The following is a 249,669-nucleotide window of genomic DNA, read 5'->3' as shown; positions in this document are numbered from 1 at the left end:
AGGAGGCCGAGGCAGGAGGATCTCAAGTTCAAGGCCAGCCTCAGCAACAGTGAGGCACTAAGCAACTCAGTGAGACCCTGTCTCTAAAAAAAATAAAATAGGGCTGGGGATGTGGCTCTGAGTTGAGTACCCCTGACTTCAATCCCCGGTACCCCCCACCCCTCAAAAAAAACCCCAAACCCTGGGACCATGTCTCCTATATCATCCAGGAATCTGTTTCCCCCACTGATGCTGAATTTCAGTATCAAGAGAATGAACTTCCATTGTTGTCTCTCCAGAGTGAGCACCGCTGTCCCTTTGAGTCCTGGGGCCATCTGTTCCAGGATGCACCGCAGATCCCCAGATCCACAGACGTTCAAGTCCCTTATATAAAATGTTGCCGTATTGCGCGGAACCCCTACGCATCCCTCTGTGTACCTAATACAGGGCCTACACGTCACTGCCTTTCCATGGGCTCAGCCTGGTCCTTGGAGCATGACAAACTCAAGTTTTGCTTTTTGGAACTTTATGGGTTTTTTTTTTTCTTTCTTTCTTTCTTTTTTTTTTTTTTTTTTTGGTGACTTGGTCTTGTCAGGGCCCAGGCTGGTCTTGAACTCCTGGACTGAAGCAATCCTCCTGCCTCAGCCTCCAAAGTAGCTGGGATCACAGGTCGACGCCACACTTGGCTTGGAATTCTTTTTTCCCAGTACTGGGGACTGAACCCAGGGGTGCTCTAGAACTCTACTACTGAACTATATCCTCAGTCCTTTTTACTCTTTATTATGAGATAGGATCTAACTACACTGCCCAGGCTGGCCTTGAATTGCCATTCTCCTCTTCAGCCTCCAGAGTCACTGGGATTACAGGTGTGAACCACCACACCTGCTTGGCTTAGAATTCTTTTAAAAGGTATTTTCTATCCACAGTTGGTTGAATCCATGAAGGCAGGTATGGAGGGTCAAATGTACTTTGGCTGGCACATGTAGGTACTTTAAAACATTTTGTTGGGTAGCTGGGGTTGTGGCTCAGTGGTAGAGCGCTTGCCTAGCATGTGTGAGGCACTGGGTTCAATTCTGTGCACCACATGTCAATAAATAAATAAAAGGTAAATTGACAACTAAAAAAAATATTTAAAAATTTGGTTGGATGAAGGAAAATGTCTTAAGTGTTTGTCAAGTTTGGTAGTAATATTCTAATTTTAAGAGATCACATATAAGTTATAGACAAATGAAAAGTTTTTAATGGGAGGTAAAGCATCCTGGGCTTAAGTTTTTTAAGAATCCCTGATCTACAGAAAACTGTAAGCTAATATAACTTCCATTTACAATCAAATGCTTGTCATTTACTCTCTGGTAGTCTAAAATCCTCCATCTCCACAAAATAGTTTTTTGTCTAATGTAGGTAAATATCTGTGGCCTGAGGATAGGAGGTGTTTTGTTTGTTTGTTTATTAGGGAGGGGTCTTGCCTTGATGCCCAGGCGAGCCTAAACTCTCACTCAACCCCCCGGGAGAGACTGCAGTGGGGGCCTGTGGCCTCGGGGCCCAGCATAGAAGGCATTTGTAAAGTGGGGAGCGTTTTTCATGTTTTCTTTGAAAGATGGCTGTTCTTTTAGTGAGAATGGGAGAAGTAGCAAAACCACACTGTCCCCTCCCAGGAACACAAGCCATTCGACAGGAAGACACTCTCCTTCCTCGAGAGGCATCTTCTCCTGGTCAGAGGAAGCCAAGAGGTAGCGGGGGTCTCTGGCTCCAAGGTGCCCAGTGACAACCTCAGAAGCTAAGATGGTGCCAGTCTGATACTGATGTGAGAGGCGCGTGAATCAAGGGGTGCGGAAGTGAGCTTGCCCAGCATGGTCAAGGCCCTGGTTTCCATCCACAGCACAGACAGGAAGGAGACCAAGGAAGGGGAAGAAAGCAGGGGAGGGGTGGATGTGTGTGGGGGACACCCACAGGGGACAAGAGGGCCGGGTAGCGTGGGGCTTCTTCTGAATAGTGGAGAAGAGAACAGAATGTTTCCCTGTTCCAGGTGGAGCAGGCAGTGATGGAGCTGGTGGGTTTGGAGCCTGATGGCATCTGACGGCGGTTGTGAGGGTGGGCAGGACCACCACCCTCAGCCTGTTCTCTGGTCCATAATTCCCAGGTGGGCGCTGGTCTGCCTACTGGGACATTTACACCACGTGAATGGTGCAAATGACTCATGAGGTTTTCATTTGGCTGAGCTTATTTCACGTACAAAATTGGTCTTAGAACAAGGTTCTTTCTACATTTTGGCATTAAAATACATTTTTTTAATAAATTGACTGTGATGAGAAATGACAGTTTTGTTTTGTTTTTCTTCCTCTCACTTAGATGTACAAATGGTTGATACACCTATGCAGGCAGACATCTAAACAGAAACAAAAAATTTAAAAAAATATCCCTTTTTGAGACCCTGTTGGTGTGTGGAAGCTGGAAGTCTGGGAAGCAGTGTGTTGGTCAGCTTTCCATTCCTATGACAAAATACCTGAGGTAATCCACCAACAAGAGGAAAGATTCACTTCAGCTCACAGTTTGGAGGTTTCAGTCCAGGTCCATTGTCCCTATTTCTTTGGGGGGTTGTGACAAGACAGTGCGGCATGGCAGGAGCAAGTGGCAGATGAAGCTCCTCACTTTGTGGAAGCTCCTCACTTCAGTGAAGACTGAAAGGAAGGGGTCCCAAGGTCCCCTTCAAGGCACAACCCCAATGACCTCACTTCCTCCATGAAGCCCCACTTCCTAAGGTCTCCACCACCTCCAGACAGTGCCACAGGCTGGGGACCGAGCCTTTAGCTGGCCTTCATGCACAGTGATGAAGTCCCTGGGGGCTCCTCCCACAAGACATGGTGAGCCAAGGAGAGGAGAGCTGGGGGACAGGACATCAACAGAGAACAGCACTCCATCTTTTCCCAGTTAAGAGTTAACAACAGGGGCTGGGGATGTGGCTCAAGCGGTAGCGGGATCGCTTGGCATGCGTGCAGCTCAGGTCCGATCCTCAGCACCACATACCAACAAAGATGTTGTGTCCGCCGAGAACTAAAAAATAAATATTAAAAATTAAAAAAAAAAGAGTTAACAACAAAGTCATTGGTGAGAATCCCCAGGACTTCTGAGATCACCCAGCTCTTCTAAGTAGCGATCAGAGAACTTTCTCTCGGATTATGCCCTTTTAGAAGGAAAAAACAAAGGGCTGCTTTGTACATTCCCCAAATTGCATTAATCAGGAAAAAAGAAATCACGTGGTCCTTAGGCGAACCGAGCCCTGACCTTTGCACGGATTGAGCAACCGGGTTTTATGCACTTCTCTGAACCTGTGGCTCAAGAGTGGTTGGTCGTGTGTGCACCGGGGAGAGGGCACTTTGCTTCGAAGAGGACCTGAGAGCTGGTGTTTTCAATTTCATTTGTGTTTTTGTTTTTGTTCTGTGAGGTGGAGTCTCACTGAAGCCCAGGCTGGCCTTGAACTTGTGGATCCAATGTGAGCTTCCCTCTTCACCACAGGCACATACCACTTGAAATTACCATAACGAGCTAAAATTATAAATTCAAAGACCTAACATTCTCTCTTTCTTGGTTTCTAATTTTTTGAGGTGCTCGTTATTGAACCCAGGGCCTTATGCATGCTACGCAACTGTCCTGCCACCTGACCTACATTCCCAGCCCTCAAACCTGATATATTTTTTAAAATTATTTATTTATTTCTGAGGGTGCTGGGGATGGAATCTGGGGGCACGACTGATTCAGACATCTCTTTCTTTGGCAGTGCTGGGGATGCAGCGGGGCTTCATTCATGCCAGGGAAGTGCTCAACCACCAAGCCACATCCCAGCCTCCCAAACCTGCTGTTCTTAAACCCTTGTGTTCACTTCATAAATCTTATTAATCTATTCAACAACCCAATTCTGTTAGTAAGTCAAAAGATTTAGCTTCCCCTTATTCTTTAATCAATGCTCAATTCGTGCATAAATTGCACAGGTTAAATTCTCTCCCAAGCATACTATTTCTAAACTTGATTGAATTGCCTTGGACATTTCAGGCTATAATGATGAGTGTGATGCCTGATTTCTTTCAAGCAGTCCAAATACACAACTAGGTGCTTTCATAACTTGCAAAGACAAAATCTCCCTGAGTACTTAAGTGGCTCGTGTGCTTAAGAAAGTTGACTTAGAACCCTAGAGAACCCGGTTCTCCTTGCCAATCCAACATCACAAATCAACCGAAGCCCACAAACCACGGTATTCTAAATGTCACGACAATGACAGAGGTCAAAAGCATTCTCAGCAACCGAGAGATGGATCTCTTATTCCAGGTCCTCGGTCTGGGCTGGAGGCTGGAAAGCTGTGCCTGAGTGAGAGGCTTGGCTTAGTCTGGCATCTCAGGATTGGAGACAAGGCTCCCTGCTACCTCATTTCTTTGCCTTGGTTGATTTCTTTGCTGTCAATATTTTTTGGGGGGGCGTGGGGTACCAGGGATTGAACTCAGGGGCACTCAACCACTGAGCCACATCCCAGCCCTATTTTGTATTTTATTTAGAGACAGGGTCTCACTGAGTGCTTAGCACCTGGCCGTTGCTGAGGCTGGCTTTGAACTCAGATCCTCCTGCCTCAGCCTCCGAGCCACTGGGATTGCAGGCTCACCACCTCACCTGCCAGATTTAGACTCAGTTTCAGAGGTTTTAATTTGGTAAACTTGGTTCCTTTATTCTGGGCCTGTGGTGAGGTGGCACATCCAGGCTCGAGTTCGCAAGGAGCGGGTCTCGTGACAGTTGAGAGGGAGAGGTGGAGAGGGCCCAGGGACTGGACACTCCTCCAGCGCCTACACACCCAAGGTCGCCCTTGCGGTAACTGGGCCACCGCCTGCAGTTCCCACCACCTCCCTGGAGTACTCTCAGTCATGAGCTTATCACCGGACCAATCCCTGGGAGATCAGAGCCCTCAGACCGATGCCCTGTACGGGAGATCCAGCCTCCAACACCGGAGTCTGGGAGTCTGGGGCACTCCAGATCCCAGCCCCTCACTTCAGTTGTCCGGCTGGATGTGACTGGTACACAGCGGGCTTAGCACAGCGCATCGTGTTCTCAAGCTGATCTTGGAAAGGTATGCATGGCTTTGCTTCACCCTCCTTAGTCTGCTTGTCCCTAGGAGGTCACAAGTGACTCATGCCTTTTTTGCAGAATGGTTAATTTCTTTCTTGAATTATTGTCATGCAGCCACGGGAGCTGGCTTCTGGGGAGTCTTGGAATGCCCTCTGCTTTTCATGACAAGTAAGTGTGTCAGGATGGCTGTGACTCCTCTCAAGACACAGGATCAGATGCTGAAGGGCCAGCAGCCCAGGGACCCTGGGGAGGTGACACTGATTAGAAGACTTTAGGTAGCATCATGTGCTGTGATGTGTCCACAGAGGTTCCTGTGTTGGAGGCGTGGTCCCCAAGGTAGTGGGTGTGGATGGGCAGTCAGCCCTCAGGACCTGTCCAGAGGCAGTGGTACCTTGAAGGGGTGGGGCCTGTGGGAGGAGTGTCCTCCTGGTCCTTAGGAGGCAGAGACCCATCTCAGGGAGTGGGTTTGGTCACCTAGAGAGAGGGTTAGGTTGTAAGCAAAGTGAGTTTAACCAGGTGCAGGGGCAAGTGCCTGAAACCCTACTACCCAGGAGGCTGAGGCAGGAGGATCTCAAGTTCAAGGCCAGCCTGGGAAACATAGTGAGTCCCTTCTCAAATGTTCTGCCTTCTCCACTGGTTCTCCTGCTCCTTCTTACCAGGTGAGCTTTCTCACCACATGGTGCTATCAGCCATCACCAGAAGCTGCTATCAGGGCCATGCTTTTGGACCTTCAGGACTGTGCCTAAATGAAACCTTTTGCTTTATAAAGTACTCTCAGGTATTTTGTTACAGCCATACAAAATGGAGTAAGACATGAGTTTGCATTTATGGATCTGTTAAGCCTCCATCTTAACTCAATACTCTTTTGGTTGAAAACAATCCTATTCTACAATAAAATCTTCACTTGTTTCCCTCTTTCTGATCTACCACTTCCTTCTTCTCTGACATAGCCATGCCCTCTTGCCATGTTTGAAGTGCCATCCTGTGTTATTTTCCCTAACTATTTGATTGAATCACACTGTTTGTCTAGCATTTTTCTGACTTTCTGTCACGAAAAATGCACCTATTTAGATCTTAGAGTCTAAGCAGCACAATCTCACCTGGTTATAATTACAGCTCCATTTTCTCCTAAAATCCTTTTTTTTTTTTTTTTTTTTAACAGTAGTTTTCTGGATCCACTTGAGCATTTGAGGTCAGCACACCCTGTCAGGAGCTGCAGTTTATAGTGTTCAATCTGCAAGACTGACAAAGAAAATATCCTTCAGTACTTCGCATGACATTCGAAGCTATAAGGTGCTTCGTGAACAGAAGCAGTGAACCTAATGGTAATCAATACTACTTTACCACCAAACTACGCTTTGATGTTGTCTTCTAGGGTTTGAGATTGTAATAATCAGTGCTCAGGAGGACAGAAGAGGGAAAGGTAGCCCAGGGCCTTCAGTCACTCAGGACATTAGTTCACAAGCATGTGCCTCTTACTGTGCCACGCCGGCGCCTCCCCCCCACCCCGCCCTGAATCGTGCTCCAGTGCCAGGACACAGGGTGTGTGGGTGGGCAGTCAGCCCTCAGGACCTGCGGGACCCTGACCTGCTGTGTGCTCTCCACTGTTGCACTACACAGCAGAGCCATTCAAGCGGAGAACAAAATATCTGCCTGGAAAGGCACAGTAGGCAGAGTGCTGAATTGCTGTGGATAATTTTCTATTAAAACAGCTGTTGCAGAAGCATGCTCCTGGAATCCCACCTGCTAGGGAGGTTGAGACAGGAGGATCACAAGTTCAAGGCTAACCTGGGCAACTTAGTGAGACCCCATCTCAAAAATAAAATTAAAGGGCTGGAGGTATAGGTCAATGGCAGAGTTGCCAGCCTAGCTCGTGCAAGGCCCTGAGTTCAATGCCCAGAAATAGAAAAAGGGAAGGAAAAAAAAACCTAAATGTCACCCTTCTGGCCTTCGCTGGCCTCTTAGGCAGAATGCGCTGAATGCCCCTATCCAAGATGCCAGGGGTGGAGGGCAGGTTGCTGGGAGGGGAGCTGTTGTCTGTTGGTCCAAGCACAGGCCTGACCCCACCTGTGCCTTCAGGACAGGACAAACTGCGCTGCTCCTCCCCCATAGCTTCAGTCTTGAAAACTTTTTTATTGAAGCACATGTGCGTTCAGAAGAGCACATATAACCTTAACATAAAACTCATCGAATTGCCACAAATTGAATGTATCTATGCAATCAGCGCCATATTAAAATGCAAGGTTTCATTTTAATAATATGAATAATAATTTTGCGCAGGACATAAATGCAGAAGACAAAAAGAGCGTTGTACAAATTAGTCTCCCTCCCACTCCTTTCTCCAGCCACCCAGTTCTTGCTAGAGATCAAAGCATCGTTAGTGGTTCCTTAATCGGTGGGTTTTTAGACACCTGCAAGATCCTGGCTGCGGTGTGCGCCTGGATGACGCTGGCGCGGTCTTTGTGAGCCAGGGCTGCTCAGCTCTGGGCAGGACCCGGCACCGCGGTCCACGCCGGCAGCTGGCGCGGCCTGGGTGGTACAACAGCCTCTCCTGGCTGTGGGAGAAGCCCGCACAGACCCAGGAGTTCAGAAGCGAACCCTCGGGGCGCTCGGCCGCCACCAAGGAAGGTCCCGGCGGATGCCGGCCCGCTGGCTGGCGCCTGGCCAGGTCAGTCCTGGGAAAGGGGACAGAGGAGCCTCGAGGGGCAGCCTGTCCCCGCAACGCCGGCAGGAGGCAGCGCGTCAGGCTGGGCGTGGAGCCCAGGGCCCCGGCGGGCTCTCGCGGGTCCCTGTGCGCTGTAGGTCCCGCCAGCCCGCGCCCAGGCGCGCAGCCTTGGTGGCCAGGCCCTGCGCCTGTGCAGTGTGGGAATTTCCAGGAGAGATTCCAAAAATAGCCCAGCGTGGGTGTGAAGGGCCGCAGCAGTTGTTGAGCTGCAGCACCTGCTCAGTCCAAGCCCCAGCACCGAGCCTGGGCGGGAGGCCTGCCGGGCCTCTAAACCCGCAAATACGGCCTCCTGGAAGTGGGGCAAAGGTCTCCGCGGAAACCTGTGGCGGGGTGTTCAATGGGTAATTTCTTTCCTATGAAGAGGGTACACTTGTAACCGATTCATTTTTTTTTTTTTGTAGTTGTAGATGGAGAGAATGCCATTTTTTTTATTTGTTTATTGGTGAAGGCGGTCCTGCACCCACTATCTGACAGGGTCACAGTGTAGGGGATGCTGGGGCAAGGCTGCACCATCTGGAAACTGGAACTATTAGGAATGTTAAGTGTTTTGTTTATGATACTTATGATATGGATAACAGGGCATATGTCAATCAAGAATAAAAGTAAGTATTGCCTGAGATTGCAGGAAAATTCCCAGAATGAGGCTAAGGATTCAATGGAGACATGCCATGAGGTGCGTTTCAGTATCTCTCAGGATACAAACAATAGTGTTATTCCTCAAGCCTGAGCAACAAGAAATATTGATCCCATGGTTAACAATTTACACTAGCCACCCCCCCAACCCCATCCTAAAGCCAGAACCTGTATAATAGCCTAGCTACAGAAAAACAATTGCTGTGCCAACAGTACAAGGATCACTCTATGTAGCTTATGGTATCCCCTTGAGGACAAGAGGCTAACGAAAATACATTCCTCAACCAATAGACCCTCCTTTGCTTTATGTAGAAACTTATGATGAAAATGGAAAACACATAGTTAATATAAATGACAAATGAGTTGAGGTGTAAAGCCTGCCCTTCAGTTAAAGATTACAAAGACATAAGAATTGATGTGCTTTGACCAAGGATCAAGGAAGTTCTTTAAGAAAGCAATTGAATGAAAAAAGGAAATTACCTTGGAAATTAAAAATAGAATAATTGTAAAATTAACATAGATATATTTTAGAGGCACTTCAGAATAGTAGGCTTTTAAATAATAGACTTTCACTACTTTCAGTATGTTTTACTGGGATTTTAGTTTAGAAGTAAGAAAGCTTACCAATAATCATAAATATGCTTTAAAGTTAAAGGTTAATGAAATAATTATAGGTATGCTTTAAAGTTAGAAGTGAATAACAGGTCAGGAGTCATGTAGTCTAGTTGCATCGCCTAGTACCTAGTGATTGAGGTAAAAATGTAAAAGCTTAATCATGATTGTCTAAGGTTGCAGAAAAATCTTTTGAACAATGTACTCAATATCTTAGGTAATCAATGTACGTCAGAAAAGATTGTAATTCTTGAAAGTTATGTAAATCAAAAAAGTTTTGGGCTTTGAAGCTATCCATTAACTACCTGAAAAAAACACCTGTAAAAAAGGTATAAAAATAAAAGTCCCTCCAGGGTCAATGAGATGTCTTCTTGAGGTTGCTCATAACTTGCAACCTGTCATCCTGACTCTTCTTCTTTCACTGATGCCACTCCTCCTTCAGGAACACCTTGGACCCTCACCTCTCCCCCTGCTGGGGCTGGACCTCGGCAGTTTATTTTATTTGTTTTTAAAATTAATTCATTATTTTAATCAGATATATATGACAGCAGAATGCATATTGATTCGTTGTACACAATTGCAGCTTTTCATTTCTCTGGTTGTACATGATGTAGTGTTGCACCATATGTGTAGTCACTTGTAACTATGGTAATGATGTCCATCTCATTCTATCATCTTTCCTGCCCCCATACCCCCTCCCCTTCCCTCCCTCCCCTTTGCCCAAGCACAGTTCCTCTGTTTTTCCCCTGCACCCCACCCCATATAGATCAGCATCCACTTATCAGAGAGAACATTCGGCCTTTGTTTTTTTGGGATTGGCTTACTTCACTTAGCATGATATTCTCCAATTCAATCTATTTACCTGCAAATGCCATAATTTTATTCTCTTTTAATGGTAATATGTGGTGCTAAGGATAGAACCAGTCATACATGCTAGGCAAGCACTCTGCCACTGAGCTACAGCCCCACCTTCCTTCTGTGAGTAACCCCCAAAGATTGTGCTAGTTCTCAATTCACCTGCTATCAAGGTCAAGTGATGAGCCATTCATATATATATATATATATATATATATATATATATATATATATATCCTTTATTTTTATTTATGCATGGTAGTGAGACTTGAACCCAATGCCTCACTCATGCTAGGCAAGCATTCTACCACTGAGCCCCAGCCCCAGCTCTGATGAGCTATTTTAATTCCTTGACATTGCAGTAAATTTTGAAGCTGACCATCAGATAACATGTTGATGGGCACCTAAGTTCAGCCCTGGGCTATGCCTCCCAGAGTCTAAAAGAGTAAAACTGAGCTCAGTGGATGTATCCGGGGCACATGCCTTATAATGCATGGTAGTGCAGGATTCTCCATAATAGGTGTTAATTCAGATGACTGACTTTCTAAGAGTTGGGTGGGGAAGACATGAGTGAGAACAAAGAATCAGAGAAGAACGATTCATCTCCAGTTGGGTAAGATTTCCATGAGTCCTTCCTGGGTGACACTGCCCTAGACCTTTGTCCTCACGCATCCGGAAGTCTGTGTTAACTGAAGGCTGTGTCCACATGTCCATGTGCTGTCACAGGGGTAGCGTACACTATTACTAGTGCCCCAGAAGTGTGCCCCCACCCCCTGAAACGGCTTTCCCTCCCTCCTGCACCTCCTGCAGGTACACACTGTTGTTCCCACAGTAACCACAGGCATTCACTGTTTGCATCTAAAAGTTACCTGAACGTCCACTGTGCTAGCTATAGCTGTTGGCTACTGTCTCTGAACCTGTCCTTCTGTTCTGCCTCCCCCAGCCCAGACCTCGCACCGGGCATTCCCTGGATGGGTCTGCCCACCGCTGAGTCCCTCTTCCTCCAAGACCAGTTTTGCTTTATGCTCTCAGGGCTGAAGACGAGAAGACACCAGCCCAGCCCCGTGGCTTTCTATGGTCTCTCCACCAAGCTTCCAAGTTCCCAAATATTTTTATTTGCTCTCCAGCTGTCTGTCCCAGGTTGCCAGGAGGAGTCTGCGGTAGAGTATTCTGTTCCTGCCTCTCTAGAGCCGGGGCCCAGCACTGCAGATGCTTTCAGGTCTATTCACTTTCTCATAAAAATCACAGAGCCAGGCTCCCAAGTGTGAGCAAGAAAACTCTGTGGATAACAAGCAAAGTGGCATACACCCTGGCTGAACTCCATCATCTATTTCATCAGCATCCCCTCCCGAAGCCTCCTTCAGAATTGGCTTGATTTTTAATTTGTTATGGTAAGCTCACAGTTTCTCCATTATGAGAGCTTCACTAATTATGCTACCAGATAATCAAAATATTTCCAGACAGGCGGGTATGGTGGTGCACACCTGTCATCTCAGCGACTTGAGAGGCTGAGGCAGGAGGATTGCAAGTTTGAGGCCAGCTTGGGCAACTTAGTAGGAGACCCTGTTTCAAAATAAAAATAAAAAGCCACTGACATTTCAGTCTGTGCTGGCGGGAAACATCTTGACCACAGATTCCAGGGCAGGCAGGATGTGGTGTCTCAGCAGAGGGCAGCTGGTGCCACCTGCTGGGCGCTGGGTGGATCTCATTCTGTGGAGTACCACTCTCCACCTGATTGAGGGCCTACAGCCTCACCATCTGGTGTTCCTGGCCAGCGGTGGTGCAGACTGTTTCAGAGGAACGCGAAGTACAATTCACCTTATGTAAAAATAAATTTAAACTAAAAGATGTAGTCATCTGCTTACCCCAAAGGACAGCTCAAGGAGGAGCTAAGCGAATAGCCTGATACCTTTAGGGTGGTCTCAAGGTGTGTGCTTTGCCCTGGGGAAGGGCATCTGGCCTGGGAGTTCAGTGCTAGGCTGGAATCCTCTGTCACCAGCCAGTCTGCTGGAGCCCCTTCCCCACAGACACAGAAAAGTGAAATCAGCCTTGGCTTGAGTTTCAAACTCGGCCCTCAGGCCTGTTGCTCAGGGAGTGGATTCTTTGCCCTGCAGACTGCTTCCTGCCCAGCCCTGTGCTGTCGCTGACATCCTGCCCCCCATATGTGTGCTCAGGTGAGCACCCCACCCCCTGGTCTGGGCTGCTGGTCTTCTAGGACTGGGGCCCCAGGTTCTGCTGGTGACCCTGCCCCTGGATGAGGCTCTCAGCTCTGTCCTCTCCAGGGAGGATTTACGTGTATTGAATCACTCCTGGTGTCTGCTGTGTTCTTCTCTTGGCTGCAGCTGACTCCTGACTCCTCCATGGGTTGTTGCGGTGGAGTTTCGAGGTTGCCGCCCAATGAGTTTTACTTGCAGGGTGTGAGGAAATTATTTCCTCCAGGGTTAACTGGAAACTCCATGACTTACTTGTCAGATCAGGCGAGGCAGGCAACCACCAAAGGAGGCAGATTTAAAAGGGCCGCTGAATGAGGCTTTATTGAGATATCACTCCTGGGCGGAACTCGATCAGACCCACAGAGTGGACAGGAGAAGGGTCTGAGGAGAAACCATGTGGAAGCTCGACCCAACTAGACTTTTATGGGGCTTACAGCAAGAAGGGAAGGGCTTGGGACAGGAAAAGGTGTTTTTAGGGTCCCTTGTCCCCTTGGAGTTGGTCAGGGGAGTTGGCTGAACTCCAGGATTGGCCAGGGGGTCCTGCTGATTGACAGGTGTTAGGCAGGAGATCCCGCTGATTGACAAGCGTTTCCGCTGGCACCTGATTGATATTCTAAGTCGGGCTGCTTTGTTCTAAGTAGCCACTAAGTCGCCACCAAGTCACCACCACCGACCTAACATTACTTTCCCAAGCCCCAGGTCTGCTTCTCTGCAGAACAGAGGGCTTACTGGAGATGACAGCCATGAATCTGGAGGAGTGAGGACCCCTGGGCTTCTGCCCTTGGAGCAGCCCCTGTCTCTAACACTTCTTCCCCTCCAAGGGTGGAGCCTCTGCTTCTGACAGTGTCAGAGGTGTCAGAGGTACTTAGTATGCAAACATTCCTATGTTATAATAAAAAGCAGTCTCTTTTGTCTTGGCTTTCTTCTATAATTTTATGAAAACAATTTTATACTTTCAACTGTCTTCAGAAGCTGTTCAGAATTTCTTAAAGACTGTCACTTTAATCTTCTGTGTGACCTTTCCAAAGGACTCCTACTGTCATGGGAGCCAAGCTGCCATTAGTAAGGCTCATGCTTCTTGTGTGAAGGTATAAACAGTCCAAGACCCAAGTCCATTACTCTAGATTTAAAAAAATTACAAGTACCACAACAAATTAAATCAACTAAAACTTTGAAAGTGTTACAACAGGCTGGGGGCACAGTTCAAGGTGGAGCACATGCTTAGCATGTGCAAAGCCCTCTGATTAACTTCCAGTATCTCTGTCCCCCCAAAGTGGTAAAGTCCGTGATGATTTTTATTTCCTGCCATTCTGGCCATATTTATTTTTCCTTTCTTTTGCATGAAATATCTTATTGATTATGTTCTGCAGTGATGGTTTAGTGGTTTTGAATTCTTTTAGTTTCTGCTTGTCATGGACAGTTTTAATTTCATCTTTAATTCCTAAGGGTGGTTTTGTTGGGTATAGCAATCTTGGTTGAAACCCATTGTTTTTCAGGGTGTGGTATATATTATTCAAAGCTCTCCTGGCTATTTTAGTCTGGGCTGAGAAATCAGTACAAATTCAAATTGACTTATCTCTAAATGTGCTGTACTATTTTTCTCTTGTGGCTTTTAGAATTCAATCCTTTTTCTGAATATGAGATGTTTTATCTACAATTTGTCCTGGATAGGGTCTTTTTTGATCTATCTATTCAAGGTTCTAAATATCTCTTGATTTGGATTTCTAGTATTGTTTTAATGAAAAGGTTGTGTATTTATTTAGTTTGTATTTTGATTCCTTCATGTATACCAGTTAGATTTGGTCTCTTGATATTATCAGATTCCTTGAAAATTCTGGTCATGATTTCCTAAAACCTTTTCTTTGTTGTTGACTTTATTTTCAAGATTGCATACCTTATCTTTGAAGCCTGAGAATCTGTCTTCACCAATAGAAGACAGATGTCTTCTATTGGTGATATTTTCAATAGAATTTTTGAGTTGAGACTTTCATTTCCATTTTGGTGAGATTCTTTTTCAGAATCTCTCTTTATTGAACTGTCCTTTTACTTCTTGTATTATCTCAGTTCATTAAACATTTTAATTGTCAACTTTATAAATTTTTTTTTGAGGGGGTGTATTGGGGATTGAACTTAGGGCACTTGACCACTGGGCCACATCCCCAGCCCTAGTTTATATTTTATTTAGAGAGAGTCTCACTGAGTTGCTTAATGCCTCACTGTTGCTGAGGCTGGCTTTGAACTTGAGGTCCTCCTGCCTCAGTCTTCCCAGCTTCTGGGATTACAGCCATGCCCCACCGTGCCTGGCTTGTTAGCTATTTGGGGTGGCTTATTCCCTTGATTTTTTGGTATTGTTAGTATTTGTACCCATCTGCTGGGAGGATTTTTCTCTTCTACTTTTATGTAAGGGATTTTTTGCTGTTGTTCTTAGGTTGACATGAAAGTAGAGTGTATTTTGACATATTATTCATAGATGGAGTATAACTTATTTTAATTAGGATCCCATTCTTGTGTGTACATGATGTGGAGTAGTACTGGTCGTGTATTCATCTGTGAACATAGGAAAGTTATGTCCAATCCATTCCACTGTCTTTCCTACTCCTATCCCCCTCCCTTCCCTTCCTTCCCCTTTGTCTAATCCAGTGAACTTCTAGTCTTTCCTCCTTCCCTTATTGTGTGTTAGTATCCACCTATCAGAGAAAACATTCAGCCTTTGGTGTTTTGGGGGATTGGCTTTTTCACTTAGTGTGATATTCTCCAGTTCCATCCATTTCCCAGCAAATGCCATAATTTCATTCTTCTTTATAATTTCATTGGGTATTGTCATGAGGGGGCAAAATTATGACATATGCAGTCGAGGGGAGAAATAAAGAATGTCCCTTTCAATGCTTTATTCACTCAAATTACTCAATACAATTTCACCCTATAGGTTCTTAATCAAGAAAATGACAATCCTTAATGCTAGGCACTGCAGTAGACATAATCAATTCATAGCAAACACTTCTAGATTAATTAATTCACAGCAAACAATTCTAGATTAATTCTAAGCACTGCAAAACACACTTAATCATGACAGGCTAATGGCAGACATTCCCTCTGCATGCTAAGTTCAAAGGTCTTAAGTCTTAGGCTTTATGTCCAGCAGATGCACACTCCCTCAGACGAGGTGGTAGAGTTTGAGTGGTGAGGATCATGCAGAGGCTTAGGGAAGGATGACAAATGATGGGATGTCAGGTCCTCATCAGGCTCTCCAGTTGAGTGCATCCTTGTTTTGGCTGGCTGATCCCGGTTCATTTGCTTTATCATTTATACTAAGTTTTGGGGTTTTTTGACCCGCCCCCTTTCAATCCTTATCAGCTACCATGGGATTTCTCACTGACATCATTTACCCTGGGGTCAGAAACTTCTGGTCCCCACCCTGATCTTCTCACCTTTCCCTCTTATCAGGGGAGGACAGCCTGCCAGGGGCTTCACTCTGTTTATATGGGTGAGGGTAAGTAACTTGTCTGAGGCCATACTGGAGGGCGCTGTGGATGTGCCTGGTGAGATTGCAGGAGTTTTTAAAATGGAGTTGCTTAGGCCTAAGGCCATCCTAACAGGAATATATACCATTTTCTTTATCCATTCATCTGTTGCAGGGCACCTAGGTTGGTTCCATAGCTTAGCTATTGTGAATTGGGCTGCTATAAAAATTGATGTGGATCTGTCACTATAGCTGGTTTTAAGTCCTTTGGTATAATCTAGGAGTGGGATGACTGGGTCAAATGGTGGTTCCATTCCAAGTTTTCTGAGGGATCTCCCCAGTGCTTTCCAGAGTGGTTGCACCAATTTGCAGTCCCACCAGCAATGTATGAATGACCCTTTTCTCCCACACCCCCACCAACGTTTATTGTTACTTGTATTCTTGATGACTGCCATTCTGGTTAGAGTGAGGTGGAATCTCAGTGTAGTCTGTAAGGGACATTTTAGTGAGTCATTTTCTTTTTACTGTTTGTCCTGGGATAGGTGAATGTCTTGGCCTCAATTTGAACTCACTGTTGTTTCCAGTCTCTAACACCACATTGGGAGGAGATACTGGTCTCAGTGATCACAGTCATTTCAGAACACTGTCTTGTGCTAATCAATCTTTTAAGAAAGGACTTGTTAACGATGTTTCTCCGCAGCCCACTCACCTGACCATTGTTTGTGGTCAGGTTTCTGAAGTATGGGTTTGCTTTCCGGGGTCTCAGTCAGTTCATTCTTAGCTTTGACCCTGAGTGGTCAGACTCCTTAGGGTGTCTTTATGCAGAATTTCAAGACAGGCTCATTCCTTTCTCAACTGGGCAGCCTTGATGTCCCCAATTTTTCTGAGCACATCTCAGACGAGTGCTGGGGAGGAGAGTGGGATGTGCTGGCCTGCCCTCCCTCCACTTCCAGGCTTGTAGGGACTAACGCAGCCAGGTCTGGTCAGTAGTGCTCGTCCCCGAGAGTCGGCCAGGCTCCTAACAGCCAGGTCTGGTCAGCAGGGCCCGGGGGGGGGGGGGGGCATATGTCGTCCCCATCGGCCAGGCCCCCCCTGACAGACTGCAGATGTCTGTTCCCATGCTACAGCGGTCTGCTCCTCTCCATTTGCCGGTGTGAGTGGCTGTTCTGACTCACTCTCAGGGAGCTGCCATGGCCAAGTGACTTCCTCTGAACCCTCTTATCCCAGCCCCCCAGGGACAATGGTCCCACCCAGGTCATGGCTTGGCTGAGACCACTGTCCCCATTATACTCTGAGCTTTCTCCACATTCCTGGTTGGGGGTGAAGATAGTTTTTATTTCTTAAATTGTTTCCCTTTTATGTCTAATTCTTTTCTCAGGTTGCCACTTCATTTCTTTCTTTTCTTTTTTTTTTTTTAAAGAAAGAGTGGGAGAGAGAGAGAGAGAGAGAATTTTTTAATATTTATTTTTTAGTTCTCGGCAGACACAACATCTTTGTTGGTATGTGGTGCTGAGGATCGAACCCGGGCCACACGCATGCCAGGCGAGCGCGCTACCGCTTGAGCCACATCCCCAGCCCGCCACTTCATTTCTAAATGCTCCTAATTCTGATTTATATTGTTCTTTAGCTCTTCTATGATTTTCTTGATGTTGTTAGCTTGTTCTTCCCATGGATGGGAAGTGTAGCTCAGAGGCAGAGCCTGTGCTGCTCACCTGCCTGAGGGAGGCCTGGGTTCAATTACAGCAACAAACAATGAGAGAGACAGAGAGAGAGAGGGAGGGAGAGAGGGAGAGGGGGAAGGAGAGGGGGAGGGGGGAGAGAGGAAGAGAGGGAGAGAGAGAGAGGAGGAGGGGAGAGGGGAAGGGAGAGAGGAAGGGAGAAAGGGAGAGGAGGAGAGGAGGAGGGAGAGGGGGATAGGGGAGGAAGGGAGGGAGGATGGGAGAGGGTAGGGAGAGGGGGAGAGGGGGACAGGAGAGAGAGAGGAGGAAGGGAGAGGGGGAGGGAGGGGGAGAAGGGTAGAGAGGGAAGAGGAAGGGAGAGGGGGAGGGAGGGGAAGGTCACAGTTTGGATCTGTTGTGTGGGCATGTCCTTGTGGCCTGCTTTCTTTATGGGAATGTCCTCTTCTCAGCTCTTTCCTGGTAATGGCCTTGCGTGTGACTGATCTCAGTTCTCCCTAGTGCTCATTCTTATGTACATGTAGAAGGAGGCAGAGTTTAGGAGAGCTTTGGTAACCTCACTTAATGTGGTCTTTCTGGACTTCTATCAAAATGCCACAGTCTGGGTGGTTTATGAACAATGGACACTTACCTCTCACAGTTCTTTAGGGTGGAAGCCCAAGACCAAGGTGCCAGCAGATTTGGGGTCTGGTGAGGGCCTGGTTTCTGTTGCACAGATGGTACTTGTGAAGGAGGCCCAGTTGCTGACCTCACCAACTTCATTCTGACCCTCTGATTCCATTCGCCTCTTTACTTTTACTTTCCTTTGAACCGCTTTCTTTTGCAGTTACCTTGAATTCCAGGAACAGTAGGCCTGATTGATGAGCATCTTTTTGACCAGGTACTGAGCCCAGCCCCAAGAGCTAGGAGCCCCACAGGACAGATCACCCTACAAGGAGACTGTCCCCTCAGCAAGCACTGTCATCCCCGGGGGAAGTGAGGCTGCCCCTTACGCAGGAGCAGTGACCTCATGACAGGAACCAAAGATTGTCTAGATGGGCCCCCAGGGCACGCCTGGCCAGCACAGCTGACTGCCAGCAAGGCAACCCTGCTGCAAAGTGTTCTCCTTGCCATGGTCTGTGCCCCCTTTTCTAGAAAACTTCTAAGTGTCTGTCAGTCCCTTGAAGACAGACCTTTGGTCACTGTCCCCTGCACCTTTCTTCTCAGTGTGGCCACACGGAGTATATCTCCTTTCCTGCCCTTCACCACTGCTCAGCCCTCTGACTGGCACATCGGGGTGGGTGGTGGAGCCTGGTCTGTTGGGACCACTAGGGCTGGGCCCCCACCCAGGGACTTCCATAAAATTCTCTTGCCATGCCTTCATGGTAGAGGCTAAGGAACTCTCTGGGGAATTTTTTATTTTTATTTTTTTGTGATACTGGGGATGGGCAAACACTCTACCACTGTGCAACATCCCCAGCCTTTCTTCATTCTTTATTTTGAGGCAGGGTCTGAGTTGCCCAGGCTGGCCTTAAAGTTGTGACCCTCCTGTCTCAGCCTCTGGGATTACAGAATGCCCTCCCATCCCAATCCCATGGGCTTCCCTGTGCTCCAATCCCTTCCTTAGCATCACATCTCCTAATCCTATCACTTTGATGACTATATTTATCGTGTGAATTTTGGGGGATACAAACTTACAGACTCTTCTGCTCTTCTCCGCAGGGTGCCAACACACAGAGGCTCTCTGAAGTCTCCTTTCCCACTTTGTACCAGAGAAATGCACTTTCTCTTTCCCGCATTTCTCTGGTACATTCTGTGGGGGTTCTTATTCCAGGCTCCCCTCTGTGAGGAGCCTGGAAGGAGTGTTGGCTGTAGCCCAGGTCTGGCCCTGGCCCCTCTACTTGCTTACTATTGCCCGGGGCAACCTGATGCTTTCAGGTCTCCTGTCTTCGGGTGAGTGGAAAGTGTAGCTCTATTCCTGTTCCTACCTGCACAGGCCGATAGCTCGCAAGCCTCATAGCGTTCTGTGGTTCATCCCACCCCCTTTATACGTTGGGCCTTCATGGAGATACACCTTTGATGTCTTGTGAGCTGTCTTGTTCCAAACACTGTCCATGGGGTTTGGTTTTGATACCTAGTTGCTCAGTCCAAAGTACTCATAGATAAATGGCCCTTGATCCATATTAAAAAACTAAAAGAAAAAGAACATCTTTTTTTAATATTTTATTTTTTTTTAGTTTTAGATGGACACAATATCTTTATTTTTTATTTTTATGGGGTGCTGAGAATCGAACCCAGGGCCTCACGCATACCAGGTGAGCATGCTACCACTTGAGCCACATCCCCAGCCCCGAAAAAGAACATCTTATTGAGTCATTTTTAATTATTTGAACTATGGATTCTGCCTTGAACCAAAAATACGAAGAACAAAATCTTGAGAGAGTAATTCTCCCCCCAAAAAGCGGAAAAAACCAAGCCACCCCCAAGTAATAAGCCTTAGAAGTATCTAAACCAAAGTTTCCTAAACTAGAATCTTTGCAACCACTTAATACATCTTACTGTTTTCAAGACATTCAAGACATTCTGAGTGTGAATCTATTGCAGGTGGTGGTTCTAGTGCATGCTGTTCTAGAATTAACTAAGTGTGAAGCCTGGGCCCTCTTCAGAGAGTCTCAGATCTGACTATCCTTATGTCGGACACATGAGGCAGGACAGTAATCTGCAAATTACAATGCCTAACATAAGATGTCCTTCCACATCTCATCGCACATTGACTATAATGTATCTTGGGCCACCCCCCACCCCACCCCGCAGTTCTCTGTAATTCACTGGGATCACACTGCAAGCACTACTTGGAGGGAAGGAAGATGGATGGAGTAGGTACACTTTTGACCCTAAGAAAAAAGTTGCAAAGGTCTAAGAAGCAAAACAAAATTCTAAATGCAAAGTTGAGGAAAACAGTTCCTCAAAGATCTTTCACCATCTTAAGCAAGAACTCAATGTCACATTAAGCTTTATAAAACAGACTAGAGGGTTGGGGATGGGGCTCAAGCAGTAACGTGCTCGCCTGGCATGTGCTGGGTTCGATCCTCAGCACCACATAAAAATAAAAGATGTTGTGTCCACTGAAAACTAAAAAATAAATATTAAGAAATTCTCTCTCTCAAGAAAACAGACTAGAAATAATATTTCACATTAAAACTGGATTCTCTAACTTTCCTTCTGATAGCTCTGATCTGCTTTTATATCTGACTTCCTTTTTACATTGTTTTTTTTTTTTTTGCACAAATTCTATTTCCCCTTCCCCTGCATAACTTGGTTTATGTATCTCATATATATATATATATATATATATATATATATATATATATATATATAATTTAGCTTTGATCAACCTGCATTAATTGTGTGCATTCAGTGTGATATTTCCACACATGCACACAAGGTGCCTGATAAAACCGATCCTCTCTTTATCCACCTACCTCCTTCCCAGTGCCTAGAGGTCACTATTCTACATTCAGGTCTACTTTGTTTATCTTCCACTCCAGAAGAGGATGCACTCTCTTTCTGTGTCTGGCTTATTTCATGTAACTTGATGTCCTCCAGTTCCATCCATGGTTTAGAGGTTCCATCCCTTGGTTTAGATTTCTTGTTTGATTTTCTGGTGATGCTCTATGAAGAGTTCAGTACCAGGGCTACTCTGAGAGAGACCTTGAGACTTCTCCAGGCTTTGTGTTATCTCTTGAAATGAAGGTCGAATACCGCGGGTGGTGGAGAGAATTCTAAATGGCTCCCCAAGATCTCTCCCTTGTTGTACACTCAGTTGAAGCTCTTCTTGTCCATAGTGCCCAGAGGTAGAAAGGCGGTGTCATTTCCCTCCAGGGTTCATTGAAAGGACACAGGCAAATATATATATATATGTTTGTAAACATGGTTAAAATGTTAATACTGGCCTCTGGGCTTCATCTTCTGGGGCTCTCAAACACCATTTCTTATTGGAAAGGAGGGGATTTTCATGGCTTCCTTATTGTACACTGGGATTAAAAATATTACAGGCCTAGGCTGGGTTGTAGCTCAAGGTTATGTATGCTTGTCTAGAATTCATAAGGTCCTGGGTTCCATACCCAGCACTGAAAAAAAAAATCTTGTTTATTGTGGTGAATTTGACAAAGTGCGAATTATTTATTCGATATGCTATTTGGGGAAAAAAAAACCGAGGTCAAAATATTGTGGTCTATGTTAAACTATTCTATATTTACCTATTTTCAGAAATAGTTTTCTCAAAATTTTTTTTATTTTATTAACTCGCTGTTTTATAAGTTTGGTGACCACTCCAGCCTTGTTCTGCCTGTCGTCCAGCATGCCAATTCTAAAGCCATCAATTTTGCAGAGTTTATTCCCGAGGCGTCCAAGTGTGTGGAGGAGGGGGCCCCAGGCTCAAATCCACCCTCCAGAGTTAGAGTTTGGGAACATACACGGGATGAAGCAGCAGGGGTGGCAGGTGAGGGGAAAGGTGAGCGGTGAACTGTCTGGGCATGCGTAAATGTCCAGGCTGGTCTCCGGGCGCACACTCGGAAGACCGCTGCCTTAGTCCATCCCAGGGTGGCTTTTTTGCCTTCACACATGAAAGGTCGCTCAAACGGTTAGCCGTCAGACACTTGTGCAGGCCCAAGTGAAGGGCCTTCAACCAACCTCCTAAGCAAAGGGACATTTTATAACAGCCCTTGCCAAGGTGGCCACTCCTCGACTGGCCCATTCAGCTGGGCCAGGCGCAGGGCGCCCATCGCGCGGCCTCGGGACTGGGGCGGAGGGGCCGGGCGCGCCCCGGGTGGGCAACGGCAGGAACTCGCGGCGGGATGCGACCCGAGCCGAAGCTGTCACTCATGCTGGTGGCTCCGGGCGGGAGCGCGCGAGCGCGGGGGCCGCCGTTGCGGGCGCGCGGCGCGGACAGTTCGGCTCCGGGGCTCCTCTCCACCGGCCGGTCCCCGGCGCCCACGACCTCCCGAGGGCGCCTCGCCTCGCTCTGCCCTGTCCCGCGGGACGTTCCCGAGCTCCCTCCTGCGCCCTCGCCCTGGGCAGCGACTTCCGAGGTTCCGGGGCAGCCAGCGCCGCGGCCCGCGCGCACCGGGCCTCGGAAGCCCAGGAGGGCGGCGCGGGCCGGCGAGGACGGCGCGGCCCGGGTACGCTTGTGCCTTTATTTTGATCCGTTCTATGGGGTCGCGCGGAGCGCCAGCTGGGTTTCCTCCGGGAGCACCGGCCGCGGGGCCCGGGGCGCGATGGCCGGGCCACCTCCGCAGCCCGCGCTCCAGAACGCGGGCGCCGGGCCGGGAAGGGTGGGCCGCCCGGGGACTCGGTTCCCCGGCGGGCGGGGCGGCGGAGGTGGGTTCCTGGCGACAGTGACTCAGAGGCGCTGCGGAACAGGAAGGCCGCGGGATGCTCCGCCCAGCTGCGAGGCGGCTGGCCTGGTGCGGCGCGTGGGACAGCAGAACCCCCGGGCTCGGCCTTTCCGGGGACCCGCGGGGTCCCGGCGCCCTGGGGTTTTGTAAGTATCCTCTTGTCAGGATGAACTTCAAGGGTCATAGCTAATTTTTTTTTATCACTGCAAAATGGAACTTTATGGTCCTTTGGGGTTGCAAATAAACCTATGGAAAAAGCAGTTTTCTGTAACGAGTTATTTTCTGGAAACTCTGGCTGACTAAAGGTCGTATGTTAAATTGTAGGGGCCTCTCGCTCTGTAGTTTATCCATGTAGATTGAATAAAAATGCTCTTATTTTAAAATAACACTTAAGATTAAAGATTTCACATGTAAATAGCCATCGGAGAGATTGTGATAATAATGTATTTAAGATAATGAACAATTAAGAGAAGAAACTACATATTTAGTGTATTTAAATGCTATTTTCCCCCCAGGCTATTGGGGGTAAGATTTGGATATTAGCTTTGAAGTTAGAAGTCAGTCTATGGATAAAATACTTTACTTTCATTTGCAGCTCTTTTTTCTATGTGTTGGGCAGTATAGAACAATGAAGTATACTTTCTGAACATAAGTATTTTATAATTTGAAAGACTTACTTGTAGTTTTCCGCGCCGGGGATGGAATCCAGGGCCTTGTGCAGAAGGCTTACCCCCCCCCCCCCCCAGCTACATGGGGGTAGGGGTTACTGGGTGATGGAACCCGGTCCTTTTCCTTATGTTCTCAGCTGTTTTACTCTCAAGGTTGGTGAGTTTTCTTGACAGTAGTTCACTAAATGAAAATCATTCAGCAACTAAACATGTTTTTCTCATTCTTTAAAAGGTGACGAGATTCATGGGTTCTCCTGGGAAGCCAGACTCCCAAAGCTTTCTTCCTCCTGTTTATCCTGTTCCTCCCCTCCTCCTCCTTCTTCTTCCTCCTTTTCTTCTTTAAATATAAAAAGTAATAGGGGCTGGGGTTGTGGCTCAGTGGTAGAGCACTTGCCTAGCATGTGTGAGGCCCTGGGTTTGAGTCTCAGTACCACATATAAATAAAATAAAGGTCCATTTACAACTAAAACAAATATATATTGAAAAAATATATATCTAAGTAATAGATTTAAGGGTTGGGGATTTAGCTTGGTACTCGAGTGCTTGCCTAGCATTCTGGGGACCAACGCTTACATCCCCAACACTGGAAAAAAAAGCAGCATAGATTTAGATTTAAAAGGAAGCCCTCACATAGGACACTGTTAGCTTTTTGGATGGTGTGTGGTGACTTGTGAGATCTGCAACTGGGATTATGGACTTCCAAGCAGCCTGGGTCCCCAGGGCCCAGGGGAAAACCAAAGTTAGGTCACTTTTCTATTTATAGCTCTTTGAGGAAAAAAGTTCTCTAAAGAGGCTCAAGGGAAGATTGTCCCTCTTCTCTCCAGTCAATGGGTGAGTGCATTAGCTCTTCCTCTCAGGCCACATACAGGGGTGGCTGCACCTGTTTGCCAGTCCCCCCCCACACACACACACACCCATAGCACTGGCAGTGGAACCCAGGGCTTTGTGCATGCGAAGCGAGTGCTCTACCACTGAGCTGCATCCCCAGCCCATTTCCATTCTTTAAATACTTTTTATCAAAGGCAGAAAAAAATGACTTCTTTTCCTCCTGTTTATATGACTGTGGACTTTTAAGTATTTACAGAAAGGTGATAGAACAAAAAGGTGAGCACGTGTATTTTGTAATTCTCAAATGTTTGGTAAAATGAGACTACTTGAAAGCCATTGAATCAATAGATTTCTGTGTGTGTGCATGCTGAATCCTGGTCATGGGGTGATCTCGATAGTGGAGTGCAGATGTTGTGGGGCAGGTTGCTCAGAAAACACATCAAGTCCCAGTTTTGTCCAAATTGAAGAGTCTGCATTTAGCTGGCTGGTTGGCGACTGCTCCCTACAGGACCCATAACTGTCTGTGCAAGGAACAGCCTCAAGCCTCAATATATTTTAGGATATTTAAAGGCAAAAAACCACATCCAGGTTGACATAGCTGCAAGCAAACAGGTACAGAAGCAGAACTGGACAGTTAGCGAGACAATGCAATGGGGTATATTGGTATTTCCCACGGGACTTCCAGGTTGGCACAGCAGCAAGCAAGCAGAAGTGGATCAAAATGACCTTAGTTCAGCACAAGTTAGAGAATGGTTACTAATGTCTAGACATCAATCTCTGACATTGCCCAAGAAAAATGGAAACAAAGAGAACAATTTTACATTGTATAAGGATTGCTACTTTGTGTTGCCAAGTATGCTATGCTAGGTAACTATTAATGAGTACAGAGGTGGGCTTTCTTAAGGGATAAGTATTTCTTACATGATGGAGTCTCAGGGTAAAATGCAGTCTTTGTTTGGTCATTGCCCATATAGCCTGTCCTATGTGAGGGCTTCCTTTTAAATCTAAATCTACACTTTTTTTTTTTCCAGTGTTAGGGATCCAAGCTTTGGTCCCCAGCATGCTAGGCAAGTACTTGAGTGCCAGGTTTCTGTTCTTGTGATTAAAAGGCTCAGGGGTCACTCCAGGTAAACTGGGCTAACTGGGCTGTGCAAAATAACCACAAAAGATACACAAATACCTTTTTCTTTGGGGTCGCTGTGACGTGCTCCTCTGACCTTAAGGGTCCACAGGAAGAGAGAGGGAGAGCACACACTGACCCCTTTTATTGAGGAGAAGCTATTCAAATGAGGCAAGGGGTCAGGTTTCAGGGGGCTGAGTCTATCTTCATGATGTCCACTGTCAGCAAGTTGACTGACATCTGGGTGGGCCACACCCAAGGGCTCAGTAAGAGAAGGGGACACACACAAGGCACTTCCATGGAAGATTCAATCCTAAACAGGGCAAGGGGTTATATTACAAAGGAGCAGGTGAGCATAGCTTCACCCCTGGGGCTGTAGCAAGACATACCTATGCACAAGACACTGTCCCTTGAATCCAAGAAGGTCATGGGGAAAGCTCTGCCACATTTCTGTGACTGAGTGCCTCAGCACCCAGCCGGGGATTCTGACTCAGTCACGTGCGAGGTTGGTCTCCCACACTCGAGTACCAAGCTAAATCCCCAACCCTTAACACAGAGTGAAGTGCGTTTTGTATTGTGAGCAGTACACATAGATACAGGTGTTTTAAAATGGGAACAGAAGTTTCATCAAATTAACTTGACTACACCTTGTCCCTACTGTACAAGCTAGTATTTTCTATTGTTATTTTAGTTTTTAAAAATTATGGTCACAAATCATCAAACTGATTTCATAAACCAGTAATGAGTCTCTTTAAGCTTTTTGAAAAGTTCTGTGATAGATATTAACAAGTTGGGATTTTTGTTTTGCTTTTTTGTTATTGTTGTTGTTGTCATGGGACAATAGGAGTAAAATGTACATATGTGATAGAAATCAGAACATAACAAGGTCAGCATTCCAGTTCTGAAGAGGGCCTTCAGGGCCTTCACTGTCCAGTCTGGCTGTCTTGTTTACACACCTGTCAGGAGGAGTCCAGAGAGGTACCTGTTAACTTGCAATCCTAGGCCAGCTCAAATGGTACTATACAGACCATATGATGGTGAAGTTTCTCTTGGGTTATCATTTGATAATAAAACTGGAAACTTGAGCTTTTAAAGTGAAATAAGTAATAGAGTAAGTAATTTTGATTTTTAATCCCAAATCTGCTAATGCGCTTCTGGCATCTCAGCTGCTTTGGAGGCCGAGGCAGGAGGATTGTAGGTTTGAGGCCAGCCCCAGCAATTTATCAAGGTCTTGTCTCAAAATAAAATAAAATAAAAGGGTTGGGGGTGTAACTCAGTGGTAGAGCACCCTGGATTCAATCCCCAGTACAGCAGCAAACACAGGAATCCTCATAGTATGGATAGAATCATTCATTCATTAATCATAGGGAGAGTAGCACACAGTGTGTGCTCTTTGTCCAAACCTCTTGTTTTTTAGTTGTACAGTTTAATGATTCGAGATAAGTGCCCACATCTCCCCATCTTTCCTGTGTGGGCAGGATGAGACTGTCCTGTTTGGGCCTCAGGCACTCCCTTAGCTCTGGGGAAGGCCAGATCCCTGCTCACTTAGTCTCAGGAAAAGAGGCCCATTTCTCTTCTTGTCCTGTAAGAGCCAGGTTCGGGAGTGGCACGTTCACTTACTCGCACACTGTGCAGGGGTGGAGGTCTAGAGCCTTGGCTGAGGCAAAGGTGAAGGTTCACATGACAGGTGACTCAGGAAGTCGAGGAACTGCTCGGCTGGGTGGCCACAGCCTCTAAGCTGTCTTCAGTCCTCAGCCTTTTCATTCTCCCTAACTCCATTTTGGTCCTTTGGTTCCAGAGATTGAATCCACTGAGCCACATCTCCTACCCCCTTTTTATATTTTATTTAGAGACAGGGTCTCTCTGAGTTGCCGAGGGTCTCACTAAGTTGCTGAGGCTGGATTTGAACTCATGATTCTCCTGCCTTATCCTCCCAAGCTGCTAGGAATTCAGGTGTGTGCCACTGCCATTTTGGCCCTTTGAATTGAGCATCATTGCATGAAGCCCTTTGGGGTTCACTGGATGCTGAGGTTTACCTCCAAACCAAATCCTGACATATCTACTTTGTAGAAGGCTCTACAGGACTTGGTGTAACTCAGTGGTAGATCACATACTAGGTGTGCAGAGACTGGAGCGTCAGTTGTCCACACTGCACACACACGTGCACACACATGCAAACACACGTACACACACGTACACACAATTATTTTTAGAAAAGAACAGTTGTGTAGATTATTTCTGTCAATCTGCACAACACAGTGAGGTTGGTGTTGTAGGTTGTGAGGTTCAGAAGGGGTGAGCAGCCTGCCTCAGGTCACAGAGCTGGGCTGCAGGTCTGGCTTCCCGTCCATTCAGTGTGGCTCTTGTCTCTGCTGGTGGGTCTTCACAGCAGAAGGCAGAATATTTGAAGAGGAACGAGCTGTGAGCTGTACACAGAGCTCTGCTGCTTCCTTCCTACCAAGAAGGCAGGGCTGCATTGCAGGGGTCTTCCCATCAGGAGTGTCTGAGTAGCTCCTGCTTGCCATAGCAGGATCCCCTCAGCTGTCCCTCTAGTTGGCCCAGGAAGTGTGTGCAATGAGGAGGTCACTTTTACCCTTAAGGTAGGGCTGACTTCTCATTTCCTAAAGCTCGTTTTGAAAGGCCTTTGAAGGGCCTGGCAGCCTTGCTGGTGCCACTCCTGGGGAGAGAATGATCCCTCTCTCTATCCCTATCAACTCTTCAGATGGTTTTGTCTTCATTTTGTTGCCATCATCCTAAACCAGGGGGCTTCAATTGGGGAGCCCCAACACACCAGGTGCAGCCTCTCGCCCCAAAGGAGAAGTGGGAAAAGTGCTGGTGAGGAATCGAGGAGTCTCGCTCTGATAGCTGTCCTGGGAAATCAGGGGCCAGGCGTCCTCAGCCTGTCGCCAGGGCACTGACCTGAGCTTCAGGGTCAGACGGGGGAAGAGTTGGGGTCTTTGACTCAAGGTCTTGCTCACGCTGTGGTCTGGTTGGTCATTGTCTCAGGTCTGGTCCTGGGAGGTGTTGTAGTCCTCATTGCATGAGGGGTGGTCGGATCCCATCTGGAGATGATGGTTCCTGCTTAGGGGCATCCTTGGGACTGTCAGTGAGGGGGCAGTCTCAGCATCGGGTGATCTGCCTGCAACTGCCTGCCTGTTCCAGCAGCTGCAGCAGTGGTCTAGAATAGGTGGTCTTGAAAGCTGCTGTCCGCTGATGATGTCTCTGCAGATCTTGGACACACCTTCATTCCTCTTTATCTCAGTGCCTCCAGCCTTGAATTGGGGAGAGCAAGGTTAGGTGAGTTTAGGGCTGACCAACTGCGGGTTTCCAGTTTTTAGACAGTCTCTCCTTAAGGGATTACCATGTTTAGGTTCAGAGTCGATCAGTAATCGGATCCAAGTTCAGATAGCAAAGGGAGACAGCTGCAGAATGAAGGTTGGGCCAAGTGTGTCCTGCTTCAAGGTTCCCATCAGGAACCTGCAGAGCCCAGCAGAGAGTCAATACCTTCAGCCAAAGTAGCCTCCGGGGCCCTGTTATGAATTCAGGAGGTAAAGGGCGTGTTTTGGACATAACATTGCAGACAACATTGGAAGTACTAACAGTAAGTTGTTGAGTAGAGGAAGAAAAGGAGTTTTGTAAGATTTAAGCAAAAGCAATTGTTTAAGGATCTGGTGACAGAAGTTGCCTAAATATGGTTTTCATCTCTCTTTTCTGTTAAAGGGTCACATTATCACAGAGCGCGGCTTCACAGGTGTTAGGCTTTCTGGCACATGTCTCCCTGCCCTCCCCTCTTCTCTCTCTCTCCTGCTGGCCACGTCCCTGGCTGGAAGACTCTCTGTGGGACAGTTTTTATTTCTTTGTGGAAAAAAGAACCCAGAAGTCTGAGGTCTGGACCTCCCTCACCTTTTTTTGGTGGCAGCATGGCCTCCTTGTGGGTGGCTAACCGTTTGGGTCCCACTGAGTGGGTCAGGTAGAGCCCAGGTTGCCGGGGGAATGCAATGGAGGTTAGAGGTTTTGTGTCGCTTTGGCTCCTGAACTCCAGCTGGGGCAGAGTTGCCTTCCTGGCCTGCAGCCTCTCCCACCTGGGAGTTGCTTGCTCCTCTTACTCATAACTGCTCCAGGGTTCTCTGATGAAAAGAAGAGGGGGGCTGGGTTGTGGCTCAGCAGCAAAATACTTGTGTGAGGTGCTGGGTTCAATCCACATAAAAATAAGGAAATAAAATAAAGGTATTGCCCAACTACAATTTTAAAAAAAAGTATTTAAAAAAAGAAAAGAAAAGAAGTGGGTGTGGAAGAGAGAGCAGTGGTTAAAGTTTCCTTCTGGTGTCTGATCTTGGGGATGTGAAACCTGTACAGCTGCTGAGCTTCTCCCAGATTCCTAAGCCCAGCCCTTCTGGGGCAGGACACCTTCTTCACACTCCTCAGGGCCGCAGGGAGTTTCAGCTGCTGCTTTGGGCTTCCCTTTTAGGAGTAGGAGATTCTAGGCCTTTTAAAAGAAATGAGGTATTAAGACAAAGTAATTGCTTTGGGCATGTTTGATTTAATCAAACAAAGGCCACTGGGTTCTCTAAAAGGAACACTGTCATTATTCCTTGAAGCCTGTCTCTTCTCTTATCTCCTTAACTCTGGACGATGGCTCCACACCAGTGTGGCCTGGTACCATCATTTCCCCTCGATACTGGGGATTTAATCCAGGGTTGTGCTACCGCTAAGCTACACCCTGAGCCCCCTTTTAAAATTGTTTTGAGAGAGGGTATCACTAAATTGCCAAGGCTGGCCTCAAACTTGCAAGTCCTCCTGCCTGAGCCTTGCCCGTTGCTGGGATGACAGGCAGGTGCCATGGGCCTGGCTGAAGGGGCACCCCTGTACTTGGTACAGAGGCCACCGGCCTGGCTGCATGGGCACCCTGTGCCTGGTACAGGTGGAGTGGAAAATAGCAATCTTCTGCTCATGGCTCTCAGGTTCAGCACTAGAATTTCAGGGCAGTGTGATGTGCAGGGTGCTGCACATCCTCAGTCGCTGGGCCAGTCCTGGCTCACCACTGCTGTGTTGCGCCTACCATCATCTCAGAGGTGTCCCTGGTTGGAGGACAAGGTTCCTGGTGATTCTGGTTTCATGGCCCATGGGGTTCCACTCGGAGAAAACAGAGGGGAGGAGAAAGTTCAGGTGGGGCAGGTAAGATCTAGCATGTGGACCCTGAGGGCTGGGCTGGAGCCTGGCGAGGGAGCTCCTGTGGGCTGCTGCAATGGCCATGTCCCTACTGACCAGGTCCTGCAGGAATCTCCGCTCTGCAGGAACATCCTTAACTCTGGACGATGGCTCCACGTGCAGGCGGCTGGGCCTTACTCTGCTCCAGGAAGACTTTCCATATCTTCGTGATTGCTTGTCATAGAACACCACCGTGACATAAGCCGGGGAGTTTTGTAAGGGACTGGGGTTTGTCCTTCCTTTTCTGTGATCAAATGTGAAACCATCCTGAAGACTGGCTTTCTCTGAGATGCCCCTTTGGCCCAGTGGACGTGAGGTTGTTCCTGACTCCACGCCTGTGAGCCAGGGGAAGTTCCTGGACTCACATGAGAAAGTTCTGCAGAAGAGGACCTTCTCCCTCTGTGGACTCCCTCGGGGCTGCTGGCCATTGTCTCACTATCCCTGTCAGTCCCCTGAGACCTCGGGGCTTCTCTGACAGGTCACTGAGCCCTGTGGGTCACTGCTCTTCTCAGAGTCTCCTTTTGTACCTGAGCTGCAGCACCTTGAGGTGGATCTCTCAGAGCCCATCTCAGGGTATCTTCTCATAATGTGGCTCTTCAGAGTCTCAAACACAGATGCCTCTTTTCTTTTTTGATACCAGGGATTGAAACCAGGGACATTTAACCACTGAGCCACATCCTCAGCCCTTTGTATTTTTGTTTTGAGACAGGGTCTCACTGAGTTGCTGAGGCTGGCCTTGAACTTGTGATCCTCCTGCCCCAGCCTCCACGTCTCTGGGATGACAGGCATGCCTGGCTAACAGACAATGTCTTTAGAGGCTGGAAAGTTCATCTAAAATTCAGAATGAATCCATCAACATTTTTAAGGACCCCAAAGTGAAGCCACTGTACATAAGTTTCTTATAAAGACTAATTCAAGCCTAATTTGTGGGGGAAACCATTTCTGTGGAAACAGAATCCAGCTGCAGAATTCAGCATCCACATTCAGGAGGGTGGCTCTGAGCTCCTGGCCTCTGTCCAGTGTGAGATGAATCGCTAGGAACTTTGAAGCACGTAGTCCATGCTTCTTTTAAGGAAAAGCCGAGTCCTAGTGTGGGGTCACACCAAAAGCAGCGCATCCTAGGGCTTAGGACCCTGTTGACTTTTAATATCATGGGGGTGGTTGAGGTGAATTCTTCTGGGAGTCAGATTACATTTTTTCCCATTAGATCCCGGCTTTAGCACACACCCTCCTGATGGGTTTCCACGGTGTCTCCTGTATCTGTCCAATTCCACTTTCTTGGGTTGGGGTGTAGCTTGGAGGTAGAATGCTTGACAGGGTGCCCAAGGCCTTGAGTTCCACCCCTGCACCACAGAAAACATGAAAAACAAACACACACACCTTTTGATCATCTTAGTGGGAGGATCCTCCTCACAGCGTTATTCTGGCACACGGAAGTAGGGAGACTCGAAGGAGTCAGTGTTTATCTTGTGACATTGGGTGTACTACAGTGTTGAAGTCCAGACGGGAATGTGGCTAGGATTGTGTGGGTCACTGGTTCTGCTTATCCCTTTGCTTTTGTGTGCTGGGCTGGGACCCAGGACCCGTGTGCTAGGCGAGTGCTCTACCTGTTGGCTGGTCCCAGGGCCCTAGTGGGTTCTCCTGGAGGGAGGTGCTGATACTGGCCGTTGGAGGAACCTAACCCAGTCCCGTCCTTGCCCTGTAGGCACACAGCCGAGCCGGATGCTGCCTCCCGCTCCCCGGGCTCCACGGCCCTCTCAGGGTGAACTCTTGATGGACTCGACCCCACGGCCGGTGACCCTGGGCAGGAGACATGGCTCTGACGCGCTGGCTCAGGAGACACAGTTTCTGCCTGTCGAGGAGGAAAAGGTCCTTGCTGTTGAAACTCACAGTGGTGGCCTTGGCCTCTCTCCTGTTTTGTGAATTTCTCATCTATTACCTCGTCATCTTCTGGTGCCGCTGGCCGGAGGTGGGAACTCCAGCCCCAGGCAAACGGGGCCCTGTGCTGAAGGCCATGTTTCTGGCCGATACCCACCTGCTCGGGGAAATAACTGGCCACTGGCTGGACAAGTTGCGAAGGTAAGAGGTGAAGTTAGGACTGTGTTCTGGAACTCTGGAAGCAGAAAGGGTAGCCCTGTCCCCATGGGTCAGGTGGAGTGGCTTTGAGTTACTCTTATTTTTCTCTCAAAGAAGGGCATTTGGGGACATTTGAGTTTCCCTTAAACTTAGTGTTTACTGGACATCTGTCCTACAGAGGGACTCAGATCTAGGCTGCTGGTGGGCTTTCTGAGTCCGAGGGGTTACCAGGGCCTTGGCCCCCCATCAGGACTGGGAGGACCTCACAGCTGTGAGGGAGGTGGGCGTGACCCAGGTGGGGAGGGCAGGCCTGGGCGGGGCTTCCTCCTGCCTGGACAGTGTGTGACTTTGAGTCCCCTGGGCCTCAGGGGTGTGCTGGCTCCCTGGGGAAGGGTGACACCCGTCTCCCCAATGTGGACCTTCTGATTTTCCACCAGCAGGCTTTTTAAAAGCCTGTGTGTAAGTGTGGTGAGATGCACACAGCATCCGCTAATCGTCCCCACCATGGTAGGCGCACAGTGGCTCGAAGCACATCCACGCTGTTGTGGAGCTGTCCTGCCCTCCTTCCAGAACCTTCTCTTCATGACACACCAGCTCCTTGTCCCCTCTGCTCCCTACCCCTGGTGACCGCTGTTCTCACTGTGCTTGTGGATTTGGCTTGCTCTGGACACCACATGCAGATGGAGTCATTCTGCGTCTCTTGTGTTGCGCGAAGATCCTCCAGGTCCACCTTGCTGCCCAGGGCTCAGGGTGACTTTCCTTCCAGGGCCGAGTCATATTCCCCTGTGCAGACTCTGTGCTTTGCTCCTCCTCTGTCTGTGGGCAGAGCTGGGCAGCTCCCCGTCTCAGGGATGGGGGCTCTCCTTGCTCCTGGCCTGAGCCCCACTGCTTTCTCTCACTACCCTATGTTGTGCCCTTCGACTCTTATCATCCTAACAAGAGGCAGCATGCCCAGAGGGCTGTGGATGTGGGTGAACTTAGGCCAGGGAGGTGGGTGATTTGCGAGGTCCTCAGGGATGAGTGAAGAAAGAAGGAAGGTGGGGGGCACAGTGGCTGCGAATCAGCAGAGGTACGAGTCCCAGGCCAGAGTGAGACCCCAGCTCTGAAGCTGAGATCTCTCTCTCTCTCTCTGTCTCTCTCTCTCTCTCTCTCCCTCTCTCTCACTCTGTCTCTCTCTCTCTCTCTCTCTCTGTCTCTCTCTCGGTACTGGGGATTGAACTCAGCAGTGCTTAACCACTGAGCCACACCCCTAGCCCTTTTTATTAACTATTTTTACGTTGAGACAAGGTCTCACTAAGTTGCCCAGGCTGGCTTTGAACTTGCGATGCTCCTGCCGAGATGACGGGCATGTGCGACCTTGCCTGGGTGTTCCCCACTTCAGTCAGACTCAGACTCAGTGGCCCTTTGGCGTGAAAGTGGGAGAGCAAGAGTGGAGTTGTGGAAGGAGGGCGGGAGCACTCAGCTCACTCGGCTAGTCTTTGTGGACCTGGGGAAGGACTCAGGGCTTCCCTCCTGCTGGGCCAGCACTCCAGCACTGAGCCAGGCCCGGCCCTGGCTTCACTTGTTAAATGGCCAGGAAGACAGAAGTAGCCTCTGCCAAGGAGCATCTTGACGGGTTATTTTTTTCCTGTTGTCCTCAAGGGAATGGCAAATGGAGAGGGCCTTCCAGACTGCTCTGTGGTTGTTGCAGCCGGAAGTCGTCTTCATTCTGGGGGACGTCTTTGATGAAGGGAAGTGGAGCTCCTCCAAGGTAGGACCTGGGCACCCTCACCCAGCGCGGGGAGTCACCTCCGCAGTGCAGAATGGCCAGGAAGCTGTGTTGGCCCGCGTGGATATACTGCTTAGGGCTCATACTAGAAATGTAGTTGAAGAATCTTAGAATTTGTGTATAATGCTAATTTCAAATTTTACTTTTGTGGTGCTGGAGATCCAACCCCAGACCTCACGCATGCTGGGTGAGTGCTCTACCACTGATTTTCATCCCCAGCCTATTTATTTCATTTTGAGACAGAATCTCACCAAGTTGCTGAGGCTGCCCTCAAACTTGCAGTCCTCCTGCCTCAGTCTCCTGAGTAGCTGGGATCACAGGTGTGCGCCCCTGTGTCCAGGTCACAATTCTAACCTTGAATTAGGTTCCCGATCCTGTATTTGTCTAGGTAGGAAATGTGTGGATGGCCAGATATTGCTTGGCTTGAATTCACAGTCTTGTTAACCTCTTGAGAAAGGGAAAAGTGGGCAGGATGGCTGCTGTTTCATTGATCACCAAATCACAGAATGTATGTTGAAATGGACACCTAATGGGGCACATTTTTTTTTTTTTTTTTTTTTGGTGGTGGTAGTGGTGCTGGGGATGGCACTCGGGGCCTCACACATGCTAGGCAAGCATTGTACCACTAAGCCACACCCCAGTCCTGTTTTATTTAGTTGCTACATCCTGATAATTGTGCTACAAATGTTCCTTGCTACTCTCCTCTGATTTTCTTTCTTAAGTGAGCGGCATAGAAGGAGCCTTGGGGTTCTTCTTCCTTCAGAGGGCCCCAGACATGTGCCTGGGTATTGGTGTGATGTAAGCCTTTCAGTAAACCAGACAGAGAGGTTGTTCTCCCTTTAGCTGGCTGAAGGCTCTGCTCATGATATTCTGGAGATGAATGAAGGATTCCTCCTGCTGCTTAGTTAAAAATGTTCAGTCACTAATGTTTTTTTTTGAAAGGATTTATTTGGAGGATCTCTCTTATAAAATTCATTGGTATTTCCCAGAACAGTGCTACAACTTGGTTCAAATGTGATTGGAACTTACTGTTTACAGAATTGCAAGTTTGTTATAATGTAGGCTCTATTTAAACATGATAATGGAAATATTGTATGTAAATAGCAACTAGTTATTCAATTAGATTATATGTTGCTTTTGCAAATTAAGAGCAACATTTTATGATTTCCTAGATTTGTTATTCTAAATTTAAATACCATTTGTTACCATGAATTCTTTGTAAAGGAAGGGCTTTATCTAGCACTTTTCTTTATGTTGAATCATATATTGTATTTAACATTTTTAGGATAAAGTTGTTACTATCCAGAATAGATTTGTTTCTTGTTTTTGTTGATTTCTTTTTGGCCCACCCAGGGTGTTCATCCAATTGATATTTTTACCTTATAAAAATAAGGAGGAGCTGGCATGGTGGTGTGTGCTTGTAGTCCCAGCTCCTGGGAAGGCCAAGGCAGGAGGATCACTTAACCCAGGAGTTGGAGGCCATCCTGGGTAACATAGCCAGACAAAGCAAGTAAAAATAGTTAACATAAATGTCAGAATACTTGAAATGTTTATTGTAATAAAGGTTTTGTCTGCCTCCTCTGTCTCGGTGGACCTAAGAGTCAGCATTTCCCAGGAGTCTGTTCTCCTCGTTTCTTGACCTGGGGCTCTGTGCCTGGGGACGTTGGAATAACAAGTGCCTGAAACAAAAATTTGGGGGAGTTGCCAGTTAAAAATGTTTAAAGATGGAGGAAGACACCATCTGTTAAGATTTGGCATCAAATTAAATAAAGGATGAAAGCTATTGTAGTAGTCTTGGGGAAAGAGGTATTACGAAGAATTAAAACTCAAAGTTTTTTTTTTTTAATTTAACCTTATTTTATTTATTTGATTTTATGAGGCACTGAGGATTGAACCCAGTGTCCCACATGTGCTAGGCCAGTGCTCTGCCACTGGGCCCCAGCCTCAGCCCAATTTTTTAAGCTTTATGAGCATCTGATTTGGACCCGAGAGTTAATTTTCAGCTGTGGGCAGAGAGGGTTCTGGGCCCTCAGCAGTGACCCTGTCTCCCCAGGCCTGGGAGGAAGAGATGGCGCGTTTTCGGCAAATGTTCAGACACCCGGGTCATGTGCAGCTGAAGGTGGTCGCGGGCAACCACGACATTGGCTTTCACTATGAGTAAGTGGTTCACCAAGTCACTGTTCCCCGCTCATGTCAGACCTGCTGAGATGCAGGGCAAAGCCTCACCTGTGTTGTGAGGGGAGCCTGTCCTCCAACCAAGCTTGGGAGTGTGAGCTGCTCAGGGACCCTGAACATAGTGGAACGTCCACCGAGTGTCTGCTGCAGGAACGAAGCACCGTGCCCTTAGGAATCAGTGGCCACACTGTTTTCTTTAGGAGTCAGAAAACAAGACCATTGAGACTTGCACAGCTCACAGGAATGTGGGGCTGCAGTGTTTCATAGGAGCCTGCTCAGGTTTCTTCCCTGTGGTAATCTCCTGGTCTTTCCTGGGGCCTGTTGTTTCACTCTTTGCTCCAATGAGGATACGAGGTCCTTGGGAGCCAAGCAACCTGCCTGGGGCGCCAAGCAACCTGCCTGGGGCCTCAGGGTGTGTAGTGGAGCTAAGATTTGAGCTTCTCTAGCCTGGGGTCAGCTGGAGCTCTCACCTAAAGGTGCTAGTGTGACATTCAGATCCTCAAAGTTACTTGCAATGTTCAGAATAACTCCAAGGTTCTGATATGGCTTAATCTGAAAAAATGTTTCTCTTGACAACTGAATATAGGATGAGCCCCTACAAAGTAAAACGATTTGAGGAGGTGTTCAGCTCCGATAGGCTGTTTTCTTGGAAAGGAGTAAAGTGAGTATTGGTCGTGAATTCTTATGAAGATCTGAATCCTTGGAGGCTGCTCCCCTCCCCCTCCTGTTCCTCTTCCTCTTCCTTTCCTCTTCCCTTCCATTTCTCCTCCCCTCCCCCCCTCCTCCTCTCCCCTCCCTTCCTCCCTCTCCTCTCCCCCTCCTCCCTCTTCTCTCCCCCTCCTCCCTCTCCCCTCCCCCTCCTCCATCTCCCCTCCTCCTCCTTCCTCTCCCTTCCCCCCTCCTCCTTGTCCCCTCCTGGTGTTGGGGCCCAGCCCAGGGCCTCTGGCCTGCTCATAGAAAGCTCTATCTCTCAGCTACACTCCTAGAGACTTCCTTTTTGAAGGTGATTACCCTGTTCAGTTAGACCCACTATCTGTTGGACTGGTATCTTAGATAAGCGTCCCTCTGTGGGACCAGTCCTGGCCACTGGTTACCCTGGAGTTGACAGGAGGCCTCACACCACCCAGGTTTTCCCTAGCAACCCAGAGTGAACCGCCAGACTCCTCCCGGCCGGCCGTTGGTGCAGTGTCCCTGCATTTCACCAGCCGTTTTGCAAAGGTGTCTTTATCTCATGTCCATCATCATGGAGTTTTGGGACTTGGTGTGTTGGGGGCACTCCTGCAGCTTCCATGAGTCTTGGCTTTTAGACGGAGCCTCCCAACCCTGAGCTGGCCATTCACATTGCGGCCCTCTTTGAGGCCACTCCAGTGCCAACATCTGGACCCTTTCTGGTCTGTGTCTGCAGCACCAAGACAAGGCTAGGAAACCACTCTGGTTGTGATGCAGTGGAGAGGAGGGCTGGGAGAGGAGGGTTTCCTCTTTGGCTATGTTTCCTGTGGGTGCCCAGAACTCCTGATTGAGGCCGACCCAGCTGATGGGGGCTGTCCAGTGAGACCCTCTCTGTCAAGTGCCTGCATGGGTAGTATAGAGCATTTGAATCGTTCCTCTTCCCTCCCTTTGCCTGGAGCGGGGCAGCCTTAGCAGGTAGCTTCCTTTGCTGTGTCACCATGGAGACACAGTACCTGTTGGTGATTCAGAAACTTTAAACATGCTTCTCATGTTTCGGCCTCATTGTTTGAGTTTCAGAGTCATTCCTGACAGGCCCCTTTTCCATGCCCAGGTGGTGTTTGCATGGGAGATAAAGCAAGTCGGGGGTTGGGGGTCTGTAGGTGCAGGAGCCATGGAGGGGTGGCCTTGTCTGGGCCTGGCACTACCCAGCCCTGCCAGCTGCAGTTAGCACCTATACCCCTTGTCACCCGCTGAGTGCACCTGGAGAGGGGGAGGTCTCTAAGTCTACTGACCTACTGAGGGGAGGGCTTACTGTTCTCACCCCACCATGACAGGTGAGGCACAGAGGGGCTAAGTAACTCACACAGGGACATGCCTTTCTGGCTAGATGACAAGAGGACAGGCAGCCTGAGCTCAGAGCTTCTGCCGTCTGGGATTTCCTACTAGTTTATGGTTAAAAATCCTTTTGCCGACTCTTGGGAGCAACTGCCTCGGATGCCGTACACACGGCTGGCAAGACTTGGAAGTGACTTGGCTTGGTTCTTCCCACCATGATGCTCAGTGGTACTTGAGGAACGATGGGGAGAGGAGCTCAGGCCTGTGTGGCCCTGGCCTGACCTGCCCACCCTGTCTGCCTCAGTTTTGTGATGGTCAACAGTGTGGCGCTGGAAGGGGACGGCTGCGGCATCTGTTCTGAAGTAGAGGCTGAACTCACTGAAGTCTCTCGCAGACTGAATTGCTCCCGGGAGGTAGGAGAGGTCCTCGGGTACAGGCCTGTGCTCCTGCCGCTGCTGGGCTCCCCCTTCCCTTCCTGCCTCGGACCAGGTGCGCTGGGTTAACGGCTGACCTCTGACCAGCAGGTGCCAGGCTCCAGCCAGTGTGCGGGTGGGCAGCAGCTGCCCGCCTCTGCACCCATCCTCCTGCAGGTGAGCTGGGGCGGTGGGAGCCGGGCTGGGCAAAGCCACCTGGGGGTTCCTGAAGTTACATCCATCTCCTCTTCGGGTCCTGGCAGCACTACCCGCTGTATCGCGCTAGCGATGCCAACTGCTCTGGGGAAGATGCGGCTCCTCCGGAGGAGAGGAACATCCCTTTCCAGGAGAAGTACGACGTGCTTTCTCGGGAGGCCTCACAGAAGGTGTGCCAGTGGGTGGACCCCATGCCAGGGTGGCCCTGCTTTCTTACCCTGTGCATCGTGGCTAGTCAGGGGTGGGAGGCGCCTGGGTGGGGGCGGGGGCACAGGACCGGGGGCCCCTGGAGGACTCCGCAGTCGTTTTCTCCTTTCTCCATTTGGGAACATTGTAACATTCTCGGCTATTGTTTGCAGTCATTCTCATAAACTTCAATGGATTTTGGAGTGTAAAGGGCACTTAGAGTCAAAATTTTAGGGTCTTAATTAAAAATGTACTTTCTTAAATATATATAACAAATATAGTCATAAATAGCATTTATAGATAATGAAATATAAGATTCATATTTATACTTGAAAGTGAATGAATTTCTATTTAAATATATTTATGGAAAATATGAAATAAAATTGTAAAAATGTTTATAAAAATAAAACATGTAAAGCCTGGGGTGAGAAGAGTAGAGTTTATGAGGCTGGGTATTAACAAGCCTTACTTTTTATAAGCAAGATTATTTTTGGAGGAGAAAATAAGCCCATCCTCTGTAGCAACTGGGTGTTTAGCTCAGTACATGGTGGCCCCGGGCAGGGGCGGGGGGTGGTGGTCCAAGCGGAGTTAGCGCTAACTATCTGTCCCCTGGGCCCAGCTGCTGTGGTGGTTCCGGCCACGCCTGATCCTGAGTGGCCACACGCACAGCGCCTGTGAGGTGCTGCACCGCGGGGGCGTCCCAGAGATCAGTGTCCCGTCTTTCAGCTGGCGGAACAGAAACAACCCCAGTTTCATCATGGTAACGTGAAAGTTTATTTTCATCTGAAAGCTTTCATAGGTATATAAGTCAACACAGTAATCAACTATTTAATTGCTGCAATCTGTAAGAAGGTACAAAAGCCAGAAATCAGTGAGCCTCCTACACACCGTGGTGTGTCACTCTCCCGCGTCCCAGCAGCTGCGTGGGAACAAATGAGCAGAGCTGGGTCCTGGGGCAGTTACCGCAAGCAGCATCTCCTGGGTGTGCCTTGCCCCGTGCAGAGGGCAGTGTCTGCCCATGTCACACTCTGAGTGTGACATTTTCTAAGGAGGCAAGATCTTGTCACTTGTCACCAACACTCGATTGTCTCATTCTGCAAACGCACTCGTTTGCCCCGGCAGACAGTGCTGCCGCGTCTGCGGCTGATGGACAGTGTTGGTCCATCAGTGACGGCTGGAGCGACCACACCCTGCTTTTGGTCATGGGATCCTGCGCCTGGCTCACGGATGCTTTTGTGGCAGGTGCTTTACTTCATGAAAGGTGGGGGACCCTCGTATTGTCAAATTCCCAGTGTATGAAAACATTCTCCACTGTCCTTCCACACTGTGCACTGGCGACCAGGGGAAGCCCGTGGGGGCCGGGATGTGACTCAGGGGCGGAGCGCTGGCCTGGCATGACAAGGACCTGGCTTCCATCCTTAGCACCGCAAAAACAGAGAGTAACCTGTGGACAGGTGTGGGCATGCGTGTGTGGGCATGGAGTGGCATGAGAACACCCTTATCTGCCTGTTCCTCGCTGACCATTGCTCCCTGGTCTCTGACGAGCTCTGAATCTCTTGTCAGGCGCCCCCCATTCTTTGGTGGGAGCCCCCAGCGCCAGAGTGAGCGCGAATGGCGAGATCCATCCGCATCGCCATCCCCTCCCCCAGGCACGCCTGCCTCACCTCCTCTTGCCAGTGCCTGTGTGGGCAGGTGGCGGCAGCGCAGGCCGAAGGCCCTGATCACTTGGTCTCGGTGGGAGGGCTCCCCCAGCCTCACCAAGAGACCCCTTCAGGGCAGACTTTCCCCTGGCGCTAAGTTGGGCTGCAGTGCTAGCCCTCTGCAGAAAGAGTACCTTCCTATTTCTTTTCCAGGGCAGCTTCACGCCCAGAGACCACGCCCTCTCCAAGTGCTTCCTCCCCCTGGAGGGCACTGTTCTGAGCACGTACTGCGCAGCCGCAGGGCTCCTGGTGGTCCTCACCTTCGCCCGCCTGGAGTGCCTAGCCTCGCCTTTCCTTTCCGTTTGGACCCTGCTCAGAATGCACACGGCCCGGTGAAGAGCGGTGTTGGCTGCGTGCCATAGCTAGTGCCAAGCCAAAGACCCGGCTCCTGCAGGACTCATGGGGCTCAGGCCAGCCAGGCTGGCTGTGGGCCTGCGCACGTCAGGGGAGGGCTGAACCTCTGAGGAGTGACTGTGGAATAAACCGCTGACAGTCCTCGTGCGATAAAAATGGAACACGTACTCTATAACAGCCTGCTTACCGAACGTAGGTGCGATCGGAGGTGGCATCTGCCCAGCACAGAGGTGCCCGATACCGCTCCTTGCATGATGCACCACCCTGCTCCCCAGGAAGCACCCGCGCCCTGGTGCATGCTCAGGCTGACACGGGCACATGCACATTGAGTGTGCTTCTGTCCTTCTGTGAAGTGGCTCTCAAATTCCTACGTCCTATGAAGCCCTAAACTTAGAACTACAGATGCGATGTGTGGGGGCACATGGTTGATTCTTATAGACTTCTGTACTTCTATGGGAAACTAATAGAATCAGTTTTAGGTGAGTAGATTTTCTGTCTAGGAGACCATGTTCTTACATCTGAATTCAATGCCTGTTAATGATCAAAAATTGAAAAAAATGGAGTGCTGATATATGGCTTTTAGTATTAAAAATGAATATTTTGATAATTTCAAGTCAGGTGTCATGTCTCCTTGTTTTTGTTTCCTAAGAGTCTGGCTCTGTTTTTAATTCCAGCTTTTGTTATTTGTTTGTTTATTTGGGGTGGTGCTGGGGACTGCACCCTGAGCCACATCCCCACCCTCTCCAGTTCCTAAGTCATACTTGGTCAGGGGAGTTGCCTAGTGGTAAGGAGTTGTAACGAGAGGACAGCCTTCTACAGCTTTACTTGTTTTTGGTGGATGTGTATCTCTTCAGTTTTCTTCCTCCCCTGTGAAAGCAGAAGGGGACCTGAGACCATCTGCATAGCCTATTTGGGAAGCTGTCATGGTCCTTGGGAAGTGACATCTAAATCTAGTTTAATTCCTACATGATCATAGAATGCTGATCCACAGAGTGTACTTGAATATATTAAACACTAAAAGAAAAATAATGAACTGACATAGGCTGTCCCTTCTCTGGACCTGTACTGTTGAAAGTTCAGTTCTGGACATCTTTACAGATTGTTGTAGGACGACCGAGAAAACCAAACCTGTGGCTGTGGATGGAACTGAAGCACCATTCCCGCGGCGATTGAGCCTTCTTAGGGGTCGTGCCAGGATGTAGCTCTTGAGGCTGCATTTGAGAATCTTGCACAACAGCCATACGTTCTGCCTTCATATTTCAAATAAAGGTTCTGTGGGGTGGGGTGTAGCTTATTGGGAGAGCACCTGCCTGGCAGGACAAGGTCCCGGCTTCCATCCCCAGCATTGCAAATAAAAATGATTTTTAAAAAAAGATTTTATAATGTTTCATCTTCACAAGACAAATGAAGATGCAACCCTTTTCCTCCTCATCCGGACGCAAACACAGATTCCACTTTGCTTTTCTCTTGTTATCTGTTTACTCGCCTGGTGGAGTCTATGCCCAAAGCTTTGGCTATGGGGATGGTGGTCCTGTTCCTACCTGGGGAACTTGAAGGAGTCTTTAACTAGCAAAGTAATCAAAAAACATTGACTGGGAAGGAAAAATAAATCCCTAGCTCTTGGAAAGATGATGTTGTGATCTGTACCCCGGAAGGGAGTTCAGGATTTTGCAACTGAGACCCAGAGAAGCACAGGCAGGTGGCTGAGGCAGTGTTGGGACAACGTTGTTGTTGAGGATGACATAATTCACAATTTCTTGGAACCAAGTGATATCTTACAAAGTCCCAGGCTGATGAGAATGTCGCCAAAGCTACAGATACCATTCGTTCCCTCTTATGGAGGAAGCGGCAGGTCAGGATGACATCAGGCTGATCAGCACTACTGAAACACAGGTCCTTTACAGGGAGAACCATCATCCAAGGCACAAAAATCTACAAGGAGTTTTCTTTAGTAGTGATACAAAAGAATATTACATTTTGTGGTCTGTACAGTGTAATAAACCAGCAATAAACCAACAGTGAAAGGAATATATGAAAGAAGACTCCACCCAAATATAGTGAAAGCATAAGGGATCTTTTTTCCAGACAGGACAGGTTTTCTAATAGTGAATGTGGCAGGTGTTCTGCCTAAATGCCAAAGGCTCAGAGGAGCTCTAATTCAAGTGCCTGAGGCTGGCAGCAAGGGCAAAGGAGACTGAAAAAGGGCTTCTCAGCTGGGTGTGATGGAGGTCGAGGCCAGAGGATCGAAAGTTCAAGGCCAGCCTCAGCAACTTAGTGAAACCCCGTCTCAGAATTAAAAAATAAATACATAAATAAAGAGAGCTGGGGGTGTAGCTCAATGGTAGAGCACCCCTGGAATCAATCAGTTCCTAGTACTGCCAAAAAAGAAAAAAAAAAATCTCTGCTTGGTTGCTCAGGGTCTCCTCCATGCCTTGGGCCAGCCACCTGCTGGCCTTCCTCAAGGGAAATCAGAGGCCCCTGGCTCGGGGCACTTTGCATATGCCTTTGCAATCATGCTGAATAACTTGAAGAAGGAAAAAAAAAAAAGCACTTTCTCCATCTACCTACAGGGTCTTGGTGAGTCAGTCGACAAGTGTGTGACAGGGGTCCCCACCCAGAGAGGGCTCCCTGCAGCATCAATGTGTGAGTGGGAGGTTCTGCAGCAATGCAAATCTGGGGGTGGAGGTTGTGTTCAGTGAAAACCAAGCAACAGAACTAAACCTGGGGGGTGGAGGTAGCCAGAGGCTTGGTGGGGCACACCCAGGGCAGGACAGACAGCAGCCAGAGGGGACTAGACATTCACTACACCCTACCATGGCTTGGATGGATGAACACGCAGTCTGGCCACTTGTTGGGGTGGCAAGAGGGATGGGGGCAGCGGAGGGACAGGGACAGTGGGCCTCACAAGAGTTCGTACTGCTTGAGGTGCATCCTCTGGATGATGTCACGGCAGTCGTTGAAGACCCTGCGGATGTTCTCTGTGTCCACGGCGCAGGTGAAGTGTGGGTAGCAGTAGTGCTTGCCATCCCCAGTGGCTGTGCTGATCCTCTGCAAGAGAGAGCCAGGGCTGAGGGCCGGGTGGGCCCATGCACTCGGGGCGGGGTTGGGAGCACCTGGCAGGAGGTGCCTGGACAACCCAGAGCTCTGCCCACAGGTGATCCCTGCTGAGCTGGAGAGACAGCACCCAGGTGCTGGCCAGCCTTAGGAGAGGCAGGCTAAGGTTTCCAGAAATGGGCACCTAAGCATGGTGTGCTGGAACACACGTCACGTTCTCCTCTGTCCTGTCTACTGCTCACGGTGCAACCCAGGGACTGGCCTTAGCTGACGTACTTTTAATAAGCTTATTAAACATCTGGTGTGACTGGCGGTCCAGCAGTGGGCAATGCACCGGTCACAGGGACTCCTGCTCACAGATGGTCTTCAGCATTTGCTGAGGGTGCCCTGGGCTGGCAGTGGAATGTCTCCTGGCAGTCTGGGAGCACAGCACCTTGTTGTCCAGTAACTTGGGGGATGCAGGTTAAAGATCCCTGATCATGATGCCTAGAGTCACAGGCTCACGCATACCCTGAAGCTGCATGGGTGGATGAGAAGTGGGCTGTGGCTGAATCTGAAGTCTGAACCGGCACAACTGGTGTGCTCCCAAGAAGAAATTGGACACAGACACAGGGAGTCCACAATGAGGAGGAGGTGGCCGGCTGCAAGCCAGGCAGAGAGGCCTCAGGAGGAAGCAGGGGGACTTCAAAGCTCTGGCCTCCAGCAGTGTTTGGAGACCTGCTGTTCAGGCTCTGGCAGCCCAGGGCTGCTCTGGGCTCCTCGGGAATCCCCGAGCCTCCTGCCCCTCCCCTGTATGAGTGAAAGAATCTTCAGGCTCTGTGACTCCTCCAGGGGTGGGTTAGACTAAATTTGAGCACAAGTCAGGCTTCTCTTGAACATTTTTTTTTTTAATGTGCCGGGAGTGGAACAAGTGCTTCACCAATGAGCTACACTCCCAGCCCCTATTTTTCATTTTTAAACTTGGGAACACCAAAACCAAGTGTCTGTGTGCGCACGCGGGCAGTGCTGGGGATTGAATCCAGGAGCAATCTGCTTCTGGGCCACACCCCCAGCCTTTTTAAACAATTTTTACTTTGAGACAGGGTCTGCCTAAGTTGCTAAGGCTGGCCTCCCACGTGCCATCTGCCTGCCTGTCTCCTGAGCCACCTGGATGACAGGTGTGCACCACCACATCTGGCTGGTTAAATATCCTTTGTGCTCTAAAGCACCAGGTGAGCTATGGGTGCACACAGCGTAAGTGCACCAAGAACAAATCAAAAGAAGGCTGTTTTCTGTAACCACTAGACTAGCTGGTCCTGTCCCAGGGCAATAAAAAAACTGGGGTAAGGAGACATTACAAAGGTTGTTGCAACTTGCAAATCTCACACAGTTCTCCTCGCAGCACACCTGCTTTGATCACTGGCTTTCACTAAACATGAGGGTGGTAACTGGTCAAGGAGAACTGGCAGTCCCCGGCTCTCTGCATGCCTGGGGCCCTCTCTTAGGAGACGGTGGTCAAGGTGAAGGAAGGCTCAGGGAGGAGGCAGGAAGAGGCAGGAAGACTGCCATGGTGCTGGGGTGCCAGGATGCAGCTGTCCACCCCACAGCCACCATCTTAGCTGGACCACTGGGAGGCCAGTCCAGCTCTGACTTGGCACTCCCAGCTGGTTTCCAGTCTGAGGGACAGGATTGTTCCCAGTGAAGGGCAGGACCCTGGGGGACACCTGCCTCTCCCACTCCTGGCTCCCTCAGCTCCAAGTTCCTCCTGCCTGTGGAGATGGTTCCAGTTGACCCTATGGGAGGAAGGGCCTTGTCGGAGACTCACCCTGGTGGTCGGTACCCTCCTTAGGCAATGACTGTAAAGTGCATCTAAGGAGGATGCTCACTGGGCGCGCAGCTGGCTCTCAAAGTGGACTTCCTGCCACTAAGCCCCTTGCTCCTCTGCCCTTCCCAGAGGACTTCTAGTAGGACTAGAAATTTATGGCTCATTGGGCCTTAGAACCTAAGGCTGCCAGTCGAAGCTGATTTTTTTTTTTGGGGGGGGGGAAAGTACTGGGAATTGAACTCAGGGGCACTCAACCACTGAGCCACATCCCAAGCCCTATTTTGAATTTTTTTTGAGACAGGGTCTTCACTGAGTTGCTTAGTGCCTCACTTTTGCTGAGGTCAGCTTTGAACTCGTGATCCTCCTGCCTCAACCTCTTGAGCCATTGGGATTTCAGGCGTGAGCCACTGCACCTGGCTAGGTTTTTTCCCTTTCCAAGGAAGGAAAGGTTTGTCCAGACAAGGTCTGAATCCCCCTTATTTGGGGGATGGCGTTGTTTGTCTTTGGCACTGTGGATAGAACACAGAGCCTGCTAGGCCTGTGCTCTGCCCCTGAGCATCAACCCCCGCCATTTAAAATGTTTTTTTTTTTTTTTTTTTTTTTTTTTAATTCTGAGACAGGGTTTCACTAAGTTCCTGAGGCTGGCCTCGAACATGCCGCACTCCTGCCTCAGCCTCCCAAGTAGCTGAATTACAAGTGTGTACCACCCCACCTGGCTTTTATAACCTCCATCTCAATGCCCGATATTTTCATACTTAATTAACATTTAATTCTGATTAGAGTAGTGTTCCATGGGGCACTTTCTAATGTGTCTTATATTTTGAGGTCTTACAAGGTGCTCCTTAAACAAAGAATCCCCGGATCTGCTAGGAACTGAATTGTCTTATTGAAGATGTTTCCAGTATGTCCCCGTGTAAGGAGGCTCTGGGAATCTGACCACCAAACACCTGCTGTGGATTCAGAGCAGCAGCAGGCCCCAGATTTATGTATTTGCAGAAGGTTTTCTGGTACCACCTGTTCACTTCCTGGAGAACTCTTCATCTCTCTGGGCACGGATTTCTTACCATCCTTACTTTCTAAATCAGTGTAGGACTCAAAAGGCAACCTGCCCTTGGAGTGTGATGGCAAGGGGGGCAGGCAGGAGAGCTGAACTGTGGCCCAAGGGCCACTCCTGCGCTGGTTGGGCTAAGAAACTGACCTGTCCAAGAGACAAGGTCCACTGCACCTGTCATGTGCACCTGCAGTCTCACCAGGAACAGGCCCTTGGCCTTCCTTGTGAGTCACTAGTTCCAAGCCAGGAAAAACTCACAGCCAGCTGTAGGTTATTCAAGAAAAAAAAATGTAGACATATATACATAGAAACAGCAAATTCGGCAAAAATTTTATCAATCTGGGGTCAATTTGCATAGAGTAGATGGGAATTATTTGCATTTTTTTCCATGTTTTATGTAAATCTGCAAGGATCTCAAAGAGTTGAAGATGAAGAAAAAAGAAAATATCTTAATTTGAGCGGGTCCATTTTTATGTTAAATTTTTCCTGTTACTGCTTTTGGTGGAGGAAGTGGGGTACCAAAGTATGAGAGCTGGAGTCGCAGCCTGTGCAGGAGGGTTCTGTTCTTTTCAGAAAGCACAAGTGAGTGCTGTGTTACCCTGGTGAGAAACCTGACCTCTCTGATTCTCAGTGAGTGCCGCCGTGAAGGGAGCGAACACACCTTCTCTCGTGGCTCATGATTTTGGGGAAGACTCGGTGAGATCATGAAAGTCTAAGGAATCTGTGAATTATAAAGAACAACGTAACTTAGAAAATACTGCTTACCAAAAACAAGTCCCGGATAAAGAACTTGGCTCTTGTGACTTTGGGATCTTCTCCTGCATCTGGTGTCGCTGCGGAAATTAAGAATGGAGATTTAAGTGGTGAAAGAGACAAGTGGGTGGAAACAAAGGAGGAACCGGAGCTGGGCTGCCCTGGTTACCGCGTCCACCATGCCAACAGAAGGCTCTTTCCTTCTCCCCCAGATCACTGACATGTCGTTCTTGGGCCTATGACAGGGCCATTCTTTGGCAGTGCTGTGGCCTGAAAGTGTGTGTCCCTTCCAAGTTCTCTCAAAGCTCAAAAGGTCGGTCCTTTGGAAGGCCATTAGGTCAGGTGGGCTCAAGAACCAGGGAGGTTGGGCACACCTTCCACTGTGTGAGGATGCAGTCAGAGGCACCATCTGTGAAGCAGAGACCCCAAATATGCTGCTTCCCAGCCTCCAGTACAGGGAGCAAGAAATTCCTGATGTTTATAAACTACACAGTCTCAGGTATCTTGTCATAGCAGCCAAAATGGGCTGAGGGAGGTAGAAACTCTCCACTCAGATAAAACGGGCGCACCTCCGTGCATGCTGACCACAGCTCCAGAGCCGGCTCTGCCCGCAGGCCTGCTCGGACAGGAAGACTGGCAGCCCTGAGCCTTCTGGGGTGAGGGTTGGCACCGGCTGCTGGTGTGACTGCAGCTGGCTTCCATCAGCCTTGCTCTGAGGGGCGGAGGGAGGGGGGCTGCAGTGGGCACTCTGGCCCTGGGTCCTCCTGAGACGGTCTGTGGTCCTGGGACTGTCCCCCCATTTCTGCACGCGGGACATCTGTTCTCCTGCGACTCGGGCTGCGCAGGTGGGCTCACTACTCTGCCTTCTCTACTGAGGGTCCGTGAGGACATGGCCACTCTCATGGGAGCGGGATGGCAGGTCTGCCCTCCAGACCGGCCAGGCTTGGCTGGAGGGAGGGCTGGGCAGGCCATGTCGGTGTAGCAGGCAGAGAGGGCAGCACCCCCTGCTCTCAGGGGCATCACTGAGAGCTTCCAATCCCACGTGACCCTAGGCACTGGGGATGTAGCATGGAGGAGCGCTGCCCAGCAGGCCAGATGCGCAGAAGGAAACCCTCCCTATGTCTGCGGCCCTCATGGGCCTGCAGACACTCTATTCCTTCTCATGGCTATAGTTGAGGCCGTGGAGGAGGATGTGAGCCAGGCCACCATTGGGTGCACTGATGCCAGGGACAGGTGAGTGCCCTGGGAGGTCCAGGGGGATGTGACGCAGTGCCCAGGTGTGGCTGTCACTGGGCCTGAGCCACTGGCCCTGTCCATCCCCTGGCTGGGGCGGGTTGGCCTTGGCTTGCAAGGCAGTTAAGCCAGTGGCCACAGTGCCCCTTAGAGGGAGTGTAAGTGTGGTGGTGGTGGGGGTTACAGGAAGATGGCTTGGCAGAATTTCAGAGAATGTTCTGGAAGGATACAGGAGGCCAGGGAAGAAGCTGTGGCAGTCTCCGAGACAAGGAGAGTGAGGACCTGGACCAAGGACGTGAGGGCAGAAGGAAGGAAGAAGCTGATTTGGAGGTGGCTCTACCGAGCTTGGCCACCTCCCAGATCCAGAGGCCAGGGCTGAGGTGGGTGGCATCAGGAGAGGTGAAGGCCTAGCTGGCTGGGAGGTGGGCAAGGCCAGCAGCACGGGGCACCAGCAGCCCCATGGGTCCCCTGAGGCAGGCAGCCCGGCCCGCTGTGAGCTTTAGCAAGGAGAGGAGGAATGCTTGCTGACGAAGGAGGGCCTGGGCGGCCCCGCAGGCAGAGGTCCCAGGCCACTTCCAGGGCTATTCACCCTGCAAGGAACCCTCGAGCTCCTGCCTTGGCCAGCACATCCAGGGTGGTTCAGGTCTTGCTATGACTGTGCTAGTCAGGGGCTCTGCCATTATGGGGAAGAGAAAATTGAACACAAAGTGCAGGAAAGTTAATTACAAATCCCAAATTTCCTTCCCCTCTTCACTGATGATAGAAAATAAATCCCCCAAACCTGAGCTGGTCTGCAGGCGAGTCCCTTTCATTTGGCTTTATCTAGTTTGGGCTTCAGATATTGAGACATTATGTCATTCTGCCTGTGACAAACCACCCGGGTGCTTGCTGACACTGAAGCACAGTGACCAGCCCTTCCTGGTGACCTTCCTGCCTGGGCGCTCAGCCCTGCTGGCTCAGGTGGACGGATGGTCCCCCCAGGGGAACTCGATGGGCGTAGCCAAGGGCAGCACAGGGAGGCTGGCAGAGCCGGCTGTGGCCCAGGGTTCAAGGAGTATGCTGCCCGGGCAGGCCCCCTGTGTGTGGCCTTGAGCCAGCTGCCACCTCTGTCGGCCTCACATTCCCTGGTAAAATAATAGGGAGCACCACCTCAGCTCCCAGGAAGGAGGAAGGCTCCCAGCCACACAGACCCCAAGGGGGGCCCAGAGGCAGAACTTACTCAGCCAGTGACACATTCATACTCCCCCACAATGGTCCTTTCATCTTTTTTTTGGGGGGGGTACTGGAGATTGAACTCAGGAGCACTCAACCACGGAGCCACACCCCCAGCCCTGTTTTGTATTTTATTTAGAGACAGGGTCTCACTGAGTTGCTTAGGGCCTCGCCATTGCTGAGGCTGGCTTTGAACTTGTGATCCTACTGCCTCAGCCTCCCAAGCCACTGGGATAACAGGCTGCACCACTGCCCAATGGCCCTTCCCTGTGTTGCATGGGAGTGTGAACCATTTACAAGTGGATCCTAAGCCAGACATTGTAATACAGGTCAAGCGTCCTGAGATGCCTCAAAACCGAAGCTTTTTGAGCATCAACATGACACAAGTGGAGTATTACACGTCTGACCTCAAATGACAGTAACAGCCAAAACACAGGTGTGCTACAAACCTGCAACCTCACCTCAATCCACAGTGTAAGGTGGACATGAAGCAATGAGTTCCACGGTCAGACCCGGGCCCATCTCATTATGGAGGTGCAAACATCCCCAAATCATAAAGCCCCTGGGGTCTGAAGCACCTCTGTCCTGTCCCTGGGTAAGGGTGCTGAGCCTGTGTGCCAGCACTTCAGATGGCGCTACAGGAGAGGGCTGATGGGGACTGGTGGGCGTCTTAGTTCAGGAGGTGTTTGAATGACTGGACCAGAGAAGTCGTCACTCTTCCGTCACAAGGACCTGCTGGAGCCTTACCGTCTTCGGGGACGGTGTAGTTGGCGTACTCTGGGAAATAGTCTTCGATCTTCGATTTCCCCGCTAGGACTTTTTCCGCCAGCATGTCCTGTTTGTTCAGGAACAGGATGATGGAGATGGTCCGCAGCCACCTGGACAGCAGGAGACACAGACTTCACCTGTGCTGGGTGAGAAAGCTCCGGGCAGGGCTGTCGCTCAGAGGCAGAGCGCTCGCCCGGCACAGGCCAGCCCTGGGGTCACCCCAACATTAAAAAACATTGTGTCTTCCTGGAAATGTACAGGATTCATTTTTTTAAAAAAATTACTTATTAATTTTTTTGGTACTGGAGTTTGAACCTGGGACACTTGACCACTGAGCCACATCCCCAGTCTCTTTTTTATTTTGAGACAGGGTCTTGTTAAGTTGCCCAGGCTGGCCTGGAACTCGCAATCCTCCTGCCTCAGTCTCCCGAGTCGCTGGGATGACAGGGGTGTGCCACCGTGCCCAGTGATGTTCAGGAGCTACAACTGTTTGGTACACCAGTACCCCCTTCCAGCTGTAAGCCCTGATAAACACTGGGAGTTAGTGGAGCAGTTCAGCATTTTCCAATTCGGCTTCACTGGGAACATAAATTTACTGGTACCAAAACCAAGATTCATTCATTAAACAGAGACAGTAGGATTTTTGTGGTATAATTTACTAATAAAGGGTCAGAAGACTGACACTGGAAGAATCATTAACAACAGCAACAACAACATATCACGACTCATTAGCTCAAGGCAGAGCCTGGTGTGCCCCTCACTGGGTCTCCTCTGGAGCAGTGGCCTTCCTGGGGCCAGGATGTCCATCAGATCAGACTCCCTGAATCTCTACCACCAGCTCAGTACAGGGCGGGGACATCTGGAGGGGTCTGTTCTCTCCGCCTCATGAAACAGGAACTGAGAACTGGCTCACAAAGAGTCTAGCAAAGCAAGGAATCAGTACCGTCTTGGGGGCCCTTGCTTCCGAGCTTACTGGTCAGCCCACAGTCATCTATTCTAAACTAAAGCACAGGCCAGGCATGGTGGTGCAGCCCACAACCCCCACCACTTGGGAGGCTGAGGCCTGAGGATTCAAATTTGGGGCAAGGCTTAGCTATTCATCTAGACCCTATCTTGGAATAAAAATCTTTTTAAAAGGCCTGGGGATATAGCTCAGTGGTAAAGCACCCCCCCCCCCCGGGGGGACCACACACACACACACACACACACACACACACACACACACACAACAAAACCCCCAACCACTTCCACCACAAATGGAAATGGTGCATAGCTTCTTCCAGTTATAAACTACATAAGCTTTATAAAAAGGTTATTTTGAGAGTATTTTTCTATTATCTTAGATTAGCCTTAATTAAGATAATAACTTATCATCTTAAATTATAGAAAAATATTCAGAAAAAACTCAAATGTAATTACACCAGAGAAAATTACTATTAAACTGATCATGTTTTTACACCCAGGTTTTTCTTCTACTCTCACATATATTTATAAAATAAGAACATTTTTTTTTTCAAAACCACTTATTTTTGTTGTCTAGGTGCTGAGGGGGGCACCCTGTGCATGCCAGGCCAGTGCTCTGTCTCTCCGCTGGTTCTGTGCCTGCTCCAAACTGCAGCACTGTGTCCTTCCTCCCAGGGGTGAGCAGCGGTGAACTTACAGCCACTCCAAAGCAGAGGCAGGGTTGGCATTTAGTGGCCCGATTTCTTTCCCATTAACTTCTTAGACCACAAAACTGAAGACAGTGTTGGACACTTGATAGAGATACTTTTCCAATGATCCAAGCCTTTTGCAGGGCTAACTTATATTCCCTGGGCTCCTTGGAGACACATCTCAATGCCATGTGAGTAAGCAGTGCCTGTGTGCTGGCACCCCGGCCACAATCACCTCGGCCACTCTGCAGTTGGTAGAATCAGCCTGGCCGCAGCTGTGGTTTTGAGATGCAAGGGCTCTTAGAGACCCTCAGTTACCTGTAGGTGCCTTTTTTTTTTAAACTGGGGATTGAACCCAGGGGTGCTCTATCACTAACCACACCCCCAGCTCTTTTTATTTATTTTGAGACAGGGTCTCCCTAAGTTGCTGAGCCTGGCCTCGAACTTGCCATCATCCTCCTGCCTCAGCCTCCTGAGCCACTGAGATTACCATCACCACACTCTGCAAGTGGCCAGCAAATGTTCTAAGCTGGATTCCTAAAATTTAAGCATAGAACAAAATCAATTTTGAACCCCAGATGTAATCTCAGGATTTCAAAACAGGTCTGAAAAATGTCTTGACAAAGCACATTCTCTGTTTCATGTCCACACACTAGATGGGTGAGGGAGGCCCTTCTTATAATGGTTCAGGGTCGATCAGTGAGGACAGAGTATGTTTCTGGGGGAACAAACATGAACGCATTCTTCATAAGAGAAGACATGCAGTCCGGTGTGAGACTGCGTGGACCCCGCGTGACCTGTTGTTCCAGATGCTTTCAAACAGGTCCAGGGACTCTCGGAGCCGGTTGGTGTTGTTGTCCTCCCGGATCACCATGTTGTAACTGCTGCAGGCCGCCACGTAGATGATGGCCGTGACGTCTACATGGGGAACAGAGGAAAGGGAAGCCTGTGGTTAGACAGAGGCAGTGGTCTGGGGTCAGGGTCAAGCACACGCCTGGTAGCAGCTCATTCCAGGGACCCGGCCGTCCACTGACCACTGCATGCGTGGTGTCTGGTGTCAGTGCACACCTCACGGGTTGCCCCAAAGAGAGGTCACTTTGGGATGCTTAAGTTCTTTGTGAGATTTGTGTTTCAGGAAGAAGCACAATGATCTGATAAAAAATGCTGCAGTTTGGCTGGGCACAGCGGTGCCCGCCTGCCCCAGAGGCTCCGGAGGTTGAGGCAGGAGGATGGCAAGTTCAAAGACAGCCTCAGCAACTTAGGGAGGCCCTAAGCAACTCAGTGAGGCCCTGTCTGTAAATAAAATATAAAAGAGGGCTGGGGATGGGGCTCAGTGGTTGAATGCCCCTGAGTTCAATCCCTGGTACCAAAAAAAAAAAAAAAAAAAAAGCAGTAGTTTGCATCCTAGGTAGGGGAGGATATCCCACTCAACAGCAGTCACACGGGGCTTGCTGAGCTGGCCCTCTACTGGGTCCTGAGGGTGCGTGAAAATCACCGTTGAAACACTGGATCCATTTCCTTCTCTCGTCCCTCTGGCCACCGACGTCGAACATGCTGTGGGGAGCAAGGGGAGACTGTTGGGGGCAGCAGGAACCTGGGCGTGCCCACCTTCCTCCTCTGCTGTCAGAATGTCCCCGTTCACAAAGCTGCATCTGCCTCATCAGGGCCACGCGTGGGGCTGCCAGCTCTGTCCCTCCTCTGTGGCCCTGCACAGTGGAGGCTCAGGGAGGGCTCAGACAGGCAGCAGCCTGCAGTGTGCAGGGGCACATAGTAGGTGCCTTATAAATGCAGTGGTTTCTAGTTCACACCACATCCTACGCAGACGTTGGGGCCTCTCTGAGTACATGCCAAGTGCCCACCCAGGGCAGCTCAGGTGACCTGTCCTGGCTCTCAGACATGGTATCTCTCCTCCCCTGGAAAAGGGAGAAAGGCTCCCTGCCCTCCCAGCTGTGTCTATGTCCCTCTGGGCCACTGCAGGCCTCTTCCTGGGCCTGCAGTGGGTCTGGTCCCCTCCTGCATCAGTCCAGATCCCTGGGCTGCCCAGGTCTCCCTCGGGGGCCTCCCCTGCAGCTCTCCAGGCAGCACCCGCCCCTCCCCAGCATCTCTCCTGCAGCACCCCTCCTCCACACCCCCCAGGCTCCTGGCTAAGCCAAACTTGGGCTTTGGGACCACGCAGTCTGTAGCAGCTGGCCCGGCAGGCTCATCAGCGACCCTACAGATTTCAACCTGCTTTGCCTTAGCACGTGCTAAGGTACTTGATGAGCAGCCAAGCCGCAGAGCAGAACACTGTTCAGCAAACCCTGCTGCAGTGGGACGTCTCCTTGTTAGTAAGTCCCCATGCCCAGGACCTGCTGCGGTGTGGGTCACTCCATAACTGTACAGCTCTGACCACAGCGTGGACCTAGCCGGGCTTTATCCAGCCCACACGGCCTGACCATGTCCTGCTGGGTTCTCAAGAAATGCAGAGGAAGTACACATGCCTGCCCGTGGAAAGTTCTGGGCATCGTGGGAGTCCCGCTCAGGGCCCTCACTACTGACTGGCCACTGAGGTGACGTGGGCAGGGGACAGGAGCATGTTCTCAAGTGCTGAGCCGCACAGCAGATGTAGCAGAAGCTCCAAGGAGCCAGTGCGCTGGGATTTGAAGGCTACTTTGACGGATCTGTAGGGTTTGCTTAGCCAGGCAGCATCCAGGGCTTGGAGGACTGGGTGAGCAAAGGCACTGTGGCAGGGGAGCTGGGTGAACTTTGAGGACAGTGACCTGGTACAACCTGGTGAGGTAGAAGACTGGCCAGGCCTATCCAGGTGGTTTGGGTGGGAAATATGAGGGGACTAGGATGGGCAGTGCAAACGGCTTTGTGGATGGAGAATCAACTGAGGGTCTCAAGGGAGGAAAACAAAGAAATAGGTTCATTCAGTGAAGTTTGTGCATGGACAGCGGGAAGAGCCCCCCCAGGGGTGTGGACAGGGGGAAGTGCCCTTCAGGGGAGTGGACAGGGGGAAGAGCCCCTGCAGGGGGGAGGACAGGGGGAAGAGCCCCTCAGCGGGATGGACAGCAAAAAGTGTCCTCCCAGTGGGGGGGACAGGGGGAAGTGCTCCTCAGGGGGTGGTACAAAAGAGGTTGCTGGCTTCAGTTCTCAAATTCCTGATTTAATCCAAGGGCCAGTCAATCCTGTGACCAGGGTGAAATGTCACTTTCCTTTAGGGGAACACTTCATAATACTACCACTTGAAAGTAGGTGGTAAAATGCAAGATTCCAACCCTTGCTTGAGATCAGATTTCACCCAACAGCCTCAACTGAAAGGATCAGTCTTGTTCAGGCCCCTCTAGCCCGAGGGCTGGGTCCTGGGACCCCGCCCTCCATCCCACCTGAGGCTCCCCTCTGAACAACATACTCACTGAAAATTCACTTTGTCCACTTGGAATCGTGTCTCGAAAATTCCCGATGTCAGCACCCTGCACCTGAGAAGGTCCTGGGAGCAAGGAGAGAGAAGCCAGCTCAGCCCTGCCCTGCTGTAACCATGGTGACTGACCCTTTCAAAGGACAACTTCTACTGTAAAAAATCAGTAAAAGCTGAAGACTCAGATGAACGCCCTGTCTTATCCTCCAGGGAAAATCCACAGTGAATGTATAGATTTGGTCCCAAAGACTTGAGAACTGTGCTTTTCTTTTCTTTTTTTTTTTTTTTGGTACTGGGGATTGAACTCAGGGGCACTCAACCACTGAGCCACATCCCAGCCCTATTTTGTATTTTATTTAGAGACAGGGTCTCACTGAGTTGCTTAGCGCCTCACTTTCGCTGAGGCTGGCTTTGAACTCCTGCCTCAGCCTCCTCTTTTTTCAAAAACATTCCCTGTGAACATCTTGCGACTGCTTTGCCCCTGACAACTGAGTCACAGCACTCGCCTCTGGGGAGAGCACCTCTGCTCCTGCTCAGCTCTGGGTGAAGAATACTTTCGGAGAGAAAGTAACTCTGCATTCACAAACCAGGGACCATAAGACTAGATTATAGATTTGCTCCCTTCCTTGAATATCTCTTTTCTCTAAGATCTAAGATGACATGGTCCCCAGGGGATGGAAAGCCAGGGGGTTTCACTAAGGGGACATCTCTGCTTCCCAGGCCACCTCAGGGTCTTCTCTTAAGCTCCACCGTTGTGATGTTGCCATTCTGGAGGTGGTCCTGCCGTTTTACACAAGGAGGAGTGTTTAGGACAGGACTAAGGGATCCGCCTGAGGCTAGGAAGCCCAGAAGGCTGTCAGATCATTTTAAGCTCTTGGAATTGGCTTCAGGGAGAGAGGGACCTTAAGGGAGAGAGAGGACCTCAGGCTTCCAGGGAGGGGAGAGGAGGGAGCCTCCAGGGGCCCAAGGCTCAGGCCCCAGGGATGCAGCTCTGGGGGGGCCTGAATGGATCCCCTCCTATCCTCCTTGGGGCGCACCAGCTCTGGAAGGCCTGGTGGCTGTGGAATTGAGCCACCTGGGCACCCGTCTCTGCACATGCCTGAAGCCTCTGTGCCTACAGTTTGCTCAATCCAAGGGAGACCGTCGGGCACACCTGCAGTGTCCTATGGGACCCCGCTGGGCCCAAAGCAGAGAGGTCCCGTCCACAAAGGGGAGTTGAAGCCAGGCTTTCCTGCTGCCTGGGCTTCTTTCCAGGCCTGGGAGCAGGGGCTCAGGCTTGGTGACAGGCTGAGGACACTGGCATGCACAGTGAGCATGCAGCAGGCATCTGAAGGATTTTTTTCTTAACCTGTTTTAAAATGGTCACTGAGTCTCTGGGAAGTTGGTTGCAGGCTTGCACAGGGTGCTGCTTGCCTACCTGGTCAGTGGGAGTGTAGTCCACCAGGCTGACACTGTCGATTCTCTCCAAGAAGCTGCAAGAAAAGCCGTGTACGCTCAGTGGCAGGTTCTGATGCTTGTCCCCTGGGTTGGGGACACATGCTCAAGGCAGAACAAAGTGAAAAACCAGCCTCTACCTCAGAGCAAAGCCTGTCCAAGGACTGACCTTTGTCCTTGGAAAGACCCACAGAACACTCCTAGGCACATTCCCACCCTGCTAAGTGGTTTATCTACAAATAACAGGAGAGATCTGCTGCCCCAGGTGTCCCTGACTCAGTCAGGCTAGGTGGGGATCCATAGCAACCCCCTAGCAGCCACCAATCAGCAGGAGACAGGGAAATACCTGGGATACCAGATGACCCTCCCAGTATTTTATGGTGGTTGATAACAAGTTGGAAAACCATGTAGTTCAGCACGTACACCCCTCTTGGCTTAAACCAATCAGTTCAAATGAATCCCCCTCTTGTAGTAACCAATCTCCCTTACCCAACTTGTTCCCGCCAGTGAATGTGCTAATCATGTTTTAGAGTTGTTATTTGATTTTCCCGCCGATGTGTGTGATGATTTGCTAAAAGAGGCTATGATGTATGTGAAGTCCCTGCCTTCTCCAAAGAGTGTATAAAACTGCTGCAAACCCTGGGCTCGGGGCCTCTCAGCGTCACCAGTTGCTGTGTGCACCCAGAGGACGAACTAGCTCGTAATAAACACCTCTTTGCTGTTTGCATCGATCTTGGGTCTCTGGTGGTCTTTTGGGGGTTCGAATTCGAGCATAACAAAAGCACATGAGGACTGGGCGGGCTGAGAGCTGAGGTCACCACCCACCTTCCTTCCAGAATGCATCCTGGATAATGCTACTGTCCTGCCGAAGAGCAAAGGCCTGATTCTGGTGTGTGTGTGTGTGTGTGTGTGTGTGTGTGTGTGTGTGTGTTGGGGATGAACCTGGCTTCCCACAGGCAGGGGCAAGCACTCTGCCCCTGAGCTAAAATTCTAAAAATTTTGAGAAAGGGATTTCCTAAATTGCTGAGGCTGACCTTGAACTTGGGATCTCCCACTTCAGCCTCCCGAACAGCTGCGATTACAGGTGTGCACCACCATGCCTGTCTTTTCTCTTTCTTCATTTTAACCTCTACCTTCCCTCTTTCTTCTTCCCCAGTCCTACAGGGTTGGGGAAAGGGCCAACCGGAAAATGAGGAAATGGGGGGCCTCCTTTCCAAAGAGAAGACAGTAGAAGTCATTGTGATGTAAATAAAACATGGAAGTTGAGAGATGACCAAAGCCTGTGTGGGAGTAGAGTTATATTGTGCCCGTAGAGACACTGCAGAGCTAGGACCCAGGTGACAGGGCAGTGAGAAGCTGGTGGCCTCTTGAGAATGGTAGTGTGGATCCTTGTAGCTGCCACTGCCTTCCTGGCTGGAGGAGGGAGGGTCTGCCCCAGTTGAGGCCGGTTTGAGAATAAGAGAGGAGGTTGGCTCAGTGGCGCTGGCCTCCAAGGTGGCCGTGGTAGAGAGCACGAGGGCAGGACGCCCCAGTCCCCCCCACCCCCAGGAGGGAACATGAACAGAATCTGCAAGTGGGAGAAGTCCCTGCCTGTGGCGGGCGCTCAGGCCTGGGGCTGACAGCAGGCTGCTCCCCAGGCCCCGGTGCTGTCAACATTGACCCAGATGGCCCTGCTGACTTGACACTGGCACCTGGTGCTGAGCACTCCAGGCAGACTCAGCTCCCTGGAGAAGGGAGCAAAGCCGAAATTAAACCTGGCACCCAGGATGCAGGGTGTAGGAAGCAATTGACTTAAAATGGATGCACTGGGGCGGAGGCGCCCGGGAGAATGTATTCAGATGGTAATAACCTGTATGAGCAGAAACAGTTGAGAGAGGTTGACAAAAAGCACATCTGAGGTTCTGCTCCAGAATGCAATTAAACACTGCCTTCCAGAGGCAGTGGTGGGAGAACCGTGCTGAGCCACTGTCCTGAGATGCTGGTGGGTCTCCCCCCACCTCCAGGGCAGGCATTGGGCTGCCTCCAGTTTGGCCGCCTGGCCCACGTCCAGGGCTGCCACAGAACGACCTCACTGGGGGCTCCTGAGGTTACATACAGAGGTGAGCTACAAAGGGGACTTGAAGTCACATAGTCTTGCACATGACCACATTTGAAAGGGTTATAACATTGTCTCATTCCTCTTGCAAACCTTTGACTACATACTACATACAGAGCTTCAAAACATCATCAAACTGTGGAAAGTCACTTCTGCAGGAATGGAGGTGCGCACGAGCAGTCCAGCAGCTCAGGAGGCTGGGGCAGGAGGATTGCAAGTTGGAGGCCAGCCTGGGAAACTTAGTGAGACTCTGTCTCACAATAAAAGAAAAAAGCTGTGTGTGGAGCTCAGTGGTAGAGGACCCCTGAATTCAATCTTCAGTAACCACACCCTCCCCCCAAAAGTCACCTGCATTGTTGAGAATGTAGACAATGTACCTTTTTCTCCTTTTCCCTTTGAAACCTCAGATTACATCCCCATGGAACTCTCTCCACCTGGCACTGAGGCATGCTCTGTTTAGCAGAGTGCACGGCCTTTCACTGTGATTCACCCCCTTCTTAGAAGTGGCGATAGGAGACACATGAAGCATGTGAGCTACACTCATCTTTTTTTTTTTTTTCCTTTAAAGACACAAAATGCAAAACCAAACCAAACCAAACCAAACAAAAAATTGCAAAACATTCCTATATTGTCCAGGCTGGTTATTGAACTCCCAGGCTCAGTGATCCCCCTGCCTCAGCCTCCAGAATAGCTGGGGATACTGGTCTGTGCCACTGCCCACCTTGCACCAACCTTTTTTTTTTTTAAATATATATTTTTAGTTGTAGATGGACACAATACCTTTATTTTATTTGTTTATTTTTTATGTGGTGCCAGGGATCACACCCAGTGCCTCGTGCATGCACGGTAAGTGCTCTACCACTGAGCCCCAGCCCCCTTACACCAATCTTAAGTGTTCAGTTTGATCTTTTTTCACACCCGTGTCCATATTTCCTTTTATGTGCATGTCTCATCTAGTATTAGTGATGCTTAAGGGCAGACACTAAGTTTTTTAATCTCTAGAGAGAAGTGTCATGTAGCTGGTGTCTGATATATTTTGGTCTGGTCTTTCACCATGTCCCATCATTCTGAATAAACACCGCTGACCTGTTTGTCCTGAGACTGTTCTGGTAAGAGACAGACTGCCAGCCCCAAGGAGAGGGACAAACATTTCCATCTGGACCAGTGCTGTGAAGGGCAAGACACAGGGCTCCCAGCACCATACCCGGGGCTCTGCCTGTGCTCACCACAGCTGTCCCCTGCATCCACTGTTGCCATCAGGGAGCTCCCGGCACTGTCAAGAGAGCGCCCCAGGGAGGCACACTTGCCCTGGTGCACCAGGAGCTCACGGTATCAGGTGCCAGGCCAGAGAAGACCCTGTGTGGTCCTGCTTCCGGTGGAATGACATCTAGCTGTGCAAAGGTGGATTTCGGGAAACCAGGCAGGCACTTGCTAATGGATTAAAATCAGTTAGTTGTTTACAAACATTACAGAGGCCTGTTCATCAGTTTGTTCAACGTCCCTGGCTTGTAACTTTTGTTAATGGTACCAAAGATTCGAACTTGGGTTTTGGCTACAGAAACACCCTCCAGGTGGTGCTTGTGTACTGCAGATGGACGGAACCCCTCACTTCAGCTCTTAGTGGGACGAGCTGACCCTGATACCATGGGCAGTAAACAAGATTGTCAAATGGACAGTGTGCAGACCTTGTGGTAGGTCCTGTTGAAAGGCATATAGGGTGGCCTGAGGCTTGCTCTACTAGGAAAATAGCTTTAGTTAGAAAGGTCTTGGCAGATACATCTGGGTTGCTGTATTCAAATAAGTCAAAATTGAAGGAAAGTTAAGTTTGTGTACCTGTTTAACTCTATGTCTCTCCCCATTCTTTTTTTTTTTTGGGGAAATTGAATCCAGGGGTGCTTTACCACCAAGCTACGTTCACAGCCCTTCTTATTTATTTTTGAAACAGGTGTTGCTAAGTTGCCAGGCTGGTCTTAATTCAGCACCAGCCTCCAGAGTTGCTGGGGTTACAGGTGTGGCCGCCACACCTGGCTTTCCTCAATAATTCAAACCTCAGGTTAGAAACTGCATTTGAAAGCAGGAAAATAAGACTAAAAGTAATGTTAGTAGTTGCATGAACTGCTTTCCCTGGTGTGTTTAAATTGGACCCAGTCATAGGCTACTCATCTTTGGTCTAGAGACATTTCAACAGAAGATCTTGTTGCCAGGAAGAGACAATTACTGTAAAGAAGGGATAGACAAGGCTCCAAGGAACGTGCAAGATAATGCCATATTGACCACACAGGAGCTCAGGTGGGAAGATGGGGTGAGGAGCTCAGCTGGGAAGACCAGGTTGGGGGGTGAGGGGGGGGGTCTGGTCAAACACCAGGCTTTTTGAGCGAAATCTACCTCTGGATTCTTTTTCTTTTTTTGTGTGTGTGGTGCTGGGGACTGAATGCATGCTAAGCACAGCCCTACTCTGAGCTACATCCCAGCACATAAGCAACTTTTTAAATAGGACCCATACTCATATGCAATAACATGCAGTTTAAAACAATTTATTTAACAAAATCTCTGTGATTTACATCTTATCATTGCATCAACTCCAAAAGTGAGGAAATAATTCATGGGCCTGTAGTGGTGCTTTTGAAAATAATATTTGATTCATAAAAATGTACATTCATATAGTATGAAATGAACATATTTTAAGAAAGTTCAAGCATATACAAGAATTGTTTAATCTTACAAAAAATATTTTAATGGGAATATCTGCACTACAAAAGTGTCTTCAACATATCAAAGAATTCAACACTAAGCTATTTTTTGAGTTCTAATTATAATTTTCCAGTCCAAAGAGGGTTTAAGACACATGCTGTACTCATACCAGGCAGGCTTTGCGAAACCAAGCGATGAGAGGACACCGGACCTGCTAAGGGCCTGTGACAGAAGACTCTGGGCAATTGACAAGTGTCCCGTAGAGCAGACTTCTGAACAATACCCCGTCAAATATACTTTAAAAAACTTACTATGAAGGTCAGTCCTCATCTGCCTACGCTTCTTTTTTCCTTAAACATTCATTCACACTGGAAAACATGTTATCTATGTGTACTTGGTGGTGAATCTTTCAAAGAGCTTGGAAAAGTCCCTATTTTCAGAAATACCGGAATTCTCTTAGGGAGAAATCTTCCAGTGAATGAAGGAGAATTTTAAAAACTTACAAGTATTTAACTTAGTTTAACTTAATTGCCAAGCAAAATAAGTGCAATTCTCCCTGTTCTGAGCCCAAGCAGAGTGAAGAAGGCCTGCTTTGCTCTTCAGCCAGACACACAGCCTTGGGAAACGACGCAGCCCGGCATGCCTTTCAGACCCCCTGCCCTAGCTGGCTCCCCTTCCCACACTTCCAGCTGGCGGGAGGAACATGCCTTGTTTGCATGGCTAAGTCAAACATTACAACTTGTATTTTAAGGTTTTTAAAGTTGTTACTTTAAGACAAATAACAAATGAAAATAATTAGAACTTAAAATAATTATAACTAATTTTATTTCATTTTTGGTTGTTAAAATAAAAATGAAACCTATAAACATACAGTCCCAAGGTTTCCCCAGACCAATCAGCTGTTCTTTGGCAATGTTAGGTGTGTAAAATGACTATCATGCTAATTAACATACTTTAAGGAGAAGTCTGATTAAAGTGATGACATCGTGAAATAACTAGGAAACTGTCAAACATTACATCTAAGTCCTTTAAAAAACTCTCTGTAAATAGAAAATATAAATGAACAAATTTATTTTTCCCAATAAATTAACTTTTGTGGCATTTTTTCCAGTTACACAAACTCCATTATCACATGAAAATTTATAGACTGTAAACAGCAAGAGAATATTATTTTAGGATCTAAGATAATTTTAGAGTAAGTTATGAGAACAAATAGTCAATTGTAGTCTTGCTTTCATGGCAAAAACCAAACAAATCAAAATCGAAAGAAAGGCTATACAGAAACAGCACTGCCGACTGAACGAAGTGTTTATAGCTGTGTAATCAAAATAATCATCCCCTTCTTTAATTCTCACGGACCACCTGTCACTCGGTGTGCCACCAAACACGCGACACACGCGCACACACACACTTGGCCTCGGATGGGACCCTCCTCGGTAGGTAGCGTCACCGAGGGGCCGAGATCCACGCCCACCACTCAACCAGTTCTGTTAAAAGGCGGCTATAAAAATACACGTCACCACGAGCGGCAGCTGCAGGGCGGAGGCGGCCTCGCGGGCCTGTCCGCGGGCCTCCTGCGGCAGCCTCCGGCCGGTCACACCTGGTCGCGCAGGCGGGCCAGTCTCTGCGACAGCTCGTCCTGCTCGGCCGAGGCCACGCTGGTGCCCACGGAGCCGGTCTGGCCCTGCGGCAGCTCCATGTTGAGGTCGAGGCCCGCCTCGTCTGCCATCTCCTGGAGCAGCAGGTCCACCTGGTTCTGGGGAGTGGTCAGCGTCGTCGTGCTGCTCATCGTGTCCTCCATCTGCTGCGTCTGGACGTCCAGGGTCTCGAACTGGTGCTCGAACTTGTCCATCAGCGCGGAGATCTTCTCCAGGTTCATGGTCTTCAGCGTCGCGTCCATGGACTTGACCACGCCGGCCATCGACTTGGTCACCTTGCCCATGGTCACGGCCGTCTGCACGCGGGCGGCCACGGCGTCCACGCGCGCGCTCATCCTCAGGAAGTTCACGGCCTGGTTCTTCTGGCGGATGGCGTTCTCGGCGTGGATCCGGGCCACTTCCATGTTGCCCTTCTGGATGGCCTTCTTGATCTTGGCCTTTTCGGCCTTCTCCTCCTTATCGCACTTCTTGGCACTCCTGCTCAGTTCTTTGGCGGCGAACTTCAGGTTGAACAGGTGCTTCTCCATGTTGGACATGGCGGGACGCCGCCTCGGGGTCGGCGGCCAGGGCCCGGGCTTGCGCGGAAGCGAGGCGAGGAGAGGCAGGTCCGCTCCCGGCAGCCGCTCCTTTGTTTTGGTCCTACTTCCTGCTTCCACCGCGCGCGACGCAGACGGTGACGTCAGAACTAGGCGCCGGGGCGGGGCCTGCGGGACCGGGTCTGCGAGCCGAGGGAGCCAGGGGCGTGTCCTGCGTGGCGCGAGGCGCGGAGAGGAAGGGCGGGGTTACGGGTCGGAGGGCGCCGGGGGAGGGGTCTGCGTGACGCACGGCGCCTCGGGCGGGGCTGGCTGGACTGCCGACGCCCGCGCTGTGCGGGTCGCCCATTTACTGACCCGAACGCTGGCTCCGCGCGGCTTGAGAAGCTAGTTAGCCCGTTTCCAACTTCACCGGAGCGGCGCTCGCAGACGCTGGCGTAGGAGTACGTCCTCTGACGTAAGCGGCTACGCTCGGACCTGCACGTCAACGCAGCCAGGCGCCAGGCCTGCCGGGCTTCCGCAGAGGGTCTGGCCGGGGCTGGAGACCCGCAGGAGACCGGCGAGGTCTGCCGGTGGGAGCTCTCTGATTGACGCGGGCAGCTCCGCTTTCTCAGGGGAACCTGAGACGGTGGATGAAGGCAGGGTCCGCGCTGACCCACGGTTTGCGCTGCAGAGCGCGGCGGGTGGGAAACCTCAAAACCGAGGCGCCGCCGACTTCAGCAACCATCACCCCAGGTCGGCCCGTGGCTGAGGAATAAGAAGACCTGGCTTCTGCTGACACGAGTCTGTCTTTTTGATGTTTTATAAAATACCCAAGGAACTTCAGTCACATTCCAGGTTGACAGGCAGAGGACGGCGAGGTCCGGAACCCCGCACACGGGCATGCGTCACAGCTGTCACTGGGTATCTTACCCTTTAACAGTAAATGCAGCTTTTGGATGGCAGCAGTGCGCACCGTGACTTTTCCCTTTAGAAAAGCCCCTCCCACGTAGCAAGAACGAAAGGCAAGGGACGTCCAACCTGTCCGGATGACCTAGGCAGGGAATACTCAGAGGATCCTGTTTACAAGTCATTTCCTCTAGAGTCTCCATATCTCTGGGGCTTCTTGAGCTAGTTTCCCAGTCAGTTCAAGGGGTGCCAGTGCCGGGTGCATCCCCTTGAAGCACAGCTCTGATGGTATCTCTTGCTCCAGGCCCGGGCATGCAGGTTACACTCCTATGGGGCATCCTGGCTCCTTTCTTTTGCTGCCCGATGCCAGTCAAACCAGGCGGAAGCATGGACGCTGCTAGTCGGTTGAGTCACTGGACCAAGGCAGAGGATGAGACATGTTGCTCCTCCCCATGTCCTGGGTTTCCTTCCACCACTTTGCCACCTCCTCTATGAAGCCTTCCCAGGACTCCCTCATGTCCCCTGAGTGCTGCTACTGTATTCTGTGTGGATACCACAGCACAGGGCATATGCCTGGCTCACAACAATTATACATGAGCTACTTGGACGCAAAGAATATTCTCATTTTGATTGCATGTGGACTACTGCAAGTGCTCAGAACACCCCAGGCACTGTGTGCAGTAAGGCTTTGCAGATTCCAGCTGTCACAGATAGGGGCTGGGACATGACCCTAATTAGCAGCTTAACAGATTCCCCTGCCCAAAAGCAGAACTCTTTCTCCAGAGAAAACTTCTAGAAATGTGATATAGAAATGAGTAAGAGGGAAGAAATCTCTCTGAAGTGGGGATGGAGCGTGGAGGGCCCCTTCTCTTCTCACCCTCCCCTCCTTTCAGCTCCCTGGCTCTTCTTTCAGTTTGCAAAAACAGGTTTTTTTTGAAGAGAGAGGGAGAGAGAGGAGAGAGAGAATTTTTTAATATTTATTTTTCAGTTTTCGGCGGACACAACATCTTTGTTTGTATGTGGTGCTGAGGATCGAACACAGGCCGCACGCATGCCAGGCGAGCGCACTACCGCTTGAGCCACATCCCCAGCCCGCAAAAACAGTTTAACATACATGTTTTGTGGGGATTTTTTTTTTTTTTTTTTGGTACTGGAGATTGAACCCAGAGGCACTCTACCACTGAGCTACATTCCTAGCCCTTTTTATCTTTTTATTTTGAGATAGAGTCTTACTAAGTTGCCCAGCCTGGCCTCAAACTTGCAATCTTCCCACCTCAGCCTCCCGAGTAGCTGGATTTGCTGGTGTTCACCATGCGTACCTTCTTAATAACAAATTCTAATTAGGTGAGATGGTTTAAAATATAATCATGAGAGATGATGATGATTGTGACAACTACCATCTATTAAGGACTGTGTGCCAGATATTGTTCTAGGTGCTTTCCACGACTTAACTCGAAGCCCCTGTGAGGTGGATACTGGTAACATTGCCAGCCTGCAGATCAGGGAAGGGAAGCACAGAGCCCAAAGGAATTTGTCCGAGACCACACATCTGGTTACGTTGGCAGAAACCAGGTTCCATGGATGTGTGAGGACCAGGAACAAAACAATGGGGCATCTGTTCCAGGTAGGTTAGGAAAAACAGAGGATGCTCACTTGGCCTAAAAGAAGGAGGCGACTCAGCAGCTGTCGTGTTGAAAAGAAGGAGGGTTGTGTGGACTGTAGGGACTGCAGGGTCAATGTTCGCTGCAGTGTAGCTGCTAAAAGAAGGTGCCACCACCTGAAGCTGCTCATGGAATGCCCAGGCCCCACCCTGGCTGGACAATGTACAAAGAAAGGGGCAGAGTTCAGAAGCCAGTCAGAGACGGGGCTGACAGACCTGGAGGAGAAGGCTCAGTCACCTTGGCCCCTGCTGTCCCCACCCTTCTGGGGAAGTAGCCAAGCCCTGCCTCTAGTCCCTGTCCCCAGGGGTCCCACCTTGCTAGCAGGATCTGGAGCAGGTTTTCCCTCTGAGCTCTCCATCTCCTTGGCCCAGGATAATCTGTGACACAAGACCCTTCGCAGCTCCTCAGGGTGACTCAACTCAGTCCTTGCCCTCCTCATCTCTACTTAGCCATGGCACCCCCTCCATGGGTTCTTCAGGTTAGAGTCTTAGGAACCCCCTGATGAGGCCTCATCCACATCAGTGTCTAACGCATCTCCACGTGTTTCCCATTCTCTGCCCCCCGCTGGAGGTGACAGCCTTAAGCCTGTCTTATACTCGTGTGTGTGTGTGTGTGTGTGTGTGTGTGTGTGTGTGTGTGTGTAATGAGCAAAGGGAAGATTATTTGGTGATTACTGTCAAAAGAGACTTCAGGCCTATGACAGTTAAGATTGCTCCTAAGAACCTGCAGGATCTAATATGGGGGATGAAAGTGTAGTTCAAACCACTGGATAGCCGTGGCTGTGGCTCCCGGCACCCCTAGCCAAGCAGATATTTCTCAGTGAAGAGAAGTAATGTTCTGTTAGACTGCCAACGTTTCCAGAAAGCTGTGAGTCAAACCAGTTAATTATTTTCATTATAACATGTTAGGAAATATATGGTATAATTTGGAACTTTTATTTCCCTCTTTTTGAACCCATATAGGTGTTTAATCTTCAGATACGCAGGTAGGATATGAGATCCGATTTCATTAGGAAAGAATGAATCATTTGCTAAATCTAAAGACATTTAAAAAAAGGAGAAAATACAAAATTTAATTTTGTCCCATGTGTTAAAATATTTCAGGAGCCTGGGCTTGGGCTGAAGCTCAGTGGTATAGCATGAGGCCAGTACACGTGAGACTCTGTGTGTTTCAGATTCTCTCAGCCACCGAGTCCTCCCCACCATGACTGCACCCATGCGGCTCTGTAGGTGTCCTCGCTCTGCACAGCCCTTCCTTCCTCCAGCATGGGGCATACTGGCTCACCACTTGTCCCTGTCCTTCTGCAACATAGCAGATGCTCCATGAGCTCCTGCTGAATGCGTGAATGCAGGTAAAGGAAACAGTTCTGTGTACACAGCCACTTGGTGACCATTTCAAGGACTATGTGACTACGTGTATGTGCGTCATATGATACATGCATGTGTTGATATATCCCATATGTCACACACATGTACACATGCATCTAAATTTCCCCCATATCACTGTTCTTTTCCAGTGCTAGGGATCAAACCCAGAGCCTCAGGCATGCTACAGAAGCACTGTACCCCTGAGCTGCATCCATCATTCATCCGTCTACCATCTGTCTGCCTATCTGTCACCTTTTTATACAGGAACACAGCTGTAATTCAAAAACCTAAGACTCCTCAAAGCTTATACAATCTCATGGTCACTACACTCAGTTTATGTTAGCATGATGTCAAGTTTAACCAATAAAAGCAAGGAAGCATCAGCAGGGAACAGAGCCGAGGCATGACAGTGGCCTGGTGACTCAGTTCTGGATGGAGAAACCTGCTCCAGGAGCCATGAAGGCCTAGTTTGGCATCTACCACTATACTAACAGAGGGATCTACTTCTCTTCCCTAACAACTTACTGACTTGGTAAGTTTGGGATGGAATCTAAATGCCCTGCTCCTCTAAGACAGTTCATAATTTCTTTTGGCACTGAGTAAAAGCAGTGACCCCCTGACCCTGGGCCTTCATGGTGGGCAGGCTTTATTCTGTCTTCCTTGGAATAAAGAAAAATCTGACTGGGCATGGTGGTACAAGCCTATAATCCCATCCCAATGTGGGAGGCCAAGGCAGGAGGACTGCAAGTTACAGGCCAGCCTCAGCAACTCAGTGAGACTGGTCAAAGAATAAAAAATAAAACGGGCTGGCAGTGTTGCTCAGTGGTTACAAAAAAGATACAAGACCGCTCGCGGAGGTTCCTCAGAGTGACTGAAAGCCACCTGCGCACACTGTGTTCATGTCAGACTCCACATGGAGTGTGGAAATGGGAATCATGAGCACTAACTAAGGAAATGCGGTAGGAAACTGGAGACCCACGTGTTACTTGGTCTGTGAAGCAGGCCACACATTTTCCTTTCTGTTCCTTGCTGGCCATCTTATTATGTCCCGTTTTCCCTTTAGGGAAGCTGTTTCCCTGCAATAGCTGACAGTTGCCTGGCCGTCTGTGGGCAATACCTGGTTCATCCCACCAACGGTTCTGACGCACACTGGCCTCATGACCACATGCCCGAGGCTGGACAGGGCAGCACACTGACCTCGTGATCACAACCCGAGGCTGGACAGGGCAGCACAATAACCTCACAACCACGTGCCCAAGGCTGGGATAGGGCAGCAGACTGACCTCATGACCACGTACCCAAGGCTGGACAGGGCAGCGCACTGGCCTCACGACCATTCCTTGAGGCTGGACAGGGCAGCACTGGCCCCCTGTGGTGCTGCTTTGCAGGAATGTGGAAGCTGATCCTTCTCATGTAATTTTCTTTTATACCTGAGCCTACAACCCATAAATTAAAAACTCAGCCTGCAGGGTCCAGCCCATTCTGCTGTCTGCTAAAAACCTCATCTTGTGCCCTGAGAGCTTTGACTACACCTAATGGACACAGACCCCTGGGAGCTGGGCCTCTTCCCAGGGCCAGTGTGGGGTTTATTGACAGTGGAGGGAGCAGTGTCCACCCACATCACTGCCCTCTGGGAATGTGTACATGACTTGCGACGTCCTTGATCAGTGCTGCACCTGCCCAACCCTGAGGCCCAACTTCTACTTAGTGTTGTGTCTTGGTTAAATTAAGCTTCAGAAGGGCAAGTGATTTAAAATGGCCACGGTCAAGGGAGAGGAGTGCCCGTTCCAACAGCCAGGTATGCCGAGAACCATTTAAAACCTTTTCAGTTCCTGTCCAACCCACATTACATACTAGGCTCCTTGACCATTAGTGTTCACAGAAAGGGGTCTTGCCCATTTCTTCCAGTTAAGGAAGGCCTGAAATTTAGTTTTTGAGCCCAAACAAAGATATTTTTGTTAATTTAAGCTAGTATCTTTAAGTTAGGAAGAAAAACAGTATTAGAAATCAAATATAATCTATCTTAGGGAGTCCTACTAGAAATTATCCTTTAAAAAATTTTTTTTAGTTGTAATTGGACACAATACCTTCATTTTATTTATTTATTTTTAGGTGGTGCTGAGGATTGAACCCAGCACCTTGCATGTGCTGGGCAAGTGCTCTATCACTGAGCCCCAGCCCCAGCCCTGAGGTGATCCATTTTAACACCTCTAATTTGAATGTAAAAGATCCTGTAACAAGGCAGAATATTTCCTATCATTTCTGTACTATCATAATACACCATTACAGTTGCCAGCTTCCTCTGAAACATGAACACTGTGGTCTACAGAGAGTCAAGGGCAAAGTGCTAACTGCAGGAGGCCGAGGCAGGGGGATTGCAATTTAGCAAGACACTGGGCGACTCAGGGAGACTCTGTCTCCAAATAAAAAAGGGCTGGGGATGTGGCTCAGTGGTTAAGTACCCTGGGTTCAATCCCAGTACCCCCACTCCCCCCAAAAGTGTCAACTCTAAAATGATGTTGAACTAAGTCATTAGGTAGGAGGTATCTGAACTATTACAATGGAGATGTTTTCTTCTGTTAGCCAGCAGAGGTGGGCAAGAATCTTCCAGTTCATGCCTGCATTCTATAATATCTACCAAGTTCTGGGTTAGTAGAGGTAAATCAAACATTTAGGCAAAAGCCAGGCAAAGAGGGCACATTTCCATTAGTCCACTCACAGAGGTCGTGATCTCTCCCTGAGTTTCTTCTAATGAAAGTGCAACAGTGAGTTAGAAGATGCTTTTGCTAAAAGCACTGACTTTCTGTGTGGGCATGCAGATGCCCAATGGGTGATTAAAAGCAGGACAAAGCCTGGCATCTCTGATTGTATTTTGTAATTGTCTCCTTTATTACTTTTTTTTTTTTTTTTGGCACTGGGGATTGAACCCAGGGGTGCTTAACCACTGACCACACCCCCTGCCCTTTTTTTGTATTACATTTAGAGACAGGTCTTGTAGAGTTGCTTAGGGCCTTGCTAAATTGCTGAGGCTGGCTCTGAATTGTGATCTTCCTGCCTCAGCCTCTGGAGCTGGGATTGCAGATGTGCACCACCATGCCCGGCTTCCTTTATTACTTTATTTTTATTTTTTTAAAACACAATGCCTTTATTTTCTTTTTAATGTGGTGCTGAGATTCGAACCCGAGTCATGCCCATGCCAGGCGAGTGCTCTACCGCTGAGCCACAATCCCAGCCCCCTTTATTACTTTAAACCTCTAGTTGGGTTCCTGCTCGGCCGGTTCAGGGCTTGAGGAGTGTCATACAGGTTGATGTGCTCTAAGTTTACCTACCTTTCTCGTCCTGCCTTAAGACCCAGAACACCAGGCTAAGAGTAACCGAGGTATCTGCAAGATATGCAGAGACATCCAACTGCCAGCCTTTGTGACCTTTGGCTGTAGACCCTTGCAGCGGTGCCTGGACGTGTCCTGTCACTGCCCTAAACCTGCAGCCATTTTGGGTTCCAGGAACAGCACAGCCCCACAGACAGATGATGGAACCCCCCAAGTGGAGGCACTACCCCAGGAGAGGAACGGAGGCTGCCCAGCTCATGGGCACCTGGCTGCTCCCTCAGGTCTAGTAAGGACCTCTGCAGAGTCTCCATGCAGAACCAGACCTGAGGTGATGACCGACAGGACCATGGCGTGACCACACTACCTGGGACACGGACCCCTCTGGGCCAGCTTTTGCTTGTTACTGCTGAGCTCCTGTCAGGGCCTGCAGGCAGCGCTGTGGTGCTGGACCCCACTTGCCTTCAACATGGCCGCGCTGATCAAAGGTCCTTTCCTGCTCTCCACCACTGCTTTTTCCATGTGATTTCTGGGGTGAGTGGTCAGGCCTGAATTTTTGGGACCCCCAGAGCTGTGCCTCTGTCCTAGAACTCCAGGAGCAGAAGGGTCTCCTCAACTGAGGGACGAGGTGCCGGCCGAGCAGTCTCAATATTTTGGACGAGGGAGGCCTCTGGCAGATATCTCTTTGCAGGAACCACCTAGAAAGCGACACTAGTAGGAAATCAGAGCACATTGGAGGAGAAGTGTATTTGAGAGTAAGCTTGGGGTTAAAGAGAACTGAAAGCTAACTGAATTCCAACCAGGTGGACACGAAACTGCGAATTCCGCAACGTCGTGTGTGAACTGAAAGAAGGCAGCCCCTCGCTCATGCAGGCCTCCTGCGTCTCCTGGTCTCCCAGCTGCCACCAGGACCTTGCCTCTGCCCAGCTTCATTGCCCTGTAGCCCCTCCATCCCCTTTGGACACTTTCAAGGAAGAAGGAGATGCATGTGGTCAGGACGGGGTAGAGAGCTGTGTTCTGAGGACTTCCACACCAGGGAGCTCCCAAGAGGGGCGCCCCAGAGACCAAATAGGGTCTGCACCCCATATCCAACCCGCCAACAACTGCAAGTTGAAAATCCCATTAAAAAGGACATTGCCTCTGTCCTCAGCACACAGACACTCTCTCCCTGCCATTATTCCCTGGACAGTAGAGTATGACCCCTGCTTATAGCACGGTCTTAGGTGTCAGAAGTCATCTAGTGATGGTTTGAAGTCTACGGCAGGTTGTGTGCCGGTTACTGGCAGATACCATTCCATTTTATATAAGAACTTGAGCGTCTGTGGGTTGGTATCTGAGAGGTCTGGGAGCTGGTTCGCTGAGGATCCTTCACCCATACCAGGTTTTAGAGGAAGAACCAGAAAGAGAAACTGACCTTTGAATCAATGTTTACCTTATGCTGAGTTTCTCACGTTAGGAAATCTGAGATGTCATCAAACATGTTCAATTGAGGGTAACACAGAGTTGCCTTTTTTGGCAAAACGCTGTCAAATCCTGTCTCTCTTAGAAGAAGATATATTTAGCCACCACATGTAGCTTAGCAGAGCCTCTGTTCCTTAGCAAATTACCGCCTGCCTCAGGGAGCCAGGAGGGATCCTTCCATTCCCTCCTCACAGAGGTGATGCCCAGCTCAAGGATTTTACTCATATCAAGTAGAATGAGAAACAAGGGCACCCCTGCACCCAACTTCCTCTTGTGAGTAGCAAATGGAAATTCTGTGCTTAGATTTCCTTAGGTGAACATAATAATACAGGAGAGCTTCGACCTCAAATGTAGCTTTCTGTCGGTATCAGAGATCCTGTTGGATCTGCAGAAACAAAGGTATTGAATTCTAATCACTGATGCACATATTAGCTGAAGGAAGGACTTTCTTTCTTCCTTTTCAAATGCTTTCTTTGATAGGAAATTGTTAAAGAGTAGCTTCCTTATACCCTACACTGTTTCAAAGCTTTCATTGCATTTCTTGGTCTTGTGAACACATTCTCACTTTCTCCTGGGAAGAGAGAAGTACTTACATGATCTACTTCCCATTTTTCCAAGGCAGTCAACACTTCTGCTCTAAAGGAAGCCACATAGTAGGGTATATCAGAACCTCATTCTTTTCACTTTGTTTTGTTTTGTTTTTTGGTCCTAGGGGTGGTACCCAGAGTCTTATGTGCCAAGCATGCCTTCTACCACTGAGCCACATGTCCAGCCCTGAGAACTTTTCTTTTTTATGCCTGAATAATATTCCCTTTTACAGCTGTGCTGTATTTTCATCAGTTGATGAATACTGTTTTCCCCCATTTTTGGCTATTGTGAAGCATGCCATGGTGAACAGATAACAGATAATGTACCAGATCTGGCTAGCTTCACAGAAACATTGATTTTGTTTATAGGAGAGTGATGAATGATGGTGCAGAGAAAGGCTAAGAAGCGCAGTTGTAATATGAAAATCCAGTTGTTGACAAATTCACAGCACAGCTGCTGTGGGGCCAGAGGCTGTTCTAGCACAGGACATGGATTCACCTGAGCAGTCATTAAGGCGCACTGGCCTAGCCAGAGTGGGGAGCTCACAGTCCCTGGTCAGACCCACATGTTCACGTTGTTTGGCTGTGAGAGGAAGGAAGTGCTGCTACAGGCCCCACCATCTCATGTTGGTGAGCCTTCCCTGCGTCAGGCCCTGCGTGGGGAGCGAGTCCCGAGCCTGTGGAAACAACCTGTCAATCACCTGCTCGAGTCTGAGATTTTAAGACATACATATGTTCACTATAGGATCACATCTCGCATCTGCATTTTTACTTTTCTTTCTCCCCTCCCCCTCTTAGAGGAAAGTGTGCATGGGTGCTGGCGGTTTGGGCTCTAGCTCTGAGCAGCACCGTGGCACCCTGACAAGTCACCATCGTGGAAGGGATCAGGAAAGTCCCTACTCCTTCAGAGCACTCTGTTCACTACTGCTGGGCCTTGGTGTTGGCCAGAAAGACCCTGGAACCAGGCGGACTTAGATGATCAGACGTCTCTAGATTAATACTACCGATGTGTCCAAGAAAGCACACGATTCAGGGACTTTTCTGTGTGCCCAGGATCACTAGCCATCTCCACGGCGGCAGCCTTTCCATCACTCCAAAAAGAAACCTGGGCCCACTGGAGTGACCACTCATCCGCTCCCACCCCTCAGCCCTGTGGGACCCCTATCTGCTCTGTCCCTACTCTGTCCCACTCTGGGCATTTCACAGCAATGATTATTTTTTCCTTTGGTAGTACTGGGCAGAGCCAGGGCCTCAAGTGTGCCAGGCAAGTGCTCTGCCCCGACGGCACCCCAGCCTGGACGTTTCATATACAAGGACTCAAACAACATGTGGCCTTTCAGTCTGGCTTCCTTGACTTAGCACAGCTGTTTCATCCATCAGTAGGATGCACGCACTGAAGGACAGCAGTGTCCTTCCCTAGGTGTGTGGCTGGCTCCTTCAAGGGGTGACATGGTGCCGCTGGTGGCTAGCTGCTTTGTCACCTGTTGGCCAGCCCCAGGCACATACGTGGCTGTCCCCACTCTTCCTTGCTGGAGCACTTGTCTGTGGGTTTCCATGTGGGTGTGAGCTGGTAGGTCCTGGGTGTCCACCAGGGGTGGGGCGGGGGGTCCCTTTCTGGAACAGCCATGCTGTTGGCCACCAGCGTTCCCCCAGCAGCAGGAGGTGCTCCACAGCCACCCATGCTGCTTTCAGCTGTTTGGGTTAGAGCCGTGGAGGAGGTATGAAGTGGGGTTCTGGGTCCCTAATGCCCAAGGACACGGAGCATCTTCTCACGCGCTTAATGTATTTATACACCTCACTGGGGAGGGTCTACTAAGATGCGTCCTCTGCCATTTAAAAGGTGAGGCATTGATCTTTTTATGATTGAGTCATGAGAGTTCTGATAAGAGCTCCTACAACTCCATCACCATGCAGTAGCCTGACATGGAAAGTCAACAAGAGTCACTTCAGAATCTGGGCAAGCGGCAGCCCTCTGACAATCCACCTGGTCAATCCACCTGGGGGGCCGTGCTCGTCGTCTTTGACACTAGTGCCTGGCACCACCTGGCCAGCATTGGAAGGTCACGGAATGCCTATGAGATTTTACTCCAAAAGAGTCTCTCAAAATCTTCAGGTTTCAAATGTGAGATCCTGGCCACATCAAGTGGTAGTGTGGTGCCGTGGAGTCCTGTGACTTTGAGTTCTCCTCTGCCTGACAGGATCAAAAATTCCTTGGGGTCAGTGTGAGGACTAGTATGTTAACTCAGATCCCGTGCATGGAATAGCCTCTCCATGGTAAGTTTCAACAAATACGAGTGCTCCTCTAGGTGCACGTGAAGCTAAGAAACACAGGACACGCCTCTTAAATTATTCTGAAACTGTATATTTGATGAGCAGTCATAGTTAGTGGCTTTCCATCTGAGTTCCCTGGGCTCCTTGGAAGTGTTTCAAAGGATTCTGCAAACATTTGAAAATAACTGAAGAAACTCCTCACATATTCAAATACCTTATCGGTCTGTAATTTGGGGGGACCTCCAATTTATTAGCTGTGCTACTATGTGACATTTTTCTAGAGACTTCGGATCACATACACTTACATGTTTTCTTTCTTCCTCCTACATTTTACCATAAGCATTTCAAACACTAAACAACTTGAAATAATTTCAAAGAAAACACTTGAATACCTTTTATCTAGATTCTGCCGTTATCATTTCACTGTATTTTTTTTTTTTAAATGTGCCTGCTGAGGACGGAATCCAGGGCTCTGCATGCTAAGCACATGCTCTACCCCCAGGCCACGCCCGGCCCTGCTGGTTCTCTGTAGGACGCAGGCACTGAAGGACAGCAGTTTCCCCCCCTAGGAGCAAGACCTAGAAGGGACAGAGGTGCACAGCCTGCTCCTCTAACACCAGAAGGGCTGGAGCTCCCCAGGTAGGCCAGCTGCCCTCTTCCCAGGGGAAATCGCAGCCCACTCCAGTGCCGTAAATAGAGTACTGATGGGATTTCACATTCATGCTATAGGACTGCGAAGAGTTGTTCACGATGGTTAAAAACTCAACTTGGAAGAAAATTTATAATGATTCTCTTTTTCACATTTCAGCATAATTTAACTGAAAACATTCTTTGTGGCTACAAGGAAAACAAAAATAAAATTATTTTTCTGCTACCGCTTGCAACCAGCCATCCACACGTGCCAGAATACTTCCACACAGCCCCCTGCCCAGCAGGAATGAAGCGGTGTCCAACCTGGCAAAGGCTCCGCTCTCACCTCTGATCACTGGATTTCAATTTTGTTCCTATTAAAATTGGCTAAAGAGGTCTTCTTGTTTACGTGCAATGAGAAAAAGTGTAAACAGAGCATCCGAGATACCCTATATTCACTCCGATCCACTTGGACATATTTGTTCCAATAAAATACCACTCTGTGTTGGCACTTGCTGTGCATTTTGAAATGCACAGTGTGGCCACCACACCCTGCAGAGGGGCCCCAGCAGCACCCGGAGGCTGAAAGGCACTGAAAGGATGCTTTCTTTTGTTTGTTTTATTTTACTATATAAAACATGATGTTCACAGCTTTTTGCATGAATCTAGCAACATACAACAAATGGTAAACACCGTCAGAAGCTTGGTAAGATGTGCAAGGAAGAGGCTGAGGATTGAACTAGGCAACAAACGGGGTGGATTACACTCTTCAATCAAGGCAGTGTTTGTTCTGGGATATTGTATTTTATTTTTGGTACTGAAGATTCATCCCAGGGGACTCTACCACTGAACTACACTCCCAGCCATTTTTTATTTTTATTTCGAGACAGAGTCTTGCTAAGCTGCCTAGGGCCTTGCTAAGTCACTGAGGCTGGCCTTGAACTTGGGATCCTCCTGCCTCAGTCTCTCGAGTTGCTGGAATTACAGGTGTGCACCACTTCACCTGGCTCAATCTGAGGTATTTAAAACCACTTTTTACACAAAAACATTTGTGGTAAGTGGTGTCAAGAATTTCTTCTGCATGTTGGAGTTTTCAAATGAGGGCAGAAGAGATGAATACTCGATGCAGGACTTACCTCTGAGATACCCCGTTCACCTGCTCTGCTTCGGCTGCTACCTTTGCTATTCATAAGTACAATGACAAAAAGACTAATTGTACTGCCTATAAGCAGTTCCAATTTTTTCAGATACAGAAAGTCTTGAAATAATGGGTAGAAATAAAGGCCAAAATAAGTGCCAAGAGGAATATGTATGTGTACCCAGGTAGTTGTTATGAAATTAATGAATTTAGTGTATACTGCAAAATATGTATTTAAAATTACAGTTTCTTTTATTTTAAAATAACCAGCAAAAAATATTTTTGAAGCTGAAATTTCATTGGTGTTAATGATTTCCAGATTGTCCTGGAAGCCTAGTATTCCAGGACTTGCCAGCCCTCCGGCTGGAGTTGAGGCCACAGTGAACATGGTTATGGAGACTCCTGACAAGTGACAGGGACAGACCTGGGACTGTAGCCGAAGAGTAACCTGATCTTCTTCCCTGCTCTTTTCTTTTTTTCTGGAATATTCTCTCTGCAAGTATTCAAAACCAATTATTCAAATGGATGTGCTCCTGAGCAAGCTTACGTAGCTGAACAAAGCCCACGAACCTACCCAGAGCCGAGGCATTCAGAGTTACATCAAGCAAAGCCTGACTTTATGAAGCTATTCTGAAGATCCACGTTTTCTGGTTTTTCTCTCTCCTAAAATAGCTGTTTCCATGGCTACGTGATCACTCATTATTACACTCAGAGGAAGTGCATCTTGGGGGTAATTCAGTAGACTGGGTTATGATTTTCCCAGCAGGACCTGGGAAATTCTGCATCAAATATGATCTCTGTTAATTTGCACTGCTTACGGCTTCAAAGACGCTCATTTTTACTGAAAGTACGAAATTTCAGATTCAGCCACATGATGATGGTTTCCACAGTCCTCTTGTGGCGGTCCCGGGGCTGGACGGAGCAGCTGGCTGGCTCTGTCCAACCACAGTCCCAGCTCAGAGACACTGCCTGGGTCAGGAGGGCCCAGCAACCTGGCCAGGGGCTGGTGTGAAGGACAGAGTCAGAAGTGAAGTGGCCCAGCCCCAGCAAAACCCATCTCCCTTGCCCCCCTGGGAAGGGAGGACTGGACAGGGAAGGACAGAACCACTTCTCGACAGCCACTGAGTCACCCACAGCCTCCTTGCACACGCAGCAGCCAGTGAAGACCTCAACAGCCTTTGACATCTGTGCTTTATGTGGCTTGGAGTCCCTGGGTGGTTGCCACCCACAGGCCTGGGGCCTGGTGCTGGGCGCTGCTGGTTAGCCTGTCTGAAGAGCAGGCCTCAGAGGCAGGCACACCCTCCCTGCCATGGGGAAGAGCACCCTGGGGAACAGGAGGCCAGAGTGCGAGGCTAGCTTCGCTGAGTCCTCAACAAGATGCGCCAGGCCCAACGAGACCACTGTGTTCCCGACACGCCCCTGCCTGGGCTCCCCCTCCTCCTGCCATCTTTCTTGTTAAAACTGAGATATAATTCACATAAGATAGGACACAATGCACCTCATAACCCCACACCCACCGCTTTGAAGCCTACAAGTCTGGTTTTAGGATATTCGCAAGGTCCTAGTTCGAGAACACGCCTGCTATCCCAGAGACCACAGGCACTCAGCTTCCCCTCCCAGTCCATGCACCACGACTCTCCCTCTGCCTCCGAGGAGGTGCCTCTGTGGACACTTCACACCCAGAGTCATCTACAAGTGGCCCTGGTGTTGCCTTCTGCACTCAGCACAGTGTTTTCAAGGCTCATCCATTCTGCAGAAGGTTTATCAGCACTTCATTCCTTTTTTGTTGGTGAATAATATTCCACGGTGTGGAATTTCATATGCGGTTTTTGTCCACCAGTCAGTTGATGGGTATGTGGGTTGTCTCCACTTCTGGCTGTGATGGATGAGCCAAGAACATGTGCCTTCGAGTTTCTGTGTCAGTGTCTGTTTTTAGTTCTCTTTGGTGTCCACCTAAGGGAGCACTGCTGGATGCACAGGCAAACTGCCAGATTCTCCCGGGTGCCTAGCCGACGGCTTCGCCTCCCTAGCCTGAACAGGATCCTGACATCACCCAGCATCTGCTGTTCCTCAAGAGTCCCCAGGAAGCTGCGCCACAGGAGGCATGACCTCACCAGCCTCGGTACTGGCCCCTTTCTGGTGTGTCTGCAGGTTTGGAGTGCAGTGCAGGCCTGTGGGGGACACAGCGCCAGCCCGCGAGGGACACACAGCGACTCAGTCACCCCAAGGTGCAGATCGGGTCTGCCCCAGAGCCACTTAGATGAGGGGAAGAAGGTGCGTGGAGGCTGTGTGGGGAGGATGAGCAAGTGCAGAGGCCCGCGCACTTCTGGAGGCTGCGGTCAGCACTGCCCGCTAGCAGTGCACAACTCGGGACTCTGCCAGTCCAGCTGCAGCCACATGGACAATGTTTCCATCAATGCCAGACGCAGGCAGGAGTGGCCCCGAGGTGACAACGGAAAAACAGTCTCCATGTCAGTGACCTGGCTGCTGCCTGGTGTCCCAGCACAGTGCGGGCCTCGCGATGGCGGTGGGACGACCTGCCAGGCACCCCTGGGGGCTTGTGTGTCCACCACACCGTGCTCTGCTGTCATTGCTTTGGAGCACAGTCTCACAGAGAAGGACATCTCGGTAACATGGTAGGCCATGTGCGGACGGCCCCCTCCGAGCACCCTGAGCCCATCATGCCTCCCAGTCGCACGGTTTTCTCTTGTGCTTGATTTAACCTCAGCTGTGTTGAGCACCATGTGCCTGGAGCTGTTCTGCCCATCTCGAACACAGCCCAGGGTGTAGAAGGCCAGGCAGTCGGGTTGCGAGAGTGCACCCCAGGACATTTGCACAGTGGTGAGATTGCCAACAGGCGGTTCTCAGCACTGTGGCCAGGTGACCCACGACTGCATTTCAAGGTGCGTGCACTGAGCACTGGCTTCAGCAGAAGACCCAGCCCGGAGCCGGGCTTCAGAGCTGAAGGAGACTCGTTCCCGGGGATCAGAGCCTGATGGGCTGGACAGCAGGCGTGAGGATCGTGGCCCCAGGCTGCGGGGAGCTCCGTCCCTCTGCTGATCTGACTGGCACCTCCCTCCTCTGACCCAGTGGAGGAGGTGGGAGATGGACACAGTTTCTATTTGAACATTTCGTTTGGCAACTTGAAGGATTTGGCAGCTACACATGGGTCTGGCGGAGTGACTGAAATGCCACAGGCTTCTGAGCTCTTCCTCCCTCAACCCCAGAACCGAGCACAGAGGAGAATCAAGGCAATTATCAAGAGAGAAGGTTCTGGACCATCGTGATTCCCTCGTGCATTAACAGGGATAAGACGAGGGAAGGCGGAGAAGTGAGGAGTAATCCAGGATCCCCAGGTCTTGGTGTGGGGCTGGTGCCCGTGGTTCTGCCCAGCTGGGGACAGAGGCCAGGACAGAGGCTCGGGCTGACCGTGTTTTATTCCTGACAAGCCTGGAAGGTCTCGGCCTGAGGCCGGGAGCCTCACTTGCAAGGCCTCCTCTATCCGTGGCTTCCTGTGGTATGAAAGGCCAGAACTGAGAAAGTGAGGTGGCATCTGTGACGGGGCAGCCGTGACCCCACGGCCCTCAGTTTCTGACCCCTGGGCCTCGGTTTCTGTGCTGGTGACACATGAGCGAGAGGCAGAGCTTCTCTGGGGCTTCCTCTGTGCTGGGCACTCTTGAGGGCTTTGATAGCTACTGACTGAATCCTACCAGGGCCAACTGGGCACAGACGCCATGGTCTCTCCCACTGAAATAACCTGCTCCAAGCCCCGCGTGGCACCCCCGGGAGCCAGGGCTGAACCCGGTTGTCACACTCAACCTTATATTTTCATTTTCTATTTAAAGTTGAATCATCGATTGTACCACCGTGGTGATGCACGAATAAGTAGTCTGTTTATTTTCCTGTGTGTGTTTAAAAAGAGATTCCAGTGTGGGACTGAGTGGCACTCTGATTTCCCCGCCAGTCTGTGCTCAGGGCCCACGGGCACAGGCGGACAAAGCACCTCGGAGGCAGTGCACAGGGTGAGTGTCCCCATGGTGACAGGCTGAGCCAGTCATGCCCTTGTCCGCCCCCCTGGGCCTTAGCACCCGGTTCTGCCATGGCTTCTAAACGATTGGAAGGAACTACCGCCTGAGCCAAGCCTCTGCTGACCCCCATGACATCTCAAGCTGCCCTCGAGCTCTGCAGCAAACCTCCCACAGCAGCACAGGAGGTGAGACCCAGTGGGCAGCTGCTGGTCGTGGGCAGAGCCCCATCAGTGGATGGATTAATATTCTATGGGGAAGGAGTCAGCTTTCAGGGAGTTCAGCCCCTTCTCACTTCTGCTTGCTTTTCTTTCTGCCACGAGGCCCTTGATGGCACAGACCAGATGCCATTGCTTCATCTGGTGATTTCTAGCCTCCAGAACCATAAACCAAAACAAACCTCTTTCCTTTATAAGTTACCCAGTCTCAGGTATTCTGTTACAGCAACAGAATGGATGATTCTCTCTGAGCTTCAGGCTCCTATAACAATGGCCTGCTTGAGGTCTCCACTCTTCATCCCTTTGGCATCTCAAACTTAAAATGCCCAAATCAGAGATCCCTATCCCCCCACCATCCCACAGACTAAATCTCCCAGGCTTCCCCATCTCAGAAAATGGCACTGTGCTGCCCAAAACCCTTTCCTCGTTTCTGCCTCTCGGCTCCCAGTGTGCAATTCCACAGTTGCCCTGACCCGAGCCACTCCATGGGCTCTGCCTCCTCCATTTTATTCTCCCCTATCCAGTCAAAGCCACTCATTGCACTGAAAGAAAACCCAAGTTCCTCGACATGGCCTCAGCCCTGAGGGCCTGGCCCTGGCCCACCTCTCACTTCAGGTGGACACTCTTCCTTTCCCATCCATGCTGCTGCCTCCAGCGCCCACTCCTGCCATGACCCTTCACAGCGCTTGTAGGCAAGACCTTGCTGGGTGCCTCATGCCCACCCCAATGGTGCCTGCACCTCTGCAGGGAGGAGGGTGCGGTGGCCACAGGCCTGCTTGTTCCTGGGGATCAGCACTCACGGTGCAGGTTCCTGAGGGCCAGTCCCAGGGCTTAGGCTGAGAGGCTCTGAGCTCTTTGCTGTCCAAAGGGCCAAATGAAACAAGTGGCATGTCCCCTATTTGTTATCAGAGCAGCAGACACTTCTAGAACTTCTCGTTATTGGACACTCTCCTGGGGAGCCTCACTATCTAACAGTAACAGAATGTATCTAAAAACAGCACAAGAAATAGAACATAAACATTTAGGGAAAAGTAAGGAGTCCACCTGGCATCAGGCGCCGTCTCATTACTGTTTTCCCCTCATGTGCTTATTATGTCAGTTACCACCTGGATCACTAACGAGATGACCGCGTCACTTTAAGGGTCTGGCCTTGATCATGGGTGTTGGTATTATTTTAAAATTTAATTTGGAGAAACCCCTGCTCCAAAATGAAAACATAATGAGCCACTGGCTTACGTCAATTACACTTTACAAACATGCCTGCGACTCCGTACAGAAGGGAAGAAGGGACAGAGTTGACCACACCATGAGGCGGAGCCAGCACAGCTTTCTGCTTCTGCTGGGCCTTCTGCTCCCTCTGCCAGACACACCCCTCGACGATGACCACGAGGTTGCCCCTGGACCGCCCGCCCCAGCTCCCGCCGCAGCCCCGGCACTTACTACTGTGCGCAGTCGATGAGCTGGTACTCGTTGGACCTCTCGAAGCAAGCCTTGACGCCCTCATCATCCCAGAGCTTCTTCACGTGGTCGAAGAACTCCTGGGAGAGAGAGCCGCAGGTGAGAAGGCGCCCACTGCCCGCCTCCAACGCCAAGGGCAAAGGGAGCTGCTCACAGCAAAGCACAGGGGCTACCTCATGACAAATCCGCCCCCCCGCCATGCTGCCAACGTCTGTGGTTCCAGAATGTTCCCCCAGATGGAATCCAGAAGCACAAAATGCTGTCATTATCTAAAGTTCCCGGCACTCAGGATGAAGGAGGTGAGCAGCCACCTCAGCGTGGACACAGGCTCAGCTTCTCCTTCAGCCCTTCCCTGTGAGCTGCCAGCACAATGGACCCGGTCCACTTAGGGTAAAATCTGGCCACTAGGTCCATAAAACTGAAACCTTTAAATTTACCCTTTTTGGTGATAATACATGTGTGTGTGTGTGTGTGTGTGTGTGTGTGATTTTCCATTCACCCCAGAGCCAGGAGGGCCATGCTGATCTCACCCACCAAGGCAAGCCAGACCCCCTGAAAGCAGAGTGTTTCTTATCTGGAGGTGGGGGCCCACTTGTTTAGTCCCCTCCCAAGTTACCCAGGCTGAATTAACCAGAGCCGGGGTGCAACTGAACACGTTAGGTGCACCCTTCCCACCCTGGCATCTGACCCCTGCTGGGACCCCAGGAAGCACAGGACCACCTATGGTCTGTGTGCAGGGGTTGAGGCTGCAGCCTTTCCTGCCTCCACCTCCAGCAGACGGCCAAGAATCAATCCTAAGTTCCCTGGGGGACAATAAGGGTTTGCTACATGTTCTTAGCCACAGTTCCATTCAAGAGTGGGTCCAGGTATTGTGAGGCATCCTACTACTTAGGAGGGGAGGAGGAGGGGGAGGAGGGGAGGAGGAGGAATGAGGGGAAGATGAGGAGGAGGGGGGAGGAGAGGGGAGTAGGAGGGGGAGGAGGGGAAGGAGGAGGAGAAAGAGGAGGAGGAAGAATGAGGGGAAGATGAGGAGGAGGAGGGGGAGGAGTAATAGGGGGAGGAGGGGGAGAAGGAGGAGAAAGAGGAGGAGGGGGAATGAGGGGAAGATGTGGAGGAGGGGGAAAGGAGGGGAGGGGGAGGAAGGGGGAGGAGGGGGGAAGGAGGGGAGGGAGAGGAAGGGGGAGGAGGGGGGAGAAGGAGGAGATAAAGGAGGGCGAGGGGAGGGGAGAAGAAGTAGTAGTAGTAGAAGAAGAAGAAACCAAAAGGATGGTATGAAATCAAGAATAAGACCCTGGGTTTGAGCCTTAATGGCTTCCGATATCTCCAACTCTCACTTCCTAGAATGAAGAGCCATCTTTTGGGTTAGGAGCTGTATCTCTCTACCTGTCTATCAGGTCACCACCAGCAAATCCAAAGTCCCCACAGTTGAAAGAGGAAGAGCTGATCTCTGCCAGAGCCCCTGCTTATATCTTGTCTCCCTAGGCTTAGGCTTCCCTTCTGGAACGTTCCTCTGCTGTTTCCCTTATTTCAGGAAAGGCATTTGTAGCTTCCTTACAAATCCTCCCCCCCCCCCCCACACACAGACACACACAGCAGCCACTGGCTGGGAAGAGGGTCCTGGAAGAGACCCAGAACCCTGCATCACAGTAACAGGCACCTCCAGTCACCAGCGTTGGGTCACCTGAGTTCTCTCCACGTGGTGGACTACAGATAAATGACCACTGGACCTCAACGTAGGAACCACAGTACACACAGCTAGAAGTCCACACAAGGATGGTCCACTATGATAGGTTTCCAAATGGCGATAAAAACAAATGTCCACGGTAGGAGCGAGCAGCCAAACCCGGTCAGTAAGAAGAGACCGGCCCCTTCGTCTGGTTTCCAGGCATCCGGATAGGCCAAGAGGAGGGACAGGGGCACTTGCAAACCAGCGACCGGCTCTCCCGGGTCCCCAGCTGCTCAACTGGGCCTCGGTGGGTTGCCCCTGCCCACTGGCCAGTCGAGTGACCGTCTATGGGGAGGGCCTGGACCTGAAGGTAGGGGCAGGGGCTGGAGGGGATGAGAAGCCCCCCGAAGGTCAGTGCTGTGACCCCGCCACACGCGGCCCTCCTCCCGGGCAGTGGATGAACTGCCCTCTGACCAGGTCCAGGCGTGTTGACCCCTTAAACAGGGGGCGGCCACTGCAGGCAGCGCTGGCCTGGCTGGAGGTGGCCCGGGTGTGGCCGGCTAGCATGGAGGCAGGGCTCCCAGCCAGGTAACTAGGAGCCAGCGAGGGAACACCAGGCTGCCGTTTCCTTCCCAGCAGAGCCCTCCTACCCACCCCTCTCCCTACCCCTCTCCCCAGAACTTGTAGCCCCTTCTCCAGGACTTCTCTCCCTTGTTAAGGTGGCACAGAAGCTCGGAATCACACTGGCTCTTTGGGGGGTGCCATTTCCTTTCTGTGATGCCTCTGCATACAAAAAATCAAAGCTGTCACTAAGGGCTGGGGTGGGGGAGCACATGATGTGTGTGTGGGGGGTGGAGAGAGACGCTGTGTGTGTATGTGTGTAATGTGGGGGCCCTTGGTTTGATCGCAACACCCCCCACACCCCTCTCTCTCCACCAACACACACACACACACCCCATCTCTCTCCACCAACACACATACCCCATCTCTCTCCACCAACACACACTCACACACACACCATCTCTCTCCACCAACACACACACACACCATCTCTCTCCACCAACACACACTCACACACACACCATCTCTCTCCACCAACACACACTCACACACACACCATCTCTCTCCACCAACACACACACACACACCATCTCTATCCACCAACACACACACACACACGCACCATCTCTCTCCATCAACACACACACACACACACCATCTCTCTCCACCAACACACACTCACACACACACCATCTCTCTCCACCAACACACACACACACACACCTATCTCTCTCCACCAACACACACACACACCATCTCTCTCCACCAACACACACACACACTCCCCATCTCTTTCCACCAACACACACACACACCATCTCTCTCCACCAACACACACACACACTCCCCATCTCTTTCCACCAACACACATACCCCATCTCTCTCCACCAACACACACTCACATACCTATCTCTCTCCACCAACACACACACACACACACACACACACCATCTCTCTCCACCAACACACACACACACCATCTCTCTCCACCAAAACACACTCACACACACACCATCTCTCTCCACCAACACACACACACACCTATCTCTCTCCACCAACACACACATACACTCCCCATCTCTCTCCACCAACACACACTCACACACACACCATCTCTCTCCACCAACACACACACACACACACACACCTATCTCTCTCCACCCCCCCCCACACACCATCTCTCTCCACCAACATACACACACACCCATCTCTCTCCACCAACATACACACACACCCATCTCTCTCCACCAACACACACACACTAACTTGTGGAGACTGGCCTTGAACTTGTGATCTTCTTCCTTCATCCTCCCGAATCCCTGACTACAGGGGAATGCCACCTTGCCCAGTTTAAAATTAGGTAGTTTTAAATTCTCCAGCTTTGTTTTTCTGTTCTAACATTGTTTTAGCTATTGTAAGGTCTTTTTAATTTTCACATACACTTTAGAATTACCTTGTCAGCTTCCATAAAAAAGCCTGCTGGTATTTTGATTGGGATCACATTGACTCTCTAGGTCATTTTGGGGAGAATTGTCATCTGAATCATGAATCTTATAATCCATGAACATGGTGTGTCTATGTATGTCTTATTTAAATCTCCCAATAGTGTTTTGTACTTTTCAATGTATAGATACTTTAGATCTTTTGTTACTAAGGCCAGGTGCAATGGGACACACTTGTAATCCCAGAGATTTGAGAGGCTGAGACAGGAGGATCACAAGTTCAAGGCCAGCCTGGCCAACTTAGGCCCTGTCTCAAAATTAAACAGGCTGAGAATGTAGCTCAGAGGTAGAGCATCCCTGGGTTCAACCCCACTACTGCAAGAAAAAAAAGTCTTCCTAAGAAAACTTTTTGGGGTGTTTTTTTGAATGTCCATGTTTTAAAAATGTTACTTTTAGACGTTTTCTTGGCTGGTACATAGAAACAGTGATCCCTGTGTTTGGTCTTGTCTTTTGTAAACTGCTAAGTTTACCCATAGTTCTAGTATTTCCAAAGGCATTTTCATCCTGGGGCAGAATTAGAATTCCACGGGGCTCTGAAGTATGGGGGGCTCACCGAGGGACCCCTCAGCACCACAGCCAGCTCTCCTAGTCTTTGTGACTCTTACACTTCATTTTTAAAGATTCCCAGAGCTTCTATCTTTTGTTCCCAAGCTGTAAGCTCACACACAACCATGATAAGTCTAAAGTTTCAGTGATCAGATCCATGAGCCACAGTGGAGAATTAAGTCTACCCTGTTGTTATGGGAACATATAATTTTCCTTAAGTTATCTTTTTTCCACAAAATTATTTTTTTTTTAGCTTTTGAGACTTTTCTTTTTGCAATACTCCCACTCTTACCCCTAAGATCCTCTCTGTAACATCCTAATTCTCTGAGAAAATTGTGCAATCACAGCATGCCAAAGACACTCAGTAGAGAAACTTATTTGTGTGGGAATAGAAATACAATAATTAGATATTTTCATTAGGGGAAGAGACTCCAAGAATCACGACTTTAGACTTTGCTCCCAGACAAGGTGCTAAGTTATCTGACAAAACCCCCAGAGCATCAAGCTGGGATTACATAACATTTTAAGGTATTATTCTCCTCCTCAGTCTTCTCAGTCACTGTGGGTCTTTCTGCTTTGTGCGCTGCAAGGCAGAATGGAGAAAGGGGGTTCTCTCCTTTGGGGAGTGAGGTTGAATTCAAAGAGAAGGTTGGCATCAGCGGGTTTGTGTTCCTGCTGAGAAGCACAGGGTCGAATGGGGGGGGAGTCATAAAATAGTATGGGAGTGGACTTTGGTGTCTGAGGGCTCCGTTCAGTCCCAGCTGCTGGGGGGGGGTTCTTTGTGACTTTGGAAACTCAGTTTCCCCTCCTGTCTGGGGACAACATGGAAAAGACAGTTTATCTGGCAGGTGGTGCAGTAGCAGGCTGAGCAGGTCACTACTCACAGAACTCCGGGTAGATGGGGGCGACAGGCAGTGGGCACAGAAGTTGAAGGGAGAGCAGAGGTCAGCAGGGGCTCAGACTTAGGCCCTCTGCACCCTGGGCACGGGGACGCTCCAGGAACATGGCCTTGCCTCTCTGGTAGCGTGTGGCAAGGCCCACATTCCAGCAGCCTGAGAGGACATGCAGAGAAGAGGCTGGAGCCCTGTGGCCCGGGGATGGACCACCTGCAGGGCGTCTGTGTGAGGGACAGAGGGGCGAGAGCGCTGCCCTTGGCTGGACTCCCACTGCCTCCTGCAGACTGCTGTGCTGGCCATGCCTCAGACCCTTCTGGAAGGACTTGGGCACTAGAGCCAGGCCAGGAGCGAGGACCAGACGAAGCCTGTCAACGGGAGGGTGGCAGAGTCCCTTGTGCAGATTGCAGGGACTTTGGGATGGCCTGGAGGGCCCTTGCTGTAAACTGAGTCTCCAGGCCCTCCTCACAAAAAGGGACGCCCAGGCCCCTGGAGACCCTGGCTGAGCTTCCAAAGGTGGTGACAGGCTGGGACCCATCCAGCCCTGCCCAGCCCGCTGTGACCTCCAGCTCACACCTGCCAGTCACCCTACTGGGAAAGGCCAGGGGACCCTGTGGAGCAGTCGGGTGGAGCCAGGAGGGACAGTGTGGGCATAGGCCATGATCTCTGTCTGCCAGTGGACAGGCCACACCCTAAGAGCCAGCAGGCAGCATCCTCACGGGAGGTATCCTCATGGGAGGTATCCTCATGGGAGGGCTGAGAGCAGGTAGGCACACGACCCCATCGGCTGTGTGGGCCTCACTGTGCCCAGGAGACCTGACACAGGCTCCTGTGGGAGGACAGGCTCGACCCTGAACTCGGAGCTCCAGAAGTTGGTCTGTGGTGGGCCAGCTCCCTTGCCCTGGGCCCAGGACGAGGCAGAACGTCCTGGTGCAGGGTGTGGGGAGGACACCTGCTCAGCTCAAGGCAGCCAGGAAGCAGAGCAGAGCCAGGGACAAGACCTGCGCTCCTCCAGAGCTCGATGCCCGTGACCTTCCTCCTCCAGCCACACCACCCCTCCAGTGGACAACCCTGAGGAGGCGAAGCTCCCTGGTCTGGTCACCTCGCCTCTGAATGCCCCTGCACTGCCCGACACAGGAGCTTTGGGGGGACGCCTCGGATCCAAACCCTAACAATGAGGATTTTTGGAAAATCTGCGCATGGATGGGAAGTCATGGGGGCTGTGATGAAGAGGATCCGACCTCTGCCTTGGGGACAGGAACGCAGGGTGCAGCACAGGCCAGTCTGCAAGGCGCACCTAGGGAGCACAGGGGAGATGGGCTTGGAAAGAGGCCGCCGGGCTCCTGGCTGGATGATCAGAGGTGCCCGGAGGGACTGGACCTGGGTGGGTTGGGGCTAAAGACTGGGTGAATTTGGGGGAAGGGTCTTTGTGTGGCTGATGGTTTAAGTCCTATGCTGAAAGAAGGCACTGGGGGTGAATCAGGAAGAAGGGACAGTGGGACCCTGAGACCCTGGGACGTGGAGCGTGGGTCGGAGGAGAAGACTTAGGAGAAGACACCGAATGTCCCACGAAGCCAGAGCCCACGTGGGGCGGGGCCACAGCGAGGTGGGATCCCACACACCACAGGTCACAGTGGGGCACACAAGGACACCTCCTTCAGTCAGCGACTCCAGTCTGAAACCAAGGGAGACTCCGGGGCCCGCATGGCATACAAGCCCCTCACAGAAGACGGGACTCTACTCGTCCACATTCTAGGGCCAGACGACGAAATGGGCAGCAGCAGTGGGGGCTGGGCAAGGCACAGAAGCACGAGCTTTGGCTCCTCGCCTGTTTTGCTAACTTGACTCTTACTATCAAGAAAATGCCATTTTCTTGTCAGGCGATCTGCAGAGAGTGGACGGACGAAGGCGTCTGACAAATTACAGGAAATAGGAATGTTGTTCTTGTCATCTTTGTCTGAAACTAGATTTTATTCCTACCACAAGGAAAATGGCCCTAACCTTTCAGGGAAGCAGGTGGCCAAGTTCGCATTTGAGAAAACAGAAGCTTCAACAGGGCTGTGCGTCTCGTTGGTGGTGGCTAAGACTGTCCCGAGGACCTGGGGGCACTGCTTACCCTGTGACCACATGGGGTTTCCCCCAAAGAGCCTTCTACTCACAGATGGCAGAAAGCTCCCCACATCCCCACTGGGGTGGACCTGAACTCCCTGCGGCCAGGGCTGACCTCTGGCTCCCCCAACCTGCTCTGCTGCAGCCCCAGCATCTCAGCGGAGGGTGCCATGGTTTTTCCAGTGGCTCAGGCCAAACCATGAAGCCGGCCTGGACGCTCCTCCTCCTGTCATGTTGGACGTGTCTCCTTTCCATACTTGGAAACCTCCAGACACGTCACATGCCCTACCTGGTCTCTTCACCTCCACCAGTGTGGGCTGGCCCAGTCCCTCCCCTGGCTTCAGCTTCGGGGGGGGGCCCTTGTCACCGAGGACCCTTCATCTTTGTCCCTTCCCCACTTCCTGTCCAACCTGGCCACTTCCTCATCCTCCTGGCTCCCTGCTCCAGCCACAGAGGGCACCTCCTCCTTTCCTGCACCCTGGGGTGCTCCCGCCCGGGGCAAGGTCTTAGCACTTCCCCCAGGCACAGCCCCTCCTTAGCTCAGCCCCCCCCCCCCACCCTGTTCCAGGCCTGGCCTGCTCCCATTACTCATTCGCCTCGGGCGCGTCTGTTTCTAAAGCTGGGGGGGTGTCGGGGGAGCCTACCTGTGAAGTTCCGTTATCTCTGACCTCTCTGCTACACAGCAGGCCCCACCAGGGTCTTTCTCCTTTGCTCTCTGATCCTGACCCCGACAAGCACTCACCATTGTTCTGGGCACAGACCCGGGGCACAGTGGACAGCTGTCTCAGAGCGAGTGGATGGGAAGCTTTGCCGGGAGCTGTCCCTCTCTGTCCTCTGCTGAATGGCAGGGTCTGTCACCACAGAGCTGTGCTCCTGTGGTCGGACATTCACTCCACATCTCAGTTGGTGACCTGACTGGTGGGGCTGCGCGTTTTGACACTCCCTGGCCCGTTCACCAGGGCTTTTCTCCATGATGACTTAGAGACTCCTGGAGTCCCCGAGCAGAACTGGCCTCTGGAGTTCATGGGCAGCTGATGGGCGGGGGAGGGGGATGCACTCTCCTTTCCACACAGGCTGTGGCCCCCTGGGGTCTCAGCTGTGGCAGAGCCGGGAGGAGCAATGACGTTGTCAGTGCAGTGTCATTGAGGACACCTCGGGGACAGTGGCCCAGGCAGTGGGTGGCAGAGGACAGGTTCGACTTGCCCTCAGGGCCTGGGGTGACCTCTGCCAGGATTTAGCCCCTCCTCTCCACCGGCAGCACTCTGCCCCCCAGGGTGCCCATGGGGACTGGCATTCCTGCCTGCTCAATCCTTATTTTGATCTCTGCCGGGACGATCTGCAATACCTGGGTTCATCTGTCGCCTTCACACCCCCCACAGTCCATCCCAGGAGCCCAGTCCCTGGCCACTGCAGGGGTTGGCGGAACACCTACTGCCGTCACTTCATCTCTCTTCTCTCGTTCTGTCCACCAGCCCACCTCCCTTCCGACCTGTCATCCTGTCACTTATGCAAGTGTGACATAAGCACGTGGGCAGATGGACACAGCCTCACACACCGCTGTCCATCCATACCTGTGGGTTTGACATGGGTGGATTCCACAGCCACAGGGAGAATATTCTGGGGGGAAAGGGCTGCATCTGCACAAAACACGCACAGACTTTGTTCTTGTCATTGTTGCTAAACAATATGGTATGACGACTATTTATATAGGACTTGCATGGTATCAGGTAGTCTAAGCAACCCAGAGATGATTTAAAGCATCTGGGAGGATGGTGTAGGTGACGTGCAGACACTGTCTGTTTTATATAAGGGACTGAGCATCTGCAGATGCTGACATCGGGTGGGGAGTCCTGGGACTCAACCCTTCACTCTCTCTTGGCTGTGTGCAAAGATACCAGTTCACTGTGACCAAAGGCTGCGAACTTTCCGATTTCTCCCCTGTGGGCCTGTGTTATTATTACTATTTTAAATTACATGCCACATTGGGACAGACTCATTTCTCTCTGTTTTTCTTTCCTGTGATGCTGAGGTGAACCCAGGGCCTTGCATGTATCAGGCAAGCACCGAGCTACACCCCAGTCTGGATATACTGCTAAACTCAACGGGAAGCTTGTTTCTTTGACAACCCTGTCCAAAATGGTGATAGAAAAAGAATATGAAACAATCAAGTTTGGTCACACACTGTATAAGACATTTTGTAAATGGTGGGCGCAAAAGTGACCCATAAGATCACACTGCCCAGTGACGTCCGAGGTGCTTGACCTGTCCAAGTCCACTCTATGATATTCACACACAGTAGAAAATGTCTGACAACAAAATTTTCAGAATATGTCTGCATCCTCAACACTACATGATGTAATTCAAGAAAGGAAACTTTCTATACTATAAACAAAACATTTTCTTCTAACCATCAAGGAGAGTTAAAATTACGTCAGTCCATAAAAAACCAAACCAACCAAACAAACAAAAAAACCCCAAATAAACAATAGAATGATACAAATTAAAAGGTTTAAAGACATCTCTAAGCTATTCTAGTAGGAATTTATCCTCAGGGGAAAAAATCAGAGGGTTGTAAAAGCCATACACACATTCAGTATAACATAATCACAATTAAACGTCTTCAATGGGGAGTTTCTCAGTGAGTAACGGGATACTCACAAGGAATAAATAGTATGTAGCCATCAAAAGTCAGGCGGTACAGGCGTATTGAAATGACAACAGCTTTTAATATGTTTAAAAAGCAATTCTGAACAACAAGCAGATTTGAAATCAGTAGTCATGTTAGGATTCCGATTTGATTTAAAATTGTCTCCTTCAGGCGGACGGTGGGGGCTCTCCCAGATGTCTGTAGTGTCTTTCTCTGGGGGCCTGGGGCCATGAAGGTTCCAGCTTCCCGTGGGGTACTTCCCAGTGTTAAAGGCAAACCAGTCCTACTGTCCTGCTGCGCAGACTGAGGAGCCCAGCCGGCCCCCTCCCCTGTCCTTTGCTGAGCCTATCCTTCTCTCAGCAGGTGGCTTGTCTGCACAGCAATGAGGACTGCTTTACACCAATGTGAGAACTTCCTCCTCTCAGGTGACCACCTGGGTGCCTGTTAGTGACCCCAGCTTCTGTGAACCTCATAACTGGGTCCCCTGCTCTAGGCAGGAGCCAGATCTGCCGTCCTGGGAGCTCTGTCCTCACCTGGGCTGGTGAGGTGGGGATTCTTCACTGTGCACTCAGAATGGCCAGTTCCTTGGGAGGGACGGCTCTCCCTGGAGCAGAGGGTCCTCCTCCCACCCCAGGGTCTAACCCTCAGGAGGTGCCGGAGGCTGGGCAGCCGGTGTCAGCAACTCTCATAGGACGAGGGCATGGACACCCAAACAGTGCAGGGCTCGGGTTTCCAGGAAACACTTGTCTGATGGGGCCCCAGCTGGACTCTCACCAGGGCCCTGTGTTGGCTCAGTACAAAGCCTTTGAGAACATCCATTCCTCCGTTGCTCCCTTAAACCTGTGCCTGTTGGGGGGGGTCCCTGGCAAAACTGCAACATTTATAAGTGACCTTAATCTCTCCTTAACAAAGTGGAAATGTAAGAAGGCTAATTTTCCCTGACGATGGGTGCAAACGTTGTTGAGATGCCTGTTTTGTGCGTCTTTGTCACGTGTGTGCTTTTAACTGAGGGCAAATCCACAGAACATGGGACTGCCCACGTCCAGGTGGGTATGCAGTGGCACTAGTGTATGCACGATGCCTGGTGCTCACCACCTCTATGCAGTCCAGTGATATCTTCATCAGCCAGTGAAACCCTGTGCCCACTGGCCTGCCCCTCTCTAGTCCCTCTGTCCCCCAGTGCCGGCAGCCACCACCATGGAGTTTCCAATGTAGACAGTTCATATAGAAGGAAGCACACACAGCTGGGCTTTAGTATTGGGTTTCTTTCTCTCAGCACTAAGACCTGAAGGTCTATCTGGGCTGTGGGGGGCAGGGCTACTTCACTGCTGTGTGGGGCTGGGTGGAACCCATTGCCCGGTGTCCCTCATGATTGTCATCCAGCCTCCTAGGTCGTTCAGCTCTTTGGCTATTGTGAATCAGCGTGCAGACCTGTTTGGGACTCTGCTGTCCGGGACTCTTACTAGCTTTACAGTATTCTGAGGTTCAGCTTTGGGAGCTGTTTCCATGGGGACAGCACCATCTCACATCCACAGAAATGCGGGACAGTTACAATTCCCCACCCCTTGCCGATGCTGCTGTGCCTGGTCTTTCTTTTGCTGTGGTTTCAATTTGCATTTCCCCAACAGCTCGTGATGCTGGGCGTCTTCTCGTGAGCTGGCCATGGCAAATCTGCTCTGGAGAGACCTCTGTGCGAGGGCCTTGTGCGTTTTAACTGGAGTTGTGGGAATTCTTCCTGTATTCTGAGCATGAGGGCCTCTGTGAGATGCGCAACGCTGGTGCATGTGCCTCTCATTCTGTGGGCCGTCCTCCTGCCTTTTAGATAATGTCCTCATGCACACATGTCTTTAATTGGAAGAGGACACACACTCTCTAAGTCCACACTGCATAATCACACCTAATTTTATGAAGGAAATCTGTAGTTTCTTCCCTTCTACAAATAGAACACAAGGAATCTCCTAGTAAAGCTGTGTCACCATGTCACTGGGTCCACAGTTTGTCACAGACATTTTAAAACAAGAATCACCTTTTCTTTCAAACTTGTCATTGTGCCACACACTGCCCAGGTGCCCACTGGGCAGTGATCTTCAGTGCTTGCTGTGCTCCACTCCGTGTTGGTTCCATGCTGGAAGCCGGGGCATGGGCATGAATGAGGGAGGTGCCCTGGGCTGCAGGCGTCTGTGTGTGGTAGAGCACTGCCCAGCACACGGGCAGCTCCTGGGGGTGGGGGATGGATCTCCCCCTGCTCTCTGGAGGCGCTCTTTACTAAGGCATCCACTACTCAGATAATCAGGACATGACTCCTGGCAGGAAGCACTGAAGTAACACAGCCACTAAGTCAATGGGCGCGAGAGCTGAGGAGTCCAGGGGAGAGATGTCCCTGTCTCAGCACAGGCGGACACGTCTGCACAGGAGATGGGCTTAACCTCCAAGAATAATCAGGGAATGAAAGATGGAAGCAGTAGCGGTCATTACCCAGGGTTCCCTGCCCTCGGGCGGCCTGGCTCTACTGCCAGGGGAGGTGTCTGTCAGAGAGCCAGGAGGGCTGAGGCTGCAGGCTGCACTGTGTGGGGAGGTGGCCCCTGGGGGGCTTTGCATACTCCCTGCTGGAGACCAGGGAAAGCTCCCTGAGGCCAGCCTCCTCTGCCTCCTGCTTCTGTGCATCTTGTCACCAAGACACAGGAGCCGAAACGTGGGTCTAGGTGACAGTCCCTGGAAGCCAGCCTCCCTATTCTCCAACAAGAGAAGTGGATGTGTGTGTGTTGTTACTCCATGTCACTGTGTGACCTTAGTCTTTTATTTAGGTAGTGCAGAGTTGGCTACAGCCTCCCCCACACCCTGTTCTTTTTAAAAAGCTTTTATAAAATGTTTTACCATGAAAAATACCCAGGAGAGAAATCAGCTAATTTATTCTAAACAAACAGCATGATCTCTTGATAACCGACCTTCTGTTTAGAAGGCGAATCGTGTCCCCTGAGGCTTCTCTGATTTCACCCCTCCTGCCTGGTGTCTCTGGTGCCCAACAAGGGAGCATATTCTTCTGTGGCTACAGAAAAACACCGCTGGTTCCTTCCCCGCCCTGTGGCTGACAACAGGGTTTCGAACAGGCTGGGATCTACAGTGACCGTGGCCAGTGGGTCTGTGCGAGCTCCCACCTCGCTTCCTTAGGATCTGGCAAGGCTTCAGAGCCCACATGACCACTCAGGTGTCCCCGTGTCCAGAGGACAGCTCAGCAACACTGCTTTGGGCTCTCCATCCAGCCATGGAAGTGACAGCTTACTAGAAACCAACTCTGGGAGTCGGGACTCTCTGTTTTCCCAAATCTGGATGTTCTGGAATGGTTTTGATAGGAAAGTCAGGAGGAGGACTGAAAACCACCCATTTTACATTCTGTTGCCAGAGGGGTTTCCGCACATCTAACGCCAGCATGTACTCCGACCCCCTTGTAGTGCTAAGAATTGCTTAAAGTGGTGAAAAATGTCTATCCAAAGAAACTAAAATATAAAGGTTAAAAATAATCTAAAATGCTGATGAATCTGTATAAAAATACTGTCTTAGTTTGAATGTGACATATCGTAAACATCATGTCCCCGAGGACACAGTGATGTCAGAGGTTCAAAGCTGAGGGACAGAGAGGAGCTGGTGAATACCTGGAGAGTTCTTGTGTCCCAGCAGTGGTGTGGCAAGTCCCCCAGGGGACAGCCAGCTCTGAAACCCTGCCTGATGGGCACAGAAGACAGTTCTCAACTCCTCTCTGAACACCTAACATTCAAACTATTAAAACTATTCTCCCACTTCAATTTTTTTTTCTCTATTTGGTACTGGGATTGAACCTAGGAGTTCTCTACCACTAATCTACATCCCCAGCCTTTTAATTTTTTGTTTTGACTTCTTACAAAGTCACTGAGGCTGGCATTGAACTTGTTGGTCCTTTGGCCTCGGCCTCCTGAGTTCCTGGGGTCACAGGCAGGTGCCACAGGTCCAGCCCCCACTGAGGCTTCCACTGTGAATATGTCTGAGCTTTCATTGTGGTGAAGGAGAACCCTTTTCCTGGTCTCCAGGGGCTTTCTAGAAAATTAAAGCCTTTAGCTTGGTTGCCTAGAATGTTCTTCTTAGTTTCATCCATGACAGAGGTTTTCCTTCTTCAAGTAATCCTACACATTGCAAGTAAGGAGACTTGTTTTACTCCAAACAAGACGTTTACCTGTATCTGAGACTTTGACACCTAGTCCCATCAATGACTCAGAGGCACCTCTTGACGAAAGGCACTGTATCGATAGCATGAAAGATCCCCAATCTAACATCGTTCCTGACTCCTGGTGGCAAACGCCAAGATATTAAGCTTTCAATTTTTAATAAAATTAGATTCTGATATAAAAAAAAAAAGTGGGAATAGAATTCAAGGAGACAGAAAGAGAACCCAGAGTACTTCACTAAAATAACCCACTCAAAGGACGATGTCACTTCTGTTTAGCGTCTACAGAGGTGTGACGTTGACTGGCCACCTGTGGCTTTCCCACCCTCCGGGCTGTGACCTTCTGTCATGTGTGCATGGGATCATCAAACGCCTGAGAGGTCGTGAGGAAATGCTGTATGGAGGTGTGTAAGTCACCTTCAGACAGGACCAACCAGGCCGGAACCTGCCCCCTGTAGCCTGGTCATGGAGAACCTGGAGCAGGGTTTGCTGGTACAGTATTGGAGGCCACCGTAAGCTCGCTGACCACCCCCTGTTCACCCAGGCTGACACGCCTGACACCTGGGAGTCACCAGGTAGGAAGTGGGCTTTCAGCAGACTCCACGGCTCACCTGGGGCTCACCTTGGCTGACTCACTGGTGAGCCAAAGCTGAACCCCGCACCTCACTGTTAAAGACGGGCTTCAGCTCTCTGGCTCTCCTGTGTCCCTGGAGGGTGTGATTTGACAGAGCAGGTGTGGACCCAGTGGGGAGGTCAGTCGGAGGTGGGAGCAGGTGCTGGATCTGGAGACAGAGCCAGCTGTGGTATGGAGCCCCCGTCACAGCCAGCACTTAAATGTTCCTGACAAACTGTTTTTAAGTGAAAATACTGTGAATACCTTTTCTAACTTCAAGGCTTAGTTGTAAATATAAAAGGGCTATGGGAACACACCCTGGTTATTAGGATTGGGGACAGGAACTACGAGAAGGCAGAGGGTGGGTGTTGGGGGTCCGGTGGCTAGCCGACTCTCAGGGAACCTGCAAGTTCATCCTGGGTTTGGGCCACGTCCTAACCCCCGGCTCCTGTTGACAGCCACACTAGGTGTTGCGTGGCCAGCGCCAAAGCTGGTGGTGCCTTGGAAACCCTTGGGGAGCCTTTAAAACAGGCTTGCGAACCGTCACCCAAGCATTCCTGAGTCAGAATTGCTGGGAATCCTCTGAGGATCTCTGCAGGGATCTTGTGTGACAAGCTCCCGGGGGGGGGGGGGGGGTTCTGAAGCACAGCCCATTAGGAACAGCACGTGTATCCTCTACGGCCCAATTAAGTTAATGGCTCTAGGACTAATTTACTGGGCACAGCAGGAAATAAAAGAGGGGTATTACGGAAGGAACGGGAAGTTGGAACGTCGGGGAAGCCGGGTGCCTGAGCCCACGCAGGCCTCCCCTGGTACCTCCACTGCAGGTGCCTCCAATCCCACCCAGCAGGTTCCCTAAACACACATGAACTTCAGCAAGGAGTCCACGGAGGCAGGCAGACCTCCGACATGGCGGAGTGGTCTCCTGGTTTAACGTCCCTCAGTTCAGTACAGCTGCCAGCCAGCATTTGACCCACACACAGTTTTCCATGCTTCCCTGATGCCAGTGCTGCAGAGTCACCGAGGGGTGACATCATGGCAACGCTGCGAGTGCTCAGCAGCTTCAGCCACCTCACAGGCGACCACACTGCCAGCCCCAGGCACAATGAGTGCTGCCCCAGAGGGCTGTGACCAGCAGGTCCCTGTTCTGCGTTTCTGCATCACGAGGAGATGCCAACTCCTTTTCACGACTGCTGGTCCTTTCCTAGTAGCTCTAGGTGAGGGGTTATCTTAAAATCCTCCATCCCCCCTTCAAGTACCTGACCCAACGCCCTGGACAGCATAAGGTAAAGCAGACACATGTGAACCCATATTTTCATTCGCTTAGGGTGTACGACACGGAGTTGAATCAACAGGGACATTATGAATTGATGTCCCCAAACATAGAGTCACAGTGGACATCTGTAAAGGCCATCCCTGGCATTCCCTCAACTACACGTAGCAGAATCATCACCAACGCTGCTTTCCCCTCAGAGATGACCCCACGTGCATTCCATTTCACTGGGAGTCTGGGTGCTCAGAGGAATGGAGAAGATAAGCCTCTCCTACGCCTCACTCTCCGAGGAATGTCGGGGTCTTTGCGCAAAGCTGCCCTGTGAGGACCTCTTCCTGTGAACCTGGGTTCCCCGTTAGTTCAGGACGTCCAGTACCACGCAGGCAGTGGCAGGTGCGGGGCCTCCCCTCCTCCTAGTCCCTGGGAGGCAGGTGCCCCTCACAGGAGAGAATAAGGAAGGAGAGACAGCCCCACTCTCCCTCTCTCTCCTTTTTAGAACACGGAACAGTCATTTTCTCTCACTTTAATAATTTCCTCCCTTGCGAGAGGAATTCAAACGTCTTTCACTTGCAGGTGAGTGGGAGGCGGGTGGGTGGAAGTCTCTAGAGACCTTCAATAACAGCTTGACACCAGCCGAGCTGGAGGAGCTGGCGCTTAACCCCTGCAGGGCCGAGGCCTTTGCAGGAGGGGATAATAAAAGCAGGGGTCAGCAATCCCTGTTGGCCTTCTCACACTAGCCGTACCAGCTGGGGCCCCATTTAGGAAAAGGAACATTGGAAAAAACAAAAACAGTGCATTTCAGTGACACCGAATTCTGTCACCCACGACCATTAACCGCCTGCTACAGAGAGAAAAAACTAGAAATCCTTGTAAAGGCTGTGTAGGGTGTTGTGCAGGGTCTGGGTTCTTAGAAGGGAGTGGCAGGTGACGGGGTCCTCGCTGGCCTCCTTGCTGGGCTCCCTCCGGACCCCAGTGTTGTGAAGTGTGGCCCCATGTCCTCATCGTGACAAGTGTTTGAAGTTCACGCCATCTGCCTCTGTCGGCAGGTTCCGCATCCGTGAACCAACCCAGGATCGAAAGCATTCTAAGCAGGTGCCTGTGCTGAACACGCAGTTTCTTGTCATTGTTCCCTAAGCAAAACATGTGACAACCACGTACACTGCCCTTACATGTCCTGGGTACATAAATGACCTGGAGATGATCTACAGCATGTGGAGGATGTGCCCAGGTCACACTCAAAGCCGTGTGGTTTATGTAAAGGACTTGAGTACCCGGGGATCTGGGTGTCCACAGGGCTTCCTGGGACCAGGGCCTGGGCCTACCCAAGGGTGACTGCATTCCAGGCTCATGGCTCCCTACAGGGTGTCCCCAGCTCCATGAGCCCTGTAGACACCCCCTCCACACTTGCAGGGTTTCCTCGGGGTGGCATCGTGAGAAGGGTGCAGACTCAAGGCCCATCTGCTCAACATTCGCCTCTCACCTTTCCAAACTCTGCCAAGTGGGATCTGGTAGAAAACCACCCAGAAGACCTTGCTGGCCTGAGGCAGGGAGGCAGGGCCTCTTTTCAGGAGGCCAAAAACTGAGCCCAGGGACAACAAGCACCAGATGATAGCTCCAGACTTTGGAGAAACTAAAAATGATATACTATCTGAAACTTTCTTTTGACACTCTTGTGCTGGTTGTCTTCCCAGGTTTAAATCCTAGTGATTGAGTAACTCCTCTTGTTTATTCCCTTTTCCAAAAGCCACTTCTTTGTGCACCATGAATCACAGATTTCCTCCCACGCTCTGGGCTCCCGTGGTACAGCACGGGGACCTGTGCAGGCTGCTAGCTGGGGTAGGCCACGGAGAGTGGTTCCTGTAAGACCCCCCACTCAGGTCTTGGCTTTCTTTTCATTTCCCCCAAAATCCACGGAGTTGGGAAACAGTTTACCTCATGTCTCCTACTCACATTCAGAATGTAGTGCTTTTAATATGCACGCAGGCCACAGCCAAAGCTTGGCTCGGAAATAAAATGCTAATTTGTGTTTTGAGTGGATTACTAAGTACCCTAAAAAGTACATGCAAAAAGAACAAAATTACACAACCTGCTCCTGCTTGAGCAATGCAAAACACACATGGCTCTTTTTGAGCAAGGGATCAGGGATGCGTTTTAGGGCCAGGTGTGGTTGGGGTGGAGCCCTTTCCCGCATGTCCCCAGAACAGCACCAAGCTTTGGAAAGCCATGAGGGTGTGACAAAGTTAAGTCTGGCAGTCACACTTGCTGCCCACATAGGGTCTGGCTGACTACAACCACCATGCAGGGAGGGACGAGGGCCACCTGGTTAGATTTGGTCTGGTGGGTGACACGGGAGACTCAGAAGCAGTCCATTGGGCTACGGTCACAGCCACTCGGGTGGACACTTGGCTCACAAACCTGGAGACACACAGGCCTCTAAGAGCAAGAGGTTCTTGTCAGCACCAGGAGACCAAAGGCACGTGGTCTGGGCCATGTCAGGAGGAAGTATGGCTGCCAAGCACTGGGCAGTGCCCACGCCTCAACCTGAGAGCAGGGGCCGGGGTGGGGGGGCAGAGAGGCCCGCAGCCAATGAGCAAGTACAGACAGAGCCCACACCCAGCCAGCACTTTCCAACTACGGACATTGACGCTATCAAGGAAGACACCATTGTAGGCTCCTCCTCTGGGGGAAGGAGGATGCCCAGATCCTCAGGTGGCAAAATAGTCGCATATAAACTACAGAATCCTCCAGGATATTCAAATCATCTCAGATTATTTATAATACCTGACACAATATACATACTATGTAAATAGTTACTATGCTGTATTGTTTAGGAGGAAAAAAGTTTGTATCTGTTCCACAGAGAACTGATACAGTAACTGTTTTCTCTCTGCAGCTGGTTGAACTTAAGGATAAAGAGCCCAGGATGTGTGTCCTCTGGTTCCCACCTGCCCTGTCTGAAATAGTGGCCACTAGCAACAGGTGGCTTCTGAGCACGTGGGGGTGTGGCTTGTGAGGCATGTGAATTACACACTAGATTTAAAAGATCTATCATGAAAAAAGAATATAAAATACCTCATTAATAATTTCTAAAAATTACATGTAGAATAATATCTTAGGTATAGTGTGTTAATAAGATGTATCATTTAGAGTTTATGTTATTCTTTTTATTTTTTGAAGAATGTGGCTACTAGACAATGGAAAGTGACATGTGTGGCTTGCATCTGGGGCTCACATGTGGTGTCTGCCTCCTGTGTTGGTCACTGCTGGTGGAGAAACATGTTTGTTAAATAATGCAAGGACACCCTGAGCCCCTCCCAGCCCCCACAGCAGGCCTGGTCAAAATCTGTGTTCTCTAGTGTTCCTTCTCCTCCCATCCCTCCCCCTGCCTCTGCTCCCCTCTCCTGAATGTTGTGACCACCATTCTCATCATCATCATCCCAACACATGTGTGTTTGTGCGGCACAGTGTCATTCTGCTTGTTCTGAGCTTTCCCGGAGCGTCGTGCTGGGTACGATCTTAGCAGCGTGCATCCTTCACTCTGCGGAAGGCACTGAGACCTGCCCCGTTAGGGCAAGTGCGTACAACCCATTGGCTGCTGTTTTATTTCACCATGTGAATATTCCACAAGTTGTGTATCTGCTGTCTCATTATTGGGCATTTGATTCTTTCTTTGTTTTGGTCTTGCAAACAGTATCACTATGTATATTCTACAGCATGTCTCCTGTTACACATTCTTCACGACAGTATTTATTTAACAAATTTAATTTTGCATCCATTGTAACCCTGTTCTCTGCAGCACCGTCTCCTAAGTTTTCTTCAAGCAGCAGAATAAACTGCAAGGCGGTGGCTTAAGATGTCTGTCCTGTGCAGCTCAGGGTTTGCTTTCCTGTGGCTTCACGGATGTAGCCCTGCAGCCTGTGTGATGCCGGACAGCCCAACACAGTTTGCAATTCTCACTGAGGCAAGGTTAATCTCCCAAGAACCCAGTAATTCGCTAATTTGCTCCTTATATAAAATGACATTTTAAAAAGGATTATGCAATTAGCTAAGGAAATGTCTACAACTGCAGTTTTCTTTTTTCGAAGCAATCTGATGCTTAATTTTCTACAAAATGATATATTTTTTTTCCATTCTTGATGAAGCACTGTTTTAATAATAGATTTTCAAGGGTGTGGGGGTGTATGGGAGGAGAAACGCTATGACATGAGATGTGCATGTCTATTATAAGATACAGAAATCACATATTGTGTGAGGTGCATGTCAAGATCGCCCGATCCAGGGGTGGGCTTCCTGACTCTGGTAGCGCAAAGGAACTCACGCTGCAGAGCTGTAGTGGACTGTGGGACACTCTAAGACCCATCATGTGTATAAGTTGGGGCACGTTTGTTTGCAAATATTGCATGTTGCCAAGATGCATGTAAAAGAAAATGTAGATTAAAAAAAAATAAAACATTTGTCTGACGCTGAAATTCACTCAAAACAGCCCCCAAACCATGAGTATTAATTATAGCCATAACTGTATAATTATAGTAGTTGATATTTAAATTTCACTTGCAGCACATCAATCCTGCAGTCAAGTCCCGGGTCAGCTGAAAAGCAAAGACACCTGGGGGGGAACAGGTTGGTCCTGCTACCTGTCACTGTCCCCTGGTGTGACTTGGGTCTTGCCTAACAGTGGACCTCTGGGAACGGGGCTGCCCAGTCAGTGTGTCAGCGTCTCCTGGGTTTCTGGATAATTTTTATTGCAATTCAGGTCCCTTTATGGTTCCAGTCTGTGAACCTGGCCAACAATCACAATAGTAATGATTCACGTGTACTGTGTTCTTCACCTTCCCAGCTGCTCCACGCACCTATCCAGTTCATTCTTCAGGGCAAGATCCTCATCTACCCATTTTCCAGATGGGGAGGCCCAAGGCAGGTTGGCTGGAGTCCGTGAGGGACTCCAGTCCTCCGCCAGGGATCCAGGGTTTGGGATCCAGGGTCCCACACTTCACAGGGGTTGACTGGAATAGTTTTGAAATCTGTGTGGACGGAGAATCATGCTCCAGTTTATGGCAGAAATTGAAATATTTTTCTTTTAAGGGGTCAAAGAAGTTTCCACCAGAAAACCATAAACATTTTTAAAAGACCTTAAAATATTTACATCCCAGAGTTGGCAGTCTTACATTTAACAAAAATCTTTTTAAAATAAGAGAGACATAAAGAGAATTTCAGATATTTGCTTTGAAAGAAGACCTACGTACAAGAAATCCAACAGGATAAACCCCTGGGCCCGAGTGGCTGTACAAAGACACCCTGAGACTTCCGGGGTTGGCTTCAAGGGCCTGTGGAAAAACTTCAGGTCACGGCACACAGAAAAGAGGTTAAAAAAATAAAAGATAGAAATTCGTCACAGAGATAATTTTGTCTTACCCCTGAGAAATGTAACCCAATCCACCAGAGTCCCTGCAACAGATGGGGCATGACAGCAAGGCCAGGCCCAGCCTGAGCTAGAGGTCTGAGTTCTAATGGTCCCACGTCATCCTGTCCCAGGGTCCCAGGTAGGGAACACGTGTGAGAACTTAAACACAGTCCATAGTGTACAACGATATGGCTCAGAAGGTTATTAGTATGCACAACGTTGATAGCGCACGTGTGAGGTTATGATTCCCGGCCTATCTTAATGCTCCTGGGCCAATTTTGTAGAACCTGTCACAGAACTGAAAACCTGGACTCAACGAAGACATCCTTGACTACTCAGTAAGCAGAAGAAGGCTTCTTCCAGCGTGTGGAAAATGACCCCAGGTTGGTATTTTCCATCCCAATCTTCACTAATGGCGGCACAATTAAATTTTATAGTATGATGCAAGGAAACAAGGGGAACTGCAAGCGGCCCCCGGGGGGTAAGTGGCTCACTGCTGGCAGAAGCTTGCTGAACTCCTCGGGGAGGGACTGTGCCTCGGTCACTGTGACAGCCCAGTTTCCAGCCCACCCGACACAGGAGGTGACTGGGGAATTTACCCGAAGGCGGCCGGCCCAGGGACACCCCCAAACAGAGTGACTCCTAGATCTGAGTTTTTGCTGAATAGTCAGGTTGTCCTGGGACCCAGACCTGGTGAGCTCCCTTCATTTCAGGTGACTTCTCCTTTTCGGGTTGCACAATGAAGCCTGCTCTGCCACACAGGCTCATGTCAGCGGGTCCTCTGTGCCTCAGGCCTGGAGCCTTTCCGTTGCTTTACCTGCCTGCAGCCCTGGCCACGTGCCATGTGCCCCTGTGAACACTGGTGTGGAAAGCATGCTTGCATCCAGGGGAGGGAGGCTCGGGTGGAAGTCCCAGGCAAGAGAGGCGAACTGCCGCAGTCTGCCATGGCGCCTGCCGTGGTGCCTGCCGTGGTGTCTGCCGTGGGTCAGCGTCTCTGGCCTTCCCTCTGCCTCACCAGAGACCCCCATCTCCAAACTGCGGCGAGATTTCCTGTGTCTGCCAGGGCCACTGTCGCCGGCCTAGGAGGGGCTGGCCCTTCCTTTCCTCTGCATTCGCCTCTGGCTCTTTCTATAATTTCCAACTCTTGCTGCTGGGATGCGTCTCCCTGACAGCCCATCCTTCTGTGTGGGGTGAATCCTCCACAACTTCAAAACCTCTGTGGCTGCCCATCTGACTAAATGGTTTGAAAAGAAAAGCATGAAGGGTGTCACTAGGGAAAGCGCTTTCTGAGGGGTGCCCAGGCTGGCCCAGAGATCCTCCTGCCTCAGCCTCCTGAGTAGCCTGCACCGCGGCACCCAGTGGGAAGACGTGTCAAGGGTGCTAATTAAATGTCTGGCAAGGGAGATTGTTCTTTGTTGTGTTCCTCAAGTCTTGAGGCCTCTTTGTTGTCCAGTACTCTGTGCTTTCCCACTGGCCTGTGCAGCCGGAGGTGAGGTGCAGAGATAGATGTACCTCCAAGTTCACTTGCCGTGCGATGTCCTCGTCATGAGCAGCAGGTGCTCACTGGGTTCTGAACACAGGGTGCTGGGAAGCTGGCTCCATATCAGCTGCCCGTCACTGGCCTTCAGGAGAGTGGGGCACAGAGTGCTGGAGTTTCCCACAGAGCCAGCTGTAGTTACACAGGATTGGGTTTTTTTGGTGGTCCTGCAGATGCAACCCAGGGCCTCATGCGTGCCAGGCCAGTGCGTCACCACTGAGCAACACCCCAGGTCTGGAGGTGATTGTGGGTTGTGTGGTTCGTTGTACCTTAAAAGTGAAGGATTCTCACTAGGGCCGCATCATGGACACCTGAGTTGTAGGAATGGTGGTCTCAGGAGGAGGAGTCCTAGCGTCTGGTTTTGGTTTTTCCACCTGGACAAGGCCCTCCATCTCCTGGATTCTGTTGCTCATCAGTGAACTCCCTTGGACATTCTCTGAACCAACTCCTATGCTTATGTTCAAAAAAGAGGACCAAAGGATAGAAGAGTGGTAAAAAGATGTATTTTCCTCCTGACTCCTGATGTTGAGAACAAGAACAATGGGTTTTTAATCTTGATCTGAAGCCTCTGCACTGTGAAGACCCATTTGGTTTTTGGACTTCTGGAGTGACCTCCTAGGAGTCCGGGAAGTGGTCAGGGACCTGTGTGTAGCCTTCCTCATTCCTAGTTGATAACCAGTGCTTCAGCAGAACTGCAGTTGGTCCAAACTCAAGGAGGAGAGAGCACTAGTTAAGTCCCCATCAGGGTGTCCTCTGTCACCCCACAGGGAGAGTTGTGCCCCACGAGGGGAGCTCTCACTAACACTTGCTTTCCAATGAAAAGAACTTCTTTTCTCAACAGCATCAAATTCTTCTTCTTAACGAGCAAACTGGAATCTGGTTGTTTTTTGCAAAACGTCCTGTAGAGTCCACTTGGAAGAGGCTGGAGAGCCCGGGTTCCAGCTGAGAGGAGGAGGAATGTGGCATAAGGGCCATGGAGTGTGCACACTGGGGACTCTGCAGGGTCTCTCCCAGCAAAGGGACACCTGACTTCTTAGGTGACAGCGGGGGGGGGGGGCGCTGGGCAAGGGCGAGGAATGAGGAGGTCATAAACCGCCTCCGCCTGCAGCCTTCTCGTTGGGCCTTGACTGCTGCGGTGGACCTCAGGAGAGCAATCTCAGTGAACGAGATGACAGCCCACCATCCAGAGCAAAGCTCTCCAGGTGGCCAGGTCCACTCCACTACTGTGCTGTGCTGGGGACACAGAGGCGTCCCAGGAAATGAGTCTTCGTATAGAATGCCCCCGAGGATGTGCTTCAGAGCTCTGGGTGTGTGCCTGAGCACATCTGTCCCTGTCCGCGATCACTACAGTCATGTGCCATGAGGCTCAGTCCATGATGGTCGCGTGCACTATAGTGGCCCTGAGAGATGACCACGGAGCTGACAAACTCCCTCACAGTCATAGCAGCTGTCTCACGCTGCAGCATGAGGTGCCACTTGCCTGCTCGCAGGGGCATTGGTGCACACCAACCTGCTGCCCCCAGCACGGCCATGTACTGCCACGATGCTCCAGGGCCACCGTGAACACCGATGTCATTCACTTGGGAGATCACAGCCACAGCGAGTGAGTGACACACACCACCAAGACTGCACAAGTACCCCGTGATGCTAACGCACTGACAGAAGGGCCTAGTGACTGCTCCTGAGAGCAGCGCGCGGCCACTCTCCTCCTGGCCGTCCTTGTTCCTAGCAGGACGTGGGCCTAGGGAACTCCCACAGAGTGGGGATGACACCTCCACCATCTTGCTGAGAGTGGCTCTGGTGCTGGCTCCCCCCGGCACAAGCACTGTCCCTCCACCTGGCTTTCTTTCCTCTCTACAGGGCCGGGGACAGGCTGTCCCTCCACCTGGCCTTCTGTCCACTTCACAGGGCTGGGGACAGGCTGTCCCTCTGCCTGGCCCTCTGTCCTCTTCACATGGCCGGGAATAGACTGTCTGTCTGCCTGGCCTTCTCTCCTCCTCACAGGGCCAGGGATAGGCTCCTTGACAGGTGTGCTAGGAGGCAGCCCATGGACACCAGAGCGCTGAGCACTCAGGACTGGATCATGGCTCTGACACAGGGTCTGACTATGTGAGCACATGGAAAGTCAGAGGGTATGGGCAGGTGTGGCCTTGAGGCCCGGCCCACGGCCGATGTCCGCCCCTGCCCTCCTACCCAGGAGTGTTGGCAGGAACTCCTCAGCCCAGGTCCCTCCAGGATCGCTGGCTGTGGCTGGGAGGTGCCCCACAGTGACTCCTTCAGACTTAGGAAGCCACTGCTGGTCGAGGGGAAGCTCAGCAGGTCTCTGCCACACAGAGTCCTCTGTAGAGGGATGGCCACTGGCTGCAGGGAGGGTTGTCACCATGAGATGCAGAGGTGCCCAGCGGGGTGAGCCCACCACCCTGTTACTCTGCTCTGTGCAGACCCAGGGCTCAGGCTCTGTCATACACCAGTGGTTCCCATTAACCTGGGCTCTGAAATTAGGACCACAGGAGGGAAGGCCAGCCGATGGATGACCCTGCCTAGAGGCAGGGTGCCAGGGGACGGGGAGCCACTGAGCTGTGCGGGGGCAGGTTCTGGGTTGGCTAATCTGGGCTAATGTGACCACCTCCCCAGCCCACGGCCTCCTTGGGGCGGTCTCGTCCCATGTGAGTCTGTGTGAACGGCAAGGCAGGCAGCTCCTGCAGGGTGTGAGTGACCATCACCTTCACCCACCAGGGTGGGGCCCGTCACCACCGCCACCAGACACCCAGAGGGTGGAGCGGAAGCATTTCTGTGTGCACGTTTATCAGAACTACATGATCTATCCCAGGCCGAGGCACTTCCTGTGGAATGGGGCACTTTGACCCTTCCCGCACAACGCCAAGCTCTGGAGGGCCACCAGAGGCCCAGTCCCCTGGAAACCCTCAGACTGGTCATCCATCCAGAGCCAGGCGTGTTCCTGGGCACCCTGGGCACGTGTGTGGCTTCTGGCCGCGTCAAGGAGGCATCCGACCGGGGAGTTCCGTGCCACCCCTCCATCTACCCGGGGGCCCATACTGCTCCCTCAGGAGTCCAGCAAGGACAGGAGGAGCTGCCCTGAGTCTCCAAGGAGACAGGGAGAGCCTTGCTGTCACCAAGGCATATGTGGGCTGGAAAGCAAAACCCCAAGACTGAGTGTGCAGAACTTCAGAGCTCAGCAACATTCAGGACAGCAGCTAAGTGCCACGTTACAGGGGCCTGGGGTGGCATGTGACACCTCTGAAGTTCACGCTGCTGCCCACAGCGCCCAGCACTGTAGACGATTGCATTTGATTCCCCCAAACAGCTTTGTGCGACAGGCATTCCCGCTACCATCCCACTTCGCAGACGGGGACACCGAGCACAGAGATGCTCTTGAACCCACCCAGGGCCGAGAGACGGAGCAGGGCGCAGGCCAGGTGAAGGGCAGGTCCATACCCTTTTACGTTAAGGGTGGTTACTCCAGCCACCAACATCACAGACACCAGAGCGGCTAAAGGATCATGTGGGGAATGATTATTATTAGAATTTTGGTTCTATTTTGTTTCCTTTCTTAAAAAAAAAAGCCCCAAGAAGCGACCCCAGGTGGACTGTGGGAGCAGCCCCAGGGGCTGGCTCTGCAGAGCGCCCACCTGTCCGCCTCCCGCTCCTGCACACCCTTGGGACCCTTGGGTGACGTCACTGCCTGATTACTACTGCAACTGCAGGAAAGGGGACCACTTCCTGCTTAGCCACCAAAATTGGGACGCTTGAGTGCTGGGCTGCTGTGGTGACGTGACACAGGTAGCTAACTGGGAAACTGCCACCTCTGGTCCCACAGCAGGGACGCTCCAGGACAGAGGAGGGGAAGTGGGGGGAGGGGACGCTGCTGACTGGTGGGAGGCAGGAAGACCCATGCAGGGGCTGAGAGCTGCAGTGTCAAAGAGAAGGGTCGGACGCGGTGGCAGGACTGCAGTGGTCCCCTCAGGGCACCTGCCACACATGGGGACAGGGGACATAGGGATGGTACCAGAAACTGATGGGCACGTGCCACCTAAAGGTTGCTACCTTATAGCTCAACGTGGCCAAATGCTGGCAGCTTCTTAGGGTCCTACCTCACGGAGGACACTGTTCCTCTAGGGAGGAGCAGCATTGAGCCACAGATGGATGAATGTGGACGTGTTCTGAGTGTGCCTCCAGGTCAGCACCCCCCTGGTGGCCACATAGGAATTCTCAGGTTGTCCACACGAGAGCCCAGCTCCACTGCTAGCTGAAAGGCTGGGAGCCTTGCTGAGCCACCATACTGCTGTGGGTGGAGAGGTGGGGCTGAAGGTGTCCAAGAAGCCACTGCGCCGGCCCCTTGGACCTCTGCAAAGGGACAGTGCTGGGCCAACCATTGGGCCCAGAGGAAGTACCTGACATAGAAAGCCTGGGCAGACCTAGCCAACCCCAGAGCATCATGGGAAGCCATCGGATGGAGGGGCTTCCAGCACTCTCAGGAGGGCCAGCGGGACAGTTGAAAGAAACCTTTTTATGGGAGCACAGAGCTGGTCTGAGCTTCCTGTAACCCTCTTGTGTTATGCGCACTGGGTTTTATTTATTCTACTATAATATTCAGGCCACATTCATGCTGTAAGAATCTCCAATGCAGCAAGGGCCAACATGTCCAGATGAATTGCCTGAAAATTCAGTCCAGAGAGGCCTCCTCCTGGGAGAGTTCTCCCATGACCTTCCTGTGGGGCTGGACTCTCTTGAAATCCTTCCTGAGAGGCAGGGTTTCTGAGGAGGAGCCTTGGGTGTGTCCTGACTCACACCTGGCGCTGCCCTGGCTATGCCTCCAAGGCTGCCCCTGGTCACCCGCTTGGCTCCAGTGCTGGCCTGGCCTTCCCTGGGACAGGCTGCTCCCTCGGGGCCAAGCCCATGCTCCTCTCACCCCCTCGGGACAGTGTGTCGTCATTATTCATTCAAACCCCGTGTGTCCTGCTGGAGTTGCTGTGGGCACGCATGATGCAGCCATCTGGCACTTCTGCCGCCGCCATGCTCACAGGATGACACTCCTCACATGTAAGTTTTAACAGGAGACGTAAGAAACACTGGTGGAAATCGTCACAGGCTCAGTTCAGATCTACTGTCCCAGTCGAGGGTGCCAGTGGGTGCCAACTTGGTTTCTGGGGAAGTCGATTGGAAACCATAAAGAGACGACAGCCTGGGGCTGGTAAAACAATCCATGGGGAGTTTGAAGCAGAGCACTCCGAGGTGGAAAGTCATTCCGTAAAGTGGCCCCACATTCAGACAGTGAGGGACAGAGAGGCCTGAGGGAGGACGGGGGCCACTGGTGGGCTCCAGAGAAGGCCTCTGTTGGTGCTGCCACACCTTGGCCAGCAGGCACAAACACAACCTGACCGCAACGTCACAAAACCCTGAATGTGGTTTTCGATAAAAATGAAAACTCAAGTGACAGTTTTCATTTGTCTACAAACATACCAGTTAAATTCTTCTCATTAGAGACTGCACAGACGGCTCTAGAAACAGTTAAACTATGGCTGCTAAAGCTCCTGCCATTCTCATCTGGTGGTGGGAGAGTGGGAAATCAAGAGGAGATGTGTATTTCCTGTTTTTGGGTTTAGAGCCAACACTAAATGTTTTTGCTATGAAGAGATCTTTCATTCTTTTTAGACATTCTTGAAGAACAGTCACGGAGCTGGCTGTTGTGTCTGGGTAATATTTTCAAAGCAATGTTCAAAATGTAGGTAATGCTTTGTGCATGATTCAGGCCCATGTGTACGTGTGTGCACATGTGGGCATGTGTGTTACAAGTGTGCATGTGAATAAGTGGCAAGAATGAGCAAGATTAGGGAAGGTTCATTTTACCTCAGTGGGGACGAGGAAGTTCAAAAGGAAAATATGTGAAGGAAGGGGTGTCCATCTCTTCTTGCTCTAAATTTGCAGGCTTTATAAAATGAAGACATCTATAATGCAATCGGTCTTTAACACCAGTGGTGATGAGCGTGCACAGTAAGTGGACGGCCACAGTGAACTGGCCACCAGGACTTCTCTGCTCTTGTGAGTGCTGTAGAAGGAGCATGTGGACTCAGCTTGTCTAGGGTCCCAGCAGAGTTAACAGTCCCCACAGACGGGAGCCCTGAGGCTGGTGGTGGACATGCCTTCCTGACCGGGCAGCCCCGGCCTCCTAGGGTTTCCTTCTTGCTTTGCAGTCGGCAGCCACACCCCAAACCTACAAGGTGCCATATTTAAAAACAGGAAGAAAGTCCCTCACCTTTGGCAGTCCTGGCCCCTCTCTGTCTCTGCCCCCAACGCCCACCTTGGGCCCGGGCAGAGGCGGCGTCTTTCCTCCACAACCTTGAGTGAGACTGTCCCTCAGCCAGGAAGTCCCACTGCCTCAAGTGCTGCCGCGTGAGCTCGTCTGCTCCAGGGCCCTGATCTGCACGCTGACGTCCGCGCTGAGTCTTGCTCCTTTATCTGTGCTATAAGTGAGGTATCACACACGCTTGTCTCTCCATCAGGCCAGAGCTTCCGGAGCCGCGAGGGGTACGGTGGCCTCCTCTGTGAGACCCATGTCCTGAGTGCTGACGGAGCATGAGCGGGTGGCCCATACTTGGTTTCAGCACCCACTTACTGAGCACAACTGTATGCCAAATGCCACGCCAAGCAAGGGGAAGGTGGGTCCTGTCCCTGATTAGGGTGCACTAAGTGACAAACCCAATGTGACTAACCACACCACGAGCTTCAAGAATGAAAGGGCAGGCACCGAAAAATAAATATTTCCAATTATGCCACACAAATCTGCTTTCTAAATAAGCCCAGCCTTGGCAAATGGAGAGACTTAAAAAGCAGGCAACTAACCTGTTCTGAGTTATCACTCGGCATTGACTGACTAGTTACCAGGTGGTCGAGATTGTCGTTCTGGCCTCGGGCAGATCAACATGTGGATAAGGACAACCACATGCTTGCAGACTGCGGTTCTGGGAATCCGAGTTGATCAGGAAGAGGGAGAAAAGCAGCAGGCAGGGCAGAGGGGTGTGTAGCACCGGGGACTGAGCCCAGGGCTGGCACATGCCAGGCCAGTGCTGACCACTGAGCCGCACCCCAGCCCTTCTTATTTTAGTTTGAGACAGAGTCTCGCTAAGTAGCTGAGGCTGGCCTTGAGATGCTCCTGCCTCAGCCTCCTGAGTCCTGGGTTCTACAGGTGTGGCCACTGCGCCCAGCCAGGTTTGAGGAGGTGAGAGAAGACCTGGTAGGAAGGAGGGGAGAGTGCAGGGGCACAGAGGGGCAGGTGTGGACAGGAAGGAAGCCAGGGGTTCTTGGGCAGAAGTTTCAAACTGGGCTGAGACAGAAATAGACACAGGTGGGCAGAAGACTCTAGATGAAGAGCTTCTGCCTGAACGGCAGCTCCTGGGAGGAGGACCCCTGCAAGGACCTGAGCAAGTAGGAGACATGTCCCAAGACCTGCCGGCCACTGTCCAGGGCCAGTGGCCACCACACGGGACCCAGAGGTCAGCTGCTCCCAATGTCCTTCTGCTAACCGTGGGGTTCCTCTGGGGGAGGAAGCCCGCAGCTGGACACCTCAGAACAGGGACACGGGGGTGCCCAGTTGGATCTTCCCGCGTTTCCAGGACCACGTGTTCTGGCATCTGTCTCAGGCCCCACAGTCCCATACGACTCACTGTAAGGTTAGATTTTATGTAAAAAAACATGGCAATTCCGTACAGATATTTCTCCACTAATGAGGTTAACTGTGATTACAGTTCATAATAGATGATCTTCATTAGAAGATAAAAATACGTAAAGGGCTCCTGGGTTCCTTCCCCAGCACCTCACACAAAAAGTTGTGTGTGTGTGCATGTGCATGTGCATGCATGTCTGTGTGTATGTGTGTACATGTGCATGTGTCTGTGTGTTGGTATGTGTGTGCATGTGTGTGCGCGTGTGTCTGTGTTGATGTGTCTGTATGTGTGCACGTGTGTTTGTGTGTCAGCATGTGTGTGCATGTGTGCATGTGTCATGGTATGTGTGTATGTGTGTGTGTGCATGTGTCTGTGTGTCCATATGTGTGCATGTGTGTGCATGCGTGTATGTGTTGTGTGTATGTGTGTGCACGTGTGTGCGTGTGTGTTGTTATGTGTATATGCATGCATGTGTGTACATGTGTGTGTATGTGTGTCGGCATGTGTGTGCATGTGTGTCTGTGTCAGGATGTGTGTGCATCGGTGTGTGTACATGTGTATGTGTGTATGTGCATGTATGTGTGTCTCTGTGTTAGTATGTGCATACACATGTGTGTGTCAGGGTGTGTGTGCATATGTGTGCATGTGTGTGTCTGTGTTAGTGTATGTGTTTGCGTGTGTGAGTGCACATGTGTGTGCATGCATGTGTGTTTATGTGTCAGTGTGTGTGTCTGTGTGTGTGCGTGTGTCTGTCGGTGTGCATGTGTGTGTATGCATGTATGTGTGTGTGTGTGTGTGTGTGAAGAAGATGGCTGGGGTGCTCTAACTGCTGTTGTGCCAAACTCTCAGCTGCTGCATGTCTCACCGGCTGCCTCAGGTGAGGACCTGGGGGTGGGCAGCAGGAGAGACCCTCTTTGTTCCATCCTCTTTCCTGTTTTTGGCTTTTATGCCCACACTGATATTTCCTATTCCAACACATACAGACATGATTTTAAAATGGAAATTCCTTCTGTGGGGAGGACGTTATGTGAAAGCTGATTGAATTGCATGTACATGGCATAGCAAGTGACAGGAATTATTTTAAGAGGTGAAGAGACCCCATGCCTTCATGGAGGGCGTCCTCGGGACAGCTGGAGCCCTGTGCAGACCTTCCAGGGCTCCCCAGCCCCTCAACACCTCTGCGCTCTTGTGCCACCCAGGCTGACTCACGTTGCCTGCTTCCTGCCCCTTCTGCCATTTCCCAAGAGACAGCTCGACAGTTCAAAATATTTTCTCTCAGAGTTACATAAGGCCAGCAATGACAGGGACAAAAGGCACTCATGCTAAAATATCTTCCTGTCCTGTTCCACGAACAGCAGGTGTCCTTAGAGGCGAAGGCAAGTCTCATTACTGGTTCCAGGCCCGTAAACCCGGGGAGCCTGGGTACAACGTCACACTCTCCTAGGACTGGACGCCTCAGAGCTCTCTCGTCCCAGGGATTGCAAGAGTACTGCCTTGGTTACTCTAACTTCAAATGGACCTCTGTAAGCACGAGCCCTTTAGATAAAATCCACAAGGCTCAGCTCCTGGCATCATGGTGGGACACTGCCAGCTTCAGTTGGGTCTCCTCGGCACATAAGAAAGCAGCAGCCTGGGCCCTCTGCCTCACGTCCCCTGCAGGATTCACAGAAGGAGGACCAGAGGGCAAAAGCGTCCCCTCTACGTGTTCAATGTGGTTCAGATTCACTAGTGTGCTAAAACCAGCACATGAGCGCTGGGGTAAGAACAGGGCATTTATTTTGTCCCCAAAGACATTCCTACATTTACTTAGGAATGACCCTGGGATCAGGGGCCCCTTGCAGGGACGACCCCACCTCAGCTCCGTGTGCAGAGTTAATTTCACAGCTACACTGAGAAGGAATGGAGATCCCTCAAGTGTCCTTCTTGCCAAACACAAAACCCAACCTGGTCACCAGAAAACATCAGGAGCCCTCAGCCAGGGCTCTGACCAGGACCTGCCACATCCCGGTCAGGACAGGAAGAGGTGGAGATGGGAGGTCCTGCTCCATCCTGGACGGGATTACTGGCAAGATAACAGCCGGTAGCTGATAATTACTGATAGCTGAGCTGTGGTTACACAAGCGGATGACCTTGTTCTGGGGACACACGCTGCCATGGGGGGGAAGGGGGGTGTGCGCCACCTCTCAGGTGTCTGTGGGAATGTGCCTTAGAGCAGAGAGTGAGGAAGCACCCGCTCACCCGGGGAAGCAAGGACAGACGGGAGTTTGCTGGACTATGTTTTCTACATTTTGGAAGTCATTTCAAAATTATTGTAAAATAAAAAGAGTTTATCAGGAAGACCCCTAATGACAGTATTTTAAAAAATGAACTTTTAAAAAAGCATCTTACGGAGCTCTAATACGCTTGACACATCTAACTTCAATATTCTGCTATAAGAGTTCCTTATTAGCATACAGGATATGCAAAGTAAGAAAGATAATGACGATAACAATGCTCCTGGGGTCCCCCCCAGCATTCCTCATGGCCCTGTGGCCTGGAGACAGGGCTCCAGCAGAGGAGATGCCCGATCCCCACTGAGACCAGCTCCATCATGCCGTCCCTCCGCAGCCTTGCTGTGAATACAGAAGAGACTGTCCCATAGGCAACCCCCTGACTGATAGGGTCTCTGCACCTGTGAGGAGGAGGGGCCCAGCCCCTGCCACATTACACAGCCCCATCCAACCTGCTGTCCAGGTGTGAGTGCCTGTCTGAGCTGCTGCCTGCAGGTCGCCAAGCTGTCCCCTACCTCTGGTGCCCGTGCTTGTCTCTGCCCACCTTCGCACCTGACCCTTGTCCCTGCAGGTGCTCCCGCTCAGCACGAGCCAGCTGGTGGGGTCCTCATGTGCTCCCAGAGGCTCGCTCTGAGCACAGCATCACGGGACGGCACCACCTCCTTGTCAAGCCTGAATCCCCTCCAGCCTGAGAAAAGTGCTGCTCCTTATGAGCCTCCCTGTGCTTGGCGAAGGATCGGGCTCAGTCCATGCCACCCCCGGTACAGATCCCTTCACACCTGGCATCCGTAGTCAGAGCCCAGGGACCTCAAGACCAGCCCTCAGAAGACCACTGCTTACAGAGTCTCCTGGGAACTCACACTCCATCCTGGCCCAGGCCAGGGCCCTCCACGGACATCCCGGGAAACCAGCAGATGTTCCCAAGTCCTACCTCCTGGTTCCCATCCTCAGCCGGGACATCACACGACAAGGACCCCATTCCCAGTCTCCTCAACACACACCAGTTTCAGTTTCAAAGTGTGACTTCTAGAATTCTCTATGGACTCAACATGGCCTGAATCTGACAGGCAGTCGGCCCTTCTAGCAAATTCCAGGAGAGAGAGGCTATCAGAGGTGCAGATTAGAGAAAGCAGCTCTAGCTTAGAGAAATGGCTCATTTAAAAGGATCTTTTTGGGGACTTTTAAAAAACCAATGGAGACACCTAGGATATTCAGAATATCTCATTTACAAAAATTCCAAATGCTGACTACCTTCCTGAGGAAAGGCCTGTCGCTTGAAAGCTGGTCTTTATTTTAGTGTTAACTCCCCTTGGCGGTCAATTCCAGACACCTCTCACCTTTCTCTCTTCAGGTAGCACAAAGCACTTTGGGGTGAGCACCCGGTTGGATTAGCTAAGCACTTGTTAGAACCCGAAGCAAAGCTGGGCAGACCCTGTAGCCCCAGAACAAGGTGAAAGGTAGACGAGGCCCAGCAGAGCCAGCACAGGTCCAGTGCGCTGTGGGAACCTAGGGCCCATCACAGAACCAGGCAGGCCCCAGGTGGGAACCAAGGACGAATAAGTCGGTTTAAGAAAGTCTGACTGAAAGCAAGGCAGAGAAGTGGGTGGGGGTCCCTGGGACACTCTAGTGACAGACCAGACAGGAATCGAGGTCCAGGCACATCATTCAGTGGGGGTGTCTGGAGGACTCTCACACAGAAACCTGACCTCTGAAGGGAGGCAAAGGTTAGGATTCCAAGCATGGGGCCAGTGCTGTCCCCAGGGCCACCTCCCCAGGATGCTGTAAGGTGGTAGGGACAGTGCTGGTCTGTGGCAGGGGCTCAGAGGGCTCTGCCTGCGATCCAGAGGGGATGGGACGGGGACTGGGTGGGTGTTTAGACCACCAGGATCTCAGGACGCACGAGATGGGAGGAGCTCAGGAGGTTTGGGGCTGAGCTGAATTGAGAGGAGAACACAGGGCCCCTGACCTTCGGTGGGCTGGCTCGCTGTGGCCTTGGGCAGATGGCTGGGCTGCACCCAGCTGCCTGCCGCCCATGCTCCTTCTCAGGCAGAGCAGGCAGCTCATGTGGAAGCTGCCGCTCCCGGGGACCAGCCACCGCCCCAGATCATCACCCCTGACAGCCACGTGTGGTCGGCCTTGTGATCACTGCTGCTGAACCATGCAGAGCAGACAAGCAGCGAGCAACCCGCCCAGGTCATGGCAAGAACGGGGCAGGGCTGGACTCAGAGGGCAGCCGGGCTGGCTCTCGAGTCTCCCCTCCAGACCTGGCCGCCATCCTGCCAGAGATCCCAGAGGGATGTCCTTACAACACCTGTCCCCCTCCTGCACCTGACCGGCCCCGCCCCAGCCTCGGGCCCACACAGGCAGCCCAGTCCCTTCCACCCCATGGCTCCTGCTGGTCGGGCCTCCAGAGGAGCCACCCTCACTTCTAGCCACACTGAGCACATCTAAGACGACACCTATTCTTCGCGCCATACGTGAAACTCCTCATGCATTTCAGCTCCCTGTGGAAAGCAGCCCCAGGCTTCCCTGCCTGGGACCCTGCTCTGTGGCTTCTTCTCTGTCTGTCCTGCTCCCGGGACTGGGGAAAGATCCCGGACCTCACGCACACCAGTGCTCTACCCCTGAGCCGCACACTCCCGGTTCCCAGGGCCAGAAGAGGGTGGCTGTCTGGATGTGGATTTCAACATCATTTTGAATTTTAGTGTGGGCCTCATTTGCCTCCTCTAGTCAGCCCACCTGGCATATCATGCCCACAGGTCCTCAGTGAGCAACAGGCCTTTGGTGACATTTTCAGCGTACCCAGACATGAGATGCAAATTCCAGTGCCAGCTGAGGGTGGGGGTGGGGGCCTGGTCCCCAGCTGTTCTTGGGGAGCTGACACCGACAGCCTGCATCTCCCAGCAGTGCCAGGCTGAGTGGGGAGGGCCTGGGAGGAAGGTCCAGGGGAGCACCACTGGAGGACAGTGCTGGGGACCTGGGCTCCCACGGAGGCACGCACTCTTACCGGATTTACACAGTGGCTTCAAATTGGCTGATTGACACAGACAAACAGAAACAGCAAGGAAAGCCCCTAAGCTGGATGACCGCTGTGTGTTCAAGAAATTCTACACTCACTCGCCACCGAGGCAGAGCACACGGGCGGGCGTAGCTAAGAGGTCATGCCCCCAGAGACGGTAGAGCTGAGACCCACATTGGCCAGCCTGGTTCCCCAGACCTTGCTCCAGTCCCTGGGGGGTCCTCTGCCTCTACTTTAACTGAGCACTCACACATTAGCCCAGCTGAGCACCACTGATGAGCTAGCTCTCTGGATTTTTAACTTAGGAGCCATCCGGTGGTAATGATGGGTCATCGACTGCCAGGCAGAACTACATTTTGTGGGGGGCAATACTAGAACTGAACCCAGAGTCGCTTCTCCAATGAGCCACGTCCCCAGCTCCACTTCCCTTTTATTTTTTATTTTGAGACAGGGTTTCACTAAGTTGCTAGGACTTTGTAAAGTTGCTGAGGCTGGCCTTAAACTTGTGATTCTCCTGCCTCAGCCTCCCCAGCCACTGGGATGACAGGCGTGCGCCACAAGGTGAGACCGCTTTTGAATTTCTTATTAAGACTCATTTATTCTCTTCCCCTTGAAAATTTAATGAAACATAATTTTAAAAAAGCTAATACAATATCACATTTGAAGAAGAAAAAATTAACAAAGAAGCACTTCAGTTTATCTCAGCAGTGATTTTGCTTAGTTCCACACCAAAGGCTTTTTGGGGACTTGGAGCAACTATGACATTTTCCTATTAATAATCGACCCATTGATCTTCGATCTCTTGTGATAGTCACTACAGCCTATTCATCTCCTCTCCCTCCCTGTGGATATGAATCAGGTGGGATCCAAAACTGGGTTGCAAAGACCTGGGGCCAGCCAGGGAAGGGGTCTTGGGGAGAGTCAGTGCCCAGCCAGGGTGATCTCAAGTCTGGACACAATGATGGGGAAAACACTATCCCAGGCAACGGGGGCTGGATGAGTCGCCTTGGACCAGCACCTTCCCTTTCCCTTTGGATTTACATGCTGCAAAGCGCTTTTTCATTTATTTTATTTGAAATTCAAATCCAACACATTGTGCTGGGCTTGTCCCCAGAATTCCACAGTATCCAGCAGTGAGCCTCTTGCTGGCTTCGAGGACAGCTGGATCGTTTGCTTCTCATGTCTGCAAGAACTCCCTGTTTACACTGTTGGCTGGTGAAGGGAATAACTGTGCCCTGGGGCTTGAGGTCAAAAGGGCTCAACTGTCATCGTCCACTGAGCTCAAACAAAACCACAAATGGCAGGCGGGTTGGCTCTGGATGGTTCCCACACGAGACGGTCCTAAGTCGCCAGTTTGCTTTAGCAAACTCTGTGCCACCAAATCTGAACCCTCACCTGGCCTGCGCCTGCTGCTCTGCGCTCCCTCCTGTCCAGTGGCAGGTAGTCTGTCCTTCTGCCCTGTCAACAGCCATTCTCCGCCTGTACTGCCACTTTCTCCTGCTTCACCAGACAATTCAGGCCATGTGCATTCAGCTGCTTCTAGATTTTTCATCTCAAGAGAAGCCCTCCCTGGCCTCTGCCGCCCTTGAACTTGCTGCCCTGCTTCTCAGTTTCCCGTCACAGGAGGACCTTTGGAAAGCCTGTCTGCCCTGCGGCTCCAGGGTCCCAGGCGGCACCCTCTCCTTGACACTTGCCAGCCCAGGGCAAGGGCACTGGGGACCTCAAGCTGCCAAAGCCATGATACCCCAAGGCCCAGTTGAGCCCTCAGCCCTGCATTGGCCCAGCTGCTGTCCCTCGACCCCTGGCTCTCTCTGGCCACCTCACCAGAACATCGCTGGTCTGAAGGCCCTCAGCCTCCTCCACCCTGGGCTCCACCCACAAACCAGGCTTTCCACCCCATCCGCAGGACAGGTGTGAACAGCGTCTCCAACCCACCAGGAGAATTCGCGGCACCTCCTCACACCCGCCTCCGCCCACCCTCTTTCTACCATCTACGGGAAATTCAGGCCAAACCCCTGGCTTTGTTGATTTCTCCATCTCCCTCCCAAACCACGTCCAAACATCAGCCAGTTTGAGTGGCTCCATTTCCACAGTGAATCCTAACTCGGGCCATTTCTCTGGGTGTCCATGGTCACCAGCTCCCACCAAGTCACCCCATCACCTGGCATCTGGAATGCTACCTCAGCCTCTAAGTGGCCACCAGAGCATGCCTCCTCCCAGCCCCCTCCCCCATGGCCAGCATGATCTGGACCAAACACAGTGGCCTCCTGAAGCCCACTGCCCAGCACGCGCTCAGCACCTGACCCAGGAGGCCAAGACCCGGCCTCTAGCTCTACCCTGCCTATGGCGGTCCTGGCTTTTAGGCAAGGCCACATTTTCCTTCCTTCCCTCACCCATGAAGTTTCAGAGTTCAAGTGAATTCAAAGAAAAGGCAGTAGAACAAAGGGGAACCCACCTGTATTTCTAAATAAGTTATTCTTCTAATTTCTCCTGCTGAACTTGAAGAACTCAGAAATTTGATTTGTTCTGTTTGGGGGCCTGGGGATGGAACCCAGGGATTACGCATGCTAGGCACGAGCTCTATTACTGAGCTACGGGCCCAGTCCCCAAAATTGATTTTTGGTAATAGAGTACATTTGGCTCAAAAGTTATTTTACTGGGGTTGGAGATGTGGTTCAAGAGGGAGCCCCCTTGCCAGGCATGGGAGGCCCTGGGTTTGTCCCAGCACTGCTAGAACCAGAGGTGAGAACCTAGAAACTTATGATCCAATAAAATAAGTAGTGTGACTATTTCCAGGCACTCTGGGAAAAATGGATACATGTCCCTGGAAATCGTGTGCATGCATCATAAAATAAAAATAACATTTTCAGAAGGAACACTATATATTTGATATTAACTTCCTTATTTGTGTAAGTCTAAGTTGTAAATAAAACATACTCTCATTTGACGGGAGTAGACAGACGGAAGAATGTCAGCATTACAACGGGACTGGAGTCACCCTGGAGAAGAGCATCATCTCTAAAAGAGGATTACATTACATTTGTCTCTGCTACTGCCCAGTTCTCTTTTATTTTTCTGAGAGTTAATTATGGTTTCTGACCACCAATTTTAAGTAACCTTAAAAAACAAATGTGAAAGTACACGCATTCAAAGGAAATGGTTCCTCAAGTTTTGTATATTTTTATTTAAACTAAATATAATTTAACTTAGAGACCACGTTCATGAATCAAATGGACTCCTTGGATAATACCGACAGTTTCTGAATAGATTGAATAAAGGCTCCCTTCTCTGTGAGTGCGTCATGAGGAGAAAATGGTGTGGAACTGATTGATGCATCTTGACCTATTGACACGTGGAGAGATGACTTTCTTTACTGAGCATGGAACATCACTCCGGGTAGACACAGCAGAACTGATGTCCACGTTCACATGTGGTCTGAAAATGTCTACGGGACACCACTGCTGCTTCCAAACTAGACCCCACCGTTTTGAGTGATTTCTCCAACATGCAAAATGCCACAGAGACCTAGGAGGACACCATCACGCTCTGGCTGGTACAAGGGGGCTCCTGGTGTGGCTGACGTGTGGCCCTGGCCTCTCTGGCCCTGCCTTCCCTTCAACCCTTCTCTGCCATCCAAGTAAAGACAATTTTAGAGGACCAGTGTGCCCCTGTGCCAGGTGCCCAGTCCCTTCCTCTGCCTGGGTGCCACCCCAAACTTCTTTTCAAAAATTCTGGTGGTGTCACAGGCTCAGTTGGGGTGCTTGTCAGAAGCAAAATATCACAATAGAAGATGCAAATAAGAATGTAGTTGTTATTCCTCATACCAATACACAGCGTGCGGACAACAGACAGGGTGGACGGAGCATCTCCACTCACAAACTGGTGTCTACACAAGCTGTCCTTGAAGATAGGATTCCGAGAATGAAGGCTGTCTCCAAACCACCAAGCCAGGCCACAAAAATGCTAAAGTACTTTCACTGATCTCTCTCTCTCTCTCTCTCTCTCTCTCTCTCTCTCTCTCACACACACACACACACACACACATACACAGGCTCTTTTGGTGCAACTGTAGCAAAAAAATGGCTTTCTGAGGAACTGAATATTTTTCCTTTAAAATCTGCTTCATGGAATTTCCAACTGGCAATATATTTAAGAAATGCTAATCCACCAAACAAGAGGCCACTAATACTGAAAACTCCCCTCTACACAAACCAACTGCCAAGCAGTGATGAGGAAGGCAGCCTTCGGAGGGTTTAACAGGATGCAGCACACCTGTGCACGCGCTCTCCCTGGTGTGGGGGAGTCGGACGGTCCCCTCTGAGAGTCCGAAGGACTCCGCCCTTTCTGTTACTCCAGGGAGATGATTGCTTACCATCAGTATTCTTCTCTACCAATGTAATCTCTGCTGTTGAGATCTGGGATGCTGCTTAATTGTTCATTTTAAAGAATACAGGAAAAAAGCTCTACCAAGATTTCCTAAAGGCATGCGGTCTTCCCATGAAATTCATGAAAACACTTGTGATGGTCCTACTCTTTAATACTTTTAACAAACACAAATATTTTCTTAAAGAGGAAATATTTATAGAGCTAGATTTTGAAGAGTTAATAATGAATGAGCATTAACACTGATTCTCAACAAGCCATCCTATTAAAAACAGTTATTGAAAATATTTCAAGAAGGATTTACTTACCTGAGAATATTCAAAGTCAGTGATAGGCGCTATGCTCTTGATATAATCTGATCGAAACTGGTTTTCGGGGTTGGCCAGTGGGACTGGAGGTATTATGGTACTCATTGCTGAGACGATCGTCTAACGTGGAATGAAGAAAGAAACAGAAAGAAACGTGACATGTGGGCCCCACGTGTGATAATCTCACACATGTAATCTCCACCTGTGTAGTTTTACAGCACAGACTACTTAATCTTTCTGGTAAACAAACATTAAGAATATTTCTTACCACAATAGCATCTTTGACATTTTTCCTGATGTCCAGAATTTTCTGTTTCTTCTCCCTATGTTGGAAGAAAGTTATTAATTTAATTCTCCCTCAGCACTGATTGGTATCCAATGAGTGGGATTTTACACCTCATGTAGCATTGGTAGAATTCGAGGTCAGAATTGACTCCCAGGACAAAGTTTTTACCAGGGAAAGGAAAACAACCCTTTTCTAATTTGTACTCTAAACAAACTTGAATGCCCCAGTCTTATAACTACAGCATGCAGATCACACAAAAACATGGCCACATTGTGATGAGCACTGCTTGTAAATGCAATGATTTGGCTACACTTAAATCTACCCATGGGTACAAACAGATGTGAGCAAGAGAGACTACAGAGAAAAGTATATCTTAAAATACCGCTGGATTCCTTATATGCACTCCACATAGGTGGAGTCAACTGACTAGATATAGAAAATACAGGGGAAAAGAACCACATCTGCACCCAACAGACTCCCCCGGTTATTATTTATTAAACAATTATTTATTTACATAACATGTACATCATATCAGGTATTATGAATCATCTAGAGGTGATTTCAAGTGTTTGAAAGGATGTGTGTGGGTTACATCAAACCCAGGCCATTTTATGTAACAACTCAGTCACCCCAGGACTTCTGGTATAGGCAGGTGTCCTGGAGGCAATCTCCCACCCTCCAAGGACCTGGAACCAGTGTATTGGTTGAGTGCTCAGAGCAGTGCCAATATTGCATGCACATCAATACCCCAAGAATACCTAATAGATCATATTTTGTTAAACAAGTTTTTTTTTTAAAAACTATGCACTGCCAGAAGAAAGATTTGCCTAAATTAAGCAGATTCAACAACAGAATTTCTATTCCCCCCCCACCCCGCCCCGCCAAAAGGACTCTGAATTGCTGGGAGAGCTGGGAGAGAAGTCAAAAAGTCTGCATGCAATTCGGTAGCAAAACTGAAACTGGGCTTTCTTACTCGGGATTAAATCCGTTCACGTGCAGGATCCTCATCTGTTTGACAATAGTGCTTTTCCCAGACTCTCCAGCCCCTAGGAACAACAAAAAGAATGCTGTCAACTGTACGCTCACCGCATGGCCACCCCTCTCCGCTAACCCTATTATTTTCCTGCCCCTACGTGGGGATTTTCGCGGACACGCCGGTTGCTGTGGAGGAGCTCGCGGCGGTCGGCGGCGTCGGGTCTCGGTCCCCTCCCGCTCCTGCCCGCCCCGCCCGGTGCTCGCCGCAATCCTGGACCGGAGCTCGGCCGTGCGCTCCGCGGGTGCCAGGCGCGCCGGGCGGAGCGGCCGCGAGCCTCCGACCTTACCCAGCAGCAGCAGGCGGTGGGTCGCTTTGTAGGCCAAGCGCTCTTTCTGCAACTGCTTCTCGATCTTTTTGTTGGCCTCACGTCGTTCCTTTTCATCGACGCCCTGGTCTTCTGCGGTCTTGCTGTTGCCCAGACAGCCCATGCCTGCCCGCTTGGGTGGACGTCAGGCACAGGTAGGAAGGCGCACCGAGAGCAAGAGGGAGGTGCAGGTAGTTGTGGATCCTGCGAAGGCGTCTTTTCTCCACGCTGCAGAAAGAGATGGTCTGGTCTCCTGGTGTTTTCCGATCGCAACGGGCGGTTCTTCTCCCTCCCTCTGCCTACCGCAAACTCCCAACCAGGAAGACGCAAGCAACACGCGCGGAGGAAAACGCTTTTTGAAGGGACTTAAGAATCTGCTGGATATGCACCGCACAACGCAGGGAGCCGGGGCGCGGGCGGCGGGCGGCGGGCTCTGCGGGAGACAGCCAGGGAGGCGCTGCGCCCTCGGTTCGCTCCAAGGCTCCGCGCCCGCGCTCAGCGCCTAGTCCGGTACCGCCCAGCGGCGACCTCCAGGGGCGGCGCGCTCGGCCGGTGCCGGGTCCCCGCTGGTGTGGTGGCCGAGCGCAAAGCAGAGGGACCGAGTACGTCACCAGGTCCCCGCTGGGCGACTGTGGCCACCTTCCGGCGCAACCTGCTCAGAGCCTGGGACACGCGCCCCCTCCCGGGTCTGCACTCCCGGTGGGGGACAGGGGAAGGGGCAAGGGAAGGATGTTGGTTCGGCGGGCAGCCGGGCGCTGACCCCAGGGCTCTAGGAGAGGGGCTGCAGTGTGGGTGGGGTCGGGAGCGGGAGGAAGGGCAGGACGCTTACACTGGCCCGCGTGGGTTCGGAGCCGCAGCCCGCTCCGCCGGCCGCGGCCGCCTGGCTGTCTCGCACCCCGCGCCCGAGAGTGCGTCTGGGCGCGCGCTCCCCGCCTTCCTTGGACGCCTCCCCGCTCCGGGCGGGCGCCGAGGCCTCGCTCAGGATCATGCATATTCTATCAGGGAGGAGGGTCTCGGAGCGCCAGTCACTCCGCCTTTGTTCCCTGCAGTTTCTAGACTGTTCCGCTCACCCACGCCGCCGCCTCCCTGCACGCTCCCTTTACCTCCAGCCCAGGTTTCTCCTCTGCAGTTGGGGACAGCTCTACTACTTCTCAGAAGGCACCGTGGCGTTGAATTCGGCATTGTGGCCGCAGAGCAGAGAGGGCACCTGTTGTCCTGCTGGGTGACTGAAGTCCAGGGCTCTCCATTCCTCCGCAAGGCGAGCAGCAAGGGGTCAGCAGCTTTGTTGAACTCAAGCGAGGCAGGAGGGCGAAAGCCACAAGGCGCGACTGGGCCAAAGTCTTGGACACCAGCATCCAGCCCTGAAGATCACTCTTCCGTGTGTGGACAGATTGCCTTGGGGCCATCGGGACCTGGGCACTGCTCACCAAATCCATGTCCTTGCTCAGATGTTTAAGCCCCTGCCGGCCCTGCCTTCCCAAACCCACACCATGTGCCCGCAGTTTCGCAAACTGGCCTCTGTCCTGAGGGAGAAGCCAGGCCTGCCAGTCCTTGCTCTTTCCACGTGGCTGGGATGGGCTTCTGTCCTCTGCACCCTCCAGCTCCCCCTCTCCTCAGCCTCTCTTCCCACACCCTGGTTTCCCTCAAGCAGGCAGACACAGTGAAGCTCTGTCCCATTATAGTCAAACAAAACCTCAGTCTGGCACCTGGTCAGTTCCACCAGCTTTCCTCCTGCACTGGGCCTCTGCCAGCATTTCCTGCTTCCTGGCCACTCTGGCTTTGGCCTGTGCCTTCCACCAAAAACATCCTCTTTAGTGGGCTTCCAGGACCTGGGCCTCTTCAGGGGAGCCAGCTCTGACTCCTCCTGGAGGCTCCTGCCTTTGGCTCCCCATGCTGCCCTTTGGCCTCTGCTCACCCCTGGTGGGGGACTTGAGCTCTGACTCCCTGAGCCAAGTTCCTGGGGCCTGGCTGCATCCTGTGGACTCCATATGCCCAGTTCTGAGGACATCGGCATCAGACCTGCAGCCTGGTGCACCCTGTCACTGTCCCTGAACTCACCGAGATCTTCAGGCATCTCCAGTTAGACTTACCCTGGACTGAGCCCCAAGTGTTGGATGGGCCCTCTCCCTCTGTGCTCTCTCTGGAATAAAGGACCAGGGGCATCATGCCGGACTCCTTTTTCTTTTTGCAAACTCCCAAAGGGACTGTGTCCCTTTGGACCTATGCCCTGAACTGGTGTCCTATCCTCTTCACTCATCTGCCTCCACTGAGATCTCAGCAGAATCCTGACCCTTTCTACCAGGGTCCTCCTGTCTGGCTGAGTCCAGTGCACCTGGCACAATGGTGTCACAGTGACAGTGCAAATCCAGCCACGCCACTGGGCCCACCATCTACAACCCACGGCATGGCCCTGCCAAACCTCTAGCTTCAGCTCTCATTTTTCCCCCTCCCACCCCACACTCCACAGTCCGGAGCAGGTGGTTCAATGTGCCAGCCACTCCCTCCTGGGGAATACCTGTGGCCCCTCTTCTCAGCCAGCTCCTATTTACGTCCATCCTTCGGTCCACCTGGGTGCCTCCCTCATGGCCAGGGTTAGGCACCCTCTTGCGCTCTCACTGGGCTCAGGTGATGGCTTGCTACTGCCCCCTCGAACCCCACTGGCTGTGACACTGCCAGCTGGGCTGGGTCTGCCCACCTGTACCTGCCTCCTCAGCGACAGAGTCATGGGTGCTCTCTGGGTCCTTGTTCAGTGGAATGACGAGTTCGCCAAAGCCAGAGATAGCTCCTGGTCAAAGTGCGGATTCTTGCTAAAGGAATCTCATGATCACACTTTAAATTTGTAAAATAGTTCTCCATTGTATCACTATATGGGAAATAATACTTTAAAAATGAAAAAATAACTCTTCTTTTAAAAATTTTTATTGGTTGATTACAATCACACATAACAGTGGGTTTTGCGGTTACACATCTGTACATGATACAGTATAACCCTATCCTCTGGCCCACCTCATCCCTGATGCCTTCCCTTTGTCTCCCCCCCCCCCACCCCGTCAGCTTCCTCTGCTCCACTGATCTTCTTGTTATTATCATGGGCTTCCCTTCCTCCTTTTCTTCCCTTCCTCCTTTTCTTTAGCTTCCACATATGAGAGAAAATGTACGACCTGGACTTTCCAAGTCTGGCTTTTTCCTCTTAACTTGATGGTCTCAAGCCCCATCCATTTTCTTACAAATGACATAATTTCATTTTTCTTTATGGCTGAATAAAACTCCATTGTGCATATAAACCCTGCATTTTCTTTATCCATTCATCCGTTGATGGACACCTGGGCTGTTTCCATAGCATGTTGATAACCCTTCTTGACATACGTAGACACAAATGCACAGTGTCACACTCCATCCTGAGCTAGGCTAAAGTTCTAGTTTGTGAACCAAGAGTACTTAGCATGGGTGCCACACCTGTGAGTGTGATAGCATGTCCTGCAGGTGATAGCATGGTATGCCACACCTGTGAGTGAGCTAGCATGTCTGTACAGGTGATAATGTGGCTAATGGGGTGGGCAGTCAGAAGCTGAGAAAATATACATAAAAAATATAGTGTGGGGTGAGGAGTTTGTAAAAGTATGGGTTCTTTTTTAATGACAAGATTTCTATGTGTTGTTAGAGAAAGGGAAACAAAAAATTCTGTGAAAACTTACAAAGGGATAATTCAGTTAGAACTCAGAAGCCACTGTTTTAAAACAAACTGATATTCAGTTACCCTGAGAATATAACAATAGGTTTTGATGTGTTCACATTTAGAAATTAAGGTTAAAGACAACAATGTTTGGTATTTAAGAAGGAGTAGATAAGGAGATTCGATGAAACACACACTCTACTGGAACATGCATTTGTTTATCAGCAAGAGAGTGAGAATATCTGCCCTGTAAAACAGCCTCTAGCTATCCATCAGGGTGGCAGTGGGCTTCATCTGTCCGTGAAAAACTTTATTCCGTGTTGGAAATAGTCCCCAAAGACAGGAACCATGGTAACATCACTTTAAGGAGCAGAGGGGTGAGTGAGAAGGTAGATGACTGGCCACAATGTCAGTGTAACATCACCTACAGTGGTGCCTCCACCCACGACAGATGTGACAACCCCAAACATTCCTGTACCTTCCTTGTTCACGGGAGAAACGTTTCTTGTGAAAACTGCGAAGCCAGCATTTGCCTATTACCAGATAGGAGCTCAAGACCTGTCCCCTCCCTCCCTGTCTTCTTCCCTTGGTGCTGCCTGGGGAACAACATGAGGCAAGTGCCACATTCCCTGCCCCAAAACTTTTTTTTTTTTTTAACCCAATCGTCTGGCCCTCTGCTATTTAAGTGTGAGAAAACGATCCTCATTCGTTTCAAGCCATTGGATCAGATTCCAGAACACTAGCTTGCTTATCGGGAGCAGAGGAGTGGAGCTGTCGGGAAACAGAGCCGCTGCGGCGCAAGCATCTGTTGCCAGGCAACCACAGCAGAGCAGCATCAGGCTCCTAGGCAACCAGCGCCCGCCCGCAGGGTCCACCCTGTGAGCAGCGCCAGCAGAGGGCGCGAGCGCGCAAGATCAGGGAACCGCCAGTTCCCCAAAAGCAGTGAGAGAAGGCCCTGCTCACACGGGCTCACACCCTGCTCACACCCAGAACGTGAAGGGCTCAAGACAGGAGGCAAAAGGACAAAGGCAAACCAAGCAGATTCTTCCTCACTCTCGCTGATGTTTAAGACATAAAGAATATCTCAGAAATTTAGTGCATCTGAAAGTTTTATTTTAGTCTTATATTTGGTTTTGTGAATTTCGAACAACGGTTTAAAATTTTGTTTTGGTTTGTTTCCATTCCTCTGACTGAAGGTGGCAAATGGTAAAACAAAAACAAACAAACAAACAAACAAAAACCCCAACCCAAACCAGTGGTTGTTCTCAGGGGGAGCTGAAACCCATGCCCAGGAGAGCAGAGGAAGGGACTGTGCCTCCTACCAGAAGGAGGCCCCACAACTGGGTGAAAAATCCCAGAGGGCTGCTCCAGTTAAGGACAGCCCAGGCCAGCAGAGCAGTCCAGGGAGGACTCGTGTGGCGTGTTTCATGTTAACTGAAGTCAGCACAGACATGTGTAACACCTCGGCTGTCCACGGTATTCACACCGTCAAGGTTCTTCACTACTAAAGTGCACGAAGACCTTGACACAGGGGCATCGAAAGTCATGGAAGAAAAACTAGTTGATGGGAGGCCAGAGGTCACTTCAGGAAGCAGACAGCCGAAGCCTGAAGGTCACAGGTGACCGGCCTTTTCTGCACAGGCTTTGTGATCATATTTAGGATTTATTGCAATACTATATCTCCCTGTTTTCCTCCCAAAGCCAAAGTAATGCTAAGAAGCACTCAGAAGAGCCATGCCCAAAGAATACCAGCCACCTTGAGCGACAGCTTCAAACACCAAAACAGCTGCGTTAGTAGGAAAAGCCTGTTAACAGCTCCGACTCCACTTCATGTCCAAAACCCCAGAGTGAAACACCCTTAGAACATGCCTCGGCTCAGAGGGGAGCTTCATGCCTGTGTTGTGACCGAATGTGTTAAAAAGCAAAATAACAAGGTAACAGGCACATCTGCCAACAGATGAAACTGTCAACGTTCTAGTTAAAAAACCAGTGAAAGCCACCCAATGGGCAGCTGTACTACAGTTGGGCTGTGTGACCCCGAAGGCGCACGTGATGATGCTGGCCCCAGCCTGAGGCCCTCCTGGGAGACAGGTGAACCCTAAGAGGTGAGTCCCAGTGGGAGGTCTTTGGGTCCTTGGGGGGTACCCTCAAAGGGCACACGGGGACCCCAGTCCTGCCTCTTCCATTCTTCCTCCTCCCAGCCAGAAGCGATGGTTCTGCCATGTGCCACCCCCCTGGTCCACTTTCTGCTTTGCTACACAACCAAAAGTAACAGGGCCCCCCAGCCACAGACTGGGACCTCTAAAACCAGGAGCCGAAAGAAGCCTCTTTATACGCTGAGCATCTTGGGGGTCTGTCACAGTAACGGGAAGCTGATATGCTGCAGAGGTGGTGGCAGAGCCCATCTGGGGACTAGAGTGACTAGAGGTAATCGCACACTTTAAAACATATTTTACAACTAAGTGAAATTCAGGGGCTCCCTGGTGTAGGAGGGGCAGCCCTGGAAGTGGAAGTCAGGGTTCCTGTTGATTTCATTCAGCTCTTCACCTCAATCAGCCTAGGGAGGGCTTGGACGGCAGCAGATATTCACACACATGGTGCTTAATTGATATAACTGAGTACTTGTGTGAAGTTGCAAATAGTCGGCTAGCTTTAAAGACAGTTCTTTCCTGACTAACAAGCATTAGATGAAGTAAAATGTAAGCATTTTGCATATAATTCTACCACACATGAACAAAATCTCCATCTTAAGGAATGTTTATGATAAAACAGATATTTAGCACTTTAGATGGTTCTAGATCCATGAGTTTTCACATTCTCAAATGATCATATTCACTAACCTATTTTCTTACCAAGTGAATCAGACCCCACCAAGTCCCTTGATTTGACATGAAAAGAGAGACATGTGGCCCCCCACTGTAAATGCTTCACAATGCTCTGTGTTGGTGAGAGCTTGGGTGGGATTTTACCAACCAGAGAGCAAACAGAGGGGTGCAAGGATGTAGGAGGGGCTCCCTCCAGATCTTATTCTGCTCTTTGCCTCAAATCACCCACACAACTTTGGACTGCAGCAGACACTCACATGCTCTTTAACTGACATATTTGAATACTAAGCATAAGTCCCCAAAGTAGCGAGGCCAGCTGTGAAAGCTGCAGTGCATGAGTTCCTGCACAGCACCCTGATTCTCTGCCGCACTTCAGACTTCTCCACCTGCCTGCAACTGTGCTTGTGTTTTAGCAAATCCCGTGGCAACATGCTACGAGGGAAGCCAGTTCATAGACTCCAGGTCCACGTCTGCACAGCTCAGATGCCTGTCATTAACATGTCTGCTACTTCCACATCATCTGATGAACATGTTACAGATCGGATAAGAAAAGTGTAAGGCCTGTCTCTTACCTTCTTCAACAGCTGGGTATATGAGACTAATTGTGAATTTAGCATCTCAAATCCCTAAATCCAAAATCTGAAACTTTTTTGAACAATGTTAGGACACCACACCTGACCTTGAACGGCAGACAGGTCATGGGTCGTATAAAATGACCTTCGGGCTGAGTGCATAAGGTGCCTGTCAGACATAAATGAGTTTCAGGTTCAAACTTGCGTCCCATCTTCGAGGAATCCAGTTATGGGTACGTGAGATTCCAAAATCTGAAACACTTCCTGAGCATAAGGAGTGCTCAATTGGCACACTCCAGTGCTGCGGAAGCCGCACGTGACAGCGCACATGTACCAAGGGCCAAATGGTGTGGAGGGGACTCTGCTGGGCGTGTGAGGGACAGAACTGGGAAAGGCTCAGGAGGAGGAGGGCTGGAGGTGTGTACTAGAGGAGGCACAGGAGCCAGGTGAGGAGGAACCCAGGCGTAGAAAGCAAAGGTCAAAAGTTCGTGCTGCTGGGAGCAAGGTGGACAGAGAAGAGGTCAGAGCCTTGGAGACTGGGTGGACTGACGGAAAAGGCACATGCTTGGTGTGGTGGTTTCTCACAGGTGTAACCTCTCCTGTGAGTTGTGCGGCCTCGCGGCTGGCCAGGAAGAACGCTAGGGTTCCAATCCTGCTGCGTGTTGTTCTGTTTCCACGGCTGCGAACGGTGAGGACAGTGTGACACACATGATTCCAGGTCTCAGCCAGTGCACGAGAGCAGGAGGCTCTCGATCAACATGGAAATCACATGATCATTCAGCACTAGTTTAGCAGATACATGTCCACTTTCTCCCTCTACAGGGGACACGCTGACGTCCTTGGGGACCTCCTGGCTTTCTTCTGCCAGGGAAACTCGAGAACAAACTGCAGCACAGTCAACAGCGATTGACTGAGAACCTCCCACGTTTGCTGACCAGTCCCAGTTCCTGGCTGGGACCATAAAGACCCTGCCACACGAGCGAGCGAGCCAGTCCTAGAAGTGGAACAGCTAGGGTGCAGTTCCACTTATCGAGGTGCGGGGTCAGGCAAATAGGCAGAGACAGAGGCAACCGTGGAGCTGGGGGCAGGGGGTGAGGATACCAGGAGCCTGTGGGGAAGTTCCAGAGACGGTGTGGTGACAGTCGTGTAACGATGCCACTGTTCTTGGTGCAGCGGACCGTATACTTCAGAACGGTTAAAATGGGGAGCATGGGGGCGCACGGCTGCAATCCAGCTACTGGAGGCTGAGGCAGGAGGATGGCAAGTTAGAGGCAAGCCTAGGCAATTTAGTGAGGTCCTGTCTCAAAAAAAGGGGGGACAGATGGAGGTTGCTCAGTGATAGACTGCCCTTGGGTTCAATCCTAGTATCAAAAAAAAAAAAATAGTTTTAACCTTTTTAAAGGTAAATTTTGTTTTGAATATTTTGCCAAAATTTAAAAATATGCCCTGTGGCATCTCCATCATGGCAACAGTGGAAGAGAGGAATGCTTCTCAGATGATGACATGTCTGTGGCTTTGGGATAGATTTCTTCTGACTTCTGGTGACAGGTAAGTGACCTCAGGCACATTACTGTAATTACAGGTTATGGCCAGCAGGTAGCAGCACAGAGCCAGAAGACTGGCCGCTCAGATCACTGAACTCTCCCCATTCATTGATCAATCAGAGCATTTTAAAATTTAAAATTAAAAAAAAATTCTTTTGTAGTGCTGAGGACTGAACCAACAGCCTCCCACATGCCAGGAAAATTGCCTACCCATAAACCACACTTCCAGCACCATAAAGAATTTTTTTTTCTTTTGGTACGGGGACTGAACTCAGGGGAACTTAACCACTGAGCCACATCCCCAGCCTCCCTCATATATATATATATATATATTTGTATTTTTATTTAGAGGCAGGGTCTCACTGAGTTGCTTAGGGCCTTGCTAAGTTGCTGAAGCTGGCTTTGAACTCACAATTCCCCTGCCTTCCCCTGCCTCAGCCTTGGAGCTATTAGGATTATAGGTGTGTGCCACTGTGCCTGGCTCTCCATAAAACATTTTTAAAACACCTGCTGGATATCTGGTACGTTCCCAGGCCTGGATCACCAGGACGAGTGAGATGATGCCCTGATCTCACCTGGAACAACTATCTAGGAGGGGGGGCTAGCCTACAGCTGACCTCATCCCACCTGGACTGGTCATCTCGTGGACAAGGCTAGCCTGCAGCTGCTCCGACCTCACCTGGAGTGGTCACCTAGGACAGGTGGCTAGCCTACAGCCATCCTGACCCTACTGAAGCAATGGTGTAGGGGATGGGGTACCCTACTGTCGAGTCCCCTAAGCCTTCTGAAGATCACAGTGGGAGCACAGGGCAGAGGACATGGTCATTTCTAAAGGTTTAGAGAAACCGCCATTTCTTTACTAGGGAGACCCATGCTACCCTGTGCAAGCCCTCTTCATCTCAGTTTGTAGAAGACACTGAAGGTGCTTTGTCTTCGGCATCTCATTGGCCATCACGAGATGCACGTTGTCAGCCAAAGATGGTCTGAAGGTAACATGGGGGTCTGAAAAGAGTCGTGATTCTGATTCTCAGAAGGAGCTGAAGCCCCTTATACTGAAGGAAATGACACCATTCTCCCTTCTACCGATTTCAAAAAGGGGGAAAATTAAGAAATCTTCCTCCTTTCCCACGCAGGAAGATTAATCTGCATACAATGACTGTTGAATTCATTATCTCTTTGCCTGGTTGCCTTAGAAACGGGTTTCTTTTAGAAGTTGGTTTAGTTAAGAGTTTGAAGCCATTGTGTTCCTCATAAGAGAATGTCACGTTGTGTATGAAATCAAACCCAGCAGGCCCGTTTCACCCCAGGTGGGAACCATGCGCCTTTCTCCGGAAACTTGGACGGCTCATCTTAACCCTGGCAAGCTGGTCACAAAGAACGAGAGGTGCATAGCTCAATGTCCATCTGCATCTGAATCTGTTTGTCACTAAGTAGCAACCACTCAGTGGGGTCCAACCACAGAGAGGGTCCAGCACAGAGGTACAGCAGGCAGGTGCGAGGACCTGGGCTCGAGCCCCCCCGCCCACCCACCCCCCCAAGGAAGGAAGAAAGGAAGGGAGGAAGGGAGGGAGGCAGGCAGGGAGGGAGGGAGGAGTAGGCTAGACAGGAAGAGTGAGGTCCAAGAGGGATCCTTTCATTGAAGACCAATCTTGAGCGAATGTCCATGTGCAACGCGGCTGAGCAAATGAAGAATGGACTGGTGTCTTGGTTCAGGGCAGGATTTTCTGGGAGAAAGAAGGACCAAGAGGAAACCCCATGGGAATGGACCAGAAATGTGGAGTTGATGGGAACTCAGGATTTTCAAAGTAGGCATGGACATGTTCATGAATGTGTCCATACAAACCTGTGTGCACATGTGAGCCGTGTGTGTACACGTGTGCACATGTTTCCTAGTTCTGTCTGTAGAGAGTTCAAGAAGTCAAGACCTCCAGGGGATACGCACCAGGCCTAGTCCCTGGTCCTCAATACCGTTCACCACTGAAAAGCACCAGGGCCCTCCCTGCAATGGCTGATTTGGGGCTGAGGGGACCCTGGAGCTATGGATGACCTGATAATAATGAGCCGGAAAGGAAGGACGTGTCAAAAGATGCTGGGGACACTTCACTAGATTACAAGAGCCACATGGAAGGGCTCTCACTCGGCCAAATCTGAGGCCATGTCACTAGAATGCAAGTGCCCCATGGAAGGGCTGTCACTCAGTAAAATTGGGGGACATGTGACTAGAACACAAGGCCCCACGGAAGGGCTGTCATTCGGTCAAACCTGGGATGGTTTGAGCACCAAGATCGTTAATCCCACTGATGAATTCCAAACTGGAGTACAGGAATGCTAGGGGACCTGCCACAACTAGACAGGTAACTGGCGGGGAGGGGCACTGTTGCCCACGGGCAGCTGGCCCATGTGGGAGGCAGGCTGCCAGGGGAGAGCTGGCGCTTGCCACCTCGTGAGGTTGGCATCAGGCAGAACTGCCAAGATGCTGGGCCCAGGGAGCCTTTCATGAGGAGCAGGATGGCTGCAGGGTCCGTGTCCCCACAGAGTGCTGACTGGTTGCTTCAGGGTGGAAAATCAGGCTCCTGGTAGTGGAAGGGACCCACTAATGCAGAGGGATGGACCCTCCCTGCTTCCAGATGGGGGGCCCGGGAGGGACAGTCTATGTGGTGTCTGGCCAGGGAGGCATAGCCCAGATTAGAATCAGGGGAACGTCAGGCAGACCTCACATGAAAGAAGGAAAGGAGGGAGGGAGGGAGGGAGAGGGAGGAGAGACAGGTGGAGGGGGAGGCCTGTATTCTCCAAAAACACCCGAGTCATAATAAACTAGCTGATGATGATGGCGACCATGGGCGACATGGGAGGCTGAGGCAGGAGGATCGCCAGCCTCAGCAACTTAGTGAGGCAGCTTAGTGAGGCCCTGTCTCAAAATAAAAAATAAAACAGAATAAAAAAAGAATGAGTCTGTGGGTGTCTTCTGCTTGGGATCAGGTGGTGTCTGTTCTGGAACCTAAAGCCTCATCCGTAGAAGGCCTGTGAGATAAGCAGGGTCCTGGGCCAACCCGCGAGCAGGCCGCCACTGAGGCCACGACCCCAGCCTCAGGGCCCAGAGCCAGCCAGTGTCCCCGAGCCCATGCCCTGTGCCATCCGTGGTGTGAAGACAGGCTCCTGGTCTCCCTTAGTCCCAGTCCCACAGGAGGCCACTGAGCCTCTGGGAAGGAAGGGGGCTCCCTCGGAACCCTGAGGGGCTCAGTGAGGCCTGGGGCTCCCCCTCCAGCACGAAGTGGCCGTGGGTTGGCAGAGTGACAGGGCTGGCCAGCAGCTGCAGAATCTCATGCACAAATAGGGCCTGGAAAAAATATTTTAACCTAGAAACAATATTCCTGGGAGAGAAAGAGCACACCAACAAGAGGCCAGGACACTCCCACTCCAGGGTGCTGCTCAGGCCCCGGGAAGGCCGCCTGCCCCACCCGTGGGTGCCGATGTCCAGCTGGGCCACCGCCTGACATTCGTTCTCTGAACTTGAGATGAGACACCATCATTTCGCAGAAGGAACGCGAGGCCCCCCTCAGACAGAGCATCCTGCGTGGATGGCCGCAGCCAGCAGAGCCAGCGTCCTGGCACACAGTGGGTGGCTGAGAAGACAAGATGGCCAGCGCTGCTGTGCGACAGCACCACCCTGTGGCCACTTTGGGGAATGACCCAGCCTGAGCCCAGGTCTGTGCAGGGTTTTCTCCTGCAAATCTTGCAAATCAGTTACTCCCAGCTCATAAAACTCCCCCTCCAGGGCCCATGGCTACAGACACCCCCTGTGCCTCCGCCTGCTTTCTTTCCCCATTTCTGCACCTGCTATGGGCCAGGCCATATGGGCAATGACCAAACAGACTCCATTTTACCCTGAGACTCCATATCATGTAAGAAATGCTTCTCCCCTGGGAAAGCCCAGCCTCTGTACCCATTAACAGTTATCCAGCACAGCATACTTGGCAACACAAAGTAGCAATTCTTATACAATGTAAAATTGTTCTCTTTGGTTTCCATGTTTCTTGGGTGATATACCCTGTCAGAGATTGTTTGTCTAGACCTTAGTAACCATTCTCTAACTTGTACTCAACTAGGGTCATTTTGACCCACTTCCCTTCTGTTTGCTTGCTGCTATGCCAACCTGGAAAATCCTGTGGGAAATACCAATGTGCCCACTGCATTGCCTCACTAACTGCCCAATCCAGCTTCTGTACCTGCTTGCTTACAGCTACGTCAACCTGGGTGTGGTTTTTGCCTTTAAATAACTTGAAATGCTCAGGCTTGGGGCTGTTCCTTGCAGAGACAGTTATGGGTCCTGTGGGGAGCAGTTGCTGGCTGGCCAGCTAAATAAAGACTCTTCAATTTGGACAAAACTGGGACTTGGTGTGTTTTCCGAGTGACCTGCCCCACAACAAAGCTGCAGTTCCTGCCCCTCTGACTTCCCCGAGCTCTGCTTAGGTTGCTGCTGTAGCTGTTAAAGCACTGTGTCCACCCTAATGGTTAGGTCCTGCTGCCTTCACACTCACATGGTCAAACAGTGTTTCAAAGTATAAGGACGTTTTGTTTAGGTGTCTCCCTGGTGTCTCCCCCAGATGTGTCTCCCCCAGACGTGGGAATGTTGGCAGGGTCCGATTCAGAGCCCTGGAGTTAACAGTACGTTGAAATGACGAAAACAGGTGAAGCTTGACAGTGTGGCCTGGGAGCGGACGTCCTGGTCAGGCCTAGGGTCCCGTGTGGCTGGTGCAGCCTGGAACCAGATGCTCAACATCACTAGGACAGAGAGCTCAGTTGACATGTGCACATGCTCTGGACAGACACTTCTCTAGGGGACACGCACATGAAGGGCACTCAGCAGCGTTAGTCCTCGGAGGTTGCAAGTCAGACGCTCTGCGAGCCCTGTTCACCCTGGGGGGCAGCTGCCAAGGAAAAGAAGGACCAGCAGGCAAGGCCCTTATGCTGCTGGTGGCCATGTGAGATGGCTGGGTTTTTTTCTTTCCTTTCTCAAACCTAAACTGCCTAGTTGGATGGCCCAGAAATCAATTGAGCTTTCAGGAAGCACTGAAGGGAAATGGAGCTGTGTCCAGATGAAAAACCTGTACCCAAGTGTTCACAGCCACAGTGGTCGACATAGCAACAGACGGGGCCCAGGAATGCTCACAGGGGTAGACAGACACGTCAATGTGAGGAAGTCATCCACCACAGAAGGAGTGGGGTGTCAGACAGGTGGCCCATGGGGGAAGGGGCGATGTGCAGTGTGTTGCCAAAAGCTCTGTCCTTGCCCCCAAAGCCAGTCCAATAACAAGACATGGTCTTGAGAAAAAAAAGAAGGTTTATTGCTTTGCTAGCAAAGGAGAAGCACAGGGGACTCCCGTCCCAGAGGCTGTAATTCTGCCATCAGTAGGAAAAGGAGGGTTTTTTTTGGGGGGGGGCGGTGGTGCCTGGGATTGAACTCACGGACACTCGACCACTGAGCCACATCCCAGCCCTATTTTGTTTTTTATTTAGAGACAGGATCTCACTGAGTTGCTTAGCAAGCCTTGCTTTTGCTGAGGTTGGCTTTGAACTCATGATCTTCCTGCCTCAGCCTCCCGAGCCGCTGGGATTACAGGGTGCACCACTGCACCCCACTAGGAACAGGAGGTGTTTAAAGAGGGGCTTCACAGGCTGCACTGTAGGTACTCTCCAAGGGAGGTGAATTCACTTGTTAATTTGGGAGACAGTCGTTCCTGAGACCTGAACGACTTCTTTCCTGTGGTGGGTGTGTGCTCAGGGACCGACACCTCTGCCTGGGTGATCCTGTTTCCCCTGAGATCAGGGAGAAGCAGGGCGAGAGGAAGAGAAAGAAATAGGTCTGCTTTAAAAATAAGTCACAGTGGCGGAGCAGGGTTGATCAAAGCATAAAGTGGCCACTGCCACAGTGGAGCCAGAGACCACGTGCCACGTGTGTGGGCCACGTACCACACACATGGACACACAGCAAGGGAAACCCACAGGGACGGAAGGCAGCTGGTGGCTGTGGGTCGGGCCGGGGACCTGGGTGGGCCTGCCAGTGGGGATAAGGCATACCCTTGGGAAGGCAAAACATTCTGGGCTCAGACTGGGACCAGCCACAACCTGTGACCACACTAAAGACCACCGACTTGCAACATTAGGAAGGGTAAATTCTGGCGTCTGTGGATGGGATTTGCCTGAAGGGAAGAAAAGCCAGTCCTTCTGGGCAGAGACGAGTGATGCCCACTGGGGGGCGCCAGGCAGACAGGGCCTCCCTCCCAGGAGCCTGCTGTGAGGTGCTCCAGTTCGTGGGAAGGGCGGGGGCGGGGTTGCCTGGAGCCAGGCCTCCAGGTCAGGGGGCACTTGAGTAGATGACAGGGCAAGCACTGTAGGGCTCCGGAGGGACAGCAGCATGGCATGGATAGGGACTGCATGGCCTGTTGCAGGGAACCCAGGGGACATCAGGCAGAGCTCCCAAGGTGTCCTTGGGGGGGGGGCGCGGCTGGGGGAGGGCCTTGGGGATGGGAAGGAGCTTCCTGAGTGACCCACACGGAAGCCCTGTCCTCCAATGAGGGAAAACACCACGCAGGCAGAGGCTGTGTCTCCAAAGCCCGTGGCCCTCAGCACAAGACCTCGTCCTTTGGGAACTGTGACTTTGGAGCCACTGTGACTGACGGGTGACAAAGCCACTTCCACAAGTGGCCAGGCTGACCTCATGCTGGGGAATCCTGCCCCTGGCCTTTGGCTGGACTCTAGGACACATGGGGTCAGCCTCAGAGGTATGAGGTATCCTCAATCGCCAGGGAAGGCCAGCCTCCCTCCAGGGTTGTTCAAGGACACAGGGACAGAGGTGACAGAACTCATAGGGAGTTGCTCACCTGAGAAGGGCACAGCAGGACAGGAACCCCATGCTGTGACCACAGCCTTCTCTGTCTCTCTCACCATGGGTGCCACTGGTCACCTGCCCAGTCTGGATGGCTAGGCCTGTGCACTCCCACCCCAGGTGTGCAGCCTGCTGTCTTGGAACCAACCTGTGGCTTTACTGAGTCTCATTTTACAAGACAGCGGGCGGTGAAATGTTGGCCAGGTGAGGTGATGCACGGTGGGAATTCCAGTGGTTTGGGAGGCTGAGGCAGGAGGATTGCAGGCTCAAAGCCAGCCTCAGCGCCTTAGTGAGGCCCTGAGTAACTTAGCAACATCCTCTCTCTAAAGAAAATGTAAAAAGGGCTGGGGATACAGCTCAGTGGTCCAGTGTCCCTGGGTTCAATCCCTGGCACTAAATAAAACAATAAAATTAGTATGATCACTCTGGAATATAATGAGGAGATTCCTCAGAAGACAAGTAACGGAGCCACCAGGGGACCCAGCTGTGACACTCCTCAGTGTTTATCCATAAGAACTAAAATCATCGCACTGTAGAGACGTACCGCAGCCGCAGCCGCAGTAGAGCTCAAAATACACCAGAGAACCAAGAAGTCCTCCTGCAAAAGCAAAGGTGAAAAATTCATCGTAGGTGTGTAGATGCAGGAAACAGCAGACACTGTGATTTCAGGCGTCCAGCAGGACCTTAACCTTTCCCCCACAGATAAAGAGGGATTCCTGGGTAAAGCCACAGTCCGCTGCTGGAAGAATAGGCCCCCAGTCAGTGGGCCAGAGGAGCGAGCCCAGAAAGAGAGCCACATGGACTCAGGCAAAGGATGTTTGCAAAGGAGCCAGGAATGGGATGGGTCAGGTAGGCTTTTCAATATGTGGTGCTAGAACCGGAGAGTCACTGTGGCTAAAATCCAGGCCAGCGACAACACCAAGCGCTGACAAGGAGCGGGAGCCACGGGACCCTCTTTAGTGCTGGTGGAAACAAAAATGGGACAGACCAACCCTCGTGCTGGATGCCTTCCCACGACCCAGACAGCAGAGTGGCCACACCAAACCCACACGTGTGTGCAGCACTGGGTTCGCAACCTCCCTGAGCAGCACGGAAAGACGCAGAGGAACCTCACACCCCGGCCACCGGGTGCGAGAAGCCAGTCCCAGGGGCCATGTCCCGGGTGACCCCGTGTGACCTCCTGGGAGGGCAACGCTACACTGAAGAGTCTCCTAGGAATGCTGTAACTGAGCGCCACAGACTCGGGGCGTACACAAGTCCATCTGCTCACAGATTTGGGGGTTAGAAGCTCTTGACCACGGTGTGGGCAGGGTGTTCTCCTGGGGCCTTTCTCCTGGGCTAGCTCTTCTCCTGTGTCCTCACGTGGACATCCCTTGGCCTGGCGTTCCGATCTCCTCTTCTAGAAGGACAGGGGTCCTTCTGGATTGGGGCCCACCCACACGACCCCATTTTGCCTTAGTCACCTCTTCTCTGCATGCAGCCACACTGTGAGCTGTTGGCGTTGAGACTTGGGGACAGGGTACTGGGAGGGCGCACCTCGCTCCCGACATTGGGTGCCACTCTGGTCCTCTTCTTGGGGACCCACAGAGCTGCTGGTTTGAGTGAGATCCAGAGCAAGAGGTGGCTCTGGCTGGGAGTCACGCGACCCAGCTGACCGGTGCCTGGCAGGCTGATGGCAGGTCCCAGAGCCTTCGCAGGCTCCTGGGGGTGAGTCCCCGCACAGACACGCAGGATTCTAGAACAGAGCTCTCCTCTCAAGGAGCAGCTTCTGAACGCTTGACCACGGCCACAAGTCACCCTGGGAACCTCAAATGTCCCTTGTGTCATCTGACCCGCCAAACCCTCGTGCTGGGTGCCCAGCGCAGCGTCTGTCCTGACAGGAAGTGGGCCGTGCGGGTCAGCTTCCTCACGCCACCAAAGGATCCGCAAGAGCAGCTCAGGGAGAAGGTTCCTTCTGGCCCCTGGCCTCAGGTGTTGAGTCCACTGCTCTGGCCTGAGGTGAGAGCACAATGGCAGACCAGCATGGCAGAGGCAAGCTCAGCTCACAGCAGCCAGGAGGGAGAGGGAGGTGCCGTAGGGAGGGCGGGGACACGAAAAGCCCTTCCAGGAAGGGTGACCTGCTCCCCCCTCTAGGTCCTGCGTCCCAGTGGTATGTCCAATGTACTATCTATCAAGAGGATTGACCACTAAGGGGGGCAGTGCTCTCAGGATCACTGTCCCTAGAAGTACCACCTCTGGACGTCCCTGCACTGGGACCAAGCCTCAAGCACACGAGGGACCCTCCAGGTCTGACTGGCCCGACCCAGCCCTTCAGACACAAGCAAGTGTGGAGGAGTGGCCACAGGCCCGTGGTCCCCACCCGCACTACGCTGCCTCCCCTCTGCTGTCCTCACCTGCGCTCATGGGCACCCCCTGCAGTCCATCCACAGAGAACAGGAAGACAGGCCGCATGGACAGACAGTAAATAGGCACCCCCCGGCAGTGGACGGCTACGGCACCACAGCCCCGGCGTGACGTCCCCGAGGGATGGTCATCCTCCTGGGCAGGACCTGAGAACACAAGCTGCCACACGGTCTGCGGGAAAGGAATGCAAATCCTCCCAACACAGGAGTGCCGCCGACCTGGAAAGGCACCTGCCCAGGTGAGCTTCTCCACACCAGACTCGAAATCGGAGATGCTCCCAACTCTGACGCTGTGAGAGCCATGACAAGATGCCACGGTGGAGAAGCCACCCTTGATGTCACGTAGCGGATCACAGGTGTGGCCTGGAGAGGAGCATGGGACCCCGCGCCACTTCCTGTTCTTCTTCCTCTCCCCTGCCCCCCTTCCTCCTCCTCCTCTTCTTGTTTGGTTCCATGGATTGAACCCAGGGGCACTTAACCGCTGAGCCACACCCCAGCCCTTTTTATTTTTTATTTTGAGACAGGGTCTTGCTAAGTTGCTTGGGCCCTGCTAAGTTGCTGAGGCTGACACTGAACTTGAGATCCTCCTGCCTCAGCCTCCAGAGCCACTGGGATGACAGACATGGGCCTCTGCACCCAGCATTTTTTTTTCTTTTGCTTCTTTACAGTAAGATAAATAGTTGTCTCCACTACATGCTTCAGCCACAGTGTGCTACCTCACCACAGCTCCAAAAATGATGGGGTCCATTAATCATGGACTGAACTCACAAACTGCTAGCCAAAATAAACCTTTGCTCTTTATAAGTTGAATACCTCAGGCATTTTGTTACAGTGATGGAGAGCTGACTAACACAGTTTCATATACACCCTCAGAGGCGTTGGTCTCCTAGGTCTTGGCTCAAGGGTTTGCAGTTCTAACAAGCTCCTAATATTTTTAGTGCATCTAAATTTTGACTATGATCTGCTGAGAAGGCCTTGCCCATGCAGGAGAGGAAGGGCCACAAGGAATGTGGGTGGCCTTTGGGTGCTGGAAAAGGCCAGGATACATTTCCCTGGATCCCTCAGAAAGGAATACAGCCCTGCAGAGCCCCACGCCCAGGGTGGTGAGGCTCCTAGAGGACTTCTGACTATAGAAGTATAGAACAAAGTGGTGCTGTTTCCATACACTACATTTGTGGCCATTTGTTACAGCAGCAGCAGGAAACTAATACGGCAGGCCCTCCGCTGTGCCCGTCAGAGTCCCACCCTCTGCTGTGCCCGTCAGCATCCCCACCATGGCAACACACACTCCAATCTGGGAAGGGAAGGGTGCACTTTGGCTCACAGTTTTGGAGGATGCGTTCAGGACAAGTGGCCCCGTTGCTTTGGGCCAGTGGTGGCGCAGTACATCATGGTGGGAGCCCGTGGTGGTTGAGGCCTGTTCACCTTGTGGCTGGGCATGGAAAGAAGGGGGAAGAGACCAGGTGGCACTGTGCCCTCTGGGGCACACCTCCAGTGACCTACGACCCCACTCGACCCACCTCTTGGAGGTTCCAGCACCTCTGGAAGGTCCATGCTGGGGCCATTTGAGGCCAGCACCCCCACCCAGCCCCACCCAGCAGGAATGTAGGTAGAAAGCTCCTTCCCAGTGGCAGCTCCTCCTCCCCCAGCCGGACCCTTTCCATGCTCAGAGGAGAAGGGAATTCTCTCTGTGAACCAAAGGGCTCGAACAGAGGGTGGTGGGGACGTGCCACCCTCCCATAGGGGCCACTTCTGGGTTACACCACTGACCATCCACAAGGTTGCTCAGGAAAGATGTGGAGTGACTTCCAGAGCCCTGGACGGAAAAGAGGGGAGTGATTGAGCGGGCTGGGGCCTGAGAGGAGGCCATTGTCTCCTGAACGGGGTGATATCGCTGGGTGGGCTTCCTGCAGGGCTCCGCCCCTCCTGGTGACATCAGTGGGAAGGGCCAGAGTACTTGGTTGGGATCACCCCTGTGTGAGCAGGAGCTGGGCCAGTCTTCTGTGCCTTCAGTGAACACTGAGTGTCTACCCCAGGCCTGCTTTGTGGTCACCAGGGCGGGTATCCATCTCCCCGGGTGAAAATGATCTTTCAGAGTGATCGGCTCACATGTGTGGGGTTGTCTGTAGGGTCCAGACCTGGGCTAGCAATGTGGCCTGTGGGTGACCCTGGCTAGATGCCTCTGTTTGTATGAACTGAGAATGTTTCTCCCCTCAAATTCATATGGTTTTCCCCATGTGCTCCCCATATTTACATGGCTCATTTGTTAGCCAAGCAAGAAAAACCACCTTCTGGTATTAATTAGATGTTTGATTGCAGCAGCAGAAAAAAAGAGTGTCCAGGGAAAATAAACTACTAGCCATTTGCCAAGAACAGTTGCTGAAGGAATCAAGGATGCTGGCAGCAAGATTCATAGTTGATTAAAAACGGTGGTTTTCCTTGGCTTGTGATGGGCTAGGTGTCAGTACTGGTAATGCTCAGTTGTGATTGTTTACTCAAGGCATCAGTGTTGAGTGCAAAGGGACTGAGAGGTGACCTCCAGGAACAATCTTTGTAGAACAATCATGGTGAAGGTATTTTCAAAGACAGAGAAAACTCGGATTTAGTGCCACCTCGAGTGGGCTCCACTACGATGAGCTAACGCTACTAAGGGAGTAGAAATGAATGAGGAATAGAGAAAGGTTTAGTGGGACACATCTGCAAAGCTTGTGAGAATATAGAGTGTTTGCATCTGACGGCCATTGACGGTACCAGCAGGTACTCTGCCATGAGCTGCTGGACTCCCATCAGCAGCTGTGGATTCTGCTTACTTTAGTGGATGTTGTCAGTTCCATTAATGTTTGGCACAAATAGAAGCTTCTTAGGTTACAGCACTTCAGTGGCTTAGCAGTGGTGATGTTTCCGTGTGAATTCTTGAGCTCAGGGATGAGATGGAAATTTTTATGGAAGAAGAGAACCCTTCACGATCTTTATTAATGAATGTTGGACTGCTTTGGGAATTAGCTTTTAGTGAAGACTTGTTTCTCAAGTAATCCAACCTACAATCATGAAGCCAAACTGCACTTAGATGCAAATCTTATATTGTCAATAGGCCACATCCAGAGGACACTCATGTTTGAATCTCAAGTAATGCCACGTGCGTTCCCTCACACACGTCCTGTGCTGTCTAAACCCAAAACAGGACGTGACGTCTCCATTCCCATCCAAATTTACGGCAGGGACATTTTGCAAGCTCAAAGGACAATTTCAGGAGTATTTTAAAGAACTTGACATACATGCAAAGGAAATTTCCAAATTTCAAAACCCATTTAACTGTGCAACGAAAGAGATCCCACCTAACTTTCACTTGGAGGTGATCCATTTGCGATGTAATGGAAAGCTGAAAGGGAGACATCAAGAATGGAAGTTTTGAAAGGTTGGAACATGGCCGCCGAGGAGGAAGCAGGGACTCTGATGTCTCTGCACTAACGGGATCAAAAAGACCCTTTGGAACAGCGGCAGTCTTCACACTGAGGAACTTCTAGCAGAATTCCATGAAGAGGGGTCCTGCAGGGATCTGGTAGGTCTATAAGAAGTGTCGGTGTGTGGCCGCCGGGACTCGGGGCCTGGGGACTGTGATACTTGCCGGAGTCAGGCCGTCGCCTCCCCGGCCCCGGGCGCCACGAGCCATAAAGACACGGACCGGGCCGCGGTGCAGCTAGAAGCCGGGAACGCCGGGGGCGGAAAGAGCGAACAGGGCAGCGCCGGCTGTAGAAACCGCAGCGGAGAGAGGCGCGGGAGCTCGAAGCAGAGACACACCGGAGAGAGTGAGCCAGCACCCCGCCATCATCCCGAAATAGCGAGAGGAGAAAGTTGGCGGCGGGAAGTGAGTAAGCCCCTCTTGTTCCGTGCCCCGCACCACCGCGTCTGAAAAGGTAAGACAGACAGCTGCGACTCAGCATTAAGCTATCCGGCTGAGGCGGCTGGTCAGCGCTTCTCATTCCCCGGAGGTGGATGCCTGCCGGGCCTTCGTGGGTAGTGGCCGCAGGGTCCAGGCGGGGCTTGGGAGACAGTGGGGACCCGCTCGAGGCATTGGTCGCCCGGCAGGGGGAGGCGAACTGCAGCCGTTTGCTGAGGACACCACTGTGACAGAGGGCTGGCGTGGCAGGACTGCGGCGGAGGAGATAAATTCATTGAAGCCTGCTGCAGCAGGTGTGTGGTCTCCTGGTTCTCCCTCCCCACGCATCAGGGAAACCTTAAGAGCCCCTCCCAGCTCTCCCGAGAGTGCTACAGCCAGCCCAAGGGAGTCAGAGGTGCTGCGGGACTGCCGCTCCCTCCAGGGATGGCTGTTGAGGTCTCTTGCACCAGCTACGGGGGTGTGGCTACAGGAGGGCAAGCAAAATTCGCTGAGGATTCTCAGCACCAAACTCTACAAGCTTAGGGTCTGAGGGAATGGCAATCTGGAGGAGTGAGCCCAGTCGTTCATGAAAACAGGGCTCCTGGGAGCAGCAGACCCGGCCTGTAGCCAGTATTGTGGTGAGAGGGGCCTGGCTAGAGGAAAAGTGGAAGTGTTTGGACACAAGAGGAGGCCCTAGGCACTCAGGATTGGAGACTCGCCCAGTCTGGGAGGAGCTGCTGCACAGTGATTGGTTCCCCCGTACTGACGGGAAAGACTTGACCTGGGGGGCACAGCGCCACCTAGTGGAAGAGAAGTTAATCAAACTCTAAGACGGCATTTATTAGTCTTTTTTATTGTTTTTTTTTCTTTTCTTTTTTTTTTTTTTGATTGATTGGGGTTTTTCTTTCATCTTCATTTTTCAATCTTGTTTTTTCTTTCTTTTCTCTTTTTTTTCTCCTTCTTTCTCTTCTAATCTCAATTTTATTTATTTTTTTAATTATTATTAATATTTTTTTAAATTTTTGTTCTTTTTTAGTTCCTATTTCTTTCTTCTTTTGTCTTTTCATTTTTCTTATCCCCCCTTCCTTGAATTCTACCTGCCTACTCTCATTCTCCTTAGTGACTCCTTCCCTTCCCTCCTAATACCTTTCCTCCCTAGCATCAAATAAATTTATAGGAAAATAACAGTAACCCAGCAGTCAACCAGAACAAGAAGCAACATGAGCAGCTTCAAGAAGCAAGGAAGAAGAGGAGTACAAGCAATGCAGGACAGCCTAAATACTCAGGAGGACCTAGAGTCATCAGAAAAATGGTCATATAAAGACCTCAAGGAACACCTTAGACAGATGGAATGGAACCTCAAAGAGGATACGAGACAGCAAATTCAAGCAGCGAAAGAACACATTGAGAATGAGTTACATAAACAGCTAAAAGAAGAAGCTAAGCATCTTTATAAGGAGATAGAGATTATAAAAAATAATCAAACAGTAATTCTAGAAATGAAGGAAACGATAAACCAAATTAAAAACTCAATCGAGAGTATCACTAACAGAGTGGAGCAAGTAGAAGCCAGAACGTCAGATAATGAAGACAAAATATATCAACTTGAAAAGAGTCTAGCCAACTCAGATAGGCTGGTTAAGAATCACGAGAAAAACATCCAAGAGATTTTGGATAACTTAAAAAAACCAAACTTACGAGTCATCGGGATAGAGGAAGGCACAGAGATTCATGCCAAGGGAATGAATAACCTGCTGAATGAGATAATTACAGAAAACTTTCCAGAAATAAAAAAGGAAACAGATATACAAATTGTAGATGCATACAGGACACCGAGCACACAAAATCACAGTAGACCAACGCCAAGACACATTGTTATGAAGCTATCCAATATACAGAACAAGGAGAAAATATTAAAAGCTACAAGAGAAAAGAGACAGATTACATTTAGGGGTAAACCAATAAGGTTGACAACGGATTTTTCATCACAGACACTGAAAGCGAGAAGATCCTGGAACAACGTATTTCAAACACTGAAAGACAATGGATGCCAACCAAGAATTCTGTATCCAGCAAAATTAAGCTTCAGATACGACAACGAAATAAAAATCTTTCATGATAAACAAAAGCTAAAAGAATTTGCAGCCAGAAAACCTGCATTGCAAAGCATTTTGAGCAAAACACTACACGAGGAAGAGATGAAAAACAATAACCAAAACCATCAGTGGGAAGTGCCTCAGTAAAGACAGAGGGCGAGGGGAAAGATAATCACGGAGAAACAAACTAAATATTTAAAAAAAAAAAAGGATAAACATTCAAACATGGATGGAAGTTCAAACCATATATCAATAGTAACTCTGAATGTTAACGGCCTAAACTCTCCAATAAAGCGACATAGGCTGGTATCATGGATTAAAAAAACAAATCCAACAATATGCTGCCTCCAGGAGACACATCTGATTGGAAGAGACATACACAGGCTGAAGGTGAAAGGATGGGAAAAATATACCACGCACACAGTTCTCGTAAGCAAGCAGGAGTGGCCATCCTCATATCGAATAAAATCGACTTCAAGACTAAGTTAATCAAAAGGGATAAAGAAGGTCATTATATACTGTTAAAAGGAACCATTCACCAACAAGACATAACAATTATCAATATTTATGCACCAAACAATGGTGCTGCGACATTCATAAAACAAACTCTCCTCAAGTTCAAGAATCAAATAGACCACAACACAATAATTATGGGTGACTTCAACACACCTCTTTCACCGTTGGACAGATCCTCCAAACAAAAATTGAATAAAGAAACTATAGAACTCAATATCACAATCAACAACCTAGACTTAACTGACATATATAGAATATATCAACCATCATCAAATGGATATACTTTTTTCTCAGCAGCACATGGATCCTTCTCAAAAATAGACCATATATTATGCCATAGGGCAACCCTTAGTAAATATAAAGGGGTGGAGATAATACCATGCATTTTATCTGATCATAATGGAATGAAACTGGAAATCAATGATAAAAGAAGGAAGGAAAAATCCTACATCACATGGAAAATGAACAATATGTTACTGAATGATCAATGGGTTACAGAAGACATAAAGGAGGAAATTAAAAAATTCTTAGAGATAAATGAAAATACAGACACAACATATCGGAATCTATGGGACACAATGAAAGCAGTTTTAAGAGGAAAATTCATCGCCTGGTGGTCATTCCTCAAAAAAAGAAAAAACCAACAAATAAATGAGCTCACACTTCACCTCAAAGCCCTAGAAAAGGAAGAGCAAAACAACAGCAAATGTAGCAGAAGGCTAGAAATAATTAAAATTAGAGCGGAAATCAATGAAATTGAAACAAAAGAAACTATTGAAAAAATTAACAAAACTAAAAGTTGGTTCTTCGAAAAAATAAATAAGATCGACAGACCTTTAGCCATGCTAACGAAGAGAAGAAGAGAGAGAACTCAAATTACTAACATACGGGATGAAAAAGGCAATATTACAACAGATCCTACAGAAATATAGAAGACAATTAGAAATTATTTTGAAAACCTATATTCCAACAAAATAGAAGATAGTGAAGACATCGATAAATTTCTTAAGTCATATGATTTGCCCAGACTGAGTCAGGAGGATACACACAATTTGAACAGACCAATATCAATGGATGAAATTGAAGAAGCCATCAAAAGACTACCAACCAAGAAAAGCCCAGGACCAGATGGATATACAGCGGAGTTTTACAAAACCTTTAAAGAAGAATTAAAACCAATACTTTTCAAGTTATTTCAGGAAATAGAAAAAGAGGGAGCTCTTCCAAACTCATTCTATGAGGCCAACATCACCCTGATTCCGAAACCAGACAAAGACACCTCAAAGAAAGGAAACTACAGACCAATATCTCTAATGAACCTAGATGCAAAAATCCTCAATAAAATTCTGGCGAATCGAATACAAAAACACATCAAAAAAATTGTGCACCATGACCAAGTAGGATTCATCCCTGGGATGCAAGGATGGTTCAACATACGGAAATCAATAAATGTTATTCACCACATCAATAGACTTAAAGATAAGAACCATATGATCATCTCGATAGATGCAGAGAAAGCATTTGACAAAGTACAGCATCCCTTTATGTTCAAAACATTAGAAAAATTAGGGATAACAGGAACCTACCTTGACATTGTAAAAGCTATCTATGCTAAGCCTCAGGCCAGCATCATTCTGAATGGACAAAAGTTGAAGGCATTCCCTCTAAAATCCGGAACAAGACAGGGATGCCCTCTATCTCCACTTCTATTCAATATAGTTCTCGAAACACTGGCCAGAGCAATTAGACAGATGAAAGAAATTAAAGGCATAAAAATTAGAAAAGAAGAACTTAAATTATCACTATTTGCAGATGACATGATTCTATACCTAGAAGACCCAAAAGAGTCTACAAAGAAACTACTGGAACTAATAAATGAATTCAGCAAAGTGTCAGGATATAAAATCAACACGCATAAATCAAAGGCATTTCTGTATATCAGCAACAAATCTTCGGAAACGGAAATGAGGAAAAACACTCCATTCAAGATATCCTCAAAAAAAATAAAATACTTGGGAATTAACCTAACAAAAGAGGTGAAAGATTTATATAATGAAAACTACAGAACCCCAAAGAGAGAAGTTGATGAAGATCTTAGAAGATGGAAAAACATACCCTGTTCATGGATAGGCAGAATTAACATCATCAAAATGGCGATATTACCAAAAGTTCTCTATAGGTTTAATGCAATGCCAATCAAAATCCCAACGGCATATCTTGTAGAAATTGACAAAGCAATCATGAAATTCATATGGAAAAATAAAAGACCCAGAATAGCAAAAGCAATTCTAAACAGGAAGTGTGAATCAGGCGGTATAGCGATACCAGATTTCAAACTATATTACAAAGCAATAGTGACAAAAACAGCATGGTACTGGTACCAAAACAGGCGGGTGGACCAATGGTTTAGAATAGAGGACACAGAGACTGATCCACAAAGTTACAACTATCTTATATTTGATAAAGGGGCTAAAAGCATGCAATGGAGGAAGGATAGCATCTTCAACAAATGGTGTTGGGAAAACTGGAAATCCATATGCAACAAAATGAAACTGAACCCCTTTCTCTCGCCATGCACAAAAGTTAACTCAAAATGGATCAAGGAACTTGATATCAAACCAGAGACTCTGCATCTGATAGAAGACAAAGTTGGATCCGATCTACAAATTGTGGGGTCGGGCTCCAAATTCCTTAATAGGACACCCATAGCACAAGAGTTAACAACAAGAATCAACAAATGGGACTTAATTAAACTTAAAAGTTTTTTCTCAGCAAGAGAAACAATAAGAGAGGTAAACAGGGAGCCTACATCCTGGGAACAAATCTTTACTCCTCACACTTCAGATAGAGCCCTAATATCCAGAGTATACAAAGAACTCAAAAAATTAGACAATAAGACAACAAATAACCCAATCAACAAATGGGCCAAGGACCTGAACAGACACTTCTCAGAGGAGGATATACAATCAATCAATAAGTACATGAAAAAATGCTCACCATCTCTAGCAGTCAGAGAAATGCAAATCAAAACCACCCTAAGATACCATTTCACTCCAGTAAGATTGGCAGCCACTATGAAGTCAAACAACAATAAGTGCTGGAGAGGCTGTGGAGAAAAGGGTACACTTGTACATTGCTGGTGGGACTGCAAATTGGTGCGGCCAATTTGGAAAGCAGTTTGGAGATTCCTGGGAAAGATGGGAATGGAACCACCATTTGACCCTGCTATTGCCCTTCTTGGACTATTCCCTGAAGACCTTAAAAGAGCATGCTACAGGGATACTGCCACATCGATGTTCATAGCAGCACAATTCACAATTGCTAGACTGTGGAACCAACCCAGATGCCCCTCAGTAGATGAATGGATAAAAAAAATGTGGCATCTATACACAATGGAGTACTATGCAGCAATAAAAAATGACAAAATCATAGAATTTTCAGGGAAATGGATGGCACTAGAGCAGATTATGCTTAGTGAAGCTAGCCAATCCCTAAAAAACAAATACCAAATGTCGTCTTTGATATAATGAGAGCAACTATGAACAGAGCAGGGAGGAAGAGTAGGAAGAAAAGATTAACATTAAACAGAGACATGAGATGGGAGGGAAAGGGTGAGAAAAGGGAAATTGCATGGAAATGAAGGGAGACCCTCATTGCTATACAAAATTACATACAAGAGGTTGTGAGGGAATGGGAAAATAAACAAGGAGAGAAATGAATTACAGTAGATGGGGTAGAGAGAGAAGCTGGGAGGGGAGGGGAGGGGGGATAGTAGGGGATAGGAAAGGTAGCAGAATACAACAATTACCAATAGGACATTATGTAAAAATGTGGAGGTGTAACCGATGTGACTCTGCAAGCTGCATTTGGGGTAAAATTGGGGGTTCATAACCCACTTCAGTCCAATGTATGAAGTGGGTTATGTCAAGAGCTTTGTAATGTTGTGAACAACCAATTAAAAAAAAAAAAAAAAAAAAAGAAAATAAAACATGGTTTATCAGTTCTAAAAAAAAAAAAAAAGAATGGAAGTTTTATAAATTACAAATGATTCATAAGCTCAATTAGAGTCCTATGCTGGAGTATGCCTATGAGAGGCAGGGCCTCAGGAATGGGTCCCCAATGTAGAGAAAGTATTGAAGGAAAAGCCTGTGTTACCTTGTGCCACAGGGTCTATGAGATGAACTTCAATCAATAAGAACTTGGAATGTAGACATGTCTATCATGATTTATTGTGATACATGGTTCTCTAAAATTCTTTCTTTCTTTTTTTTTTGTATTGGTAAGGATTTCCAAAGATAGCTTATGAAGAAAGTAACCACTTCTCATTTAAAGGTGAAAAATTGGGTTTTCTGTTTCTAGCTTGAGTCATGTACACACACACACACACATTGTGTGTGTATGTGTATATCGTATATCTCATTAACACTTTTTTTTAACATTTGTAAGTTACTAATATTTTAAAGTGTCAAAATACCTTCACCTGGTGTCAAATAATACCACACCTTGATTTTGCTGATACATTGAAAATACCGTGAAATTTCTCTAAAATTCTGATTTTTTTTCATAATTCCCCAAACCAGGGCTAAGCTTACAACTTGGGTTTCAGACTTTATCATTGAGGAGATGTAAAAAGGTTTCAGTGACAAACACTTAGTCCCTTCAGTAATATTTGGATCATGGGGACTGGTGTGCCTGCTCCTGTGACCCTCCTGCCCTGCACCTCAGCAGTCCCCTGTCAGATTTGACCCACCGTTGTTGCTGGGGCCCCTGGTCTCCCCATCTTTGTCACTGACCACATAACGTGAAGGACAGTAATGCTTCTGGTGCAAACGCCGATCAAGGCTGTTGCTGTGTCTAGCAGGGTCCCCAAGGGCCCAGGGTAAGGCTTGGTCTCCAGGGTAGGTGCAATCTCTAGGAGGTGGGGCTGCTGGGAGTCCTTAGGTCACTGGGGTGTGTGCATGGAGGGGACCGTGGGACCCAGTGTCTTCCTCTTCCTTTGTGCTTCCTGGCTGGTGAGGTCAGTGGTTTCCCCCACACACTCCTGTGAGGAGAGTCAAAGGCCCAGTCAATGGGGCCACGTGACCTTGGACTGGACACATCAGAACCCTGAGCCTTCAAGGCTATTTGCATGGCAGTGTGAACAGCTAACACAGGCGCCACAGTTTGACTCCTGAACGTCCCCTAAAGGGCTCTGTGCCAAAGGCTTGGCCAGCATCCTGTGGTGCTCTGGGAGCTGGTGGGACCTCTAGGAGGTGAGGCCTGGTGGAAGGAAGTTAGGTCACCAGGGATGTGCCCTTGAAGGGGAATTGAGACCTGGCCGCTCTGGTCTCTTTGTGTACCAGCTGCCATGAGGTAAGCTGCTTTCTCTGCCACAGACCCCCAATGACAAAGTCAACCAGCCATAACTGATCCCTTTGTAACTGTGACCTAAAATAAATCCTTCTGTCTTTAAGTTGTTTATCTCAGACGTTTTATGACAGCAATGAAAGCCAACAACACATAGGAAGTTAGCTTTTCATTTTTTGCAATGCTGGGGATGGAACCCAGGGCCTCGCACATGCTAGGCAAGTGCTTTACCCCTGAGCCGCAAATCCAGGTTTTAAAAATAGAGTGACCACCACAGAGTAGGTGCCCACTACCATGTATTGTAAGTCTCCAGGGAAGTAACAGTGAGCAAACTCGAGTACTTGCTCTCTTGGAGCTTCCGAGGGAGGGGGAGAAGCACGGTGAAGAGCGAGCCCGGTGAGGTCGACTTGGAAAATAGAGCGAAGGGCGGGAGAGGCTGAGCTCTCCTAGGCAGGATGGTCCAGGAAGGCCTCTCTGCCAAGAGACCTGGCTGAAGTGGGCAGTGAGCACGTAGCTTCCAGGCGCTGTGCTGTCCACGTGAAGGGAACAGTCAGAGCAAGGCCCTGGAAGAGAGCAGGAGCACGCCACCGAGGGCCACATGCAGGACAGGCCCAAGGTCACTTTCTTAGAGGCTCTGAGTGAGCAGGAGTTCATCACGGTGGACGCCGTGGTCACGATGGAACTGGGCACTGTCGTGTTGAGGCTGGGTCACCTTCCGTGGGACTCCCGTGTCACTGGAGTGGCCAGGCCGAGGGCAGCGGGGAGGCCCTGGAGAGTGGAGGGCACCCACGGTCACGAGGACAAGAGTGAGGCTTGGTCAGGAACACAGGAAGGCTCTGTGGCCAGTCCCCGGGAGAGCCAGGAAGAGGGCAGGGGGCAAGGCCCACGGTGCCAGTACGGAGCCTTCGCCATGGTGAGGGATGGGCATTTTTAACTCAAGTGGTCATGAGACACCCAAGAAAGTCTGGTTGAGAATTACACAAAGTGGTGGGGGAGCTTAGAGGGAGGAGGGGAGGCAGATTTACTGTAGAATGTGCTCCCAGGAGCCAGGTCTGAGGGGCTCTGTCCACCCCCCCCCCCCCCCCCCCCCCCCCCGTCCTACAGTCTAACCTGCTGCCTCGCAGGAATCCCTGGATGCATTTGCTCGTGGCAGAGGAAGGCCACGTCGAAAGCCCAGACTTACTCATGTGCAGGATTTTGTTTGGCAACAGAAAACTTCCGTGATTTCACAGCAGATTCACTGTTTCAAATAGAAAACAGGAACAGAGGCTGGGTGTGGCTTGGTGACAGAGCCTTGACTAGCATGGAGTCCTGGGTTCCGTCCCCAGCACCACAAAACACATACCACCGCCCAAACACCGAAGCAGCAAAAACAGGAGCTCAGCCCAAGACGTCTCCCCGGGAAGGGAAAATGACCCAAACCGCCTGCGGCCAGTGTCCACCTCCAGCCCCCCCTGAGGTCTGCACAGACGGCTGCGGGACGTCTCGCTGCAGGTTAGCGTCACCAGAAGGACATTCACAGTGGATTCAGACCACAGGGAATGCTGGCCGTGAACCTCAATTAAGTGAAATCATAACTCCCCCCAGCCACAGTTCTGATCTTCTCGTTAGACTTGTCTTACAAAAGTCATAGCAATTATTTTCATTGTATTTGATCTATCACATTAGGATTTGATAATTTTTTTTTGCAAATTCGTTCTCTTTTGTGACTCATGTATCTGCATGACAGACAGCACCCTTGACCTTACCTTGTGGCCTAAACTGTCCCTCTGCAGAGACAGCTGATGCCTGCTCCAAGCTCAGCTGGCCCAGGTGCTGGCCCTGCCACATCTTTGCCACTCTCGGTTTTCTTTGAAGCATGCAAAAAAGATGAATTTAAACAATTCCAACTCAAAAGTTGGGCATGGTGGCGCACACCTGTAATCCCAGCTACTTGGAGGCTGAGGCAGGAGGATGGCAAGTTTGGGGCCAGTGTCAGCTATTAGTGAGGCCCTAAGCAACTAAGTGAGATCCTGTCTCTAAATCAAATTTAAAAAGAGCTGGTGATGTGGCTCAGTGATAAAGCACTGGTCACTATGTGGTGGGGACCTGGGTTTGACTCCAGTAAGACCCAAACAAGACAAAACATCCCCTCAAACCAAATTGAGATCACACACCTCTACCTTTAACCCTCAACAACCAATAACCAATAACCACGTGATGCTATCTCAGTTGAAATTGTGAGGACTCTTTTGTTTTTTTAATCTCTGGAGGTGGGGAGGAAAGATAAAATAATTGATAAAATTGATAAATGTTTAGCTAGACTAAAAAAAGGAGAGAAGACTCAAATGAATAAATTCAGAAAGAAGAGACATCACAACTTATACCACCGAGACAGAAAGGATCATAAAAGATGACATATGCCAATAAATTCAGTCACCTAGAAGAAATGGATAGATTTCTAGAAATATACAACTTGTGAAGTCTGAATCATGAATAAATACAAAATCTGAACCCAGACCAATCCTGAGCAAGGAGACTTGAGTCCGTGATTCCAAACTAAACAACAAATAAAAGCCCAGGACCAGGTGAGAATTTGCTGAAATTCAACATTCTTTTTTGACTAAAATTTCACTGGAGAAACTTACTGAACCCTTGAAGAGTTAACACCAATCCTCAAACCCTTACACACAAGTAAGAAGAGGGAACACTTCCCAGCTCACGGTATGAGACCAGCATCCCTCTGACACCAAAGCTGCACAAAGATGCTGAAATCAAAACCACAGCTCAACGTCCCTGGAGGCCATGCACACAGACGTCCTCAGCAGAATCCTGGCAGACTGGGCGGAGAGCACATGAAGAGAGGGGACACAAGGACCAACCAGGGCGACCCCTGGGGTGTGGAGTGAATGAGTACGCTGCAGACGGGCTGGACACATGCCAATCAGTGCATGTGACAGACCACATGATCAGGTCCTGCAAAGGTCACATGACCTGCCAATAGCCGCTGAAAAGACCTGACACTCTGAAAAGTCCCACACTCTTCCATGATCTGAAGTCCGAATGCCAGGTGCAGAGGGGCTGCCCTCGAACTCAGCAGTGAAAGACTGGAAGCTCGTCCTCCAAGACCAGGGACAAGGCAAGGGTGCCCTCTGTCACCAGTTCTAGCCAGCACCTTCCTAGCAGTGGCAGCCAGAGTGATGAGGCAGGAGACAAAGAGCATCCTCCCTGGAAAGGAGGAGGCACAGAGATCTGTGTGCAGATGGCGTCATCTTACACAATGGAAACCCCGGGCTCCTCAAAAAACTGTCAGCACTGTTCAGAGAATTCAGAAAAGTGCAGGATACAGAAAAAATGTACAAAGGTCAGTTGCATTTCTTTATATAAACAAGGAACTATCCAAATATGAAATTAAGAAAACCATCCCATTTCTAATAACATCAAAAATAACACCCCCAAAATGTACGCAGCAAGTGGTCAGTCTCCAAAATACCGACCAAGTCCTACAGCTCAACAGCAAACAGCCAACCAGCTCGACCGAAAGACTGGCAGAGGATTTGAAGGACGCTTCTCCAAAGGGGACATGCAAATGGTCAATGGGTTATGAGAAAATGCTAATGTTATTCATCATCAGAAAATGCAAGTCAAAAGAGGGTGAGTGTTGGCAAGGATGTGGGGGTTGGGACTCTTATCCACTGCTGGTGGCCACAACATGGCACTGCTGCTGTGGAAAGCTCAAAAGACAATCACCGCAGTGTTCAGCGATCCTGATTCTTGTATATGTCCTCAAACATTAATCTCTCTGTCAAAGAGAGAGCTGCATTCCTGTGTTCACTGCATTACTCATAACAGCAAGCCACAGAAACCACTAAATGTCCATAGGTTCATGAATGGATGATCAAAATGTGGTATACATATGCCATGGAGTATTACACAGTGTTATAAAGGAGAAAATTGTCCCGGGTGTGACACCATGGATGGATGAGCCTGGAGGACGTAATGCTAGGGACACATGCTGGTCACAGAAGGAAGGGCGCTGCCTGCCTCAGTCACATGTGGAATCCACATGAGTCCAGCGCAGAAGTGGAGAATGGAATGGCGGTTTCCAGGGGTGGGAGGAAGGCAAAGCCTCAGTCACACAAGAGGAGCAGGTTGTAGAGAGCCAGATGCGACACTGTGCCTGTGGTTAACAGTGCTGAGTGACACATGTCGAGTATCTCCATGAAAGCAAACCAAGGGCAGGAGGAGACCTGCAGGTAGGGGATGTGCTTATTCCTTGGTTGTAGGATGGTTTGGGGGGCACACGCATGTTAAACTCATCCAATCATCCACTTTAATATGTGCAATTTTATGTATCTCAATTACAGTATCAGAAAAGCTGTTAAAATTTAAACAACTTTTGGTAATGGACTTAATAATGTTTACCCCGACTAATAACTATAGATCTGCGTCACATGTTCCACAAAAGGGCAAGATTCGATAAGAAAATGTGGACATTTGATAAGAAAATGTGGACCCTAAAGAAGAGCTAAGAGTGCAGGAGGTGGTGTCAGAAGACCCCCGCAGGCTACGTGGCTGTGCGGTGGCAGGTCCCTTGGCACGGGAGCAGGGCCTGCCAGAGCCCGCCTGCCTCCCTCTGACCTGGGCTGGCAGGAGTCTGGGGTATTTAACATGGGGTGTGCCCAGCTGTGGGTTGACCCTGAGAGACCTGCTCCTCGCTGTCCTCACCTTCTGCCCCAAGACCCTGGCCACAGTGGTGCCTCGGACACTCTTAAGCTTTAGGCACAGTGGCCCATGACAAAGCATTCAGGTGCCAGGTCTCCCTGCAGGCTGGGACCACAGTTGAGGCAGGGAGGGGAAACTGTCCTCTGTGTGACCGGCCCTGTAACCCAGGGGCTGTGGTCACTGTGACCCACAGCTACAATTGGAATGTGTCCCCCAAAGCACACGTGTCCCCAGGGCCATGGTGTCCACAGGCAGGGCCTTCAGGGGCTGCCATGGGAGCAAAGCTGAGACTGTGCCCTCCATCTGGGGGAATCTCTGTGACCCAGAGCAGCACACTGTGGACCCTAAAGAAATGCGTGTGGTTGACAGATAAAGTCACCTTTGCCCCTGACACTCCAGGTGTGGATCTGGTGCTCCTCCATTTGCAGTTAAGACCCCTGCCTGGGCTTTCCCAGGACAGTTCCCTCCGTGTCCAGCAAGGTGTCGATACCACAGAGCCAGCTGGAAGCCTCTGCTGCTGGGGACAGTCACCCAGAAAGGCAGTCAGCGGGGTGTGGGTGATGCTCTTCCTATCACAGGCTGCGTCTTTTAGCTACGAACACTTCGTTCCTGCTCTGGCCAACCTACCTGAGCTCTTTTGGAGGAGGAGGTGGTGTCCGTGGCCCTGAGAAGCTTGTCAGACGACCTGCTCTCTGGCCCTGCGAGTCCTCCTCCCCATCAGCTCCCCCTTCCGGGATTCCAACCAAGTCTTTTCACCCACCTCTTTTCCTAGTAAGGAGTTTTTAGAAACAGACTTTCTAAGAGTAGTCTTAGGTTCAGAGTAACATGGAGCAGCTGGCACAGCCATTCCCCATCCCCGTCCCTCAAGGCACTGTCACCAAGTCTGGACTAGACACCATTCCCGCCCAGGTCTGGGCTGCGCTTCCTCTTTGCTGGGTGTTCTGTGGATCTGCACAAATGAACAAGGATGTGCATGTGGAGTAGCTCCACGGCCCCAAGTGCCCCGTGCTCTGCCTGTTCCTCCCTGGAAAGGGAAGTGAAATGATGGGACAGTTTCCACCTGACTCTTGAATACAGGAGCCTGACGCTGCTCCAGTTGGCAGCACGGAATTTTCAGCCAAAGGGTGATTTCAGTTTGGAATCAACCAGAACTGATATTAGGTCTGAGTGAATTACACAGGAACGAAATTATCCTGGGTGCTGGGAGATGAGGAGCAATTCTGTAGGGTTCTTTATTCTTATTTAATTACATAGTGGTTGCCATGGTTTGCATGGGAGGCACCCCCCAAGGCACCTCTGTTAATGTGGAAATGTTCTGAGGTGAAGTGACTGGATTGTGAGAGCCGTGAGCGAATCAGTCCATTCAGACTAGGAAGTAGTCTAATGTGACTAATGGTGTGGTAGCTTAGGCAGGGGGTGTGGCTGGCTGAGGCAGGTCCTGGGGGAGTTCTGGAGGGTGCCTCTTCCCTTGGCCCCTTCCTCCTCTCCCCCTCTCTCCCTGCTTCTGGTTGCCAGGGATAGAGCAGTGCCCTTCACTTGGGCCCATAGCAATGGACTTGGACCCCCATAGACTGTACCTCTGGAACCATGAGCCAAAATAAACTCTCCCTCCTTCCTGTGGCTCTTGGCAGGTGTTTTGGTTACGGCAAGGCAAGCTCAGCAACACACTGGGGAAGTCTCCTGATTGTCGCTTTCAATGTCATGAGCTGGTTTCAGGCCCTACCAGGTAGGTGTCATCCTTGAAAAGGCTTATGTCTGGAAACCTGGGAAGATGGGGTCAGCAAGGGAACTTGCTGCCTCTCCTGGTCCCATCTGAACTGCAAATTCTGTGTGCTACTGCAGGATCTCACTGCAAATTACAGAGGTATGCAACTGTGTGATGGAGGGGCTGGGTTGGGTCTATGCCCCAGTGCTATGTGATGGACTCATCACCAGCATCAAAGCAGAGGCTACAGTGATCAGGAACTTCCTGAGCTGGAAGACGGTAGTTCCTCCCCCACCTTTACCTTCCTCTTAGGAGGAGTGCCACTAGGGCATCCTCAGTACCCTCCTGAGCCACCTCTCTGTGGGCACCAGAGAGGCACCGGGGCAGCTGCTTTGTCTTCTGCAACCAAGTCCACCCAGAACAGGCACCGTGGGTGTCCACGCTCACACTGTGTCAATCTTCAGCCTGCTCCTGATCCCACAAGCAGCCAAGCCGATGGATCACCTTCAGAATTATCTTCGAGCTCCTGGTTGAAACTGCTGGGCGCTCTTTTCCTCCCAAGACCTTTCCTTCCTGGTTTTCCTCTGGTGCCTCTGGATGGCTGCAGTTCCATGATCCCCTGTCCAGGCCCTTCCCTTTGGCTCTGCACATTCTTCCCCGGGTTGGAGGGCCCATCCTGGGCATCTCTCTGGCTCCACCTGAGCGTTCCTCCTGCTGAAGACCCCCAGGGACACCCAGCCCCTTCATAGATCTGCCATGGGAGCCCCACTGCAGCTGTTTCCAATGCCCAAAGCAAAGCTCCCCGTTCTCTGCTCCCTCCACACCTCTGCCTCTGAGGTTCCTTGCGAGGAGAATGGTGGCCCCGCATTACCACAGCCAGAAGGCAGAGAGATCCAGGTGTCCAGCCACTGCCTCGTCAGTCCCCAGGGTGTTGATCCCCCACGAGATGTGCCATCCAGCTCAGCCGTCCCCTCTCCCTCCTTGTTTCTGCCCCCACCTACATGCCCATCCGCGTGTCTCCCGCGGGACCACTCCACTGTGCGACCTCCTGCCTCACCCTGCAGGGCTGTGACTCTTGTGCGAGCGTCATGTGCATCACGGAGAGCATGAGTAGCACCGGGAAGAGATTCTGTTGGTACAGTTGGATGCGGGGTTTTGAGACAGGTCCACCTTCCTGAGTGTGAGCTCACAGAGATCACTCCAGCCCATTTTGCTGACTCCTTCCGCTGAGTCCTCACACTGGAATTAGTATTGGCAAGGGAGCTGAGGCTCAGAGAGGCTCATCTGGTATGTGCAGGGACTCCCAGGGGAGCAATGACCGTGGGGAGGAGCAGCCCTGAGCTGTCTAGCTGGCAGCCCTGCAGCAAGGCTCCCTCCTGGAGCCTGTGAGTGCTCTGACCCCCACGCCAGGCTCCCCACTCACTTCTAGAACCAGTAGGCAGGTGGGGCAAGGAGAAGCAAGCATCTGAGGACATCCTTGGTTGCATGTCAGGGCTCTGATTCAAACATTGTTTGCTCAGTAAATCCATCGGGAATGCCAACAAAACCAAGAACCTTTTTGTGTTCAAAACTCAAATCTACACAACACCTGACAAACAGCATCAGACAGTGCTAAGAGCCACAGCCAAGTAATATGATGCATGGCACTTTTGGTTGTAAGGTGACGCCAGCTAGCCATGGAGATGATATGATTATGTTAAGATTTGCATTCATGTGGATATTGGACTCCTGCAGTTCACCTCGGCCTGCCACGGGACTCCTGGAGAGTTCCCATTGGTTGGGGAAGTACAGTAGGAGGGAATTCCGGGGGAGGAACGTGTTCCCAGGGTTCCAGTAGAACACCACCGTGTGGGTGGACCAGCTTCTTCCCTGACGTGTGCGGGGTATTGGCGGCATTTTCAAAAATAAAGTTTTGTTCCTGCTTGAGTGGCTCGTGATTCTGTGCCCAGCCAGACTGCGGCAAGACAGAAGTAACAGCCCGAGTTGCAGTGTGATGTCCTTGGGTAGAGAACTGGGCACACCAGTCCTCTCATTCAAGGGCAGGTGGCAGGCTACGTTGATCACCAGCTCCACTAGGCCGGAGATAAACAATGTCCATGAGTGTGGTCATTCAAAACCTGTTCAAAGAATGGGCTGCTTAGAGCCCACCATTCTGTTCTTCAGACACTGCCTCCCACTTCTCTTTCCCAAAAATCAGTTTACTAAATTTTTATTATATATTCATTATTTCTATGATATATAACAAATTACTAATAATGTTATATGTAACAAAATAACTAACATATAACAAAATAACAGTAATTATTATTTCATCATTATTTTGGTGCTGGGGATGGAGCCGGGGCCTGGTGGCACACTAAGTTCACAGTCTACCACAGAGCTACCCACCGTCCCAGAACTGCCTTTTATTATTTTTTTAGAGATATGTTTCACTATACCATCTCATTAAAACTCACAAGAAGAGTGAGTAAACATAATAAGACTTTTGGGGGGCCACATTCACATAATTTTCATTACAGTAAGTGGTTATAATTGCTGTTTTGTTAGTCATGCCATCAGACACATTATAAAATAAACTTTACCATAGGTGTGTATGTATAGGGAAAAGCAAGTACAGAGAGGGTCTGGTGCCTACACTGTCCCAGTTATCCATGGGACCTTGGATCAAACCCCTGCAGATAAGGCAGCACTATCATATTTATTTTGTGTTATTTATTTGAAAACAATTCCCTTTGTTTTAGAACTCAGATATTTTCCCATGACACGGCAGCAGGTTCATGTTGTTTTAATCATTCTTGCAGCAGGTGAGTCCTTCTAAATTCAATATTTATTGTTGTCTAGATTTTAAAAGTCACCTTCATTTGTAAACAGGCTTTTGACTCCAGTCATGGGATAGCTCCTTCCCCCTCGCACAGCAGGGCTAGACCCAAGTAGACTCCTTCCTTCTTGTCACTAACTTGAGATCAAAAGCCCACGTCACTTTGTCACTTTTTCCCCTTAAAGTTTAAAAGGCCACAAGTAAAGAATCCAGGATCCCTGCCCCCCACCCCCATCCTACAGCAGAGGGTCCAGGAAGTGACTCTAGCCGCTAACTGGCATTGACACATCTGTGCTCGCTAACGCTGAGCTCAGCTGGGACAGAGCACCCGTCACGCAGCGGCTGAGCGCGCTCCGTCCTCCACCTGCCTGCAGCTGATGCTGGGACAGTTGTGGGATCTGGGTACGAGGAAGCGTTCCTACAGCGCCGAGGCTGCGCGGGGCGGCGAGATGCCCTGTAAGGCCAGGCTTCGGACGCTGACGTTATTTCCCAGCAGTCCTCGAGCCACACTTGCCGGCCACTCTTCTCCAACACAGGGGTGGGAAGGAGAGCTTTGTGGTCAGGCTAAGAGGCCGTGTAACGCCTTTCCTTGCTTCTTGCCTGACGCCCGGGCAGGGCGCGGAGCGCACTGTGGGAATCAACCCGAGGACGGGAGGGAGGACGCTTCCCGGGAGGGAGGATGCTTCCCGGAGAGGCACATTAATTACTTACAAGCGCGCAACCAGCTGGCATCGCAAAGGCGCAAAACCACCCCTGTGCATGTTCTCAGTGGCTGCAGCAAAATACTGTCCGGATAAAGCCTTTCCAGGCCAGTCTCAGTCGGCGGTCTCCCAGGCGGTCTGACCCGCCAGGACCGCGTCTGCGACCGTCGCCCACCCCGAGAGGAGCCGCGCCCTGCGCCCCGCTGTGCCCGCCCGCGCGCGGGACCTACCCAGCAGCAGGAGCCGGTGCGTCTGCTGCAGGTCCCGCTTCTGCTCGCGCAGCATGCGGTCGATGCCGCGGCTCACTTTCCGCGCCTCCCTGGCGGCCTCGCGCTCCTCGGCGCGCAGCTGCTCCGGGCGCCGCCGCTTCCCCTTCGGCTTGTCCGCGCTGGGCCGCGCGCTCGCCGCTCTCTGGCCGCCGCCTCGCGGGAGTGGGATCCCGGCCGCATCACTCCCCGCCGCCCCGGCCGGGGCCGAGTCTGGCCGCGCGTCCTCTAGCCGGGACTCGGGGTCCGCGCAGGGGGCGTCCTCGGGCTCTCCGAAGAGAATCGGCCGCAGGCTGTAGCACAGACCCATGGGGGGCGGGGGGCGGGCGCAGGGCCCCGCGCTCAAGCCGGGCGCGGGGGGAGGGCCCCGGCCCCTCACCGCAGCCGAGGGCCGTGCCGCATTGTCCGCGGGGTGCGGAGAGGCGGCCGCCTCGGCCAGAGACCGCGGGACTCGGAGCCGCGGGGCAGCCCGCTGCCGTCAACCCCGCCGCGGGCTCGCTGTCGTTACCGTAAATATCGCCCCCGGCTGACCGTAGACTTGCTCGCGCCCCGGCCCTCGCTACCGTAAATGCCGCCGCCCAGTCGGCGCGCAGCTGCGGACTGGGCCGCCGCCGCCGCTGTGCGGCCACCGCCTGGAGCCGCGGGCGCAGCGGTCACAAAACCAGGACAGCTGTAGTTTCGGACGGCGGTGGATGAGCATCTACAGCCTGGCGTCTGGACGCAGCTCAGCTCAAGGTCGTTCTGCTCCCAAGTGTGACATGCAGGGACGCATCGCCTTGTCGCTCTTTTCCTACCAGTCGTTCACCCCTCCCACTCTTGATACCCACTTTAATACTTATATTATTTGATCTCGACCAAAATCTCCAATGAATGCTGGAAGTCCAGGCGTCGCACTTGCAACAATCTCTACAATTTCTTAAAATATTAAAAACCCGAGCTGGGCGCGGTGGCGCTGTGATCCCAGCGGCTTGGGAAGCTGAAGCAGGAGGATCAGGAGTTTAAAGCCAGTCTCAGCAATTTATTTAGTGAGGCTCTTAGCAACTCAGCGAGACTCTGGCCCTATTAAAATATTTAAAAAGGGATTGAGGATGTGGCTCAGTGGTAAGCACCCCTGGGTTCAACCCCAGTACCAATAAATAAAAAATAAAAACCAGCACATATAATTGTCATGTATTCAACATACGTGCTAAAGTCCTGAGGCCACGGAGTTACACCTCGCATTTCATTCCTTAATCTAGGAGGCAGCACAGAGAGAAGGGGTGCACCACACTGGGTGTGTACTCTCTCCTTGCCTCTGCAGGTGCCGGCCCTCCAGGGTCCACCTCCCCAGGTGGGGCAAACTTCAACACATCATTCTGAGTGTCACAGGTACGCTGGCCTTCCCAGCAGAGCTGGCAGCTGCCTTCCTCCCTGATGTCCAAAAGGTTTCAGACATGTGACTTGAGTTTCATTAGAAGGAATAGTAAAATGGAAAGGGGGTGGGGGCTCTTAAGGGAGAAAGTGGGTCCTCTCAGAGGACAGTGCACCCCCTGGTCCTCCACTTTTACTGGAGAGTCTCACCCAGGTCCAGCTTTTGGTGGCAGGTGACGGGGTTTCCCCCACATGCACTCCTGCCCTTGCATTTCTCCCGCAGATCCAGGTCTTTGCTCCTTTTGGCTTAAGACAGGCAGGCTACAGGTCAATTGCTTTTAAGAAAGCTGTTGGGGGGTCAGCACAGTGAGAAGCAAGGTGACTGCAGCATAGAATTGGCACAGACCACCTCTGGGAGAAGGCAGTGGGGTGTTTCAGGGACACCGAGTTCCCCTGGTTTTGCCCTTAGTTAGCTTTCACTTTTGAATAGCCCTCAGCAGATTTTGTGAGGGGCTTGATGTTTTAGTTGCCATGGTGATGGGCAGAGGTGACATAGTTGGTGGTAAGGGAGGGTCCAGGACCTGACAGGCTGTGACCTGATCTTGAAAGAGTCCTTAAGGAGAGTAACTATAGCTGGGGGAGGTTTTGACACCCCCCAGGAGCTTGCCTGTCAGCTAAGGCTCCTGTGCTTTTCAGTCACCTCTCACCACCTTTCCCTGCTCATCCACTCGTGGCTGACCAGCTACCTAACCATAGGTGAACATTTCAAAAAGGTTTTTAAGACCCTGCTTATAACATGTGTTCTTAGCCGGGTGCAGTGGTCCACCCTGTCATCCTAGCTACTAGAGAGGCTGAGGCAGGAGGATGGCAAGTTCCAGGCCAGCGTGGGCAACTTAGCAAGTCCCTGCCTCAAAGTAAAAAATAAAAAGAGCTGGGGATGCAGCTCAGTGGTAGAGTGCTCTGGGGTCCACCCCAGCATGCCCACACACACAGAAGAAAGGAAAGCGTGTTCTTTAATTTCGAAGACAATGACAGGGAGTCTCATAACGGATAGTTAAATGCATCTGATGCGAACACTAAGGACACAGCAGATTAGGCCATCTAATGCAGCACAGTGCTGGGTACATTGTATCTATCAGCTGATGCTTGTCTTTGATTTTTAAAGAAAGAAGTTGGAGACCTGGGATTGCCATTTCTTCTGGAGCCCTGCTGATAACAAATACACGTGCTATGCAGTGCGTCTGACCTAGCACTACTTCACACAACTTGCCCAGATCACCACATGCTTTAGGTCTTTGAGCAGTAGGAGGAAGGGAGACAAAAAAGTTACTAGACACCAAATTTTGACTCTTCATTCAGTCTTTCATCCATTGACTCATTTGATAGGGAACAGATGGATGACGGCAGAAGGAACCCGGGGTTAAGGGGAAGTCCCATAAACTGGGCCACTGTGCTGAGCCCCACATGCTTCTTCCTTTCCTTTCCCCTCTCTTCCATGTTTCCTTTCTTTTAAATAAAATGCCGTTTACCCGAAACCCTGCCTGGCTTCAGTTGACAGAACATGTCACATTCCTCAGTGAACAGCCTGTTACCTGCAGAAGGAACACACGTTACCCCGAGGGGGGGGGGATACTTTTGTGACCTTTACACAGAACAGATCCTGGAACAAAGGGAGACAAGGATAATTTACTCTAACCTAAAACCTGAAAGAACAAGTTCCATTAGAACTGGTCAGTGTGGGCCAAAGTGACCCTGAGTGGTCATGTGCAGTGGGAACTTCAAAGTCCAATGTCATCATGCTGTCAGTCAAAAATCAAGAGGTGGACCCAGTGGACTCTCTGGAAACTTCCATACCCAACAAAACTGGGGGGTAAGAGGGGTGCCTGCTGTCTCCCTGGAAAGCGTCCCCTTCCCCTTTCCTGTCCTAATAAAACTCAGGCCTACCACTCTGAGCAACACATCTTTAGTCTTTCTGGTCTGCTTGCAAGAATCAGGGTGAGAAAGGGCAGCAGTGCCCACCTCAGCCCGGCAGCCAGCTTCTGCCCTGTGATGTATTCACTCTGTGTTTGTCAAGCACTGACCATGTTCTAGACATACTGGCCTTTGGGGGAGGAAAAGGATATGGGTTCTTGTAGAGTTTATATTACCAGTGAGGTAGAATATGTTGAATCACAAAAACGTAGGTTAATGTATTACTGTCCATTGCGATTATACATGAGCCATGAAGACAGATGGTAGGATCTTCCAAGCGGTAAGGGAAGGTCCGATTTAAATTGGTGTGCTCGGGTGAGGTTTGTGAGACAGGAAAGGCCTTCAAAGGAAGGGGTGGCTGAGCTGAACCCTCAGGAGTTGGTAGCAATTACTTTCCTAATATAACTTACTAGCTAAACTCTCATGTCACATGAGAAGGAAAAGGCTTAGTTTATATATGAGCCAGCTGAAAAACAGGAGCAAGCAAAGCAGAGATTTTTCAAACTTAAGTTTATAAATTAAAATGTGGCCCCTTGTTGAAAAATTAAGACAGAGCAGAGCATTGAATCCAGTGCCCTGGGTAAAGTTGCAGGCCACAGACCCATGAAACTGGCCTTGCTTTCTGGCTGGTGATGTCAGAGAAGAGATTTTGGAGCTGGGAAGTCCTACAGATCTGTATACAACACCCTCTCAAAACACTGACAGGCCACTCAACAATGTGGATAAGGGACACACTGGTGGCCCTGTAGACTACAAAGGCTAACTGAAGATAACCAAGATCGCAGGTGGTTTTCACATCAGGGAAGGCAGAGTTGGGATCTGAGTACAGCCAAGTGAACCAGTTTACAAAACAAAAGTTCACTCAATAGAGAAACACAACAGCCCTAAGGCCCTTCACTATATAATTTGTAATGTCTAAAGTCCAACAAAAAAAAAAATCACTCAACCAGCCTAGACCGGCAAAAAAAGCAATCAATATAAAGTGATGTTTAAATGGCAAAGATGTACCCATTATCAGATAAGGACTTTAAGGCAGATGTTATGTATGAATGCCTAAATATGACATGTATTTATTTGTTGTAATAACATGTATTTATATGGTATGTAAGGATTTTAAAGAAGATGCAACCACAATAAAAAGATAAAAAGCAAAATTGGAGCTCTACAAGAGAAGCAAACACAGAGTCAAACTAAAAAGTCCAATAACTGAAGTAAAAACCTCACTATAGGTGCTTAACAGCAGAGTGAAGATAGATCAAACTGATGAATCAGAAAAAAAAATCAATACAAATGATCCAATATGAAGAACAGAGAGAAAAAAATCAATTAAGAACAATGAACAGAAGAAACTCAGAGACCTATTAGCCAACATTGTCTGGTATAACATAAGTGTAATAAGAATCCTGGAAAGAAAGGAAAATAAAATGGAAGAAATAGTGGCCTCAAATTTGGTAAAAAATGCATTAACTTATGAATTAAATAAATATTTATAAATTAAGTCAAATATGGTAAAATGCATTAACTTATAAATTAAAAAAACAAAACAAACCCAAGACTGAATCAATATGCAGGACTATAGAGCTTAGGTATACTCCTAGGAACATAAATTAAGTCCACACGCGCAGGCACCCTGGTGACACCGTGGAACATGAAGAGAGGGCTGGGAATGTGCCTTGGCACACAGCGGCAGAGCACATGGTGACGAGTGAATAGCCTTGGCTCTTTGCCAGAGCGACCAAGGCCAAAGGCGGCAGAGCAGCATGGCCAGGTGCTGGGCACTGGCATCGCTCCAGTAGTCCACTCTCAAGATGCAGACGTCAAGCTCAGGTGAGTGGGACCAGAGAGAGGAGCACAGGGGCGGGCGTCACCCCCAAGGCTACCCAGGATGAAGCAGGGGAGTCCTGCTTCTCCAGAGCCTTAGGGTGAAAAGTCCTGCCACCGGAGAGGCAGGCTGCCCTCCTGAACAGAGGCCGGTGGACTCATCAAATGGACCTAGACTTAAGTCGTCCTGAGTGTCAATGGTCGGCTGAGAGCCCACCCAGCAGCCGTGCCGAGAATGCAGAGCGGGGAGCCCAGGGGCTCTGAGAGGGCTGTGTGAACCTGCCTGAGCTTGGCCTGGACCCCACTGGGCCTGACCAGCCCGTGGAAGATGGCAATGGAGCACATTTCACCCGGGGAACCCAAGATGCAGGGGCTGGAAGGAGTCCTGCAGCTCACAGAGAAGTTGGAAGGGTGGGGTGCGGCACCCGGCCCTCAACCTGCCCAGTCGACCAGTCCAGCAAACCACCCAGTTCAGCGCCCACTGGGTTCCCAGGACCCACCCACAGTGGCACCCACCAGGTCCTGGCACCAGCCTGGTCCCTGGAATCACCCTGGTACATCAGCCTTAGTACACCACCAGGTGCCTGGGCCTCCTAGGCCCATGGGGCATAGCCGAGCCTGCCAGGCCTCCACTATGCCTCCAGACCTGCCTGTCCATGGACAGCCCTGGCCTGCCTGGCCCAGGTCAGCTAGGCCCCCAGACATAACCAGCCACTTGGCCACCCAGCAGCAGCCCAGCCTGCTCCACATGCCACCTCCCTGCCAGGCCCAGCTGCCCCAGCCTTGGCCTCCCACCTGGCGGCAGCCCCACCAACCCACAACAATTTCCCAAGAGGGGAGATTGGGAAGTGGTCAACCCCAGCCTTCAACTGGGTGAGTGACAAAATTAAAAGGAAGGACTGGATAGCCATGGCCCACACTCCCTCCCTCAGTTCATCCCTCAAGAAGAAAGGTAGACAATCAGCTGGGCACTCACGGCCAGGCACCAGCTCACTGACTGTTATGTCCACCATAGTGGAAAAGACTCCATAACTTCTTAACTTTTCACCAAGATTCTTCCCACTCCCTACTTTTTTTGCTGGTATTGTTTTGTTTTTGGTTTTCTATATTTGGTTTTTGTTCTATTTGAATGTGAATTGACAGATTCAAGGACTTCTATGTATGTAAATTTCTAGCCTTTTTTTTTTAAAAGGTGTTATTTTCTCATGCTTTGTATTTTGAGGGTTAGGGGTTTTGATTGGGATATTTTGATTTGATTTTGATTTTGTTTTGTATTATCTTTGCCACTACTCTATCTCCCATCTCACTCTCTTTTTTCTCTGGCTGAGAGCCAAATTCCATTCTCTCTCTCCTCCTTTATATTCCTACTTTTATTTTTTTCTTTTCCTTTCTCATTAACAACATATCCTAAGTTAGCACTGCATCTGCCCCATTCACTTTTTGAAATTGCATACACTTTTCTACCCTCCTATCTCTTCTTCTTTCCTCATGCTAAATTTTATCCTTAACAACTCTTAGTACTAATGTATATACCGTCTGCCCCTACCACCAAGGTCACAGCAATAATTAATATCTCACAAGTCATAGACAACACCTATTGTTTAATTTCATGCCAGACATAATTCATGATTATTTACTGTTTTTACAGATGGAAATTGCTGATCCTACTATTTCTGCATACTGTACCAATTAACACTGTGGGTATCAAAACAGGAACAAAGTGCCTAGACTACTGCTATATATTGTTGGCATAGATTGTTGCTATCATTGGACTCCCCCTCGCACATCTATGAGATACTAGCAACATAAAGAGTCACTCTAAACTTGTAATGTAGGAACTCTACAGCTTCAGATCATACCAGATAGACGGGTAGACACAGGAATCATAAGAAAAAGTAAGGGAACAAACCATCCCAAACAACACAGAATACCTCAACAACAGACTCCATTGACACCACAGTGGAGGAAATGTCAGAGATGGGATTCAGAAAGTCCATGGTTAAACTGACCTGCAAGGTAAAGGAATAAAATTAGACTAAAAAATACAGGAAATGAAAGTTCACTTCAACAAAGAGAGATTCTGAAAAAAAAAACTAAGCAGAAATCTTCAAAATGCAGGCATCAATAAACTAAATTAAAAGTTCAATGAAAAGCATCACCAATAGACTAGACCATACGGAAGACTGAGTTTCAGGCCATGAAGACAAAATACATAATCTTGAAAATAAAGTTGACCATGAAGAAAAGATATTAAAAGACCATGAGCAGAACTTCCAAGGAATATGGGGGTAGCGTGAAAAGACCAAACTTGAGATGTATCAGGAAAGATGAAGGCACAGAGGCACAAACCAAAGGAATGCACAAATTTTCAATGAACTAGTATCAGAAAATTTCCTAAACTTTAAGAATGAAATGGGAAATCAAATACAGGAGGCATATAGGACCCTGAATATACAAAATCACAACAGACACACAATAAGGTATATTAGTTTGAAAATGCCTAGCATACAGAATAGATAAATTTTAAAGACTGACAGAGAAAAATGACAGGTCACATTTAGAGGGAAACCAATCCAGATCTCAGCTGATTCTCCACCCAGACCCTCAAGACTAGGAGATCTTAGAATAACATATACAAAGCTCTGAAAGAAAATGGATGCCAGGCAAGGATACTAAACCCAGCAAAATTAAGCTGTAGAATTGATAAAATAAAAACTTTCCATGATAAACAAAATTTGAAACAATTCACAACTAGAAAGCCTGCACTACAAAACATACTCAATAAAATATTCCATGAAGAAGTTAAAAATAAAAGTGAAAACCAGCAAAGGGAGGAACTACAGAAGAATAGGAGAAAGTAATCCAAGTTAAAAGCCAGAAATAAATCAAAATGACAGGGGATAAAAATCATATCTCAATAATAACATTGAATGTAAATGGCCTAAACTCTTCAATCAAAAGACATAGACTAGCAGATTGGACCCAACAGTATGCTGCTCCAAGACTCACCTCATAGGCAAAGACACCCACAGACTGAAGGTGAAAGGATGGGAAAAAACCACATCACTCACGTGGATCTTAACAAACAGAGGTTTCTATCCTCATATCAGATAAAGTGGACTTTAAGCCAAAGTTAATCAGAAGGGAAAAGAAGGCCATTTCCTACTGCTTAAGGGAACTATGCACCAATTGCATACAAAAATATATTAAAAAGATAGCGCACCATGATCAATTGGGGTTCATCCCAGGGATGCAATTTTGGTTCAACATACAGAAATCAATCAACCTAATTCATCATATCAATAGATTAAAGATAAGAATCATATGATCATCTCAATGAATGCAGAAAAAGCATTTGACAAAATTCAGAACCCCTCATGTTCAAAATACGAGAAAATCTAGGGATAATAAAAGCATATCTCAACATTGTAAAAGCAATCTATGCTAAACCAAGGCCAACATCTTTCTAAATGGAGAAAAACTTGGGCTGGGATTGTGGCTCAATGGTAGAGTGCTCACCTCAAATGGGTGGGACCCAGGTTTGATCCTCAGCACCACATAAAAATAAAGGCAGTGTGTTGTGTCCATCTACACCTAAGAATATATAAATATTAAAAAAAGAAAATAAATGGAGAAAAACTGAGAACATTCCCTCTAAAAGCTGGAACAAGACAGCAATTCCCTCTTTCACCACTTCTAGGACTTCAAGGACTATTCAACATAGTCCTTGAAACCCTAAGCAGAGTAATTATACAGAACAAAGAAATGAAAAGATACAAATAGGAAAATAAGAACTCAAAACTATCACTATTTGCCAAAACACGATTCTACATATAGAAGACCCCCCACCCCCCCAAAAAACCTCAGTTAGAAAGCTTCTAGAACTCATAAACAAATTCAGCAAAGTAGCAGGATATAAAATTAACATCATAAATCAATTTCACCAATGGTGAATCAGCTGAAAGAGAAATCAGGAAAACTACCCCAATAGTTTAAATAAACAAGCAACAACAACAAAAAACAAAAAAGCCCCACAAAACAAACAACAAAAAACTTGAGAATCAATCTAAAAAAGAGGCAAAAGACCTCTACAATGAAAACTACAGGACACTAAAGAAAGATATTGAAGGAGACCTTAGATGATGGAAAAATCTCCCATGTACTTAGAAGGGTAGGATTAAATATTGTCAAAATGGCTATGTTACCAAAAGTGCTATACAGATCAAGTGCAATTTCTATTAAAATTCCAATGACATTCTTCATAGAAATGGAAGAAGAAATCATGAAATGCATTTGGAAAAATAAGAGACCCAGAATAGCCAAAAGCAATCCTTAGTGAGAAAAGTGAAGCAGGAGGCATCACAATGCCAGGCCTTAAACTATATTACAGAGCTATAGTAACAAAAACAGCATGGTATTGGCACCAAAACAGATAGTGTTACAGAATAGAAGACACATGAGACAAACCCACATAAATACAGTTATCTCACACTAGCAACAGTGCCGTGAACACACATTGGAGAAAAGGTAGCCCCTTTAACAAATGGTGCTGGGAAAACTGGAAATCCTCATCCAACAAAATGAAATTAAACCCCTGTCTCTCACCATGATGAAAGTCGACTCAAAGTGGATCACAGACCCTGGACCTACTGGGAGAGAACACAGGCCCAATTCTCCATCATGTCAGCTGAGGAAACAACTTCCTCAACAAGACCCTTAAAGTGCAAGAAGTAAAATCCATAATCAATAAATGAGATAGTATCAAACTAGAAACCTTTTTCATAAAAAGGAAAAAATCAAGAATGTGAAGAGAGAGACCATAGATTGGGAGGGAATCATTGCCACCTGCACTTCAGATAGAACATTAATCTCTAGGATTATACAAAGAACTCAAAAACCTTACCCCCCTCCCACTAACCCAATCAATAAATGGGCAAAGCAACTGAACAGGCACTTCACAGAAGAAATACAAAAGGTCCAACAAATATATAAAAACATGTTCAATATCTCTAGCAATTAGAGAAATGAAAATTAAAACTACATTGAGATTTGACCTCACTCCAGTCAGAATGGCATTTATCAAGAATATAAGTAACAATAAATGCTGGTAAGGATGTGGGAAAAAGGTTCACTCATACTTTGTTGGTGGGACTGCAAATTGGTGTGACCACTTTTGAAAGCAATATGGAGATTCCTCAGAAAACTTGGGATGGAATCACCAGTTGACCCAGTGATCCCACTCCTCGATATATACCCAAAAGACTTAAGATCAGCTCACCCACATCAGATCTTAAGTCTTTCGGGTGTATAATGTTTATAACAGCTCAGTTCACAATAGCTAAGCTCTGGAACCAACCTCAGTGACTTTCAACAGATGAACAGATAAAGAAAATGTGGTACATGTACACCATGGAATATGTGGGACTGGAGTTCAGCCATAAAGAAGAATGAAATTATGGCACTTGCCAGTAAATGGGTAAAACTGGAGACTGTCTGCTAAGTAAAATAAGCCAATCCCCCAAAACAAAGGTTGAATATTGTCTCTGATATTCGGATGCTAACCCACAATAAGGGGGGCTGGAGGGAGGGATAGAAGTTTATTGTTTAGACAAAGGGGATGAGGGAAGCTAGGGGGGATGGAATAGGAAAGACAGTGGGATGAATGGGACATCACTGTCCTATGTTCACATATGAATGCACCACCAGTGTGACTCCACATCATGTACAACCACAAGAATGGGATCCTCATTAGAGTAATTATGTTTCCTGTATGTATACCATGTCAAATGCACTCTACTGTCATGAACATCTAAAAAGAACAACAACAGAAAGAATGAGGGTGAAAGAATATTTAAGATAAAAAAATTCAGGGAGAATTTACCATCAGCTCACCCACATCAGGAAAGATGTTAGGGAGAACTCTTCAGGCCCAAGGCCTGCGACAGGAGGTGGTGTCCAGTCAGGGGAAGGTGAAAGGCCACAGAAGTGGCACAGAGATGGGCAAGCATACAGAGCTTGTCTGCTTCTCCAAAGCTCAAAAGAGAAGAGGGATGGGTATCTTGGGATCTGTGACACATGCAGGAGAAACACCTGTGCAGCCATGAATAGGTTGTGAAAGGTGGGTTTCAAGTCTGAATCGATGCCCTGCTGAAGGGCTTGTACTGAAGGCTTGGTCCCCAGGAAGCAGTGTTCAGAGGTGGGCGTGGACCTTGGGCACTCTTGACAGTTCCAGTGGATTCATCCATACCTGGAGGGCTGGAGGGGAGGGGCTCTGTCTCTCTGCTTCTGGCCCCTGTCACAATGGCCAGGGGGCCAGCATCTCTCTCCAACCCACTCCACCTTGTGCTCTCCAGAGGCCCCAAGCAAGTGACCATGGATTAACACCTCCGACACTGAGCGCAAACCCAGCTCTCCTCCTTCCCCTTGTCTTGCTCCCGTATTCTGTCACAGTGACGAAACACTGAGAGGCACAATCAGAGTGGAAAAGCCATATTCTCACACAATCCCAGCATTTATTTCTCATAGTATAATATTAACCATAAGTAGCTTGTGATGAGAATCACCTTCCACCATGATAGAAATATTCCATATCTGCCTCGCTCTGCGGACTAGCACACCTGTGAGGTCATTTCTGCCTTGCCCTCTGAGGTGCCTTGTAAGACTAGCCACATGCACTCGTCAAACTCTTGAAATGTGAGGATTGTGGCCACACAACTAAATTTCAACTGTGATTTTAATTAACTTAAATTTAAATAGCCATATCTATGGAACGAGGCTATTATTTTGTACAATGCAGGCCTAAACTACTAAAAACCAACGCAAAATAGCGTACCTTAAAAGCCAATGGGGAAGAAATACCATATAATCCAGCTGCACACTTCTCAGTATTTATCCAGGTGAACTGAAGGCAGCACCCTTCAGAGCTGCCACGCATGCCTGTTACCCTCCCACCCCCGCACGCCTGCCACCTGGAGGGATCAGTGTCCATCAACGTGGATGGAGGAAGAAAGGGTGGCGTGTACACAGGTGGAGGTTCACTCAGCTATATAGAAAATTGAAATCATGTTGATTGCAGGAAAATGATGGAACTGGAGTTCATAATGCTGAGAAATAAGACTCAGAAAGAGAAGTACTGTGTGTTTCCTATGGGAAGCCAGAGGGGACAGAGGGACAGACACTGTGAAAGTAGAGGGGAGACCTGGGGGTAGAGGAGACCAGGGAGAGGTCAGAGGGAAGGGTGTGGGAGGGACAGGGCAGTGACACTCACCAAACTTGTGCCTTCACCTGTGTGAGAAGATGTCACAATGTTCAGGCACGTGGCCCATGCCTGTAATTGCCAGTGGCTCTGGAGGCTGAGGCAGGAGGATTGTGAGTTCAAAGCCGGCCTCAGCAACTTACTGAGGTACTAAGCAACTCAGTGACACCCTGTCTCTAAATAAAATACAAAACAGGGCTGGGGATGTGGCTCAGTGGTCGAGTGCTCCTGAGTTCAATCCCTGGTACCAAAAGAAAAAGGAAAAAAAAAAAGTCACAATGACCGCACTGTTCTCTAAACTTAAGGGTCACCATGGAAAAATTTCAGGATCTTCGATAGCAACCCCTTCACAGTGGAGATTATACGGAGTTCCATTCCCACCAGGATGGGCTGTCTACAGTATTGTTTCTGATGCCAAAAATCTACAATTACCAGAGCTAAAAATGCCTTCATGAACTCAGGGGGGAACTCTCTGCGAATAAAAGTCATGTGTCCTATCTTCTTTTGATTGCACTGGCATAGTACAAAACGCCAAAATCCATGGATGAAGCTCTGAAAGAAATACCAACTTGTCATTTAATTAACATCCCCATCTTTTTATAGCACTCATTTACCTCCTATATATTACATATTCTGATTATCACCGCTTCAAAACACCCTTAATGCTTAAAAAAAACGCCAGTATGGAATTAAAACTGAAATGCCAGAAAACATTCAATGAAGCCCTTAGAAGGATGTAAGAGAGGGAAACAGAAGCCAAGGTGGCCGACTCAGATCCAACCACATTAATAACATAAACGGATTAAATCCCCAAGCAAAAAGTAGAGACTGTCAGGGGGAATAAGCCCAAGATCCAACTGCACGCTGTTAATGTGAAGCACACTTTACATCCAGACACAAGCAGATTGATGTTAAAAAGAAACAAGAACAATGTCCTGAGACTCTGGACTGCATGTGTCCACCTCGGTTTCCACGTCCAAGTCCTTATCCCCACCTGATGGTGTTTGGAAGTGGTCTTTTGGAGCTGAGGGGCCAAGGGAAGTCACATGACTTCAGGGAGCCTGTTCACAGTCTCTCTGCACCTGAGTCCACAGCCAGACCGAAGGCCCTCACCCCACAGACCAAAAAGCCGCTCCCGCATCTCAGACCTCCAGCTTCTGCAGGAAAGTGAACTTTCTCCTGCTGAAGTCACCTCGCCTGTGATATTTTGTTTTGTGGCGTCAGGTAGGCCATATGTATAGCATATTGTTCCCTAGGACTTCGGGGACAAATCGCCAGCTGGGAGACCTCACTACCGCATAGTCTAGAGGGCAGTCCAAATCTCAGGAGGACCGGGCCAGGCTCCCCTGAAGCCTCTGGGGAAGAGCACATCTCTGTGCCCTTGGTGTGTGGCAAGGCTATGCCGCTGTCTGCCTCCATCTCCTCCTGGTCCTGTCTTGTTCTGTCTGTTGTGAGGACAGTCTCAATGAACCTAGGGCCTAGCTACCCAGTGTGTTCGGATCTTGATCCTTGCTGTAACTATGGTCTACAAAGACACTTTACAAATAAAGTCATCTCCTGGGGCTCCAGAGGGATGTGCATTTGGAGAGGAAGCTGTTTGACCCACTTTGTGTGGAACATCTAGTCAGGAGAAGCCTGCAGTGTCTATGAGGATATCAAGCAAGACAGATGTCGAGGAAACAGGGCTACTTCACTGTGATCAAAAGGTGAGCACATCAGGAGGATGTGACAAAGAAAAATGCCTCTACAGAGTTTCAAAATATCATGTTGGACAGAACTTCAGGGAGAAGTGAACAAATCCACTCTCGTGGTGAAATCTCTTAATGTGCTTATCTCATTAATAAAAAAGCAGGAGGTCCAAAGGATGCTGTGAGCCATCTTTGACGCCTTGACCTGTTTGAAGCTCTGCACGTAACAAAGGCAAACGCTTCTTCCCATGTCTACGTGCCACGTTCACCAGGAGAGACCAGATTCTGGGCCAAAAGGTAAGTCTTGGTCAAAGTCTGATAGAGCTTGCTTCCTGTCCTCGTTGGAGTTACCTAGAGTAAATGAAAAGCATCTCAAAAAAATCCCCAAATGTTTGGAAATTAAACAAGAAGCCTCTGAACAGCCTGTGTCTCTAGGAAGAGGCACAAGGATGCGAGAAGTGCTGTGCCTGAAGGGCAGACAGAACCACGAGGGGCCTGGGGGACGGGGCTGGAGCTGGTCCTGATGGTCATCTGCAGTTTCCATCACTTTGCAGGACACGACAACAAGTAAAATGTCAACTCTCCAGGGCACTTATACAAAATCCTGGAACAGAATTCATTCAAGTTGAAGCAGTTATCACGATGGCTGCTCCAGTGCACAGTATCCATTGAGAAGGGTCACAGAGTCGGGGGGAGACAAAATGCCCATCATTTACATGGGATGTGGGTTTATATTGACTGAACGTTGTTCAAAATTATACAAAAAGACGTGTGCGTCCCAATATATGCAAACCTTACCTAAAACATCTAGTCAGTGGACTTGAGTGTGGGCAGGTAGAGTTGCAGAGGTCAGAAAAATGGCCAAACACCATGACTCTTGAAGTTGAGTGATGAGCTTCAGCATCTGCCGTGTTTAGTTTGTGCAGGTGACCTGGGTTTATGACAAGGTCTCACCCCGACACACCCACTGCAAACTGAAAACATTGTAAGTTGGAATGGCTCACTTATCCTGTCCCTGAAAGACTGATGGCTTGAGCCAGACTGCTTCTTGTGACCAGTCATGAGGACTGTCCCCAACCTGACCCAGGTGTAAATGGGCACCAGGGTGTCTTTCACCCCAAATTGACATGCTCAAGAGCGTGCATCTTACAGGTAGTGTTGATGGTATTCTGCTGTGTGCTAGGCCACACTTTCCTTGTCCCTCCACCTGTTGGTGGACATGCGAGTTGGTTCCCCATTTGGGCTCTGGTGAATAGTCCTGCAGTGGCCACAGGAGTGCAGGGGTCTTGGACACATTGCTTTCAATCCTTTGGTTCCACACCCAGCAGAGAGACCCTGAATCCTGTGGGAGTTCTGTTTTTGAGATTTCAAGGAGCCTCTCTACGACACCGTACATGGCTGCAACTGATGAGCCTAGACTGCTCAGCCATTATCCTGCTAAAACCCTGGCTCCCACAAGGGTCCAGCCTGGGCGTTGTGCGTTCCAGGGGCTGGACACGTCTCCACAGTGCTGTCTTTTCCAGGACCTAGCTTCCCAGGCTGGCTAGATTCACTCGGTCACTTGTGGTCAAGGCACCGCCATTGTCTTTCCATGGCTGGACAGCACACCTCTTCCTAGGGCAGATCCTCTTGCCTGGCCTGGATGGACCAGGTTCAGGGACCCACTGACCGACTGAAGAGCGTCTTGGTGCTGGCCACAATGAGCAACCTGCTGTGGACATCTCGTGCAGGTCTAGGGGTTCGCGGTTCTTGGCTCAGGTGGCCCAGTGCCCTGGAGGGCCATGGCTGGGTTCCCTGTGCCATATCTCCTGTGTGTAGGACCCCTGACTCTCTGCTAGGAACCTGGCTCTCCTTGTTCCTCCATTTCGACCCCCCTCTGATGGCTTCTTGAGAAAGGTTCATTGAAAGTTGTTTTTTTGAGACTTCTGCCTAAAAAGGCCTCTTGCTCTGTTTAAATTGCTAATTTGGCTGGATATGGAATCCCAGATTGGAGATTTATATATATTTAAAAATGATTTTAGTTCCCCCAGCACTGGGGAGGGAACCCGGGGCCTTGTGTGTGCCAGGCGAGTGCTCGGCTCTGAGCTGCACCCTGGCTCTGTGGGACCTTTTAAGGCTTCAGGCTGTGCCTTCTGGGATTCAGCTACTGGGCAAGTCTCCATCCTTCACGGCCCCACCTCCCCTCGCCCGAATGGCTCTTCTCTGGCTTGTGGGGTCCTGAACTTCCCACGCAGCCCTTGCTGTGGCTGTCACAGTGTCCCTCTTGCTTAGCACGTTGTCTTCACTTTAGCCTCTACCTACTGTTCTCCTCTAATCTACAAATTTAATGCTTCAAATTTGAGAAAGCTTTCAGTTTAATTCATGATTTTTCTTCTTCTTCCTCCCCTCTTTCTTTTATAAAGAAATATGGTTATTCAGATGTTGGACTTCCTGGTCTTATAATTTTTAAAATTTTCTTATAATTTCTTTTAATTCTGTTTTTGCTTTTTTTTGTGTGTGATTTTTCTCAAGTTTATATTCCAGATTTTCACTGATTTTTTAAAAATAATACACAAGATACAACTCACTTGTGATAAAATCTACCCTTTTCAGGTGGAGTGTTTTGGATTTTCTGGTTTGTTCTCAGTGTGCTTCCCTCACCAATTTCCAGTTCTAGAACTTGCTTTCCACTTCCATGGACACCCTGTGGCCCTGGACACGTGGAACCCCGGGTGGCGTGGTCTTCTGGGTCTGTTCCATTCCCTCAGAGTGCGGTTCTCAGGGTCCATCCGTGTGGGAGCATGTATCTGTGCTTCATTCCTCTTCATCAAAACATGAAATCCCATCTCCTGGAAACGCCGCCTTTCACTGACCCATCGTCAGCTGGTGGACGTTTGTCCTTTCTGGCCAACATGAATAATGCTGTTGTGAACACCTGGCTACCAACTTTCATGTGGACACTTGTGTCCATCTCTCTTGGGAATCACCGTTTCAGTGTGGCTTTTGGAAGGCCTCCGAGTCTCTGGCCTGCAGAGGCTGTGCTGTTTTATATGCCTCTTCCAGCAACAGGTGAAGGGGCCAGTTCTCCCCCAAGCTCACAGATGCATGCTACTTCATTATAGCTATCAAAGTGGATGCCTTGTGCATCTCGGGTTTTGATTTGCATTTCTCTAGTGATTACTCAATCTTCAAGTTTTTTTCTTGATGTATGTATGAATCATATCTATGTTTATATATATATACATATATACACATTTATAAAATCATTCTATTCTTGTTAATGAGTATATATCTTTCCTTGCCTCTGCAAGGTTTTTAATTTTTTTTTTTCAGAGACAGAGGGAGAGAGGAGAGAGAGAGAGAGAGAGAGAGAGAGAGAGAGAGAGAGAGAGAGCACAAAGGAGAAATTTTCTTATTCAAGAATTTGCTCCAGGTTTCTCTGTTTCGGCATCTTTCATTCTGTACCTCTGTCCTCAGGCTGTCCAACCCTTAGGAGCTTGGGGGGCCTGCACACACACAGGGTACTACTGCTGGGCCCTCCTCCTCCCAGGGTGGGGCTGGAATGGGTCTCTGTGGGGAGGAGCCCTGCTGGGCACCTTTGGGCCTTTCTCCTGGAAGGCCAGACTCCCCAGGAAAGCCTCAGGCATGGCTTTATCCTGAGTCTTAATTGTGAGCTTGGCTCCAGCAATTCCCGTGGTTGGGCCACGGGGTGGCAGGGGGGCATCGTCATTCCCCTGCAGAAGTTCAGCCCCGCCCCCCACTTCAGAACCCAGCCGCTGTCCCCTGTGTCTGGAGCCTCCTTTCAGACCCCCGCACCCCGGGGAGGACTGGCCCACGGGGGCCTGGGGCAGCTATTCCACCGTGTGGCGCAGGGGACAGGGGAGGAACGAGGCCGTGAGGACCGTGGCTCCAGGCTCCTTCATTTCTACATCTACGTGACATACCGTCCCCTCCTGATTCTGGGGTCCAGTGGGGGCCTCTTGTTGTCCCACCGCCGCCCTCTGCTCTGCTTTCACAAGCTTCATCTATGACAGTCAATCCATCTGATTTCCTGTCTCCGAAATTTTGTGTTTTCTTCTCAAACATTATCTTTCACCTTTTAGGTTTATTCAGTCCAATGGGGCTTGGGAACACAGCAGACATTAAGTGCCCTCAGGCAGTTTTAGACTAAAATGAAGACGTCTCAACAAAGTCCCCGTGCGTCTTGGATCACGAAGCACACATTCCTTTTAATGTAAAGGAGCCTCATGTGGCCCCCCCTTCAGGGAGTGCAGCCCACGGGAGAACAGCCCACGGGAGAGCCCGGTCAGCCAGGCTTGCCTCTGTCAATGCTGCAACTTCTGAAATGCAGGCGCCCCTGGGGGACACCCAGATTACAGCAGGACATCACTTTAGTTCATCCAGAACTCTGCAACAGCCGACATGTAAGGGACGTTTGGATTCATGGGACAGTGACCGTAGATCCAGCACAGCTACCTGCACCCAGTCTTTGTCTCCAGTGAAGATCCATTACTGCCCACTCCACATTTCTGAATCTGGTGTCAATTAAGATGGGGACACAGGGAGTGGGTGGGGAGGTGATCATCTTCTGTTCTCAAGATGGCTCTTAATAGTGCTTAAGAGTCCATTAAGCCTGGCCTTGCTTCACTTTTCACTAAGAAGTTAGGGTCAATAACAAAACCCAGGCCTTATCTCATGGCCACCTGCCAATGCACTGTCCTTTCTGTGTCCCGGCTTCCTCCTGGTGGGGGCGGTGGCAGACACCCTGCTCCCTGGGAGGCTGATTCCTGCGGCCCAGGGAGCCCTGCCCAGCAGCCCCATAGCCTTTGCCTTCACTGGGCACCCTCTCTCCTCCACGTGCCTTGCTTTCCAAGAATCATTCCCAGCAGGAACTTGGGCCCCATTCGCTTTCCACCCCTTCCTTCTGTCATCCCCAGAGACGGCTCCTGCCATGACGAGCCAGTCTCCGTGCTGCCAGGGCCAGGGCCACCGCTGCAGCATCCCATGACGATAAGCCTCCATGCTGAGCCAGCCTCTGTGATGAGCCAGCCTCTGTGATGAGCCAGCCTCTGTGCTGAGCCAGCCTCCGTGATGAGCCAGCCTCTGTGTTGCCAGGGCCAGGGGCATTGCTGCACCATCCTGTGATGAGCCAGCCTTGGTGCTGCTAGGGACAGGGCCACCACTGCAGCATCCCATGATGAGGCAGCATCGCATGACGAGCCAGCCTCCGTGCTGAGCCAGCTCCGTGCTGAGCCATGCTCCATGCTGCCCGGGCCAGGTCCACGGCTGCAGCATTGTGGGACTAGGCTCCAATCTTAGAACCGGTCTGTCCCCTTCCCTCCGCCTCTCCCTGCCCTTCCTGGTCTCCTTGGAGGTCTGCTCTTCCTTCACTTGATCTCTGGGTGGTGGCAAGTCCCAAGCCTGGGCTCTGAACTCCCCTCTCTTTTCTGCCTGTTTCAGGTCATGGCTTCAATTCCAGCCGTGGTGCAAATCCCACCTAGGCAGGAAAACCCACCCCAATTTCCATCTCTGGGCTCAGCCATTGCCCTGAGCTCCAGGGGCCATGTTTTATCAACACCTTGGCCATCCCTTGACAGTCAGTGACCATCCCATTTCACACCTGCAAATTTGCATCCCGTGTCCCCCTAAATAGCCAACTGCTTTCCCTCTCTTCCCCAACTCAGATGAGGAGACCGCAGCCTGTTCATGGCTCAAACCCCGGACTCAGGAGGGCTCTTGCCTCCTTTTTATGTGTGACCAGGGCCTGTCCCTTCAACCCCCTTTGAGTACCCCAAGGACTTCTGTCCCTACCACCTCAACACTAGTTCAGATGATTCCCTTCTTGTACTTGGTTTTCTGGAGTCCTGAGGTCCTAAGGATTTCCTGGCTCTGCTGCAAAGTGGCTGCACTCATCTTTTAAAGGTACAAATCCAGTTACGTCACTCTGCTGCTTGGAAACCTGTCACGCTTTCCCTTGGTGTTTGGAACAAAAGTTCCCCCTCCTTGCTTTTCCCGGCTTTTGTGACCTGGTCTCTGGCTCCTGCCTTGGCCCCCGACATACGTGTTGGTCACCCTGCAGACTTTTTATTTCTTAAACCCCAGGTTCGTTTCCACCTGTAGCCTTTGCAACTGTCCTTGCCTCAGCCTGGAAAACTTTAGCGAGCAGCGAGTGGCTCCCGACACTCCCGGCTGAACGGCTGGCTGGTAGCAAGGAGTAAGAACCCACGTCAACTCCATGGGAGGAAGATTTAGTGTTTTAGATTCTCTGTCCCCCAGTGTCTAGCTCAGGGAATGGAGAAAAGGTCTTTTATTCACAGCATTTACCCAAAGTAAGTGCCTGGCAGAGGGATGAGAAGGCGGAGAAGTATTCAGGAAGAGAGGGTTCAGCAGACCCACTGCACCCACCTCCCCAGGGTGGGCCCTCCAAGGTGGGGAAATAGAGAGGAGTAAAGACACGCACCTTGCTTCCAGGGCTGGGGGGATATCAGCATTGCAGTGAGCTCTCAGGAGAGGATGACCAAGGTCACACTACAGGTGATGCTGTGGAAACAGCACAAGAGTGGCAGGCAGCGCCCTCAGACCTCAGGGGCCACGTGGCCTTTGTGGGAAAGGTCTCCATGGACAGGTGAGTGGGGAGGACAGCCACCACAGCAAGGCCACAGCTGGCCTCTTGTCAGCCATGTGGGACGGGCTGGGGCAAGGTGTGCGGTAAACTAGGGCTGGCTGTCCCAGCTCCTGGGAGCCAGTTACACACACAGCACATCCTCCCAGACACACACCTGTGACCCCTGTTCAGTGACATCATATGGTAGCTTGGAGTTGGCCCTGGTAGAAGAATTTATAACATGGAAATTGGCAAGTTCTAGAAGCAGGGCTCTTTCCTTTCTCCCCTGCCAGCTCCCTAGCTTCCCAGCACACCACTGGGGACACACCCGTAACTGAGCCATTTGCCCAATCTGAGGAGGATAAAATCTCTGAATAGAAACTCGTGTGACTTGTAGGAAGGTACGTGTTATTCTTTGCATGCAAGGGGCTTGCCACCGCGATTCTCTTTTACTTTTCCATGTTGGGGACGGTTTTAGGTGGGATTCCTCAGGAGCAGACTCAAGACAAGAGGCTGGCTACAGTGATTTGTTAGGAAAGTTCTCCTGGGAGGAAGAGGTCAGAGAGGAAGGCAGACAGGCAGGACGGGGCCACGCGTGGGGCCCAGGTCCTTTGCAGTTTCAGTCCTGCCTGAGGCTGTGGCCTTGCTCTGGCCGGTGGCTCTGGGCTGGGCTTCCGGAGACCACCCTGGCTGGCTATGGCTGTGCCAGGAGGGATGCTCGCCCAGGTGCCTCCAGCCTTTGGCCCGCAAGCTGCAGCCTGCCAGCAGCCTGGGGGGGGGGGTCTTCTAAAGGAGGCCTGGCAGCTAGGGCACAGACCCAGGACTCAGGGTGTGGTCTGCGCAGGGAAATCACCAGGAGGTGGCGCTGGGGCTGCCGTCTCCTGGGTTCTTGGCACACTGTCACCCTCTGTCACCCTGGAAGGTCCTTCTCTCATTTCGTTTTTGCTGCTTTATCCCCAGCCCCCCTCACCAGCCTCGAATGTGTTGGTGGGTGGAGAACACACCCCTCACACGTGGGCACGTGGGCAGAGGACAGGTTTACCTATGGGAGGGCGACAGGGTGCTGCAGTAACTCAGGAGGGGCTTCAGGGTTAGAAATGGCACACAAGCCAGAGTGGGGAGCAAGGGGGAGCCCCACTCTCAGGTGGCCCCGGGGCAGAGACTGGGTCACCTGCACATAAACACAGGGCACAGGTGTTCCTCAAACCCTGGCAACTCCAAGGTTGGGAATGGTTGAGGAAGGTTCCTGGCAACATGTCTGGGGAGGCCAGGCATGGCCGAGGTCAGCATTAGGGTGGCTGTTCAGGGCAGCAGCTAGGGAAGCATATGAGGAAGCTCTTGAGAGGGCGTCCGGTCCACGGCCCAGTGGCTCCACCAGATGAGTGCCAGGCATCAAGCTAGACCCCAGGACCAGCAGGGAGGGCACCCACAGCTGTGCCGCTTTTGTTACCCTTCTCGAGAGCTAGAGCAGGGAAACGGGCAGGAGTGTCCTTCTGTCTGTGCAGAGACAGACGCAGCCTGCCGCCCACCTCTGTGGCGGTTCGGAGTGGGCCTGCCCCTTCTGGTTGGCGAGTTTGTGTTCTATGACTCCATCCCATGAGCCTGCTGAACAGGGTGCTGGGCTCCCAGGAGCTGGGGACAGCTATAGGGAATGAGAGGGACATCAGTTTCCAGAAAGAAATGAATGAAATAGGGAACGGCTCTTCAGGGCGGCAGAGGCAGGGACGGGGAAGACACTGAGGAAGACACCTTCCCAGGCCGAACTGTGATCCTGGCCTTGGGGCCTGGGCGACGAGAGCCCGCATTCTGGCCTTTCTACCTTGTAAACCTGGGGACTTGCTCTTTTCCCTTCCCACCCCTTTCCTTTAGCAAAGCCCCTCGGCCCTTCCTGGGCTGGGCGCGGGGCTCCCCTTCTGAGTTCCCATAGAACGCTGAGCCTTGGTCCCCCTCAGTCTCTGAGTTTCTGGAAAGGGCAGAGGCGCTCCGTGGCCTATCACAGGACTTCCAAGAGGTCCCCAGGGGAGGGTGGATGGAGCAGAGGCGGGAGTGCTGAGAGCAGCAGCTGTGAGGAAGGGGACCCACGGTGAGCAACGCTCCAGAGGTCTGTCCAGAGAGAGAGAGGGAGGCCGGTGGGCGATGAATGACCTACAGAGTGACAAGAGAACCCAGGCCAGCAGGAGCCCAGGGCACTGGCAGGACAGGCTGGCCATCAGCACAGGCCTGCCTACCTTGACATTCTGTGCAAAAGCTGAAATGCTACTTTTCTGGACCTTGAGTCCCAGGTCACCCTGTGGTGTGGAGGTGGGAGGGCCCGGCAGACCCAGGACTAGACTTTAGACGCAGCTCTCAGGAATGGCAGGCCACAGCAGTGCCACACGCAGCAGCGTGCTCTTTATAAGGAGAAGGTCATTCTGTGGCCCCGAGCTGCTTTGGGCAGTCATCTTTATGTGGGTCCCCAAAGGGTCTATGCTTGGAGAAGCATGAGGCCCCTTCACAGAGATGGCGGCCAGCCCTAGTGCCCCTTAGAAACCGTCTGAAAAACAGGCAGGTCCTGGGGTGAGAACTGAGGAGCATCAAGAGAAAAAGACCAGGGATGGACGAGGGGGCCAGGCTGAGAGGGCGGCGGCTGGCGGTACTACTGAGTGGCAGTTGCTCGGGAGCAGTTGATGGGCAGCAGTTAGAACCCCAGGCAGTTGGACTGGTTCCGCTGCAGCGGGTAGGAAGGACCCTGACTGCTGGGACTCTAGAGCCTCCTGGGCTGAGGTCAGGGAGGCCGGGGCGAAGGCAGACTGCTGAAGATGCCCTTCTTGGGCCTTCAGACCCCCAGTGCCACTGTGGGATAAAGAAAGACCCAAGAACATGGAGAGCTGAAGGGACCAGTGCTCTGCTGGCCCCAGGGACTGGAAAGAGTTGGGGGGGGGGTGAAGAGCTTGGCCTTAGAGGTTTGCGTTCTTCTACGGCCGTCTGCAACCAGTGGCATCTCTACACTCGGAGCCCAGCTCAGTGCTAGCCAGTGGAGGCCTGTCTGGCCTTGGGAACAGTCGTTCCTAGAGAGAGTTTTTGGCAGGGGCAGCAGCGTCCATCAAGTCTGTTGGACTTGACAATAATTTGGTTTCTGTTTCCCTACTTGCTTGTGTGAAATGAGGCCTCTCCTTCCACACCCACAGCCCTGTGGACACTCAGGGCTCCCGGGTGGCAGGAATGCCTTTCTTGGTTGTTTGCCTGACTCAGCCTACACTCCAGTAAGCAGCCAGAAGGAGAGCCATGCTGTCCCCATGGTGTTGTCCAGCTTGACTACACTGAGACTTTCTGGGCCTCCAGGCCAGTCTTTCCTTCAACCTTCTGTTGCCAGTCCTTAGACACTGCTCAATCTGGTCACCCACGTTCTTCTTTTTAAGAAACACCATGACCAGCCCTGGAGATGTCCCTACCTCCCCCGGGCATCCTCTAGGTCTCAGCAAAATACCCCCTTAGTTTGAGGTCTTCCTTGATCACAGTGCCTCCCTGCCATGCTCTGCTGCCACGTCTGATAACTTCATTTCTAGTCCTTCCACAAAGTGTGGGCGTTCCCCTGGCCAGGTGGGCCACTGCAGGCTCCTTTTCTTCACCCAGCACCTGGCACACAGGTGTGGGCCTGATGAAGGAGCAAGCCCGGGTTTCTCTCCCGCCTGGCCCTGCCTCCTGCCAGGACAAGAACCGGCCTGCGGCTTTCTGCCAGAAGTCTCGGTAGCTCCGGTTTCCCTAGGCTCATGCTCCCAGGCTCAGGCACCTCTTCCCACTCTGGCCTGGTGGTCCCTCAGAGAGCTCGGCTCTTTCTGTACTGCGTTGTCTTTTTTCCCATCCTGACGCCTCTCTCTTCCCATCATGAGCTTGTTGCTTCCAAACATTGCCCTCTGAGTTTTCTTCCTCTGCACTATTTTCAGGATTCATTCTGAAATTAAACTTGTGTCACTGGAAACTCTTTTTTTTTTTTTTTAAATTAACTGTTTTTGTGCAGGGGCCGTGTTCTCCTCTAGCTACTTAACGTCTTCAAGGGTAAAGACTAGGGACTATAAACTTGTCCGAGGTGCTTTGAAGCACAAGCAGAATCTTCTCAAAATGAAGTGATTCATGAAGACAAATATGTTCTACTAGAACACAAATCCATGTGATAGCATCTGGGCAATGATTTCTTTCTTAAAGCTATTTTGAATTTTCTTGTGTCCTTGGAGTCATGTCGGGTACATTACCAAATATTGGTTGAATGAATTAAACTTTTAAAACATGGTCAGAAAATATACAGGCAAACCCTTATTCCATGAAGCATCTAGATATTCATAATCAACAAAATTACTTGGAAGTAGTGCTCCTAACTTGTCCTAGTCAGTAGTTTTGAGTGATTTTGAATGTTACAATTTATCGGCTAAACACAGATGCTGGTGGGGAAATAGTATTTTGGTTATTGAAGTTTTCTTTCCAGGCATCTCAGGGACATGATCCTTGGGAAGAGACATCTACTCAAAAGCATTTGCAGAACTGGGCAGTAGGCATGGAAGAATGTGCTTGTCCTGGGGTGGCAGTTTTACCATCCCAGGCGGGTTCTGTGGCTAACCAGCTGCAAGACTCTCTGGCCGTGGCTTGTCTCATTCATAGACATGAGGGAGCTAGAGTGGGCTCCCTCTGGTGGGTTAGTGCTGGGGGTTGTACTTCCTGGTCATGGAAGCTGTCTCCAAGCTCACCCTGATGGGGTGGGAAATGATCTTGCTATCTCAGGAGCAAGATGTCAGAAGTTCCTTTCTAATACGTAAATGAGGAACTGGAGTTTGACCTCAGGGACTTCCCAGGTGCATCAGGCACAGATTCAAGATAAGTCAGCCCTTGCCACCTCAGCAGGAGGGGCCGTGCAGCGGGCGGGCGGCTGGAAATGCCTCCTGGGGACCCATCTTTACTTACCTCTGTGAAGCACTGACCTTCACAGCTGTGGGGAAAATGATGGCTTAGAGCTCAGACCATCTGCAAAAGCAGGGTGGCAAGAAACATGAGGAAGAGGGTATTTCTACTTTCTTTACATGGTGACAGGTGGCCCTCCCAAGTCTTTATTGATACGTGGGGTTGGGCTAGTTACTTTCCAAAGACACGTGGAGAGAGTATTTAATGGACCTCATTTTCTCCAAAATAATAGAGTTGAAATAGATACCAGTCTGTGGTGTGATGTTGCATCCCTGAGATATTAGATACTAGAGAGGCTTCTGATGTGGTCTGACCTCTTGGGTTTACTGGCTTGAGATTCTTTGTTGGTAGGAAGGTCTGGGGCCACGCTTGCTGCAAACCAAACCAACTCATGGGAAACGCTGTGCAAATGAGTGCTTCCCCTTCTCAGCAGGTTTCCTTTCTCAGTGCTGATGGGCTCTAGGAGGAAACCTCGGGTGCTGGGGGCACTCTTCAGTTGCTACAGTGGAAAAAACAGGCTGATACCAGGCCTGAGAAATTCTCGGCTTTCTCAGTCTCCCAAGGCCTCCTCCTATCCACAACGAAGCCTCCTCCACACGCTGTCGTTGCTACTGAATAGACGGCTGACCTCAGTGCTTTCCTTCCTCTTGGCTTGAAACGCGTTGGGACGACTTGGCCTTTCCTCTTTACCCTGTTGGCAACAGCCTGGCGTCGCCAAGCTCCAGGTGTGTTCTGGCCATTCTGCTGCTTTCCATCAATAAACAGGCCATGGAAAGCAAGGGTTTATGTCCTGAATAGTGATGTTGATGCAGAGGACATTGTCAAGCTTGCCTTTTCCTTGATAGGAGGTGCGAGACAGTAGAGCCAGCATGCCCAGAGCTGGGAGCTTAACTCCCAGTTCAGTTTCACTCGGGCCCACCCAGTGTATACAGCCGGTGCTCTTGGTTGCAAGGGACAGAAACCCAACTCAAACTTGTTTAAGCAAAAGCAGGAATTTATTGGATCAGAGGATTGAGAGGTCGTGGGACGTGATGGTGTTGTCCAGCTTGACTACACTGAGGCAGGGGCACACTGTCAAGACTGTCCCTGTGTCCTCAGCTTCAGTCTTTCTGTGTGGGCCTCGTTTCCGGGTAGGATGTCCCTGCGTGGGGGGCCAATGCGGTTTGCCTCCCCCGACCGCTCGTGCTCTCCGAAAGAGTCGCTCCTTTTCTGATAATTCCGGCAGAAGTTCTGGGAAGAGGTCAGACTGAGCATCCTCAGTCACACGCTTGCTAGTGACTACGTCACTGTGACCCTGTGGAGAAAGAAACCTGAGGGCTGGGTCTGGGCTGGTGGCAGGGATCAGTCCTCTCCCCAAAGCAAGGAGAAGGACAATGGAGGGTAGAGGGGTGTGTCCCCCAGTGCCTACTGGGCAGGCCAACAGTTCTGTCTGTAGTTAGAGAATGAAGGGGGCCAGGCCTTCTCCCTGTGCCCAAGCACATAGCAGGGAGACCCGTGTGGTCCTCATAGGGTACAGCTGTAAGCTGTAGTGACTGACGCCTGCCCAGGAAGGAGTGGTGTCGCTACACCTCTACAGGGAAGTGAAAGTTCAGATACAAGAGGAAGGTATCAAAGTTATTATTTTATGTCCAGCATCACATTCTCCTGCACTGGGTCCCCTGAGGTGCTGATTTTGTTCCACGCTTCCTGAAGTGCAGAGATGCAATAGCCATTTAACAAGGAATTCTTGGCAACGGAGGTGGCTGTATTTTCTCATCAGTGTTCAAGAACAGGTTTGGCCATCACCTCCCTTTCCTGATGGCCCACAGTGGGGTGATGCCATCAGCTTCTCCTACGGCAGAGGGCTTTGTGTGATTGTGCCTGGGAGGCTGCTTTCATGAAATGCATTTTTAAAGACCACCTATTTTATAATTAAAAGTGACGCAGGAGCGGTATACCCTCCGCTGTCAGGTTGAGCCAGTGAGTCCGAGTGCCTGACATGCTGCCCACCTAGCAGAGTTCACATTCGTGTCCAGGCAGGATCCAGCTACCTATTTTTGCTGCCAGAAGGTGTTAACAGTGTTGTGGTTCTACACACGAGCCCAAGGGGCAGTCAGGGACCTTGGGAGGTGCAGAAGCACAGGCTGGGCTGCAGGCAGCAGGGGGATGTGAGGCGTGCAGGTCAGAAGTCCGAGGCTCTGGCCTGCTGTGAACCTCTCAAGTGCTGGCACTGACGGAGTGCTGCCCACGCTGACAGAGGCGGGGCCCAGGGACTGCCTTGTGTTCTTCATTGTAAGGGACTGTCTAAAAAAGTTGTTGTCTAAAAGCAAAGGAAACCTTGGGATACAATTCCTCTCAGCAAAGCACCCTAAACACCCCGGGAGTGTGGGGTGGGGTGGGGCTGGCTCACACGGGACAGGGACAGTTGTGGGCAAAGGCAGAGTTAACATAACCCCAGCTGAGCTGTTTTAGACACTGAACTTTGGCCACCCTTCTGAAAAAAGCAAAGGGAATACACTAAGAACTATAGACCAATAATATGCTTGATGAAAATGGATGCAAAAATCTTGAATAAAATATTAGCAATCTCCACTCAAAAGCACACCAAGAAGATTGTACACCATGATCAAGTGGGTTTCATCTCAGGAATGCAAGGTTAGCTCAATAGATATAAACCAATAAATGTAATTCATCACATCAATAGAATTAAAAAAAAAACTCACATGATCATCTCAATAGATGGCAGGAAAAAAAAGGCTTTGACAAAATTTGATACCCATTCATGATAAAAGCATTGAAGAAACTTGGGACAGAAGGAACCTACTGCAACATTATAAAGGGTATTTAGGCCAAACCCAAAGCCAACATCATACTGAACAGGGACACCTAAAAGCATTTCCTTCAACATCAGGAACAGGACCAGGTTGTCCACTCTGACCACTCCTATTCAATATAGTTCTTGAAATCTTAGCCAGAGCAATTAGGCAAGAGAAGGAAATTAAAGAGATACAAGTCAGAAAAAAAAGAAGTTAAATTATCTTTATTTACAGATGATATGATCCCATAGATCCCCCCAAAAAAACTCCACCAGAAAGTTAGTTAAAATGTTAGTCTGTGTGATAATCAGATCGGCAGCCAATTTCACAGAGACCCTTCAAAGTTCCTTGAGAGGCAGAGAGAGAAAGGGCTGCCGTGTGCTCTGATGGGGTACCTGCACCGTGACTGTTCCTACCCCAGGACAGTCACTCTTCCCACAGGGAAGTGTGAGTGAGCCAAGCAGTGTAAACCCAGGACAGCTGCAGAGCCTCATGCCCCAGGCCACAGACTAGGAACTGGCATCTCAGAAGTCCAAGCCGATCTAGCAGAGGTATTATTTGTTTCACATGGAATTTTGAGAAAGTTTGAATTGGTGGCAGACGTTTTTAAAAAATGGAACTTTCCATCCTCAAAAATGTGTTTCTGGCTTTTCTTGGGAAAAAAAAAAACCCAGTAGAAGCAGCTGCCCTGTTCCGACCGAGGCTGTGACAACCTGGGTCGTTTTCATGCCGCCCCTGGTCTTTGAAGTTATTTGAATTTGTAATCTTTGATGCTAAGTAGGATTTTCACTTTAAGAAGGGAGGGTAAAACAAGAAAAAGGGAGCAAAGTTATTTATTTTAAGCTGAACTTTCTTGGTGGAGAACCCAGACGCCATCCAGGGTATCAGGAAGGAAGTGCCACATGAATAGTGACGGGCCCGAGCCTACACTTCATGACCTTGACTTTTCTTGTTGCTTTCTGGTGTTTAGTCATATGATTAAAGTTCTTTAGAAAATATCCGCCTTTTTGGATGGACTGAAGCTTCTGAAGAGGCAAGGGGTGGTGGGAGGGCAGGCAGGAGCTGTGCAGCGTGGGAGGGTGGGTCCCGAAGGGCCCAGAAGCACATGCCTCCTTGGTCTTCCCCACCTGGAAGGTGCAGAGTCTTTTTGTTTATTTTGCTTTCTTCACATTTGTCAGAAAAGCTGATTGCCTGAGGCTGTAGCTGAGAAAGGTGTAAAAGAAGCAAGACAACTCTACACTACAGGGAGGTGAAAATTCAGATACAGGAGGCAGAAGTCTCTCTTATTCTTAAATAACTTTGATTTTTTTTTTTTTTTAATGGGCAGGGGTGGCCCGTAAGCTTGTGAAAAGCTTATCAAAGGAAAAGGGATTGTGTTGGGGTTTTGGAGTCGAGTTCTCCATTCTCGTGTTTCGAGTGTCGCCCTCGATTCAGGAGGGAGCTTGAGGTCACTTCACAGGTGACACAGACCCGGCCTGGGTGGAAGCTCAAGAAGGACTGCTACCTTACCACGCCTGCCAAGTCCCTGTGACCAGGCAGACATGCATCACCTTCTGGTGTAAAGTGGCCTCACCCAGGAGGGTCCCCGCTAGGAGACCACCTTGCTCTTGGGTGCCCCCTCTCCATCTGTGCCCACCCTAACATCAGAGCCGGTAGGTTCCAGCTTCTGACAAACTATCACATCTGTTGAGCTCTGACGGATTGGCTCTGTTTGCACCCAGGTTTTGAGGGGGAAGGAGAGGCTGTCCCAACCCTCAAAGTCTCCACTTCTCTTGCTCTTTCCTGGCTCTGTCCCTTGTCGTCTTTCCCCCTCCAGTGTGCCCTCTGAATGCTCCTCCAATGCTCTCGTTTTACTTCTTTCTGTCTCATTTCTCAGAATCTTCACAGGTGGCCATCTTGTGGGGGTGGGGGGTAGAAATTGGGCCAAATGCTGATGAACACCTGCTGTCTGAAGCCAGAGCCCTGGGCAGGCAGGCAGCCAGGAAGGGCTCATCTCCACAGCTGGGCGAGGCTCCAGGAGGGGAATTCTCCTTAAGGGTGACTGGGTCCTGGCTGTCAGTGGCCTCCTGGGGACGGGGACTCTGCTGGGAGAGACTGACTTCTGAATCAAAATCAGAGCAAATCCTGGATTTCTGTATTTAAAGCAGGAGGAAAGATAGAGTGAACGCTATACAATGTAAAGAGCCTCATTTGCAGGCCATGAGCACAGCTGCTCTGTTGAGGGTGGTGTGGGCCCTGGGCTTGAGGCTGCAGGGTCATGTAGGATGTGGGAAGGGGACATGGGGGTTCTCTGCCTTCTGAGTGGGAGGGAGGATTTTGCAACTGCCAGCTGAATGCTAGGGTTGGGGGCGGAGGCGGAGACAGTCTTTCCCCAAGAGGCCACATGATGGGAAGAAAGGGCAGTCCACTGTGGAGGTTCAGGTCTCCTGCAGAAATGGAGGTGGCACCCCGGGGGCACCCTGGCTCCCGGGGATGATTGGTAAAGACCCACTGGTTCACCACTGCTTTCGCTCCAGTCGTTATTTTGGGGTGAAGTTGAAGAGAAGGTGAAGTTTCATGAGCTGAGAGGCGTGGGGGTTAGGGCGGCCTCAGGGGCGGAGCTGAGAGTACTCAGAATTGTGCTGGAAGTTGGTAGAACTGTCAGTACCCTGCAGTGTCCCTCTGCTGCTGGGAGCCGGGGTGGGTGGTGAGGGGCAGGGAGTGACTGTGGGCCTAACCCTAGCCCTCACCCTGACTCTAACCCTAACCCTGACCCTGACCCTCTGCCTCCTGGGAGAGGGGTGGTTGGAGAAGGGCAAGGGGTGGCTGTAGGCCTAACCCTGACCCTAACCCTCACCCTCACTCTAACCCTCACCCTCACTCTAACCCTGACCCTGACTGTGATCCTGACCCTCTGCCTGCTGGGAGCAGGGGTGGGCGGAGAAGGGCAAGGCGTAGCCACGGGCCTAACCCTAACCCTCACCCTAAACCAGCAGAGGGGCACAGAGACCCTTTGTCCCAGTGCCTCTCACGCTTGCTCTTGATCTTCAGGTGCTGAGAAAATAACGATGGAGGAGGTTGTCAGGAAGCCCACAGGAGGACAGTGAGGGACCCGGGAGGCTCAGGCTACGTGTGCTAGCCGCACCTGGCAGGGACCTGTGGCCCTGGCTCACCAGCCGTTTAGAGGGTGGTGTGCCCACTGATCTGCTTTCCTCTAGAGTCGGGGACGAGATTTTGATGTGCCCTGTGCTCTCAGTGCGTTTGTTCAGCACAGGGATGACTGGATGGCCCGGCCATGTTTGGTGGCCTCCTTCCCGTGTCTGTGAAGTTACCTAATAGCAGTCTCTGTGACACGGGATGGTCATGAGTGTTGAACGACTCAGCAAATGCTCAGGGGGGACCTGCTATAAGGACCCAGAGTGCCCAGGGTGGACTTGCTCCAAGGGCCCAGAGTGCCCAGGGTGGACCTGCTCCAAGGGCCCAGAGTACTCAGTTATTTTATTTCTAATAGCTCGGTATGAGAGTCACACAAACCTCATAGTGGGACGATCTGGACATGGCTGGGGTGCGGTACACCCATGGCCCTTCATCCCCCTCACCTGGGACCTCCGTGGTTGCCATCTGAATCCCTGCTGCACCCCAGACAGCCTCAGCCCATCCTGTCCCAACTGGTATCTGCTTCCCATGGTGCAGATGGAATGATAACTCATGGGCACATCTACCTGAGCCTGGGCTCCGGAAGCCCACTCCCCCCGGATCCTGTTCAGCGAGGACACGAACAGGATCACTGAGCCCTCCATTCCTGGGGCTCCCGGCCCTTCCTGGCCACTTCTGGCCTGGCTGCAAATCCCCAGCAGGGTCTCTGTCGCTGCCTCCTGCCCAGCTCTGCCTAGATGTGTTGTGTACCCTATTCTTGCTTCTTAGAAGACATCTCTTCTTTTTCCCACATTACAACACCCTCCTTGCTCTGCCTCCCTCAGGAGTGTTGAGAACATTACTCAGTCTATAAATTTAGTAGTGGGGAGAAGAACAGGAGGAAACTGGAGACCATACAAGCCTGGGCTGGGCTGAGCCTGGTGTGGTCAGGCAATCAGGTGGCTGCACGTCCAGGGGCCTCTTGGCAGTCCCTCCTGTGGATGCAGTTGGCTTCCTGGTTGTGGCCAGAGGTGCCCTGCCCTGCAGGAAGCCCTCTGTCGGCTTAGAGCGAGGTCTGCCTTTCCTGGCGGGGACCCCAAGGTGTACACATTGTGGTTTGTGCCTGACTCTGCGCTATCATGGGTGGCCGGTTCTCTGGCCTTTGTTCTGCACAGGGGATGGGCCCAACCTGCACCTGCTTGTTCCAGAAAACTCTTCTCCCAGCTGCACAGTGACACCTGAGAAGCAGCCCACGCCCAGCCCGCGCTCTCCAGCCTGTCCTCAAACTCCCCCACCTGCTCGCCTCTGTGTTATTTCCTGGCTTGGGTTCTACCTGGGGCCCCTCCTTGTTTGGAAACAGTGAGGGCAGAGGCTGGTCCGCAGAGCTCATGGCTTCTCTAGTGGCCACAGTGCTGTCCGGCACATAGTTGCTCAATAAAAATCTATTGGGTGAAGGTCTTGCTTCTCCAACCAGACTGGTGAACTCTTCACCACATGCTAACTGATTGCGCCCTGGAGGTCCTAGACCGTCACCTCTGGCAGCATGAGAATAATGGCTAAATCAAACTTGGCTTCCTTCTCAAAGCACCTGGAACACAGACAATGCCGGGCCCACATCCACACGCAGGGCGGTCAGTGGGACCCGAGAGGAAGACACCTGGGGTTGCAGCTTCCCAGTTGTGCTTCGGGTTTTCTCCTCCTCCACGTCAAAGTTAGGGGAATGTGGGCGGGAAGAGATGGGATCTGGACCCCAGTTCCGTGGGTGCCTCTAGCTGGCTGTGGGGGGGCACAGGCAAGGGGCCCCCTGGCCCCTGCGACTCTCATTCCTCACATCTGTGAATACGAGAATCAGACCAGGGACCCTGGGGCTCCCTTTTACTTCTGGATTCCAGACCTGGTCCCCTTTGGGCCAGTACCAGCACCACCGACATACTGCTTCAATTTGGCTTTTTGAGTAGGTGAGCTGAAAAATGATGGCTTATCTCAGCATGAAGCTGGGGGAGGCACGAGGTGGGAAAGGACCAGGGGAGGGGAAGAGGAGCTTGTGGCGAGGAGCCAGGTCTGTGCCGTGCCAGCTCTGGTGTTCAGGGCTCGCTGTGACATGGGCACTCATGAACACGTGGCACACCACTCATGGGAAGGGACCTGAGAAAAAAGTCTGGCGGTGGGAGTGAGAGGCACAGGTGAGCTCTGCAAGGCAGCAGTCATGCTGGGCTCAGGTTCACAACGACCCCTGGGGAGGGGACGCTGCCCTGTGAAGTGTCCCTCAAGGGCCCCAGCTGATGCCCAGAAGCATATGTGCTGGGGAAGGCAGGCTGCTGGGCACGGTGGGTGGCGGGCTCCCTGGGTGGGTTAGGACCCATCCCTCCTGAGTTGCAGACGGGCAGGCGGATGGCACCTTGAGAAGACAGCCCAGTGCGTCCCCTGAAGCTGTGCCCTGGCCTTCTGGTTGGCTCCCAGCATGCATTTCTCTCCACCCTGTTGTCTGGCTGATCAGGCACCAGGGCTGGGAACCAGGGCCTCCCTGCCCACTGTTGGCAGGTGCTGAGAGAGTTCCTGCAATAGTCATCTCTGGTGTGACGGGATTCCACGTACCCACTGAAGCCACTGAGGTGCTCGTTCCCCTTCCTTTCCTCATCCCCTGTCAAGCTGTGCCGGTGTGCATGGGAGTGGGCCTCTGCCTCAGTGCCCCCGTCTGGCACCCTGGACTCTTGGTGGCACTGAGCACGGCCCTGCAAATCCAGCCTGAGTGTGGAGCAGCGGAGGCCCCGCCTGGCTCCTTGGTCCTCCTAGCAGGAGCACGGAAGTATAGTGCCGGCACCCGCAGGGCCCCCTCCACCCAGTCACCACTGCAGTCCACTGCCAGGCCCCAGGGCACTGGACCCCAGCCTCTTGGCTGGCCTTGTGGATGGACGGGTCTTCTCTCTCTGGCTGGCAGTGTTGGTTTCTGTCACTGGCAATGTGCTCGCACACGACCCCCGTCCCTCCTAAGGTTCAAGTCTGGTGTCATAGCGAATCTTCCTGAGAAAGAGACTTCCTCTCTGAACGTTGTCTGGACCCCACCTCCCTTCCCCGGAGAGAGCTGCAGACTGTGTCTTTGACTGTTCCGAGGTTTACAGAGACTAACGGACGACTTCAGGGATGATACATTGAAAAGAAAATGAAGAAATCACCTGGTTCCAGGGAAAGGCACCCCTCACTCCCTCCCAGCACGCGGACAGTGATACTCTTAGGAGGAGCGTGCAGACGCATGTCAGTCAGGAGGGTTTGGGGGGATATTTGTGCCTCTCCTTATTTTTCAGTCTTGATCTTTTGGTCTTTACTTGTGCCCATGGGAAACCAGAATAGTCACGGAAAACAGCTGTTTGCATGAAGTCTGCCAGTGAAGTCCGTCTCTACCCACATGCCAGTCACTGTATCTCACCACTGAGGCCTGTGGAACAACTTTGAGTGAAACATACTCATGGGGGTCCCAGTAGGAAGACAGGGAAAAGCTCAGCAACCCTTGCAGGTGCCTGTGACTGGTTTCTGTCTGAGCTTCTCTGGTGACAGAGGACCCATTATCTGTCAAGGAAGGCAGTGGCCTCTTTGATGGCTCTGTTAAGTAGGTCTTGTTTTAATCCAGAAAGGGTCTCCTCGTGTGAGCGGTGATCTTCCCTTCAGGGCCACATGGGTGCCACAGGGGTGCTGCTGTCACCTGGGCTCTCCAGAAGTCAGAGCCTGGGGCAGAGGAAGAGGGTGGGGTGGAGGGACATGTGATGAAGAGCGTCCGCATCAGAAAACTGGTTTTTGCCTGGAGTGAGGGACTCCTCCATCCAGGGACTGTGCCTCTGAGAAGTCACACCGACCAAGCCCCAGGACATTCCCTGGGTGGTGGAGAGGGGAGGATTCATGCAGGGGCACTCACGTCCAGTTAAGTGCTAACTCCCCTGCCCTCCAGGTCACATCATGTGGGTGTGGACGCCTCTGGGTGCCTACCGGCCACGAGTGCAGAGTGGGTGGCAGGAGGTCTGAGGCCAGGGCTTGCAGGGAGGATGGTTCCTGGGCTGTGTCTGCATTAGGTTGGTCTGAGCTTGGTTGCCATGTTGGTATAGCTCAGCACTTTAGTGAGCAGGAACACAAAGACTGCTAGGAAAACAGGTGTGAAATAAGTCACCCCTGGGTGACTGGGGTGCTTGGTCAGGTCAGAGGCCCTAAAAAGGAACATCTGGCCTGAGGGAGAGCTACACTGAGGGTCACTGAGTCGCTCGATGAGCATCGAGTGCCTGCTCATGCCAGGTAGTGCCAGGTCTTGGGAGGCGATGGAGCTCCCTGGGCAGGGCTTCTGCTGGGAGAGCGGGCACCTGCTTTAAACAGTGACAACGCAGTGAAGATGCATGTGGTGGCAATCGTGTGATCACATCCTAGTGATGAACTGCTGAGAATACACAAAGGGCACCACCTCCCCTGAGGACGGTGGCAGGGTCTGCCCTTGTCCAAGGGAAGGAAGACCCTGACTCTAGGAGCAAAAGGCACTGGCCCCCACAGCCTGGGATGGCATGATGGACAGACGCGGCAGGACCCCTGATCGGTGGCTTCACGTTTTCTTTGAAACACTTAAGATAAGGTCATCAGCCCATATGGTGGCAGAATAAAAACAAAAAAGAAGCCCTGCTGCAGGTGTGACAGACTACGGATGGCATCTGCCCCGTGCAGGGGAGGGCACATGTTTGGAGGTGGGGCACAGAGTCCACCAACTCCTGAATGTTAATAGGACGATTTCCTCCCAAAGCCTGGAGAGCTGAGCTGGTGACACAGAGGGGTCCCTGTCTTCGTTACTGTTGCTGTCATTTAAAACCCAGTTCCCATCTTACCCCAACAGGGGGTGCTGGGTCCAGTCACTTGGCTGGAACGGTGTCCTGCCCTTTGAGTTTACCCATTTTTCACAAACTATTTTTCACAAAGTATTGTTTTCTGCTCCTTGTCAGGAGATATGGAATTTGGCTTGTAAAGACCCCTCTTGGAGTGCCCAGACCCCCAGGGCAAAGTGGATTTTGGTGGTTCTTGCTTTTGTGTTTGTGGGTTGGGGTTGGGGTGGGGTGAGGGCTGGAGGTAAATCTCATCAGCATGGGGAGGCCCCACATGTGCAAGATTCGAGGTGGCAATCGCCCCCTCCCTCCCTCGTGTTTGGCTGTGGACACAGTGGTCAGGTTCTCAGGACCATGGCTGGGGCGGGAGGCTGCTGGAGTGGGATGCTCACCCAGATGGGTCACAGAGGTTGTGTGTGGACAGCTGCCCACACCACGCTCCCTGGGAATGCCTCAGAGACTGAGGGCATTTGGGAATATGCAGGAAAATCTGTTCCAATCCACTGTTTGATGAAGGGCCTCATTTTGACCGTGTCCTGCTGAGATGAAAAGGGAAGAGAGGGAAGTCACTGGCCTGGGTCTGTGGACAGGGGGAGAGGACTTGGGTGCATTCTTCTCTGGGCAGTAGAAGCTTTGCACCCAGAAGTTAGGATCATGGACCCGAGAGTTATCTGCTCTTCATAAATTGAAAAACTGCCCCACCCTCCCTTGGTCTCTGATGCTCCACAGTCTCACAGAGCCCAGTCTGAGCAGTGTGGGGTGAGGGCAGATGAGCCACTCCTGGATGCGTGTCTCTGTTCACCTTTTGTTCCCAATTCCTTGAAGACAGGGACACATCCTGCGTGGTCACCTTCCCAGTGTTTCCTGTCCAGTGAGCATTTGTGAACATACTCACCTCCTTAGAAGAAGTTGCTCCGTTTTGAAGATTGGACATTGAATCTGCTGTTGGAATTTTAAAGCTGGGCCTTTTTTTCTTTTGCTGTGATATCAGAAAAGTCCCACTTCCCCTCTGCGGGGGAGATAGTAGGAGTCCCCTGCTCTCAGCATCTTCCTTTTGGGGACCCAGCTCCCAGGCCCCTCTGATTTATCCTGATGGTCTCTGGACTTTTGAATTAGGAAGAGAGGAGCAGCCAGTGCAGAGCATCCGGGAAACAAGTGGCTGCATTGTTAGCTACGGGAGATATTTAAAGTGTGGTCATCACATGTGAATTTCATCCCACACAAGCCCAGCTGGGAAAACAGATAACTGTTCAGACAGCCCTCTGCAGGCTTGGCTGAGAGTTCCAGCAAGTCCTGCGGATTCCCTCCATCAGTCCCAGTAGGGAAGAAGAGATAGCTCTGCCCAAACCTGGAAACTCATCTTCTCAGAAATCCAAGGGTGTAGCTGTCCTTGGGCCTTCCTGGTGCCTGTGAATCTGTCAGTGAACAGTCAAGTGTTGCCTGGGCAGGTCACGCTGCTCTGGAAGTCAGATGCTATTTCTGCTTCACCACCTCTGATGCAGCTACTGAGTGGGTTGTCCCTGGACTTCACACTCCAGTGGGAAGCTGAGGGCTCAGGGCTGGGCTCTGGCAGGGAGACAGAGGAGGCCCATGCTGGGGAGTGGCTGGCACTGAGTCCCTGGGGTGGGGGGGGGGCGGCGTCTGCCTTTGGGTCCTGGTTCCTTCCCCATGCTGGGGTTATCCTGGCAAAAAAGTCCAGGTGATTTGACTAGATGATTTCTAAGGACCCTTCCAGCTATCTGTGTATCCCTGCTCCCAGGGCCTTGGAATGCAGGCAGCATCTTTACCTGAGCTTCCTGTGGCCACCTGGTAAAGGCACACAGCCTGACTGTCCAGGTACGTCAAGTTGCCGGGCATGAAGGCTAGACCTGGGTGGCTGGGCTTGCTGGGAAGGACACGCCTCCTTCCAGGCCACCGGAGCATGCGGTCCTTGCCGGCTGTTCCCACCCATCTTTCCCTGCCTCGAAGCCAGGTCTAGACATTACTCCCCAATTGATCCTGTCACCATGACACACTCTGAGCAGCCCCTACCTCCCTGCTGCTGCACAGACAGGTGGACGCTGTCGGAGGAAAGTGTGCCCAGGTCCCCACCTGCCTGTGGGCTGAGCTCAGCAGGATCTGCCCCCTGGAAGTGCCTTCCTCTAGCAACTCACCTGCAAGCTGCTTTCGGCAGCGCACCCCCTCCTCCCTTTCACAGCCAAATTTCTTGAAAGCAGTGTCTACATCCGCGGGCTCCCTTCCTGTCTCTTGCTCTGTCCGTGGCCCGCAGAGTCTGGCTTTGTCCCTCATGGGCACACCCCTGAAACTGCAGGAGCTCAAGGTCCACCCACGACCAAGGGCCCTGGCCAACTGTTGCCGCCACCCCCAGGAGACCTGTGCCCCATTTCCGCAACCTGGTCTCCCCCACCTTTGGCTGCTTGTGTGTGGCCTCGAGGGTCCAGCTGTCTTGGGTCCCCTTTGGATGGGCCCCAGACGTTTTCCTGTTAGGCTCCATGCTCTGGACTGAGTGCAGAAGGGAGCACAGGCAGGGATGGGGCACAGAGACTGAGGGGGCTGCTGAGGTGGCAGAGGTGCACAGCCCTGGGCCACATGGGCCCGGGCAGCTGGGGTGCTCAGGGGGGCCTGGTGTGTGCCACCTGCAGGGTGACTCTGAGCACCTGGCAGGCGCCTTTCCTGGAACAGGGCCCCTGATGATAGGGTGGCATGGCAGCCGCCTGGACCAGGGTGGGTGAGGGTTCCCTGCAATGAGCAGCTCCTGGGTGGCCCACAGCACCCGCAGGAGCCAGGGGCCATCATGGTCACCAACACGGAGTGCGCCAGGGTCTTGGGAGCAAGCCCACACTGAAGGAAAGCCGGTGTCCAGCGGAAGGAGGAGACCTGGCCCCAGAGGCTGCTGTGGCTGGTGCAGATGGTGGGAGGGGGAGCAGGGCGGCAGGAAGTGGGGCTGCCATTTGCTCCATGGCCCTCCAAAGGAGCTGCTTGGGTCGGGCCCAGGAGAGTGAGTTCTGAGTATCACCGCAGGAGCCAGCGGGCTCTTGAGAGGGTCCACATGGTGACAGGAGATAAGGAACCCATGTTTTCTTGGTACTTCTGATTGGAAACTGAGAAATTTTAAAATTTTTCAAGAAACTCAAAGGGTCTCCCGGGTACCTGCACTAGTTATAAACACGCAGTTCCTGGGTGGACACGAAAACCCCGTCTGGCGCAATATTACCTGAGCAAAGGTCGAAACTTACATGCCACGGTTTCAGCCACGTGACATTGTAGACACTTGAGTATAATCTGGAAAAGAACCTGGGGGACTGAAAAGAGCTCTGTTACTGTGGTAGGCATGTGGGTGGGTGGGTTTTAGACAAAAAAACTTTTCATTTGATTGACCAATAATACAATGAAATTATGAATAAATTCATTTTCTTAATGATGGTCTATTTCAAGGGTGAAGAACGGAAACCTCGAATTTTCTTTGTTTTTTTCTCCTGGTGATGTAGTCTGCTCTACCCTTTTACTTTCACCTGAGTAGGCTTCTGTTTGGAAATCACAACATGAATATGTCTGTAGCCATTACTTATTTTCTCATTCATAAGCAAAAATATATTCATTAAAACAAAGTAATGGAGGAGGTGACCACAGCTGAAGAGACACTATATAGCCGATTCTACTGGAGTCCCGGGAAGGAAATGATCTACTATTGGGATTTGGAAGGTGCTTTTGTGAAGGTCTCCCCATGTATAGTTCCAATGGATGCTGTGAGCCCAGGACTGGGAGCAGAAAGCAAGGAGACCACTGGGGTCTGAGCAGGGCTTTTTAGATCTCTTTCTCTTTCCTCTCCATTCCTACTACTCTGAGAATTGATGGAGATGTGGGTGTGACGCCCACCGTGGAATGGGGCGTGGTCTGACCCCAACAGCACATCAGCCTCCCTGGGGGGAAGGTCGTATGCTCTCCACTGCCCTTGAGCCTTGGTGCACTTACTTCTCGTATGTATATGTGACCTATCACCACATGAAAAATTGATGACCACTCCTTGTCCCCCACTGGAGCATTAGACAGGCTGGGCGCAGGTGGACACTGCTGCTGTGGTCTGGGCCCAGTGGCCCTACAGCTACTGAAAGCTTTGGACCAGGATGGAAATCCAGCTGCGGTCCCCATCAGGCCCACCCTGCACCCTGCTTCCACGCTCCAGGGTTAGTTATCTATCACAGCGTAACAGATCTCCCGCAGAGTTAGATGCTTCACAGGATCACAAAAGCTCTCACAGTGACTGGAGAGCCCAGATGGGCTGGCCTCGGCAGGAGCCCTTGCTTGTGTTCACGCAGGCCACTTGGGCTGCTGCTGGAGGTCTGCAGTTTCCCTGGGAATAGGAGCAGCAAGGGACCCCAAGGGCATCAGAGCGTCTTTATGGTCTGGCCTTGGAAGTCACTCTGTGATGTCTGTAGTTTCCTGTTGGTTGCACAAGTCAGAGCAGAAAGAGGAACAAGAGGGTATTGAAGCCGGAGTTCGAGACAGAATTCAGTGCTCCTGCCTCTGCTGGCAGGTGGCTCTGCTTAAGCAGCAGGCCCTGCACTGCAGAAAGCCCATTTTAGTGTCGGCTCATCACAGCAAGGGACGCCTGTTGGCCTCAGCTCCAGGGCCGATGCTAGCAAAGCTGGATTCTTGCCCGTGAGGGCTGAGTGAGCTGTGGCAGACCTGGCAGCTCACCTCCAATTTTTCTCTGAGTTCTTGTCTCACAAATCCCAAGAATGAAATTCACAGACAACAGAAGGCAACAGCAAAAAGGAGTAGGGTTTATTAAGTGTGAACAATAGAAACAGAGCTCTCACAGGGCAGGAGGGGGCCTCTAGGGGTTGCCACTTCAGGGCACTGGGTCTAGGGTCTTATTTAGTTACTGGGTAGGGGCATTGGCCAATACCTATGCTAATCGGGGTTTGTAAAAGTACCAACACTATTGTCAAAATCTATGCCAGGCAGCTATTGGAAAAGTACCAGAGTGATTGGTCTGGCCAGTGACCTAATTGGCTGTGCCCTTCTGGCCCTTGAGTATGAACTTTCCCACAGTCTCTATTGGGGTCTGCTGCTCTGGGACAGAGGTTTGGCTGGGATGTTTGAAATGTTCCTACAGGTTGACCTCATTTACATTGAAACATGACTTCGATTGGGATCCATTAATGATCTTATTCAGTAGGAATAGCAGGGAGAGAGGAGGCCACCCTGGAGAGTGGTGACCTCAGCCCAGTCTGGCCCACCGTGTCTCATGTCCTTCCCACAGCAAAATACAGCCACCTTCTCTCCGGGCTCCCCTCGGCCTCATGCCACAGAAGCCTCAACTCCAACGATCCCAGATCTCAGGGTCTAAACAAGGCCCAGTGTCGCTGAGGCTGCTCGGGTCCGGTTCCTCCCACGTCGTGCACACCCAGCACCCACGTAGGATAGGCTCACACCTTCCTGTCCAAAAGGTGGGAAGATGGAGCCATGGGGAGCCCCTGGTCCAGAGGGGCTCTGGAATCCGCCTGCACATTTTGAAGGCTCCCTGCTCCAGCTGGGAGGAGCCCCTGCCGCTGGCCTGACTCTGCCTTGGCCTCCGGCTCCTTACAGCCTTCCTGACTGTAGATATTTGAGGGTTCAGAGGCCACTTTCCATTGGGCCCTTGCTCCGCCCCTTTGAGTCCAGGTTGGGGCTGATCCTGCCCAGTTCTCTAGTCCTCATGGGCCTCCTGTGCTAAGGGACGTGTTCCCGGAGCCGACATTCACATTCCCAAGTCTCTTCAAAGTGAAGCTTGATATAGTAAGTCTTAGGCTGCTACCGAGACACAGAAAAGGCCTTGAAGTTCTCAGAAGCCTTGGAATCTGCCTCAGAGCACCTCAGAGTCACCTCTGGACTCGGTCTTCAGACCACGTCTTCTTGTGAGGCCTCTGGGTATGATGATTTTGCTCAGAAGCCAGTTCCTTACTTTAGCTCTTTGCCATCTAGAGAGGATGGGAATCTTCAAACCTCACACTTCCCGGCTCTTTCTGGCTTGAGTCCTTCGATAGCTCCTCTCTGACCCACTGCATTTCAGTAGGACCAGGAAGAAATCAGTAGCACCATCAGAATCCAGCAGTATTGCCTGGCTCACAGGTCTGTTTGTGTTTGGCATTCTGCAGAGGACCACATTGCTAAACTGTTTGACAGACCCTCCAGCAGTGGCCTCCTCCCCAGGTTTCCTTTGAGTCTCACAGGTGACCTCAGATGTCATCAAGTTTTTGCTAGCAGTCCCTTCAAAGTCCTCTCAACTTTTATGAACACTCCTAAAAGCCTGCTTAGCCCCTGTCCACTGCCAGATCCACAGTGTGCTAGCTTTCCATCACTGTGATGAATTACTTGAGATGATCAGCTTGTAAGGAGGAAAGGTTTAATTTTGGCTCACAGCTTCAGAGGTTTTGTTCATTGTCGTTTGGCTTTGTTGCTTTGGGTCTGTGGTGAGGCAGGACTTCCTGGTGAGATCTTGTGGTGGAGCAGAGCTGCTCACCTCATGCCAGTTGAGAAATGAGAAGGAGGAAGGGACCAGGGTCCCAGTACCCCTTCAAGGGCATGCCCTGCCCCCGAGACCTAACTTCCTCCTGCTGGACTCCACTTCCTAAAATTTCCATCACCTCCCAAATGGAACCAGAGGCTGTGACCAAGCCTTTAGCCTGTGGGCCTCTGGGGACATTGATGACCCAAGACGTAACACAGGACATCTCCCACATTGCAGGTCTTCATCACAGTAGCATTCCACTTCTGCATTTCAGAGTCTGTAATTTCTTGCTAAAAAATAATCATTCCAAAGCTCAGAGGCTTAAACAAACAAACAAAACAAAACAAAACAAAAAACCCACAAACAAACAAAAAACATTTATTATCTTACCCATTTTCTGTGAGAATAAGGGAGTTAGAGAGTGAATCAGCCCGGTGGTCCTGCCTCGGGGTCCCATGGAGTGGCAGCCCAGGACGGCTTGTCTGTCCAGTTTCACACTGTCTCACTCACACACGTGGCAGGCATGGTGGGCTGTGGGCGTGAGGCCTCAGTCCCCTGACCCGGGGCTCTTGAGTGCTGCCCCATGTTCCTGGAGGCCACAGCAGGTTTCTCTGAGACGAGGGAGGGCTTGCATCATCTGATCTTTGACCTGACTTGGAAGACACACTCACCTGTTTCTGCAGTGACAACCTGCCCTGCTCACTGCTGGGGGGTGGAGGGACACTGCGGGACATGAGTGGCAGAATGTCACACCCTAGGGGCTACCTTGGAGGCCCACTGCCACAGAGAAGTATGGAGCCACCGTAAGACACGGTCACACGAACATGTGTTCTCAGAAAGGAGACAGCATGACAGCGTGCAGGCACGTAGGTCTTTTGAGGGGTAATGTCCTAGATCCACGGCAATCAGGAGCAGCAATGGCTGACAGAAGGGACAAAGCCCTCGGTGCTGGCCACACGACGCTCGCGTTTGTGCCGGTGCTTGTGTCTCTAGACAAATGAATTGTTCTGTTTGGGATGTTTTCAGGTTTTTATTTCTGCTTAATGTTCTGCTCTTGAGATTTCTTCATGGGAACGAGGCTTAGTCCTCTGTCAGTGCTGTGCTGTGCTTGATGGGGCCACAGTACCCCTCTGGCCCTGTCTCCAGATGGCCGCCAAGGTGTCCCTGCCAAGTGGTGTCCCCTGCTCTTCAAGAGCAGTTGCTAGGGAGTCACCTGTGCCTTTCTCCTTGTCTAAGGGTGTGAGAACTGCTCTGGGTACAGACAGAGCCAAGAAGTACCTGAACCCCAGAATACATACCTGGTGGCTTTGAGAAGGTAATGCCACATCATTTTTCAAACTGGACATAGCAAATTATATTCTCACTGGGATTTAAAAGAATTTTCTTTGCTCAACATCTTGGTACTGTTTTCACTTTTTGATAATTTTTTCCCCTGATAGATGTAAAAGGGCATCTTATGTTTTCTTTGATTTCCATTTCTTGGTTTCTAGTGAGGATGACTTTTGCAGATTTGGGCTTTGGTCGTCCCTGGTTCTTCTTTTATGAATGTTAGTTTGGGTTGCTGACCTATTTTTTTCATTGGGTCGAATCTCTCTGCTCTGGGCCCCTGAGGCAGGGACTCGGTGATGTCACTGATGACAGGAAGACCTGCTGTGTTGTGTTGTGTGCGTTTTCTGTGTGTCAAAGAGGCCTTTCTCAGGGTGCCCCCATAACTGCTGCGGTGCTGACCCTCACACCCTGGGCTGCACCCCCAGCAGTGGCAGCATACACTTATGGAGGACATGCCAGAGAGTGAGCCCTTTGAGGGCAAGGAACATTGTCTGTCTAGTCAAGGATGTGTTTCCCACACTCCCAACCCACAGCATTCTGTGGGTACCCAGGAAGCACACCCTGAGTGAGTGAGCAGGAGCCCACCTGACCTGGGCGGCCTGACTCATGCATGTGTCTGGAGCGGGTGTGGCTGGGCAGAGGGCAGGGGGCAGGGGGGCATGAGTCTGTTCACGCTTCCCCGGGCTCTGAGGGGCGTCTTCAGCAGAAGGTTTGCCTGCTCCTTGCAAAAGGTTTTGTTTTCCAGCCCCTCTCACTGCTCCTCGAGAGGCCCCGCTCCCTCTCCTGTCACGGAAGTCAAAATCTTTTCAGCAGACCCTCGTCCTGCCGCCAGGGGTCCTCAGCAGGTCCCCCTATAGGGTCTCAGCGGGTGATTCTCAGCCACTCGTCTCTGTCTGGCTCTCCAGATGGCCTTGCACCGTCCAGAATTCTACAGAAATTGCAATCATGACTTTGGTCTGGTCTCTTGATGCAGCATAATTACTTTGAAGTCCGTCTATTGTGGTGAGTATGGTCAGTATTCTCCTCCCTTACTGTGAGTGGCAGTCCCCCTAGAGGGCATGCCACCCCTTGTTGATTCAGCTGGTGACAGACACGCCTTACGTTCAGGACCTGGGCAATTTCAGACCTACCACATGCACTCTGTCCCTCTCTTCGTTTGGGCACGGGCTTTCCTTTCTCTTGGTGAAGTACTCAGGGGTGGAAGAGTGCAGGGTCATGGGGTTGGTGTGTGCTTGACGTTCTAAGAATGGGTTGGAGTGTTTTCCAAAGTGGCTGTGCCACTCCACACCTGCCTGAGCCAGGGGGGCCTCGAGGTGCTCAGGTTCCTGCCCACATTGAGTGGGATCCTGCTAATTGCCAGCCCTTGCAGCGGGGTGAGGTGGTATCTCACTGAGATTTTAGTTTGCACTTCCTTAATGACCAGTGATGTTGAACCTTGTTTCATGTGCTGCCATGTTAGCCATACATCTTTGCTGAAGTGTGTGTCAAATATTTTTGCTTCTTTTCTTTTTAATTAGGCAATTTACTGAGCTGTAAGAGTTCTTTATATGTCAGTTGTTGGGGGCCTATTTTGAAAGGTTTTTCTACCAGTTGTTGACTTGTCTTCTCATTTTCTTAATGTGTTTTGAAAATCCAAGGACTTTAATTTAAGAAGAAGATAAAAAGGATGAATTAAAAGTTCAAATAGAAAGGGCCGTCTGCTATTAGCCAGGGGATGTGGCTGACTTGACCCAGTGAAGTGCCTGAGATAGAAAACAAAACAAAACAAAACAGAAATCTAGCTTCTTAGCAGTTCCTCAGGGACATCTGGGGACCTGACTCCGTGGGACCCGAGGAGAGGATCCAGATGCTCAGCCTGTGCAGCCATCCTGGAAGGCCCTACCGCAGCTCCATGCCCGGCGCCCAGCCTGGGTGGTGTGCAGACCTTTACTTTCCTCTTCGTTTGTTCTTAATGCCCCACCCCAGGTGTGTAGCCCGCCTGCTGTGCCCCTGTCCTCTCACTGAGGTGAGCAAATGCTGTTTGACTCTGAAATGTCATCTACTGCTGCGCCCAACAGGAATCCGGCCTGTATCGACCAAGCAGTGTGTGCACACCACAGCTTCCTCTTTCTCGATTTACTCTTTAGGTTTGCTGAAGCACATCCCCTGGTAGCTTCCTCCAAAAGGCGTGTGAAAAGTGGGTTGGGATTGTGTGAGGCTGAATTTGTTGATGTTCTGGAGGGGCCACGCTGTGCCCCGATGGGCAGCAGTGCTATGGCTGTTGAGGAGTGGGATATCTTTCCACTTTCTTTTTTGGTTAGACTTTCAGTTTGGATATGACCTTGGATTCACTGGTGAGTTTCCAAGACGGCACACAGTTTCTGTGTAACTGTGCCCCGTTTTCTCCATTGTTGAAGTTACACTTCCACGTCTGCCAAAACCCAAACGATGATCAGAGCAGGTGACGGGCAGCTCCCGGGTGTATTCAGACTCCACCAGCTTTTCTGTCATCCCCCTTTGATTCCAGAGTTTGGTCTGCGGCTGTGGGGCCTTTCGATGTCTCCTCCTCTGCTCTGTGCGTGTCTTCCGTGATGCTGGCAGCCCCCAAGAGCATGGCCAGCCACCCTGGGCTGCTCTGCACTCCAGGTTGTGGCCACGACTAGACAGGTCATGGGTGTTCAGAAAGTGCCGCAGAGGTGAAGTGCCTTTCTGGCCCTACCACATCCGAGGGCTGTGCTGTCCCCAGGACACTCCTGGGGATGTGAGACACCTGTCAGTTTAGAAGTGTCTGCCAAGCTCCTCTCTGGAAATGCGGCCAGAGACCAGCAGCAGTGGGCCTGGATTGTGCCCTGTGCCTGTGTAGACCCTGAGGCCCAAGAGACGCAGCACTGTGGGTCAGCTCCATGCAGTAGGGAACCTGGCCGGGCTGGGCTTGTGCATGCGCTCGGTCCCTAGTGCTGCAGGCCCCCTTGTGCCCACAGCCTCCCTTGTTTGCAGATATTTCTCTTTCTTGCAGAAGGGATGCCAAATTCTGTGGTCCAGCTAGAGGTCTGTGGGTGTGGGGGCACGCACTCTGTCTTCTCAATGTTTGTACTTTGGGCACCGAGAAGGAGCCTCGCTTCACCATCGACATCCATCCAGGAGAAGCAGGCTGGCTCCTGAGGTGTGTGCCCGTGGGCCCGGGCACAGGAAAGGGCACGTCCACTCCATGTGGGGACACATTTCCTTATCCATTCATCAGTTGACGGGTGCTCAGGGCGTTTGTTGGGGCTGTTTTGAATAATGCTGCTGTGAACACTTGAGCGCCAGCTCCCACGGGGGCAAAGTCTCAGTTCTCTTGAGTATCTACCTAGGAATGGGACTCACGGGCCCTCGGCCTCTTTTGGCTTAGCACTGAGGTGCTGCCCAGCGGGTCCAGCAGCGGCTGTGCACCCCATGTTCCACGGTGAGTGCCGAGCACCCACGCCTATCTCTTCTGGTACTGGGATTCCAGCTACTGGGGGGCTGTGGGGACAGCGTCTCCCTGTGCCTTGACTTATATTTCCAGTTGCTAATGATGCTGAGCATCTTTTCATGTGCATATTGGCCATTTGTATGTTTTCCCTGTGGGGACCTGTCTATTCAGATCCTTTGTCCATTTCCCGGCTGGGTTATTTACCTTTTTATCATTAAGTTGTCTGAATATTCTGGCACCAGTAGCGTATTATAAATGTCATATCCACAGGCTACAAAAAGGCTCCCCATCCTCGGGTTTGCCTTTTCATGTTCTTAGGTGCCTTTGATGGGCAGAAGGTTTTGGTGTGGTGAGATAATTTGCCTTTCTTTTCCCTGTCACGTGTGCTTTGGATGCTGTATCTAACGAGGCTGTGTGCACCCGACGGTCACAAAGGTTTACTCCTGTGTCTTTTCCTAGGGGTTTTCTATGTTGAACCCTCACGTTTAGGTGGACTTGGGGGCAAGTTTAGTTGTCCATTTTGTGTTAACTTTTGTGTGTGGTGTGACATTCAGATCCAAATTGAGCCTTCTGCGTGTGGCTGCGTGGGTGGCCCGTCTCCTGGGGGACCCCGGTGTCTGCTCAGCCTTTCTCGACTCCTTGGAGGGGCCTGCAAGGCTCGGCGCCCTCTGCTGGATGTGCTGTGCTCGCGTTTGCTCAGCAAGGATTTAGGAGGGTTTACCTGGAGTCTCTTTCTTCTGGGATATCCTCTCCTCTCACATGTCCTTGCTTCAGCTCCTGCTGGCCTGCAGTAGTCACCTTTGCCCACGAATGCTTCGGGTCCCCTACCATGTGCTGGATGGAGGGCCAGCCACATGGGTGCACCTCTGACCCTGTGTCTTTATTTCTTTCAGGGATGAAATCATCTCTACTTTAAAAAAACAAAACAAAAAGGTGTATTCTCTGAAAATATTCATTTCTAAAAAGAATTTGGAGTCTATTTTTGTGAGCTGGATTTAGGGTTGAAATGCCAGCTGTGACACCGTCAGTGACGGTTGCTTCTTATATAACGTGACTGTGCTGGCCTGATTTTCTTTTTTCCCTTAGCTGCGACCCCCAGCTTGCATTGGCTGTTTGAGTGCACCTGCTGTACCTCCCTCCAGACCCTGCTCCCTCCAGGAGGCTCCTGACATTCCTCTCAATACAGTGGGATACGCTGGGAATCTGTGAGATTTATTGTTTTCTTCTTTACCTCATCTCTTCTGGAGTCCTTCATCTTTCAGGTCCAAGATGGACACTTTTCCCTTGTCTAGGCCAGCTGGACGGGCTTCTTCCCTCCCCACCCGGCGGGGGGGGGGGGGCTCCCCATCAGACTGCTCCTGTGTTGGATTCCCTGCTTGCTGATCCCACGTCTTCCCTTTGGCTTCCTTACTCGGTTTTACGGAGCAGACCCTGCCCAGTGGTTCAGTGATAATTGGCAGACAATAGGCAAACTGTCTGAACACTGCACAGGTTTGAAAAGACGTTCTTCCTCCCTTAGGATCCACAGTTTGGAGAGCTGTACAATTGTCATTTGGGGGTAAATTCTGGAATTTCACATTGCCCTCTGGTCTTTTAGATCTGGTGTTGTTTTGTTTAGAAGTTGGAATAAATTCTTGTTCTTGATCCCTTTTTCCCCCCCTGAGAATATTTTCAGATTTTGGGGGTTCAGGGCTCTGGAATCGCAGGGTTGTGTGCACTGGTGCACCGGCTGCTCTCCAGTCCTGGATGTCTGCGTGCTCTCCCGGGAGTCACGGTGTGCAGTTTCCCACCCGCTCCTCCTGGCTCCTGGCGCGTGATTCTTTCTCTATGCTGCTGGTTTTGATTTGCTAATTTCTTTCTTTTCACAGCTTGCTGGTGTTCCCTCGACCCTCACCACAGCTGGCTGCGCCCCGCTGGCATGACGTTCTGTCTCCATGTGGTTGGCGGCTGGTCCTCGGCCTCCTCTGGAGATGCAGCAGGTGGCTCTAGGTCTCTGGTGTGTACTAGGCATGAGGTGTTGCGTCCACCAACAGCATTCTCCAGGGTCTTTTGATCTGATCTGCTTCCTGCTCAGTAGGAAAAGACGAATATTGTTGGCTTTTCCTCTTTCGGGCTTTCTCTCACAGGTCGGGGGCAGCTTCCAGGGTGGCCCTGCCTGCGCCCGCTGAGGGTGCTGCTGCCTTCACGTTTGTCTTCCGCACCTTGTTGCTGTCTCTGGCCTTGCCTTGAATGGGGACTCATCCTGTCCTTCCTTCATGGGTGCTTGTGCTTGGTTGTTCTGCACTTGTAGACGGCTGTTCCAGGCTGCTGGTTGGTGGCGGTGCCACTCACATTTGTTGAGGGTACCTGCATCTCTCTTCAGGAGAATTCTTGTCTGCGGTGGTCCTTTCTTGTGACGTCCTGGCTGGTTTGGGTGTTAGCTGATGCCTGTAGAATGAGTTTGGAGAAGTGTTCCCTCTGCTTCTGTTTTCTGAGAGCAATTTCAGAGGATTGGTAGGATTTCTTCCCTACATGCTCAGGAGAGTGCCCCAGAGGATGTGGGGGCTCTGTGTTCTGGAAGGCCCGATGATGGTTTTCTTAATAGATGTGGGCCTACTAAGATTATTCACCTTTTCTTGGATGAGTTTTGCTAGGTTGTATCTGGATACTGAGTTAGTTGACCACTAGGCTCCTTCATCATTCTTTTCCTGTCCAGGGGGTCAGCCGAGTTGTCCCTCTCCCCTTTCTGAGATTGGCAGCTTGTGTCTTTCTTTTCCTAGTTTATCTGGTCAGAGTAGCCCAGAGTTTTCACTGCAGTTTTGGGTACTGATTTACCTATTTTCAATTTTACTTGCATTTCTCCTCTTGCATTTTTTTCCGTGTGCTTCCTTGAGATTTAACTTGTTCTTCTTTTTCTAATTTCCTGGGTAGGGAGGCTTGATTACTAATCTTAGATCGATCCTTCTTTTTTCCAGACACATACATTCAATGCTTCACTGCAGCCCACAATTTTTTATAAGTCGTATTTGCATTTTCTTGAAAGTATTTGAAACTTCTCCGGAGATGTCCTCTCCAGCCCACTTAGAAGAGCGCAGTTTTCACCTCTAAGCATTTGGGCGTTTTCCAGAGGTATTTCTGCTGTTTTTAGCACTCCGTTGTCTGACAGCAGACCTGGTATGATTGGGCTCCTCTAAGTTTGGCCAGCCATGTTCTGTGGCCCCTGAGAGGGGTCTGAGTTGGTGAGTGTTCCCATGGCGGCCCTGCCACTGTTGGGGGTGGGGGACACTCTGTAAGTATCAGCTGGATTCAGCTCAGCTGACTGAGAGTGCATTCGGTCCAGCTACGTCCCCTTGGCCTGTCTGTCACTCTGGGGGTGTTGACATCTCCAGCTCCAATGGTGGATTCATCTTTTTTTTTTTTTAGTACCAGTTTTTGCCCCATGTGTTGGCATTTTGCTGCTATGCCAATGCACATTAGGGGTTGCTGTTATGCCAATGCACATTAGGGGTTGCTGTTATGCCAATGCACATTAGGGACTGCTGTGTCTTCTGGGAGGAGTGACTCCTTGGCCACTGTGATGTCCTTTTTTATCCCCGATGGCTTTCCTGGCTCTGAAGTCGGCTTGTCTGAAGTTGAGGCGGCTGCTCCTGCTGTCATGGGTCCCCTCAGCCTTAGCGCAGTGGGCCTTTCTCTTTCACCTTGCTTCTGACTACTTGTGTTTACAGTGGATTTCTTTAGACAAGGGTTAGTTTGATCTTGTTTTTTAAACCCACTCTTAAGTCACTGGTATATTTAGCCCACTTAACGTGTAGAGCGGTCAGTGACAGACCTGAGTCAGGGTCCATTGTACTTGCCGTTTATTGCTCCTGCCCTTCGTTTGGGTCTGGTTCTTTTTGTCCCTCGCCCTCCCCTTTCTCTGGATTCCTGAGTCTTACAGAATTTTTATGATCTTGTTGTATCTTTTCTTGGCATATCAACCACACTTTTCAACACATCTTCAGGTGGTTGCACCAGAGTTCATGACTCACATTGACCAGGACTTGAAGGCTACTGTCAGGGCACACTGCCCCACCTCACCTGTGTGTGGGGGGGCACGGGGGGACACTGTGACAGAGCTCTCACATTCCTCTGCCACCCTGATAACACTGTGGCCATCATTTCACTTACTCACAAGCTGCATTCAGCAAATTCATTATTGCTAGTATTGGTTTGAACAAAGGGTTGTCTATTAGATGCATCAGAATAAGAAAAATAATTTTACCTTTATTGATTCCTTCTCTCATATTCTTTCTCTATCTAGAATCTGAGTTTCTGACATGTTTTCCTTTTCTTAGAATAATTTCTTTTAACATTTCTTCCTTGAAGGGCAAGTCTCCTGACAACAAATTCCTCAATATTTGCTTTTTTGAGAAAGTCTTTATTTCTCCTTCATTTTTGAATATCTATTTTGCTGAATACAAAATTCTAACTTAGTGATATCTTTCTTGCAACACTTTATTTTGCCGAATATTTTCACTGGTTTCTGAAGAGATGTCTGATTGTGATTTTTATCTTTACTCCTCCATAGGTGAGGTGCTATTATTTATATACATATATATATATATATATATATATATATATATATATATATATATAAAATTTTGGAAAATTCTCCATCATTACTTTACATATTTCTTTTGATCCTTCTATTTTTCTTGTTCTGGTATTCCAATTCTGTGCATGTTACACACATTAGAATTGTCCCACTCTTCCTGGACCTTCTTCCTTAATGAGGCTGTTCCTTGGGCTCTGACCCTCAGGAATGTGTCTCGATGACCCCCTTCCCTGGCCTTAGGTGAGCTGATCTGCCTGGATGGATTTAGGTGTTTGGTGAGTGAGCTGCCCTTTGTACAGACCTTCAGCCAGTTTTGCTGTTTTAAGCACCCCACTCTTTATCTTCAAGGTTGGGTGATGCCTTTAGTCTTACCAGTGTCTGCTTCCTGTCTGAACAGCGGGCTCTGGCTTGCGTGACTGTGACAGACCACCTGCTCCAGTCCATCTGTTTCCCACCTTTCAATATATTGTTCTCTCTTTCCTCTGGGACTATTTTCTCTCATTCTCTATCCTTACGAGTTTTGCCTTTTCAAAGCGTGATTTCAGTGAAAGAATAGAGAAAATGCATATTTATCAATCCTTTGTATTTATACACTGGAATGACCCCTGAATAACTTCTTAGAAAAATTCTGGCTTTTGGTTGGATAATTTCTCACAAAACGCTGCCACTCATTCCACCATCCTCTCAGTACCCTTAGCTGACAGGCTCTGGAGACTTCACATGTGGTGGACACTGAGCCAAACCGTCCACATGCGTGATGCCTTCTAAGACCTGTCAGAGCGTTACAGGGCAGAGCCTCACGGAGAGCAAGACCAGGGGCGGAAGGCTTGGGACACACATTGGTGGTGACACAGCTGCGACCCGGCCCCAGAGACTCGGGCCAGTACCCAGCATCCAGCACCCAGTACTGTGGAGGCAGGTCTCCAACTCTGTGAAGGACTGATGTTAACCATCATTAAAATATTTATTCACTAAAATAAAGGCTAGATGAAGCACGAGGCTCCTGAAATCCCTGCTGCTGTGGTCCTTGCTGTGGGTATGTGCCTCTTCCTCCGACGTCTCAGATCTGTTGGCACCAGGGCTGCCCGTCTATGGGGTCCCTTGGAAGTAGCTGGGGAGCTTCCAGTCTGAGGAATAGCAGGCTGCAGAATTTTGATGATGCCGTCGATGAGGAATAGGAAGAGTACCAAACGTCGTGTTTGCTGGAAGGAACCAGCAAGATGGCAAAATATCAGCCTGAGTTCCCCCAGCACACAACAGGGACGGAGGACCTCCGACCAGGGAGACCCGGAGCTCTTGTCTCCCTGCTTCCCGGTGCTCACGGATGGCCACGGACGTCTCCAGGACACACGGTCTACTGCAGGGGAGCAGAGAGGCTCCCTCCCTGGGTCTGCTCTGAGTCTTGGGTGGCCCACGGCGGCAGATGGTGTGGCATGTTGTCCCAAACTATGGAGGTGTCCCCGTTGAACAAGGTGTGGGCCAGGCTTCTCCTGAAGCCCCTGCAGGAGAACTGCACTTACGGTCCGTGAGGCAAGGGCAGCTGTATGCCCCATATGGGGGCTGTAGGCCACAGTGCTGCCCTCATTGTCCCTGGATCTAGTTGGGGAGCTACTTTAAGGAAGTCAAAGTTGGACATGTTGGTGAGAAGCCACAGCCTGCTAGCCACCAGGTGGGGTGGGGTGGGCAGAGCTGTCATTCCGAGAGGTCTTGGAACAGGACAGATGTCCTGTCAGGTTTCTCCAACCTCAGAGCTGACGCAGGGGAGGAGGGGATGTCCCTGTGCCACTTCACCTGGTCAGAGCGAGCTTGCGGCATTCGCAGGATGTCCCACCGGCGGGCGGCTGTAGACGTCACAGCGGGGCTTAGTGCAGGTGCACTGCTTTCCTGCTGAGGTCGCAGGGTTTCCAGGTCCTGCCTGAAACGTGTTCGGTCTGGGAGTGGAGGCGTGCGGGCTCACGCAGGGACAGTGCTGAGATGCCGGGCGGTGCTCAACCTGTGCACACCTGCCATGTCCTTGACCTGAACTTGGGGCTTTGAGCTCTTCACTCTCTGGGGCGCTTGGGGGTGGAGAGGAGCTCTGTGTGGTCCTGGGAAGCCTTTCTCAACACACTGTGCTAGGTGCCCAGCGCAGGTGGGAATCCAGGAAGGAGCCAGGTGAGGCCGGTGTCACCAGAAGACACCGGAGACACCACCCAGGTGACATAAGTACCAACCATAGCTTTCCCATCAAGCAGGTAAATGAGGGAAGGGGAAGAGAACAGAGGGGGAGGAGGTGGGTCCAACCAACGTGAGGAAAGGCGCTTGCTTGGCTCCCGCCCTCGCAGAGGGTGACCGACAGGGTTCCAGGTGTGTGGACACTGGAGCAGCCATTGGCCACCTCCCAGTCTCACCTGGGACCTCTCTCTTCCTCCTGCCCCTGGCCTTCCTTTTCCCTGTGGACCCCCCTCCCGTGTGGACTGTCCCTTCTCCTGAGACGTCCTTCCCCCTGTTTCCTCCTTGGACCCTTCCTCAGCTTTCTGACAGCACACAGAGGTTTCCCTGGGGCAGGCAAACTCTCCTGGGTGACTTCTCAGTGGGACCCAGAGCCCAGCAGGCACTTCCCTGAGCAGTTGTCCCCACTGTGCCAATGGGCCCCTGGCACTGCACCTGCACACGGAGCCTCCTGGCAAAGGGTACTGGTGCAAGCTGCTTGTAGGCCTCGCTGTCCCTCGTCCACCCTTGGAGCTGATGGGGCTACCAGACCCCTCCGGCAGGTGCCAAGAAGACCCACAGGTGCCCAGGCTGAGGAAGGCAGGCGGGAGGCCTGCCCTTTGCCAGTTGTGCCCCTGAAAAGTAACATCAAAACCTGACTCAAAAATATATGAGTAATTTACCTGAAAAACTGAAGAGAAATGGAGAAAATCCCAAACCGCCCAGCTGACAAAACTCATGGCAAGAAAATATTCCACCGCTCTGCTCTGACAGCAGTCCCACAGCATACGGGGCTGCTCCCTGCATGTGGAGTCCTGTCTGCCACGTTCCTGCAGCTGGACTGCCCACCAGAATAGGCACCTTAGTGTCAGCAAGGATCCCATTAATACGTCTCCGTTTCCCCCAACAAGCGTCCTGTGCCCTCATTCGTCGGGAGGTCTTGTCTAGGGAGGAGGGGCAGGGAATCCCTGTCCATTATCCCCTGGAGACGAGGACGCAGGTCCGTACCTAGCTTCCTCCAGGCAGCTTTCTTCACAAGGCCCACAGAAGATGGTTGGAAAAATCCGTTGTGATTGGAAAAACAAAATGAGCTCATTAGGAACTTGCCAACTCAGGGAACCCTCACTGAATGAATTAAATTGCTTGAAAAGAATGGTGGTGGTGGGTGGGTTGGAGAGGAGTTTGACGGTGGATTTGGTGGGAGGCGGTGGGCAGGTGGGGTAGCAGTTGACCAGAACTTAGGAACCAGGGAGTGTCCGAGTCTGAGGCCTGAAGCAGGTCTACCGCTGAAGCTGCCTGTGGTTTTGATTTTCGAGGATACAGTCCAAACCAGAGATTGCTACGTCAGATGGAGCTCACGTCCTTGTGCCCCAGGTGCGGTTTCCAGGAACTCGGTGCGTTTTGCTGGTCATGGTCTCTGTAGTTTTGCGTGAGGCTCCCCTTCTCAGCCTGAGACAGGGTCATACTTAAGACTGCAGAAGAGTCCATGTTCTCAGCCCCCGATCCACACTGTGGTCAGCGTGTCTGTAGCCACGGGGGAGATCACTTGAGTTTTTCAGGTTCTGTTGAATTTCACCTGTTGGATTATTTGGTGAGATGGTGGCTGAGTAACCGAGATTCAGACCTGGGGGACCAGGCGTGAGGGCTCGTACTGATGCTGTATGTGGAAAGCGCCTACTGTGCGCCGCCCGCCTTCCTGATCCTGAGGCTGTGGTTTTACAGCTGCCTTGGAAGATTATCTGCACCGGGGCAGCATCCTTAGAATCTGGAGGGCTTTGGAGGGTTGACTTTTCGGGGGTTGAGTAAGCTAGTTTCCCTGTGGTCGGGAGACAAATCTGAGGACCAGCGCCTTACACTTGGCCCACCGTGCTGTTGGTCAGTAGGACTTGCTGTGCTTCTTTCACACGTCCAGCCACACGTCAGTGGGTCACAGGGTGGAATATGAGATCTGGGATATTGTTCCCGAAGGTAGAGGGCTGCTGGTCACCAGCTTGTGGAGGGACAGTGACCTCAGCCAGAACTTGACCACAGTTACCAAGGCCAACGGCGGCAACCTTGTGACAAAGGTCAGGGTTTCTGAAAGTTAGGGTCACCTGTAAAATACCACTGCCCTTTAGACTTCTTTGGAAGGGCAAAGCTGTGGATGGTGAAGGGTGGGATTTTTCAACCTCACAAGGCCAGTTTCGGGGCCTGGGTCCCCGTAGGACTGGAGAGAGGATGGGTATCCTCCAGACCAGATGACGGCAAGCCCACTGGAGCTGTCCAAGGAGGAGGCCCCAGGGGCGGTCTCTTGTCTACACCCCTCCTTCACAGTTTAAGAGGATAGCGTTGGTGACAAATGAGATCAGCACTGGGTTCCTGCCCAGCAATTTTTGTGACATTTCCCCACCAAGATTGAAGCGTGTCTTCCGATGGGTGAGTTCACGTGCAGGGGTGGTGAGGTCCCAGTTTTGAAGTCCTTGGGCAGCCCCAAGGTCTAAGGTGAGACGGGAGCGGCTGCCCTCCGACAGCACACAGCCAGGTCACCACCAGCGTCTTCTGTGTGTGTGTGTCTGGAGCCAGGTTTTGCTGTCACATAGTTGCCTCTGTCCTCGAATTCGCCTTCTGCACCGTATGGGGGGACAGGGACCCCCTGAGACTTCAGTGGACTCCCAGAGCATTTCCTTCAGCACCTCGACAGACACCTCTGTGTGTGGTTCCACCTGTACAATGGCTTCCAGGTACAGGTACCCAGGAGTCCCAGAACCTGAGTTCTATTTTAGTTGGGCTCCCTGTAGACTCTCTATTTTCCGAGGACCCACGATTCGTACATCTGTCCCCAGGGGTGTGTCTCAGTCAGATTTATTTGAGGCACAGAGGCTTCCAAGAGGACACTGGCCATCACGAGCTTTCTCTTCCACAGGTAGAGGGAATCAGCAGGCTTCGAGGTCCTGCGCGAGGGAAGATGGAAAGGTAGGCGCTGGACACAGCGAAGAGTCATAAGAGGCGATTCTGCCTGCTAGGAAGTGCCATTTCCCAGGGAGTGGCAAGGGCCATACAGCACGAGGGACACTCAGAGGAGGTGCTAGGCCTCTGCATGCTCGGCTGGTCCTGCCACTGCTCTGCAGCGCGGTGGCCTGGCCTGGCCTTTCCGTGACCCTGCAGCAGCTGTTGTCTTGATGGAGTCCGAGGCTGAGGCGAAGCCCAGGGCTGTCCCCATGGGAACTCCCGCTGGGAGGCTGTCCTAGGGCCCTGATGCTGTGGTCCTCTGTCATACAAAGGTGGCAATGTCAGAAAGACGAGAACCTGTTGTCTGAAGACACCGACTTGAAGAAATGGAAGGCTTTTAAGACCTTGGCTAGGGGTTTACATTATTTGTGGGCTTCTAGAAGATCCCAAGGCACAGAGTACAGAGGCATGGCTGGTCTCCCCAGGAGAACAGGGGGGTCTGCTTCGGGAAGGCTCGTCAGTCCTCAGGGCTGCTTGGATGCAGACTTGTTGGGGCTGCTGAGGACTGCAGGCCCTCTTGCTACACATGGACACCTTCTACCACATGCCCAGGAGGACAGGAATTAATAAAATCAAGCAAATGTCCAAGGGATTCAACCACACACTCAACTGAACTGACAGTATTCACAGGCCAGCAGTCCCCGGAGGCTTGGGTCCTAGGAAAGAAAGTCGGTGCGGAGTTCAATAAGATGGTGTGGAGCTGGGGGCCTCTTCACGTGACAGGATGGTAGGCCCCCAGGGGCTCTGGGGCCCTCTGTCCTGTTCCTGGGCCTGCTCTATGTTCTGCTGGTTTGGGGCACTCCTGCTGCCTCACCTCAGCACTCCCCAGGGAACATGTGGTTGCATTGTTGGTAGCAGAAGTAATGTCCCTTCATTCTGTCTTAGTAGAGGGTTCCATGTGCTGTCCTCGGGCCACGGGACAAGCCACACTCAGCCCTCAGCCCTCGGGCTGTGAATCCCGGGTAACGCTATTGCTGGGCTTCCCCGGAGCCTCCTCCATAGCTCTGGGGTGAGCCCGGGGACCCGCACTTTATGCACCTGCCAGGGAAGCTGCAGCTGCTGTTGCAGGGCCTGCATGTTGGGAACTCCTGCAGCAGGGTCTGTAGTCCACGGAGGTACCCCGGGCCAGCAAGGCCAGCTCCTTTCTCCATATCACGGCTGGTTTAGGCTCCCAGCAGAAGGGTGAGCCCTTTGAAGCCACCTGGGAGTGCCCCTTTGTACCTGCTGGGTTAGGGAGGTGACGGGAGGGACAGCTCCCACTGACTCCAGTGGGTGTCCACACTTCATTACCGCAGGGCCTCTCCCACCCACGGTCCCAGGTGGCCTCCCCACAACACCACTGCTCCGGAGCCCATGCAGCATCTTGGGGCAGTACGCCCCATGTCCAGAAGTGGGCGCTTGGTTTTGGAGTCACTGTCCCCAGTTTGAATCCACGACCTTGAGAACTTACTTGTTTCCTCCTCTTCTGGAGACCGCACCTGCCTTCCAGCCGAGGTGCTGATGGCGGGAGCCAAGAGCATGCCACATTTGTTGGTCTTTTTCCTCTTTATCGAAAACCACCACCTCTGTTCTGGATCAAGACAAATCTTTCTGAAATCAGATTTATTTTTCTCCATAAAACAGCAATTACAGAATTCAGTACTGGCCTGAGGAAGGAGGGGAGGATTGGGGCCCGCACATGTCCCTCCTTCTCCGCGGAGTGCATCACCACACCTGCGGCGCACCATCCAACAAGGACATCAGAGGCCAGAGGAGGGAGGATGCAGGACCCCTGCCCACTGGCTCTGTCTTCTCAGGTCCTTGTCAGCAGGGCTGGGGGTGTGGACGTCCCTCCAGGAACACTGCAGGAATCCTAGCAGTCGGCAGGCGGCTCCCATCCTGGGCACTTCAAGGGCTCTCCTGGTTGCTGGTGGCCCTGTACCCCAGTCCCCTGTCCCTCCCCGTCCCTCTCTGCTGTGTCTGGATGAGTCCACTTGTTTTCTGGGCTGTCGACCTTCACAGACCCCGAACCTCATCCCAAGCCTTCAAAGTACAAGGGAGGAGGCTTCTCTTGCCCTTCACTTTGATCCTAAAACCAGAAACTGGCCTTTGGAATTAATTCCTGCTCAGACACATCAGGACACATCAGAGGCACCCTGACAAGACGGCAGAGCAGGGAAAGACTCCCGCCTTGGCGGGGAGGCCCCCAGGCAGCTCTGACTTCCTTCCCTCTGCCTCCCCCAGCCCGGGATTCAGATCCTAACAGCAATAATCATTGCTATTATTTAGTCCTGGGGACTGAAGCTGTGACTCATCAAAAACTGTCCTTTCAAAGTAATTGCTTCCAGAGGGATTTGAAGATTATAGCCAGGTGTCCGAGGGGCATGTGTGTGCGTGTGTGTGCATGTGAGTTTGTGTGTGTGTGTGTGTGTGTGTGTGTGTGTGTGTGTGTGTGAAGCCTTTTTGGACCACACTGGGTTTTGTCAGCTTTGCTCTCAGAGAAGCGCTGTACTGTTTCTAGAAGCAGTTGAGCCCCCTGTAGAGGGGTGAAGACCCCGAGAGTCGGATGGAACCCGTGTGAATCTGCAGCCACTCTGTGCACTGAGCACAGGCCGACTGGTGTAATCTTGTGAGCCCTGTGATGGGGGGTACGAAGTCACGCTTGCATCTTGTTGCTGTCATTTAGGAGATTTTTTGGGGATCCACACGCAGTGCCAAGCTGAGTACCTGGTACTTAGTGGTGTGTCAGAGAAACCTTGCCCCAGGGTGGACAGTCACGTGCTGTGACATGGGGTGGGGGAGGGCTGGAGACACGGGTTGAGGGGCCATAGCTTATCAGTCCACCTCATGGTGAGCTGAGTTGCTTCTGCTCTCAGGCCATTGTAAATAAAGCTGCTCTGAACTCTGGCAGAGAAGCACTCCCGGTGCCACCGTCTTCCAGCCTGCCGGGGACGTCGGTGGAAAGGGAGGCTGGGTGTGTGACAGGCTGTGCCGAGTGTTCCCAGACTGCTTTCCCACGGGGTCTGCATTTCTCTGCCGTCTCCCCAGCTCTTAGGTCATCAGGTTTTCCTGGTAAACACCGCTGTTTTAAATGGTTCCTGTGTCAGACAGTAAGACGGGGGCAGATGCGCACTTCACAAACCAGCCCGAGGCCTTGGCTGAGGAGTGGAGTTGTGGTTCTGATGGACCCACTCTCCTGGGGGAAGAAGCCACTGAACAGCGAAGGAGGCTGGGCCTGCTAGGTGGTGAGCACATCATCCTGCCGCTCAGGAAGTTGAAATGTGGGGTGGGGGTCTGGGGTGACCGGAGAGGAGTTACTTCGGAGGAGGAGATTAGTGCTTCCTAGTGGCTGTCACTCTGGGTCTGACAAGCCACTTTCTCCCCGCCTGTGGCCAGCTCTGGGAAGGACTGGTCTTGAGAGGCACAAGCTGTCAAGGTTTGGCTTCGCTTGCTTCTTCTCCCAGGCCTCAGTGGATCTGAGGGACTCCTCCTGATGGAAGAGGACTCCGTACGTGTTCTGGCTGGCCTGCGTGCCGGACCGGGGTGAGGTGAGGGTCTTCTCATTCTGTGCCTTGCCTTTCCATTTTCTTCATCCGTGCCTTTTGAAGACCAGGAGTCTATGCATTGGTAAATTCTGGGGTCCTGCTTATTTCTTTTAGGGTGGGTGCTTTATTTTTCATGTCCTAAGAAACTTCTGTCTACCACGAGGTCACAGAGATTTCCTCCTAGGTTTTCCTTTGGAATGTTCACGGCGCTCACCTTCGGGTCTGGACTGGTGCTCTGCTGCTGGTAGAGCCCGTGTGGCTGGTGTTCCTCTGGGCGAGCCTGGCCAGGTCATGGTGCCTGGTCCCTGGGTGTTCTCTGCCGTCTTTACCAGATCCGATGACCAGTTAAGGCCACCGACTGTGAGTCAAGCAGACCACTCACGACGGCAGTGAGGACATGGACTGCCCCCAGAGGCCCTGTGTGGAAGGCCGGGTCCTCAGGGTGGTGCTGCTGAGAGGCAGAGGGGCTTTAAGAGGTGGGCCTGTCGGGAGGTCTTGAGACCACGGGGTCCTCCCTCTTTACTCCTCTCCCACTCCCTGGCCCTTGATGTAAGGACACGTGTACCACCATGCACTCCCCCAGATGTGGTGTCTTGCCACAGGCCCGGAGCAGTGGGGTTGTGGTGTGAACCCATAAATACAGTCAATAAGAGTGTAAGTCACAGGTTACACATTAGTGAAAAATATAGATTATAGATACGAGATTTTGAGAAGAGATAATTATAAAGCGAGAACGGCCATAGGCAGGCCCGAGACTCCATTTTCTGCCTTCTATTAAAAAATTGTCACAAGAGCTGTTTCTGAGAAGCTGAAATGAAAGCTGTTTTTCTTATAAAAATTGTTTTCTGGACTTTGTACCCCACGGAGTGCACCCAACTCAGGACATGGTGGTGGTTGCCGTGAGCTGCATCCTGGTTTGAATGTGTTTGTGGGTCTACATGGCTTTGAAGTGGATCTTCGCCCCCCGCTGGCCCCTGATGAAATCCAGGATCCGGTCGTCTAACACCTGCTGGAACCCGGAATGTAGTTGAATTGCAAGGGTGACTGCTTTTTGTAGCTTCTATAGCTTGCTTGCCGGCTGATTGGACAATTCCAGTCCTGCTGAGAGCCCACAGGTCCTCCTACCACTGTTTTAACTTCTGTGATTGGCTACGAAAGCCACTGAGTTGTAGTTTTTGTCCTGAATTTCTCAAGACACAGACCAGGAAGATGCTGTCCTCCCACACTGCCTCAGTCTCAATCGTGGGTGACAGTCCCTGGCCAGGTAAATAAAGCTCTCTTTGATTTGAATTCAAACTTAGAGTGCTTTCTGAAGCGGCTCCCCATAACAATGGGGTTCATGGATCATGGACCAGAAGCTCCCAGACTGTGAGCCCCTTTATAAGTTGATGATTTTAGGTATTTTGTTATAGTGAAAACTGACTAAAGCACAAAACCAACTTCCTTAATATAGGCAGGCCTCATTCAAGCAGTCGAAGAGTGACCTGCAACAAGAGGGGAGGAGTCCACCCAAAGATGACCTTTGGGGTCAGGCTGCAGCATCAGTTCTTCCCTGGTCCCAGCCGGCTGGCCTGCTGGGTCAATTTCAGACTTGCCAATCCCCATAATCACATGAGCCCACTGTTTCTGCTCCTCTGGAGAATCCTGATTAACACCACACGTATCAACCGAGCTAAGCTTTGAGACTCTCTTTTCACCATTGGTACATCCAGTTGTTCCAGAAACTATCCTCTGAAAAGTGGAAAAAAATCCATTTTTCCTCTGAATTACCTTGGCACTTTTGTGAAAATAATTCATCCTGTGTGTGCAGAGCTATTTGGGGATTCTCAGGTCTGCTGCACTGACCTGTGCATCTCCTGTTTTTACTGGGGTGACTTTGTGGCACCTGTTGAATTCAGGTCGTCTACGCCTTCAAGTGTTGTGCTCTTTAAAAGTCGCTTGACCATATGAAAGCCTGCTGGAGTTTTAACACTGTGTTCAACTTACAGATCAACTTGGGAAGAACAGTTGTTTTAATAACATTGATTTTTAAGAATCGTAAACTTGGAATAGTTCTCCATTTATTTAGGTCCCCTGAAATTTCCCTCAGAGATGTTAAATCCACTCCTGTTTTTATTTCATGGATATCTGTATTTGAATTATTTTCTGTTTTCATAGAAAATATGATTCTTTTTGGCCTTGTTTTCTGAGAACTTACTTAATTCATGTGTTAGTTGTTCTGTAGATTTCTCATGATTTTCTACATAAACAATCCTGGCAATCCTAAACAAAAACAACCTTGCTTTTTTGTTTATTTCTGGCTTTATGCATTTTACATGTTCCTTTTTTGTCTCATCATGGTGGGTGGAACTTCCTGGGTAACACTGCCTGGGTGAGGAGTGGGTACACTGGACTGGCTCCTACCTCTGACCAGAGCGAGAGCTGCGGGCGTTGTAGACCCTATTTGTCACCTGGATGGGTTCTCTTTTATCCTTTATCAGTGAATATCATGGATGGTGTCAGATTTTGGTAAACATCTTTCCTGAATCTACTGGAAAATTAGAAAACATCACGGTTTCTCTCTCTGTTAACAGTGCAAATTATATTGATTATTTTTAGAGTTAAACCGAACTTGCTTTCCTGGGGAAAATCCCTACTTGGTCATTTTGAGTTATTTCTCCTTTTTCAAATTTATTAAATTTTATTTGCTGATGTTTTGCTGAGAAATTTGTGTCTATGATGACAAGAGATGTTAGTTTGTAGTTTCCTTCCCTGTGCAGCTTGTTGGGTTTCTTCAACGTTGTTGGTGTCACACTGGAGTAATGATGCACCCTAGGGGCTCCTTCCTTGTTCTTAAAATGTCAAGAGACTCTGGAAAGTTTGATAGGATTCACTGATTAAACTGGGTGGGACTGGATTTTTTTCGGAAGGCTTTGAGAACTGATTCATCTAGTCCTTACAAGGATGTTCAGAGTTCCCCTTTGATGGGCTGTCAACTTGGGTAGGTTGCATTATTCAAGGAGTTAGTTCATCTCAACCGTCTTGGCCCGGATTCCTTGGCATGGAGGGTATTCTCTTTAACGCAGGCTTCTTGGTCACTGGTGGTTTGTGTTCCTCCCTTTTTATTGACCAGTGCAGAGGGGAACGTATTCAACTTGTAGGTCATTGACACAGAGGAATTTGTGACTTTGGCATTTTTTTCCCCTTGGGTTTTATTGTATTAACATCTCTTTAATATTTCTTAGTTTTGTGCATATGTGATTTTTTTGACATATAGGTGAGTAGAAATTGGATTACTGCTCCTAAGACAGTATGTGAATCTAAGTTTTGGACAGATTCTTTCAAATTTCTTCTTCTTTCCAATAGGCTCCACAAATCAGTGTTCCTACAAACAGATAAGAGTGCCTATTTCTTTTTACCTCCTTGTGAGTCGATGGTATCCACTTTTAGAAATGCCCCTCCTGTGGAGGTTTTTGTCTGTTTTTGTATCACTGGTGACCATCTTTTCATATTCTATGGATGATGTTTTAGCATGTGGAGTTTCCCTTCATGACCCATATTAACTTATCTAATGGGGGGTTTGTCTTATTCTAACTGGTTTGAGGAACTCTATTCATTATAATCCTTCATTTATTATATATGTGTAACACAATTTCTGACAGCCTGTGACATCTTCATATTCCTAACAGATTTTTTACACACTATTTTAAAATATGAGTCAGAATTCTTAGTATAAAAATACATTTTTTGGTGTTTGCTAAGGTAAATAAGTTTTCCTATGTGATATAAAATTGTCATATTTACCATTTTGTTCCATGTAGAATCCTTTTTAAGGAGGTAGGAATTTCAGTTTTCAAGAGAAAGAGGTCATTCCCAACACTGTCTCATTTTTTCTCCACTGGTTTGAAATACTGCTTTTATCACATTCTAAATTCTCACAGGTAAATATGTCTTTTTTAGAATTCTCTTTCATTCTACAGACCTGTCTCCCTTTTTAAATGAAACAAAACAAGACAAAAAGCCAGACATGTGATTTACTATAGTCTATTGTTTCATTTTTAGTAGGTCCTCACTTTTTTCTGGTGTTTTGGGAGGTTTTTTTTTCTATTTATTTTTTATTTTTCAGTTGTTGGTGAGCACAATATCTTTATTTCATTTTTTTCGCGGTGCTGAGGGTCGAACCTCATGAGTGCTAAGCGAGTGCTCTGCCCCTGAGCCCCAGACCCAGCCTCTGTTTTTGGAATTGGCATGCATGTACCTTCCCGCTGACTTCTAGAGTGGATTTAAGCCACACCGCAGCCCAGTTCACGAGTGTACACAGAAATCTTTTACATACTTGTCTTCTGTGTAAAAATTGTTTTCAACTACTATTAGTTCCAAGGACATTTCAGTTTACTTAGTGGATTTTCCATGTGGACAATCATATAAATTAAAAATGTGACAAATATGTGAGTTGGTCATTAACTCCCTGACATTTATGCCCGTTGTTTTTCCTGTTCTGTTTAATTGCCTGGGACCAATCCTGCACAAAGGCTTTGTCTTCGTTGAGAATGTAAGGATTTTTTTTCCTTTTTTTTTTTTTTTTTTTTTGCTATTATAACACTGAGAATGTTGGTATCTTTTTCTTATAATTTAAAAGAGTTTTTTCTATTTTTAGCTTTGCAAGAGCTTAATTTTAAAAATTGTATTTGTAACTTGAATTCTTTGAATTTTACACGCCCCCCCCCCCCCCCCACGAGCCTGGGGCCTCCGGGCTCTTGGGCTCCGCTCGTCTGCGCCTGGGCACCAAATGCAGGCGCGCTCCTTCATGAAGGAGAGCGGGGTGAGGGACCCTGACTTCCCCCCCTGCCATCTCCATCCGCAGGGACCCCTTCACCGGGTCGCCTCCAGATGTCACGCCCTCGGGGGACACCAGAGGGCGCTCCACCTAGCCCGCCTCTTTCCTGCGGAGCCGAGGTCCGGGACCGCGATGCAGCCCGATGTCACGCGCTCTGGGGACTCCAGGGGGCGCTGCCTGCCAAGGAAGCGGCTTTGGCTCCCGGCGTCCGCGGCCCAGAGTTTCCGAGCGCTGTATTGTGGGGGAGTTTTTCAAGTCTTCTCAAAATATTTGTCATTTTGTCACAAAATCAGAAAGGTAAGCAACCTAGAACCCTAGGTGTTATTTGTTGAGAATTATTTTTCTCACTTTCTAAATAAACACAAGTTCAGTTTAATTATTTGCTTTTTTTTTTTTTTTTTAAATACTCAGCCTCATTGAACCCGGGCAACTCAGGCTGAGACACATCCCCCAGATCTCTTTATTTTTATCTTGAAGGAGGGTCTTGCTAAATTGCCCAGGCAGGCCCTCAACCTGTGATCTCCCGAGTCACTGGGACTACAGGGGCGTGCCACCCCACCCAGCTGATTCCTCACTACCAAGGAGTTGCACAGGGAGTTCAAGGCCACTCGCTGCGGGTCCCTCTGTGTGTAAGCTCATTGTAAAGCATTGACTTGTCCACTTGGAACTGTGTCCACAGAGTGAATGTCCTGTTTCTTTCATTTGGTATTTGACAGGACAATTAAAAAGGAGGGAGACTCCAGCCAGGGAGGGGCCGCAGCCTCTGCTCGGGAGGACCAGCAGTGAGGGCTTTGCTCTTCCAGCACTGGCCGGGGCGCTTTCCTCAGATGGGAAACACGGAGAGCCCCCCTGGGAAACAAGGCACAGTTAGGACCAGGGAACTGGCGGGGCCACAGTTGTCACTGGGTCCTGAGTGATTTACCAGAGCTTCTCAGTCCACCCACACCCCTCACGGAAGGTCTGGTCCTCAGCCTGCAGTGGAGGTCGCCAGGTGGGTGGCAGCACCTGGGTGGAGAGATGCAGAAGGGGCCTCAGCAGGGCAAGATGTCACCCAGACGAGTGGCCTCTGCCCTGTTGCACAAGTCTTTGTGTGGACAGACCTAGTCGGGCTTCTGAACCTCCTGTAGGCCCATCTCGCACTTCCTTGCAGAATCTAGACTGAGGAAAGAAAGACACCTGCTCGTTAAGCGTACCCAGAAGTTTACCTGTGTACCCCAGGTTGCCTGCTAGTTAGCTTTCTGTTACTGTGGCAAATTACCTGAGAGGATCAACTGAGAAAGAAGAGAGGTTTATTTGGCTCACACTTTTGGAAGGTTGTTCTCTGGGGCCTGCGGTGAGGTAGCACCTCACTGTGGAAGCCTGTGGTGAGGAATTTGCTCCCCTAATGGCTGCTGGGAGGCAAAAGAGGAAGGAAGAGAAGGGCCTCTACATCACCATTGAGGACACATCCTGGAAGCCTAAGGCCTCTCTGCCTCCTAGAGGCTCCCCAGCTCCCACGAACACCAAGCTGGGGGCCAGGCCTTTCATACATGGGCCTTTGCGGGGCAGAGTCTAATACAGCACCCCCAGAGTACCTGCTCACCCCAGTCTCTGCTCACGTCCCTTGTCCTCCAGGGATGTCAGGCCTCCCTGGCTTGTTGGGCCAGTGTCGACCAGGGGGGGGCCTTCTTTGCAGTGCTGGGGATGCACCTTGTTCTCCACCAGGGGCTGCACGCAGATCACTGCTGAGTTCTGAAAGCTTTCCTCTAAAGCCCTCTTTCCTTCTGCATCTTTGAAATGTGAGTTCCAATTTGCAATTTTGCATTTCTTTATTCCTGGTTATAAAGTCAACAAAATAAAAGAAAAATAGCCACCTTGTAACTAGCTCTTAGATTTTAGCAGCTTTTCAGAGATAGGAAACTTCTGTCTTCAACATTTATTATCTAGGTTGCTGTGCTCCTCCTAGGTGTCTTTTCCAACCTCCAGCTTCTCAGCAACATTCCCGATTGTGCGGTGTTTATGGTTCTCCTGCTGGTAGGAGCTTTCCAGCCATCCAGAAGGGCTTGTCTACAGGGAGACGAGGACCCTTCCAGTGGGGGCTGAGCACCTTCTGGGAACCAACACCCTGGGTCATTTTCGTTGTGATGGGAAGAGATGAGAATAAGACAGGGCTGATGGCCTGCACGCGATGGCTCTGTGATTCAGAACCACAGGTGCGTCCTGGTGAACTGACAGGGATGGCCTCCCGGTCACCCTCCCACAGCCCCCTGACCCCCAGTCATGGGGAGCAGCCCACACCTGACATGGCAAGAAAGACCCCGACCCTGGGGAAGAACGGAATCCACCAAGGCACACAAGGGAGACGTCCAACACCAGGACACGTGGGCACCCGAGACAGACTGAGGTCTCAGGCCCGTGTGGGCACTGGACAGCAAGTTCAAGAGCAAAGAGCCAGCAGTTTGCAGAAGGACCCTGGGGGCCTGGAGACGGAGACCAGCGTGACACCAGATGTGGGATGCAGGACGCTTGTTGCCTGGACAGGCGTGTGTCCAAGTCCTGGTTCCACAGCAACACTGCTGCACAAGAGAAGCCCAGCCCCCGGCAGGGCTTCCCAGGTGCCCTAGGGAGCCTGGACGGAAAGGTCAGCATCTTCAGCAGAGAGGAGAGTGAGCTGCCGTGGGTCGGCAGAGACAAGTGGGGTCTCTGGGCATCAGCTACCACGTCCAACGTGGCCATGGCAGGGGACAGGGAAGGAGAGCTGGGGAGCCACGGCCCAGGACAGGGCAGGCCTGGGGCTCTGCAGAGGCCACCCAGCTGTTGAAGGGGAGCTGGAGGACCGTGTCCTCTTCTCAGGGGTGGGTTCTGGCCCTGAGGGTGAGAGCCCGGGGAGGACTGGGTCCTCTGACCTCCAGAGAGGAGCAGGAGGCCTGAGGACTCAAGGCAAGCTTCTGGAAGTTCTGAGGGCATTGGAGGTCCTGCTGCAGACACGGGCGGGGCTGCTGCTTTCTACCTCTGTCCTCGGGGGTCCTTCGTCTGACCAGCATCCCTTGCTGCTCTCTGCAGACCCTCCCCTTCCCAGGCTGTCTTCCCTTCCCTGTCCCCTCCTCTTTCTTCTCTGCCCCCAACCAGCTTTCCTAAGGGTTCATACGGAGAGTCCCTGTCTAGGGGGGTCTCCTATTCCCCTCCTGCAGCATCCTGGAGTACCCCTGTCCCAGCTGGCTTCCCATCAGGGGCTCCTGGGCCTCCCTTCTGTCCTCTGGGCCTCTCCTCAAATATCCCATCCAGAAGACAGAAGCCACCTCTTGGTGTTTCTGAGCTCAATAGTACAGTAGGCAGGTGGCATAAAAATGTCCCGTCATAACATCCCCAGTACTCTGGGTGGACACTCAGATGCTCCTAAAACCACACCAATGTCTCCCTCCCTGCCCACACCCCCTGGGTGGCTTCCCCACTCACCCAGCACGGTGTGTGCTTATCCTTAATTCATCAGCCATTGACACTGGAGTCTGACCACAGAACCAGACTTCTCTCACGGATAACTCTGGGTGGGCCCTGTGCACAAGGGAACGAGGTGCCTGGTGGCTACCAGCCCCTGCTATGCTAGGCTAAGTGTTGGAACCTAGATCCTGTTGACTGTCAGTTCAGATGTGGGAAACTGGGTAAAGACAGCATTGCTGATGGACCCCAGACAGACTGACCGGAGGGCAGGCCACTTCTGAGGGCCCATGTGTGGACGCTATGTTGATTCAAAGGCGTGTTTTTGTGGTTAATGTCAGCCAAACGGGTGTCCAGATATGTCCTCCGAGTGTGCCTGGCTTAAAGGGGAGGAGCAAGTGGGCTCCTTCTGAGGTAGGATAGATCTCATGGGGAGCATTGTGATGCTGTTATAGTTGAGTACCTACCAGGTCTTAGGCAAGAGCCAGGCACACGTTATTGGGCCCCTCACTAAGTAAGTAACTCAGGATCCTTTGCTGAGTGGGGGAGGCCCTCCACTGCCTTTCCCCAGCCCACGGGTCCACTTGCCTGTGCGGTGGAGTCGGCATTAGGGAAGCTTTAAGAGTCTGCTGTCTGAGCCACACTCTGCAATAAATAAGTGAGAGCCCAGGGCTGGTGCTTTCACTGCCATGATGCCACCTGCCATGGAATGGTGCCTCTAGGATCCTTGCCAGAGCTGGTCTCATGCTGTTTGGACTTCCAGCCTCTTAAACTATGAGCTAAATAAGCCTCTTTTCTTTATAAAGTACTCAACTTCAGATATTTTGTTATAGTAACAGAGTACAGACTAATCTACCTCTTTCCAGGAACTGTCTCTGGATGTTGAGAGTAAAACCACTCAGGGAACGGCTGTGTTCTTGTCCAGAACCCTGGGACTTTAGGAGGCTCCCAAGAGTCTACTTCCCAAATGCCTCATTGATAGTGGACAGTTGGGAAACAGAGTCTCCAGTCCCAGCCAACTGTGGAAGGACTCGAGAATTCTGAGACAGCTGTGAGGTCAGAGCAAAGGCTGTGAGGACCTGAGGGGTTTTAGAGGTGGATGGTTTAAAAGCAGCTGTGGGACAGGTGAGCCCGGGTCTGGTATGTGTGGAAGGTGTCCCAGCCAGCGTCACCTCAGTGTGCCTGCCACTGTTGTCCCTGGCCTCCCAGTCAGCACTGGGTGGCCCCAGGCAGAGTCCAGCTCCTGCTGGCTGTGGGAGTGACCCAGGGCGGGCAGCTGGGAAGGGCAGCCAGGGCTGGCACAGCCTGAAGGCCCAGGAGGGCCAGCTGGGACAGCCGGGGGTGGGGGACGAGGCAGAGCCCAGTCCCTCCAAGGGTGGCCTGTGTGCTGTGCGGGGCATCGTCCTTGAGTTGGGAAGACACGTCACATCATTGCTGGTCTTTCTGGGGACATCCTGAGTTGCCAGAGCCTTGCAAGTGTGACACCACAGGTTGTGGTGGCTGAGAACGTGACAAGGCAAACACAGAGAAAATGGTGGGGGTGGCCACGATGACCAACCGGGGTCCTGGCTGCTCTTAGATGGGACAGGGTGGATGCTGGGGACAATGCCAAAGGCAGAGGTGATGGAGTGCCCACCACGCAGGGTGCCAGGTGAGGAGCTTTGTGAAAGGGGGGTTTATTTGAAGGCACCCAGCGAGGGGGGGACAGAAGACCCCAGCCTTGAGTCTGCCTCTCAGGGGGCTGGGCTGTCATGGGAGCTGGTGGTCCAGGTGCAGGGAGGGTGAGAGGAAGGGCGTTGTCGGGGCCTGTGTGTGCGAGATCGTCTTCGTCACTGCGGGGCATGTGCTAAAGAAACCATGTTGCTCACAGTCCTGTCCACAGGTCACCCATGGATGCCTGCTCAGCCCCCAGAGAGCTGACAGCTTCAACCAAGGTGGGCTCAGGCCTCTGGAGGTAATCTAGGCAAACTGTGTGAGGACCAAGGCCTCTGGGTAACCTAGGCAACCACTGTGTGAGGACCAAGGCCTCTGGGGTAACCTAGGCAACCACTGTGTGAGGACCAAGGCCTCTGGAGTAACCTAGGCAACCACTGTGTGAGGACCAAGGCCTCTGGAGGTAACCTAGGCAACCACTGTGTGAGGACAAGGCCTCTGGAGTAACCTAGGCAACCACTGTGTGAGGACCAAGGCCTCTGGAGTAACCTAGGCAACCACTGTGTGAGGACCAAGGCCTCTGGAGTAACCTAGGCAACCACTGTGTGAGGACCAAGGCCTCTGGAGGTAACCTAGGCAACCACTGTGTGAGGACCAAGGCCTCTGGAGTAACCTAGGCAACCACTGTGTGAGGACCAAGGCCTCTGGAGTAACCTAGGCAACCACTGTGTGAGGACCAAGGCCTCTGGAGTGACCTAGGCAACCACTGTGTGAGGACCAAGGCCTCTGGAGTAACCTAGGCAACCACTGTGTGAGGACCAAGGCCTCTGGAGTAACCTAGGCAACCACTGTGTGAGGACCAAGGCCTCTGGAGGTAACCTAGGCAACCACTGTGTGAGGACCAAGGCCTCTGGAGTAACCTAGGCAACCACTGTGTGAGGACCAAGGCCTCTGGAGTAACCTTGGCAACCGCTGTGTGAGGACCAAGGCCTCTGGAGTAACCTAGGCAACCTGTGTGAGGACAAGGCCTCTGGGTAACCTAGGCAACCTGTGTGAGGACCAAGGCCTCTGGAGTAACCTTGGCAACCGCTGTGTGAGGACCAAGGCCTCTGGAGTAACCTAGGCAACCGCTGTGTGAGGACCAAGGCCTCTGGAGTAACCTAGGCAACCACTGTGTGAGGACAAGGCCTCTGGAGTAACCTAGGCAACCACTGTGTGAGGACCAAGGCCTCTGGAGGTAACCTAGGCAACCACTGTGTGAGGACCAAGGCCTCTGGAGTGACCTAGGCAACCGCCGTGTGAGGACCAAGGCCTCTGGAGTGACCTAGGCAACCGCCATGTGAGGACCAAGGCCTCTGGAGTAACCTAGGCAACCGCCATGTGAGGACAAGGCCTCTGGAGTAACCTAGGCAACCTGTGTGAGGACAAGGCCTCTGGAGTAACCTAGGCAACCTGTGTGAGGACAAGGCCTCTGGAGTAACCTAGGCAACCACTGTGTGAGGACCAAGGCCTCTGGAGTAACCTTGGCAACCGCTGTGTGAGGACCAAGGCCTCTGGAGTAACCTAGGCAACCTGTGTGAGGACAAGGCCTCTGGGTAACCTAGGCAACCTGTGTGAGGACCAAGGCCTCTGGAGTAACCTTGGCAACCGCTGTGTGAGGACCAAGGCCTCTGGAGTAACCTAGGCAACCACTGTGTGAGGACCAAGGCCTCTGGAGTGACCTAGGCAACCACTGTGTGAGGACAAGGCCTCTGGAGTAACCTAGGCAACCACTGTGTGAGGACCAAGGCCTCTGGAGTAACCTTGGCAACCGCTGTGTGAGGACCAAGGCCTCTGGAGTAACCTAGGCAACCGCTGTGTGAGGACCAAGGCCTCTGGAGTAACCTAGGCAACCTGTGTGAGGACCAAGGCCTCTGGAGTAACCTTGGCAACCGCTGTGTGAGGACCAAGGCCTCTGGAGTAACCTAGGCAACCTGTGTGAGGACCAAGGCCTGTGGAGTAACCTTGGCAACCGCTGTGTGAGGACAAGGCCTCTGGAGTAACCTAGGCAACCTGTGTGAGGACCAAGGCCTCTGGAGTAACCTTGGCAACCGCTGTGTGAGGACAAGGCCTCTGGAGTAACCTAGGCAACCTGTGTGAGGACCAAGGCCTCTGGAGTAACCTTGGCAACCGCTGTGTGAGGACCAAGGCCTCTGGAGTAACCTAGGCAACCGCTGTGTGAGGACCAAGGCCTCTGGAGTAACCTAGGCAACCGCCATTTGAGGACAAGGCCTCTGGAGTAACCTAGGCAACCACTGTGTGAGGACAAGGCCTCTGGAGTAACCTAGGCAACCACTGTGTGAGGACAAGGCCTCTGGAGGTAACCTAGGCAACCACTGTGTGAGGACCAAGGCCTCTGGAGTAACCTAGGCAACCTGTGTGAGGACCAAGGCCTCTGGGGTAACCTAGGCAACCACTGTGTGAGGACCAAGGCCTCTGGAGTAACCTAGGCAACCACTGAGTGAGGACCAAGGCCTCTGGAGTAACCTAGGCAACTACTGTGTGAGACCTCTGGAGTAACCTAGGCAACCTGTGTGAGGACAAGGCCTCTGGGTAACCTAGGCAACCACTGTGTGAGGACCAAGGCCTCTGGAGTAACCTTGGCAACCACTGAGTGAGGACCAAGGCCTCTGGGTAACCTAGGCAACTACTGTGTGAGACCTCTGGAGTAACCTAGGCAACCTGTGTGAGGACAAGGCCTCTGGGTAACCTAGGCAACCACTGTGTGAGGACCAAGGCCTCTGGAGTAACCTAGGCAACCTGTGTGAGGACCAAGGCCTCTGGAGTAACCTAGGCAACCGCCATGTGAGGACAAGGCCTCTGGAGTAACCTAGGCAACCACTGAGTGAGGACCAAGGCCTCTGGAGTAACCTAGGCAACCACTGTGTGAGGACCAAGGCCTCTGGAGTAACCTAGGCAACCACTGAGTGAGGACCAAGGCCTCTGGAGTAACCTAGGCAACCACTGAGTGAGGACCAAGGCCTCTGGAGATAACCTAGGCAACCAATGAGTGACAACCAAGGCCTCTGGAGGTAAATTAGGCAGCTGCTGTGTGAGCACCAAGGCCTCTGGGTAACCTAGGCAACCATTGAGTGAGGACCAAGGCCTCTGGAGTAACCAGGCAACCACTGAGTGAGGACCAAGGCCTCTGGGTAACCTAGGCAACCATTGAGTGAGGACCAAGGCCTCTGGAGTAACCAGGCAACCACTGAGTGAGGACCAAGGCCTCTGGAGTAACCTTGGCAACCGCTGTGTGGGGACCACGTCAGAGGTTCACCTACAGCTAATTACAGCTCAGCCCTCGGCCCCACATCATTGACTCCTAAGGTCATCTGAATGCAAGTGACAAATGGGTTCCCCAGCTTCGGCTGAGGTGTGACTGGCCCTCCAGGTCCCCCAGTGCCTGGGAATGGGGCGTGCACACTGCCCTCTCCTTCCAGTGGACAGCTCGGCTAAAGCTGAGGCAGGTGGATGGACATGGCAGGCCCCAAGGGCCCTTCAGGCTCCAAGTCCGACATGGAGGCTTCGGGATGCCACGCTTGGCTGTGTGCTCCAACCCTCAGGGGTGAACTGATGCTCTCTCAGGGGGTCGTCCCTCAGCGGTGCAAAGAGCCATGGGCTCATGGTTCGCGGTTCTGGACGCTGCCCCAGGATGGTCTGTTAGCAGTACACTGGACTGACTGAGCCCAGAAGGCTTTTTGCTCATCAGCCAAGTGACCTAGAGGCACCTGCTAAGGTGACGTCAGGCCTCAGGATTTTGTTCTTGGAGAGATGGTGGCATTTTCATAGGAAATGCGACCTTCAGCCCAGAGCCGATTCCTGAGAAGAAGAAACTGGAACAGATTTTTTTTTTCTTCTGGTTTTGGCTCTTAAACAATCAATTCTTTCATTTTCCTTCAACCATAAACAGAATAAAACAAAACTCATATGAAAGTCCAGCGCTTCCCTCTCAGGATTTTCATTTAGGTGAAGTGGCAGGTACCAAGTCAGACTGGAAGAGTCCCCGGATCAACGCTGTTGGTAGTGTCCAGTTGTGCATAAAATGCTTTCTCTGTGAGAGCAGCCATGGCCCTTCTCATCCCGAGGTCGCCTCATGTTATCGCATCCTCGGGGACCACGCTGGCCATCCTGCAGTGCCCACCTGATATACATGCGTGGCCTTCCTCGGCTGGGCTGAAGCCAGTGCAGCCGGCTGGATGTGTCTCTGGCTGCTTCTTTGCCTTTGGACTTAGCGGTTGTTGGGTCTGTCGTCTGAGCATTAATTTAGGAATAACTTTCCTCCTCTTCAAGAGCACAGTCCAAGCCCTGATCCCACGGAAGGACCCGTCCAGTATCCTGCTGTGAGAAAGGTCACAGCGACGGGCACGGTTTCCCAAGGCCCCAGGCCGCAGAGAGGCCTGCAGGGGAGCTGGCTAGCACCTCTCTGTGGGAAGCACTCCGGGTACGTTCACAGAGTGTCCACTCCGTCTGCTGCTCCAGCAGAACCGCAAGTGAGAACCCGCAGAGCCGCCTGCCCAGCTCCCTCTGGCAGGGACCAGCCTCCAGCTGGCTCTGGGAAAGGCCTTTGAGTGCATGCTGGACCAGCTGCTGTGGACTCCACGAGCCCTTGGACTTCGTGAGCTTCAGTTTCCTCATCTGTGAAGTGAAGTCGATGCTAGTTCACACCCCATGAGGGGCTCTGGGCGGAAATGGATGGACTCCACTGAACACACAGCCTGGGCCCAGGGCAGAGCGTGTGCTGGCCACATCAGCTCCATCAGGGCTGCAGTTTTCTCTCTTGGTCCTGCTGCAGCGGGGATCTGGAGGGTCCCCAAGGCCTTAGGTGAAGGCACTGTCCTGGGCTTGGTGCTACTGGGAGGTGGGACCATGTCGGAGGAGGCTGGTGTGGGAGGAGGCTAGGCAGGGGAGGAGGCTAGATGGGGAGGAGGCTAGATGGAGGAAGAGGCTGGTGGGGGGGCTTGCCCTTTACAGGGACCTTGGGTGAGACCAGCCCCTCCCTTCCTCTCTGTTTCCTGGCCACCCACGAGGTGACAGGACCCCTCCATCATGCTCTCCTGCCACGAAGTACTGAGCCACCACAGGCCCAAAGCAGCAGGGCCAAGCAACCCTTGTCTGAGGCCCTGACACCACGAGCTAACAGAAGCCCTTCCTCCTTCTCAGTGGATTTTTATGGGTATTTGGTCACAGTGACAGAATGCTGACCCTCGCAGGTTCTTAGATCTCTCCAGACAAGTTTCCCCGCAGTCCGCAGCTCAGGTGCACCGCAATGAGTAACCAGAGGAAAAACCCCGACTGTAAATCTGTCACATTTTCTGTTGATGCCACAGTTTTAGATGTTTAAATATTCATGTGTTTGGCAAATGCATCAGGGCCGAGTGATAGGCTGAAACGTATAGATGGCCATCTGAGCCGCTGAAGAGAGACGGATGGCCTTCTGGGCATCAGGCATTGACCGGCGTGCATTAGTGATCCAGACTGTTACCCGTCCTTCGGTTTCGAGCAATCTCTCCCGCTGCCCGGTGTGCCGTGCTGCCAGGTACGCCGTATCGATGGGAGCAGAGTGGACTGCAGATCAATGTGATCAGCTTTAAGGGGACTGCAGTGCAGAGCGCGCATCTCTAAAAGTTTGACTTTCTTTGACGGGAAATGGCCACATCATTCCAGGCACACATCAGCAGATAGAGCTCCTAGTTTTAAAAAACACAGTTAAAATAGATAAACAACTTATGTTTGTGTGGAATAACAGAAAAAAGACAGAAACCTTCCTCAGGTCCCTCCGACATTCCATTTCAAATGCGGTGAGCGTTTCTCCCCACAGAAGCCTCCCTTCCCACCAGAGGCTCCTTGGCTCTTGGTGGAGGTGACACCGCACACGCTGGTGTTTCCGGCTTGTCTGCTGTCATCCTGTGAAGTCCAGTTCCGTGGCGACCACCTGGCACATTCTGGACTCTGGTCTGTGACTCGCCATGGCCCCCAGGTGGGAACTCTGGCATCACGGATGATACAGGCAGAGAGAAGCTTCCAGAACCTGCCGAGTCACAGAGGGGAGCCCAGGCCGAGCTGGGATGCGCCAGGTACGGGGACCTAGTGTCTGACAGGGTGGCCGCTCCTGCTGTCCCTCAGTCGTTCCCAGTTGGTCCCAAGGCCCGGGGCTTGTGCTAAGCGGAGCTTGGCGATTTTTCACGTCTCTCTTGCTGAATCAACGTCTGCACGTCCATCATTTGGGGAAGCGACAGCTCATCACAGGGGCTCATTTCTGAACGAGGGGCTTCATTTCTCACCTGGTGCAAGGCCCTGCAACGTGTCCCAGTGGACAGACATGCTGCCCGACGCAGCGGAGTCTCCACGTGGGAGACTGGCAGCAGGACTATCTCCACCTGCACACGCCACCTCCCTGTCAAAGGTGGGGTCAAGGGCGGCTCCCCCAGAGCCAGGTGGTTCTTGGTGACAGACAGCCTCAGCTCACCAAGCATGAGAAGAGAGGCCCTGGGACTCTGGGGCCTGAGTCAAGCAAGGCAGAACAGCTTCCTCCTGGATCTTCCTGATCTTTGCCGTTACTCTGGGTGGAAGCCAGACAGCCCCTCAGAGAGGCCTGGGGGACAGTGTTCCCAATGAGAGCTGGTTTTGCCTCCAGACCTGGGCCTTCAGGCTGCACCAGCCCCCTCAGCCCCTCCCGGGCCAGATGCCCCAGGAATGAGCCCACCCACCCTCAAAGCCACCAGCCTTGCGTCATGGAGGAGTGAGGGGAACCCAAAAGCTATCCTGGAAAGTGCTCTCGAGAGAGGGCTCCAGGTCCCAGCCCTCGTCAGGACCACAGACCGACCTGTTGGAGAGTCTGTGCTGTCTTCTCCAGGTGGCCCCGTCTTCTCTGGTCCTCGTCCTGGCTTTCATTGTCCTCACTCATTCATTTGTTTACTCAATTGCTCACAAGACATACCAGAAAGGCTTCTAAAATATTAGCAATAAATAGATCTCTGTCACCTTGCCTTTGTGCCTTGCGTCTGCGTTTGTGAGAGACCGTGACAGAGGTGACCCCTGGTGATCACTGCTAGGAAGGAAGCCACAGCCAACTGTGAGGACTCAGTGGGCAGCCGCGGTGCCATGTAGGGCCTTCATCACTTCTTGGAGCCCTTTGCTCTGGCCTCAAAGGTCAGGGGCCCACTGTGAGGGCCCCAGGCCTGGAGTGTGTCCAGCAGCCTAAGCTCCAACACCGTGTTTCCCCATAGACTTGGGGGAGGTTACCACTTAGACAGACCTAAGGTCCTCCCAGCACGGAGACGAGCCCGTGCGTGACCTGGGCACCGACTGATGCCTACGACGTGTACGGAGCAGCCAGCTAGAGAGGGACACTTGGGTTAAAGCGTGTTTGATGGAGGGTGACTGGGCTTTCATCATCTCCCAGCCTAAAGCCCCATCCGAGAGAACCTTTTCCAACCTGGTGCCCATCTACACGGTGCCCGTCTACACGGTGGCTTGGTCTGCACGGTGCCCGTGTACACAGTGGTGCCTTGTCTGTGGTGAAAGATGAAAGACCCATCTCAAAGCTGCGGCTGGTGGGATGCACACAGGGCCAGTGGACTCCACGGCCACGAAGCCTCTTCTCACCCTGTCTGCCATCAGGCGGGTCCCTTGGTCTGCAGCAGTGAAACGCGGGCCTGGGCCAGGCGGGCCACCTCCTGCGAGCCTCAGACAGCTGTGGGGGCTGAGGGGCTGTGGGCAGAAGGGACGGAGGGCACTGGCTGTGTGTCTGTCCAGTGGACACAGATCCCTGCTTCAGAGTAGAAGCTTACTGTACTCGGCTGTGAGCAGCGGGACTTCGTCACCATGGGTGGCCATGCAGGGCTGAGCACTGCTCTCTCTGGCTGGCGGGTTGGCCACTGGGTGGTGGCAGTGGCTAGCTCCACTCTGAGAGGGGAGCCCATTCCCTTAAGCCCAGGCGTCTTCTTCATCCCTGCTGCCATGGCCACGGCTCACGAGCCCACGGGTCCCCTGGTGGCCCTTGACAGTGCTGGCCGACCTTGGCTGTCTGAGACTTCTGGGTCTGGGAGCCTCCTTCAGGGTGGACACTGTCTGGTGGGTTTGCTCATGCTTGGTCCCAAGATTTTCGCCTGTGGAGACAGTTCCTGTGCCCACGAGTACGCCTCTCCCTTAAACACCTGGTCCCCGATGACCACCCTTCTCCATGAAGGGCCTGGCCAACCAGCCTGGCCATTATCCCACGCCTCTCACGGCAGGTGAGAGGCGCCCACTGGGGACTTCCCCATGTCACTGGCTGTCAGGATCTCACACCCTGAAGGGGGCTGTGACGGGCGCTGTCCAGCTTTCTCTCCGCCTACGTGTGAAGCTGAATCGCCTATGGTCAAAGAGGGGCCTTCCTGTCCTGTGGCAGCAGACCTGAGTGACCCTCACCCTCAACATGGCAGCAGGTGTGGACGGAGAAGGGATGCTGAGTGCGGGCTTGTCCAGCCACGTGGGGGCAGGTTGCTCCCGGGCCCCATTTCTGACAAGCAGGGACGAAGCCACACACGAGTCACATCACTGCCTGCAAACTTAGAGGCCAGGCAGTCTGCTCCAGAGAGAGCCCGCACCTGCCTGGACGCTGCAGCCGGGGAACTGCTGGGAGAGTCCTCTGCTGGCCATGGGGGCCAGGCTGGTGAAGTGAGCCAGGACTCATGGGGACCATGGCTGGGATCATGAAGGCACCATCACTGCTGTCCATTCTGGGACCTGACAGTTCTGACTCACCCCAGGACAGTGTGTGGATGCACGTGTGTGTGCTGTGTGTCTTTGTGTGTGTGTCTCTCTGTGTGTCTATGTCTGTGTGTGTCTCTGTGTATGTGTGTCTGTGTGTGTCTCTGTGTGTCTGTGTGTGTCTCTGTATGCGTGTCTGTGTGTCTCTCTGTGTCTGTGTGTCTGCTGTGTGTCTCTGTGTGTGTGTGTCTCTGTGTGTCTCTCTGTGTGTCTGTGTATATGTGTGTGCTGTGTGTCTCTGTGTGGCTGTGTGTGTCTGTGTCTCTGTGTATGTGTGCCTCTGTGTGTCTCTCTGTGTGTGTCTGTGTGTCTGTGTGTGCTGTGTGTCTCTGCGTGTGTGTCTCTGTGTCTGTGTGTCTGTGTATCTGTGCGTGTCTGTGTCTCTGTGTGTAGTGGGCTGGGTCTGTGTCTGTGTGTCTCTGTGTGTCTCTCTGTGTGTCTCTCTGTGTGTCTGTGTGTGTGTCTGTGTGTGTGTCTGTGTGTGCTTGCCGCCTTCTTCTTTCTGCCAGGGCAGACTGTTGCTGTGATGTGTCCTCTGTCAACTAAGCAAGGACACAGGGCCCCTGTCCAGAGTTGGCACGGGCCAGGAATCCATTTCTTTGCCTGGGTACTTAGCCCCTTCTTACAGAGGTGTGGTGACCATGTTTTGGGCATTGATGTTCCGAAGTCAAGGAGGACCCTGCATCTATGTCCCCGAGGGGTTTGAATGGTCCCCTTTCCTGGGTGCACAGCTGCCTAACTGAATAGCCTTGTGCCTATTAAGGGAAGATGGGGGGTCGTCACTGGGCAGCCACTTGCTGGGGTATTCTCAGTGTCTTTCCTTCTGGGGACATAACCTCTCTTCCAGTCCAGGGGCTCCTGGAAGGAGAACTGACCCAAAGGCAGCAGGTGGACGAAGGACTGTGAGTGATCATCAGGTGACTAAGACTCAATCATTCACCGTTGATTTTTTTAAGTGGCACATATTGAACGACACTTGTGGGGGTGCCCATCCACCTGGCCCCTGACACGCTGTGTTCACCGTTGACCTCCTGCATGGGGCTCTGCAGGCCTGGCCTCCTGCCCTCTGATCCGCCCTGGTTACCCCTCTGCCAGCAGCACCATCTTGCTCCTGAGAGTGAGGTGCTGACCGCTGGCTCTGTGTGTTTGGCTCCTGTCCTCTCTGTCACTCTCTCTCCAGTGGCCTCTCCTCTCCCTTGCCCACAGACACCTCTGGGTGTCTTGGTGATGTGGCGTCCCACTCACCGGTGTGTTCCTTGTTCCTGAGGTAAACAGTGTCCTCTGCGCCAACTCCTGGAGCACTGTGTGTGGGCTGTCCACTCCATCGTGTCCACTGGTTCACACCGTTTGACGGGCTCTTCTGTCCTCTGCTTGAGCCCTCTGACGTTTCTCCTCCACATGGTGTGGGACGATGCCACCTGGGCCTCCCAGAGCACCATGCCTCATGCTGGGTGTCTGACTGCATTAGAAGGAAGTGCTCCCATTTCCATGAATCACCCTGTCCCAGCTTCGGGTCCCACCCACCTGAAGCGGGTACTCTTAGAATCCCATCCCACTTGCCATCTTCCTCTTGCTGGTGCAGGTTGGCGGTGCCCTGAGCAGCCTCAGCAGACAGCCCTGAGGTTCAGTGGCTGGACAACGCCATTCATTCCGTTCACAGTGGTCTGGGTTAGACTGCAGGCAGGAGCAGCCAGGGGACCCACGGAGGCTGCCAGAGAAGTTTCGCTGCACGAGGGCTGCTCTGGGGACAAGGGCAGGGTTGGTCATGTGTCTGGTGTCATGACGGGATGGCTGCCTGGCCTCCCTGTGGCCTGTCCAGCTGTGGTCACAAGATGACGAGATTCTCACAGGGCAGCTCAGGGCACCAAGAATGTGGCGTGAGAGACCCCCACACACGACTGCAGGGTGTCTTGGAAGCCAGCCTCAGAGACTCTGTCTGGGGACTCGTGCTCAGGCACTTGGCGTAGTGCACGCAGTGCCCACTGCTTAGTGAAGGATCAGTGCCGTCTCTGGGAATTCCCACATGAGCTTTTCTCTCTGCTGGGTGTGGCGTTGGGTGTTGATTGGCACCGGGGACAGACCAGGGGTGCTGCACCACTGAGCTGTTGGCTTGACTCTGAGACGGGCCTTGCTACGTTGCCCAGGTTGTTGACCTGGGCAGAAAGATGAGGAGTTCATTGAGTCTGGACACAGATTCACTAGGGCCACTGTGGGGAAGGGAGGTTTAGGGTCTGGAGACAGATTCACTAGGGCCACTGTGGGGAAGGGAGGTTTGACAATCACCCCTAAGTCTTGGGGGGCACACCTGGGTGGATGGCTGTGCCCCCACTGGGAACAGACACACGTGGCCCCAGGGGATCTGAGGGTTCTTGGACACATGCCTGGAGGCCTTGTCCACTGGGTGGACACAGGGCCCTGGACTCTGGGGAAATCTGGCCCAGAGACGGGGACTTGGGAGATAGGGCCATGGGGACGGGGTGAGGAGTAAGAAACAGGAGTGGTGAGCTGGGCCACGGGAGCCCACCTGTCCCCAGGGACACAGGCCAGCGGCAGGCAGGGGAGGTGTGGACAGGCCATCCGAGTGAGGACTCTCACTGCACAGCTTGTCTGGAGTCAAGGAAGGCCTGGAGAGGGGACCCTCTCCTCACAGCCCTCGGGGTGTGGGGTGCATGTGGAGGAGGCAGGGCCACCCAGGCTTTTTGGAATAAAATGCAGATGTAAAGGCATTTCTGTAGCGTGGCCTCCTTCGCACAGGGACATCCTTCCCGATCGTCTCTGTTGCCTTCAGAATGGTTAAAGGGAAGGTACGGGTGTAGGGGGTCCTCGATTCTTTTCAGCAGCCTCCTGATTAAAACTGCAAATGCATGAGAACTCACAGAGCAAGCGGTTCCCAGTCTTTTATGTAGAAAGCTAGCTCAGGGAGGGAAGGAAAATGCTCCTGGGCTGGAGGATGAGATAGGAGGCCAGCCTGCTTCTTGTCTGCCTCCTCTTTCACTGAACTAAAACAACAAGACAGGAAGCGTTCCAGGAATCGCTGCGTCCCCTGTGGAATGACTGCTAGAAACACTGGTCACCCCTAATGATGGCTCAGAGAAGGCGGGCGGGGTGCAAGGGGGAGCCAGTGGAGCTTGCATGGCGCTCCACCTCCCCTTCACGACCATCAGCTGTGGCCACATCTTGTTCTGTTGTGCATCACATGCTGTGTCTTGGACAAACTGGAGGTCTGTGGCAAGCCAAGAGCCACCCATCATTCCTTGTCCTGGGGCCTCCCTGAGCTACAGCCCTGAGTCAGGCTGATTAACAGCCCTGCAGTGTCCTCCATGGGGAAGGAAGAGGTGCCTCTCCCCCAAACCAAGAGCTGGAGACGCCGAGCCGAGTGAGGCAGGCAGGTGGAGGCCGAGGCCTGCGGAGGCTGCTGTGCCAAGGGCACCCAGCTGGGCGTGAAGGCAGGGTCGCGGTGGACACTGGTGGGCGTGAAGATGGGGTTCATGGTGAACACTGGTGGGTGTGAAGGTGGGGGTCACAGTGGACACTGGTGGGCGTGAAGGTGGGGTTCATGGTGAACACTGGTGGGTGTGAAGGTGGGTGTCATGGTGGACACTGGTGGGTGTGAAGGTGGGTGTCACGGTGGACACTGGTGGGTGTGAAGGTGGGTGTCACGGTGGACACTGGTGGGCGTGAAGGTGGGGGTCACGGTGAACACTGGTGGGCGTGAAGGTGGGGTTCACGGTGAACACTGGTGGGTGTGAAGGTGGGTGTCATGGTGGACACTGGAGGGCCTGAAGATGGGGGTCATGGTGAACACTGGTGGGCAGTGGACACTGGTGGGCCTGAAGGCGGGGGTCATGGTAGATACTGGTGTGTGTGAAGGTGGGGGTCATGGTGGAAACTGGTGGGCGGTGGACACTGGTGGGTGTGGAGGTGGGGGTCATGGTGGACACTGGTGGGCGGTGGATACTGGTGGGCATGAAAGTGGAGTTGGGGGTCATGGCAGACGTGGGTGGGCGCGAGGGTGGGGGTAGGGGCCATGGCGGATGCTGGTGGGCATTAAGGTGAAGGTCTGTGTCCCCTGAGGGTAACTTCAAGGCTTCAGCCCACGAGACCAGCACAGTCTGAAATCGTCAGGCCTGAAGGTGACACTTGGAAGAGGTGACGCGAGGCACATTCTCTCAGTGGACTTTTCCTCCCTTGGCTTCTTCATGCTGTGGACTCTTGCCCCTCGTGGGTGGATCC

The 249,669-nt window shown here is 51.0% G+C and overlaps 3 protein-coding genes across 6 annotated transcripts; 1 reads left to right on the top strand and 2 right to left on the bottom strand.

Annotated features, from left to right (window-relative positions):
* The first annotated feature begins 20,875 nt into the window (after positions 1 to 20,875).
* MPPE1 (metallophosphoesterase 1) lies at positions 20,876 to 41,967 on the top strand. Of its 3 annotated transcripts, none has more exons than XM_081263442.1 (10): positions 20,876 to 22,418; positions 32,164 to 32,537; positions 34,176 to 34,284; positions 36,356 to 36,459; positions 37,064 to 37,138; positions 38,786 to 38,894; positions 39,003 to 39,071; positions 39,158 to 39,280; positions 39,916 to 40,056; positions 41,150 to 41,967. In XM_081263442.1, exons 2-10 carry the CDS (start codon positions 32,272 to 32,274, stop codon positions 41,330 to 41,332), a joined length of 1,179 nt encoding a protein of 392 aa, XP_081119568.1. In that variant the 5' UTR covers positions 20,876 to 22,418; positions 32,164 to 32,271; the 3' UTR covers positions 41,333 to 41,967. The 3 variants fall into 3 exon arrangements, with proteins under 3 accessions (XP_081119568.1, XP_081119567.1, XP_081119569.1); XM_081263441.1 differs by lacking the exon at positions 20,876 to 22,418 and adding an exon at positions 22,455 to 22,780; XM_081263443.1 differs by lacking the exon at positions 20,876 to 22,418 and adding an exon at positions 22,458 to 22,780 and having other exon boundaries at positions 39,006 to 39,071.
* Positions 41,968 to 43,881: 1,914 nt separating this feature from the next.
* On the bottom strand, positions 43,882 to 166,190 carry GNAL (G protein subunit alpha L; the record flags this gene model as incomplete). 2 transcript variants are annotated; one of them, XM_081263282.1, is made up of 12 exons in its annotated part: positions 43,882 to 44,398; positions 48,025 to 48,092; positions 51,205 to 51,335; positions 53,675 to 53,795; positions 54,373 to 54,431; positions 56,276 to 56,349; positions 57,695 to 57,749; positions 83,701 to 83,798; positions 124,324 to 124,443; positions 124,592 to 124,646; positions 125,583 to 125,655; positions 165,845 to 166,190. In XM_081263282.1, the coding sequence occupies 12 exons, from the start codon at positions 166,188 to 166,190 to the stop codon at positions 44,252 to 44,254; spliced, it is 1,347 nt and encodes a 448-aa protein (XP_081119408.1). In that variant the 3' UTR covers positions 43,882 to 44,251. The 2 variants fall into 2 exon arrangements, with proteins under 2 accessions (XP_081119408.1, XP_081119409.1); XM_081263283.1 differs by lacking the exon at positions 165,845 to 166,190 and adding an exon at positions 125,932 to 126,073.
* Positions 63,293 to 65,535, bottom strand: CHMP1B (charged multivesicular body protein 1B). The gene has a single exon (XM_081263325.1). The coding sequence runs from the start codon at positions 64,689 to 64,691 to the stop codon at positions 64,092 to 64,094; it is 600 nt and encodes a 199-aa protein (XP_081119451.1). The 5' UTR covers positions 64,692 to 65,535; the 3' UTR covers positions 63,293 to 64,091.
* Positions 166,191 to 249,669: the final 83,479 nt, after the last annotated feature.

This window comes from Spermophilus citellus, assembly GCF_964194105.1.
Source record: "Spermophilus citellus genome assembly, chromosome: 12".
Lineage (NCBI taxonomy): Eukaryota > Metazoa > Chordata > Mammalia > Rodentia > Sciuridae > Spermophilus > Spermophilus citellus.
The sequence above is the reverse complement of the archived record's forward strand: the minus strand, read 5'-3'. Positions and strand labels throughout refer to the sequence as shown.

Bases quoted from the DNA above. Each gene is read 5' to 3' on its own strand.
- MPPE1 (XM_081263442.1), top strand. From the start codon at position 32,272: ATGGCTCTGACGCGCTGGCTCAGGAGACACAGTTTCTGCCTGTCGAGG. The intron at 36,460-37,063 runs GTAAGTGGTTCA...AACTGAATATAG, and splicing joins GACATTGGCTTTCACTATGA to GATGAGCCCCTACAAAGTAA. The intron at 39,072-39,157 runs GTGAGCTGGGGC...GGGTCCTGGCAG, and splicing joins CTGCACCCATCCTCCTGCAG to CACTACCCGCTGTATCGCGC.
- CHMP1B (XM_081263325.1), bottom strand. From the start codon at position 64,691: ATGTCCAACATGGAGAAGCACCTGTTCAACCTGAAGTTCGCCGCCAAA.